The following is a 249,640-nucleotide window of genomic DNA, read 5'->3' as shown; positions in this document are numbered from 1 at the left end:
TTTCTTTATTTGATTCATCCAGTTATTTCTTGGTCTTCCTACGGGTCGTTTTACTTTCCTGTTAGTTTCCTTCATTGTTTGTTTGATTGGGGTATCATCCGGTAATCTAATTATGTGTCCATACCATTTTAGTCTCCTTCGTTTAATTCTTTTACTCCATTCTTCTTGTTTTGTTATCTCGTATACACTTGTCGGCACCTTTATCAACGCATTAACGAACACAACAAAGGTATCATAGGAGAACATCTAAGAAATCATGATATCAGTTCTACTGATACAATCAATTATTTTAAAGTATTATATATGTGCAATTAATGAAATGCTTTGGAAAGAGTTAAGACCCTCACTTGACAAAAAAAAAGACTCAATCAACGCAAGGAGGAATCTATATTTCCTCCATGATCAAAGCAAAATAATTAACGAGAGGAGCCTACCTTTTTATGCTTTCTTTGTTACTAATTGTTTAAGTATTTCCTGACACCCTTTGGTGCTTTGTATTTTATTTTATTTAGTTGTTAATTTTACTCATTTGTTCTTGAAAATAGTTCCCATGATGGTTCAATTAAATTTTATTTTAAACAATATTAAGTCTGTAAATACCACTCGAACGACACGGACGTGTTTTTAATCGTGCTCCTCAGTGTGTTTGGAATTAAGTTTTTCCTAGTGAATTTGACTTTTCTTTGGTGTTTTGGATGTTTCCAGTCGTTATCATTTCACTTGTGAACATTCTTGATGGTATTTATGTTTGTTCTGTGGTCCAATTTCGTGAATTTTAGATGTTTTTTGATGTATTTGTGCCATCGGAACTAAGGAATTCCGGATCACGCCGTGATTTGCATTTCGCGCCAAACCAGCTGCTGTAGTACAGTGTAGTACACTGGCTCGCTAGTTGATTAGCTGTACCGGTACAACAAACACATATCTGGACCTATTTGAATTGACTTATTTAACAACATAATGGCTCTATTTAGTTGTTTGATGACATTACTCTGCACATTATTTCTGAGATCAATCATATTTCAACCAGGTTCATTTGATTGTCTGGTTCGTCAACTCAGCTATCATAACGAAAATGTTCATTATAACATCCGTGTCGGTGAGTCATGTTCTCTTTTTTTGCATACATGTGCTAGCATTAATAACACCACAAGAAAACGATATATAAGTAGGCCTGTGAGATATTACGCCAATCATTATTCGACTTTTAACCTATGTTTGTTGGTTAGTGAGAGCCAGCATATTGGAAACGGTAATAGTACGAAGAATACATGTGAATCTTGCGCTAAAACGACGAGACGCAATCAAAAATGTCTGATTTGCTGTGAATGTCATCACATATTTCATATCAAGTGCATACCTATGAGCAGCGATAGTTATGTGTTTTATCAAGATAATCCATGGGCGTGTAACATCTGCTCCCTACCACAACTATCGGACTCATTTTTTTACAACTCATTGAACAACAACAGTATATTGTCACTTGCATCCAGCAATACATCAACTGATTCTTCCATCTTTGAAACTAACCTTATTCAAGTTGCTTTATTTAACGCCAGAAGTGTGGTGAATAAGATCGAAGAATTCCATGCGCGTATCGCAATTGATGAATTGGACATCTTGATTGTCACAGAAACGTGGCTGGACTCCTCTATTGATAGTAGGCCTATGGAACTGTTTCCAGACTCATTCGTTGTGTACAGAAAGGACCGTTCAAGACACGGTGGTGGTGTTCTGTTAGCTTTGAAGAACGCATTTAAATCCTCTATTGTTGACTTTCCTACTAACATTGAGGTCAAAATTTTTAAGTTTTAATATGTGCTGTTTATAGGCCACCGAGTTCAAATGACGATTGGCTCAATCAATTCCACGATGTCGTTGATTTTATCCTATCTATTTTACATAAGTACTGTGGTATAATTTTAACTGGTGATTTTAATTATGATTACGGTGTTGATAGTCCCTTAGTTTATAAGAAATTTAAAGAAACTATTGCTCCACTTGATACTATACAATTTGTTGATTTTTGTACTCGTGTTTCTAACACCAAAAGTAGCATTATTGATCTGGTCTTGTGCAATAACCCTGACATTGTATGTAATTTCAGAAGTCATCCCGGTCTCAGTACAAGTGACCACCTTGGGGTTTATTTTAATATTAACGCTAGATGCAGTAAAGTTAAACCTGTAGATAGATATTTTTATCAATATAGTAAATGTGACCATGACGATCTTTTTACAACGTTGGGGGCGGTTCCTTGGGGACTGTGCCTGGAACAATCAGACTGTGAGGAAATGTGGGAAAATTTTAAAGACCTCTTTCTCGCCACTATCAACGAGTGTATCCCTAAAGTCAAAAGTAAAAAAAGAAACAGGCCAGCTTGGATAACTCAAGAAATGGTTATCATGGCTCGTAAAAAGAAACGAATGCTAAAAGAGGCTTATCGTCATCCTCATAACCCAAGTAAGATGGACAAATATAGAAAGTTTAGTAATAAAATTTAAGAAACCTAACAAAAAAAGCTCATTTACAATATATTAGGAAATTAAGTGTCGCCTGTGTAAATGGTGACTCCAAACGTTTTTTTAGTTATGTTAAGACTAGGCGTAAGACTGGACAAGTCAAAAACTTTGTTTTTAACGGTATACCCTTGGTTTCCGATATCGATGCGGTAAATGCATTTTCCACATTCTTTGCGTCAAACTTTAACGAACCTAATCGTAATTTCAATGTTAACCATGAGATCTGTAATTGTGTTCACCCAGATATTGTTCCCCTTAATAACATTAATATTACTGAAAAAACTATTTTCGAGGCTCTATTGTCATTGAAACCCAACAAATCCCCTGGACCAGACGGGATTACACCTAAAATGTTATCCATGTCAGCTCCAATTATTGCCCCAGTGTTGTGCAAAATGTTTAACAAGTTCTTAACGGATGGCTTTGTACCAAAAGATTCGAAACTCGCGAATGTCACTCCTATTTTTAAGTCAGGTAATCGTAACGATGTTAATAATTATCGGCCCATATCGCTATGTTCTATTATAGGTAAGGTTTTTGAACGTATTATAGCAGATAACATTCTTTTTCATCTTCAATTTTTTGGATTTATAAGTCCCACGCAACACGGGTTTTATCCAGGTAGATCGTGTATTACACAGGCCTCAGCGTTATATCATGATTGGTCACAAACAATGGATGTTAGACAACCTCCTGTAATTGATGCAATATTCCTTGATTGGGAGAAGGCCTTTGACCGTGTTCCCCATGATTTAGTAATCAAGAAACTGCACAACATGGGAGTATGTGGATCTCTCCTAAAGTGTCTTCACTCCTTTCTCAGTGACAGATTCCAACGTGTTGTTCTTAATAAGGAGCATTCTGATTGGGATAGAGTGGGCTCGGGTGTTCCTCAGGGATCAGTGTTAGGCCCGCTTCTATTTAATCTCTTTGTTTATGACCTACCTCTAAATACCTCTTCTGTTATGAAGCAGTATGCAGACGATACAGTAATTTATAAACCTGTATTCAGTCGTCATGATGCACTTACCTTACAAAAGGATCTTTGTAAAATTTCCAAATGGTGTGAGGATAGTAAAATGAAATTAAATGCAAAGAAGTGTAAAGTCATGCACATAACTAGGAAACGTAATTATATCCCTCATTTTATTTATACAATCGAATCCAATCCCCTTGAAGCTGTTAATTCACATAAATATCTTGGTATTAACTTCTCACGTGATTTAACATGGTCTGCTCACGTTAATGATGTATCGATGAAATCTATGAGAATGCTTGGGTTTATCAAACGGTTTGTAGGTTTCAATGACACCGAAATTTTACTGCGACTTTTTAATGCACTATGTCGACCTGTTATTGAATATGGTGCTCCTGTGTGGGATCCACATCAAAAACAACATAATATAGCTATTAACAAGTCATTAAGACGGGTTACTAAATTGTGTGCTGAAGGCGATTTCACTGACAGGCTTAAGATACTAAATTTACCAGATATGGTTCAAAGAATGAAATTTCATAGTATAATTTTTGTAGTTAAGTGTTTGCATAATTTAATTGATTTTGATATATTTGAATACCTTACAATTAATTCTCGGTATCCAGAGTCCCTCACCTTTAAACACATGTATGCTAGAACTAATGCATTTAAATACTCCCTGTTTGTTAATTTCCCTCGAATATGGGAATGTATCCCGCATGAAGTTCGTAACAAAGTCCTGTTTAACTTTGGGGGGTTTAGAAGGGATTTGAAAAAATGTATTACTGATATCGAATTCATCTAGACTATCACTGTGTTTTTATGTCTATTGCGTTTTTCGTACTATTAGTTGGGAAAGCCACTCGACAGTGCAGTTCTTTTGAACTGATCCACTTTTGGTTACCAGCAGGTGCTGATAGTACTTTTGTTCTGTTTTGTTGAATGATGCCGTACCTTGTTTATGATTTTTGTATGTTACCTGGAAATTGAATAAAATAAAATAAAATAAAAAAGTAGAATATCAATAACAAAAACATCATTTAATAAAGAAAGAACAAAAATTTAAAACGTCGAGTGGCGTTTTTTGTAAGAAATATTTCTATGTATTATTATATATAAATCCAAAGGCAAATTACTGAAAAAAATGACAATGCTGTGGGTATCAGTGGCTGGATCTCAATGGAGATACAAAATAAAAGCGAAAAGCTAAATCAAAACGAGAAGTAAAACAGCCAGAAAAGTTAGCAGAGCTTTCGGGCAACACTAGCCCTTCATATATATAAATCCAAAGGCAAATTACTGAAAAAATGACAATGCTGTGGGTATCAGTGGCTGGATGTCAATGGAGATACAAAAAAAAAGCGAAAAGCTAAATCAAAACGAGAAGTAAAACAGCCAGAAAAGTTAGCAGAGCTTTCGGGCAACACTAGCCCTTCATATATATAAATCCAAAGGCAAATTACTGAAAAAATGACAATGCTGTGGGTATCAGTGGCTGGATCTCAATGTAGATACATAAAAAAAAAAAAAAAAGCTAAATCAAAACGATAAAGTAAAAGAGCCAGGAAAGTTATCAGAGCTTTCGGGCAACACTAGCCCTTCATCAGTGCAAGTGAAGGTATATATATATATTTCCTCCATCATGGCTAAAGCAAGCGTCTTCATTTTATTCCCCCATAATGAAAATCGACCCTTCCATCACCAAGCAACGTGTCAACATTAAATATCTAGTACAAAAATAGCTTGTTCTACCGTTAAATGATGTTATTTTTGATATGGTTGTCCATAAATTTTCAGCCAATCAGAGTATCGATTCATATACCCAACTCAAACAACATTTGCGTTTTAAATGTTCCATTATTTTTCTGGACGGGCATATATGTTAAAGGAAGTGTATTAGTAGGCCATTTCCTTACTGGAAGGTTTAACATTTAGGTATTTTATTTTATTTTATTTTATTCAATAAAAACCAACAGCGATAAATACCGCCACTAACAGGTTTGAAACATAAAACAATACAACATCAAAAACGGTTAACAATAAAATACAGATAAAATATATATATATATATATATATATATAAAACATAGATTGGCATGCCATAAACAATTTCAATTAAAACAGGTTATGCAGGCTGTTCAAGAAGTGAACACATAATCGTCCTCTTAAAATAACCAAGTCTATCATTAGAAATATCGATATGATTGCTATTTAGATTATTAAATGTATAAGGTAGTCTATGAAAAAGTCCCCTCTTAGTACAGTCGACACGGCTAAAAGGAATATGCAATAAATGTCTATTTCGTGTACGACCAGGAACATTTAAACTAAATAGTGAAATTAATGAACAGTCATATTTAGAATTTAAAATATTATATAAAAAAACCATATCAGATATCGTTCGACGATTGCTGACAGAATCAATGGAAAAGGCAAAATTAACACAGTTATAAGACAGGAATCGAACAAACTTCCGTTGAACAGTGTCGATTCGACGGGCCTGACATGGAGAAATTGAATTGAAAATTGCGGAACAATATTCAAGGTGAGGACGTATAATAGATTTGTATAAAGATAAAAGTGCCCTGCCGTCGTTCATTAACCTACAATTTCTCCATATTAAGCCCATCATTCTATTAGCTTTTGACAACACATGATTAATATGTGAACAAAAATTTAATTTACTATCAATAAAAATACCTAAATCTTTCCATACATAAACCATCTCAAGATCATGTCCACTCAGATTATAATTGAAGAGCACAGGCCTTTTTTTAAGTGTTATAGATAAATATTTGCTATATATTTGTTTTATCCTGGAATGAAAATGTCAATGCATAAGAAATGAAGTTAATCAATACATTTTTGTCTGTCAGAAATATTTTTAGGGCCAAAAATTAATCAAATTATTATCGTGATACGTTTTTTATAAATTAACATTATATTCATAAGTTGTTTGATAAAATTTGAGCACATAATGTTTGTCATGTCTTTTCTGTCTTTTGTTGGTAACAATATTATGTATTTAATATTTATATTTATAATTATCTCTATCTATTTATTAAACGGAGACAACCAATTGCATTATTGTACTTTGGAATCCAGGTTAAGATTTCTCTGAAACTACAATTGTTGTCATATACAATACATCTACCACAAGCACAGACGGGTTTATGCGTACGTCTATGAGGTTATATTTGTGTAAGAATCGATTAAATACCACTGTATACATAAACGTTTTTGAAAATTCTATTATAAAAATAGTATTGAATGTAAATAATGAATCAAGATTTAAGGATTTGTTGTAGTTTGTTTGAATAGTTTGAACAGAAGTGTTAGGTTTCCGACTATCACCCCCATAGATTAAAAAGTGTACAAGTAGGTTGAGCTGGAGAAACAAAAAAGCAAAACTATTCTTGGCTGTGTCCAAATTCTGTAAATCTCAATCACAATATAATAGTTTCAATATATGCTTGTATGAAACTCTCAGAAAATTGTATTTAATCACCATTACATTAGCACTTTTAATAAATAATGATAATATGATGGTGATAATATATGAATATATGTGAACTATTATAATTCTATATAGGCCTTGAAATATGGCGTCTAATGAAGATGAATTGGCCGATTTAAATGCCATGCGACGTGAGTTGAAAAGATGTGGTCTGCTACAACGAGCCATTTATATATTAGAAGATGTCGGCTTTAGAAACATCTCTTCACTTCAAGACCTTGATGAAGCCAGTTTAGATAGTATTCAAAATCTTAATTTGGCTGAACGTCTAACTCTGAAGAAACTTATCCGAAATAGATGGAGAGGACTTGGAGCTCCGACGGAAAGAAGAGAGCCAAGTTTGAATGTTGAAACACGTCGGTTTGGGGAGCATGGTAAATTAATCAAGTTAACCCTATTAATGGGGTTAGTTAGAGATATTTTAGTTCAAAATCTTGGAAATTCTGTATTGGACCAAAAACAACATTCTATGACAATTGGTTGTAAAGATTATTAGGACATTTGCGTAACAAATGTTAAATTATTCAAATTAGGCGATCCTTTGAAGTCAAGTTTCTACTGTAGGCGCCCGACAGAAATTGAAAGAGTACGGGGTGGAGAACCAACACACAAAAGTTGGTGCTGTTGCAAAACGCCTAACTATTTGAGCCATAACAGCCCCCACTATATCAAACTGTAATTATTCAAAGTGAATAACTTTTTTATTTGAACTTAATGACGTATGTTTTCATTTGTCGTTACTTATGTTCGTATTCCAGATGAAGTTTTTGGTGAAAGCACATCAAGAAAATCAACACTTCACGGTATTACTTTATGCATAGCTACATGATTATATCTAGGCCATTTTTGGTAAACTCGATACAAAGATTACTGTAGGCTTATTACCAAATAAAACACATATATTTTCTTTACCTTTCAATACACTATTTAAAAATGATATGTATTTTCTTTCACAACTGCACCTTCGATCAAGACTGGCCGCATAGTAAATCGAAATTTAGAGATAGTGGTAAAGAAGGTAAGCTAAACAGCATATAAGTAACACTTTATAATAACTTGCTTTCTTTTTGGCTGTACAAGTATGTTTTTATATAACTTGTTGCTTATTTTATTTGTTTCCATTCCGAACCAGCCACTGATATTGTTCATGCCTTTGAATTCACTAATTAGGCATTATGTTTGTTTGGTCTGTTTGAAGATTCACAACCTTAAATTATTTTCATTACTATTTTAATTTAATCTTTGCTTTCAATTGTTAACCGATCTAATAAACTAAATAAATAAACATCTGAACATTATACTGTAATAATATACAAAATTTAAAAAAAAAACTTTAAACGTGTGTTATAATGTGAATATATTCGTATTCCAGAGGATATTTTTGCTGAAAGCACTTCAACAAGAACATCAACACTTCATGGTAATTCAATTATTTTATTTAATCAGATAGACCTTGTGACATTGTGTATCTGACATCTTACAAAATACAAGAACCTTTATTTGTCTTTGTAAAAGGAGAGAAATGTTGGTTGGCAGTTCATATACATATGGTACAATTACAAAAAGTGTAAAAGTAGGCTATATAGATTTTTAAAAGACATCCTTTTTAAAAGAAGTTAAAATTAAGTTGAGTATATTCACCAACACAGGTGAGTTTCAAATTTGTTTCCATTTTTGTTTAATAAGTTTTTTTCCATTCACCCATTTATTCACACTATACAATCACAGTTCAGTACATTAATTTGAATAATAAATACTGTTCTAAATAGGTTGTTGTTTTCATATGCAAAATGAAATTACATTATGTTCAAAATCAATGTCAATTAATCTTGACCTTAGATACTAAAGATATGATTGTAATTAATGCTGAGCGAAAGGGAAAAGGCAATGACGTAAGAGATCTGAACAAACAATCAAGAAAAAATGAGTCGATGGAAAAGTTCAGTGATGTAACCAAGCAAGAGGCGCATCGTCTTCTCAATCGGTTTCATTCGATGGTGAGCTACTATAACACAGAACACTATGTAGAAGCACATCGTACTGTGTATTTTTTCAATCACCGTGGAAATTGAACCATCTTATCTGAGTTCCATTGCAATGAAGACCAATTTGGTTATAATACTAATTCGTTAATACGCCTACATGATGCTAAAAGTACATTAACAATAATTTAATGAAACCCAATGTATAGATTACCATTGATTGGCATTTTGTAATTTCGAATGTACAGTACACAAACCTTTTGTTCGATTTCTCTTTAGTGCATTTATAAATTGGACTAAACTATTTATACAGATTTGTGCATACAGTATTAGATTACAAAATGAAACGTGTATCAACATATCCACCAGGATATTTGTAATATATAATAACAAACCTAGGATGTATTGATTTTATATTAAGATCGTTTTCCTTATTATGATTATTGGACGCAGCTCTAAAGTTGTATCCTAATCTTTTAACATGTATTTTTAGATTTAGATCAAGAAAGAAAATTGAAAAAAGATTTACAAACAGTCGACAAAGAATCTGTGGATGCAATTGAAACGACCTTAGCCAAGACATACTTTATGCAAGGTGATTACCAGAAAGCAGAAGCAACTTTATTGAAGTTGGATAAAAGGTCAAAATCATCTAGACATAGAATTCTATTCGGGGCAAACCTTACTACACGACTACAGGCGTTTAGTACTCTGCACAACAAAATCAATGACAGTGTAACCGACTTCTTGGTTTTAAATCAAGTTGCTATGGAAGCATTCAAGGAACTCTCATTGGGTTATAAAGAGTTACTGGATGAATTAAATTTGCCTTCTTCCATAGACCCACTCACAGCATGGATGGAGCAATTGCGAGAGATCTTTGAGCTTGATGCCAATCTGAAATACGGGTCATCTGATTGGACACAGATTATCACCAAAACAACTCTACTAACCGACTTCTTTTCTAGATCCAGTGGTGGTGCAATACAAACTGTCAACAAATCAATTATTATGATGATTCTGCATACCATAGCACACACGTGGTCTGTTAGAAATATGGTGTGCGGATGGGATTTCTATGGCTTGCTGCGTATTGCTTCGTATGCGTTACCACTAACTGAATCTGATTTGATTTCATCTATATACTTTGGCGAAATCAGATTAAGAGCATATGGCTTGATGGTTCTTAGTCTTGGGTGTACAATATCAAACTACGAATTAAGTGCTGTAGAATTCAAACCAGAGTTTGATCAATTGAATCAAAAGTTGGGAGAGATATACGCTGAATGCTTACATTTTAAAACCGCTGAGGAACGTTCTGAAGCAGACCAGATGAAACTGGACCGTTATACCAGAGGTAAATTATATGAAATTAATTTTACATTTTTCTGTTTGCTTTCTTATATTGTTTCGGGAAAGGCATGAATGTATTGTAAACAATTTTAATATTAGAAATATATAATAATTTATCTAAATGTAATTGAATGTTTTACCAAAACATAATTATGATAAGTGTATGCATGTATAAAAAAAATATGTTAGAAGTTAGTGATCGTAACATTCTACAATACCTGTTCAACCTTTTTCAATAACAGAAGTGGAGTCTGCTTACAAAGAAGAAACCAGCATTGATTCGGCATACGAGAAAAAGTTTCGCAAAAGAAAATTATTACACAATATTGCCACGAAAATCATCCAATATTTTCATTCCCGACGATACGCCTCTATGAGACGTTCTATGGAGGAGACTGAAGAAGAACTTCAAGACGTTGATTTCAAACTCAGTATTGCATGCAAATTTTCGTCTACTTTCTCTGAAATTGCTGACTTTCATAACAGTGCTAATTCAGAGAACGATGTCAATAAACTACAGATGAAGTTTTGTGAAATGTTGCAAAAACTTGGGAAGGATTGTAGCAGTACATTGATGACCAAAATGAAAAAATTCAGCAGCAAGGGTTTTGAAAATTGGATTTACTGCGTTCTTGAATGTGATGATTTGGTAGTCGGAAGTGAGCAATGGGCCAAACTATTGAAAAGGAGCAAAGAAGCTGTTTCAGATACATTGCCTGGTTTTGACGAAGATGGCAGATGTGTTTTGAGTCTTTATGTACATCTTGCTGTAGTACTTATTCGTAGAGTTTGGACAACACACAATCATCTAGACCCTTCTAACCCAGAACGCCTTCTCAAATTAGCAAACTTCAATGTAACATTAATACATTCAGATCTATTTAAATCTAAATGGTTTTGTAAACTTAAATATCAAGTTTACGAGATGAAGGTACTCAGTTTAGCTGCATGCATAGGAAAAGGGTTAGTGACCGCATATTCGGAATATGACGACAACAGAAAAGAACTTCACCGTTACAGAGATGAATGCAAATGGCTTTCAATAAGTGTAGAAGATGCGAATGACAGGCAGCAATTTCAACGTTTTCATGAAGGTATACTGTTTAATTATATATTATTGTCTATTAATTATTAATAATCATATGCTATTTCACAATCGGTAACTAACAAAACGAAAAATACTTTTAGTACTGAAATATTTATTAAAATAAAAATATAACAATGGAGATGAATTTCCGCATCGATAGCAATTATTTTCATCACAGTCGTATGGTTGATGTACATCGATTGTAGGCTACGAGCGCGCAATGATCATTCGAAATCTTCTGCTGGACAACATCGTTTATACTACTTACACTGTTATGTCAGATTCGTCAACGAATAACATCATTCATTTCTTTGTAAACTACGATTTATTTTTCAGTTGTAGAGTCAAGGCGGGCCGGAAAAAAAACTTCGGGTGATCATGAGATAAATAAAGGTGATAATGTGATTGGAAAAGGTCATGAAGTCACTAAGATTGTATTTACTGCAATATATCAATATAATTCAAAGAATTTTGATAAGATGGTTACATCACTTTCAGGCGCCATACGAGTTGAGCAATCTTGCAATATTTTGCTGGTGTTTGCTGGTAATCTTTCGTATAAATTCAATTATTGTGTAGACTACAGCGACAATATTCCTGAGAAGGAAGGTTTAATGGTTGTAGAAACTGCTACTCATCGTCAACTTTTGGTTTTAGCTGAAGACCATAATGACATGATGCTACACATTGGTCAAAATAGTAATATGGAATTCCGCACACTTATGGACATGCTATTCGAATGTGTTGACCTGAGCCCTAAGACCAAAGCTTGGAATAACCTGATGAATCAAGCGCGTCGGTGTATTCAATATTTTGAGAGTCTTCCAGAAGCAGGTCAAGCTGTATCGAAAGCCCATATCTTACTTTTCGTAAGAATATTGCACAACTTTGTAGCCACAAGAAACCGATTACTTCCAAGCGAGCAAAGTCGCCTTCTGCCTTACATTCAGGTGTGCATCCCATTTTGTGTCATTTGGTCAAATCCGATGCATGGGCAGATATTAAAGCAAGCGTCTATGGAGCAATTGTATCAACTTCATCGTCAGCTATTTGTAATAATCAAATACTGCATTATGAACAATTTCATACATATGGCAAGAGGTTCCTGAGACTAAAAAGCAAGGTAAAAAAGCATAGTCATTTTCAAGAAGATCATGTGCGGCGGTCTATTAAAGGTAAGTTTTAGACGTTCATTTTTTAACAACAGTGATGAGTTTATGAACGTGAATAAAATAATTTCTATAATTGAATCATAATTGTCCTTCACGGTATTATCGACCGCATTTAAATTGATTGATTATACGCTTTTTAGATGTGCTCGATTTACCAAATATTCTACTTCGGAGGTTGCTGTTTGCACTTGCCGTACTATACTACGAAGCAGGGTGTTATAAAGGAATGAACTACTTTTTATCGGAATTGGACAAAATCAGTGGTACTGATAACTGGAGGTTACGAATGATCACGCGTATTTCTAGTGGGCTCGAGCAGTATTTGAGATATTATAACAACATATTAGAAGAGAAGACTGAAACTCTTCTAGTTAACTGCTGGAATGTCTTGAAATGTATAGCCGATATTCATAAGAAAGCAATGCGTCGGTTTGGAAGAACCAGTAACATCATTCGGATATGGGTAGATACAATTTTTCAGGTATGTTAGATTTTAAATCTTACAATATCAATGGTATCGACAAATTAGTTAAATTAATACGAAACTTGTTTTTAGGTCAAGAACGGTAAGCCTAACGCTGAGCACGTTGAATATGGATCAAACGACTGGTGCACACTGATGGAAATAAGTGAAGAAGTGGCAACATACATCAACAATCTTGGTGATGGTGGAAGGGGCATCTCGCAAAGTTACATACATTTTTGTTGTGACTTCATTAATAAATTCATGGCAATTTGGAGTGTTCGTCATGGCAGCGAGAATGTCAGAGATCTGAGGATATTACTCTCTTCTGTTAAGCTCTTCAACTCTCTTGATACATCGATTTTCTCTGCAAAGCTCAAGAAGACGGTTTACAATCTGGCCGCGTTATATTTATCGGGAATTGGCGGAAATGAAGATTTTACACAAATGATAGAGGAATATTTACGGCAGGTGGAGATATGCCAAAACATAATATCAGAGGGGGATAATCAACAGCATAGAGCTCTTCCAGGTAATCCACAGGGCCTAACCAAATTGTGTACAACATTGTTGTCGATTGTTTGTCTGATGTACTCTTTTAAGATGTTGTTACACATTATTTTGTAGATTGGTTCAGTTACAAAGATGAACATCTAAGCGACGAAGCAAGCGACGATTCGGATGAAGAAGAAGAAGAAGAAGACAAGCAAGTAGCAGCAGAATCAACAACCATCGAAACTCATCGCGCGAACTTCCAAATCGGTGCACTAGGTCTATGTATCATTGACTCTCAAAACATTACCATAAACATGTAAGTATACTTTATAATCCATATGATAATAGTTGATATTTGTTTATACTGTAATATCATTACAGATTACCCAACCAAGTAGTTAATCCTCAGAATCAAAAATGTATCGTGATTCAAATTTGAAATTGCAGTAATAGGTTAGGCCTAAAAAATATCTTGAAATGACATTGAACTTTCCTTTAATATTTGTAAAATAATTAATCGTTAACTTGTAAACATTAACAATTACAAATACAATATATCTTTATGTCATGTTGTTAATAGCTTGTTTTTTCCTCTCTACAGGTCCGAGAATACATAAGATATTAAAAAGATTAATAATGAAAGAACACACCACGTAGCCATAATATAACCCAGATAGATTAATGTCAAATGTAGATTGGTAGTAATGTAATTAAAGTACTATTTCCACTTTCACGGCGTTTGTCAAAGTGACGACGTTCAATTTTAAGTCAAAGATGTCAAACGTTAATATTTAACCTCGCAATAATTTGATAGTGAATTCACCGATTTACGTTTATACAGTTTCATCTGTTAAATGTACATTATATTAATTAATATTAATTTTCTATCGAATAAATCAAATTTTGTCTGCGAAAACGCCGTCAGCCTTTAAGGAATGAGACGATTCTGTACTATAACTGGGATGAACCCTATGTGGTTTTGATTAATATAATTGTTTAGTTTGAGGTTTTTTATTGTTTTGACGAAAATAACATTTTACTATTATAAGCTGTATATTGCATTGTTACACAGTTACTGTAATTACATAATACATCTTAATTTTCCTTTCCATGCAGTAGAATTTTTTCATAGAACACAAAATATTAACTCAATAGACCGTTTAGTATAGGCCTACAAGTAAAACTACAATTATAGAGAACATTTTCCAGATATTTTAGCCTGGATTGGTTGCGAAAGTTGTTACTGTAAGAAAAAATGGATGAGTAATAATGTAATATATATTTTTTTGTTTTCTATCCAAATCCGTACCGGTGTGGAATTGTTTAGCTTGTATGCTGTGGTAACTGCTATGCTGTTATTTAATACAGTTTTGTGTGAGTTATAATAGTAATGTAACGGACAGAAAAGAGAAACACGTTAATAAGTATTATTATTATTAATTAGTATGCTTCTAATGCGGGCCCAGGTCTAGTCTTTTGATTTAGATAACTTACAAGTGGTCCAGTTAATTAAAAACTAAAATAATTAAATAAGCCTAGAAATAATATGATGAAAAGCGGTATACTTTTTTTTTTATCTTTCATGGGTCTCTCCCATCTTTATTCATTTCTTAATGTGTGAATATATTTTGGTTTACAATAATTCATTATTATATAATATAATAAAATAATATTATAGATCAAGTTGAGGTCTTTTCTCTCTTTTATGTTAACTAACAAATTCTGAACTTTCGCCAATGAGCATGTTTTTGTCATTCTCCTAGAACACCGTATTTTTTTCAATCATTCCATAATTTTACATTTGACTGTTCATCTATTTGTTTCTCCTTCTTCTATCCATTTTGTTCTTGACCGGATTTGAGCACCTTTGACTTCATAAGTATATATTTTTTATAATTTTTGTGTTTTCCTTTTTAATTCTAAGTCGACTTTTTCATCATTTTGGCTGGTTACCAGATCAATATTTTTGTTTTTTAATTTTGCAAAATTTATTGCAAATTTTTTACTTTAATTTTAACCAATTCCCATTTATCGACTGAGGAAATAAGTTCTACGTAATTAATTCATTTGTATTGGGTTAAAATGGCTTTGTAAAAAGCAATACATTTTGCGCGGCGTTTGAATGCGAGGCCCCTAGATAGGAAGGCTTATGCTGTATCACCAGAGCCAAGCGATCCAGAAGAGCCCCGCGCCGCGAGACAGGGGAGGGAGAGAGATACTGCCGGTCGTCGCCGTCTTCGCGCAAAGGTACGTAACTAATAAAACGGCTATGTCGACTGTACTGTATATGATTTTACGCACTAGCGAACACAAGATGTCCGTCGTCCTCCCCGAAAAGTCCCTAGTGTCTCTCCACGACGTAAATACTGCACATACAATTCTGATACCATTTAAAATCAAATGTAGGCCTCACTTGGCGAACTCGAGAATCGGGGAAATAAACAACAATAGACCCTGCTATATCATATTATGTTCGTTGAATTCGGCCTAAAAATGTCGTCAAAAATAAATCACTTTGGCACACATGGCGTGTCATGCTTGATCTGGAATAAATTTAACGCCCTCTGTTGTCGCTATATAAAAAGAAAGTCTGAGGCCTCAATTTTATAATACCACGTAAAAATTATCAGGTGTATTACTTATTTGTGTATAAACTGAAGTCCAGCCAAGTTGCTTTAACGAGTTCTTAAGAACGGTCAATGTTGCTGATGTCCGGTATTGATCCCGCCACAAAGTTAGCATGTAGAATATCTGGTGTTGCATATTGTCTGGAAACTTCAACTTGGCGTCAGTTATTTGATTCTCCGAGAGGCCTAGCTGCCTACCTAGCAATGGATACTGATGACCGATCATTGTCGAGATAGAAATCAATTTTCGATCGTTGATTATACCTAAAAATGATGAACCAAAAAATATAGTTTATATACAGGATACACCACCAAATGTCTCAATAATATAAAGAAACTACAGTAGAGGGTACTCCGAGAGTACAAACCTCCGCCTACTGTAAAATTCCCTTCCATAAAATGTCCCCGGAAAATATATATATTAAAACAAATTTTTTTTTTATTAGTTGTAAGTGTAAATAGGCTAACTGCACACTACAAAGTTGTGGATGAGAGTTTGGTATAATGGTTATATATCCAGCCTCTCACAGTTGAGATCGTTGGTTCAAGTCCCGCTGAGGATTTTTTTTATTATTTTTTTTTTTTACCTTGATCTTTGACCCTGACCCTTCAAAATTTAACCACAATTATATGATGAGTCATTGGTCTTTGTGGCTAAGTTTGGTGAGAATCGGATAAAAACTGTGGTCTCTAGGCAGTAAAATAGTTTTTTGTTAGTTGTGACCTTGACCTATGACCTTTTCCCTTCGAACTCCTCCAAGCTTTTGGGCCATAGATCATTGTGGCCAAATTTGGTGAGAATCGGATAAAAACTGTGGCCTCCAGGCTGTTCACAGACACACACGTGTACACCACCCGCGTACTCACCCAAACATACAGGGGTGAAAATATAACCTCCTTGGCGGAGGTAATAATAATATAAGTGAATAAATTAATTAAGAAAATATTTTCAAAAAGAGCAAACATGTGACTTGCAAATACATCCTCTATTGTGTCGATTAACTAAGCAATTTTTAAAAATATATACATCTTACCATCAGGATCGTAACACGAAGGAGCTCTTGTCATGGACATTTTAAGTTGTACTTCGGTAAGCAAGCGTCTTAATGTTGACACGTTGCTAAGTGATGGAAGAGTCTATTTTAATTATGGGGAATTAAATTATTTGTCTTGTATGGCTTGCTTTCTTAGGTAGGCCTATGTTTGATGTACATAGAAAACACATACATTAAACCTGCATCAATATTATATAATTGGGTCTTATAGTACCGTACTTAGTTAATATACTTAGCATGCCGATCTATGTTGTAAATTGTAAAAAAAATTGTCCTAAGTAGACTTGCATGTATAGGCCCCCCTACACTTATTTTTTTTAAAGAGGTAGTAACCAATACGACCTAGTATAAAAGCAATCATTTTATAAAAGAATGGTTACATGTATCTTTCAATAGGATGGTGTATTGGCCTAAAATGTGTCCTATAGTTCATCATCATCATTCTGCCAATCGATATTATCGTCACGACGATAAATTAACAAATAATATATCCCGTTTCCATGAGAAGTTACCGGCGGTATTTCAAATATGCTAACTCCAGGTACGTCATAATCGACTTGTTTGTATCTATATCGATTTTGAGTTGCATCAATGATTCCAATCAATCTATATATAAATTTACGTAAGGGCAAAATTCGGTAAATCGCGCGTTACTTCTAGAATGTTTACTCGATGGTATATAAAGTTGGTTCGTACTTTCGGAACTGATTTTAACCACCTGATGTAACCCTGTTTACTAATTAAATTGAGTTAGATAATTAGTTATTGACAATTACAACGAATTTAGGTTCAACAATTTGCCCCAAATAGGGGTGTTTACCGATCGTGGTATACACTGTCTAATGCATGTCCATCGTGAAAAATACCCGCATACAATAATACGAGGATGCTTCGCATTTTCCTATCTCTTCCTACGATAATTGTTTTTAATGGCTGAAAACCGGTTGAACAGCTCGAGTACAGTATCATAATGTTGAAGAAGACTTTCTTTAAAAAATACTATTTTGATAGATTTAATATACGTTTATACAAATGTATTGATTTGGTTTAACCATACTTGCATCCTCCATGGTTCAACGCAAGTAGGTAAATTTATGGACCCTTGGAGAATAAAAAAAACAGTTGTAATGCTAACAATACTGCAAATAGGTATTAACCACTTTTGATCGCCATTTGAATCAGAAGTGTGTTGGAATATAAACAAATACAAACGTTATTACTGTGAGTGTGGGTAGCCCCTACTTTTAGATTATAAACACATAATAATATAATACTTTATTACTGACAGTTGCTTCTCAACGTTTGTATTTATTAATAATTACAAAAATATAAACGTAGTAGTGGTCTTTAAATGTACTTTACTATTTCAATCGACTATGAGACAGTGACAGTTTTAACAAAGTATTAAATCGGAAATGTTTTACTCTATTTAGTGGTATATTATTTATAGGCCTATAAAAAAATATTTCATTACTGAGTGGATAATAAAGAAATATAAAGAATAATTTAATATAAAGAATATATTAAAACATTGTTCTTCTTTGTACCTATCCCCATTCCCAACCCTCAACTCTAATGTTAGATACAAAACACAAATTGGGTTTGTTTAAATGAGTCCAAATAAAAAATTTGGACTCATTTTGTGACAAGTTTCTAGGTGCTAATTTTGGTTGACTACATAAATCATTGTGTCTATCTATTTGTTTCTCAGGTAAATGACAATGTTTTATCGTCCTGACGTACGTACATTGGAAATCGCCAGTTTTTTTACGCTGAAATTACTATGTATTCGAGAACCATCTGTGGGCACGAACTAGATGGTACGCGAGCGTACCATATTTTCTGTAATTTACCAAACGCCACCTATCAAAAAAACCAACGAATCATTACTAAATCTAAAGAACTATTGTTCTGATTTCTCGGAACCTACGTCAGTAAAATAAATATTTACTAAAACTCGTTTTATCTGTGTGATATAATATAATTAAAAAGCATAATAATAATATATAACAATTATACCAACTGGAACCAAGCTCGGCTGTCTTGTTATGACTTTTTATTGGCCTGGGCATTTTAGGATAATGAATAACTTGCAGCCGCACCAACGGTCTTTGTATATAGTTTGAAATATGTCAACTCCAGGTACGTCATAATCGACGTTGTTTGTATTTATATCGATTTTGAGTTGCATCAATGATTCCAATCAATTTCTTTAATTTACCAAAACGCCACCTATCAAAGAAACCAACGAATCATTACTAAATCTAAAGAACTATTGTTCTGATTTCTCGGAAACCTACGTCAGTAAAATAAATATTTACTAAAACTATGATTAAAAAGCATAATAATAAATAATATATAACAATAATACCAACTGGAACCAAGCTCGGCTGTCTTGTTATGACTTTGTATTGGCCTGGGCATTTTAGGATAATGAATAACTTGCAGCCGCACCAACGGTCTTTGTATATATAGTTTGAATATGTAAAAGTATTTTTGGTTTAGGTCTAGGCCTATGTTGATGCGGTAATATCGCCCCTCCTTCGCCAACATAGACAGGTTAATTAATGTCAATGTTGAAATATATAAATAAATATATGTCCTGTTGCATTGAGTTTGAAAGCCGCAAAAAGCAAAAATAGTTTGTAACTTTCGTAATAATGTAATTATTTTTTTTCGATTTCTGTAATCAAGAAACAATAAAAATTACTAACTTGGTATAAAACATGTTACTCGAAATAAAACATTATTGTAAACGGCGTTAAATTAAAAAACAGTGTTATCATAATGAAATAATGCAAGTTAGTCATTCCCATAAGACAGTTACCATTAACAGACAGTTAAAAAAATGTATCCCGTATACATATAACACTTTCACGAAAACTGTTTTTATTAAAATTAGACGGAATTTCAAATATATCTATAAACCAGGTACGTTATTGTGGTCGTCGCCATTATGGACCTTATATTTTTACTTATTTATGAATTGTTTGTTTATAGCAATAAAGCTCTTTATTTTATTTTACAGATGAATTATTTGAGCATGGTCTACTTTCGTAGATCATTAATAATGTACCATGACTTATATAGAATCCTGCCTCGCTTGTTCTTATTTATTTCCCCTCATCCTTTGAGTCGGTTAGGTCGAGACTTTCTCGACATTTCAACATCTAATATAAGATTACATTAAAATTACTAGAGGGTATGATAGCAACACAGCTTAAAACTCCTGTCGTAGTTTAGAAACAAGTGTGTAAGCTCTCGTTTAGTGAGTGATTTATTTTTGTAACTGTATTACATTTACGCACCGTTTTATAAGCGTGCGCCGCTGATAAAAAAGCGTTGTTTAAAGTTTAAAGTAATCGTTCAAAAGAATTTGAGTTGAACCTTCAATATATAAATGTCATGGGATATGTTTGTTTGTGTTGCTGATCTCAAATACTTGAAATTGAAACTACATTCTAATCGTTCTTTACTTGTGATGCGTAGTAATGCACCATGAACCATATTTATTGGCATTTTATTCACTAACAATGTTACCTTTGCTAAGTTACGACTCATTAATTGTCGGATATGTCGATCCATTATTCGTGAGCGGCTGCCTTGTATAATAGTGACATTTCGTAAACAAATGTGGAGGCGATCGCACTGTATGAATGATTACACGAAGTAAACAACGAGAAATCAATAATTATTTAGTGTAAAAAGAATAACATTTATTGACTATAATTTTTTCAATCCATCGCGCAATTAGAAATTCCGCGAAAAGGTTTTGTTTATCGATTATATTAAACACGACGGAAATACTTCACATACAATTATAATTCATGATACCATGTAAATTCAGATGTAGGCCTCACTTGGCGTACTCGAGAATCGGAGAAAGAAACAACTATTGACCCTACAATAGGTTCGTCGAATTCGGCCTAAAGATTTCGTCAAAAAGAAATCACTTTGGCACACATGGCGTGTCTTACTTGAGCTGAATAAATTTAACGCCCTCTGTTGTCGCTATATAAAAAGAAAAATAATTTACAGCACTGTTGTGTAACTAGTCTAAGGCCTCAATTTTATAATACCACGTAAAAATTACCAGGTGTATTACTTAATTTGTGTGTAAATTGTAAATTAACGAGTTCTTAAGATCCCGCCACAATCTAAGACCCAACACCTAAGATTACAAATATTTATCTTTCGCACCTGCCTTGTATTTTAACTCCCAACATTTATTCTGAATACCACACCTTAGAATTGGCACTTTCATGAAAAAGAATCACATAAAAAGTAACAAATACATTTTTAAATTGATGATTTTACAGACGTTTTTCTCGCACACAAAATGACTAGCCTACAGTACAGTAGGCCTACCCCATGGGCCATGTTCAATGTTTTTGTTTCTATGGAACGTCAAAAGAGCAAAAATTATATAGAGGGCTGAAAACTCTGTGGAGTCCATCTACAGTGTGGATGGAACAATGTAAAATTAAAATTGTAATGATAATAGTATAATCATGCAAGTACGAAGAAATAAATACTGGCAAATAAATTTTAATTTAAAAATCATGATAAGTTTTTTTGTTTCGTTTTCTTTCTGTTTTTATACTTGTACTATTATTGTTGCTCTTTTGGCGTTCCATAGAAACAAAAACATTGAGCATGGGGAGCTCGAGGAGTTACATTACAGTATACAAAGAAACACATCTGTAAAATCATCAATTTAAAGGATTTATTTATTTGTTATTATGTGTTTCTCCTTCTGAAAGTACTTATAAGTCCTAATTTTAAAGTGTGGTGTTCAGGATAAAGTTAGTCAACAAATTTGGAGTCAAAATACAAGAAAGGCAGGTGCGTAAGAAAAACATCCTCTGAAGCAACACAATGGAGTAAATATATACCAACAAACAACCCGTCAAGTTTGTTTGTTGTAAAGAAAAAATATACATTTACTCAACGGGCGAAAATAATGTGAGTTTATCTATGTTTTGCGGTAGTATTAAATTATATTTATGGTAATAAATGAAACCTACTGTGTTTAAAATTATGTATGGATAAACAAGTATTGTTTTTAAGCTGTAGTATATCTTAGTATTTGTAATCTTAGGTGTTGGGTCTTAGCTTTCGTGATCTTAGGTCTTAGGGGGTCTGAGCTTTCGTGGTCTGAGCTTTCGTGACACCCCGAAACTGGTGTTGCATATTGCCTGGAAACTTCAACTTGACGTCGATTTTCATTATGGGGAATAAAATTGATATTTATTGTTGTAATCCACGACATGGTAGGTAAATGTGTGTGTATGTAAATGTCTTTTTAGAGGAGTGGTGCGAACAAGACAATTATAATATCTATAGACCTGATTGGGCCGCGCAACAATGGATTGGAAAGAACAATGAATTCTCAAATCCTGTAATTTCCCATATAGGCCTACAGCTAAAAATAGCTTGTTCTACCGTTAAATGATGTTATTTTTGATATGGTTGTCCATAAATTTACAGCCAATCAGAGTGTTGATTATCCGAACCCAAACAACGTTTGTAATTTTCCAAGCGTTATAAATGTTTCATTATTTTTCTTGCTGGGCGTATATGTTAGAGGAAGGGTATTAGTACGACATCTCCTTATTTGATGGTTTAACATTCAGGTATGTTTATGCCTATGTGCTATTTGAATAAAACATAATTATTCCAATCGACGCTTCTTGTTTTAAATGCATCGGATCATTACATTTTCGGTTTAAAGGTTAGTATATTTTGATAAACATTATTTTTAACGGCTTATTCTATTTCCGATAAGAAATAATTAAATTAAATAGGCATAATTATATGAGAGGCGAATCCATGATGGGAAAGGAGGAACGTGAAAAATGGTCGTCCTCACACAAGAACTCCTTGTTGAAAGGTGAAAATCTATTCGTTTATGATATGACAAAGTAACGAACTTGCATTATGCGCTTAAGAACAGGCCTAAGACTAAAGTAATATTTCTGGAAGCCATTAGAAGGGAAATTATAAAACGTAATTAGTAATAACTCCTAACGTAATTCTTTAAAGAACGGACAAATTAACAGAAAGTGATATGCATCTTCTATCTCATTCCTATATTACATAATTTACATATTCTGGTTTCTCTCTCTTCATACCATCTACCCTTTCCACCTCAATATCAAGAATTCCTAGACGAAATTTAGTTAACAATTGTCTATGCGAGTGTTCTCAATACATTTGTGTTGTTGAATATCCTGTAAACGTAATTTCATTTCATATATAATTTTGTTATCAATATTTTGTTGCAACCACACATATCCAAAACCAATTGAAAATAATAGATTTTTAATTTGTGTAACCCAACATTCTTCATCTCTTTCTGCCTTTCTTAGTTGAAAAAAATTGCATTAGTATAAAATTCTATTTTTGTCCAAGTTTAAAAGTCTTTACCAGAATTTTAATGTTAAAAAGAACTAAATTTTTAACGGAAATCTACCAAGTAAAGTTCACCTTGTACTGCAAAATTTGGGGCATGTTTTCCTACTCTCAAGGTCAAGTTCAATATTGAATATCGAAACGTGGCAGGCTGAAGGCGCTTGACCTTTGACAAGATCGCCTAAATTTTTAATATATTAACTTTACAATACTTAGTGTTGTATATTCTGGTACAGCCGCTCCATAATCTCTTTGCTTTTCTTCCTTATATCTATATTTTTTAATTTATACTAACAAATATCTTTTTTATTAATATAATAATAATAATATATCAAAAATTTATTAAATAATATTCATCGCATAATATGCAATCTACGATAATTTAATTATTTGATATAACAAATTTATTAAATACATAACATCATTGGAATAAAAAGAACAAATCACATATCTACACATAATCATAACATCGTATACTCTATCTCTAACAATTTATTCAATCTTCTATCGACTAAAGCCGAAGTATAGTCGTTATCTCGGGACCGTTCTATGGCCACCACCAGGTAGGCTTACTTCATTAAGGCTTCTATGAATGGATGTACTGGTTGGGAGCAGGAACGCTAGTAGACCAAACCCAGTACCGTTTTGATTACGATCAATCGGGAAATTACCTCATGACAAAACTTGTTCATCTCATAGCAGTGTCCAATATAGATATTTAAAAAACCCTAGATGTCAGAACCAAAAATAACATTCCAAATATTAATAGGAAGATTAGTAAAGCGTTTGTATATCAAAGTGTTTACAGAAAAAAGGCAGTTTTGCTTGTAAATAATTATTTTCGATTGTTTTCACCAAGTAACCAATATAAATAAACGTAATACCAAGATATTTAAATGAATTAACGATTTCGATTTCATTGTTTTTGTACAAACACTTCTCTGTTTTTTTCTTCAATTTACCCCCTCTTTTAAAAACAACAATTTTAGTTTTTTGACATGTTAACCAGTAAACCATTGTACATTTTAGGTTAAAAACATTATCACGAATAAAAACGAAATCATCGGCATAGAGTGAATGATTAATATAAATATCACCAATTTGAATTTTACTTCTTGAACTAGTAAGATTTAGAGACTCACTGAGGTAATTTATATAAAAATTAAAAAGAAAAGCAGAGAGTGCTGATCTTTGCTGGATAAAATATTACATCGAAATGTGTTTCTAGTTACTTTATTAACTTTAACTTGTGCTGATAATTTAGAGTACATTGAAATAATAGTGTAAACAATTTTACCATCAAACCCAGCTCTTAAGTTTATAAATTAAAACATTATGATTAACCGAATCAAATGCCCTTTTAAAGTCAATAAACGCCATATTATATAAACTCTCCCTCTCTTTTTGCATAAATATATTGTTATAATAGTGTTTAAAATAAAAATATTGTCAGTAATACGTATATTGTTTTCGAAAACCCGCCTTTTCATGACAGAAAAAATGTTCTTCAGCCCACTTATACATTCTGTTATTAATGATATTCAAATATATTTTACACATAATAGGTATTTCTTTTTTTAAAAATCGGCCTACTAGTTGCCCATCTACTTAGGAAATTACCTGAAGTAAAAATTGTATTGAAAAAATTAGTTATTACGTGAACGTATGTTATGGGAGCATGGGTAAAGAACTTGCATAATAGACCATCATTTCCAGGTGCTTTTCCAGATTTAAGAGATTTAATTGCAATTTTGACTTCTTCTATCGTAATATCATTGTTCAGTTTTACTATTTGTTTAACAGTAATACTATTGCAGTCTATAACATAATTAAATCACCATTACCGGCAATGTTTTTGCCAGTACTTTCATGATCTTGCAACAGAGACTGAACCAACGATCAATTTTAATTTCTGTCGCATAGTTGTTTTTAGTTTCTTTTAGTTTTTGCCAAAATGTTCTGGAATTGTTAGCATTCAGAGCTCTGATAATCTTTGTTTGTTGTTTCTCGTGTAAAATTATTTGTCTTAAATTTACGGTTACGTTTATAGTTAGTTACTAAGTGTAATAGGTGTTCGGTAGTAGCGAAATGTATTTAAGCTTCTCATTACTTTCTTTTTCAATAAAGTACAATCATTATCAAATACTAATATACATAGATAATAGATAACATTACATAAATTGGGATTAAAAGAGATTACAGGATTAAAACTACCTACATCCTGAGAATCCTGTCCAGTTCAACTTTAGTTGTTTAGATTATTTCGACGCATAAATGGAGGATGCATATTTTAAGTTTGATGCTAGAGCACAACAAATCTATAAAGGTTGTTAATACAAATCAAATTTAATTTAATATAGGCTATAATTAATTATATTAAATTACAAAATTTAAGAACACATTTTAAGATGTTCAAAGATGGTTTACTATGTTAGAAATATGGAATGTATTCGGAATTGTAGGGTGATTGAGTTGTTTTCAGAAAATCTTGTCTGATAATTGTGGAGTAGGTATGAATAAATTGTATGAATGAAAGAGAAAGGTTTGTTTATTTACTCTGTAATAATGAAGCTATTTCAAGTTATTCAAATCATAAATATTAAGAATTCGAAAATTGTAAAAAAAACTATTTGTATAGGATTTAAAATAAAATAAATCCCAATAAATTAAATAATGGCGTTCGGTACATCATTATTGGTCCTAGATGAGTCGACAAGGTTTTTACAGTAAGTACTTGTCCATTGATGAGAATATAGTACCCTAATAGTCAATTACCTTTTATTAACCAAAATAACTCAAAAGCGTATTCATTTTCTTACATGTCTTTTATTTTGTATGGGTATTCACAGCTGGCAAATCCAAACCAATAAACGTGTAATGATTTTGTATGGTTACATGTCACAACATCTATGCTTATTGCATCATATTCCATTTTCCAATTTATGTTTTGTGTTGTATTATGTTTTTGACCCTGCAATGAAAATGTCAATGCATGAATATTCTTAGGACCAACAATAATCAAATTATTATTGTGCTACGTTTTTTAAAAATAAATAAACATTGAACTAATAAGTTGTTTCTAGTTAACATTTGAGCACATTATGTTCGCCATGTCCTTATTTGGTAACAACATTATATATATTTAATATTTACATTTAGTTATCTCTATCTGTATATTCAAAGGAGACAACCAATTGCATTATTACTTTTGGAAATTCTAGGTTAAAATTTCTCTGAAAATACCATTGTTTGAAAGAAATTTTCAAATATATTTACGACTATCATCTCATACAGCACTGTATGTGCGTGGTCTAATCAAGTAAAAAGTGCCCAAAAACCGGGTTGAGCTTGAGAAACCAAAAAAAGTAAACTTGGCAGTTGTCCGAATTCGGTAAATCTCAATCGCAATATTTGTCATTTACTTTTTTCAATGTGTGCATGTATCCGTATCAGACAAAGGGTACCGGTATTTAATCATCGGTATATTTTACAAATAATGATGATAATAATGTGATATTATAATTCTATATTAAGCATCGAATTGTATTTTTGTTCACTAAAAAATCAACTTTCTTTACAGCGCTTTTGTAAACAAACCGCTAACCGAACACGTCATGTTTGGTACCTATAAAAATATATCAGCTACCATAATTTTTAACAATCTAATTAAGGGATTTTTTTTAATCTAGCCAATGGAAATTGTTTTTTTTAAGGTGTTAGGTTGCTGAAATTTCTAACAACAATTTGTAAATCCTTGACTGTGATTGGCTATAGAAATCAATTACGCTCTCTGATTGGCTGAAACTTTTGTTTACGATGGAAAAGCTTGGCTTCCACCGTAGTTTCTCGAATGAACGTTTCAACATTTTGTGAATATTTAGGAAGCTAATCGTTATTTTTATCCATATATTTTTTTTAAATAACAAAAAATATAATATTATGTACCACACAGTGATATATTTTCGACTAGTTTGCGGTTATTGAGAAGAAAATAGCGAGTTTTGAAAGAGAGTCTTGTCGCGATGATCGGCTGGCTAGGCCAGGCCGCGATTTTTTTTTTCGTACATAAGTTGGGGACCCCCTCATGAAACGTCACAAAATATACATGAATAATTCATCAGTTAAATTTTCTTGTTCCGTGTGCACCCAAGCGTATCGCAACAAGAAGTGATTACACAAGTGCGGTACGATTCTAGGCCTAATCTCCGCTGTGGTTGCCGCGTGGGATTCTAGTAGTAGCTGTGTGTGTGACACTGACGTGTGTGTGTGTTAGGTATGACACAGTCCGAGTAATAAAGTCAGCAAAATTAAACAATAAACATTACACAAAAATACATTTTTTATTCTCATGGGTCTAATCTTCCCATCTCATGTGTTCATATACGCGCATTTTTAAAGTTCCTTTGAGTAGCCTACATGCATATTGTTTGATAATAAAATAGCAGAATTAAAAAATTACAGTACACAAATTATACACATTTGTTATTCTTGTGGGTCTAAGCTTTCTTTGGGCTATGTCCAATTACTACTTAGTTTAATGTCTTGCCTAGCTGTCGATTAGCCTCGACACATTTTGCATAGTGGTAGTGTGTGTGTGAAGAAGAGTGCGCGAAGGCAATCACGTGAATTGACCTAGAATCCTAGGCCTACTGTAGAAAGAATCGTATCGCAGTTTAGTTGTGCCATGGATTAAAAGAATATTCTATTCTTTAATCCATGGTTGATGTGCATGTAATCACTTCTTGTTGCTATACACTTGGGTGCACACGGAACAACAAATTTAACTGATGAATTATTCATGTTTATTTTGTGACGTTTCATGAGCAGTCGAGCAGCAAAGTGCTCATTTAACCGTTAAAACGCTGTTTTTTAACTGCGCAGGTCACTGAGCATCGCCAAGTTATAGTGACTTCCGGTTCGCTTTTCACTTCGCGGCAAGCATTTTGCATGGGAATACCCTTACAAATCTGCTGCAATTTCCACCATCCGGGTTAAATTATATCTTTCTATATTTGGAAATTGTTACTCCTAATATGGAAGATTATTCCCGCCACAAAATTTTGGTATAAATAGCCCAGGAAAGGACGACAGAGCTTATTGAAGAAAAAAGTGCAGATGGAGGTGTTCGTTGAGGTAGGCTACATGATTTATTTGTTTGGTTTCGTAGGGAATCCGGCACTTTTCTCATCAGCACGGAACCTTTATAAAAACTTAGTGGTTGGTTATTAGGTTATTAATCTATCTTTTCTGAAAGTTTAAGCTTGGTTCAGCTTGTGGGACGGATTCAATATCCGTTCAAAGCTGGGGATATATTCTAAGCAGACTCCATCTTGGATTCGTATGTTTAGTACAGGCCGTGTGGTTGAGTAATTTCAATCCATCAAAATCACTATGTGCAATCCGTTTTTAAACCAGTTAATATACCAAAATATGTTATTAGTAGCTTTATTATTTTGGATTTGGTGCTAGTTTGGTAAATATTGCAATATAATTGTAGATTATTTGGTTGTAAAAAAATGTACCCAACTTGTAGTATTATCTAGGCCTAGGCTAGGCCTAGCCCATTTGACGGAAACCCAGTGCTATTTGTAGGCGGATAGAGAGGGCCGCAGGCTAGTTTTTAGTGGCATATCGCCGACTTATTATAATCAATGTGAAGCCATATTATTATTATGTTTAAAATGTTGAATCTATATCCACTGGATTAATATGGATATATATCGTCGGATATTTAAAGAAAGGCCTAGGCCTAGACCTTTTTATTTAATTAATTTAGGACTATATTACGGGAAATTCTTTGCCAAAGAAAAGAAAATACGTTGTGGCTGTTGGAGGTTTGTAAATATATGACAATAATGTAGCCTAGCTAGGCTAGGAAGGACTGTAGGTAGGATGAGGTAATTTGGATGGTTGTACATATGATATTTATATATACAGTATTGTGTATAGTAGTGATCATGGCGACAAAATTTAGGATGACTAAAGTTGACATTAAAATTATTTAACTATGAATAGCTCATTATTGGTGTTTTTTTTTTCTTTCAGGTTTCTAAGAATAAACTATAAACTTGTGATTCATCTTGTGCTGCAAAAACAATCCTATTTTGATATTTGTAAATTGATGTACGTAACAGATGTCTTTAAAAATAAAAAAAAAATAAAAATTTTTATTATCGCGATGATTTAACTCAAATATTGACATATATAACTTGATATTTTAGCCTGAGCAAGATAGTTTGATAGGCATATTTTACTTCGATGTAAATATGATATTACATGTTATACTGTATGTAAAATACTTTTTTGTAAATAAAATTATTTAATGGTGGTTAATTTATTAACTTGTTAATTTGTTATGTTTGTTTTGTTTTAGTTATGATGTTATACTATTAATTATTTAGTTAGTAACCAAAGTGGAGTGGATTCGTGGCAGTTGCAACTTGACTGTAATATGCATATATATAATAATATTTACTTCTTCTTGGATAAAGTTAAAGCAAAATAAGCAATAATAAAAATTAAATATTTATTTTGCCATAAAGAAAGCAAAAACTAAACATACAGTACTATTATTATGTACAGTAATACCATGGACCTATAGGTCCATAGTAATACATACTGTAGTATTGAGCACCAGTAGCAGAGACGTCTGGACAATCGAATATAATCGTTATCAGCTGTCTGGGTACCCAAGGCTAGTGCTAGAAAATGGCGAAAATTCGTGTATTCATTCGCCGTCAGCGAAATGAATCCGGCACTTTTCTCATCAGAAGCAAATCAACAAATCCTTTTATCAGTTTGTTTTGATATATAATCTGGATAATATATATTAAAATGGCCTTGGTTCAAGCATGTTTAACAGGTAAAATCAGATTTTTTCCTACCTAGGCCCCTTAGCACTGCGGTACCCTACGCCGTGTGGGGGAACCGATCTCGGCAGTATTTCTTAAGTAGCCTATCTTTCGTAAAATCCTTAGTTGAATTTTATTAATATAAATTTAATTGTATGAATATGCTATTTAAATGTTATTGACATTTTTTTTTGCTGCATTTTGTAATTCCGCACTACTTGCTTTATCGCGATTCCAAGATGGCGGCAATTCAAATTTTGATTTGGTAATAATTCGCGAGGTCAACCACTTTGCTGCCCGACTGGAGGGGGTCCCCAACTTATGTACGAAAAAAAAATCGCGGCCAGGCCAAGCTAATCGACGTCGCTACTTCATTGTTGATTTTCTCAAAATGAAGATTTCCTGAGCGAGAAAGTGACTCGTATGTTTTCATTAATAACTCTTCATATAATAAGCCAATTTTAATAAACAACGGCTCATTTTAAAGCTTATTAAATACAGATTACGAATATATACAATCTAAACAATTATTATTTCCAACACTACACCGATGTTGTGATGCCATGCCTAAGCCTCGAACTATGGCGTCTAATGAAGATGAATTGGCCGATTTGAATAACATGCGACGTGAGTTAAAAAGATGTCGTTTTCAACGATTTTGTAAGGTTACATGTCTCAACATCCATGCTTATTTGCATCAAATTCCATTCTCCCAAATTGTGTTTTTTGTTTTGTATTATTTTATTTTTGATCCTGGAATAAAAATATCAATGCATATGAAATGAAGTTAATCAATACATTTTTGCCAGTCAGAAATATTCCTTGGGCCAACAATATAGGCCTAATCAACCCAAATTATTATCGTGATACTTTTTTTTTAAATAAATAAACATTAGATTAATAACAAGTTGTTTCTAGATAACATTTCAGCACATTATGTTTGTCATGTCTTCTCTGTCCTTATTTGTTAACAATTTTATGTATTAAAAATACAATTTACAATTGTTATCATATATCACAAGCACAGACGGGTTTATGCCTACATTTTATGGGGTTATATTTGTGTAAGAAGCGATAAAATGCTGTATGCACAAACCTTATCTAAAATCCTATTATAAAAAGTATTGAATGTAAATAATGAGTCAAGCTCACGTGAATTTCATGACGTTATAGTAGTTTGTTATAGAACAATTTTGAACAGTGTTAAACGTTTGAATAGTTTGAAAAGAAATGTTCAAATATATTTACGACTATCATCCCCTACAGCACTGTATGGGCGTGGTCTAATCAAGTGCCCAAAAACCCGGTTGAGCTTGAGAAACCAAAAAAAGTAACCGCAATATTTAGGCCTATCGTATACTTTTTTTCAATGTGTGCATGTATCTATATCAGACAAAGGGTACCGGTATTTAATCATCAGTATATTTTACATATAATGATGAAAATAATGTGATATTATAATTCTATATTAAGCCTCGAAATATGGCGTCTAATGAAGATGAATGGGCTGATTTGAATGACATGCGACGTGAGTTGAAAAGATGTCGTTTGCAACAACGAACTATTTATATATTAGAAGAAGCCGGTTTTGTAAACATCTTATCACTCTACAACCTTGATGAAGCCAGTTTAGATCTTATTCCAAATCTTAAGTTGGCTGAACGTCTAACTCTGAAGAAACTTATCCAAAATGGATGGAGAGGACTTGGAGTTCCGACGGAAAGAAGAGAGCCACATTTGAATGTTGAAACACGTCGGCTTGGGGAGCATGGTAAATTAATCAAATTAAACCTATTAGTAGGGTTAGTTAGGGATATTTTCGTTCAAAATCTTGCAAATTTTTCATTGGAACAAATAGTAATGTCACTACTCTGAAGAATTTGACAACAAAAAACAAAACTCTATGACAATTGGTTGTACAGATATTAGGATTTTTTTGTAAAAATGGCCGCCATTTTTAATTATGCAAATTAGGTGCTCCCTTGAGGTCAAATTTCTTGGCGCCCAGCAGAAATTGAAAGAGTATGAGGTGAAGAACCAACACACACCATTTGTTGCTATTGCAAAAATGTGAACTCCCTATGTGACCTAAAAGCCCCCACTATATATATCAAACTAATTATTCAAAGTAAATAACTTGGTTTTTATATTTATATGAACTTAACCACGTATGTTTTAATTTGTCGTTACTTTTGTTCGTATTCCAGATGAAGTTTTTGGTGAAAGCACAACAAGACAATCAACACATCACGGTATCCCACTTTTACTTTAAGCATTGCTACATGATTATATCTAGGACATTTTTTGTAAACTCGATACAAGATTACTATAGGCCTACTACCAAATAAAACATATATTTTCTTTGCTTTTAAATACGCTATTTAAAAATTATATGTATTTTCTTTCACAAATGCACCTTCGATCAAGACTGGCTGCATAGTAAATCGAAATCTAGAGAAAGTGGTAAAGAAGGTAAGCTACACCCTGACAACTTATAAGTAACATATAATAATTGACTTTCTTTTTGGCTATATGTTTTTATTTAGCTTTTTGCTTAATGTATTTGTATCCATTGCCATCCAGCAACTGATATATTTTTTCAGTAATTTGCCTTGAATTCACTTTATTATTAGGTCTATATTTGTTTGGTCTGTTTGATTAACATCTGAACATTAGACTATTAATATACAAAATGATTAACCCTTTTTATGTTAAACGTGTGTTATAATGTGTCGTATTCGTATTCCAGAAGATGTTTTTGCTGAAAGCACTTCAAAAAGAAAATCAACACTTCATGGTAATTTAATTATTTTATTTATTCAGATAGACCTTGTGATATTGTACATCTAATTCGTAAAGTAAACGTGATAGAAAAATACGCCTCTTTCATTTTAATTTTCATCAATGTACTACCTAGAGCAGGAGCCCAGAGGGGTCAACCTAGCTGGAAAGTTAACCAATTTCTATGCATGTGGCAATTATCTACGTACATATCAATGTATGGAAATGACAGTCTGGCGCGTTTCTTTTGGTGGGTGTGGCTAGGAGGGACATTGTAAAGGGTAAAAAAAATGAGCTAGATCAGCTGAAAAGTTAACCCCATGAAATATTTTGCAAATTGTTTGACATAGAGTGAAATATAAGGAATGGCCATTGCCAGACGATTTTAGTGGTGGGGGGTGCCTGCCAGACCCCCATTTCTGGGGGGTCAAAAATGAGCTAGATCAGCTTAAAAGTTAACCCTTTGAAACTGGTGGGAAAATGTTCAATAAACTCATAATTATCATGAATGACCATTGCCAGACATTTTCAGTGGTGGATTGTGCCCGCCAGACCCCGTCAAACACCCAACCCCCCAAAAATTGAGCTAGATCAGCTGAAAAGTTAACCCCATGAAATATTTTGCAAATGGTTTGACATAGAGTGAAATATAATGAATGAATATCGCCAGACGATTTTAGTGGTGGGGGGTGCCTGCCAGACCCCCATTTCTGGGGAGCCAAAAATGAGCTAGATCAGCTTAAAAGTTAACCCTCTGAAACTGGTGGGAAAATCTTCAATAAACTCATAACTATCATGAATGACCATTGCCAGACATTTTCAGTGGTGGATTGTGCCCGCCAGACCCCGTCAAACACCCCACCCCCAAAAAATTGAGGTAGATCAGCTGAAAAGCTAACCTTTTAAAACATGCTGTAAAATGTTCAGCATGATCCCTAGTATAATAAATGACCATTGCTAGACATTTAAAGTGGTGGGTTGTGTCCGCCAGACACCCATTAAACACCCACCCACCCCCCCCCCCCCCGCCCAAAAAAAAAAACATGAACTAGATCAACTCAAAACCTAAACTTATAAAACAAAATATATGGAGCAATTAAGTACACTAAAAAACAGCATGAATGGCTAAAATGAGAACTACATCAAATATCAAACACCCGACATTTTAGCATATGATACTTTATATACTGTAGTACCTTATTCTATCTACAGTAGTTTTCATTAGTTACAACAAAAAACAGTCTTATTTAATAAGCTATGACTTTTCTGCACAAATTACTTAAATTAATCCATATATTCCTCTTCACTCCATGCATCGCCAGAAGAATCACTTGATTCTTCAATCTCTGTTTCTTCCGTTTCACTGTCAATGTGTCCTTTTTTATTCTTGATGGACGGCATTGAGCTGTTGCAGTTTCCCCTAATTCAAGACCAGCAAATGTTCTCAGCTCCGTGACTGCCATGGCTCGTTGACTCATAGTCAATGACCACTGGCGCATTGCATTTTCTGAATTAGGAAAGGCAACAATCCCTCTCATACTTGAAGAAGAATCACGATTGACCGTCTGTTCTAAGGAAAGGTCAACATCTACTGTAGTGCTTATTTGTACGTCTGATGGAAAATGCTCATTTTTCCAGTACTTTAGGTCAACGTTTTTCAGTTTCTGTATGAATAGAGTTCCCCATCTGGCGTAGTTAGGTCGGTTCAGGGCAAAGTAAACAGATAATATGGTTGGAAATACATTAATGTAGCCAGTGACATCATTTGTTTTCACACATCTTTGAAGTTCTCTATGGAGTCGATTAATAAGAAAAATGTAAATAGCCCAGAATTGTGCTGTTGAACCTATATTTCCAGTAAGCACTGACTGGAAGTAATTCTCGTACTTCTGCAGGTGATTTTACAACAGGATCCGATATATGTTCTTCAATCAATGATGGGTCCAAAGGTGCAGTTGACATTATTTCTTGAAATGTGTGATGATCTTCTGCATTTATTTCTTGAAGAAAGCGTTTATACAACTTTTGCTCCAAGACATTGGCAAGCAATTGGTGAATTCTAGTGCACCTGTTGTAAAACTTTCCTTTGATGAAACCCATCATTGACCCCTCAGCCAAGATATCTGCTTCTTGGAGAATATATTCGATACCGCTGTCGTTAATGTACGTTCCAACTGCTCCGTAGAACGCCAACTCTGTGTGAAAATTGCCCTGTAATACTAAAAGCTTATCAAATAGGGGGGATTGTATTGTTTGTATGGAGTAAGCTTTTAATGCTACTGCCAAATCATATGTCACAACTGCATAGTCTTGTCTGCATAGTCTTGGCCAGTTTCCTTGGCAATAGCCATAGTCTGGATCATTTTCTCTCTCTAACCACATCATTGTTTGTTGGGGATTTTGATATAGGATCCCTGTAGCAAATGCACTGAACTGGTAAATGATTATTGATATACTTGCTCATGAATCCGGCATGTAGGGGTGTATCTCCATCATTCAGTTTCCAAAACCAATACATATCCAATGCCTTCAGTGGTATTTGGTATTCCATTGGTTTGTCAGTGATTGTACTACATTCTCTAACATTTGTAGTTGATGTGGCATTGGAACTTATAAACAAAGCTTTATTTATACCTATCCTAAAAGGTGGTATTTCTCTTTCAACTCCAACAAATTTCCGCCTGTTTCTACCATCCCGAAATCCAATAGTATTCCTATTGAGCAGTTGGTCGTCATGCAATATATTCTGATATGTATGTCCAACTGTAGCGTGTAGAGTTTCTTTACCATCAAGTGTTTCTACATTTGTATCATTATTCTCCCATACACATGCAGTTGCCAAGGTTGGGTCAAGCCGGATACCATCTGGGGCGTCGCGTTCATCATCTTGAACTGAATAGGCAAACTCAGTCTCAAGGCCTTTGCTTTCACTACTAATACAATGTCAAAATTTGCATAGCCAGTTTTGATCCTGTCAGAGATGTAAAACATAAACCAACGACAGTGTGTTTCCATGGTTTCACAGTTCCACGAGATACATTATAGATGGCATCAGATGCAATGGAAATAACCTTTCTATCAAACTTGTCTTTGTTTGCATCATTGGCATTTTGGTCGATGCCACCAAGAAGAATCCTAAAGAATAATTCTAACTGTGATGGTATCTTGGCAGCACACTCTTTTAAGTTTTGAACTGTAGCAGGTCTTTGTCTGTGGGAGCTGCATGATTATAGATCTAAGATGAAGAGCAGCCCATTTTATTTTATTATTCTGTACATATTGTTCAGAATTATCATAAAGTCGAGCAGTGGCTTCTTCTCCTAGAAGAAGTGATCTATAAATGAAGTTACCTCTTCGTCTGTCTGCAGGTTTTACTTTGATTTCATCTTTAAATTTTTATTGAATTTTCCTTGTAAGATTTTGGGACGAATATGAGTTGATATCAGTTTTCCTCCATTATTGACAAATTCGATTTTGTAAAAGCTTAGCAAATCAGAGACAAGTATAGCTCGTTGTTTTCCCAATACTTAATAATAATTCAATAGGTTTCAGTAGGGATGAAAATGCCCTTTTGTGACTTCCATAAGATGTGTTACTTCAATAAGATGAATGCTCTTCTGTTGAACCATCATGTTTATCAGTTTCTAGAAGAACTGAACTCGGCAGATCAACGCCACACCGAATTAGACTATTGATACGTTGGTTTTTTTTAAATTTTACCTGCTGGGAAAGTGACTTGCACCCAGAAACAGCTGCTATCTTAAGCCTTTTCTCTTCTTTCCCATTTTTTCGGCCTTTTTCACAAAATATGCAAGTTCCCTTTAACATGCCACACTCATCTGATTTCTGAAGGACACTACTTTGTTTTGTTTCACGGCAGTGTAATACTGTACCTATGACATAAAGGGTGATAGCTGATTGAATTTTTAGGTTGTTTCATAAGAAAAACCTTGTTTGTTGTATCAGCATGTTTGTCAGACTTCATTTTCTTACGTAATGCAGCAGCATTCTTTACAGTTGACCATATCATTTCACTGAACGCTCTTAACATACAATCTTGTCCGCCGTTACCGTTTGGCAGATGTAGCACTTTGAAATATGATGTACCACTCTCTATCATAATCAAAATGCATTTAATAAAATAAGCCTTTGTTTTGAAATGTTGATGATAATCAACAACATTATTCTCTAGGGAACCATTATAGAAGATAAGTCAGTTTCTAAATAAGTCCTTTAACTGCATAAACCAATTGACTAATTGATTTACTTTTTTTGTGAATTAGGTAAGGGGTTGGATGGATGGGGTGGTTCTATAATGAGCAAATAAAAATGTCTGGTAATGACAATTCATATCCTTGACAGTATACTACACATTTTCCCACCAGTTTTACAGTGGTTAACCCTTGGCCTAATCTGGGTCATTTTGGGGGTTGGGTGTTTGAGGGGGCCTGGTGGACACAATCCACCACTTAAAATGTCTGGCAATGGTCATTTATTATACTAGGGATCATGCTGAACATTCTACAGCATGTTTTAAAAGGTTAGCTTCTTTTCAGCTGATCTAGCTCATTTTTGGGAGTGGGGGTGTTTGACGGGGTCTGGCGGGCACTATCCACCACTGAAAATGTCTGGCAATGGTCATTCATAATAGTTATGAGTACATTGAACATTTTCCCACCAGTTTTAGAGGGTTAACTTTTAAGCTGATCTAGTTCATTTTTGGCCCTCCAGAAATGGGAGTCTGGCAGGCACCCCCCACCACTAAAATCGTCTGGCAATGTCCATTCATTATATTTCACTCTATGTCAAACAATTTGCAAAATATTTCATGGGGTTAACTTTTCAGCTGATCTAGCTCAATTTTTTGTGGGTGGGGTGTTTGACGGGGTCTGGCGGGCACAATCCACCACTGAAAATGTCTGGCAATGGTCATTCATGATAGTTATGAGTTTATTGAACATTTTCCCACCAGTTTTAGAGGGTTAACTTTTAAGCTGATCTAGCTCATTTTTGGCCCTCCAGAATGGGGGTCTGGCAGGCACCCCCCACCACTAAAATCGTCTGGCAATAGCCATTCCTTATATTTCATTCTATGTCAAACAATTTGCAAAATATTTCATGGGGTTAACTTTTCAGCTGATCTAGCTCATTTTTGTTACCCTTTACAGTGTCCCTCCTAGCCACACCCACCAAAAGAAACGCGCCAGACTGTCATTTCCATACATTGATATGTACGTAGATAATTGCCACATGCATAGAAATTGGTTAACTTTCCAGCTAGGTTGACCCCTCTGGGCTCCTGGTCTAACCATAGGCCTCGTGAATATTTGTATGTTTATTTTACGATACACTCTTTTCTTATGTATTCGTATCTTGACAACTGTACCTTAATCAAGACTGGCCGACTAGTAAAACACAATATAGAAAAAGGAGTAAAAAAGGTTGGCATTTTCATTAAAATCACTTTGTTGTTTTCTTACTTGCGGGAATCACCCATCCTTTATTATTTTCTTTGATGCTATTTGTTCTTTTTTAATATAATATCTTAAAATTACGATAATATCGTGCGAGAATCGGCTGTAATATATAACAATAATGAAACTATTTTGTAGGCAAGTACACCAAATATCTCCATCCATATTAATACTAATACAAAGTGTAGGCCAATTTGTCTTCGTAAAAGAAGAGAAATGTTGGTTGGAAGTTGATTATATTCACCAACACAAATTTGTTTAGTTTTTTTCTCCATATATTCACATTATACAATCACAGTTCAAAACATAAATTGAAATAATAAATACTATTTATAAATAGGTTGTTGTTTCTATATGCCAAATTAAATTACATTATGTTGAAAAACAGTGTAAATTAATCTTGACCTTAGATACCGAAGATGTGATAGAAAATAACGGTGAGCAAGAGAGAAAAGGCAATGATGTAAGAGATCTCACCAAACAATCCAGAAAAAATCAGTCGATGGAAACGTTCAGTGATATAGCCAATCAAGGGGCATCATCTTTTCAATCGGTTTCAGATGGTGAGCTACTGTAAAACATAACACTAGAAGCACATCGTACTGTATATTTTTCATTCAATTAATTACTAGGTTTTTTCAATCACCAGGATATTTGTAATATAATAACAGACTAACTAGGATGTATTGATTTTATATTAAGATAGTTTTTCCTATTATGGTTATTGGACGCAGCTCTAAAGTCGTTTCTTAATCTTTCAACATCTTTTTTTTTTATTTAGAAGAACGACAAAGAAAAATGAAAAATGATTTAGACACAACAGAAGACGAATCTATTCTTGCAGTTCAAGTGGGGTTAGCCAACACATACTTTAACAAAGGTGATTACCAAAAGGCAGAAGAAACCTTGTTGAAGTTGGATGAAAGGTCAAAATCTTTTAGATATAGACTTGTATTCGGAGGAAACCTTACTTCACTGAATGCTTTCAGTACTCTTCACGACCAAATTGATACGAGTATAACCGACATCTTGAGTTTAAACAAAACTGCATTGGATGCGTTCGACAAACTCTCCATTGGCTACAAGGAGTTACTGGATAAGTTGAATCTGTCCTATACCATAGACCCACTCGCAGCATGGGTTGATCAGTTGCGGAAAATCATTGCACTCGGTGCTGACCTGCAATACGGATCGCCTGAGTGGGATCAGATTATCAGAAAAACAACTGATTTAACCGACTTCTTTTCTAAACCAATGGGCGCAATGCGCACAGTCAACACATCAATGATTCTGATGATTCTGCAGACCATATCTGTGATATGGTCTTTAAGAAATATGTTGTGTAGATGGGATTTCTATGGCTTGCTGCGTCTTGCTTCGTATACGTTACCATTGTCGGAGTCTGGTATTATTTCTTCTAGATACTTCGGTAAAATCAGATTAATAGCATATGACATGATGGTTCTTAGTCTTGGTTGTACAATATCAAACGACGGATTAAGTGCTGTAGAATTCAAACCAGATTTTGATCAATTGAATCAAAGATTGGAAGAGATATACGCTGAGTGTTTACGTTTTAAAATCACTGCTAAACGTACAGAAGTACAGCAGAGGCAATTGGAGAAATATGTCAGAGGTAAATCTTGGCATTCATACTGTTTGCGTACTAATGTTATTTTCAGAAACATAGGAATACATTTTAAGAAATTACTATTAGATTTTTTTTAAATATGTAAATTTAATTATATATTTTACCAAAAATCAATTGTAGTGAATCATGAATACCGAGCCTGTACGTGTTAGAATATTATAGCTTTTCAATTGATGGCATTTCGTTCCCAATAATAGTGAGCTCAATTTCTTAGACTTTTAAACATTAATATATTTTATAATATTACTGCATGATATTAATCAATTTAATTCAATTCACATTTATTTACTCATCGTTTATAAATACAGTTTCATAGCATAAATGATGGCAAGGATCCTGCATAGAGAAGTTTACACTTCTGTTTTCGCAGGACCCTTTTACATAAAAAACATAAAACTAAACACAACATAATAGATACAAAATAAAAAAAAAACATTTCCTATATACATTTTAGAGTTGTTCATCATCAAAAAGCGATACTGTTTTTCTAACATGATTATTTATACATTTTGTCTTAAAAAAGAAGATATTCAGTTTAAATGTAATATACAAGCTGAAATTATAGACAAAAAATTTCAATTTTAAATAACAGAAGTGGAGGTTGCTTACAGAAAGAAAGACAGAACTGGTTCGAAATCTGACAAGAAGTTTCTCGAAACAAAATCATTAAACGTGATTGTCCCGAAAATCGTCGAATATTTTTATTCAAATCGATTCACTTCTATGAGACAATCAATGGAGAAGGCTGAAGAAGAACTACAACAAGTTGATTTTAAACTAAATATTGGATGCAAAATATCTTCTACGTATTCTGAAATTTCTGATTTTCATGACCGTGCTAATTTGGAGAATGATGAAAGTAACCTGCAGAGCAAGTTTTACGACATGTTGAAAAGGCTCGGGAAGGATTGTAGCAGTACATTGACCAAAATGAAAAAGTTTAGCAGCAAGGGTTTGAAAAACTGGATAAGGTGTGTTCTTGAATGTGATGATTTGGTAATCGGAAGTGAACAATGGATCAAACTATTGGACAAGAGCGAAGAAGCTGTTTCCGATATATTACCTGGTGTCGATGAAGACGGTAAATGCATTTTGAGTCTTTATGTACATCTTGCAGTCGTGCTTATTTGTAAAGTTTGGAGCGTATACAATCACCTCGATCCTTCGAACCAAGAACGTCTTCTAAAATTAGCAAGTGTCAACGTACAATTAGTACAGTCTGATCTATTCAAATCTAAATGGTTTTGTAAACTGAAATATCAAGTTTACGAGATGAAGGTACTCAGTTTAGCCGCTTGCATAGGAAATGGGCCGGTGACCGCTTATTTGGAATATGAAGAAAACAGAAAAGAACTTGAGTATTACAGAGACGTATGCAGAGAGCTATCCATAATCGTAGAAAATGCTAGGGAGAGTCAACAACTTCAACATTTTCATAAAGGTATATAAAGTATTATAATGTAATCAATATGTTAAATTCTTTATTCATTTATTTTGATATAATTAGGCGAATATCGAAAAGAGAAATAATAAATTCTGAAGTAAATAATAATAGAATTATGGAATAGTGTAATGATAAAATGGAGCACTGTGGCGCAGTGGTTAGAGCATTGGACTTGCAATCAAGAGGTTGCTGGTTCAAGCCCGGTCGGTCACTGCAGTGTTGAGTCCTTAAGCAAGATTCTTTATCCACATTGTTCCTCCCTACCCAGGTGACAGAAATGGGTACTGGTATGTAAAAAGTACTGGGAAGGTAAATCAGACTCGTTTGTGCGGGAGGAGTGGCGTACCCCCCACAAACATACACACTTAGTGGAGTCTGGCCCAAACGCTAAAGAAATGGAGATGGGCACCACGGCCGCTAGCATTAGCTTAGGTTTCGACTTTACCTTTACCTAAAATGTGACAATGAAAACAATTCTGATTATCGAGTGTACACATCCGCAGAGACCAAATTCAGGATATTCTGCTTCACATTTTCGTCATTAATCTTTATTCTATAAGAATGTCCACTGAATAACACGGTTGATTTATTATTTTCACACTACTTATTTTGCAGTTGTAGAAAGAAAGCGGAGGGGAAAAAATACTACAGGGAATCATCCGATTGACGTTGGTCACGTTATTGGTGAAGGTGAAGAAATCAGTAAAATTTTATCTGCTGCTATATACCAATATCATATACTTAGCTTAGATGAAATGGTTGCATCACTTTCAGAAGCCGTCCGTGTTGAACAATCTGGCGATATTTTATTGGCGTTTGCTGGGAATATTTCGTATATATTCAATTCTTGTGTCGATTACAGCAACACTATTCCTGAGAAGGAAGGCTTAACTGTCGTAGAAACTGCCACTTATCGACACCTTTTGATTTTAGCTGACGACCATAATGACATGATGGAACACATTGGGCAAAATCGTAATACGGAATTCCGCACACTAATGGATATGCTATTCCAATGTGCTGATCTTAGTCCCAAGACTAAAGCTTGGAATAACCTGATAAATCAGTCGTACCTGTGTGTTAGATACTTTGAGAGTCTCCCAAAAGCAGGCCAGGCTTTATCGAAAGCCCATATCTTGCTTTTCCTAACAATAATGCATAACTTTGTAGCCACAAGAAACCGATTATTTCCAACCGAGCATAGTCGCCTTCTGCCTTATATTCAGGTGTGCGTCCCATTTTGCGAAAGTTATCTGGTAAAATCCGATGTATGGGCAGATATAAAAGCACACGTTTATGGATCACTCATAACAACTTCGTCTTCGGCTATTTGCAGTAATGAGATTCTGCATTATGAATCATTGAATAGATATCGCAAACGTTTCGTGATGCTGAAAGCCAAAGCAAAGGCGCCTGGTAAACTACAAGAAGATCAAGTGCAGCGATCAATTAGACGTAAGTTCCAAAATAAAAATGTTTTGTTTTTCCAACAAAATAGTGATTAAATAAGTATCAAGCTATAATACTCTGGTCATCATAAACGAAACAATTTTGTAGTTTGAACAAAACAAATGAAGTAACCATGCATTCTGTTATCTTATTTTAATTATCTACCTCGGTATCGAACACTTTATCGTAATGGTCTAATTTTGTAATATATAACTGAAAATACAACGTTTTTGTTTTTGAAATGTGGTCTCTGCAAACCAGGAAGGTTTGTATAAGAACCAAATTACATAAAACAAAATAAATACAATTGTTCTAAATTATAGACAAATGAGGGAGAAGAACAACCAGAAACAGAAGTTAATTATTTACGATCAAGAATATAAAAATATCATAATTTACCCAAATGTAAAACAACTTAATTTCTATAAGTACCGTACCTCTGACCAAAGTCTTTACAACTAACTTTTTAGGTTGGCTTGATTCTTCAAAAACTCTCCTTCCGAGAATGTTGTTTGCACTTGCTGTACTATACTACAAAGCCAGATGCTATAAAGGAATGAACTACTTTTTATCAGAGTTAGACAAACAGAACAGTGCTGATATCTGTAGAGTCCGAATGATCACAAATATTTCTAGTGAATTCAAACGCTATCTTATGCATTATAATAATATTTCTAAAGAGGAAAATGAATCTCTTTTGAAAAACTGTTGGAAATCCTTGAAAGGTGTAGCTGCAAGTCATAAGAACATGATGCGTCGTTTCGGAAAAACCAGTAACATCATGCAAACATATGTAGATTCACTTTTCCAGGTATGTTATAATGATATATTCCATAAATTGTTTATTCTGCTAGATAACAATCATGCAACATTGTAAACCTCCTGTTTTACTGTATACAATGGTACTTGGTTACCAATTGGACATGGCCAATTGGAACACATCGTAATATATTGGTATAGTTTGCCGAATATACATTCGTTAGCTTTTGTAGCAAAAAATAGGCTACTATCATAACACTAGTTTATTTTGTTTTAATTACGTTCAATTATAAATATTGTCTGTTGTAGATCAGAGATGACAGGCCAAACATTAGGCCTAAACAAGTTAAGTATGGATCGGATGACTGGTGTACATTGATGAGAACAAGTGAAGAAGTTGCAGAGTACATTAACAATCTTGGTGAAGGTGGAAGAGGGATCTCGCAAGGTTACATACATTTTATGGTTGACTTCATGATGAAATTTATGGCAGCCTGTCATATTCGCTTTGGCCAAAATCATATGAGAGATATTAGGTACCTGCTATCCTGTATTAAGCTCTTTAGAGCCCTTGATACATCGATATTCACTGCAAAGCTGAAGAAGACTGTTTGCAACATGGCTGCGTTACATATGTCGTCTGTTGATGAAAATGAGGATTTCACAAAGATAATGGAGGAATGTGTACGAGAGGTGGAGATATGCCAAAGCATATCAGCTTTAGCGGGAACTCACCAACATAAAGTAGCGCCAGGTAATCAAACTCACCCAATCACCAGTGTAGAAATTGTTAATGTCTCTGTCACTGTTTTGATAATAAAATGTGAGGGTTTTTTGTAGATTGGTTCAGTTATGAGGAGAATGATGATGCACATTTACAAGAAGAAACAGAATACGAGTTAGATGAAGGAGAGAAAGAAGAATTAGATAATCAACCAAAAGCCGTACCAACAACCATCGAAAGTACCCAATTGCATTTAAATATCACTGGAAAACAAAATGTATGTGTCAGTAACGCTCAACATATCACAATAAATTTGTAAGTATACAATAGATGAAATTTTAAAAAAAAGTTATAATATATGCCAATTCTCTAACACCGACATTGTTAATATTGTTCAACTTGGTGAGAACTAATTATACCATTTTTGTTCTTTCTGCAGTTTGTCGGGCACCAAAGAATATCTTTTGAAGAAATAACTTTTAAAGAACACTTATGATACAAAGATGGTCCTGAAACCTCCCCGGATGTGCGGTAAAATAGATGACATTACATGTGCGGTTCTCGATTCTTGTAGATTTACCTTAATACTCAGATAATAACAATCGAATGAAGTTCGACGACGACGACGACGAAACAACTTTTCTTTTTATATTCTGTGTTTGGCTTTACTAGACATAGGTCATTTTTAGATCTTGTATCATATGAGGAATGTCTTTGAGTAAATTTATTAGATAGATAAGTCGGAGTTAAGTCATTTGTTATTTTATACATTAAAACTTTTTCGTTGTAGGTGAGTTTCCATTCAAGATTATTCCAATTAAGTTTTCCAAGTGCCTCTGTAGCTGAGTCATACTTTCTTTTTAGTGATTATTTTTGCTGCCCTATTTTGAAGCACTTGAAATTTATGATTTAGATGTTTATTGCATCTGCCCAATACGATGTTACAGTAGTCAAAATGGGGGTGGGGGGGGTGCTATAATTGTTTTATATAGCATTTGTCTGCAGATGCTTTCGCAACAAACAACTTAGCTTTTTTAAGATAGAACGAAACTTTGTTTTTAATCAGTTCAACATGTTTGTTCCAGGCTAAAGATTCATCAATTTGAACACCTAGGTGTTTACAGTATGAAACCCTTTGAAGGGGGATTCCATTTATATTAATATTTAAGTCTTTGTTTGGTAGCTTTGATAATTTTATATGCCAACCAGTAAACATGAACTCTGTCTTATTTACATTTAAGCTTAGTTTGTTGTTGCATAGCCAGTTATTTATATTTATAAGGTCACTGTTAATTTTGTTTTTTTTTTCTCTTTCGTGGGGGTCACCCACATTTATTCATTCCTTTTACAAATGTATATTATATAACATACATACATTTTCGTAAAAATATAAAACAATAAAATTCAATTTTTTTTTGTGGATTTTTACTTTTATGTTGAACCAAAACGAACGAAAAGGAATAAAATTACCTTCGTGACGTTTCGCCGACAATCTGTCAGCTGCTTCAGACTAATGCCTGGGTTGGAATGGTCTGGTTTTTTGTAAGTGACGAACAACGCCACCAGCCGTCTGGTTGGTATTGACGATAGAGCGTCTCCGCTGGCCCCCCCTCCTGCTTCAACTTTTTCAAGCAAACTATCATATGTATGTGGGAGGTCATACCCACCAATGTTTCTGTTGATATTATGTGGTCTTTTTCTTATGCAGATAGATTCTTTTATCTTTCTTTTGTCTGTCTGTGCTTCTTTTTCAATAACTCTCGCATTCCAACTTGGAATATGGTCATTCCCTATAGCGTGGTCATTCCCTATAGCGTGGTCAGTTATGGCTGACTTATGTAAAACCTGGGACGAAGAATTTCTATTTGCGCGTGTTCTAACTACTTGGTTGTGTGTTGATACGTCTTTTTTATGTTCCCCAATTCTTGTATTCAGTGCCCTTCCGGTCTCTCCTATATATACTTTCTCACAGTTTAGACAGTTCACTTCGTATATAACCCCGCACATGTCTTCCGTTTTTATTCTATCTTTTGGGTGGACCAGTCCATTTTTTAATTTATTACTTGGAATGAAGAAAGTGTTCACTTTGTGCTTAGCAAAAGTGCGTCGAATCTTTTCAGAAATTCCGTGTATGTATGGGATACCTATGTGAGCTTTCATCTTCTCCATTTCCTTTCTTTGGCGTTCTTCTGGTTTGTTTTTTGACTTTTGTTCTTTTCTCTTGTTTACGACTCTGTCTACTGACCATTTTGGATAGTTACAAATTTTCAATGCTTTTCTAATGTGTTCCAACTCATGTTTTTTATCTTTCTCTTCACTAACAATTGTGTCTGCTCTATTCACTAACGTGTTAACCACGCTTAGTTTGTGTTCTAAGGGATGATTAGAGTGGAAGTCCAAGTATTGGTCGGTGTGAGTTGGTTTTCGGTATACCTTGGTAGCGAGTGTTCTATCTTGTTTAATCGTGATAATCATGTCCAAGAATGGTATTTGTTTCTCTGACATTATTTCTGTGGTAAACTTGATGTTGCCCGACGGGTCAATGCTATCAAGATGGCGATTGAGGGGGAGAGGTGCATCTTTATGGACAATGGCAAAAACATCATCAACATACCGTCTCCAAAAACGTGGTTTGATGGTTCTATCTGCGCTCTTAATGGCTTCCTCTTCTAACCATTCTAAATAGATATTCGCTATCAGAGTGCTTACCGGAGATCCCATTGCAATACCTTCGTGCTGTTCATAAATCTGTTGTTGAAATGTGAAATATGTCGCATTAATTAACTGGTAGATGAGTTCCATGATGTCTTCTACTGTTAATTTCGTTCTCTTATGTAGTGTTGTATCTTTTTCCAAGTATGATCTTACAACCTCCAAGGCTTGGCCTGTGGGTGTTTTTGTAAACAACGAGATGACGTCAAAAGACACCATCACCTCATTTTCCAGGAGTATCAGCTGTTTTAGGTCTGACAGATTGTCGGCGAAACGTCACGAAGGTAATTTTATTCCTTTTCGTTCGTTTTGGTTCAACATAAAAGTAAAAATCCACAAAAATATTATTTGGAACCAGATGAATTTATTCAATGTAATAAAATTCAATATATTAGTTAAAAAGGCACTATATCTATACATGTAGGCTACATAAAATCGATGGAGTAAAAGTATGCTTTAAAAACGTACATTTTATGTTTATTGCAAGTTATAGTAAAAGTACGACTATTTATCATTTAAATTTACTTTATATTAAGAAATGTATTACAAATTAGCTGTTTCTTTTATTATGTTTTAAATCAGTACTCACAATTTGTATGTTTCTTTTTTCTTTTGACCTTATTTTACATCCATTACAAATATATACACCCATACACACATTGATAGACCTATTTACATTTACGAATCAGTTTAACATAGTTATTATACACACATTATATGCTAATTTTTATGTTTTGGCCTTGTATAAAATTTGTTTCATTCCACTATTTCTAAACCTTAAAAGTTCTGTTCTTACTATGTTGGCCATTTACATGTGTTTGTTTACTTATATGTTGGTGTGTTTCAGTCTATGTTTTACCCTAATACATTTATTTCTATCATTTACTAGTTTTAGTATAGGCCTAGTTGTTTGTTAGTTTTATATTGTATGGCTTTATTATAGGTATAACCTTATGTTTAGCATTATTTCATATATAGAATATTATCATAGCAGATGTATTACACTTATGTGTTCTGCCTAAACTTAATTCAATTGATTTATTACATTCTTACATAACTTTATAGTAACTACTAGTACAGTTTTGATTTTCCATTATATTAATTTTGTTAACAATTTTTTTTGGGATCTTTAGATATGTAATATACATATACAGTATATAATACAAAACAGTGTCATCTGCATACATACTCAGTTTAACATGTTTAACAACATCTGAAAGATCGTTTATATACAATAAAAACAACAAAAGGCCCAGGATAGACCCCTGGGTTATCCCATAGACACTGTTACATGATTCTGAGAAGAAGCCATTTACATTTGTTATATGGTTACGGTCAGTTAAATAATTTCTGAACCAGTTTACAACATTTAAATCAACATCAAAATACACTTTTTTACATTTTTTAATTAGCAAATTTACCGAATGTCTTTGTTTTTAAAATTCCTTCGAGACTTGAGAGGAGGGTGATTTGTTATATTTCTTTTTAAACTTGTCTCTTTTCCTCATTTCATTAATCAATTTAGTTTGACTTTTTGTTAATAATGCTTACCTTTTATCTCTTATTGTAACATTTGTCATGTCTTGTATGTTTCATTTAGTGATGATAAGACTTAATTAAATCAGCTATGCCTTATTGTGTGGTAGGCCTAGTAAAAATCAATTTAATATCCATGATAGGCCTACTGTTCATTGTTTGCATCACGGTCCATATCAGATAATTAACCGATTTTAATGAAACTCAGTTATTTTTATACCCTGTTCCACATTTTGTTTTGAAACCAGAAACAACAGCATAAACAAATCCGCCACTTGGCTTGGTTTACCAGATACAAAGACAATTGCAACAACTCAGAAACACTAACATTACAACGAAACAGATAAAGATTGGATTTAAAATTGTCGATATGGGGATGGGCCTGGACTAAACTATTTATAAGATAAACTTAATCTACTAATGTGCCCATTTTTAAGTACATTGACTCTATTAATGGAACACAGAGGAGATTGTTTTTTCTTAAATTACGGGCGGGAACACGAATATCAAAATTGGGAGATAAAATTGCATTTAAAAAGAAAAATAAGATCATTGTGACATCTACGTAAGGAATGGGGAGATTAAAATGTAAATGTTTTCATCATCACAATTATAAGGATTGTTACATTTATAAAGGTTATTCTGATTGTGGATGATGTAGCGCACAAATCTAGAGTGGAGTCGGTGAGCCTTGTATTTTGGAGATTGAATTATAAATAACAAAACAAAAGTCTAAATTATTTTGGATAAGGGCGATATAGATAAACTTTGGAAGATTAAGATATTTTCCATTGCGCCACATCAGCCCAAGCAGCTTATTGTATTTTTTAAGAAGATGATCAACATGAAAAGAAAAGGTAAGGGAACTATCTAAAATAATACCGAGATAACGATGTTGATGCACCTTATTGATAGGTCGATGAAATAAACATATACAATTTTATTTTTATTTAAAGTAAAAGAAAAAATATTTCACTTAGAAAGGTTTAACATTATGCCCCACAAAATGGACCAGGAACTAACTTTAATAAGGTCTCCCTGAATCTTCATAACTGTTAATAGTTTTAATAATTTTTATTTCGTCAGCAAACATACAAAATGGCGAAAAAGCGAAGGAATCTTTCACAAACAGATTCAAATAGAGGGGGCAAGATTTGACACCTGAAGAACACCTGAGTGAACTGGAAGCCACTCCGATGCCTCTCCGTCAATAACTACACGTTGACGTCTACCACCCAATAGCTTCTAAACCTGGACAAAAGATGAGGATTAAAACCAAGTCGTTGAAGTTTAAAAGTAAGAAGATTGTGTGGCACCAAATCGAAAGCTCTTGAAATTGAAAAGTCAGTATAGGCCTATATAACGTCACATTGTATACAGTAGTCAGAAGACAAGCAAGATTTGTTTCACATGACCTAAAACATGACATGAACGAAACATGCTGATAGGGAGAGATGGTAGGATGAACATGGGACCAAATGTGATTATACATGACTCTTTCGAAAAGTTTTTAAATGGTAGGCAAAATTGAAATCGGTGTGTAATTAGTGACTGATTTCTTGGAACAAGATTTGTGGATAGGGACAACATATAGATTGTTTCGAGAAGGATGGGAATTTTCCAAAAGTCAGAGATTTGTTAAAATAGAACAGATAGGAATAGAAAGAGGCTTCGCACAAACTGTTAAAACATGGTTACTCAGCTCATCGCAGCCAGAAGCTTTATGTGGTTTGATAGACGCAATCAATTTGTAAACAGGCTTAATTACTTAAATAATTAATCAAGAGATGATTCAGGGAAAGCATGATGTTGGTCAGTAATACGTGAATCTAGATTTTTGAAAAACAGAATGAAAAAATGAATTGAACAAAGTAGCTTTATCTTTCGAACTCTCCGCGACCTTGTACCTGTAGTTCAAAACAGACGGCCGGAGGATAAGATGACGTTTTGGTTTTCGTCTGGATCCATGTCCAAAAGCGCTTGGGATTAGATTTTGTGAGATATATTGTGATTAATTCTTTTTGGCAAGCTTTTTGAACGTTTTTCTGGCCGTAATGAAATCATTTTTAAAGTGTGATGTTTTGTCCACATTCTGAAAAGAACGTTTCAAGATAGCTCAAATTTCATGGTCAAATTATGGCGGCATTTATATTTAATTATCAGCTGTTGATTGTGGAAACATGGCTAAACTACTATTCTAATTATTGTATTGTTTAACAATTTAAAGAAAATATATTATCAAGTAAAAAAATAATAATTATACAATATTAGTATACCTATGTATTGTTTCCCGGCTAAACGACTGAAACGCAATAACTAATGACAGATAACGGAATTTCACATGGGTTATATAATAATTATTTGTAAATAGCACCATAATTACAATTAATCCCCTCATTATAAAAAATATTATTTAATTTGTTTTAATGAAACATGACTATAGATCTATAGGGTATAATTATTAGAATGTATGACACATAAAAATTGTATAGCTGAACATATCTGTAATTTTAATATGTTTGATGTTCGTACAACTGACGTGCATACGTTTGAGTGTGCCAAATGGCATGATTATCTATTCTAAATGTATTGTCCCCTCCAAAACATCCCAGATTAATAAGATCAGATGTTGAATAGGCCATTTTGTTGTTTTATTTGTGCTTTAATAAAGTTAATCACTTCCGCAAAAAACAAAGGCAAAAAAAGAGTTAAATTTTTGGCCACAGTGAATCTATTATGGAACATGAAAATGGCCGCTATAAAAATGGAACAATATATCTATTTTTCCATCAAAAACAAAAGATTAGATAATCATTTATATTGTTATTACTACAGAAATGGATATAAAAATTGGAAGTATTATTTTTTTGGGGGGTTTGAAACGTTGGCTAAAATTTCAATTCTTTTCAATTTTTTTGGTTCAGATTGTTCATTTTTCTACAGTATTTGTTTGTTTGTTTTCCCCCTTTTAAATCTCTCCTATTAAGGGTACAAGTTTGTTTTTGTCCCGAATAGGGGCTCTGCTCTATTACAAATAGACATCGCCTGATGCGAAGCGAATTTTGTTAAATGACACCCCTAGATGGCCGGAAAAGACACTATCGTGCAGCATGCTATATAACCAATGAGCAAAAAGATCGTACTTTTTTCCTCATCCTCAAACACGTCGATAATTTAAATGACGATAACTATTTGTTGCCGTATGTTAGATGCGCGTGCTCTGTGCGGAACCGCCGATTGTTTGATCATTTACTCCGTATTTTGTTTTGCGTTCAAGTTCAATGCGAACGTATATCTAGGAGCAGCCCCGAAAAAAGCACACTGGGTGAAGGCAAATGCTATTTGCTAGCTCTATCTATAATATTTATTTACAGCAATTTGTTGAGGAATATAAATCAGTGGTGGTGCCAGCGGGGGGCTACGGGGGCTCTAGCCCCCTCGTCGGGGAGCCTAGCGCCCCCCCCCCCCCCCCCCCCCCCCGTCGGGGAACACGGGTACTTTTTGTCGGGGAATATAATATACAGTAAAAAACGTGAGTGAGGTACCACTCAAAATCAATTCCAAACGAACAAGTTGTGTTCATACAATACTAAATGGATAACAACAGACTAATTGTCTGCTGCACCGCAAGTGCCAGACACCCTAAAGTTAGACTAGAGGCCCCCCTTCCCCCAACTAACCCAGCTTAGATATTGTAGATACCACCAGCAACCAATGTTATATGATTTAGCACATGTAGGCAATACCAAATGACCTATTACAGACTATCTGTACACTGCCTTGGCCCTGGCAGACCCCTCTAAAGTTAGACTAGAGACCCCTCTTTCCCCAACTAGCCCAGCTTAGATATTGTAGATACCACCAGCAACCAATGTTATATGATTTAGCACATTGTAAGCAATCACCAAATGACCTATTACAAACTATCTGTACACTGCCTTGGCCCTGGCAGACCCCTCTAAAAGTTCGACTAGAGACTCCATTCCCCCAACTGGCCTAGCTTAGATCTTGAAGATACCACCAGCAACCAATGTTATAATTATGATTTAGCACATTGTAAGCAATACCAAATGACCTATAACAGACTATCTGTACACTGCCTTGGCACTGGCAGACCCCTCTAAAGTTTCCCCATTTACCCCAAGTATATAGCTTACCTTAGATATTGTAGATACCACCAGCAGCAACACGTCGATAATTTAAATGACGATAACTATTTGTTGCCGTATGTTAGATGCGCGTGCTCTGTGCGGAACCGCCGATTGTTTGATCATTTACTCCGTATTTTGTTTTGCGTTCAAGTTCAATGCGAACGTATATCTAGGAGCAGCCCCGAAAAAAGCACACTGGGTGAAGGCAAATGCTATTTGCTAGCTCTATCTATAATATTTATTTACAGCAATTTGTTGAGGAATATAAATCAGTGGTGGTGCCAGCGGGGGGCTACGGGGGCTCTAGCCCCCTCGTCGGGGAGCCTAGCGCCCCCCCCCCCCCCCCCCCCCGTCGGGGAACACGGGTACTTTTTGTCGGGGAATATAATATACAGTAAAAAACGTTCGCGTTCACTTCATGCTTCAGCGCCTAGAAAACCACGACGTTCCATTGACCGTGAGAGTACGTCAGAGGGCTATTATGCACTTTTATGCATTCATTTATTGCCAGCGATCTAACTTAGACCGGCAGCCCAGAGACATTTGGTTAGATGAGCTAGGTACCAATATCTGACTATTTGAGTGTGTTGGGGGTCACTTGAAGTGAATGAAAATGGGAGTCTGCCGGGTACCCCCTGCTGCGTCTAGACCGGGGGGACCCCGAAACGTGCTAAAAAATCGGCACAGGTTAGATGAGAGAGATACCACCTAATTTTACCACCATGGGATGCCCATTGGCATCCTTATAACAGTATCACAAACGACAGACTTTTTCTCTGCTGCAAAAGGCCCGCCAGACCCCCCGAGGGAGGGCCTAAAATGGGGTTAGCATAGATGAGTGAGGTACCACTCAAAATCAATTCCAAACGAACAAGTTGTGTTCATACAATACTAAATGGATAACAACAGACTAATTGTCTGCTGCACCGCAAGTGCCAGACACCCTAAAGTTAGACTAGAGGCCCCCCTTCCCCCAACTAACCCAGCTTAGATATTGTAGATACCACCAGCAACCAATGTTATATGATTTAGCACATGTAGGCAATACCAAATGACCTATTACAGACTATCTGTACACTGCCTTGGCCCTGGCAGACCCCTCTAAAGTTAGACTAGAGACCCCTCTTTCCCCAACTAGCCCAGCTTAGATATTGTAGATACCACCAGCAACCAATGTTATATGATTTAGCACATTGTAAGCAATCACCAAATGACCTATTACAAACTATCTGTACACTGCCTTGGCCCTGGCAGACCCCTCTAAAAGTTCGACTAGAGACTCCATTCCCCCAACTGGCCTAGCTTAGATCTTGAAGATACCACCAGCAACCAATGTTATAATTATGATTTAGCACATTGTAAGCAATACCAAATGACCTATAACAGACTATCTGTACACTGCCTTGGCACTGGCAGACCCCTCTAAAGTTTCCCCATTTACCCCAAGTATATAGCTTACCTTAGATATTGTAGATACCACCAGCAGCAACAAAAAAACCACCCAAAACAACATATTTAATTGAATAAAGTTTAACTTTAACCGAACTAACACAAAACAATTGAAAATATATCACATCAATGACGATAAAATGACCATTACCATTTTAAAGGGAAAAATAGTTTAAGAGTTTCACTTCAAACTTATATAAGCCAAATATAAACAAGTACGGATTCGAGTAAATTTAGCATTCCTGCTAAGAATTGTGAGGATCTGGAATTCCTTGCCTTTGAATGTCAAAGATACATTCGTCTGTAACTCTTGCAACCTATTTTAAGAGAAAGCTTAGTAATCACCTTAATCAAATTCAGGATTGTAGTAACTTAATCCAAAGTGATTTGATTAATTAATAGTTGGTAATTTTAAATGCTGTATATTATAATCTTAATCCTCTATATATATTTATATATATAAATAAAATCCAAAGGCAAATAACTGAAAAAATGACAATGCTGTGGGTATCAGTGGCTGAATCTCAATGGAGATACAAACAAAAAGTGAAAAGCTAAATCAAAAGGATAAAGTAAAACAGCCAGAAACGTTAGCAGAGCTTTCGGGCAACACTAGCCCTTCATCATTGCAAGTGAAGGATAAGAGCTGGCAAGTGCTGCCTGGGTGGACAGGAATAAAAGAAATACAACAAAAGGAGACAGGGTGGAGTCTGAATAAGAGTAGAAAACAAAGAAGGTAGCTTGGTAGAGATACAGTATAAACAATTTTGGAATGAAACTAAACATGGCCAACAGCCATAAGTCGCGTGCTAAAACGCATAGTGATACCGGACCGACAGACAGACCGACAGACCGACCGACCGCCGACATAGTGAACTATAGAGTCGCGTCCACGCGACTAAAAACAGCTTAAATGGTGGTTAATATTGAAACTTAAATTTAGGTAGACAATGGAATAATTTTACCAGCCTGGGAGTATGTTTCTAATGTTAAGTACAACAGGTTTTGTGGTTTTAAGTTGTAATTCCCAGTGGTTTTCCTTGTCTTTGCAAGTTTTGTCGCTCCATTTGACACATGGAATATTGCAATAACTCTGAAATTTTTTATCGAGTGACCAGATGAAATAAAATGTTCGGCTACAGGTTGAACAAGCTTTAATGTGTTGATAGCTGATCTGTGTTGTGTCATTCTCATACGGAGAGTGTTTTTTGTTTCTCCGACGTACTGTTTGCCACAAACACCTACCTATTTCGGTATTCGTGTTCCCGCCCGTAATTTAAGAAACAATAGTATCCTTTGTGTTCCCTTTTGTAGAGTCAATGTTCTCAAAAGTGGTTACATCAGTAGATTAAGTTTATATTATAATAGTTTAGTCCAGGCCCATCCCCATATTGACATTTTTAATTCCAATCTTTATCTGTTTCGTCGTAATTTTAGTGTTTCTGAGTTGTTGTAATTGTTTTGTATCTGTTAAACCAAGCTGTAAGTGGCGGATTGTCTTATCCGAAAAATGCGGCCAGTTTGGTTACTCTTACATTTTTCAGTAGAATCAACCAATGAACAAGTTTTGCAAGATTTGCCGCAAAGGTGACTGCCCAAATTTTGACTGTCATGAGAGTTAATTTCACTCTTACATTTGGATCTGACTAATATATCACGAAGGTTGGGAGGTCTACGAAATGCAATAATGGGTGGTTCCGGAAAAACAGTCCTGAGACGTTCTGTGGACTGTAGAATGGGCATATGTTTCTCAATAAATTAACAGCCCCGTAATGGAGGCAACCTAGGTTGATAGGTTTGTAATTTCTACTCCGGAGATGTCCGGTTAGTTCTTCGGTACGATTCTGAAAATCTAAATCTGAAGAACAGATACGTCTGATAGGTAATGCTTTACTGTTCGGTATGTTTTTAGTACAATGTTGGGGATGACAACTGCTAGGGAGCAGGTACATATTTTTATCAGTGGATTTACGGAATAGGTCACTTTTGAGAGTACCATTTTCTATGGTCACTATAGTGTCCACAAAATCAACGCTACTAGTGGATTTGGTAACTGTAAATCTTAGGATCGATGGAGTGTTTTTTTTTACCATCACAGAAACAGATTTTGCCACCTTATCCGCAATTTCCGGGGTGGGTTCCGTTGTGAGTTTACGATATATAATGAAGCTGTCTTAAGAATTCCTCTTAATAAAATTTGATGTACATAGCAACAGTGGCAGAACCTTTATCAGCGGGTTTAATGATGATATCATTACGCTGACGCAATTTGGCAATGACCTGCCTCTCTTGTTTTGAGATTGTCACGTTTATCTGGACTCGGGACGTAGTTTTGTACATCCTCCTCAATAGCCTGGATAAATGTTTCTAAAGCTGGACAACGATTTTTAGGTGGATTCCAGGAACTTTTTGGTTTAAATTTGTTAACGTTGCCTTCGTTTTGCGTGGTGCTGCTGTCTGAATCAGCAAAATATTCACGTAATCGTAATCTTCTAGAAAAAGACTCTATATCCAAAGATAGTTGTTGTGCGCCGACCTGCCTTGGTTTTGGGCAGAATTTAAGTCCTCGGGAAGGAAGTTTTTTCTCTCCTTCGGAAAGTCGACAATTAATTTCAACAACTGAATCAGAGGTGTTGCTCTGATTCTTGTTATATGTCCCAACGAACCTTCTGCAGGGTTTCCTAAAAGCCCTGAAGTCATCCGAAGGTAGAGTCATTTGTGTTGAAATGACCAAGTCTGCATGGTAGACCAAATTTGTGATGTTCCCTTCGGGCCATTACCGTTGATTGTTTACGGCAGTCATTGGCGATAATCCTGAATTTGTTTTGAAACTAGGATGCAGGAAGTTCTCTTTTCAACTTCTTAGTTCTAGAGTGAATTTCAACGTCAAACTCAGTGAGGATTTTGCGGCAATTGTCAATTTGGATCTCATTGAGATCTCTAATTTTGTTCAAATACCTTTTTTAATAGATACAGTACTACATATCTACATAAATAAAGTACATAAAAAAAAATTATATATATTTATAATTTTTTTTTAAATATTTTTTTCGATCGAGATACGGTATTGTTCAGTCTATCTGAAGATCGTTTAACGTGAAACACCGTGTAATAGACGTCCGTGTTCCATCTACTTTATAAAAATATATATTCGCTCTTGATTCCAATTGAGCACGTTTGCAGCCTCAACGCATCTATATAAGACTTGCACTGATGAAGGGCTAGTGTTGCGCGAAAGCTCTGCTAACTTTTCTGGCTGTTTACTTTATCGTTTTGATTTAGCTTTTCGCTTTTTTTTTGTATCTCCATTGAGATCCAGCCACTGATACCCACAGCATTGTCATTTTTTCAGTAATTTGCCTTTGGATTTATAAATATATATATATACATATGAATACAGGATTAAGATTATAATATACAGCATTTAAAATTACCCACTATTAATTAATCAAATCACTTAAGATTAAGTTACTACAATCCTGAATTTGATTAGGGTGATTACTAAGCTTTCTCTCAAAATATGTCCAAGAGTTACAGACGGATGTATCTTTGACATCCAAAGGCAAGGAATGCTAAATTTACCCGAATCCATACTTGTTATATATATTTGGCTTATAATATATAAGTTTTAATTGAAACTCTTAAACTATTTTTCCCCTTTAGAATGGTAATGGTCATTTTATCGTCATTGATGTGATATATTTTCAATTGTTTTGTGTTAGTTCGATTAAAGTTAAACTTTATTCAATTAAACATGTTGTTTTGGGTGGTTATTTTGTTTCTGCTGGTGGTATCTACAATATCTAAGGTAAGCTATATACTTGGGGTAAATGGGGGAACTTTAGAGGGGTCTGCCAGTGCCAAGGCAGTGTACAGATAGTCTGTTATAGGTCATTTTGTATTGCTTACAATGTGCTAAATCATAATTATAACATTGGTTGCTGGTGGTATCAACAATATCTAAGCTAGGCCAGTTGGGGGAATGGAGTCTCTAGTCGAACTTTAGAGGGGTCTGCCAGGGTCAAGGCAGTGTACAGATAGTTTGTAATAGGTGATTTGGTGATTGCTTACAATGTGCTAAATCATATAACATTGGTTGCTGGTGGTATCTACAATATCTAAGCTGGGCTAGTTGGGGAAAGAGGGTCTCTAGTCTAACTTTAGAGGGGTCTGCCAGGGCCAGGGCAGTGTTCAGATAGTCTGTAATAGGTCATTTGGTATTGCTTACAATGTGCTAAATCATATAACATTGGTTGCTGGTGGTATCTACAATATCTAAGCTGGGTTAGTTGGGGGAAGGGGGGCCTCTAGTCTAACTTTAGGGTGTCTGGCACTTGCGGTGCAGCAGACAATTAGTCTGTTGTTATCCATTTAGTATTGTATGAACACAACTTGTTCGTTTGGAATTGATTTTGAGTGGTACCTCACTCATCTATGCTAACCCCATTTTAGGCCCTCCCTCGGGGGGGTCTGGCGGGCCTTTTGCAGCAGAGAAAAAGTCTGTCGTTTGTGATACTGTTATAAGGATGCCAATGGGCATCCCATGGTGGTAAAATTAGGTGGTATCTCTCTCATCTAACCTGTGCCGATTTTTTAGCACGTTTCGGGGTCCCCCCGGTCTAGACGCAGCAGGGGGTACCCGGCAGACTCCCATTTTCATTCACTTCAAGTGACCCCCAACACACTTAAATAGTCAGATATTGGTACCTAGCTCATCTAACCAAATGTCTCTGGGCTGCCGGTCTAGGTACGCACTTGTCTGGCGGTATCCCTTTGTACGAATCGTTCAACGTTGGGTCGAGACGCGTGATATCAAGTTCCATACAGGGACCAAAATGTGTAATGTAGTTATTTTCCAGGCGAAGTTTACCGACGGTTACCGAAGGGAACACGGGTACTTTTTGTCGGGGAATATAATATACAGTAAAAAGCGTTCGCGTTCACTTCGTAGCTAGCTTCAGCGCCTAGAAAACCGCGACGTTTCATAGTGAGAGTACGTCAGAGTGATATTATGCACTTTATATGCATTCATTATTGCCAGCGACCTAACTTACTACTAAACAATAGCTAGGTTCGCACTTGTATGGCGGTATCCCTTTGTACGAATCGTTCAACGTTGGGTCGAGACCAGGGGCGCAGCCAGGGGAGGGGGGGGGGGTCACGGGGGTCCTGACCCCCCCTTTTTTTTTAGAAAAAATAAATAAAAACATGAGACAACAATACAGATCAAATCATCCTGGAGATACTGTGGAAGATTACTACCGAGCAGTATTACCAAATCAACTTCTTGATTACAAACCGAGTTAAAAACCCGTTTTTCTGCCGATAACAACAGGCCATGCTTTAAAATATTTGGCGTAGCACCCGAGTCTATAGTGAAGTGTAATGTTGAAGAAGTCTTCAAGGAACTTGAATTTGGTACGATGATCTGCCAAGACACGAACATCTTCATTCCGAGCTTCAGTGATGGAAGCGACTGTGTAAAATTAGCGGATCCAAATGTGTTCCCGAATGTGCGTGCACTTCTTCTAATCGCGTAGGCCTATGCCCGTAACGTCTGCTGAAGCTGAGCGGCGTTTTTCGACTTTATGGAGAACGAAAACCTGTTTGGGAAATCACATGTCTTATGAGCAGCTTTCGGGATTGTGTCTCATGAACATACACTTTAACATGAACATTAATACAGAGAATGTCATTCGCGAATTCTGTCTCCAAGCCAAGAAGAATGTTCCAAACTTATGTTTAAAGATGCATCACGCGATGTCAAGAGCGCCGTTATAGTAACTAACTTAAAATGTATGATAATAATTTAGAAGTTAGTTATTACAATTATGTATAAGCTATCACCTATATTATACATTCGAACAAAATAGGTATATTTTTAAACAAAATATTGTATGTACTGGGTATGATAAGCGTCTCACATACACACGGAGCCAAGATAGCTTCTTGGACTTGCACAGTGTATGAACTCTAACCTTACGGTTCTCATTTAATAATATCACTCCCTCCATGCTATCATTCTAATTTCTTTTTTCAAACTTTTGCATCTCTACGTTCATTTCATGCAACTTTTGTATTGGTGAAAAGGGAGGAATTCAAATAATTCCTCCTCTGAGTTTACAGCCTCTCTACACAAATCAACAAACAAGCAAGAAAAAAAGTGTTTGTCTGTGGCAGCCTGGAATATAAAAATGTTCTGTAATGAAAATGAGAGTTGTTTTTGTTTTCTTTTGTTTCAGTTTATTAGTGTTAACATTGTCATATTTGTGTGTGCGTAAACCGATTCAAATGATCTAGATTGCCCTAGACGGCCCCCTGGCCCCCAGCCCATGGTTGTTCGCTTCGCTCGCAAAATACTCACATATTGGTTGACCCCCCCCCCCCCCCCCCTTTAATTCTTTACTGGCTGCGCCCCTGGAGACGCGTGATATCATGTTCCATCCAGGGACCAAAATATGTACTGTAGTTATTTTCCAGGCGAAGTTTACTGACGGTTACGTCGTGTACTGCGTCGACGTACGCTACACTCTACAGCAAAAACGAATTATGTTAATTGTTCGTATGTTCACCAATTTTTTAATTTACAAGTAACCTTCTGTACCGTGGGGCACCTAAAATAAAATTTTCATCCATTACTAAACAAAAAAACATGCCATTTTCGCTTAGCCAACATCTTATTATAGCTAAGTTATTACATTTTCAATGTCCTGTATGTCATGAATTTCTCACCACTCGGAAGTCCAGATAGTACGCACGCATACACTTGGGAGGAATAAACTTATTTCCCCGACTGAAAAAGGTCTACGCTTGCGTTTTTTAAGCCTCTAGGCCTGATGTTTCCAAAGTATAAAATGCAATTTTTTGAAGACCTGCAGCTCTAGTTTTAAACAGTTTCTTAGCTCAGCCCCAACAATAAAGCTGGTCATATTTCGAAGTACAAGAAGTGCATTTTCCGGGACCTAACATCTCTATTTTTCAAACATTTCTTAGCTCAGTCACAACCATGATAGGGACTTATATATTTTGTTTCATGTTTAGAAGTATATTAAGTCCAATTTCCGGGACCTCCAACTCTATTTTTCTAAATTTTCTTTGAACTTTTATTTTTTAAATTGAAAAATATGGATTGAAACAGTCATCGCGCATCGTTTTTTTGCACGCAGTATTTTATTTATGCATTATAAAAAATGGAAAAAATGGCTACCCTAAATCTGATTAAAATGACCTCAAATGACGCTAGAACGCGTTGCTTCCGGGGGCTTCGCCCCCTGGACCCCCACCGGGGGTCCTTGGCGGCCCCCTGGCCCCCAGCCTAGTGATGCTCGCTTCGCTCGCATAGCCCCCTCGCCGGGGAATGTAGCCCCCGCGTCGGGAAGATCCTGGCGCCACCCCTGATATAAATATGTAAATAGGTGATATTGATACATTTTAATACGTATCGGCTGGTGGTCTAGAAAAAAATAATCGGATGCCATAATGTGAACTACAGTACTTGATACCATAGATATTATAGTGTAAAATATTAATATTCACTATAATCCTCTATGATACATTATACTTCATAGTCACACATAAATACTGATGTACGTCGGAAGGCTATATACTTTATGCATGCTGCCTGACTGCCAGTGATCTAAACAATTATAGGTACGCAGTTGTCTGGCGGTGTCCTTTGTACGAATCGTTCGTGCGCCAGCTCGCTATGAGACGCGTCAATATCATGTTACATGCAGGGACCAAACATTTATTTTTCAGGTTAAAATCGGCAATTCATTTGCAGCTTTTAGAAATTTACAGACACGTATCACTAGTTGACGCTCATACAGAGAAGAAGGTTCACGAACAAGTTTACGAATTTTTCAATTTACAAACAACTTTTTGTACTGTGGGGCACGTATTTGGAGGATTTTTGGAGATGAGGGTGAGGTATTGGGCATGTCGGGGATGGGGGTTCGCAGTTGGTTAAGGGGGATTCGCTGTAAAGGGGGGGGTTCGCCCGAAACATAAAAAACCCCCCTGGCTACGGGCCTGCCATAATATGGTACAGGGAGGTATACCTCCCTCCGATATGTTAACAGCAAAGAATTTTCTTTGGTAACAGTAAATAATTGTTTACCAGAGCCATTATGGCTCTGTTGTTTACTATAAAATAGCGCCCTCTAAAGTTGTTTGACCTTTTCATCCAAAATGTCGAAGAGAGGTATGTACTACGAAATAATGTTTGAAACCAATCCATTAAAATCGTAATATAAGTGTATTGTATTTATTAACGTTGAGCCTACATGAAATACCTATAGATTTATGAATATACTGTGTATATTTTTTTATAGGAAAGATAGATATATTTTCGAGTTATGATTGAATAAATTTAGTCGTGTATGATCATTGTTGTCAATAATGGGTGGCACAATAGTAGTACAGGTATCGCAAAACGTACTACTATTGTGTTTGAAGGCTTTAGTTTAGTCTTGCGTAAGCCTAGGCCTAAATCATCTCTATTCTCATAGTCTATGATTCTAGTAAAACTGCCACCACTTCAACTTGACCCGCGTAGAGTACTACATTTAGGCCTAGGGCCTAAATAAAGTAAGCACACATCCGGGCGGAATCGTTCCAGGGCCAAACCGTTCCTCTCCGTAGTAGAAGGGGTAGCCTAGGTAGTGAGTGTATATGCCTAATGAATATTATAATTATTAATAGTAATTAGTACCTTAGGCCCACTACGTGACTACTACTAGCCTAAACAGAAACCAATCTTAATAAATATAGTTGTATTTCATAACATCGATTGTAAGCACAGCCGATCTTGTGTTAATTTAAATAAAAATGTTTTAATCCATCCATAAATTTCTGTTTTGTTTGTTGTTTATTTAGGACGAGGTGGTTCAGCTGGGTCCAAGTTCCGTATTTCACTGGGTCTCCCAGTAGGAGCTGTTGTTAATTGCGCCGACAACACAGGTTGGTGCCTTTTCCAATTATATAATATTTTACAACCATGTAAAAATAGTTTTTTTTTAATATTGACTACTAGTACTACTACTACATGTGTTTTCTTTGCCTATTTAGATAAACCTGAAGACAAAAAAATCCTTTCCCCTTGGACAATTGTATTTTCATTTCTTTTAGCATGAAAAAGAATAGCTATATTATATTATTATTATTTGGTTTCATCTGCTATATATATAATCGGTACATTTTTTTTCCCGTAGGAGCCAAAAATCTATATGTAATTGCTGTAAAGGGTATCAAAGGTCGTTTAAACCGAATGCCTGCAGCTGCTTCTGGTGACATGATCATAGCAACAGTTAAAAAAGGAAAACCAGAACTCAGAAAAAAAGGTATTTAAATCAATACCATTCATTGTGTTTATTGTACAATGTGTGTTTGTGTTTGAGGATTTTAATGCATAGTATAGGGACAAGAAAAGTAAATAATAAATATGAGCAAATCATAATTTGAAATGTAGAATTCGGCACTGTAATAATATCCTATTCCCATTCCTTCCCTCTTTCAAAAGCTATGGCTATGCTTGAGAAGACCATGCCTGCCATCCTTTTGTAGAGGCTAACCTAGACCTACCTATATTTCATTTGATTAATTACATGATTTCAAATACAAGTTGCATTAATGACAATTATTTTGTTTGTAATAGTAATGCCTGCAGTCATCATAAGGCAGCGGAAACCGTTCAGAAGACGTGATGGGGTCGTTTTATACTTTGAAGACAATGCGGGGGTCATAGTGAATCCCAAAGGAGAAATGAAGGGTAAATATTAAATACTTTAATTATTGGAAGAATTTTCCCATTCTTCGTCTTTACATCAATGGGCTTGTTCAGGCTTACTTACCCAGGTAAGTTGGTGGACCTAATCATCTAAGTTAATAATTAGCCCATGAAACCAACTTACCATGAGAAAAGAAGTAAGCCTAGGCCCAAAGAGTCTGTACAGTTGATAAAGCTAGCAAAGGACAATTTTGTCACCTACAGTAACTACTCAATCCCTGTCAGGTTCATAAAAAATGTTCAACCTTTAATGATATTGACCGATTTATCATTTTCTTGGAAAACATTATTGCCAAATGTATTCGATAACATTTTTGTTAGACTAAGAAAATGTTTAATTGAATTTATGACCAAAACTACTTATTTTTCAGGTTCAGCAATCACAGGACCAGTATGTAAAGAATGTGCTGACATGTGGCCTAGAATTGCTAGCAATGCTAGTAGTATTGCATAGTATCGACATTATCTAAAAAACAGCCTCACTCCAGCCTGCTGTACAGTGTAAGAAACTGTCAACGTCGTGTGTATTTAAATACACTCTTCAAACACTACTTGGTCTATTGTAAATTTAATACCATTACCAGATAAATAAAAACCAACAAGACTCCAGTTTTTGTGTTTTATTTTTTATTTCACTTCATTACAAACTAAAATATAACAGTGAGTCTATATACAATCAGGGAAACACTCTTCCCGGATACAATGTTCTTTTTGTCAATAATTTATTCAATGCTTTTTCTTTTGTATATCGTCGTTCATTTCTTTTAATCCTTCTTGCATTTCTTTCATAAATGTTCTGCTAAAAGATGAAATCCTATTGTCGTCTTGAGGCTCAGTCTCGGAGAACTTCTTTATGCTCTCGGATTCGGCCACTTTCTCTATTGCATCGTGCCCTAAAATGATACAAGTGTGTTAATGTCCAAAGTACTGTATTACTGTACTGTGTGTAATGTTAATGTCCAAAGTACTGTATTACTGTACTGTGTGTAATGTTAATGTCCAAAGTACTGTATTACTGTACTGTGTGTAATGTTATTGTCCAAAGTACTGTATCACTGTACTGTGTGTAATGTTATTGTCCAAAGTACTGTATCACTGTACTGTGTGTAATGTTATTTTCCAAAGTACTGTATCACTGTACTGTGTGTAATGTTATTGTCCAAAGTACTGTATCACTGTACTGTGTGTAATGTTATTGTCCAAAGTACTGTATTACTGTACTGTGTGTAATGTTATTGTCCAAAGTACTGTATTACTGTAATGTTATTGTCCAAAGTACTGTATTACTGTACGCTAGTAGAACAAACCCAGTACCGTTTTGATTACGGAAATTACATTAGGGAAATTAGCTCACGACGAATGATCAAGGGTAGCATACAGTTATTTCCACTCCATCATTTTCGCTATTTCACACAAGGTGAGGGTGAAAATACTGTACTGGTTTTGCAGGAAGAGTAGATTGTGCAATGTGTTTATAAATGGTAATCCCAGGGGTACTACATTATGGTTCTAATCGGCACCTTTCAAAATTTTGGTGAAGGATTTCAGTACATCATCTGAAGGTTGATGGTAAATGGCAGCCTAGCAAGTGTAGGCTTACAGAAATTCGGTTTTTGTAAAATATATACAGTAACAAAGAAATTATTTAAGAAATTGATAATGTTAGATTTTCCATTTCTGTGTTTATTTCTTGGGGGATAAAAAAGAATAGATGAACTTCACTTGCAGGCTGACAAAAACTATAGTCTATTTGTTTGCCATGGTCTATACCTATTTCATTTGCCTTGTTCATGGAGTAAACAGTCATCTGTGCAACCCTTCTCATTACTCGGGACTCCGAGAGCTGTAAAGTTAAAGAAATTGTTGGTAAATAAAATGCAAACATTGAATATTATAATAAAATAGTTTTTTTAGTTGTAAAAAAATACCTTTTCTATAAGTTGTTCATTGTGAACTAGATACCTGGAAAAATAAAAAGACATATATAAATTATTCATTAGTAATACATCAACAATTAAACAAAATGATATTAATTGATTATTATAAACAATAAGCTAAGAAAGCCTAATAATAATTAGGCTAATTAATATTGCCAATGATGGGATGGCCTTCACCCTCACCCTCTAGCTAGGCCTTAGCCTAGAGTAGTAGACTTGACTAGGCATAGGAAGGCTACAGTAGTACTGTAGTTGTAGCTACAGTACAAGGTCTACTAAGTCCAGGATATGCCCTTAGATTAGAAAGGCTTAGGCCTAGACCACCTATTCTATTGAATAGAGTTCACGTTTTTAGTACGATACGAACGGTAGGCCTAACTTAACTAGCCTCTCTAGCTAGTCTCTCTCTATCTAGTAGGCTAGCTAGAGGGGCTGGCTAGGTAGGCCTAGGCCTAGTCCTAGCCTATATTTTATATTATTAGGCCTATTATGTAGACTGTGTTGTATATTTTAGTACAACTAACGCAAATAAACTATGGTGTATGGTTTATAAATACCTTAAAATTCTGAAAATCATTGTATGCTCTACTCTAGGCCCAGCCAGGGCCTACCCACACCAGAGAGAGAGCAAAGAAACCTCCTATTAAGTACGTAGCGCTGAAAGTTAGAATTACGTCACCTTTTTGCCTTTTACATCATAAAAACATGTTGTGGTGGTGGCGCTCTATGGTTCTGCTGATAGAGGGCTCACCGCAGTTTTTACTGAATTAATTTATCGATTAGAATAATCATAGAGATATTATACGGTGTTCACTATAATATCTCTATGGAATAATATAATAATTATTTTACTGTATTACTATAACTGATTGATTTTCCGTATTTATCTGATTTATATAGATATATATATATAAACATAAAATAGTTTTACTTTCGTCCATTATTATATTTTATCTATATAGGCATACCGTTTATCATTAATTGAGTCTAGGCCTATTATTTATTAGTACAGAACACACATACAACAACACAACAAAACCAACATTAGGGAAACATATAAAATCGTTATTGTTTGTAATTTTTAAGTATTAAAGAAACATATCCAATCGTATGTAATTTTTAAGTTTATTTAGAAAGTAAAATAAAAAAGAATGTCATTTTGTCTGATGTACTGAATATAATTATAAAGTAAGTCATCCAGTTGCTTTTGAAATGCGCATGCGCAGACGTCATTGAAAGTTTTAAGTGCACACTTCCTTGTTCCCAAAAGAGATACAGACGATCGTGAAAAATAAATCGATTATTGGGTAGCCTAGTTAGTGAAGAAATATGTACGGTAAGTATGTTTTACTTTGATGCTCGCTGACAGCCTGTAATACTATAATTATTTCGGAAAAGTTAATTTTGCTAGGCTGGCTGTTAAGCACGATGCTTTATCGAGAGACCTCAATATACTCTGGTCAACTAAACAGTAGGCTAGTGACCTACCTAACAAATACCTTAAGTCAGGCAAACCGGTGGGGTGAAGCCTGACCTGCACAGGTTTCAGAGACTCATAAATGTATTCACTGATTTGGGATCTAACATTTCATTTATCCAAAGCTGAAGATTTGACGCAAAAGTGTGACTTTTGATAACTAAGTGTCGTCATTGGCCTACTCTACACCATTTTCAGTACTGCAGTGACTGTATGATTGTAGGCCAAACTATGTTTCTATTACTTTATAATTTAATTGTCTTACACACATTATAATAAGCCAAATATAATTCATTTTTTCTTATTTTCTCAATATTTTTTTGCAATTGTTGACCATTCACTTTTAAGTGGCACTCAAAATCCACTTAAAGGTGAATGGTCAACAAATTAAATAATAAACAGTGCGGTTAGGTCACGTCTCAGATTGTGTTATTTCATGAGGAATTATTTAGAATTTATTTGAAATAATTCCTCCACTTTTTTTTAAATACAACAGTCTTGTCCAAAGTTAAATCTTATTTTTATTAATTTTGGCAGGTTTCACCCATTCCTATTAAAAACAACATCTATTTGAAAATGTATTTCAATTGCTATTTGGTTCTTTCATCAAATACATAATGCTATGTTGTTTCGCATGCCCTGAATGTTTTCTGATCATTAGGCCTTGGGAAATAGATAGTTGGCACCACATTAAAGAACTTCAACTTTCATCTCTTTATTTCAAGATATAAGTTGGCCTACTGGAATGATAGTAAAAAATAAAAATGTAGGCTTAACCTGGTATCTAACTAGCCTGCTACATACCTATGCCATCGACCCTGAAGTGACGCATAATTGTTTCACAATTAAAATCCGGTGATGAATGTTTACTGAAATCCTGCGCCGAAATTTGAGAGGTTCTGACAAGAACCAATATATTTCCCCTGGCCTTATTCTGAAATAATTCGTTTATTGTAGGCCTACTAGTAAAGATAATTAGGTCATTCTTCTTGTTAAAATAATGTTTAAACATAAACAATTTTAGAGTGCTTTTCTTATTATATTTTTCATTTCCTCCTTATCCATAACAGGTTAATATCGAAATTCAAGATCAGTTTCGCAAGAAAAAAAAAATCTAAAAGATGGCTCGTTTTGTAGATAATTTTTGGGTAAGTATACCTTTATTTTGTTAGTGAACCAAATGATTATTTTTTTTTAATCTATAACTTTAAAACAACCAAGAAACAAATTATCATAGAAAAGGTGTTAAATGGTATACTGTGTCACATATACTGTAGTTTCAACTTGATTAATCTTTTCCAGCAGTATTGTAATTCCTATAGATTTCCCTTTCTTTTATATGACTTCCCATTACACACAAACACGTGGGTTTGCATCCAATCCAAACCCACTTTTATTACCAAATGGACAACTCGTTTCCTTTCGGGGAAAGTCCAAAGATACTATAATATGCTCTCATTTATATCTTTATACACAATATACTATAAGGTACAATTTGTTGTTTATAACAAGGATAAAGTAAACCCATTTCAAATTCTAACACTCTTAGGCTTTAAAAGCTAAACTATTGGACTATTATTATTATTATCACAGAAATATTCAATAACTGTATTTATCTGTTTAAGATCAAATGAATAAATAGTGGTTAACGCCACACAAGAGGAAAAAAAACCCTCTGAGACTGGCGTAAATATAATACAGTAGTCCTATATTGAGCGAATTATAAAATAGGTACGTACTGTACGTACCTATTTTATAATTTGTACTGTATCAGTGTCCTCAATATTTACACAGACCCTGATGTATTGTTAATATCTGCATTGTCAAAAATAGCCTTTTATATATTAATAATATTCTATTTCATTTCCCCTTTGTAGACAAAAAATGGGTTATCTTTTGGTTTAAAATTTATTTTGTCATCATTTTGACAGGTTAATATTTAAACTAAACTCAAAACAAATACTACCTGTATTTAATTTTCATCCAACTGTAAATGATAATTGTGGTAAAATGAAATGCGATTTCTTTTTTAATACATTAAAAAAGAAATCAATGGCCATGTGATGTATGATATATACATATATATATATATAATGGGGTTTAAAACTCCAGGATTCTGGACAGGAAGCCCTGGTTTTCCTCTGCCAATCCCCTTTTACATGTTCTGCTACGCAATTAAGATTAAATGGTTTTGCTTCCCATATTTAAAAATCTATATTTACTGTTAAACAAAAGCAACAACTAATACTATGACTGTAGTCATCTTTACTACTATAAAACAACAGAATATGGGAAATGTAAATATTAAAATTCTGTAATTATGGTATTATTATTCTGGGTTGTAAATTATAGGTTCTTGTTATATCATTCATACCACTTGCACTGATGAAGGGCTAAGCAGGGAGTTGTTTACAACTCCCTGGGCTAAGGTGTTCATTTTCTGGCTGTTTTACTTATTGTTTTCATTCATCTTTTTGCTTATTTTATTTTGTATAGCTCCATTGAGATCCAGCCACAGCATTGTCATTATTTTCAGTAATTTGCCTTTCAAATTATATATAATATCAGTGGACCATTGATTGAATTTATCCAGAAAATAGAAGTGAAATGCAAGTGCAACTTAAAGTTGTCGCCGATGATGATGTGTGATTCTAATCAAAACTTTCAGTTTTACTTTCAATAGTTTTTAATACAAACTGTGGTATAATTGAAAACTATTTGCAAATTTGTATTATTATGTTACAATGGTCAAACGAAAAATAATACATTCTTGCCGCTGCCAGATAATACTGATAGATCTTTATATCCTTTGCTGAGTGTATTCAGCTAAAAAATCGTTAATTAACACTTATACAACTGTATTAGTGATATTTAATATATGAATCTGATTGATGTATTCCATCAGAAATGGATGGATTACATTTTTTAATATTTAACAAGATAGCCAACTTTAAAAAAAATTACTGATGTACAGTTAAATGTTGTAAATTGTATATCTACCGCCTCATCTCTCATTTAGTACAATTAATAATGTCTTTTAACAATTAATATCCTGAGCTAAGTATTCTTGACTTGAAGGAAATGAAATGAAAATTAATTTCTGAATGTCAAATGATAAAACAAACATTTAGAGTCAATTATGTGGAATAACAATGCATCCTTTTATTGTGATTAGCATACTGTTACGTCCTTAAAACTCTACCTACTGTATCTGATAAGATTACTAACAGTTTTAATCCTATATGTTGATAAAACAATATATCGAGTATACCTAGACCATTGTATTGGTTTTGGTGAGAGGGTAGAAATCCATCCTGTAGCATACAGTCATACAAAAATACTACGCTTATTTGATTTTACTTGATTACAACGGACCTAAATGTTTGTCGGGACAAAGCCGCCTCTAGTCTAAATGCGTATATCAATCAAAGTTAGCATACTAACAGTGGTTCCCGCTGAACAAATCTTTAAAAGAAAAAAAATCTAACAACTTAGAGTCATCGGACATTTACTAAATCTCTAGATTTCATATTCTTCAAAATTGATTTATTAGTTTATTACCTACTGTAGATGGTTTAATTCATTTATTTACATTTAACCTTTTAAATTTATCTTCTTTTTGTTTTCATTGTGTTTAGGCCTATTCTCCATTATGTAAGTGTCGGATGTTGATTGAAAAAACAAATGTACTACTATATATCTTTATATAGTATTTTTAGAATGAATTATTTCAGCTTTAATAAGAAATGCACCAGTTTTATATTAACTACAGTATTCCTGGAATGGTTCAATGATTTATAATATTGAGAATAACTTCCTGAAAATACATTTGAATCCACTTTTACTGGTTATTGTATACAAATGTATATAAATGTAGTACAATGCACCACTACGAAGAAAGTACTTTATCAATACAATGTGTACAGTACATTTCAATATATATAGAAATAATTTGTTTGAGGCAACACGGTATTCCTATAGACATTGTGTTATACGTATGTATGAATAAACCAATACTGTAAACATCTTTGATGCAACAGCATAAAACCTCTGATCGTATATAAATTCTATTTTAAAATAATGTTTTTTTAGATCTGTTATTAAGATGACAATGTTGTTTTCATACGTTACTGTATATGTAAAGCTCTGTCTACACTATCAAACTAGTTTGACAAAAAATGTGTTATTTGCCCAAATATGGTAGTCCTCATGTCCATATCACATTTTGTTGTCACATAAAGTTTATTAGTGTAGACAGGTGTTTAAGGTTCTGCTGTTATTTTATTATATTATTATGTAATATATTATATTTGTTAGGAGGTGGAGTTTAACAGTACTGTGGGTTTTGACATAATAATGAAACGACTTCACGATGGCAGAGAAGCTTGTAAAGAATATGAAAAGTTTTTAAAAGAAAGGTAATGTACAATTTTATTGTTTATACTTTAAATTTATTTAATAGCTATACAAGTGTCCGCTTTATTTGGACCAGTGTCTACACATTTCGATTAATGGCCACTTGCAGCACATAGACCAATCAAGGAGTCTCTTACTTGGACCAGTGTTTCCTCATTTTGCTGTTTACAGTACAATTAAGACTAAAGTCTATTTGTTTTTTTAACCATTGTACATTACTTATTACAATTATTATTAAGTAAATATTTTTGGAATTATTTTTTTCTTGTGGTGGTAACAATGTTAAAATTATTGCATTTCAGGGCAAAGGCTGAAGAACTCTACGCTCAAACCTTAATACGATTAACTAAAAAATTAACATTTAAGGAGGAAATTGATGGGTTTGTAATCATCTTGATTATCTTATCTATCTTGTTGGAGTAATCACTGTAAATTGAAACAAGTCTAGTTTCCATATTATTGTTTTTAATCAAACAACATCTACTGTACTGTTAGTTTCACAATGATTGGCTCTTTTTTGTGCTTAATTATAAATTTCACAATAATGCATTGAAATATAAACAGGAAATGGTTTCAGAATGAAATATGCTACCAAACTGTACAGTTTTTTTATGACCGTTTGTAGATATACATATTTTAAATTAGTTAATTCTTAGAAATTCCTCATTTTTTTTGCACTTTGCTGTGCTCTGATAGGCCCTTCATAGATAGATGGCAAATGATTTTAAAAGTACCATATTTAACAACCAATTGCAAACAACCATTTCTTGTGTGTTTAGGCACTCCCTATTTTTGTGAACATACACATTTATAGACTTTTTTGTATTGTATTTAAGAGGAGAACAATTCGATGTCAAGCAGAAGTTTCCAATTTGAATTTTGGTTGGGGGGGGGGGGGGGGTGTGGGAGGACTTTTATTAATTTACAGTACAGCACAGTGGTTAAGAGTTCTTTTATGCCTGTAAATTTACAATATATATGTGTATAAAAAAGCATCCCTTAGATCCCACCTCATGAATTAACATTATGAAATTTGAGAGCATATCAATTTGTTATGTGTGAAATTACACTTTATTCATGAAAATAAATATGTATCATTCCTGAACACCTACAACACTTCCTTCTTTTCTAATTTCTTGCAGTACATTACGGAGATCAATTGATGAGGTCATAGCACAAACAGAAACAATTGGAAATTCTCACAATAACATGCATCAGCGATTATTAGAAGAAGCAAAGAAGGTTGAAGAATTTCGTGAAACGCAACGTGAGGTACGAAAGCGGGAAGAAGAGCTTGTCAAGAAGATGCAATCGCAAAAAAAAGATTCCTACAGTAGGGTGATAAATGTAAGGTGTTTTTTTTTCGTAATTTTTAATTTGTGTGTGATATCATTTACTATAGAGGGTGTGCTTTAGAATGTGTGTATCTAAAGTAGAACAACCAACAAAAGGGCCCTTTGATAGGGATGTCCCTTGAATAAAAGTTGACTGTAGTGTTAAAACATTTATTGACTTTTTGGTTTTGTTACACAAGAAAGTGTCCCTCAGATTTACTTACCTAAACCTTGATTGTCAGAGACATTAAAGTAAAGATCATTTAGAATTGGCAAGCTTTTAATACTGAGATATTATTGTAAAGATATTCTTTTGTAGAGCAAGAAGAATTATGAATCAAAGTGCAAAGAAGCCGATCAGGCTGAGGAATCAGCATTTAGAGCCAGACAATCGCCAAATGCTAAGGAAATTGAAAAACTAACAAATAAAAAAGATAAGACGCGATCATATGCAGAAATTGCAGGTTTGTGTACAAAACAATAGAAATATTTATAATTTAATAAATTACAGACAATGATATATATTGAGGGGAAGTTGGTGGTTTGGATGCTTGGATACCAATCCCTGGGTCTTGGGTTCAAATCCTCTAAGATTGTTTAACTCCTTGGGCGGATTGCTATAAAACAGATTAAAGTCAGCTTTATCAGATAGATGGTCTTACTAAAGCCACCCTGTAGACCATTGCTATAAAACAGTCTTAGATAAGACCGCGTAAAGTAACAAATTGAGGGCGTACTTTGCGTGTAGAATACCAACAAATAAGGTAATGTTCGTCACGCTTGTTAAATTCTCAATCATAACAGTATGTACATTTCTATGCAAGAAAATCTATTCTAGGCCTATATAAGAATAAAATCACCGTTATTATTTGGTTTAACACTTAAAACTTGTTTAAGTGGTTGTCTTTGACGAAAAATAATACGTAAAAGCAATAAAAAGAGAGGTTTAAGACTGTTTTAAGACTCCTTCAAGTAGGCTTTAATTTTAAAGACCATTTACAGGTTAGACCGCAGTATAGCAAATATATATATATATAATAAAGACTACTTGCTACGTCACAAATTATAGCCGGCTAAGCGCTAAGACCGTTTATAGATCCGTTTCAAAGCTTTATTTGTGTGAGCATATTATCTTTGTCATGGGAAATAAACCACTTTTCACTCTTGCCAGTCCTTGGTGCTTTGGTGTTTTATGTCAAGTTTATTCAATGTACATTTCACAAAGTTTCATAACTTGAAGTAAAATTGATCCTTTCAGATGACCAATATAAAGCTGCAGTAGATGCTCTGGAGGTCACTAGAAAAGATTGGGAGAAGCAAATGGCGACATTCTGTGTAGTAAGACTACTTTAATTATTAACCCGCATGAATGGGACCCCTAAATGACGACAGAGTGGAGGGGAGGAAGGGTCATGCATGTTGTATCACACAACATTTATACTTTCCACACTAAACATCACCAACTTATTGGGTTTTAAAACTAAAGGATTACCCTTCTCAGCTGAATTATTACATGTACAGCCACATATATGTCAAAAACTATTTTATCTTTATGTTTCTATGTAATTATTGTTCAGTAATCTTATTGTAATGTTTTTCTATTTTGTTAATGGTGGTCTCTGCTTACATCTAGACTTATTGTGACCACCATCCACATTTATAAATATTTATTAAGAAAATATATGTATTATTTGTGGAAAACTAATAAAAAAACTAAACTAACTAAGCATGTAGGTATACATGATATGAAGAGTGGGTGTTTGGAGGTAGGGGTGAGATGATGTAATTCTCTCAGTATTGATTGGTTAATTGTTCCAGACACCTTTGACAGTGTTTTGGAAGTACACAATTGCAGTATCAATCACACAAATTATTGTTGATACTTTTTGTCCATTCAATTTGATGGTAAAGGTATGTAGTAGTATGTACCCTTAGGATCTAGCTTGCTGAGCTTTAACTAATTATGACATTTGGTTTTCTTTATTCAGAAAACACAAGCACTTGAACAAGACAGAATAAAATATTTACGGAACAGTATGTGGGTATATACCAACGTAGCATCAATACAGTGCTGTACAGATGACAAGGTATTCTATACCATACTTAATCCACTCTCGTTAAGCATAAGATTAGGTGCAATTATGGTTAGAAGGGTGTGAGCTTAATATACCTGAGGCTTAAAATGTAGTTGATTTCTCTAACCATGTTTATGATTTAGCATGTGAAAATGTCTTCAAGATTGATAAAATATCTTTATTGTAACCTAGACCATGTGTTTATAGCAAAATTGTTCTTTTTATACCATCACCAGTATAGTAATATAGTATGTAAACTGATGATACAGTTTCTATATGTAAAGTTGAACATCACAAAGTCCCATCCGAAGGCCGGTACATCATTGACTTTTTTCCAATTCATTATTATTAATATTGGCATTGCTCTGTGTATTAACATTGTTTTAATGTTCACATGGAAATTTAGTAAGTTTAATTCCTTTCTTTTTCAGCTTTATGAAAGAATGCGGGACTCATTAGAAAAATGCAGTGATAAAGAAGACATTGATTCATTTATCAATTCTAAAAGAACAGGATCAGCAAAACCTGGTAACATTGATTTAATTGTCATATACAACCATACCAATGTAGACTGTTTTAATTGTAAATATAAAAAAATATGCATCCACTGTCAAATTACTTGTGTTCTAGTCGGAACAAACCTTTACCATTGAAGAATTTAACCCTTTTAGACGTCAGATATGTTTTAAAATATACAGAAGAGACATGAAAATAGAGTTCATTTTCAATTATTTTTTTTTTTAAAACAAAGATGCTTTATGCTGGCAACATTTCACATGGTAATAGACAAGAACATCATTTTATTTTATTTATACTAGGCAACCTCTTCAGTCAAAGACAGGTCTCCCATAGAGCCCAGTTATGATCAGTGGCTGTGATGTACTAGTACACCGGGGTAACCCCCTCTCGAAAGATGTACTAGGTTCTAGATGTGTAAACTGGACCTACAGTTTATAGTCCTTATCCGAGAAGACTCGTTCTACCACCAGAACCATTGAGCGAGTGAGAACCCTTGCCGATGTTATGATTACGTAATTACGGTACAACTGTCTTAACCGCTTGGCCACTCTTTTTCTAATCTAATTTTTTTCATAATAAAATTGTATTTTCATGTAGCTCCAATCAATTACGAATGTTACTATCGAGACCGTCAAAGAAACTCAAACGGTAGCCGTATGCCCAGACCAGCGCCGCCATCAGGTCAGCCTCCTGTTCCAATCCAACGAGGACTGCTTGCACGAAATGGATCTATAGATGGTAAATAGTACACAAATAATCAATTTGTGATGTTGAATTGATAGTAGAGCTGTAGCTCGATGCATGTTTAACATTATTACCTTTTAATCCCAAGGGCCAGGGTTCAATCCTGACCTAGTGCCAGGGTTCAATCCTGACCTAGTGCCAGGGTTGTGATTTGTGACACAAATGAGATATAGTTTATCCATCTTGTAATTGAATCCAGAATTGGAGGATTTGCTCAAATCATAAAACCCCCTCCCCTTGGCTACGGGCCTGTACTTTCTGTTGGATGTGTATGAAATAAATTGTTAAAATAATACAGTACTGTAAAAATAATACTAGTGTTAGTACCAATAGCTTACTGACACACACACACCTCCCCAAAAAAAGTATAGAGCCCTCTATGGTTTATAAAGTGTCTCTCATCCCAGTTAGTTAAACCATGGAGAAATCAGCTAACTGATTTCTCCATGGTTAAACCAATCAGAAAGATAAGACAACAACCATTGTTTTCATCTTTTCAATTGTCTTATATGGGTCATTAAGCTATTGGTAGTATACACTGTTTGGCACATTACTAATTGTCTGTTGATTTGCATAATTGACTCATTTGTCATTTTTAACACCACTATCATGTGATGCAAATACAAGTTTAAATATTCATGGCTCGCTTTATTACTAACCCTGTATACAATCTCAACAACCTTTCTTCCTCGAGGTAGTGGAAGATTCCACCATCCGACTCATGCAATCAAAATATTTACATTAGAGAATATTAATTTATAAACAAAATAATTAATACTGTACTTCCTATTTTTTAGTTTACTTTGTGCTACAGTAGTAACAAAAATGAGCTATGAATATTAACAATAAAATGTTAATAATATACTGTATTAAATAATTAACAAGAATAACATGTTTGCAACAACAAAACAATAGTAATTCTTGCGTTCATGTGACGTATATAGATCCCATGTATGCTTCAGTGAATCCAAATCTACCTTGTGAGTATATTCAAGCAAAAAGGGACTACCAAGCACAGGTAGGTATACCATAAATCTCTATCTACACTATCAAACTAGTTTGACAAAAAAATGTGTGATGTGCCCAAATATGGTAGTGATATACACAAATGTGGTAGTGATGTGACATCATCATGTCCATATATGGGCACTTCACACATTTTTTTTCATATAAAGTTTGAGTGTAGACAGAGCTTTAAAAAGGTATTAACTAAACTTTAAACTAATGTTTATATTTGTTGAAATACTATGTTTTTTGCTTAATGGATTTTGTAATGCACTAGCTTCGCATGTTTAGGAACACTAAAGCTCTGTCTACACTATGTGGCCAAATATGGTAGTAACATGACATCGTATATAGGCACATCACATTTTTTTGTCACATAAATTTTGATAGTGTTGACAGAGCTTAAGCATACTGTAAGTTGTCTAAAACAGTCATTAAGGAACCCCTATTTAGTTATACTTTCCTGTAAAATGGGAAACATAGGTTTTGACACTAATATAAACCGATATTAATGGTCCTGAAGGTGTTCCCTTAATAAGGATTCTAATTTATTCTACCACCAAATACCGTGAGACGTTTTAGGCTGTTTATTTGCCTTCATTTGAGTGTTTATTTCTGTTAATTTCGTTTTCAGGGACCAGGCGAACTAAGTCTTTGCGCAGGTGAACTGTTAACAGTTATAGAAAGAGAACAAAATGGTTACATTTTGGCAAAGAATGAAAGTGGTACCAAAGGTTATATTCTCACTGAACTGGTAACTGACACAAACGGAGGTACAAGACTATAGATTGAAGCCTAGTACAAGTGTACGAAAGAAATACTCCAACAACATTTATTTGTTATATTTTTATTGTGTGACATTAAAGCAGCTCTGGACATTTGATATTTGTATATTGATCAAGTTTAAAATTTACTGTATATAAAAATGAATCTGTATTTTAAAATAGGCAAATAATACTTTTGTTGGACAAATTTGTACAGAACAATCTATTTGTGAATTTTCATGTAATTTATGTTACTGTATATTGATCATCTTTTTATATTATTATTAATAATTTGTAGATAGACATATAATAAATGTCTTGGGGTGCTGAGTTTTACATAACTGGCAGGGCCAGGGTACGGTTGGTAGGGTTTCAACTTGACCACATTTGACAGAGGCCTCTGTGGCCTGCACAGGGGAATTGTTCCTTTTCTTACGACGCACCGCACAACTTCAATTCTTGTGGCTTCAGCACTGATTTGTGGGCAGGCCCAAAGTTAAAATAAAAGTTATATTTTGGTTGATAAAGTTTTATATGGTTATACACCATTATTTTAACATTAGAATTACTGTGAATGTGATTCACAATAAATTTTTTTTAATAATTATAAAATACTAACAGAAAATAGTAAAGTTATTGTTTTAAAAGTGAGAAAAGTAATAGCACTGTGCAATTAGTGTGGAGTTTACGGCCGTGATTTAATACCTTTTTCGATAATTGTAGACATTTTTAAAAATAATAGATCGCTTTTAACTTTGCTATTGAGAGCTCAATTGTGATGATTTACAAACTACAAAGCAGAAAATAATATTTATTTATACTTATCATTGTAATTTAGACTTTAGAAAAAATATAATTAAATTCTAAATTTAAAGGGCAGTCTTAACAGACGGCTGTATGTATATTAAATAGGACACACGTTTTATTAATAAATAGAAATTTATGTTTTTTTAATGTTTAAAATGTGTCCATTTTATTCCATCTACTGTGTTTCTTTAAATAGGCATATAGCTAGCTTGTAATAGACTAAAATAGTATGGATAGAGAGTTAATATGATATACTGTATTATCAATTCGTCGTATGCTGTTATTTTGATATTATAGGTATAAATGTTTATAGACTAAACATTTTGAAGTATTACAGTTCTTTAGCAATATTAAAGACAACTTTGATTGGGTTGAAAAGGTTTGTAGCTCTCTTGTTAATAACATGGACGTCAAATAAACATCACAATGTGATTGTGTTTTGTTGTAAGTTTTTGTCGAAAATAGAAAGGTTTGAATTTTGTCAATTTATGAAATATATAGAATCATATAACGTGTTCTGCATATGTATGGCATGCGCAGAGTCAAATAACGTGTTCTGCGTATGTCAATTATGCTTTACTAACCAGTTATATCTAAAAATAAAAAGTTCGAAATTTGCCTATTTTTTGAAAAAATCCATATACTATAGACCTAGTACAGGGAAATTTTCGAAAAAAGGCCAATTTTCGTCCCTTTCATTTTTTGACATAACTGGTTACTATATCGTAGTTAACATGCGCAAAGTCGAATAATGTCAATTATGCTTTAGTAACCAGTTATATCGAAAAATAAAAAGTTCGAAATTTGCCTATTTTTTGAAAAAAATCCATATACTATAGACCTAGTATAGGGAAATTTTCGTCCCTTTTATTTTTTGACATAACTGGTTACTATATCGTAGTTAACATGCGCAAAGTCGAATAATGTCAATTATGCTTTAGTAACCAGTTATATCGAAAAATAAAAAGTTCGAAATTTGCCTATTTTTTGAAAAAATCCCTATACTATAGTCCTAGTACAGGAAAATTTTCTAAAAAAGGCCAACTTTCGTCCCTTTGTCATAACTGGTTACTATATCGTAGTTAACATGCGCAGAGTCGAATAATGGGTTCTGCGCATGTCAATTATGCTATAGTAACCATTTATGTCAAAAGTGGTTATGATAGCACAATGCGCAGAACCCATTATTCGACTCTGCGCATGTTAATTATGATATAGTAACCAGTTATGTAAAAAAGGGGAAATTTTCGAAAAATGGTCGATTTCCGACCCTTTTATTTTTTGACATAAATGGTTACTATTGCACAATTGACATGCGCAGAACCCATTAATCGACTCTGCGCATGTTTATTATGCTATATTTATGCTATATATATATTTATGTCAAAAGTGGTTACTTTTGACATAAATGGTTGCTATAGCATAATAAACATGTGCAGAGTCGACTAATGGGTTCTGCACATGTCAATTGTGCTATAGTAACCAGTTTTGACATAAATGGTTACTATAGCATAATAAACATGCGCAGAGGCGACTAATGGGTTCTGCGCATGTTAATTGTGCTATAGTAACCAGTTTTATCGAAATAAATAGGTCGAAAATTTGCAATTTTTTGAAATATCCATGTACAATAGTACGGGGAAATTTTCGAAAAATTGCCGATTTTCCACCATTTTATTTTTTGACATAAATGGTTTCTATTGCATAATAAACATGCGCAGAGACGATTAATGGGTTCTGTGCATGTCAATAGTGCTACAGTAATCAGTTTTGACATAAATGGTTACTAATAGCATAATAAAAATCCGCAGAGTCGACTAATGGGTTCTGCGCATGTCAATTGTGCTATAGTAACCAGTTTTGACATAAATGGTTACTATAGCATAATAAACATACGCAGAGGCGAATAATGGGTTCTGCGCATGTTGATTGTGCCATAGTAACCAGTTTTATTGAAAAAGAAAAAGGTCGAAAATTTGCCTTTTTTTGAAAAATCCCTAATGGTTTCTGCGCATGTTAATTGTGCTATAGTAACCATTTATGTCAATTTTCAAAAAATGGCCGATTTTCAACCCTTTTATTTTTGACATAAATGGTTTCTATTGCATAATAAACATGCGCAGAGACGAATAATAAGTTCTGCGCATGTCAATAGTGTTACAGTAACCAGTTTTGACATAAATGGTTACTATAGCTTAATAAACATGCGCAGAGGCGAATAATGGGTTCTGTGCATGTCAATTGTGCTATAGAACAAGTTTTATTGAAAAATAAAAAGGTCGAAAATTGTCCATTTTTTGAAAAAACCCTGTACTATAGCACAGGAAAATTTTCGAAAAAATGGCCGATTTTCGACCCTTTTATTTTTTGACATAAATGGTTACTATTGCATAATAAACATGCGCAGAGACGAATAATGGGTTCTGCGCATGTCAATAGTACTACAGTAAACCAGTTTTGACATAAATGGTTACTATAGCATAATAAACATGCGCAGAGGCGAATAATGGGTTCTGCGCATGTCAACTGTGCTATGTAACCAGTTTTGACATAAATGGTTCCTATAGCATAATAAACATGTGCAGAGTCGACTAATGGGTTCTGCGCATGTTAATTGTGCTATAGTACAAGGAAATTTTCGAATAACGTGTTCTGCGCATGTCAATTATGCTTTAACCAGTTATATCGAAATATATATGAAAAGGTCGAAATTTGCCTACTTTTTGAAAAAAATCTCTTTAGTATAGTAGGTCTACAGCGAAATTTCCTAAAAATTGCCAAATTTTCGAACCTTTTAGTTTTTTGCATAATTGGTTACTATATCATATTTAACATGCGCAGAGTCGAATAATGTATTCTGCGCATGTCAATTATTTTATAGTAACCAGTTATATCGAGAAAAAAAAAGGTCGAAATTTACCAATTTTTTTAAACGGAATTAGTAGCCAATCACAGGCAACAGTTCGGATGATCCATCAATTCTTCTACAAAATATGTATCGTCTGCTTTTTGGCGCCATTATTAATATCGACAAGAATATCGTTTGTAGCTGTAATTCTTCGCCCTGCTGCTGTAACGTACCAATGTGTTTTCCAAGCAAATCTTGCAAACGAATGGTAGGCGCGCTTTTGTAAATTTGTCTCAGTATCTATGCCAAAAGGATTAAAATGTAGTTTATTTTAATGATAATGTTCAATTATGTTAGAGACGTAATCTTGCAATTAATCGTCTGAAGCCAACCTGTCTAATCCTCTCCATCCTAATAGATGTGAAATAAAGACATTTCGGATATAAAGCAAAATTATATCTTTTATAATTAATTTTAGACGCACTCAGTTTTTTTATATATTTAAATACGTAAGATAATAATATTGTAAGTTAGTTTCTCCGTAATACCTATTAATGCTGGACTAGCCCATAAGGCTCGATGTTATGGACGAGCCCTTTTATGATTTCCTTTATGCTAAACTAAAGCAAAATACTAGGCTACAAACTGTAGGCCTACATATTACAAAATATTAATTTTGTTTTTGTTTAATTTTGGTAACTTTATTATATTAAAATATGTTAGGCCTATGTATAATTACAAAATATTAATTTTGATAACTTTATTATAATATTAAAATGTGTTATACCGTAGGCCTACATATTACAAAATATTAATTTTGGTAACTTTATTATAATATTAAAATTTTATGTATATTTCAAATTACATATTACTCCATTATAATATTTATGCATGTATTTGAATTATCCTCAATTAACAGTTTTCACGAACACTTTCGTTGAACGTGAAAGTAGAATAGGGGTTTAGTGGAGGGGTGGAACGGAACGAATGTCATTAAATGTTACAGAAGTTTTCTTGATGTTATTGATTTACCTGGTTAGTTATGTTTTGAAATGGTCATAAATTATGGTTACGCAAGCATTTTTTATGGATGAATTTCAAAGGATTATCCTTACGAAAGTTAAGATGACGATAGTTTTAACATGCGATTGAAGCATATTAAGTGTGATTATACTGAATTAGTCACCGGTAACTGTATACTGCTTTAAGAATTAAAATCTTGATTTAAAATTTCGATCTGACAACAAACACGACACAAATCACATATTGCAACGAGCTCGTTGGATATATTTGAATTCAAATCACGGCCTCCTATTTTCTTGGCTCGTTTCTAATTTGGTAACATAATTGGCATTTTGGGAAAGCTTGGCGCCGAAGTAAGAACGAATACCTGCTACATTAACCTATATGAATAGAGACCTAATAGGATCATGAAAATGAGATAACATTGCAATGGAATCGACAATGTTCATAAGTCAGGCTCCAAGAAAAACTGAAGAATATACATTAAGTAGCAGACAGGTTTACGCATAGAATTGTTATGTAATGTCAGCATTATGTAATAAATGAGATGAAGTTTGAGAAAACAACATCCTTTTGATGTTCTAGAAAGAGATAAAGTGAAGCTGAATAACTTTTTAGAAATAGCTCACTTTTTAAAGAATTTTAGAACCCTATTAATATGAGTAATTATGGTTATCTTCTAATCTTTAATAGAGGTGGTCCTTGAAGGAGGGTCCGATCATGTGATTCGTTGGTTTCTTGTGATGTGTCGTGTCCTATTCTTATTTTTTTTTGGTGGGGGAGGGGAGGGGTCCCAACTGGGACATGGCAGTCGCGTGGATGAAGATTACCTAATAATAGTTTAATTAAAGTTATAATTATAATTTATTATTTCACGTGACTGGCATCAACGAAAGAATAATAAGCCAACTGCTGACAATGGATTTTAGGCGGCATATGTATTTTCTATTGATTTTAATCATTGTTATTGGCGTTCGATCCGGCTCGCTTGTTGTGGACACTAGTCGCCAGTTCTGGACAGTGTTTATAGCACTTAATAATAAAAATGCGTTGACTAATTAGCATTGGTCAAGTGATCAACGCCATTTTAATTATGGCGCCCACGGTTGTAAATTTACGTCTGCATAAAATCGCTAATACAGAGACCATGGTCTGACTGGATGTATTAAAGTATTATCATTAAGATTGGTGACTCTTATTAAATTGTTTGATATGAAACAGAAAGTGTGGTGATTGTGGGAAGTCTGGGAGTTTTACAAACTCAAAATGAAATTTAATTATGGAACGCCAAAATGAGTTTACCGGGGAGTTTACGCAATAAATGACTTCTTTCACATAATATATAGTTCCAATTTACGGTACGGGGGAGTTCGTACAATCATTCTATGATAGTAAGTTGTATGTGTAATGGGGACTGAAACGTGTCCGATTCTGGCGCCATGAATGTCCCCACATAACGAGCGATATCTACCAACAGACCAAAACGAATGAAAAATGCAATACTTTGTTTATTGCGAACGTAATTAAGTGAAGGGGCTATATATTATTAGTTATGTATCTTGGTAATTAGCTTTCAATACTGTTTGTATTAAAGCTAATTAGCGATAATAGTTCAGCGACCTTTATTGACTATGTTATTAGAGATTGAATTGTGCAAATAACAACACATTCGTGAGTTATTGAAGCGAAGTATTTAGTGAAATTACTGATTGAACTACCAATCTAAAACACAGCAGACTATCCATCCATCCACGCAATAAAGAGTATGGTTCAAGGCAATATACAGGCCTACGTTACTTTCGTAACTACAGTATACCCTCATTTTATTCGAGGAGTTCAAATCCCTAATCTGGTGTGGGCAAAAGAATTGGCCTTAAATGCATTGTTATTAATGATGATATGTTATACAAACATGGTTAACAGTTTTATTCAAGGATAGCAAAAGTTATTGAACTTTATTCAACTACATATTTAAAATCATAGCAATGATAATATTATTCGTGGCGACATTAACAGGATTTGGATGAGTGGAACCGATTCTCAAGTTCGAATAGTACACTCTGCTACTATTAGTAATTTCTTTAACTTTTCGGTGTTTTTGATGGTGATAATGAGTTGAATAATAAGTCTATACCGTTAACGCCAGAGGATGAACGCTCAACTCCGCTGAGACCAGACTTCAGGAAGTACAATGATCAACACCGCGACGCTTTAATTTGTCGAGGTTTCAATGCGGCGCTAATAATTTGACTGCGGTACATTCAAAATAAACACCATATGCCCACCAAACGTTTGTGTTCATCTACGAAACCTAGTCCTATGAACAAAACGTTGCCCAATCACGAAATAACTTGAAAAACAGGGGTCGGATAACATTTTTAATATAATTTTATAATTGTCATTTTCAATGTATCATATCATATAGCACAATATCGAAAGTTAAAACATTCAAAACGCACAAGTTTTGGTATTGCTGATCGGCTGCTGAAAACTAGCCCATGGCAATTAACCACACAAACATGGAACAATGCAGTTTGGGGGAAATAAATAATTCCTCTTTTTGTTTCAATTTCCTATTTAAAACCATTAAAAGCAACAATTATAAAGTAATACTTTCACGGTAACTGTATACCGGCGCACAGGAAGTATCTGATAAGTATTGGTAACTTTCATACTTCAGTTTCATGCTGTGTACAACCTAAATCATATAAAAGACACTATAAGAATCCGATTTCTCCTTATAGTATGTACAAACAATTACATTTTAATATTTGGAAAATGTGATTTTTTAAATCGAATAAGTGTTTGATATCTAACCAGGTTATTGCCGCTGGCAGACTGTCGTGGTGTTTCTTAATCTAGCTTGTAGACACGTGAAATTATAACTTTGTGTTACTGTTTAATGGATTTTATTTTCAAATGTTTGATTCAAAGTTGGGCGAATTGGATGTACACTGTAAATGTTACAGGAAAGAAAAGATCTTTTTCGCGACAAAACGTCTTTACCACTATTTTTTTAAACGACACTTTAATAGTGCATAGGACTAGGTTATAGGGTAGGCCTATACCATAAAGTATTTCTCCACGCCCTACAGAAACTATGTATGCCTACTATGAATAGCTGTCTAATTAAAGTTGAAGCTTAACAATGGTTGTTATTGCTGTCTGCATTATTACAAAATTTGCATATCAAAGAAGGTGAAATTGTTTTTTCTATAGGTGAAATCATTAAGCGCGCATCAATTTTGTTTTAAATATGTGTGAAATAGATACTTGGGCACGACATAGCGGCGCCGTTATATACCTGACTTAGTAATTAAATCTATAAATAACATGTAAAAATAAATATTATTATAAATTAAACTATAGTAGATAATTCGGCAATATTGTTTCTATTTGGTGAACTAACTATGCAATGCTACAACAGAAGCGCTGCGTCCAAAACCGGATGTACGTTGTGCGCGTATATAAACAAGCGTACAGGAGGAAAAGCGTATTGTATTTTTGTGACGTAGGCGCGCTGTAACCATGGTAAGCCGTTGACCTTGGATACCTTATTTTTATCTGACAGTAATTGTATTAATGATACAAACGGTTTTAATAATAAAACAAATTATATTGGTAAAGATAAGCTACTGAAAGTCCCAAACCCCATCATCCATAAACATAACCAAATAATATTTGTTACCCAACAAAGTAAAAAAAAAACCGATTCGATATTAACAAATAATGTTGTCCAAAGCAAATTATCCGAAGCTTGTGTTGAGACAGATTTTTTACATCAAAACAATAATATATCGTCTCAGGCACAAATCAATTCATTCTACGGATTCTATTTGACTTTTGAAACATAATATAAATCGCTCAGTTTCCCTGCCCACACGTACATTTGGTGTACGCATCTACACGCACAGGTTGATTTACACATTTCGCGTATGCGAATTAGAAGACGGTAACCGAAAAAACCGAAACCAGTGTACCGCTGACATAAAAGCATTCACATAATAAGAAATAAACTAAAAATCTAAAATAAGAGGTAAGTTATGGGAGATAACGTAGACAATTAGATGCTATCGTTGACGCCGCAATGTCGTCTTCTTCATTTTCAAACTATACGTCCCCTACTTCGTCACAATTGTCACGTATTGCAATATTCCATCATAGTATGTATCTTCGGACTCTCGCTACTCGAATGTTGGACTATCATTATACATTTGTTGAAAGATATATAGTAGCCGGTGACAAAATAATTACACAATTAAAATTCGACTCGTACGATTCGTATACTCATGGTGTTTACTACTCCATGGTATAATCAAGAACAGAATATTTATCGCATATGTATGCTCAGACCATGGAGGTCTCAGACCTACATTCAATCGCCGAGGCTCATTTAAGTTTTTTTTAACCATGGTGAAATAAGTCTTATACATAAGTATCTATTTCTCAATAGCTTTACATTTTAAATGTCGTATACTGAATACATCCATATTATCTGTATGATAGGCTTTACTATACTTAGGCCTACACGATACTAAATACAGTATTTGGTTTATACTGCAAGATATTTGTCAAATGTTTTCCTTTTATACTGTATGTAAATGAATTGGTGCAAAATACTTGTTATTACCGTATTTCATCCACGATTTTAATTATCATAAAACTTTAATTATGAGCGCATCTCCATCGTTTACATTCAAACAAATCAATATCCATCTAAGTTATAAGCAATATGACCATGCGAATATGCAATTCACTGACAGTTTACTTGAACACTATTTACGTTTTTAAACGGACGAAGGTAAGTCAGTCAATTGACACTATTTGACCGGTCAAAATGTCACAGAGAAATAAGTTGAAATTTTATAATCAGACTCGTCGAATGTTTAAATGGCTATCAATATCACGATTTTGACAATGTGCATACATATTAAATGATGTATCAGTTTATACTGTACTGTATGAATTGGTATCACATAATAGTATACATATAGTATATCTAAAAATACTGATTTATAAATCAATTTTATTCAATAACTTGATTTCATATTTCGATAGAGCGCCCTCTTGCAAAACGTGGCCTTTACCAACCTTTACCCTTTTCTCTTTTTTGCACAGTATTTGCAACAACAACTCACTTAAACAGTAAAATGTTGTAATTTGTGGAGATCTAATCTTGGGGTCGACATGTGAAATAGATGAAATAATTCTACATCAATTTCAGTAAATAATGTTTACCAAAATATCTACTACACAACACAAAGTACGTTTTTCTCTGTTCAAATACAATGTCTTTATTGTTACTTAGAACGATTTTGTGTATGTAATATATTTCAATAAAAAAGTAACATATACAAGAGGCCTATAGGCGATTTGTTCTTTACAGTTTAGTTTCGCACCCGTCATATTATCATGTTGACATGGCAACTGTTACCATGTCAGAACAACAACAACAAAGCAATTATCAAATTTAATAAATCCATATAATAAATAAATATAAAAAACATTTCAAAGGCATGAACAAGAACAATCTTCGCAGAAGATCAAGATAATTATTGATATTAATTATTTATATACTATTCAATATCACTTGTATTATTGTGTACAGTAATTTACAACCCAGTGAAAATATACAGTTATTGTGTAAACTAATTCGTATATAAATAGATACAGGCCTAGTGAAGAAAATGGTCATTATGTTTGGCATAAACTCTAAACCAACATTATTATTATTATATGTCATTGATGTCAGTGGCATCACCGGTCCCCTCACTTATGGAATAAACAAGGTTTCCAACTAAAGCACTAATTATGTGTATACTGTATAACAATCGCTATCCAATCAAATTATTCAGAGTTCAATTCTTCTGGCTTTTTCTCATTATCAAAGATTTCCTCATCTTTTTTATCTTTTCCAAATTAATTAATTTTCAGTATATCACCAGGAGGTTTAGAATTTCTTCTGTGACTGTAAAAATTAATTTATCTATGGTTAAGGTAGAAAATTAATTTAGCTATGTAAGCTATGTACATAGATACTGTACTGCATATAGTTTTTTTATGAACGAAAACTTCTAAAAATAAAATAAAGAAAACAGCATACTTTTGGGTTCTATTGCAGTCTGAATGTAATCCCTATTTCTATATGAATATGTAAATGTTTATTTAATATGCAAATAAGCCACCTGAGTTAGTACAATGTATAAAGTTGCCCAAAAAAAAACTGTATTTGTAGAAGACATTGATTGTATTACTATTAGGAAAGGCGATTAGTGACAATGGCAGTGATATTTAAAGTTAATGATTTCTTTCTACCCTGTGATTTAACAATTTAAGAATGCAAATAAATGTCTTATTTCTACAAATCATCTACAGCATTTGAATACAAAGTTAATCAGTGACCTTATTGTTCAAACAGCTCTCGCTATTTTAATTTTTCTAAAGGGTTTTTAAAAACCTATCATAACATTACATAATGCTTTGTTTATTTGTCTGCCAAGCATATGGTCATCTATTTTGTATATATCTAATATATTTCTTACTCAACAAAACAATATTTGAATACAGAACAGGGAATGTAAAGGGTTACAGGCAGAAGGTTTAGTGGTATAACAGAGTTGGCCACACAGAAGAAATAGTCGGTAAAAAGGCGCATATAGTGTACTGTAATAGTAAAATGTTGAACCAACGGAAGTGCACAGTAATTAATGGTGTGAGTATGTTTACAGAACTATCTCAACCAATTGCCTCGAAGAATCTTGTCTCTACAATGACCACAATAAAACAACAATACAGCATCACAAATAAGTTATTATCTATCAAGATAAATTGCTGTCTGTGAGCATAATAGATAAGTGAGTATTATTGGCACCCATAATGCAAATTATCAGTATTAAAAACATATTGCATTTAGCCAACATGATTATTAGAGTTCAAACGTTTAAACTAAAATTAGATTACGTTAGTTCTTATTCTTCATTTAAAATGATTTAATTTCCAGAATTAAATAGGACAAGTTTTCTTACATTGAATACTTTTGACCACAAATTATTCTTTTTCCCTCCAAAAACAGAGATTATAAATTTCATTCGTATATTGCAAAATTAAAAAATTTCAAAAATTGTTGTGTAAATTAGAATTTTTGTTGGTTTAGTTAATTTAATCATAGGCCTAGTAGGTTCATTATGTATGACTGTAATTATTTTCCCCAACTGCTTAAAATTGTATACATTAAATTTTCAATTTATTCTTTATAACAATTTGAATATATTTCACTTTTTATGCATTCTGAAGGAAAAAACAGCACATGTTGAGAATTTTAAACAGGAAAATGCCAAACACTCCCATAAACCCATCCATGTGGAAAGAAATGCAAAATTTTTCTGAAAATAATCAATTCCAATGTAAATTTACGAGTATTTGTTTTGGAAGGGTTCAGGGGTGGGGAGGGGTGAAAATCTGTTTAGGTAATCACATACCATTCAAAGAGGAAGAAATAAACATGCTGTTTTTGGAAAATTACTGTTGTGATCATTCATACAGTATTCTTACTTATATTATAATTAAATTATAATACACAAAGATAATTCATATAAATATAGATATATTTCAGATCACTTTTATGCAAATGGTTCTCAAAACAAGATATAAGATGTTTTACCGAATACAATACATTAATTTCATATTATCGATTAACAAAAACAAAAGCAAATTACAGTACTGCCAATATAAATATTTTTGGACAACTTATTAATATTATAAACATCATTTCAAAATGCTGTTGATATTATATTGAATGGGAATTCAATATATGAATGAATCATTGTACACAGTAATACATAAAATGATGTGTGTATTTAAAGTGTACACATATAAATAAATGGTAAAAAGGGTATTCGGTAATAAAATGGTAAGGATTTAAACTTGATAGCTGGCTTTAGTGGCCCCTTTTGTGTTGTACGTTTGTTTTGGTGAACGTAGTCTTTTTACAGATCTTTACCTTCTGTGACTACTTAGCAATGAATACTAAGGGTAGAGTATTGTAACAAAGCTGCTCAGCTCCCTTAAGGCATTTATAAAGCCTACTTGGCTTATAAACACAATAAGCTTTCCACAATTACATTCTCAGATTCGACAATACTGACAGTTACAAATATGGCACACACAGTCCTTTTATTTTGTTTTTTTGCATTTATCTGAATATGTTTAAATGTCGAAAGCAGATTCTGGATACAGACGGCGTTGGGAAGCATGCCATCTGCTCAGTGTAGGTAGCTGCCTTCTTGTGCCAGCATATGATAAAAACAAGCTTATTGTTTGAATCTAGTTGTTTTGAGTAGAAGTTTTCGATTTGTAAAGGGTATATCTAGACTTGTTGGCTGTATAGCTAACATAAACTAATTGTTTGTAAAATTGCAAGTCTATCCAGATGCATTATGAATCGATTTTGTGAGGATAACACTGATAAATTGAATACAATTCGTTCTTCAATAAATATTATACAACAACATACTATTAGTTTTATTTTGCTCTAGTAATAATGAATACGAGTTCTTATTTTCATGAGACTACATTGTACAACCCATTTCCTCATCATCAATAAATTTAAATCATCAAATAAATAAGACGAAAAAATTATTTTCAAAAATATAATAAGAAATATATTATAGAACATTTTCTGATATGGTTATTTCTATACAAATATATTTCTTAGGATGTAAATTAACAGCTCATACATTATTTCTATGTATAATAAGTTTTAGGTAGGACATCTTTATCAAGATTCAAGGACAGTTTGTGAAAGAACATTGACATAAATACAATATACTAAGATATGTAAAAAAAAACTACAGAATAAAATTACTAAATTTGATTAATTGCTTTATTGTTGTTTAATGTATTATTACAAAAAAATATCCCATCATCATCCATAAAACTTTATATATATGGAAATAGTCCTGGTAAAGATAAAAACCCATGGATCTATGAAAAAGCCATGGATAACACAATCGCTATCTTGATGGTACGCTTAATATAATTTCAACCCAACACGGACATGATGTTATGAGTTGTCTTGTATAACGTCCTCCCCAACCTTTCACAAAGCTAATTCTAAGAGAGTTTGGATCCGTAGGACCAACTGGAACATCCGGTTCTTTCCGTGTAACTTCCAGAATTTCCGCTAATGTATAATCAAAAGCTTTGATTGAGAATCCCGGTAAAACTTTTACTACAGTTAACGTTCGTGATTGTGGATCGTCTAACGTTGGCGAATTTATAAAAAGTGCGTAGTTACTCCTGTTATAAATCCATACACCGTCTAACTCCTTACTTAATACTAAACCGTATCCAATTTTTGTCCTTGTTCTTATAACATTTTCTGATCGTGATTCCGTTTGAAGATGACCGAGACAAAACCCGTCACCATGAGGTAGCTCATAGAATATATTTACAAAGTCTGACATCACAGGAAACATTCGACCAACTCGTGTACGATTCTCCCAGTAGGCAATACTACACCATGGATTCATTGCTTCTCCATCCACTCCTGATGCGTCTATATAAAAAAATCAAAGAATCAAACTTGTTTATCGCGTTGTACAAAAAATTGGAGAACACCCAAAAATAATATCCTTTCAATTCAAGTTGTTTTCAAATTAACAATTGTGTTTTTTTAATTTAATTATTTTATTGAAACAAAATTTAAAATTAAACAAATTCATATTTCCCTGCAAATAATTCACCATGGATAAAAATGTATATTTTGTATACATACAGAATATTAAACATTTATTTTCTTAAACATTAAATGAAACCAACAGAGACTTCAATTTAAAAGAAGTACACTATTTTTTATTACCAATTCAAAACAGTATATTTGATAGCAAAATTTAATGTATAAATCCATTATATAAAAATAGAAATGAAATCCCAAAACCTCAATATTTTAAGTAGCTTAGAAGGATATAATAATTAGCATATTCTTTTGGCTCCCATGTTCCTATCACAAGTCAAGGCCGCCAGCCTAAAACAGTTGATTTAATTTTGTTTTGGCAAGTAGAATATCATTTATCAAGATCAAAAACCTTATAATATGATGACATAATTTAAAGGCATATACAGTACTGTATACATAAATAAAAAAGTCTACAGTGTTCTGTAGGTTATCATCGGATTTATTACACTAACATTACCAACAAACAAATGAATGACATACATTGAAAATTGTTAATTTTCGAGCTAAAGAAAAGGTCATGACAGCCAAATATATTTTTAACCCAATGATTAAAGCAAAGTAGGTATTACTAACATTGCTTAATGTATGGAACTTTAAATCTTTTTCACAGACACTTATTGGTTCCCTTCCTCCCCCCCCCCCCCCCACACCCACACCCCAACGCACCCTATGAATAAAGTATAAGCAGATCTAAAGACTTTAACATGTTGACATCTAACCTAAACTGGAATGTTGGCATTTTCGGTTAAAAAAAGTTTGAAATACCAAAAAGTACAGAGTGGTATAGATATGCTTGGAAACTAACTTAGGGCACCAGTATATACAGTATATTCCTTTGCACTGTGCAACTAAAGAGTAGAAGGTCTGATTATATTTAGCATTAAATGTAACACAGGTGGTATATAACAACCTACAAATGCCACCACAACAATTTAAAACATATTTGTATATTGCAAATAACAGAGAACTTAGATGGAATTTCATACTACTGTACTACTGTATACCCCTACTGTATCTCACTACTTACAATACAGTAACATGGTAGTCATAATGTATTGTACCACCATGATATCTCAATTGTGGTAGATCCAGTGACACAGAGGTTGGCCCAGTGTTGCACCTCTCCCCCCCCCCCACCTATTTTCTTGGGCCAATATGTTTTACCAAATTTAAAAAGTACTATTTTTGCTGACTATACATTTAATAGTATCAGGTTTTGTTAAGAATTTCATAATAACTCATTTTGATTGAATAGTGGACTACGGTATTGGATAGTCAAGTGCTTTATTTACTTTCAAGAACAAGCGTAGATTACACATATAGAGGGGTGATGGTTTAAACAAACATCCACTATATTCTACTGTTCAAACATAACGCTACATTATATATATATAATACTTAAACTTTGCTCACTTCAATAAAGAACCCAATATTTGAACTGAAATTGTAGCATATTTACAAGCCGCTATTGCGATGCATATTACGATGGGGTTAAATTTACTATTAAGTGGAAGTTGCATTGGACAAATGTTACTGTTAATGTACCATACCGTCTTAAGCTCTGTCTACACTATCAAACTTTATGTGACAAAAACTTGATGTGCCAATATATGGACATGATGATGTCATATCACTACCATATTTGGGCACATCACACTAGACAGAGCTTTATAATAGGACCCTCTTAATAATCACTTATACTGCTATGAAACCTAAATTCTAATTCACCAAGTACCGTACTATAAATGTAGCTACATCATAAGCTATTAATAAGTATCGCAACATTTAAGTACGTCATTTTGAGATAAAACAAATACAATTTTGTCATTAATAGCAGTTAAATAGGCAATCTATTCACAAGGTATTAATAATAAAAATAAACCTAAAGATATATTGCTTCCTGTTCATTGTTTAGCTATTGTGATATAGAGAATAAAAGCTAAGCATTTTATCCACCAAAGTGGGTTCAAATAACAATAACTGTATTCATACCTTGCTACAATTCAAAGGGAGAGAAGAGGTTTAACTTTGCATCACAAAATATGTCAGCATTTTATTACCCATCTCTAGATTACCATTTTCAATAGAAGAATGCATTGTATGTTACGATTTCTATAGAATTGGCGCCATATCAAAATAAAAAGTGAATTCTATTTTGACACGAGACTATTGCTGCGGAGAGATAGACAGGACTCACTGGGCATATTTGTTCACAATATTCTATTGATTAATACCGCACACTCCCAAAACCAGAAACTCTCCCAAAACCAGACTTTTCTTACGGTCCAAAAGGTCTCAAATACATTTTTCCATTATAATTTAAAAACACAGCTCAAGGGTGTCCAGAATTGGTACTGTATTGGTCTGATGGCAGGTTAAGTAATACACTTTCAAAATATTTATAAAATGTGTTGAGAATTCACCCACAATTATTATATTACATTATGTAACTATTATAACAAATACAAATGAATTTCCATATAAATGTTTTTTTAATATTTAAGGATGGGATAAGTTTTCTAATTATAAAACAAATAATAATAATTAGACGATGAATAATTGCAATCTCATATAGCAAGTCATGTAGGTATTGGCATGTGGTGCCGAAGTGACCTCCAACTGTAGACTGATGGAGACAGAGCTTCTACAGAATTAATGACTAAACCACTTTAAATAAATTAATATGTATACAGTAAGCTTCAATAGTAGGACTTTACATTTATTTATTTTTTGTATGGATTATCATTACAGGAAGATCAGAACTGCTGTAGTATGAATACTAGAATGCACGAAGGGTTAGATAGATTGTAGTTAAATATTGACCCCTAAAAGTATTCAGTAGGGATATGTTCTTTTGCATTACATCCCAACCCAATCTTACTGCTTTTCTCCAGCTAGGCTCCTTTTCACAGCCCAATGGAGGCCTGGTGGATAATTGATTCCAGGAGCTAATGTCTCCACTCCCTGCTGCCAGTCTGATCAAGAACTGGTAGCACGCAAGTCCGCCTTGGTCCAGGGCTACGTACAACTAAGGCCCACCACCTACAATCATTTGTAATTATCAAAGACCGCCTGTGAAGTCATTTCCCATTTCTGCTCTTTCTTTCTTTATAGTTTTTTACGCATCTTGCTTCTTAGAAAAACACAAGACCCTTTAACGAACGTGGACCAATTTTAATAAACTCTCGTCAATAAAGACCTTGACTTTATATAAATTAATTCCCAGCCCTAAATCATACAACATGGTATGTCACCAACCAATTTTTTATTAGCAAACCAACTGAGATTAACGTCAACGCCATTATTTGTAATTGTATATACTATCAGGATCAAAATATTTGAAACTATGAAATATATCTTTGGATCCAAAAATGATACAATTTTTATGATAAATTGAGTTCTTTGATTTTTATTTATTTATTATTTTTTTGCGGTACTGTATACACATTTTTTTAAATAGTAAATGATTGTTATTGGACAAAGATAATATCTATAAAGGAACGATAAAAAAAAGGACAATCAGAAAAAACTGTTGTTTATGATGGCCTTAGTATACAAAATTTCTGGGCCCTGTAAAAATGTGGCTATGCGTTTGGAATGACGTCAAATAGACAGCACAAGTGCTTGAAGGAGCTGGTATCAATAGTTGGCCTAAACTAGTAAGGGCCTAACATTTCAGTGTTTATTGTATACTTAACTAGTAAATGGCTCCAGTGAATCTAGATAATCCAACAAAAATGCGGGCTAAGAAAAGACCCATTACAAAACAACAGCTCAAGTGGTATCTAGTACCAAGAAAAGAAACTGTATTGAAAATCTCACACACTAAGCTCAATAGTTTTGGAGACAGACCTACAGTCTATGTTTCTATTGTTTTGCTACTTAATGCATTGTTAAGACACAGTAGCTAAGGTCTATCGCCCTGTCTATCACTTTGTAGTATTGTACTCACTACTAAATACCTTTTGAATAAAACTAACAAAGGAATATGGTTTGTGTTCATGGCAATCATAATGTATCAAAAAAACCTTAATAAAAGTACCCAAACAAAATTAAGTTTTCCACTAAAGTAATTCTTTTTATTAATTTTGTTCATTTCTTGCATACTGTAGAAATTGGCATTTTTTTCAGATTGTTAATTGGCAAAATGCGGTACAATACAACCATTTTATATAGGCATGTGTGATCAAGTTCATCACATTTCTGTGTAGTATTGTTCATATTTTTGGTAATGCATTATACCCACTTACTGCAACATCCGCCGGCACTGGTAGTAATACTAATATGGGATCATTTCAATAATTCAGACCAATTTTGTTAAAAATGTTCAAGGCAATTTTAGAAGTGTTTTATTTAAAACATAGATGAATAAATAAGCCAGCTAATGTTCTCAAGAATGTATAAATAGGAAGCCAGTCTGAAGGAAGAGGCCAGCCAGCCAGCCAGACTAGGGAGGAGAGGGCCTTGGCATCATCATTCATAATCACACCTGTTCCTCTTGAAGTATCTGAACACCTGCCACCTCCCTCTTAACTATTCTCCATCAATTTATGGAGCAAACCTCACCACCATTAAGTAGAAAGTCCCAAAGGTTTAAACATGAAACTCTGCCTTTGGATATAACAGTTGTTGGCCCCTATTGAATGAAAGAAACTAACTTGTAATATAAAAAAGGCAATTTAGGCCACCAAAATTGGAAAAATGATGATAATAAAGCCTGACAGTGTATATAACTGAGTAACTCATTAAAGTAGAGTGTGTGGGGAGCAAATCTATTCTTTAAGCAGCTGCATTGCACCCTGTCCAATTGTTAAATCTTCAACTTTTATCATTTTACTGTAGATTTTAATGTACACACTCCAATCTCAATTTGTATATTGACAGTACATTATTAACTGTACAAGAAATCTTTCTTTTTGACCTGTATGAAAACATTGTATTCAAACAAAATGCAGTGTACAAAAGGTTGCCAGACTGTCATGAAATTGTGGTAATTATTACAAGAACTAAGAAGTTCACTATATGCCAGAAGCGTTTATCACAACTTGCACAACCAGCCCACTGTGTACTGTATTTTCACTCAAATGATAGCATTCTTGCTTGACAAATGGATGCTTTAAGAGTGGACAGTCATTAGCTAAATAGGCAAGCAGGAGCCTTGGATTAGTTTTAGGGTATTGGAATACTCAAACGTTGACAGGCAATCACTCCTCCTCTTCTTTCGTTTATTCACACCGACTCCTCTCTAATTTCCTTTCTTGTCTTGGTTATCAATTATACTTTTCTAAATTTAGGCTTAATTCATCATGGAGCCCTTATTGCTTAATCATATCCTAATTTTGAATCGGTTTTTAGAACATTTACAAGTACATATTATTCTTGACAAATTAGTGAAGAGTAAAACTTGAACCAGGACCCAAATGGGGTTAACAGCCTTCAACATTTCCTCTATTTTGCTTAATTAATTGTTTTTCTCCATACGTTCGTCACCAAATCAAAGTCACAGCTAACAGTCATTCATTTTATTTATACCCTTAAACTGAGTAATATATCTATTATAGAAGATGATATTGTATTTTTCCTTTCATATTAATATGTCAATGACTTTTCAGGATATTATCATAAAATTCAGGCTTGTTAAAACACTATGGCGATTTGCACAGTTGAAGATATCATTTGTCAAATCAAACTTACAATCCACACAGACTACACTCAGTAAGGATAAATTAATTTCCACAATATTCTATATCAAACATTATTTTTTATTAATAAATATTTGTGTTTTTAAGTTCTTTCTTAGCCTATCAAATGTTACTTCTAGATATTTGGTTCAATAAGAAATCTTCTTGACTAAATTTAATTTCCTCATCTCTCAATCTCCTGCTGTGTTTCTCTGTCGCTTTATTTCCCCCACGGCCAAAGTTATGATAATTTCTTAGCTGATCAAATCAGCAAGTTCTTGAGGACCACACCATGCAAAAACCTTTATAAAACTTGCCACAAAAATTCTACTAAAGGAAAAAATTAACTATAACACAACTTGAAAATAAGGCAATGATGCAAAACCACCATAGAATGGCCTTTTTCTTTAAGCATAATAGGAAGTTTGATTGAAATAGACAGAACCAAAAACAACTGCTTTTCTGTTTTTTGATGTGAATAGCAGGCGACAGTTATCCTACCTAAACTGTTTTAATAGGTTGAAGGTGAACTGGCCAAGAGTAGGTCGTCTACCTCGTCATCCTGTTTCGCTTAACTACACTTTTAATATTCAATTTCTTCACTACCAATAGATACATTTTTTAGATAAAATTACTGTACAAATGTTAAAGTACAAATGTTAAAGTACAAACACATTTCATTCAATTTTTAATTTAATTTTAAAATTATCAACTACAATTGAGACCACCTAGTACAGTAGGTATTTTATTGTAGAAGAAATTAATTTGAACAATTTTTTTGTTTATATTTACACTAACTGTATTCTGTAAACCAGAAAAAAAACACATTGAAAAGGATTTACTTTGGAAAAAATTAATAAATTTACCAGATCAATCTCATTTTAAAAACCACCACCTTTCATTATTAATACATAATTTTAAAATCATTCTCCTCAGTTCAAAGGTCAACTCATCATTCTTAATACAAAAGGGTCAAATTGCTTTGTTAAATACAATACTGGATAAGAACAATTCTAATATAATACTGGGTTTACAATAGAAAGGGGTGGGTGGGGCATTGTGTACAGTACTGCACATGCTGTATACAGTAGTGAGCGATAAGGTGTGGTGCACAGTACAACAGTAGGCGTGTGACAAAATCACATAATATTATTAGTCTCATTTTTTTTTTACTACCAAATTTGTTTGACCAATGTATGTACAAACCTATCTTGTACCTCCTTTTGAAGTTAACAAGAATTCAAAGTTGCTTTCCATTAAGTAAAGCCTTGCATTAAGTAAAGCCTTGATTGCCAGAAGAATGTGGCATAAATAAACAATGGTTTTATACTCCTTCTGTGTTATCTTAACTTGTCACTTTCACTACCATAGTATGATTTACAATTCCCCCTCTGTGTAAACCCACCCCTAAATTCAAGGAAACTACTGTACATAGGGCATATTTTTATTGAAAAACATCAGAAGAACGTTTTTCTTACAAAACAGGGTTTATAAAGATCTCATTGCAGCCAAACTTTATCAATTTTATTTTGTCTGAAGGCGTAAATTGTTTTTACGTTTGAAAAGACCCCTCAGGATGTAAATCCCTTCGGAGATTTAGAGAGCTAGGTGTATCCCTGGGTACTAATGATTGCGTTTTTTGTTTGTTTTTCTGTTTTATTATGTATGGCATCGAAATAAATCAAATCAATATGTTCATCAAAACATCTTTCTAACAAAATATGAATAAAATAATCAAAGTTTCAATTTACCTGAAGGGGGCCAATGGTTGAGCCTTGAGGTGGGTGTGTTTCCTGTTTCTGTACTGCTTGTTCTAATTGGCAGTAATTCTGAAATAACACAAATATTTCATAACTTACTATCATGTCCCACATCCTCATCATTTATAATAATTACAAGGTAAAGGTCTGTCTACACTATCAAACGTTATGTAACAAATAAATGTGATGTGCCCATATATGGACATGATGATGTCATATCACTACCATATTTAAGCATATCACAACCATATTTAAGCATATAACTACCATATTTGGGCACATTACACTTTACAAACTTCTATAGTTTGATAGTGTATAAAAGCTTAAAAGCAATTTACTAATACAGTACTCAATTCTAAATATTGTAAATGGATAATTAGAAAAGAGACATAATGTAATTGATTGTAAACAGGAAGTGGTACAGTATGTATGTGGAGTTGATATTCAACCAGGACCTACCAGGCATAAAATAGAACACAATTTTGGTGCTTAGTGCACATAATTATTATTGTTTTGTATTCACTTGATCTTGAAAATGGTTCTATGATTGTACTGAAACGTCGATCTCTCTTTTTGTCATTAAATTTTATATTGAAACAATTTTAATTAAGCAACAAAGCACTGTAAATTTGTTGAAATGAACAGTACCAGTATTTTTGCAAAAAAATGTTTAAAACTGGGTACAGTATATCATGCCTAACAACATGGTGATAATGAAGAAATTGCTGAGCTTAATAAGTAACTCGATCATTTTTGTGATTACTGTATATTATATATTATTTTATGATTTTATGATACGTACTTGATGTGTGCTGTAATGCCTTCCAGTCCCACGCCACTTCACTGTATGGTGGAGGTGCCGCAGATTCTACATTAAAAGAAAAAAACATGTTTAATGAAATACAGTATATATAAATATAAAAATATATATATACAATGACATTATTAATAACATTTATTTTACAGTTCACGCATGTAACAATTATATTTAGATAGTATGAAGATGAGTATACAGTAACATATTTAAAAAATCTTATCATTGCTATCCTAAAATACAGACAAAAGAGTCTCAAATAAAATTCATGGTTTATTTTTTCCCCATCTCTTTGTGAAAATATAGAACCGTATGTCGATATACGGACATTGCCATTTACTGTCCTGTACATGAACTCAGTTGATAATATGTAGCATTTAGACAAGAGAATGAAATGTCTGTGACTCAATTGATATACAATATATAACATTTCTGCATTACAACTCTCAATTCTGTATTTTATATGCAATACTGAATTACATTACACATGGACTTAATTACCATGTTTGCTGCAGAATTTATAAATACTAACAATAACATTAAATTTTCAGATGATACCTGGGTGATACTGTACATTATCATGAATTATCAAAGAAATAACAAACATTTCTAACAGCTGCTAATAAATAATATTCTGCTAAATTACTATAAAACATCAATATATTTTACATGTTTATTGTATCAGAAATATTTTCAATACATTTACATTAACTAATAACAAATCTGTAAATTCTATATTTTTATTAATTTTTACTGAACTGAACACTTTTTTTTGTATATACCAGAGCTGAGTAATTAAATAAACAATATTAAAACATTTTTATGGTTGAATACAATTGTTTAAATATTATACTAATGTCAACCTCTTAACATGTGATAATGCTAGTATAAATTGATTAATAAATGTATAAATTAAAATCAACAAATGAAATTATTATTTTATGATTGAAGTATCAAGTTCATTCAATTTGTTTAAATATCAACCGATGTAAATCTCCTATTATGTATTTACTGTACTTGTGAGTGTACACATTGCATTGAATAAACCATTTTCATTGATCTATTTAATGTCGGATCGATTGATTGTGTGTAATGAAGCTACATGCAAACACAACATCGGCTAAGCTCCATTTCTTGTTTAATTTCTTTCGCTGGTTACACCTGTATGGGTTGAATACCCTTAAAGGTTTTTCATTACATTAAATAACCAATAATTATCATTTAACCCAACAATGGATATTAGACACAATGTCACCGTATTATCCAGCGTACAATACTATAATATTAAGCAGATGAAATATTGCTACTATAGTAAATTAATGAGCTGTAAATAATTAGCTTTATAGCAGTTTTGTTTTTAGATTGAGTTTAATAAATTATTTGTTAGAAAAGATGCACAAATGTATTTTAAAAAAATCTCTTAATTATTGATGTTGAATAAACATTTTACTAATTATTTACGATAAGGTTTTCTTGAAATACACAAATATACTGTAATACTGTATATGGTATCTACTGGATAGATTTTAAAAAGCAAAATCTGTTGTCATTACATGTTTCAATACAAATTTATCATTTATTACAGAAAATGGTGATTGATGATTAATTACAGAGCTTAAGCTAAGAGGTCATTTAAGATTTCTTGTATTTTAACAGCTAGTTTTACAGTGTACAAAATCAAGGTTGAAGGGAGTGTCATTGTAGAGAAGTAGGCGCCAGAAAAACTGGCTCAAGGATGCATATTAATACACTGGAATCATGCAAAGAATAAAGGCTACAGCAGTCTATAGAATATAGGCTACAGCCAAGAATAGTAAGAACTGAAAAAAAATATTGACTTTAAAAGCTGTTGCATTTAATTGCTGGATATGTCACGGTAAGGTTTACTGTAGGCTACAGTTTTACTGGGGACAAGAATGAATTGAAGATTTTTAGTAGGGTACTACTTAAGATGAACACTACTGGCTGGCTTGCAGGAACTATCCGTGGCTACAAAATACAGTACTGTTACTGTTGTTAGTTAGGAATATTGTATAATAGGAGGGATGTTCAAATAAATAATTAATATGTTGATTATTTATCCTACTGTTCCATACTGTAATAATGACATGTATATAATACTGTACTGTATATATGACAATGTTGTAAAATGTATGCAATAAACTCCCTTACTATTTAGTACTACTGTATGTACAGTAAGTATGCCTTATTTATCCATGGTGCATACAGTAATCATACAAGTACAAATGCAGTGGAATGGCAAATACAAAATTGTGCTGAAGAATGTGGATAGGATATACAGTATAAATATGTATTTATTGAAAAAATTCCACTGCTTATAGTTTTAATGCAGAAATATTCTTCCCCAGCCGAAATCATTGTATAATATAAACATTAAACTCCCCATACCAATTTAAATCAAGGCCACACAAAGTATGCCGCCTTTAAAGTATTAAGGCAAGTATATGATTAAAATTGTTTGTACGCCAATATGACACTATGAAAAATTCGCCTTACACTGTCCCTAGAGCAGATACAATTTGAAAAAAATAATTTTAAATAATTATTTAAAGAATTATTCTTATTCTGATCATGTCCGTTTTTACAAGTAATATGTCCTTCGATACACGTTGCTACGCTGACTGATAATTAACATTTTTTAAATTGATTGTATTGTACAGCCTACACTACAGTATACCATAAGAAATATAATTGTACAGTACCAATGGAGTTTTTCATGCCAACTGTGTATGTAAAAATAATGTCAAAAAATCATTAAAATATTCAGAAAAATGATAAACGATCTATACAAGTGGTAGGCGATGTTGCACAGTTATGAATATTAAATGAGTAAGGACGGATATTATGGTTTTCGAATGCGTGACCTTCTCCAAAACGTTCAAGCTTCATTATCAGAACAAAAGCCAACGGGCAGAACTAGCGTATAGTTCTTTCCAATGTTTAGTAATTTCTCTAATTGCATAGCAATAATCATGAAGTATGTACAGTTAGGCGGACAGATAATAAAGGCAGATGAAATCTTTGACAGACCTTGACATTTTTGTTTATGATCTGATGTAAAATTTAATATAAAAAATTTGTTTACTAAAATAGTAAGAAATAAAATGTACTGTAGTTTACTGGTAGGTACCTAAATTATTATTTTCTTGTAAGTTGTAATATGTATGGCTTTTAGTTTTCTAACGATACGTTACTGTACTTACATTGATAATCTAATTGCATATGTCAACAATTTCATAGTTGGTTTAATGATTTCATAGGTTTTGGTTATTCATTACTGAATATCAGGAAAACAGGCAAGGCTCAAGACAACCTGTGATGCAGATAGAATGTAACTTTTATGACAGTTTTGTAGCCTGGGATATTCCCTGGTGCCCAAGTGACTGGCCTGCATTCCAACACTGGGAAATTCTACACTCAATACAAGGCTAACCTTACTTGCCTAGGGCAAATCCATCCACATTGCTACTTCACAAACAGGCCTGTTTACGCACCGCCAGTGGAGCACTTAAACGAAAAGTGGCAAGGCACACAAAAAGTAGTTTTTTTTCACTTATACTAGATTACAGTGCTGATTTACACATAGGAAACACATAATTTGCTAACAATGAAGTACTGTAATGGTACACCCAACACAAAACTATTATACTTCTGTGCGCAATAACATCATTATTTCTACAATAGTAAAATTACAAAAACAATATCACTGCTTTTAGAAATAGAGTTGCTTGATTAAATTTAACAAATAATGAATTGGTACAGTAGATGCAAAATTATTATTGTAAGCCTAACTGCATGACCAAGTTTAATCCCATGCTCTACAGTAGGTTAATCCCACCCCACCCCCTAAATTAGGACTAAATTCAGAAACAAGATTTTAGTAAAACCATTGAACAATATAGGACAGTACTGTACTATAATACCACCACCTAAATTCCGCCAAATTACTATTTAAAATAAATTACTTAATTAGATTAAAAAGTACAATATTACAGTACATTTCAAGAATAATCAAAATTGAACAAAATGTATGTTTTCAACATCATCAGAATGCAGAATACTGATACAGTACAGCAGCAGTGTACAGGTACTGTGTTTTATTGCCCTTTCACTTGGTGGTAAACTATTTTAAACCATGTCCGATATCTACATCTCTGTGTATATTTGAAAACCTTATTGATGTTTCCAAGACCTGAAAACCTCTGTTTAGATAAATACCATCAGTTCATCTTTATAGTCATGGACTTGTACCTAATTACAGCTCAAAAAGACCACACTATCGTATCACCGCAAATGTGTGCCTAGGCAAAATGCCAAGAGGTGATCCTGCTCAAACAACGTGCCTTTAAGAACACCATAAACATTGCATGCTATAAACAATATATCAGATTTTGACATAGGTAGTAACATTTGATTGCTGAGTCAACATTTGAATAATGTATTTACTGTAGGTTTTCAAAACCAACAGGTACAAAGAGGTCTAGAAACCACAATTTATGCATGCTGTAATGTAGTTTGGAAATACATAAACTGTACTGTATACATGTAGTACTGGTGTACAATACAATAGTACAGTAGTCTGTTAAAATTCATTCCAATCATCCAGCCTACTATACAGTTGTCCAATGGCGCACCGCACCCCCATACAAAATAAGAATTACATCATTCCAAGGTACCTTTAATCATGCCTTTGTCGCGAACTGTGCCCCTTTTTCTTCAAAGCTGGATCCATCCCAGGTACTGTAGTCTAAGCTATCTTTTAGCTGTCATAGTTACAGTTAGTAACTTAGCAGACTTAACACTTTTTTGTTGCATCTACAGAGTATTATACTGTACTGAGATCCAGATAGAGAAAAGATTCACTAGTATTCTAAAAAAGTTAACAAATTCTAGATTGCATTTAATTGCAAAAACAAAGTTACCTAACTGTACTGTACAATAGTCCATCTGTCACTATTAATATATATTAATTTATTTATTACTATGTTTACACTTTGCTAGATGGCCACTACACAGAAACTAGCATTTTCCATGTTTACGGTTTGTCACAGAGCAAGATTGGACATGCTACAACAGCTAGAAATGAGCTAATTTAAAACCTCAAGAGGATGGTACTATACAGATTGTAAGCCTTAACAGCATCGACGACAAACATGTCAAGAGTTGTGAGGAAGAAGAACTGAAGCATGGCTACATATAATACTGTATAGTATCGTAAAAGGCAATTGGCTTAGAAAGCTAAGAAAACTTATCCAGTCAAAATGCTTTCCTTCGATGTAAACTAGGCCTATTGCATTTATATGTAATTTATGAAACTTTCAACCTGAAGCAAAACGTACTGAAAGATTACTAGATCTATGCAGTAATCAGAAAAAATCCTTTATGATTACTTCTAGGAAACATTTATCATCTCAAAGATTTGTCTAGTTTTTATTTTAGAGATGTTGATTGTATCACTATGTCAATAAATAAATCAAATATACATGTTATGTATAGCAATTAAGACAGTCAGAGCTTGTGGTTTAAACAGAGATTAAAGACATCGCCATATGAAATTAATCAGTTTTTGCTTGCATGTAAATCGCTGAACTCAGTGTGGAGCAGAATATTCAAACAGGCAAAGACAGTGGGAGATGGCGGCGTTTAATATAAAACATTGACCCAAGAAAATACAGTATATTGAATGATTAATAAACCATAACAAGCAACTATATTATGCAAATACGCTCCGTCAATCAGTTATTTCTCCGTTTCCAATGGAGACACATGCAATCGAAATTAAAACAGCATTTTGTTGGGCACTGCTGAGTGGTGACCTATGACTTGATGGTTTGGTCTCCTGCTAGTCTACAAGTACGTCCTAGGTTCATTGTTGGCAAAATCCGTATTTTTAAAATTTCTATCCCATCCAATTAGAAATAATACTGTACTATCTGACTGTAGCTTCCGTAGTATGTAATGGATTGAAAATAAAATGTTTAATTACTGATATTAATACAATACTACAGTATACTAACACCGTTACTAGATAATTTGGTTCTGTTTAAGTAATTTTTATATAATTAATGTATCTTTATAATTATGTATAATATTTTTGTGCAATTTTGTATAGTGTGTACTAACTACTATGTTCTTATATATTTATTCGTTCTTTTTTAAATAGTGTACAACAAATTTCCGATGTTTTATTGGACCTAATAAATGCTGTGAGAGTAGCGCATTATTATTATACAAAATTCACTGATTTTCCTATAAACTTAGGGTGTCAAGTTAAAGCACTTGTAAAATATAAACATGATATTTTTATGTATTTTCGCTTAGTGACCCTTCAATTCCTAAATATAGCACTTTCTACTTTCTTCCTTTACTTACTGTACTTGTAGAGTATCAAGTACTTTTAATATATGGTAGGCCTACTGTACTATATACTGACACAGTATACTGTAGTACAAGCCTGATATGTTTTTCCATTTTTACAGTAAATAAGGAGATCGGAGTACTGTAAAATGCAAATTTAATTTTTTCTATTGTGAGAATGTTCAACATAATGTAATTGAGTTCATTTATTACAAGGTCTCTCTCAGTACTGTCATTAGCTGTGAAGGCTTTTATAGGAAGGTCAATACCCTTGAATGTGATTGTCATACATGAATGAAGTAAAATGTTCAAAACGCATTCTTAATTTCATGCAAGAACTTAAAGATCTTTGTTCTGATGTAGATTTTCTCATAAAATGAATCTTGCAGAATAATTCAAAGGGGCTTAAATGTGACAGGGTTGCAACAGTTTATATAAACAACTATTAAAGTAGAGATTTGTTTAAACAAAAGATAATATTAAAAGTATTTGATCTACAATACAAATGAAGAATGCTATGTAAACAATACCTTTTAAGTATCTAAATTTATGATGGTATACAGTATTAATGAAAAGAATACAAATTGAGATAATAGAAGGTAGAAGGATTCATTTTAATAATGGGATGGTATGTTATTTCTACAGTATAGTACTGTACATTGTGGACAATCAGTGGGTATCAGTTAAAGGAAAAAGGTCCAGATGCTTAGATGTACAGTAGACTAGGAAAAGGCATATGTACGCAATAATATACAATACATACTGTAGCCAACAACACATTAAATTTAGGAAAATACAGTATCAAACGCTATAAACTTATGTTAAAAATACCACCAGCACATGTCAGAAGAAGACATTTTAACCTCCTCCATGGTCTAAAAAAACTCAAGCCTATCACATCTCATCAACATTCATGATTACATGAACACGGGGAGACATGCATAATGTATAATGCTTCAGGCTCTACTTGGATACATATCATATTGTTTGCTTCTACTTTGTTGGATGTTGCCAGTTGAATGCCCTTTGTTGCACATTGCCACCAGTATGTCTGTTCATTCAGATTCAGCGCTTAATCTTTTGCATTTTAATTAATGCTGCAGGATACACCCACCTCCAAATTATGTACAGTATGTCACCTGTGGTGAAATTTTATGCAAATTACATGCCATGTAAATGAGAAATTTACTTTTTCAATTTATTCATTTTATTAGTTAAATAATAAAGGATTTTTGTTGAAGAAAAAGATAATCATAATAATGTAATTGCACAACATTCACTGTTTATAAACTCTATTTATACAACTTGACATTTAATGAATAAACTTTTTAAATGATGTAATTTACACTGTCTTGCGAAAACTTACCTGGTGTTGTTGCGAGTCTACTGAGATGGTAAGGGTTACAACACACATATCCCGCCGATTCGGCCGAGTCTTTGTTGAATTTGCATGTGTGTTTGAGTCGTCGTAATTCCGAGCCATTTGGTAAGTCTGGCCAACGGAAAAGTAAACAACATAAAATATCCGGAGATAATGTTTTGTGACCAATTTTAAGTTCCCCGCGCGGTAGTAGAACGCAGGCCGTAGCCGCGCCACCCTTACTTTCCACTGCTTCCAAAAGTAATTCCAATTGTTTTTCTTTTAATCTTTTTAAAAATACATGTGAAGCTGCTTTTAAATCTCGTTCAAAATCACTGCTTTGGTGAGTATCTAATTTGGATGATTTTTGGTCCTCACTATCCGTAGAAGTTGTAATACGATTTCGCCAAAGGCGACGGACATAGTTAGAACGCTTGGACCTAAACATACGACATTTACTACATAAACGCCCATAGATTAACTCCGCATACTCGACGCCAGCTGATGATAATACGGCTGACGCAGAATGAGCTTCAGTAGCGGAGTAAGTACCTGAACTATCGCATTCGGCACAGAAAAAACACGAAAAATCCCGTGTAGTATTCAGGATTGCAATTTCAGGCACTAATGGCTCTAACCAGGACAATAAATTAAATATAATGATTCCTGTGTTACGAATAATTTCCGTATTTCAACAGCTAGCTCTATCAATATGTGAACATCCCCGCTCAAAAAATCAAAGATTCCACGTTCGCATGTGTGCTTGACTGAAGGCTTAGCATCCGAGTTGATTTTAGTCTATCCAAGTTGATTCTGGAGCTGATATTTGTCATAAATCCTAGGATAGAGATACAAATGCAAACAATATTTTAGAATTCAAAGATAAGTGGGTCTTTCCTATTCAAATAAATAACTAAACAGCAATATAACCCCTTGCAACTAGCGTATACTGCTTAGCCTAGGCTCACACTTCGCTCATCCTCGCAATTCAATCCACCATACCACCATACATAAAAACATTACTTTAGCTTACTATTTCATTGGTCGATTTTTGGTCACGTGCTTGTGTTCGTCTAGACAATTAGGCGCGCGCTCCGATCTCAAACGATTGTTCACGAAATACTAGGTCTGTTACATGTTATGTACATAACCCCTCTGTTGCAATGCTAATTAAAAGAAAATAAAGCTATTTTGAATGTAAAAAAACATAAAAATATTTAAAGTTGATACATAACTTGATCATATTCAATTTTATATAAAATAAATGGTTAAAATTTACTGGAGAAATAAAATATACAATTATGAGTGAGTACTTAAATTTGAACAGCGGAAACTCGACCTACACATTATAAGGATCAAATTACGCGTAAATGACAGGGAGCCCGCTTTATGGAAGACCCGCCACACTGGCTCGCCACTTTACACTCTGCGATGGTCGGGTGAATTGGCGCTAGCGCCTGGCTTCCTGTAAGAGATGCAAAGGAGAAGGCTTCTTCACGGAATCCAGTCAGCAAGGCTATCGCTATAATGAATCATTTTAGTAATTGATATTATTGACAAGCCATTACTTATTGGAGTAGGGTTAGCAATTTCCACGTCTCCGAGTTACTGGACATAACGTCGGCATTATATGAGCTTATATTTCTCATTTCGGAGTTTTATTTCTACATCTGTATCGTTTGCTTATTTATCGAGCTGTACAGCCTATCTTGTTTATTAATCAAATTTAAAACATTATTTCCCTTTTGGTATAAATGCTAATGACTGCGTTAGAGCCAGTCGCGCCGTCTTCTTACTTAGTTCAGACTATATATATCCATACATATCGATATACACTTTTATTAATAAAGTAAATTTACCCTGTTTTGTCGTTTCAAAAAAGTTCAATTATATGGTTTGTATTTGCAATGCATAACGACTAGTGAGTTTGCGACTTGTTTTTAATGTGTGAATTGCGTTGATTTGAAATGAACAATACATTATGCATATCAAATATTGAGGATGTTGTTTGACATTGATTAGAACAGCTTTCATGCGTTTGAACTTGAGAGAGTTCAAGAGTGTTTAGGCGATTAGTTTAAAATTATCCCCACAAGTAAATGGAACATGCCAATCCAACTAGCACGATGACGTCACAAGCATCGAAGCCAGAGATAGCGGACAAATCCCCCGGCTATTGTTGGAATGCAGAACACTGGCGCCTGGCATACGACAATTATTGGCCGCATTGCAATCGTACACAATTGACAAATACTTTGGCAAACAGTAGGTAAATAGCTTGCTTAACTTATGACCCTTGCCCCTTCTGTGCTGAATAGCAGAATGGAGTCAGCGCAAAGCCCAAATTACAAGCCGCCTTTGTGTTTATAGACCCGTAGACCACATCGTGTCGGGGCATTTTTGTTAAGGTCTATATCATTCAACAAGTACGAACAGTTCTACTTTGCAAACTTTCAACTTCTCACGATCTAATTCCTAATTTCGATAAACGAAATTGATAATTTGCCAAATGTTCACAATGCACAATGTTCAGTCGCCTCGTTGAACATACTATATCTTATTATTATCTTTAAAATACATAACGTGTAATAACTAAACAAAATCGTATACAGTGTATCAGTGAAGTCAATCTTAAGTGTATAAAAAGTAGGTCTAAAAAGTACTTAGCGCTTTACCGGGTACCAGGTTGTATTGCAGGTTGTGGACGTGACGACGTAACACATTTGAAGTTTTTTTTTTTTTTTGCCCATGAGGTATAATAAGACAAAAACAAAATATAATACATAACTGATGTTTGGTTCTCTGTAGAGACGCAACACAAGTACGTAACGCGACGGTACGTAGTCGTAAGTGATTTGACCAATCACACGCGATGGATTATTCGAACAATTATTCGAACAGGTTGCTTGAATGAATCAACTCGCTTGCGTTCAAATTACGTCTACGTACTTGCATCTCCAGTAGTGGGAACCAACTAGGACGCAACGTAAGGAAGTAAGTCGCAAACGCAAGCGAATTGACCAATCGAAAGCGATGGGTTAATCGAAATCTCGAGCTTGTGATTGGCCAATTCTCTTGTGTTGCGGCTTACGTACTTATGGTGCGTCCTATTGGGAGCATCCTAGGTTGGTTATGACGAGTTTTTTTCTTTTGAATTAAACAGTGCCAAAACAAAACACCCCTGTCAGTTCGCAGAATTTAATTACAGAAAAAGTAGGCCTACATTTCTGAAGTCAACTCAAATTGGTAAAACTTTATGTACAGATCATTCTGTAGACGACGTCCAATTGACGCACTGATGTAATGCAAGTATAGTAATAGTAATGAAATAATCGATATTGGAAATTAGCCTTCGGGTTGTTAATATTAAACCTAATCATGGTTCCTTGACCTAATTAATATTTGTAGAAACATGTTTTTATAATTAGTGCTGTAGCTTTATCGTGTTGTTTGTTATTAATGAATAATCAGTAATCTGTCCTGAAGAAAAAGCGCTTTGAGTTTATTAATGACCCTCTGGCAATATTGACCAACACCAATTTATGGATGAATTTTTATTTCCTTTCAAAAATAAAATTATGATTCTTTTAATTCCACACGAACAAGCTAATCAACATAACTCCTGTTCGTAAACTTACATTTTATAGGTTATTGATATACCCTGTAGGCTAGGCATAAGCTTATACAACAAAACTGAATCGTACGTACTGGTGGACTGTAAGTTCCGGTTCAGTGGACGTGCACTATGGGCGCAGCAGGCCCACATAAAAACTTTGCTTCGGCGCCACTAACAAAGAACTTCAAGTTGGTTGGAATTAGAAATAATAACAACAGCTAGTTGCTTACTGTTAATGGTTAATAAATGAGTCAAGTTGTAAGCGCGTTTAGTCTTAACTCAAGGACGGTTCCTAGTCCATCGGGCGCCTCGTTTCCCATCGCTTGCGTTCGGTTACCGTACTTCTACACGTTGAACTGCGTGTACTATTGGTGTTCAAACGCGTGGAAATTGTTTTGTGCGCTTTATTTCTTTTTTATATTTTCATTTAGATGAAGAAGGTAAAATGAAACATTAATCATGACATACACATTTTAATTGAAAAGATTATTTAATGCAACTTAACATATGATCGGAGCATAGAAACGGATGTGGCGTGACTCTAAACATCGGGTGAAGGACTAATGAAAATTATTTTCTTTACATTACATATTGAAAATGGCTTATATTACTGGAAAGACGACGACAAATTATGGTTTTGTGAGAGTAGTAATACTTTGCATGATAAATAATTAGTTGTCCATGTACTTTGTAACTAACACACGTATACAAAGATCGTGAACATGAATTTCTATTACTCAAGCGAATTAGCATTTAGGGGAAGACCCAAAATACGAATGACTAACAGGCCTATAGAATCCGCGAATTATGTGGAAATCCGAATGATTTGGCTATCGGAGTCTCAGAATCAGTCAGTTGTTCAGCAGCGACCGATAGACAACTGACTAGGCCGATTAAGGATTTTTAATAAGGACTTGTTGACTACAGTGTAGTATATTTCTCTATACTTGACGCGCCTTTCTTTTAATTATTATCGGATATGGCAGACAATTATTTCTCCATGTCGTCAACATAAAATTGATGTCTGATTAAATTATTTAATAAACCTTAATGATGCATTAGTAATAGGTTCGCTAATTTTTAATTATAGAATTCAATGACTATTTATACGTTCATAATTTCTATGTAATATACAGGAGCCAACTCTATAATAAGTGTAGACCTACATTTGTCTTATTAAACAATAGTTTTTTTTGTAGGACCTACGCATCCCTTAAGCGTGGTTCCCACTAGCGACACAACGCAAGGACGTAACGCAACGCAAATGAATTGACCAATCACAAGCGATGGCTTATTTGCTTGTGATTGCTAACTGCCTATATCTTCGCTTGTCATTGGTTAAAACGCTTGCGTTGCGTTTACGTCCTTGCGCTACGTTCAAGTGGGAACCAAGCTTTAGTTGGAATGGAACCAAACTTAGTTAGACTTGTCGACAGAGGGCGCACTTGCTACTTTTCCTATTTGGTGGAAAATAAACTTATTATTTGATGCGTCACATTCACGATTCTTCCAATAACATCCATATATTCTCTATAATTTATAACATCGTTGACGGAAGGGAAGGTGACAGTATAAACCAACAGAGAATGGATAAAAAAACACTGTGGAATGTTACTTTAAAGGAAAACATATGTCACATAAGGAAAATGTATAGACCTACATACTACAAGTGCTGTAAAAGAAAAATAATATACTGTAATGTATTATGTAAATGCATTATATTGTAAAAGGAGCAATGATTAAAATGAATTAGCAAATTGAAATCTGATCCCAAGAGACGAGGAAAAAAGAAAAGATTTCAAAGAAAAAAAAAGCACCAATTAATATTTTAATGAAAATGATGAAATATTTACGGATTGTTCTTCTTTATTAATAACCTTATAGGTACAACGACATATCTCAAATGATAAACCCTCATTTTATTTGCGACTACCAACACCTGGGATGCAAGTGTCCAATCTTATTACACCTACCCATGATCACACATACATTTCTAATGCTCTGAAATACGAACATTCTGAATTAGATTGTGTGGCACAGGTAAAGATTTAACTGTAATTATATAATACACTATATTAAGCCTATATTTAAATATTGGAAAGTTAACAAGTAACACCACTAAACTACAGATAAGTAGTAATTGTTGCATCAAGTAGTCCCTTTCCTTAACTTAATCATAATAAATTAAAATAGATATATTGGAATATTATCAACCTAGGTGACAACTCCAAATTGTACTCTATATTCTAATTTTTGATCACTCACTTTAAATTGACTTAGAACTAACTATAACTCAATAATGGGAAACACCATCTCCCCACCCCCTCCTTTTTCTAGAGGTAAGAAAAAACAATATCATTAGTTCCAATTGATCTTATCTTTTTCTCCTAAAATAATATTTACACCTATTACCTGCAAGTGAAGATCTACAGTATAACTAAAATACTGTAATGTATACTTTTAAAATACAATGTATTGTTAGTGCTGATACAAATGTTCTCTTAAATATATATTTAAAATAAAAAGTGCCAATTACCAATTGATTTGTACAAAATTGGGCGAATTTAAATTGATAAAGCTCTAAGTCTAATAAAAAAAACACCCCTATAATTTTGTATACAATAATTACAAAATGCAATACGTTTTTAACTTAAAACAATTGTTTTAGAGTATTGCAATCTAAACTAAAATAGGTGCTGAATTATTTCTATATAACATACTCATTTGGTGGGATTGGAAACCTAATAGTCTCATAAAATAAGTATTACTATGTTTTAAATCCTAATATATAATAATAGTAAATAAATATTTAATTATATATATAAGATATGTGCGCTTAACAAATCTTATTATTAATTTATCGATTGGTGTTTAGGTATTAAATTATTTCATAGAAGCAGATTATGTATGTATTTATGTAAAAACTATTATTTTTCTTGCACAGAATTTAACTTTTCAGAAATGCAAGGTTCAGACTTTTATAGTAACATACAATAGACACCCCTATAAATTAAGGCGACATGTTTTAAACAGTACGCCCAACCCCTATCCAGTAAGAACATTAATGAAGGGCATATTTTATTCCTTAATGGGGTTTTGTGTAGTTTGTTAATTTGTAACTAGTAGCCCAACATCACAATTCTTATTTTACTAAAGTCAGCATGAATAGCTGATGTACAAAGTGTATTTTAAAATTTATTTGACCAGGAAATTGTAAAAAACCTTGATATGTATAAATTAATTTAATTTCATTGAAATTTATTGTACACTTAGCAACCAGGGCATTTTCAAACTTTTCCAGTACAATTACAATTGTTATAATATAGATTTCAATTCCAGTTGGTAGCCTCATATTTTGCAAAAACCATTAATCTTTGGAAGAAATCTGTAGCTGTATGCTATTAGCTGTAACAACAGGCTAATTTAAAGCTGTCTCGTCATCTTCCCACCTGTCTGTTTACTGTTTATCAAGCAACCAAGTCAATTTGGAATTGAGGAAAAACAAAATTAGAACGGTTGAGATGTTTTTGCTTATTCATGTCCTGTGCGAAAAACAACAAGCTATTGGGAGAAATCAAAGCTCAGAATTAAACACCTTTTTGAACTCAAGAGATACTATGTCTAACTCATCTAGTCAGTTAACATGCAGATAATTTTGTTTGTTTATCAATAACATTTAACACACTGGACCAATCTTTATAACTTTTTTTGTTAAAAGACTGCATAGAATTAAGAAAAATCAAAAACAAGTTTTTTATCATCTGAAAAATGACAAGAAAATATATTTTCACTACAATTTCTGTTAAGGGAAACCCTTAACAATGAGGAATCAATTACACATCTATTAAAGAAACACGGGTGACCCTTCTCTAGATTTTTGTTTAAAGGTGTCTTCCTTTATACATGAATAAAATCAACTTTTTGTCACAAAATAAAATGTTAGTAATAAGCTTTCCGCGGCATGATGAAATATAGAACTGCATTTTCACACTTTCACACTCTATTCAAATAGAATTTTCTAGCTTGTTGGGTTATATAAAAATTGAAAATGAAGAATACCGCCACCAATCACTGTGAATTAAGGTTGAACAGCTCAATACGATCGGCATCCCAATACAAGTTGGAGGAATGATACACCAACGACCACACATAAGGCAGGAAAAATTCCTCCGGTTCCTCCTCTTCTACATATTTGAACTTCAAATCTGGAAATTTCTTTAAGGGAACATAAATATTTGATAATTGTAAATTCAGAAATCTGTGTTAATTGTCACTTAACTAAAAACCATGCTTAATATAAAGTACAGTCGCTTCTACTCTACTCACTTAATTTCCATAATATACAAAATAAAACAAGTTGATCAAAATGAAAATGAAATAGTATAACATGGAAGGATGCCTTTATAGGACAAAATGTCACTTAAACTAAGGCCACCAGTGAAACACAAGGCATTTGAATGGTTATTAATAAAAAATATAAAGTATATGAAAGGAGAAAAGTAAAGATAAATGACAGTACAATTATGGCAGAGCTGGGCAAACATCTGACCAATTAAAATACCGTGCTGTGTGCTTCTTATTCTTGTATGTACTAACTCACCCTTAAACTTTCTTTATTCCAAAGCATCATGCCTTGTCTTATGATATCCAATACCTCATCAACAGACATGTTTTTGCCGTCTGATTGCTGGTCTAAACGAGCTGAGAAATATGACAGCACCTGAAATGACAAACAACCCTATTAAGACATCTACTCGTTTCAGTAATTGCAAATTTGTTTACTATGTTTTCTAATCTTCATAATCATTATTTGGTAATTTTGTTTTTTTTAGTATCAGAATATAGATTGCTTTTAATTAGGTCAGGGAGTAATGATTGTATATTTTTTTTTAAATATTAGTTTTGGTTTGTGTGGTGGGGTGTGTTCATTACGAATTGTGTTTACATCATTTAGCTTAGGTTTAAAAGGTGGGTTAAATAGGTGTTAACCTTAAAGTTATTGGTTATGCTAGTAGTAGTGTTTGTTGTTGATATCAGGTTTGTGGTACACCACATATATTTATATCAACATAATGTTTGTTTCAAGTACAATTCAATTAAGCTGTAGTCTATATATATAACCTGTATAACAATAAAGTAACCAATATAACTGGATGAGCCTATGTAGAGCTTAATTAATTCTGGACAAAAACTTGCATAGAAACTTTTAAAGTAAAGTGTGATGTGCCCAAACATGGTAGTGATATGCTCAAGTATGGTATTGCTATGCTCAAACATGGTAATGATATGACATCATCTTGTCCATATATGGGCACATCACATTTAAGTTTGATAGTGTAGACAGAGCTAAAGTTAAGCTCTTCAAACATTAAGTCCAGTAAAAACATGAATAAATATTGATTTGCAACAATAGCACTTACCGTGTCAATATTTTGTATAATGTCCTGAAATTTAGAATTAGTTTTAAAGCTCATAAATAAATGTTTCTTGTAGAGAAGTGTGTATACTAAGTTAGGGTTGTGGTGAATGGTGTTTGTCAGGCAAGAATTGATAATCTCCAACACCATTCGCAATACTTCTTCTAAAACTGCTAGATCTGCCATCTAGAAAAAAAAGAAAAAATTAATTAATATTGTGTAATTGCAATAATTATAATGATTTAACAGCTAAAACTCTGTCTACACTATCAAACTTTATGTGATGATGATGTCATATCACTACCATATTTGGGCATATCACTACCATATTTGGGCATATAACTACCATATTTGAGCACATCACACTTTTTTTGTCAAACTAGTTGGATAGTGTAGACATAGCAGCTGCACAATGTTAATAACTAATGTAACTGCTCATATTATTAATAATGCTCATAAAATTCATAACTTACATAGTCTTGCTCGTCCATGTGGCTAGTAGCCACAGTGGACGAACCATTTGAAAGCTGTTCTATGATTTTGCCGTGTTTCTTGCTAAGTAACTCAAACAAACTGTAGTATATACAAAATAAGCTTATTTAATAATTTAATCTTACTCAACCATATTATATTAAAATGATTACAATACAATACAATACAATTGCAATATTTTAACCTCTTTATTTATCATACTTCACAAACAATTTTTAAAAACTTTAATGAATATTAATAGAATTAAAAAGTAGACCAAAAGAGCCGAGAGCTAACAAGGTGGTCTCCCGTTACCATACCTGACAATTCTCTGAGTAACATAAGGATGTAGGGAATGAAACTGTGAGGACATGTTGGCCAATGCAGCCAGGCAATTTGTATGCAAGTACTTGTCCTGAAAATAAACAAAAACAAGTATTTTTTTAATGTGCGTGTGAGTACATTTCAAAGAGTTTTGCTTATTATTATTTCAACTTGGTTATATGATCACATACAGTAGAAGCTATACATTGAGTCACCCTAGTAAGGTGATAGATACTTTCCTGTTACAAGGAGTAATGTATGTAACACTACGGCCAACTATATTCAGGGGACACCTCTATTAAGGGGACACTTTGTTGTGTCCCAAAGGTCCCTTAATAGGTGTCCAACTGCGTACACCATATTATTAGAATACTTACTCTCATTCTAGTCATATTATATTGTATGGTGCGTATGACTACTAATACTATAAGGCCACCAAGGGTTGTCTCTGATATTGCTCGCTCTGTGTACCATGGCACTGTCTTCACAGACTGCAAAACAAAATATTCATTATGCTGTTTACACTACCAGCCAAATTGCAAAGATAACCTGATGACTCATGAATATTCATATTATTTCAAATTAAATAACAACAGTTAAATAATAAGTTAAGAAATAATAAAAACACTAAATGTAAATGTTAAAAGAAACTGTTTTTAATAAATTAATGACAAATGAGAAACTGAAATTCAGAGGCACATCCAGGATTTGTAAATATAGGGAGTGGATGGCTTAAAAATAGGTAGAACTAAGTGTTAAACATAACCTACTGTTCCATCATTTGCATTGTATTTACCAACATTTAGGGGCGGGGTAGCAGGCCTTGGCTGAAAGTCCCCCTAACGTTGGATCTGTCTTCTGCTTCTGCAGACACCTGTTACCAAACTTGATATAATAATAATATCCTAGTTTATACAGCACCTAATGTTAAGGGCTGTACATTTTATTAATGCAGCTAGTAATCAGCGTAAAGTTGTGTCTTGACCTTACCAGGTACCCATTTGTACATCTGGGTGGAGAGAGGCAAACATAAGTAAAGTATCTTGCCTCAGAATACAAACAATGCGACGAGCATTGGATTGGAACCCACGATCATTAATTCAACGATTCCAAAATAATATACTTACAACTTCGTGAATTGATTTGTTAAAAGCATCATCTTCACTCAGTATAAGAAGAACAATCAGTGCCATGTAGATGTGATGCGAGTTACTCTCTGGTGCATTGTACAAGATTTTTAAAAGAGGAAGGACCTGAAAACAAACATTGGTATATTTCATTATTTCAGATCAAGCCAGTATCCAGGGCCGTTTTTCTGAAGTGCCATTTTTCAATCTAGAAACCAGTAGTGAAAGTGCTATCAAACAGGCTGGCATATCTCAAAGCAATTTGGCTAATCAGTCAAAATACATACAAGGCTATGCCTAAAGCATTTTCTACAGATTTTGGTCCCCAAGTCTTTACTTATGCTAGTATGCCCCTTTTTGGTGAAAATAAGAACCCCCTTCCTATTATATTCTGTGTAAGAGCTTGATGATTATATTATGCAGTATGACACAACACAATTAAATTTCAAACAAAAAATGGTACCATAGTTTTACTTACTAGGTTGTCAATATTCGTTTTTGACAGCACACATTGTCGAAAGTTTGAGTTTCGGTGTAATAACAGATAAAATAACAGCGTTGTTTGATCACTGTCGAATCTACGACAAAAAGCCTCATACAAATTTGAAAAATTTAGTTTGAAAGGTGGAAGATGACCGGTAAGGCTATTGGCTGCTCCACCATCTGAAAACAAAATGCAATGTTATTATGAGACATATAGTTTTAGTTTAGTTATTTATACAATTGATTCTCACTTTACTGTGTTATATTATTCATATTCATTTATTTTCCAGATAAGAAATATAATAAAACAAAAAAGATGACATAAAACAAGCAAGACAGTTGGCGAGGGGAAAAAACAGGACACTATCTTGGCGGATTGTCAAAAAGCAAAGAATATCGCTGTAGAAGACTCTCCTGATAGTGCTGGTTGGCAAAATGTTGTGTGAAATAAATCTGAATGAAATGCAAGGACATAAGTGCACCACAAGTACCTGACACGATGGATCACCAGAACTGTCACTAGTGATTGGTCAACTCACTTGTGTTGTGTCTACTACGATGTGTCCAACTGGAAACCAAGTTTTAAAAAAACTCCACTATTAAAATAGTAAAAAAAACAGTAACAATGCATTTTACTTTACCTTGTGAATTTGAAAAGGTACACAACGCATGACGATATGGATTCTGAACGCCATGATGGGCGTCATGGTTACCTAATACTAGTAACAGAAGTAGACTTTGATTGGCTAATAGTGGTTTACTTTCCTCTTGAGCAGCTGGAGCACCGTAACCTAATGTCATCACTGTCCATAAACCACCTAAGATGATATAAAAAGAAAATTAGCATTCTGGGAATTATGATGATTTTATGACTAACAATACATCATAAATAAATTACTAATGTCCAAGCAGTTTTTTAATACCCAGCATTCAACAGGAAGAAACGCCATTTACAGGATGAGTAAACAATAATTAATCGTGCTTATAAAGTCTCATTTGAGGCTTAGAAAGTGTGAGTTACAACCCTGTCACTAGGTCAGGATTGAACCCTGTTATTTAAGCTCTGTCTACACTATCCAACTAGTTTGACCAAAAAAATGTGATGTGACCAAATATGGTAGTGATATGCCAAAAATAGTAGTGATATGGCATCATCATGTCCATACATGGGCACATCACATTTTTTTGTCACATAAAGTTTGATAGTGTAGACAAGGCTTTAGGATAGGAAGACAAGCATGTTAATCACCAAGCTACAGCTACACTACAATTCTAAAAATGTTTTACAACCTTCTGTCTATTTGGGGATTGCAATAAACTTAATCCTCTTGTAAGTATTCTTCTTAGAATATGCTACTGTCAGTACTTTAAAGCAGCTACACTCATACAATATTATCTATTCCACACTATATCCATGACTGCCTACATTTATGCTTTGAGCCCCTTAAAGTAAATTTGGTTGGTCCGCCTCACTTACTTGCAACAGCAGAGGTCACACCAGACAAGAAGCCACCTCCTGATTGATCAGTTCCAAATGGAGAGTCAGGACATAATTTTTGTTCGATGAAGTGATCCAGCAATGTCTTGATTAAGATATGTGCATCCTTTGAACTATGTATAGAAATATAACAGAATATAATAAATAGGTTTTACTTTATCATTAATAGAGAAAAGGATTGAACTGAATGTTATGGTGTTCTGTCTACACTGTCAAACTAGTTTGACAAAAAACGTGATATGCTTCAATATGGTAGTGATATGACATCATCATGTCCATATATAGGCACATTTTTTTAAACATAAAGCTTGATAGTGTATACACAGCTGTAGTATTATACTAACCATGATGATGTCATCAGTAACTGGTATATGATGCTTTCATGCGAGACACGAGGAATGAACATCTGAAGAGAAAGCATTACTAACAGCAGTGTTATGCCCTCTAAGTGAAGCATGTATGTGAAATCTCTGTAGAAAAACACAACAGAAAATAAATATAAACATTTAAAGACTAACACACTAAAGTAAAAAAACTGTAATACTTAATTCATTTCTCAAAAAATAGCCAACAGTGTTGATGGGTTTATTTTCTATTATTGGAAAAAGACTAAAACTAAATTGCATAAAATACAAAGAATTTAATAGTGTTTAAATGTAGTTTCTCATCATACTTACAACACTGGCACTTCAATAAGAATTTTGATAACTGCATTTAGGAATTCCTCAAGAAGGCACTGTGATTCACCATTTGGTCTTGTAGCGCCCTCTTTTGGAACGGCAACACTGAATTGCTGTTTTATTCTACCTTCCGAAATGTTCTCCAGCATATATTTACAAACAGAGCGAATGATAAATAATGCATTGTAAGTTTGCCATGTAAACAAATAACTATAGAATAATAAAAAGAAATGAAATTGTTATTAATGAACTAATTACTGAAATAATTTCTACTGATAATAAATGAATTAAGTAATTTTACATTACACTGTTCACTTTGTTCACATTTAAAGAGCAGAGATGCAGCTAAAGAAGTATGGGTGTGAAGAAGTTACAATAAGGGTGAGTCAGAATAAATACAGAATACATACATACCCTGGGGAATGGGTGCTGTGGTGAGTTAGTCTGGGTGGAAGTGAAGTCTCAACCCACTACGACCCACAAAGACTAGAGCCAATAACTTTCTTTGATGATTTGAGATTCTGGGGATCTGAGATTCTATAATCTAATGATCTATGAGTGTAGCTAGGAATATAAATAGTTTACTGTTGATAGGCCTAAATATATTTATTCTTACTCATTGCACTGGGTTGATGTCTTGAGTTCATCAGCTCTCCTTAAGAATACCTTGACTAAGGAACAAAAGTTGCCTGTGTGAGGGTTATTGTTGGCTGAAAAAGAAGACAAGAACAAACACATAATTTGAATGTTTTGGCGTTTAATTTTAGTATTAATGGCCTACGCTAAAAGGAAAATATGATATCCATATAACACAAAGTAATAAATAAAACTTTAATACAGAAATACTTACTTAAATGTTTACAAATTGAGTTTGTAGCTTCTTCTAAAAGTCGTGCATCAGCAATTGTTTGCGGTGGCAGAAATTTAAAAGACAATAGTTTGTTCCAAAATGGGTCATCTTCTGTGATTACTTTAGTTCCAGCAAGAATTTTTAAACTTTCATTTGTACTAAGTTCACTAATGCTACTGCTATTCACTCCCATCTCAAAACGTTTATTTCAGTTTAAGTCAAAAATAAGTAATTAAAATAGGTCTATATTATTGATTACAGGACCGATCCTGGATTACGAAGGCTTGAAGTTGAAGAAGATAAATAACATTAAATACGTTGTTACATTTAATGAAACCACCAGTGTCGTGTGTATTTTTAGGCTAGGCTTACAGGTCACTGGATCACATCGCTGGTCAAAGTCGATTCTTTCCGCGATGACGATGTTGCAGAAACACAAAAAGACGGCCTAACAGCTAGGCCTAAGTTAAGAAGGATTTATCTTACAGTTTTGCTACAATATCATCAGTCTTTTTACAGAAATAAAACAGAAAGTAATGCTACTGTATATAGCAATAGCTTACACAATTACACAACCCCTAGCCTAAACTTATCTGTCATTTTAATGTTCGTCTTTCATTCACAAACGTAGCAAAAAGCTTTCATCAACGTAAACATTATCCTTATGGAGTGCGCCACCTACATTTGGTGGGGTTTTTTCCATAAAAAATTTAAATTGTGCATTGTATAGTGAATAAATAGGCCTACTGCAAAATGTTGTTACTTCCCCTACCCCACCAATTATCATTGACATTTTTTTTTACTTTTTTAGTCACGACGACCACAATCTGATTATACAATATGATTCATAGAAACAGCAGGCATATGATTTGTCAATTGAATTTAATTTTCCGTAAAAAGATACATCCTGCTATGTACATCCTAGATATAGTTTATATACATGTTATTTTCATTTCAAGATTTGTGTATTGTTTGCCAGTACTGAGTAGTGAATGTCTGTACATAATTATATTTAAATAACAATATATATCTTATATATACAGTACACACACTGTAATAATAATTGTTCATATAAGGTAGTAACAGAAAAAAAAACCAGACCCTAACAAATCTAAATTAATAAATAATTACCATACCATACTCGAGTACGCCACATTAATAGATTATCTGTATGGTAATAACATATAAGTATGGTATATAGAGTTGCGACATGCCACATAAAATATATTAAGAATGTATTTCAGCTATTATTCTGTAAATTAATTCCTAAAAAAGATATAACATATAAAATTAATTAAATTAAGTACAACGCATTTGATTTTATAATACTGAGATTACACATACTAGATAATAATAATAATAATCATAGAATAATTTATATTAATGTATTTACAATGTATAATATGATCAGAAGATGTAACACACTGGCTTTTATTTGTTGATCATGCAATGAATGAGTATATTACTGAAGGAAAGAGTTGGGGTATAGGATCCCAACACCAACAAGATGATACAAAAAATGACACCTTTTTCTTAAACAATTCTTTCTCAGAAATATATAGAATAATTACGACATTATTGGATATCACCACATTGCCTTACCCCTACACTATCAAAGTAAGTGAATTAAAAACAGTTATAAATAGAGCATTTTGATAATAGACAAACATCTTTAACTTAGTCACAATACAGTTACATATTGGGGGTGAATACTTTTACTTTAAGTATTATTTTCAAGATATATTAGATTTCAATTTACTAGAAATACACAAAACCACAAGAAGCCAATAAGGAGATTTTGATTGCAATGACCTATGACCCCCATAAAAATTGTGTCGTTGCCAGGACCTAGAATCCTCCGGAAATTCCTAATCTCTGTACTGTTAAGGCCTAAATTGCACACTGATTTTGCTATGTTTTCAAGCCTAGGTAACATTCATAAAGTAAAACATACAACATAGATGTCACCATCACTAGGAGTTATCTAATTATTTAATAACCTAAACTCAATTACTTTTTATAACATGTTAAGTTCCAGCACATGATTCTTGTTGGGTTCTGTGCATTAATTACGCTTTCCTAATAAAAATAAGGTTACCTAATTTTGTCTTTGTAATCACAACTATCAAATGTAAACATTTTATGAAAAGAAACCAAAAAAAGTAAATATTTAAATAATTAAATCCATAAAATAAAATATTAAAGCGATAATAGTGCCTACTGCAATGCGTTTGGCTTTAAGATCGCCGACAATCAAACTACTACTTAAAGGTCGAACATGGGCGGAACACATCATATACAGTACAGTATATATAAAAAAATTTCCGGACTCTCTGAAAACCATAAACTTCCAAAGGTCACATTTGTTTTTAACCATTATAAACACAAATTACCAGCTGGAAAACCAGATATTATTAGACCAACTCAAATGTGTTGGAAAAGTTGACAGTACTTAAATCAAATTTATCCTTAAAAACACATAACCTACATTAAAACATCACTGGCCTACAACATTAATTTAACATCTGTATGCAAAATAGAAAAATTAAATCTATGAAAATCTATTAAAAAAAATCTTTCACAGTTCTTACTTAATCACACAAACTGAAAACAAAAGTCACAATAATTGCAATCAATATGCATTATTAGCGTAAAATTTAGCCTTGCATAATGTATAAAAAAAGAGAAAAAAATAATGTTAACAAAAAAAAAATCCTTCATGTTTGTCCTTATTTGGAATTTATTTAGTTATTGATTTGAGAATAAATTACCTAAATTTAACCAAGATTTTTGGATAACTCCTACAGCAGCAACATTTCAGGCTGTGTTTTTTTTAAATTACCTTTGAAAAGAGGTTTGAATCCCAATACATATTTTATATGCCAATTTGCTTCAGTAGAAAACCAACCACTTTGAATATGGCTTTATATATATTTATATCACAATGATTTTTAATAAATATTAATTGATTCGGTGACAGAACAATTCTATTTTGGCAAAAATTAAAACCCACGTTAGCATATCTCAACCTAGTTTGACCTTGTATGTGTTAATTTCCATCGGTTCTATAGTAACTTTTGCATCTGGGGCTAGCTCAGCTCCATCGTACATAGCTGACAGCGAAGTTTGTTTGAAATATGTTACTTGTAAACTCTTTAGAAGTTGGTTAACTGTGACCTGAAAAAAAAAAGTTTATTGTAGTATTATGATAATATAATATTTCAAAACAGCAATCGCAATTACAACTACTGTATATTACATACTTATGAATAGTACTGTAGTTATAATTGTCTGCCTTTGGAATTATTGTTCATTCCTGATGATGATCAAATAAAGATTGAAACGTTGAATCATGGCTTGCCTCTCGTTATTTGGAGTCAGTTTCATCCATGTTATTTAAACATAATCAGTGAATCTATTGGTGTATAAACACATTGACAGGTATATCTTTTTTTAATGAAATAATTAAAAACAAATTATACTAGAGAATGATACCGTGTCATCTAAAAAACACCGCTCAGAAATTTGTAAAAGTAAACAACATTTACAAATATATTATTAATATCAACTTACCTCTCCCTCATCTGTGTTACACATTAAAGCTGGGCCTGGGAACGAACAATCAAAACCTCTCCGATGTAATATCACTAACGACTCGTCTCTCGCTGTCACCGCACTCTTCGTCTGATCTACCCGCGTCCTCAGATTTAATAAATGAATATCGCACGGTAGCGGCGTCTGGAATATCTCAAACTCTGGTAATATCTTAGCTTCATTAGCATGTTGTGATATTGCAGTGTGAATATATACTGGGTGGTTTGTAATCAGTGATGTCGCGTGACTTAGTAAGGATGGGTAGCCCACGGGATATGAGGTTTTCTGTGAAATTCAAAAGATAAAAGTATGGCATGATTTACATTACAGGAAAGATGAATGAAACATTCCAGGAAAGATGAATAAAATGCTGCATGCTTAATAAATTAAAAACAATTTCATATATAAGACTTTAAAAAAAGATAATAAAATTTAGACATCATTACATAAAATTATTACATAGAGTAAAGACCTCTCACTCGCCAGAGTGAGAAACACATTAGCGTGTTTATTTGATATGCACTTAGATTAGACGTGGCACATTTACCAGGTCACCTGATATTATTTAATACAAAAGACTTACAGCTGTGTCATCTCCTTTCTCCCGTCTTTCTAATAAAAGTCGAAATTTATTTAGAGTTCTCTTGTTATCTGTTACACCTTGTTGGAGCCCTCTATTGTCATCTTGCATTAGTCTCCTGTCCATAATCACCTCTAGCCAACCTATAAAAACAAACTCTTTGAATTGTCATATCCAAGGTAATCCAAAATTTCAATTTTCTATCTCAACTAGATTGTTTGCAAAGTTTAAAACCGCTACCACTAACTGCTGTAACAAACAATAAACATGAACACATTCCATTTGATTCTATATTTAGTGTTGGCTAGTCAAGTGATGTATAATCATTCTTTTATCATGTGTAATGTTAAACGAATAACTTACCTTTTTGAAGACTTGCTGAAGCTAAGGTTTGGCCAGAGTGTAAAGTAAGCCGTGATGTTTTGTCCTCCACGTATGCCATGCTTACCATTGGATAAAAATTGCCTTGTATTGGAAGCTTTGATAACGTTTTTCTTTTTTGAACCTAAGAATTAAAAAAGTGATATATGATTTGAGTAAATAAAATAAATTATAACAATTATAATGATGATAATATTTCATATATACTGTATATCAATTATTACATAATGACTCAAAATCAGTTCTCAATTAGAATGGAAAGGAGTAGAGTTTAGTAAAAAATAATTACCTGAAATCCATTTAAGTCCGTGTAGAAGATTTTGTCCTCATTTTCTATTCCTGACTTTAATCTCATGACTAATTCACGATTTCTAACAGATCGAATATCAACTATATTTTCAATTTCCAAACTGCATCCATCCACACCTAAGAGAGTATATGTTATAAAAAATATTAACTATTCCACAATCTTTGGGTTCTGTTGGTGGAAAACAAAATATGGTTGTACAGTAATAGATGAACGGCTTACCAGCAGATTTTGGAAGTCTAACGATGTGCGAGACTTTATCAATGATAACATGAACCTCTGATAATAACTGACCACGAATAACACGTATGAATGGACGGTCAGTCTGCAACGGCTGGAGGAAGAAACAAAATTCATTCAGTCAATACACTACATTACACCAGTTAAATAAATCTGATGACAACAACAGAAGATGTATGGGTATAATAAAAAGCTAAAAGGTAAATAATTAATAGAAGAAGAATAGATATAATAAAAAGCTAAAAACAAGTTTTTCAAGGTAAATAATTATTAATGACAGGTGACATGCATCTTCCATTTTAGTACAAGAACATTCTTTAGTAGCAAACTTTATAAGGTGTGTATTGCTACAATTATCTTGTGAGGTAATACTAAGCAAGTAAAGTTGGTTGTCCAGAATCATTACAGGTGATGATAGTAGCATAACATATTTATTATGTTGCTTGGAGTACCAGACAAATTCAACTTTGCTTACAAGTGCTTTTTTCAACAGATATTAGTTACTGTATATTATTATTAATACAGAAGATTTTGTAGAGAAATAAATTTATTTTAAATCGAGGTTAGAATTGAAACGTCGAGACTTAGTCAACTTTACTTTTTTTTTTTAACACATGGTGTACCTCAAACCTAACTTTACTAGCAAACATTAGTAGCAAACATTAGTAGCGAATTTAATAAGAATAATTTAGTTACCTGAGCATCTCCATCTGGCATAAACAAATACGCGCCACTCTTATCTTTCTTAATAGTTGTTCCGTAGGTCACAAACTGCACTTCAGTACTTGTCTCTTTCAAATCTGTCTTTGTGGTTATAGACTGAAACAAAGTAAATTAAATTGTAAGGTTTGTTATAGAGTGGCTTGGATGCTGCTCTGCAGAAATAAGGATGACATATAATTCATAATTGTTATTGTGTGTAACTGTTTTGAAAGTTATAACTTCAGTTCACTCTCTAAATACCAGATTCTCTAAAACCCATAAATCCTCTAAAAACCAGAAATTCTCTCAAAACCAGACTCAAAAAGGTCCCAAATACTTTCATACCAATAAAAACACATTTGGAATTACAGAATTTCTGTAAAAAAAACCAGATATATTAGGCCAGTCCAAGGGTGTTGAGTTGGGAGAGATTTCTGTATCTTATTTTTATTTACCTTGAGTAGTCCAGTGCTGCCTGTAAATTTAGCTGTAATCCTAGCGTTCTCAATAGTGAAATCTTCGGCTCCATTATTAGAAGTAACCTCAAATGGACCCCTATAAAGACAAAAAGTATGTGTGTGATAAAATAATACCCCTCTCACATTGCTAGGTAAAACACTTATATATGTATACCATACAAAATGCCAGTGTTGATGCTTTATTGTGTGTAAACTTCAGAGTTTTGCTAGGCATTGAAAGAGGCATTAGTTATTTTAGTGTGAACCACAGATAGATTATCATAAATTCTATTCTGGAGACTTGCATAAAATTATTGTCAAACAATATTACAAAATATAATTGTAATTCAGGCACTCACCTTTGACCATTGTAATTATCATTAGCATAATGAATTTCAACTTTTGAGAAAGAATGTTTTTCAGAGACATCTTCCTTCATATCATGTACGGTGAAACGTTTCAAACCGAGAGGAGACAATTGAACCAGAAACACAAGCTAAACAAAGAAAGTTTTTAAAGCTATTAAATTAAATAAAAAAGTTGTTTGTTATTTATGTATCAACCTCTTTTTAATATATGTATGATCATGGAGGGTATGATGTATGGATTTGCAATAAAAACAAACAATATCATTATGATGGATTGTACCAAAAACGTTGTTTAAACATTCGTTTAAAGAGTAAAAACCTACTTCATAGACATCGTTTGATGAATCTTCTTTACTGGTCCAAACCAGATTAGTCTGGCTGGCTACCACCTCATCCTGCGAGTCTTGTACTTGTACATTTGGAGCTGATACATGGATTCGAACCAATTCCACACGTTCTTGGGCAATTGAATTATACAGAATGATGATACTATGTACAAAATAAAGAGATTATAAGATAAGAACTTTATTTCATCCACAAAACAAGTGGAAATAATAGTGTTTGTCTCATACAAAGTTAAAACAAATAATTAAAATATATTCTACTACCTTGGAGCTTCTTTCATAACTTTAACTATTTTCTTATCGGGTAGAGAATCATGAGAATGGCGCTCTTCATCCTGAAAAAACAATCATTAATTTATAAATGTCACAGTAAAGCAAAATGATTGTATAAATGGTGTCAAATAAAAAAACAAACTTCCTCTTGTATGTTTCTCTCCAGGTGGCACAGATAATGTTTTAGTAAAATTGTATGATTTTCAATGACAAGTATGAACATTAAATTTAATTTAAAATAATAATCAACTTACAACATCAAAGAAATTGATGTCTCTAGCAAAAACTTTCTTATCATCTGTCAACAAGAACAGAATACATTCCATCATTACACGTCTTGAATTATCAATAGCGGCTAACAACCTAAAAGAAAATAGATGTTTTAATTTTAGCATACACACTTTTTGTTAAGTGTGATGTGCCCATATATGGTAGTCATATGCCCAAATATGGTAGTGGTATGACATCATTATGTCCATATATGGGCACCACATCACATTTTTTTGTCACATAAACTTTGATAGTGTAGACAGAGCTTCAGATTAGGTTGTAGACGTACAGTTTATTGTGATACCTCAAAATTAAATTGTAGTTAATAATACAATTGCTACAATTACTGACTTACAGAGTTTAAGATCTGCCAAGTTTGGCACTAATAAAATGTATATATGGAAAAAAATGTAACTAAAAATACAAATTATAAGTAGCCAAATTATGCATGTGAGCATTAAAGAAATGGGATTAGAGTCTTATTATATGTTTGGCAGACTAATGAAAAGCCTCTGGTACATTGCAACCAAAGAAGATCTATTAGATGGACACTGGGATTGGTTAAGATATAATAATCTATTTATACACATACTTGATACCATAATCAACTACAACGTGATCTTTAGCTGTTCCTGTGATTCCATCGTGATGTTGGAATAATCCTAGGTTTTGCCGTCCAGTATGCAGCATCTGGATGAGTTCATTGTATGGGAATGTCGTAGAATCATGTTGACGAGCAGTTGCTGCGGCAACAGAATATATAATTTCTGCAGCCCTAATAAAGAAAGAAAAATGAAAACAATAGACTCTACAATACAAGGCTTTGGTAAAATACAAATAACATTATGACTTATTTACAAATTATTTACATTTATTAGTAAAAAATTGTAATTGTTTATACCTTAAATGAGATTCTAATACCCTGTCAAGATTTTTATAGAATGGTCTAGATGTGAAGTAACCACTCCAATAGTGATCATCTCGGTCCGAGTACGTAAAAAAGTCGCCGCTAAGAACTTGAAATCCCTGCGGTAGGTTGCCTCGTTCTGTATGCATAGTTTTAAATAAGGCTTTAAAATAGTCATCTAAAGTTCCAAACTTAGCCTGAAATGAATAAAAAAAACCTCACACAATAACATTATGAACAATTGGTAGTAGGCCCTACTACTACCAACTACCATCAGAAAATCATTGAATTATATACAGTAAAATCAAATAGCACAAAAGGAACTGAATGCTACTGTAAAAGCCAAAATGGTAGAACATGGAGAATGATCTTATTTGAATATTCATGAATTGTCAAAGACATAATCAATAAATCTATTAGTATTGATTGTTTTGAATAATTCATGACAGATAGACCTAATCACTAAAGCTATTTATAGAATTATATTCTGCAGTAAGATAATTATAGATTACCTCAACATGCCAATCTTTTCTTCCATTCATATGGTCCATCAGTTTCATGTAGTTACTGTACTGGTTGTCCCATTCCACTGTTTTATCATATCGGAAATCATCACCCAGAGGAATTAGCACAACTTTGGAACGATAAAGCATCGACTTTTTACGATACTGATCTAGTAAAATTCTGGCCCTATAAAATTAAAATAGAATAAACTTATTATTTTCAGTCCTTTTTTGTTCACAAAACAGCAAATCTGCTAATTTTGGAAGCTGTGGTTTAAAAGCCACTCTTGAAAATAATATCAAAACTTGGGTTGATATAAAAGTCTGTTATAAAGCTCTGTCTACACTATCAAAAAGTGTGATGTGCACATCACATTTTATCACATAAAGTTTGATAGTGTAGACAGAGCTTAAGAATATAATTACTGTTAACGGAACTACATTTCATACATGAAGAAATGATAAAAGTTGAGTTACCTTCCTTCTACATTAGCTTGTGTAATTGGTATTGGTGGTACCTTCCAGGGGCAGCTGATACGACCCCCTGGTAGTCTCTTGAAGTCAAATTGACAGCAAACCTTAGGGTCTGGTCCACATGTATGCGGAACATCATAGCTGTAGAAGGGCATCAAATGGGTAAACATATCAGTGCTGGAACCATGGTCTATAGAAAAATAAGAATTGTTTTTAAATGTTGAACAGCTAACGTACTGCTAGAGGCATTCAGGATTGAACATTAAATAAGCATGTTATATTTTGATCACATTCGCAAAATATGTCCTCATTTTGTATAAAGCTTTGTCTAAACAATCAAACTAGTTTGACAAAAAAATTGTGATGTGCCAAATATGGTAGTGATATGGCATCATTATGTCCATATATGGGCACATCACATTTTTTTCATTGTTACATAATATTTGATAGTTTAGACAGAGAAAAAGAACAAACAAATCACTTATACATCATTTAAAACTTACCCCAGTTTTGCCTCCACATAAATTCCAAATTTTGTGATGCTGCTAGATATTTCTTTATAGTGTAATGGGCACGCTGAATAACCATATTTTCTAGGCCCATGCGCTGAAGGATGTAAGCCATGGTTGGTGATAGTCCAAATGGATCTATCGCCCAGCCATTCTTAGGTTTTACACCTGGTAACATATAAAAACTTTTGAGATTAATGATTTGACAATGAAGATAATGTCAACTATAGGACAAAATTATAGCAATATGTATACGTTTCCAGTCATATTAATGGTGACAAAAGTAACGAAAAAAGATATGAAATTGATGATGGCAATGATTACAATTAACTTAAAAAAGTATTATGAATGTGAAGACAATAATTAGAATTAAGACAATTATTAAAAAAATACAGGTAATGCAATAATGTTTAATTATGTTTTCTTGTAAGGGAGTTAAATTTGAAAAATTGAATTTGAAAAGTGAGAACAATAATGGATATGAAAGTGATATTTATGATGATGCCAAATGTAATTATGTAATAATTATGTAATTATCTTACCAATGTGATCATTTAACCATTCGTGTCCTTCTATTAATTGATCTATCATAGCATAATAATGAGTATTAGCTTCATCATTCATCACCCAGCCTCCAGTTGTTATCTCAAGACGACCTTCTTTTATAAGACTGCAACAAAACATGTAGGGGGTTAGCCGGTGTACTAACAAGCCACTGTCGTGGACAGGCATAATGGTGCCGTAGTTGGGGAAAAGGGGGAAAGAATGTTGGGAAAAAGGGGGAAAGAATGTTGTTGAAAAGGTGTCCACAGCATTCTGATCATCATGAAAAATAAATGTCGCATTATGTATTAAATATTTTCAGTGGTTATAACTTAAAGCCTGGTTTCACTTAGCGAATATATTCGTACAAATTAAACATTCAATGGGTTGAACAATTGTTCACATCACAAAAAGTAGATGAAATATTAATTAAATAGTCAGCGCTATCAATTTGTGCGAATAAATTCACCTAATGTAAAACAAGCCAAGTTACAGGTAAGTTATACTACAGAATGTTTAATCAAACATATATATATATATATGGAGGAACGCATATCTGTAAAACATGTTTACCGTCGTGTAATATCTTTCTTTTGTTCATCAATTCTCTTCCACCACATAGATAGGTATGAGATCTCTGACCACATAAACGTCATTTTAGGGTTTTCCTGTAACTTTACAACCATGTTATCAAGTATATGCACTGTCTGGTCTTGAAAATATTTATCCAGTGTTTTAATCCAACCTAATCAATGAAAAATATATATAAATATAATGCAATAATAGAATTTTAATTAGTAAATTTATCCTTTTTTAACACTTCACATGCAATATTTTTAATTTAATTAATGTTGAATCATGTTGTGATTAATTTTATGTATAGTAATGGATATTTTTTACAAGCATTTGAATTTCCATTTTTTACTTTTTATAAATGATTCCTTTTTTGCATATACTGTAATCTAATAATTTTTGTTCAAAGAAAATAAATGAAATTGCCATTTTTATAACCATATACAACCGTTTCCAAGAATAGAAAGTCCATCACTAACACACTCTTTCATCATGTACAGTATGGTTATCAAAACAGATGTTTGTAATGTGAAATATTCCCTACAATAGCTTCCATAGGGGATAATTATTGGTATATCTTTGAAATATTTAATTGAAATATTTTATTTATACTGGGCGACCTCTTCAGTCAAAGACTGGTCTCCCATAGGGCCCAGTTATGATCAGTGGCTATGATGTACTAGTACACCGGGGTGAAAGATGTACTAGGTTCTTTAAAGTGCACATAAGCTTGATGTGAACACTGGACCTACGGTTTATAGTCTTTATCCGAGAAGACTCGTTTTACCACCAGAACCATAGAGCAAGTGAGTCTCGAACCCTTGCCGATGTTATGGGTACGTAATTACGGTCCCACTGTCTTAACCACTCGGCCACTTACTCACCCGGATCATTGTGAGAATGTGGAACAATAAAAACTTTCAACGGTTCATCATTCCAATGCTTTTCATCATACTTGATTTCAAAGCCTTGCTTCCAAACACCTCCATTTGGGTTGTCAAAAGAAATTTTATCAAACACATCCAACATCTAAAAAAAAAGCAGAACAAAAAATGTAATTCAATTAGGCACAAAGGTACTACAGCCAATTCATCTGCATTAACAGCATCTGAGGTAATTTAAATTGTAAATAATAAAATTAGGATTCAATTCAATTTTTATTTAAACTATAGATTATATTGGAAATTAACACACATAGATAATCAATTACTGTATTACAATTTTTGTTTTTTTTTGCAAACCCATATGATAAGAGAGCTTTTGATTTTCAATGACCTTATGACCTATTTACAGCATTTCAATTTATATTAGAGACACTGGAACTTGCGTTCTCACACAGTCTTGTCGAATTTCTAACCAATGACTCAATATGCATAGGTCGTACAGTAGGTTGGCACAAATCAAAAGGTCCCTAATAATGTCGATTGAACTCTATTTTACCTGGATATTTGCAGTATTACCACTTGGGGTTTTGGCAAAGGTGCATTCATTTTTATCAACTTGAGCATAGATCGTATCACCTTTATCCATCACACCATAATCAATTTCAATTGGCTTCTTCACGTCCATCTGCTTTTTCTCAGTTTTTCTGTAAGTATCGACTTTCACTGCCTGATTGGTAAACTTAACTGGAACATTGTCAATGCCACCTAGGTCTAAAGTATCCACCTGGAATGTATCGTCACCCTTCGCAAGGGCACGCAATGCATCTCGTAGATTTTTTATGCTATCTTTGTGACGTGACAAACTGAATTCTAAATCACTAATTTTAGCACCAATCTCATTTATTTCTCTCTGAAAGAAAAGGTATTTTTTGTTATTAATTTGTTAATAACAATAAAAAAACATTTTTCCCAAATAGGTGCCGTAGCCTTGCCTAGGCTATATATAAGTAATAATAGTCAAGCAAAGGGCCATCAATCATCATATGGGCCACACAGTCTTTTTCTGTAACTTTATTTTAAATTAATGAAGCCTATGGTTTAGCACAGCCATAATAAATATATGATTTTATAGGCCTACTTAGTAAGTAGGCTAGTAGGCCCTAGTACTAGCAAACAAAATGTGGGATCAGGTGCCGTTTTCGGCCACCTCGACTTATATGGACTATACCATTATTATGATAGGGGTGTGGTGTTTTATGTAGAGAAGGGTGTCTATCAAATGGGAAGACAATACAATTGTTCTGTTATGTAACCTACAGCAGCAGTACAAACTACAAGGAACAATACAAAACATCAAAAACTAGCAAGCATGTACTTTTTATAAGGCATGTTATTATTAGGTACTGTGTTAGGGAATGCCAAGATTTTGTAACAATATTACTTATTATATATAAAAACTAAACTAAACACTACAGTATAATCGAAATTAAAGCATATTAAATACTATGTTATGCCTATCTAGATTTAAACACATTAAATTTTAGTACAATCGGATTCAAAATTAGAATTAATCTTAAATACTACAATACAATCGGTATGTTAAACTACAGTACAATGAATCGGAATCAAAACATATTTAAAACTACAGTACAGAACCGAATTCAAACATCCTAAATACTACATTACAATTGGTTAAATTACCTACACTCTATAATGTTGTGAAATATTTAAAAGAATGTTGGTAAATGCATTCTAATTGGCCCAATCCTATCGGTATATAGATAAACTATATTTTTTATTTGCAAGGGATAAATCCTAACAACATTGATTTGAACCCAATAAATGGCATCAGTGAGACGAACATAATTGAAGATTCATTGACAGAAACGTTTTCTTTTTTTTTTTGTCATTGTTTGGTCAGTTTTGTGAAGTTGTGAAATTAATAAATAAAAAAAAAAAATAATAAAAAATTCTAAAACAAATTCAGTTAAGTATGATGTTTGGACACCGAGAGACGCACCCCCTGGCGCATATACCCATGTGGTCCTTCGTCAGTATTCATCCAGATCCAGAAACGATTGTAGATACAGAAACAAAATGGTAACACTACAGATTCATTGACAACATAATTATATGTATTTTTATTTTACGACGACTCGGCTATAGTTGGACTTATTATAACAAAATTATTCTCTGTACCTTTCTGAGATTATTCGATTTACCGATTATGGCAACAATTTTCTTGAACTAAACATAAATAAAACAAAAGAAATAAGGATTGATTTTCGAAAACATAATTGGTCTGACAGTACATCAATTAAATGAAAGGAGACTGTTAACAAATATAAGTAAATGGGTGGACATGTTGGTCATAGTTAAGAACTTAAATACAATTAGACTGTAAAAGGAAACTCGGTTCTTTGGGGTAAAGTAGGATATTTGTACTATAGAATGTTTATGTTTTACTAATCAGTGATGTTCTATTTGGGCATATTGTATATTGGGCTGGGAATATCAGTAAGGAAATGTAAGGGGATAAAGACCGAATTGAGAAGGTGCTACGTTGTTCAATTAGAACATGTATTTATACACACTACAGAAACGTTTAAAAACGTGTTTCAAACGTTTTAGAAAAACCAAACCTAAAAACACGCAATGTCAAACGCTGTGTTTTCTGGGAACAAAATGGTACAGATTCATTGACAAAATTATAATGTTTATTTGTTTTACTGATTACCTAATAATCAGTATGTGATAGATCTTATTAAATGTACTACTGTCATCTTTATTAAATGTACTACTGTGTTATCGTTAGATAAATTATATTTTTTATTTGTAACTGCAATAAAAACTAATTTCTTTATATACTTTCTATATCTATAAATCCGTAAAAATTATTCAATATCCACCTTAAGGAATCCACCTAATATATTAAGAAAGGATACCTAAAAATGATATAGAAATAATTAGAGCCATAATATACTGTATTAACTTGAAAACTGAAATTAATTCTACAGCGTGCAGGGCGTAGTTGTTTTCCCTTTGTTGCTATAACATAATGCACTAAACAAAAGAACAAAAGCAGCAGTATTTAACACATTAACACACTCAATTAATAAATGGGACACCCCTATTTTCTCATCTTTTTATAATGGTATAGTCCATACAAGTTGAGGTGGCCGAAAACGGCACCTGATCCAAAATGGGATCCAAAATGTGTCCTAGGGCTAGGCCTATAAGTACGTCCTACCTGAGACATGGCTCCACCGCCAAATGTGTCTAGCGAGGCCTGGTCTAGCATCATGTAAATGGAAAGAAATCCAACACAAAATATGAGAGAACCGAACACAGCATAGTACTTCTTCATATTTCGTTTATAAAAGTTCATTTAAAAATTCAAAAAATCATTTTTCGTCAACGCTACAGGTTAGTGACGCACGAATTTAGTAAATACTATTAGGCTAGCCTAGTTAGGCCTACTACTACACTGACTCAATTCCATCCACGTCGAACGCTGTCGCAAAAACAAAAAACTCACAACAAAATATTTTAGGTAGCGCCACCAGCGGGCGTTTTGATTTTTTATTAAACACAACTACGAATCACAATCCATTATGCAAATTAATCTTATCACCTGTGGACTCATATTATTTGTTTGGTTAATTTTAGACCTAATATTTCATCAATACTTGATAAGCATTCATTTCCGTACAGTAGTGTAATGTAATGTTATTTACAGGTTTCAGCTAGCGCCATCAGAATATGTGTGTAGGCCTATTCATAATTTACCTGATACGGGTTACATTATATCAATTCTTATTCATTTTTTTGATACAATATCTCTTGCAATAAGTTCTTTCATTATTTCGTTGCTTCCTCCATAAATTGATTGAACACGTGAAAAAACAAACGCACGACCTACGTTGTTCTCTTCCATGCAACCACTTTCACCGTATAGTTGCAAACACTCACTCACAATTCTGTTAGTAAGATCTGTAGCCCTACGGTAAATAAAAATTAGGAAGGTTAGTTCTTATCATAAACAAAAACAATAATAAGCTTTATATAGCCGAAATATGTGTGAATGATCATACGACCGAGTATGCTTCATCCAGAGTTACATTCTAATTAACCCTTAATAAAAAGAAATGAATTTTAACTTTTTGGTGACCAACGATAGCGCGATGTGACCATCAAAGGTCGTATAATCGTCACCATGATCGTATGATCGTATAATCGTCACCATGATCGTATGATCGTATAATCGTCACCATGATCGTATGATCGTATAATCGTCACCGTAATATTTACCTCCCATCTGTATTATTTACATCGGATTTTTTTTATTTACATCATTTTGTATGATATTGTTAACGCACTATAAATGGTGTATAGGCCTTCCATTATATAAATAAAAATAGTCTTTATTGCAGTTTGAATAAAAAGCAGACGGCTATATTGTTGCAATGTATGATGAATTGAGACAAGATTAGCGTTTGTTGCTTGTTTTGGTTGTAATATTGCACATTATAAATATAGGCCTACATTTACTGTGTTTATTCTTACCAATATTTGAGCATCGAAGCGCTAGAAGAACTAAGTCTACTTTCTTGAAACAACTGAATACATTGATCAGCAAAACTTCGGCCAACGCAAATGTCTGTTTTAAATTCTGCAAGTTTGTGCTGTATTTCCTAAAATAGACATTAAAGAGAAAAATTGATTTTATATTTCTATTAATCCATCAATCAATCATGATCTAGTCAATGCAACTATAAATGTCTGTTTTAAATTATGCAAGTGTGTGCTGTAGCTCCTAAAAAAATGTGAGTGAGTAAGGATTATGTTCCCATCATGTTCATATTTTGTTTATCACTAATTTAATAAAATAAAATCATCTTAATCTTAACAGACACACGCGTTCAAAACTGTTCCATGGAAAAGGTACCTGGAGATAGGTGAGCGCGTATGTGATTTATTTGTTATTTATTTATTCTGTCTTTATACTGAATGACACTTTCAGTGTTAAAGCATTGATTTCCAAAGTGGTTCGGTAGAGAAACATTAATAATACAATAAAAATAATTCAAAGACTAACACTCTAACACAGTAATTTACATTAGTACATACACATTTACAACAAAAAGGTGACTATCTACTAAATACAGTATATATTTTTTTTAATGGAAGGAATTCAAGGTAAAAGATACTTAATCAGTAATATTTTGGATTTATTTTTTAAAAGTTGAAAGTGTCACAGATTTACGGTTTGTTTTTGTGTCATTTGAAAGTTTGTTCCATAATTTGGTTGATCGATATACAAAAGTTCTTTTACCTTGTGTATTTGTCCATAATGGTTCAATAAGAGTGTATTCTCTGACTACGTGTACAATATAAGTGCAAGCAATCATTAAAATAAATTTGTTTGATAAGTGATGTCATTGAAGGTGTCACCCACTTACCTGTGATTCAGACAAACTACCATTACCATTGAGAAAGTCTCTAGTTTGTTCAAATATGTATTCGCTATGTGCCAAAGCAAGACATCCGACTAGCATTCTCTCTCTTGGCAACTGTTGCATTAGGTGATAAAACCCTTTATTCTCTTGTCCAAGAAGAGCACTTGGAGGCAGTCGAACATCATCAAAAAATAATTCGCATGTGTCCTTTAAAAAATAGTAAATTAACAAACACACTGCTATTAATAAATGTAGTAGGGCCTAAACAGTGTGATTGTTGTCTTTATATACTAGTCTCTATACTCTAATAAGTATAATAGGACCATGAAAACAGAACTACAATAGAAGCTCTATTCTCGAAATGAACGAACAGCATGAACACTGTACGGCCTGTAATTAGAGGATAGACAACTATAAAGGAAAACTCCCTTTAATAATTCTACTGTTAGGCCTATAATAATTATAACCAGTCCCTGAAAATAAAAGCAGACTTACTACAGCTTTTTGACCAATTTTCTGTAAAGGCTGCCCCCTAGTGTAGCCTTCCATTCCTCTTTCAACCAAGAATAGACTAATCCCATGTGCAAAACTCTTTGCGTTTGGATCCGTTATGGCAACTGCGATGCACAGGTCCGCTAGATATCCATTCGAGATGAAAACCTTAACAATTGATTTCAATAAACGTTAATACTGACTTTATTTAAGAGTTGAGGCGAATATCACACAAATTGTAACAATTTAATTCAATCTTTATTTAATTTCGGATACAAATCTTCCATGTTTAAACCTCGGGTGCAGGTTACCATAGATCTTGTGATTTCAACAGATGTTGTCAATAATACAATTATGCATAGGAGTACAACGATATAGACAGGGCTTGTTTTACCTTACTACCATTCAAAATCCAGTCATTTCCATCTTTAACAGCACTCGTTCTAATCCCTTGTATATCGCTGTGTAATTAAAATAAAGATCATCGTCATCATCATTATCAACAACAATACTAATATGCATTGCTATTCACTTTATGATTAATTATTACTGCCATGATTAATGCCGGTAAATTCAGTGAAAGTAAGCTGAATGAGTTATTTAAGTGCTAAATATTGGAATATAGAACTTTATAAAGAATAATAAAGACTTGCCTGCCAGCTTGAGGTTCGGTCATTGCTATGCACCCTATCATTTCACCCGTTACCATTTTTGGCAGGATTCTTTCCTTTTGCTCTTTGGTTCCTAAATCTGAGATATACGTTCCTACAATATCGCTATGTAAGGGGAAAAATGAACCCACGCCATTTTTGTACATTCTAATAAAAAAAAACGTTGTTTGTGTTCACAAAAACAGGTAATAGATTATACCTCACTCTTTATTTAGTATAGACTATTATAGTGATGATAATGATAATGACGTCACGGAAATTACGATTTAAAGAAGGTGAATTAGCTCTAATATTAGACAAAATCCATGTTTATCGTTGGTGGTAATCGAGATATTAGATGACCAACTAAACAAAAGTATAGTATACAAATAATGAATGTTAATTAATAAACCCCATTAATTAGACACATTCGGGGCCCAATAAAGTGTTTTCTTAATAATACCCCTATTCGCCTGAATAGGGGTTGGTATCGTAAATCAAAGAATGCCCCTCATTCGTTTTCATATGTTCTCTTAAAGGCCAGGTACGGGCAAAAAATTTCTATTGATCATACATTCCAATAATTATCGATCTATTAGTTTCCCCTATGTTTCATAATTTTTGGGATTTTATTTGTGTTACACGAGCTTGTGGAAAATAAGCACTTTCTCATCAGTGGAGGGATAGTTCAAATTACACAGTAAAATCTCTATTCTTTTCTCCACAAATTTTGTAAATAGAGAGGCATTTTAAAAAGCTATGAAAAATAAACGGTGTGGTAAAAAATGTTATCAGATGACTAAATATAGGTAATATAACTTGAATATTACATTTCTGATATTTTTATTCAACTTCAGATTTTTATTTTCCTGCTATAGCAAAAATTATCCACCGTATATCCACCATCTTTTTTTAACGTCTAGGGAGTCACCAGAAATGTTATTACATTAGGTTAACTACCTAACTACTGAAAAAAAGTCTTCCTTGTTTTTATGGAAGAATTTTGCCAAATTTTGTATTTGACCATATTAAGGGAAATTCATGTTTTTTCGTCTTGATTTCTGTTACAAATATTTGATTTATGTACAATTAACCAAATATTATATTTAAAATTCATGCCTGTACCTGAGCTTTAAAGTAATATAGTAGTGAAATTAATTCTGAACACGTTATTCGTCAAGCGACAACCTTGCATGTATCCGACCAAATGCTGAAGCGGTAGAATATAAGTGGTTATTTTAGTTTTAATCAATTTGGTGAGCAAATTTGTGCACAAAAAAGGAAAGAAATTAACATTACTGTTCCTCCCATAGAATAACGGAAGACTTGTAATCAGCACCAATACCGCCGTATTGCTTTGGAGCAGTCACACATAGCAGACCAGCGTCACCAACTTGTCGCCAAACATCGGTGTCAATTATTCCTTGTAATTCCCATCTATAAGATTCATGAATAATTAGACAAAATATACGGTAAACCACGTTTAGAAGCTCAATTTACTGCAAATTATGAAAGACAGTTGTTTTTATTAATTGTACATTAATTTTATTACAAATTATTTCATTGTGAACGCCCAAGCCTACAACCATAGGTAGAAAAATACTTTCATTTATCAGGACACATTGTACAAAGTCTGCATCTACTTTATTTAAACTAGATAACTGTCTAATTATCCTAATGTTAAGCTTATCTAATATTACATGAGTGAGGGTTTTACTCAAATTTGAAGGACTAAACTAAAAAGGGGAAAGGTTATTGAAACGGTGAGAAGACAAAATCAAATCTTCCTTCATCACACTGTTTAAAGACTCAGTTCTTCTTCTTTTACCGTACTTTTTTCCTTCTTTTGTGATAAACCACAGTTTTAATAATCATTCATATCTAAAATCTTTTAATAAAATGAATCATTATTATAGTTTGGCCTTTATATATAAAATACTAGGGGTGGAGATTCAACCCCATTTTCTACCCTTTTCGGGTTTTTTTTCTTACCTTCTTTGGTTAGCAACAAGACTTTTAAAAAACTGCCGAGCTTTTTTGCGGAAATTGTCATGTTCTTCGTTAAAAATCGCTCGAGTATTGAAGTCTGTGAGACGAGGAGAACACGAAGTGACTGGTCTGTAGCTGGTGTAGTTTCTACAATAAAATACAATATTAACAATGATTAATAATCATAACTTACATTGTTTTCATTGTACAGCTTCAAGTTCATGGCATTATTCTTCTCATTTGGAATTGACCTTGATATTGCGGTTTATCGATTGTTTTATTACGTGTCCATCCATGTCATCCAACTTATTCTGGTAACTTTGAACGTTATAATTTTCCGAGGTTGAAAATGCCTAAGTCTGTTTCAAATATTTGGTTGATGAATAATTTATTGGGCTTACTTTTTCAAACTGCTGCTGAACTTTTGGGAATTCCAACATTTCGAATTGACGTTTTTAGTGGAAAAACTTATATGTCTAAAGAGAGCCGCCATTCTAGAAGTTTGCTGTCGGTAGATGAGTATACAGAGTCGGTGCTTCACTATTTGAACATGCTCTAGCGGGATAATGTTATAGGCTTAATCTTTTGTAGATCTAAGCCCAGACATTGACTTTGACCTTAATTTAATGTGTTCCTTGATGTTAGATGTGTTACATTGCGCAATCACAGATAATGATTTTGATAACCCGCTCATAATAAAATTTAAAAAAATTACCAGCGGCATTTACAGTAAATAATAATTTAAGAGAAGTCGTCAATCATCTTATCTTTGCTATAGGCCTATTCCTTTTTCTAGACTCGATGCTTTTAAAATGTATTTTTTTGTAGATTATTTAATTATTATATTACCTTAGACTCTCAATTGATATTTGGATGCACATTTTGATAAATACCTAGATGCTATAGGCCTACCCTAACTAACGCCACACACAAACATAGTTGTCTCAGTTCCATCCACGTCGTCGTCGTCGCGAACGAAAAATTCACAAAAAGAGTCTAGATTATTTCTTTTTACGTAGCGCGCGCAAACAAACTTTTTTGGAATCCGGAATATGCAAAATAATTTGTCATGTGTTGAATCATATCATATTGTTGGATTAAGTTAGCAAACATAGATTAAAAAAATATTTCACTTGATATACTTGATATGCATTCATTTTTATTTCCTAAGAATACCAGTGTAACGCTAATGACCAGTTGCATCTAACACTACAATGTCTTTATTTAAGAATCAATTGATCAGAGAACCAAAATTACATAATAGCCCCTACCCAGAACGTAAATACAATAGGTCTACTATTGAAAGTTACCCCGTGTAGTCTAGATTTATTTGTAAACTGCTTCTATGAGAGTTGTTTTTATTTATTTTTTTGATACAATATCTCTCGCAATAAGTTCTTTCATGATTTCGTTGCTTCCTCCATAAATTGATTGAATACGAGAATCCACAAACGCACGGGCTACATTGTTATCTGCCATGCAACCACTTTGACCGTGTTGTTGTACACACTCATTCACAATTTTGTTAGTTAGATCCGTACACCTATAAAAAATACGGAAGGTTAAAGTAATAGTTAAATATACAAAACGTATATGCCATATAGCATAGAGATAATGATTATATATCTCTATGGTTAACACACTGTAGTCATAATACAATTCAATTTACACTAGGACGATAACGATCGAGGATAAATAGACAAATATGCATTTTTAAAAGAAATTTAAAAAGTTTTTAATTTAGAACTATAGCATAACCACTTAGAAGAAAAAATATTTTCAAACGTCCAATCAAATGGCGTCATGATAGTAAGAGAAATAATATCGTGACGATATTTTATTGTTTTACTGTTGTCAAAGACAGAATAAGTGGTTAAGTTCTAGAATGAAAACCTGTCTAATTTCTTTTGTTTTTATGTGAGAAAATATATGCTTATCTATTTATCCTCGATCGTTATCGTCCTGTGTAGCAGCCGTAGGCCGATATTCTTTTCTGAAGACTCATATGTTTGGAAAAGCAGACGGCTTTGATAGTGTAATGTACGAAAGAAAGATACATTGTGAAAGATTAATACACTTTGCATTTATATTTACCAATACTTGAGCATAGAAGCGCTAGAAGAACTAAGTCTGCCTTCCTCAAACAACTGAATACATTGATCAGCAAAACTTCTTCCAACGCAAATGTCTGTTTTAAATTCAGCAAGTTTGTGCTGTATTTCCTAAAATAGACATTAAATAGAAAAATTGATTTATATTTCTATTAGGCCTAATCCATCAATCAATAATGATCTAAGTCAAGGCAACTATAATTCCTTCTTGAACAACTGAATACATTGATCAGCAAAAACAATTTTACAGAAGTCTACTCTATAGATAACTTAAGTTTGCACCGAGTTTAAACAAAACATTGGTAAAGTTTGGGATTAGGCTTTAGGCCGTGCACCTTCTTGATAAACTAGTAATTGCTGAGGTTTGTGAAAATATGTGTTTTTCACATATTTGATCTTCGAGATAGACAAAATAACCCTCTGTAACTAGTCTAGACAGGAATCACCAACTTCTCCAAACAGTTCACAAACAGAGGTTTGGTAAAGTTTGCTTAGGAAACTTGTATTGTTTGCAATAAGCTTGCTCGTATTGGTAAACTAAGGCTTGCTTAAGGGTGGACACATACGTGTTACCTTAAAATGAAAATGGTACGACACGTTGTAGCCACTGAACTAACCTGTGATTCAAACAAACTACCGTTAAGTTTGAGAAAGTCTCTAGTTTGTTCAAATATGTATTCGCTATGTGCCAAAGCAAGACATCCGACTAGCATTCTCTCTCTTGGTAACTGTTGCATTAGGTGATAAAAACCTTTATGCTCTTGTCCAAGAAGAGCGCTTGGAGGCAACCGAACATCATCAAAAAATAATTCGCACGTGTCCTTTAAAAATAATAATACATTTTTTTGTAAACATTACAACTTTATATATACAGATAATAAATATGTTTTCATATACCACTCTATACTCTATATTATACTGTACAATAATTATAAGAACATATGAACCAAAACAACGGAAATAATATTCCGTGTTAAAGAACATGTAAAAACTGCAAACTAAGAAGAAACTTTGTGGGTCTTCAAATTGATGTATTATTAACAAGCTTCTACAAAAACAACACCACTTACTACAGCTTTTTGTCCAAGTTTCTGTAAAGGCTGCCCTCTTGTGTAGCCTTCCATTCCTCTTTCAACCAAGAATAGACTAATCCCGTGCGCCAAACTCTTTGCGTTTGGATCCGTTATGGCAACAACAAGGCTCACGTTCGCTAGATATCCATTTGAGATGAAAACCTTAAGAATGTATTTAAATACGCCTTAATAACTATGCCAATTCAATGCAATCTTTAACTTCGGAAACAAATATAAAATGTATCTCTTAATTTCAATAGAAGTTTATTAGGTTGTCAATATCAACATTATAGATAGCGGCTTACCTTACTACCATTCAAAATCCAGTCATTTCCGTCTTTAACAGCACTCGTTCTAATTCCTTGTAGATCGCTGTGCAAATAAAATTGGTGTTATAATCATTATAAAAAATCACACCAATTATTAAAGTATTACTTTCATCATGCACACTTCTCCTACATCCTTTAAGCTTGGTTCCCGATTGGATGCAAGGCAAGGCAAGGCAAGAACTAAGTCCACCAAACTTGACCAATCACGGCGCGATAAAGGGTCATTCGAATACTGTCGCTTGAGATTGCGCCTACGTAATCGTATTGCATCAAAGTGAAACCAAGCTTTAATTATGAAACAATCATATAATAATTCACCAATACAATCACTTCGTACGATTAAGGTCATACATGCCTAGTGTAAATCAATTGAATTATAGACATTAATTATGAGTTAAAAGTCTCGGGTAATAATAGAATAAAGAATATTAGACTTGCCTGCCAGCTTGGGGTTCAGTCATTGCTATGCACCCTATCATTTCACCCGTTACCATTTTTGGTAGAATTCTTTCCTTTTGTTCTTTGGTTCCTAAATCTGAGATATACGTTCCTACAATATCACTATGAATGGGGAATGCAGTCCCCACACCATTGCTATACATTCTAATGGAAAAAGAAGCGTTGTAGTATTAGAATATTGTTATAACGTAAGGTATGTTTACACAAAACAAGTATTTCACTCTTTTCAATATAATAATGGTCGTGATACTGTTATGATGACGATACGACGACGTCACGGATTAAATATCAAAGACAGTGAAGAATTATGTTGTTCTTGTTCTATTAATAGACAGAGTTTGGTGGTTTCGAGATATTAATTTCCAAGCTAAACAAAATTATACTGTAGTAGAATCCTATTAATGAGACACTTCGGGACCCAACAAAGTGTTTTATTTTCCCTGAATAGAGCTTGGTGGTCACGAGTTATTTTTCCTTATTCGTTTAATAAGAAAATGAAGAAGAATAATGTGAATTTTCCCCATGATCATTCATACGTTTTGTAGATCACGTCACTAACGGGTAAAGGCTTTTACAAAAGACACACTTTTCATGAATCCCAGGCGCTTGCATCCCGGGCCATAACATTAAAGCGGTATGATTATTCCATAGTTTTTAATCATTTTGGTGAGGAAATGTGTGTAAAAACTTTACTGTTCTTCCCAGACAATAACAGAAGTCTTGAAATCAGCACCGATAGCACCATATTCCTTTGGAATAGTGACACACAGAAGACCTGCATTACCAAGTTGTCTCCAAACATCCGTTTCAATTTTCCCTTGTAGTTCCCATCTACAAGAAATATTATATCAATAATTAGCTTGTTAGATTTGATGTTTTTAACATTAACTTTAAAAAGCTCAATTTATTGAAAATTACAATTAATTGCTGAAGTAAATTTATGTTATTACAAATTATCTCGTTGTAAACGCCCAGACCTATAACCATAGGTCAAAATACTTTCATTTATCAACTTAGGATACATCGTTCAAAGTCTAGGCCAACATTACATTACATTACACTAGATAACTTTGCTAATTACCATAATGTTAAGCTTATGATCTAACATTTTAAAATTTGAAAGAACAAACCAAAAGGTAAAAGTCTATTGAAACGGTAATAAAAGAAAAATAAAATATTCCTTGATCATTGTCTTTCATTCATTAAATTTACCGTACTTTTTTTCTTTTTCTTTTGTGGTAAATTTTAATAATCATTCATCTTTCATAAATAACAATGAATTATTAGGCCTATTATTATACTATGGCTTTTTATATAGTATAATACACTAGGAGTGGCGATTCAACCCCATTTTTTCTTTTTTTTTCGTTATTTTCTTACCTTCTTTGGTTAGCAACAAGACTATTAAAAAACTGCCGAGCTTTTTGACGGAAGTTGTCATGTTCTTCATTAAAAATCGCTCGAGTATCGAAGTCTGTGAGACGAGGAGAACACGAAGTGACTGGTCTGTGGCTGGTGTAGTTTCTACAATAAAATATAATGTTAAGGCCATGATATAATGCATATTAATAATGATTAATAATAATCATAACTTACGTTCATGGCGTTATTCTTCTCCACATTTGGAATTGACCTTGATATTGCGGTTTATCGACTGTTTTATTACGTCATAGCCATATTAATTTATGTCATCCAACTTATTCTGGTAACTTTGAACAAAATGAAACTCTTTTTTTTAAGACGTCCGGAATTTCCCCGACGTTGAAATTGCCTAGGTTTGTTTCAAATATTTGGTTGATGAATAATTTATTTGGCTTACCTTTTGAAACTGCTGAACTTTTGGGCATTCCAACATTTCGAATTGACGCTTTTAGTCGAAAAACATATATGTTTAAAGAGAGCCGCCATTCTAGAAGTTTGCTGTCGGTAGATGAGTATAAATAGTCGATGCTTCACTATTTGAACATACCCGAGCGGGATAATGTTATAGGCCTAATCTATTGTAGATCTAAGCCCAGACATTGACTTTGACCTTATATTAATGTGTCTCTTGATGATAGATGTGGTACAGATTTGTTTTGCGCAAACACAGATTCATGATTTTACGCCGCACATAATGTAGGCCTAATATTTTAAAACAATTAGGCCTACATCAGCGTTTACATTAAATATATTTGTTAATTGTTTAAATCTGCTAATGTAGAGACAATGCTTCTATGAAGTTCGTTTGGTCGTGTTTGTCTTAAATGTATAGGTCCTATACTAAATTTAATTAATTGGTTTTTCATTTGTTATACTGCTTTTTAACTCAACAATACATTAATTATATACATTATACAATATAGTATTATGTTGAGACTCTCAGTACGTCTCTTAAACGTAAAGATATGGATGTTATTTTAACAATGTATGTTTTAATCATTTATGCTATGCTGATGATTTGGTTGTGTTAGCTCCCTCTGCCTCAGGCCTTCAAAAACTAGTTAACACGTGTGTTGGTTTTGCATCTGAGCATGATATTATTTATAATAATAAAAAGTCTAACTGTATGCTGTTTTGTCCCACTATTTGTAGAATCTATGGGACTCCTAAAACTGTGTTGGGTGATAAGGCGCTGGAGTATGTTAATCATTTTACGTACTTGGGCCATATTTTAACTTCGAATCTAAGAGATGAGGCAGATATAAAACGCCAATATAGATCTCTATGTATTAGAGGTAATGTTTTATGTAGGAAATTTTCATACTGCTCCAAATCAATCAAATGTTTTTTGTTCAGATCATATTGTATTAACATGTACTGTTATCCTTTATGGTCTAATCATTTTTAAAAAGATATTAACCGACTTAAAGTTTGTTATATTGATGCTTTCCAGAGGTTGTTGGGACAACCCAGATTTGTTAGTGCGAGAAATTTGTTTGTGGAAAACAATATTCCATTATTTTATGAATATGAGGATTTCGACTTACCGATTTCTTACAAGAATAATGAATAACGAAAACAGAATGTTAATTTGTATATATAAATATTGATGATGGATTTAAACATGTACTACAAATGGAGAGAGGCATTATATACCAATAGATAAAAGCTTTGGTCCTCTCTCCTTTATCTTTTTTGTTTTCTTTGTAATGTATTATACCATATGGACAATTGTCTGAAATAAAAGTTGAATTGAATTAAAGGATCTTTTTCAGAATAACACAAAAATAACTTCTATGAATCAAAATAAGCATAATGAGTCTAGTCACATACATTTACTGTATATCATAAGTCATTAAAAAATAAAATAATTTGAGGTTCCTGCTTCGTTTAATATATTCTTGTTATAATTAATCTTAAAATGTTAAACAATCCTAATTTAAATTGTTCATTTATGTAGGCATATGTATAATGCCTTTTAACTTAATATAATTTGGACATTTTCTTTTTTTCAAACAAAAAACCCAACAATTTAATAGGCCTAATGAATTTGCATTAATCTGCTTCGCTCGATTATAGGTCTATTTTATAGTTTATGAGCTTTTTTGTGCTTAGTAATTTTATTTTATTTTATTCAAAACTAACAGCAACAATTACCGCCACTAACAGGTTTGAAACACAAAAAAATACAACATCAAATACAGTTAACAATAAATACAAATATAAATATATATAATGGCTATGGTTTTGCTGTTATGGTCATGACTTTTAATTTAAAAAAAAATCGTTTTCCTACCATTTTCTACGAAAATGTGTAATTGTGGTTTTTATTCAAATATCTTATATAACTACTTTTCATATTCCTTTTAGTAGAGTAAATGTTTTAAAAAATGGTTTTATTAGTAGATTAAGTCAAACTTATAATTCTTTTACTTTAAGAAACCCTGAGTTAGATATCTTTAGTAATAATTTCCGTAAGTTTCGTAACATTGTTAGTAGTTTAGTTTAATGTTTGTTATTGTATATGTTCGTGTTTGTCTGTGTTCCCTCCTGTAAGTGGTGAACCATGAGCTCACTGTTGGTTGGGAAATGAATAAATAAATGAATAAATGAATCTTGTACTGTAGTCAGATTACAATTTAACACCCCCTCTTTTCACGTTTGAAACTTCAAACGACGGGACTGGATGCCAAGGTCTAGATTATAAGGAAGAATGATAAACTGTATAAACTGTACCTGTTTATTACTTAGGGAAATTCCCTTTTTAGGACCATAAGCTGCTTTCAACGGATGCCTTCACATATTGAATGACGTAGGTCTACGTATGTACGGATTACAATGATACTTTATTCATATGCGGTAAAACGAATAATAGTTACCTAAAATGGGTATTTTAACTGTGCACTCAATGCCAAGTGTATTGTATAAACCAAATGAAATTGTAAATAAACGTAATTTAAATATTATTTAATATTAATCCTTACAAGGTACGGATAGGTCTTACACTACCACCCTTTCTCTCTTGAGCGGGAGGGGGTGGGGTTTGGAGGAGGGTTAGGTCATACCTCGGCGTATCCCCTACTTCAATCACACATACTATTAACAAATATACGGTAACTAACTAATACAATCACCCTGTGTAAAAGATTGTTTATTATTTTGTATACGGTAGTAAACTTTGTATTGTAGGCCTATCGCCTTATTATACACTTGCTATGTGTATGCTAACAAGGAAGTAATAAATAAAACATTATAAAATGTGTACGCAGACAATAATAAGTCGTCTAGGCTTCCTTTTTGACAAAATGTCCACTCTATTATAGAAGACACAGGAACGAAAGTGAAATTTAATCAGTTTGATTGCTAAAATTATTCTTCAAACCAATAAAGATACTTCATCAGTAAACTCTTATCAATACGTTTAGTAAGTTATTATTATCTATAATCATCAAAGTGTGATGAATATATGCATGAATTAAATAAATATGTGATTAATACTACTAAACTGGGTCTTAGTACACAGTAATTAGTATACTGTACCTTTAGACCATGGAGGAATGATTTAATTCCCCCATTTTTAGACATAAAAGTATGTATTGGATCATAGAAAAATTAATATTTTCCAGGCCTTGATAACTATACGGTAGTTTTTCTTTTCATGTGTGAACATTCCTCTGGTTGGTTTGTATTACATTTGCAATTTTCTTGGCTGTAGGCCTACCTGTCAAGTTGAGGGAAATCCCCCTTATAGGACCTAAGGAAACAGTAATAATCTAACCACTGTGACATGAACCCAGCAAACATAGCGGGAATTTTTTCAGTTTTAATCGGGGGTAATGTTTTACAATCATACAATATGCACTTTGTGCCCGACATTCTTTCAAATCGCTTAATGTCGGAAAGTTCATACATTTTAATTTTATATACAATGTTCAATGCAACTGTATATAAATAAATCGTTAGAGTTCGACGTCACAATTTCCGCCCATCATTCATGGAGTTTCGTGGGCGTCAGACCTGATGGTGTATCGATTTTAGTGAAATCAGGAATACATCTGCGATTATGTTTTATGAGGAGGAAAACCTACTCCAAGCTAAAAAATTCCAACTAGTTTGATAGTGTAGACACAGAAATAAATCAATACAATTTCAGTATGTATTTTAAAGATTTTAAATTTATTTTAAATCATACCTTGTGGCCCGCCACTTTGGTAATAATGGATACATCAAAAGTTCATGTGAACCCAACCATAAAGAAAATGCCCTTATTTAGCACTGATCCAACAGCGTTGCTATTCCATTCTTCAACTACAATTCAGTTTATTCCGCGCCTGCTTTTCTTATGGTTAACGTCAGTTATAAAAACATTATACATAAAAACGATCTTTGTCAAACAAATTTAAACCCATTATGAACAATTGTTTTGCCTAACACACTCATATCTTCAGTAATTCATTGTATTTCCTCGTTGGTACAGCGACTGCAGTCATACGAAACACTGCAGACATACTGTAAAGCTTCTATAGTAACTGTATCAGCAATTGTAAGTGCTACAACAGGCAAATCTTTTATAATAAACCCACCCTAAAAACGCAATCAAGGAATAACGACACTTTGAAGCTTTATAGTAGCAGTTATAATCAATATGGTATACAATTATACTGTATTTACCCTGATGGTTTAGGATTAGCTTTAGTGTTTGTTCTATACCATGTACCATCTTGGTATGCATGGTCAAACTTAATTCTAAAATTATAAGATGAAACACGCCATTAGTTAAATTAGTGCTAAAGAAACCTGAAATGAAAAATCATGTTTGTTTATTATTTGCTGCTTTCAAAAGGGAATATAATTATAATAATTCCGATCCTATCAAATTCTATTTTCTTATGGATAATTTAGAATTTAGATGCACTGTACTGCATTGCTATATTTATGACATATTTATCTACAATCGATAAACTAGCCAACGGAAGAACATATTGTCTGCTTATTGTATACAATAGAGGTGGAGTTATGCAAATGTAATGCTAACTCTTGTACGTTTGAACACAACTTGTACCTTTTTTGGTTCGACATCATCATTAATATTTCTAGTAATAGTCAATTTTTAATAGCCATGTGAAGTAATCAACACTCCACAAATAAACAATAGTCAGTCGAGCTGCAACCAAGAGTCGTGATAGTATTAGACGGCCTATGTTTATTGTAATAATCTCTTTCTTGAACATAATCTTTTACCCGGTTTCAGACAAACTATAGGTACGAACAATTCTAATTTTAGTTTAAACCAAGTGCTACAGCTAGACGTTCCCAAAAGAAAGGTCGAAGGTCTGTTTTTGTATAATCACATACACTAATAAACCGCAATATTTCTGGAATGCTACACGATTCATACATGATTGGAACAATTCTTTTACATCGATTTCCTACAGAAAAAAAAAAAAAAAACTGGTGTTAAGTTTACTGGTAATACACGCTACAGAATGCTTTGTACAGACAATACTTTATATGGTTAGATAAATAAAACGCCGAAATAGAAACTAAACTGAATAGGCTAAATGAAAAATACTATATAACAACAAAAACAATATCAGCAATGATAAGTGTGGGTAAACTTTAATGATAAAAAAAAATGGGCACATAGTGACCATTGCTTGATATTATGCATATCGGCATCTTTAAACTATACTAGGTTTTCAAAAGCATGCAATACGTGACTATTTTCATCCTCAACATGTTATCATGCACACTTACAGAAAAAAAGACATGAATAATAAAAATACAAGTATTATTTAAAAAAACATGCACAATAATTAAATTAATGGTTGTTATTTTCAGTTTTAGTTGAGAAACAATAATAATTCTCAGTTTCTATATTTGTTTTCATTGGCAATTCAATATCATTTCAAAGAAATTTGATTAGACCTTTAGGCCTATAACAGTAAAAAACGATACACGTGAATAGCAAAAACATGATTATTTAAAGTTCATTTCACTGTAGGCCTAGTTTTTCAAATCACACAAATGTGTGCCACATACTTTAAACCACGATGTATTGATAATATGATCTATTTTAATCTCACTTCCTTCACATTTCCTAATATAAATCTAGGCTTTGTCAATATTTGAGTGAAAGTTAATCAATAACTTAAGATTATAATTATAATGCAATCTATCATGCAACAGGAGCAACAGTTAATATAGATAACTTAAATGCAATTTTTAACTAAAAAAAATAAGGCATAATTACCTGGTGTAAGGCTGAGCGCAAACTTGGCCTGGAAGTCACATTCCGGACTTTCGGTGAATCGTGGTGATAAAACTACTATCATTCTCTTACATCTGTAAATCAAATAATCACATTTAATTTAATAATAAAATTGACCACGTCCAAACATTAAATATTATTTGATGTCAAAAAATTATGAACTAACGAATTATAATAATTATAATCAAAAGTTGCCTATAACATCCTTGACAACAATCAACAGAATTTCGTTCCCTTGGAACTACAAGGAGAAGAATATCCTCTTTTTACGAGCAAGTGCGTCTATGGTTTTAGAATAAGAGTTTTGAATAGTGAAAAAAACTACAAACTATCTCATACGATCTTCAAATATCTTCACTAAATGGGAGAATACTTATTTTATTTGTGATTTTCTTTCAAGTATTGTGAAATTTTTATTCTGAAATAAAGTGATCAATCCATCAATTACTCAGTGTAAGATTCGTTCGTGCTAAGAACTTCCAAATAAAAGTAATGTCATTTCCAGTACCTTTTTCCAATGAGTTCCGCCGATGTTGTCATCCATGCTGCCCCTGGAACCAGATCTCTAAATGCGACACATAGCTTCATGTTAAACGGATGACTTTCCAAATGTTTCATCATCTCTTTCACAAACTGACGATCATCAATTGTAAAGCAAACAAATGCATCAAAAGTTTCGATGGGTCCTAGAAAAATTGTTTTGTTTTTTTATATGAATATCTCAAAATATTTTCCATATTTTGAAGTAGTAACGAAATCGAAAAGTTTAAAAGCTACTGTTTTTTTCTTATTTTTTAAATTTACATTTGCATTAATATCATTAATATGTATTACCGTTGTTACAAGATAGGCCTAAACATATCTATTTTTGTTGCTTTATATTATTTGTAATTCTACCAATGTCAATAATGTGCTATTGACACAAGACTAAAACAATATCATGTGTTCACACTAAATTTAATAATCAATCTAAAAATAGAATAATGTTATAATAATGCAAATATTGTTCGGATTGCTATGTTTACTTGTTAATGATAGTGATCACATGATACATACCACTCGGATGGTCATGGAGAGTAATACCTCGATTCTCAGGTGTCACTGGTAAATTTGGATAATTTATTGCAGCAACTAAAAATTATAAATCGGTTTATTATGTCAAGAAATAGTGCATATTGATTTTATTATTTACTTCATTAATGATTGAAGAATATTTGAGTATAACGTGTGAATAATTTTTTTTTTAATGTTTATAATTAATTATTGTTATACAGATTTCCAATAAAATACGGTAATGTTGTTTTGAAAAAATTTTTTAATTTTTAAATCATCAATTAACAATCTTTTATAACAGCTGATTTATTTAACTATTAAATTATGATCAACGTACATTGTGAAACCGGAGTCTGTTGAAAAGGGTTTGCCTCTCGTTCCATTTTTTTTCTCCAAGCATCTGCATCTCTCTCTATTGAACATATTAAAATATTATTAATAAACAAACACATTTACTCAACCAAAGGATCCACCGACAAAGGTAAATAGATCTTTACCACTGTTCAGCATTTCAAAATAAATACTCAGTAAAATCGTAAACAAGTAGAAGCTATCAAGTTAAAGCCTGCATACACAAACCGTGCGTACCATATTTTGAACGCTTGTGGAAGCTATACGGTACTGTATATAGTTGACGCGCGCGTAAACAACATGGCACCGTTTCCATCCTAAATTGAACGCACGTGGCAATATTACCGATAGTTTGAATTTTATGAGAGCATTTATCTAGGAGACAAATAAATTACGTCATTTACTTACCCATATACTTTGTAACACTGTTGATAACATCCAATCGTTCGATAAATTTCAATGCATCGAGTAATTTTTTAAACGTACTATCTCCTTTTGTTGACCATTGGTTTATTACTGATCCTGTAGGATCATCTTTTCTATTAAAGTTTTCCGTTTCTAAATATTCAAATCCCAGTTCACCGGCAAGCATTTTCCAATCGTTGCCCAATGGTAAAGGAGGATTTAAATGAAGTGACATTTGAGTCCTTGTTTTTATACTAAGTGCCACTGCAGGTATTTCAGAAAATGGAATGGGTACAGGTGGTTCATAATCCGCTTCAATGACGTCACAGTTTGAAGACGCATTTGATGTCTGCCTTTGGTAGGCTGGTCTTTGGATGTTCTCTTCACAATCAACGCATGAAAGATATACGGACTCTCCATCAGTGCAGTTAGATCCACATATTAAAGATGATGGTTTCACACATACTAATTGATTGATATTATCCGATTGACATTCTGAAGAGTATGATGCCTTATTGTCACTAGAATCAAACGAAGACGGCGATGATAATAAACTATCGAACGACTTGATACTACTATCAATAGAACATGCCTCAGTGGCAGCTGGTAAATTCATGGATATATCGTCCTGTGGTTTATTCAAAAATACATAATCCTTTTCAAGCTCTTCTATGTTATCATTTATATTCTTTTTAAGTGAATTACTGCATGAATCATCACTGCATTCATAACTTCTTGATGTGTCCGCCTCTGTGTGTGCTTTTATTGATAGATGTGGACAAGAACAAGACGTGATCATGGTATGATCTTGAGGTACTACAGAAGTATCAGAAGTATCAGAAGTGACTAATGTTTCTGAGTAACTTCTGTGTGGACGTCTATGCAGTATCTGTTTAAAGGTTTGTAACAACTTCATTTGAAGTTGTTATCTGCAAAGAAACCGAAATTGGGTTAGTGAGTTTAAAGCTACCAGGCCTGGTCTCATACTAGCAAACTTTCTTTTAATTGTTTTGTTTGCAAACTCAGAGTTAAGTTTTGCTTAGCGTGTTGCGAGCCCCGTTACTCGACGTGATTTCCTATCCATAACGGAATAAAAAGATCAAAGTATCTGTCTTAAATCTGAAGTATTCAAGTAGTTTTTTAAATTCAAATAAGTTTAATTGTCCATAATTAGACATTGCTTCTGAACTACCAATATTTTCAATAAAGTACAAAGTAAGTATAATAGCCTTTTACGTTCATTAAATATAAAAATAGTGTCAAGATATTGTTTGTTGAAAGTGTATACTGCGCATCTTGATTCCTAATGAGAAAATCAAAACACTGAAACATCGGCCTACGTCATAAATCGAAACTAAAGGATTTTTAAAGGTATAGCCTACCTACTGACGTTAAACTGTTATTATTCACACACAAAAAACTACAAACCCCCATACACTTATTATATGCCACACTAAAAGAATTGCTGTGTCATAAATGTACGTTTAGCGTAAAAACCAGCTACCCAACAATAAACGCTTTTGAAATTGAAAATGTCTGACGGAATCATATCCCTATACAACAACTTAAGTTATCTACTGAACCATATCTTAAAAATTATCGAACTAAACTTAACTTAGGAAGATTTAAAAGCTATCAATTCATGTTATGCAGTTTGTAGATTAGGTGATTAGATAACATTCATGTTGTACTTACAGTAAACAAATCCTAGTAGTTAATATGCCTGATACACCATACGTTGTGGAATACCATTAGATACACCAACAATCACATTCCTGTGTCGTCTGCCTCGGATGTTACGTTGCACTCAACGTTTATATAAGAGAATCTGTACGTTGATGGCGCAATAAAAGTATTGAAAACAATTAATTGTCTCTTAGTATTATTTATGCTTACTGAAATGAATACAAATAGCGGTCTTGTTTATCGACATTTGCAGATGCAAAATACAGATAATAAGATAGACATACAATATAGATAATATTTTACAGTACGAAATATAATACACTTAACATGATTTTCTGCAAACAATTCAAAGAGTGGAGTATTCAAACACTAGTTTAGCCTCAATGGTTTATTCACGGTAAATCATCATAACATAATAAATATGTATGTTTACATAATATTCATTGTAACACAAAAATGAGGCAAACTATCACAGATAGATCATACAATTTAAAAGTTTCATACACTTTGTCATTTGGTTAAATTTATTAAGTTAAATATTAAAGGGTAAGTGGTTATCAGTGTATGAGATCACAGCTACAGATCACGTCAATATTTATTTTCTTCCAAACAAGTACAGTACATACATTTGCAAATACCCATTTCACTCATACAAGAATAAGACGTTTCAACAGCTCTCTCAACAATCAATATTGCAGTTATTCATAGATATATTATATGATATATTTCAAATCTCATTTGTTGTACCGGGATTTACTTTGGTTTTTGTGACGTAGTATACCTTAGTGCTGGCACGATTTCATGTAAATGTTGCTGTTGTTTGCCCACATAGTTACCAATACACTACCTTTTCGATTGTACAATTGATACAATACAACCGAAACGAACTCTCTGCAAGTCATTAAAAATTGTCAGCATTTTTTTCATTGTAACCAAATGCTAATTTTGTAATAAATGTTGGTATTCCCCTGTCTCGTAGGACTAAAAACCAGACCAATAATTCCAACAGAAATGTCAACAGAACATAAATTTTCTTCCTTCAATTATATAACATTTTTTTTTATTTCATCATACAAGACATTACAAAGGAAACATATTAAAATTAAATTTTATAACGTGCTACCAAATAAAGTGTAAAACATTTTTAAAATCATAAAGGAATAATTAATATGACTAAAAGTAGAATAAATTTAAAGGAAGTAGATGCTCAAGAAGATAAAAAACTTGTATAAGGCCAGCCTATACAGACGACAGTAAGAAATATGGACCAAAATACAAATGTGACAAATTGTATGGCATTATACGATATTGTCTAATTCAATCTCTACCTTGGTTCAAACGGATATATGCGAAACTTTTAGTTATATTAATCACAATTAATACCAATACTCCTGCCAATCTAAGGACCACATACATTTCTACACTCAAAATAATCTTCCTTTGGGGTCATGTATTGCTGTAAAAAAAGATGTATTAGGAAAATAAAAGCCTTTAGGACAATATTGATAGGCTACAAGATAAATATCAGGAACTATTGTGGTAACTTTAATATATCCGTTTCTTGTTTATGTATTCGCAAATTGGAGTGGTTAGTCGTTAAACATTGTTACAATAAAGGCTTGCATACGAACTGTTTAAACATAGTCAATAGAAAGTAAAGTCCTTTTTATTGACACTTTTATGGGTCATAGGTCACAGTTGTACAGTAAACTTATAAACCTTATTTGTATTATTATGATATGTCTTTTTTAATTAATGAACAAAAAAACCCCCAAAATATACAAATGACGAGGCTGAAACAATTTAATAGTTTAATTTTAATTTGTTTTTTGATTGATTGATTGATTGATTTGATTTCTCAAATCATTAGAGGTAGGTAAAAATGAATTATTGAATGTCATATTAACTGAAATAAAATACTCTAGAATTAAAATTTCAATGGCAACGTGTATATAACGCTTATTTATCGTAATACAACATCGCGTAATTCTTTTTAATATTTGGACTGCTTCAAAATAAATGTGAATACATATATATAATAATAATAATGTATGCATATAATCCATTTTAAATTTACGCAACACGACTACGTATTGAGGTTGATCAGAATGACATTTTGACTCGACAGCTGCATGGGTTTGCGTCGTGGAAATAAAAGGTTGCCTTCTTTCAAGCACACACTGTAAACATATTTGCAAAATACCACTTCTAATTTTACTTAATTTACTATCGGATATTCAATATCCTTAACAGTTAAATGAAATAGGCCTATACAAAGTCAGTAATGATCAACATTTCTGAATATTAATAATTTATTTTATTTATAGTCAAGATACATTTTATACATTTTACACGTTTAAATAGTTTGAATGCAAGGCAGGCCCAACTGACTTACTCTTACCCAACTCTTACGTTCGTTTACGTTGGAAACCGTTCAAAAACTTTTTCGTTTGACTGTCTTAAATTATTTCATATACATCAATTGGTTTTGGTTGCGACAATCGTCGATGCCTTCCGATCCGTTCGTTTACGTATACCGATGACGGTTCCGTAGTTTTATGTTTTTTAAAACGTGCGTTTCCATCAACAATAGACGATACAATTTGTTTTGATGTTTTACTCCCAAGAACAACTCCATCAGTTGACGAACGAGTTATGGTTGGATCTCTGACGTCATTCTTGCTATTCTTACGATGTGAGCTATCACTGGACGATCTTAACAATGGAGCAGACGTGTCTTCTGAATGTTCCATCACGTGACCTGATGTTGTGTTAAAACGAATTTTTCTTCCTCCTCCTGTATGGTTATCCATGCGTCTTAGTTCAGAGTCTGATTTTGAAAAATTCTTTATCATCCTTTTTGTCCTAGGTTTGGGTTTCACATCAGGCCCTACTCTTTGTTCTGATTGGCATTTAGCCTTTGACCTTAATGGCGTTTTTTGCTGAACCCATTCTCGTAAAGAATATTGAGCGTTAACCTGAGTCTTCGTTTCATTAGTATTAGGATAAATAAGTTCTTTGGGTATGCTTGATAAAAACAACATATTTTTATTTGCACTAAGATCCTCTGCCAATCTGTAATCTTCACATTTTTTTCTTCTTACTTTCGTAACAGAATCATTCACGTAACCATTTACGTCATTATTAATTACTTCCGGATCAGCAAAAGCATAATATTCAGAACTGTCACCTAGTAACAATTCTTTATTTCTGAGCTCATACGGACTGCTATACTCCGCCCCTGGGGGTTCATTACATTTTCCACGCATTTCTACACTTTCCTGTAAATTAGCACCTAAAGCCGGGACATCTTTTTGTTTAAAAATCGCATTCCGTTTTGCAGCATATAACATTCTATTCAAACGGTTAGAGTTTCGTTTCATTGGGATAGGTTTGTTTGTCGGCGTCATATTAGACTCGACATTTTGCGTACACAGGCTCGTTGTTTCATGGAAATCTTTTGTTTCAACACCAGAATCTTCAGACTCCTTACTGCCTCTTGTGGTCGATTCTGAAATAATTGAACAATAATAACATTTCGAAATATTCTTGATGTGATAATCCCTATTGTAGCTAGCAGGCACACATAACTAACCCATAACATCAACAGGGACTTGGGTTTAAATTATATGAAGAGCTTTAAACAAGCATACATGTCACGCCTGTTATTCATATTTTTCAGTTTACCTCTGTCTATGCCAGGGTCTTCTTCTGAAGGTGTGGGAAAGATCCACATGTCAATGCTTTCCACATCTTTCGGATAGTTCTTCAAACTTAAGTGTCTGAAAAAGAAATTGTGCTTGTTAGCCTGGGCTAAATGAAGTCTGTTAAACAATATGTCTACAATTTTGAATGGGATAGGTAATGATAACGATAAATAAACAACTGTAATCAAAAGAGGTAGGCCTATTATTATTATTATGATGGTGCTGAATTGAACCTATGAAGCCTTGTCTTCAAGATTGTTTAATCTTAAGTTATTCAAACTGCATGAATGAGTATGTTGTTATAGGCCAAGCATCGTCAAATAGATATCTACCTGATAAAACTGTTAGTTTTTTTCGATTCTCCTAATATTTTCTTTCGGAGACAACACAGCACAAAGCAAACGAACAACCCAGCAAACAAGACGAGAACCAAAGCACCAACACCCATCACGTATGCTATAATAGAAACCAACTTTGTAATGATGAGTTTGTTGGAACAACAGATCCTGATAAATACCGATAGTTTGTGATATTTTAACTACACCTATACCTTTTGATTCGGGAGCCATAGTTTATCAACCTAGACGACAACAAAGTAATGAAAGATGCCGTACACTGAATATTTACGCACGTGTCTCTTTCACTAATGGCGACTTCGAAACGAATCGAAATCTGTCTAATTAGATCTACATATTACCTGGTCCTAATCAAATTGATAATTGACCGGATGATCTGGATGTACTATAGGACAATAATAGGTTTGTAAAACAGGATTGGACAATTTTCTTATTTCCGGAAAATGATTATACATGTCGGGCAAGATGGACATAGGCATGCATTTTCAGACAATATAGTTTTATAATACAATAGAACGCCTCCTTTGGGACACCCCTAATCATGGAACACTTCCCCGATAATGTTCAGGAACATGATATATTGATATAGGCCGGTCTTACTCAATTAGGACAAAAACAGGACTTTCCAATTTTACCTCCCACACTGGGCGCGGTTTTATTTCCTGAATGAACGAATTTGTTTTTGTTTGCGAATCATAATGGTTTTGCAAAATCATTGTAATCAAACAAAATTAACTTTCCTTTCACTTCTATTAATTCCTGAGTCATTAAAATGCCTGGATTTTAAACCGACCATTGATTCCCAATTTTTAAACACACTTTATGAATCAAAGATTTCTGATTATAATTGTTTCTTGGTAAAGACCAATGTCCCAGCAAACGAATATTTAAATTGGTGTCGGTTAAAGATGCGCCACTCTGTACATTTTTTTTTTTTTTAAATGTATATGCATGTTTCCCGTTCATTTAACTAAATATTTTTCCCCTTTCCCCAACATGCTTACCTGGACAAATGCATTCTCCAAGAACATCACACTGACAGCCAAGATACTCCAAACACATCATACCACACGCCTGAGAGCACGTATTTGATTGGTCTACGATACACGTAACGTTACAACGCGCAGTCCCCGTGACTGGATCGCAGTTTCCATCATTTCCACACGGACACATTCTGGAACACTTATAACCCCATCGGTTATTGGAGCACAGTCGATTGCAGTGTAGGCCTTCGTAGCCATGAGGACATATGCACTCGTGTGATACAGGGTGACATATTGATCCTGAGGGACATTGTCCAACTCTACATGATTCTACAGTTGCACCGCCTGAAATTGTAAATATTTTAAATAATAATACAAAACAGTGAGAAAAAAGTATATTATAATTCGTAATATAAGGGTGGAATATAAGGAGCGGTGTTAAACCTACTGTGAGTCGCATTAGGTAAGTTTGTAGTAGGCTAAACATTAGCCAATTAGATTTGTAAGATTTGTATAGAATTTAAAAATGGCAATCTTTAAAGCTTTGTTCCCAACGCAATGACGTATCTATCATCACGCCGCGACGGATCACCCGAACTGTTGTGACGTCGTTGCGTTGCGTCCAAGTCGACGCTGACGTTGACATATTTGTGGGAATCTTCCTTACAAATTGAAATGTCAGTTTCACACAGTTCGGTTTTTATCGGGAAATTACGTTCATTTTTACTTCCGACTTTTTTACCGCATCATACACATGGTATTCGCTGCCAGAGTTGTACGGAAATAATATATATCGTACAGTACAGAGTTATACACGGGAAATTCCCATAACTCGCTGTGGTCAACAAGAATAGATGTTAAGTGGACATTATTAGTCCATTTGCCTGGTTCAGAGGCATGTCTGTAGAGTCAGCGCTTTCCTAATAAATGTATACGTCTACTATGGAGACTGAGAGAAAAACGGCAAAAGGGTGACTTAAGCGATTTTTATTTTATAATAATAATGATATAAATTGTGTTTTACCTTTATTGCAGTATTTCTGTGGTTCTCCTACATAACAAAATTCCCACGTGGTTGCTGAACCGTGATTTACAAAACACCATGGTTTATCCCGACCAGGTGTATACCGACAGTAGTTATGTCGTCGCGAGTACTGTGTTTCGTTCCATGCGTTACATTTTCTACCTTTCTCAGTTACCGTTAATTTACCACTGTAATCTTGTGCGTCATTTTCTTTAAAACATTCTGTGTCTAAAAGTATTTAAAAATGAAATAATAATGCACATCTACATCAAAAAGATAGAAAATGTTATAAATTAGGCCCAAATTATCCACCATTATTATGAATATGGGAATTTTTCTATCAGTGTAAAGGCAAAAAAGAAAATGAAATTAAGTATAATAGTGACGTCATAAATACATAAAGCCTGACGCATGCGTACAAAAGCCTTACATTTTCGTCATCATTTAAACGTGCGCGTCAACTCTGACGAAGGCTACATTTTCATCAGTATTTTAACACGCGTGTACGAAATGTAATTAATTTTGAGTTATTAGTCTAGAATCAATCTAAGTAAAGAGATTGGCAATTAGAATCTTAATTTGCTTCAAGAAAATTTTGATGTTTAAAAAAGTAACTAAACGTTTTATCAGAAAGTTTTTAAAGTGACCAGAGAACTGTATTTGAAATAAAATTTTAACTTATCTTTTATTTTATATAAGAAATTTGAATTTACTTCTCTGAATTTCACAAGCGTACGGCATTGGAGTTGTACAGTTGACAGATCTTATAATTCTAGATGCATCAACTACTGCACATAAGTTATTGCCCTGTGCTAGCCTATGCTTGGAAACATAATGTCCACTGAACAAGTCACCATTCCCCCAACGCCATCCATCACTTCCACGAAACAAGCCTGCCAGAAGGAATAATACATACACACTATATAATCAAGGCAATCTAACAACAGGATACTGAGCTCCGGAGATTGAAGGGTTTATCTGTGGCTGCGAGTTCCACACACCTTAGTATTTGTCGCACCTTAGTATTTGTCGCACCTTGACTTAAAAACAAAGGACTGTTGCAAGTTCCTATCTTGGCAATGCGAGCTCAGTGTCTTGTTGTTAGATTGTCTTGATATATTCAGGTCATAGGCCTATACAGATGGCACTTACTGATCGTCTCATTTCTTTAACCAACGTCTGATATACACAGTAGTATTATAAACCTGAATACGTTGTGAGGCTAATCATTTAGAGACCCAAACCTCCTAAACTTACCAATAAATATATTAGGCCACGTGCGTGGTGATTCTAATGTTTCTCCGGCGTTGTAAAAACGTATCTCTAACGATTGGTCAAATATTAGAAGATCTCCGAAGTTATGCCGTTTACAATCCATGCGGGCGCTATACCAGTCTTTTGGATTATCTAAAACAAACCTGTAGCAATTTCCGTCAAACTTCTGAGAGTACCCAGGAGGGCAGGCTCCTGAAACAAATAAATAAGGAACGTAAATATTATGGTCAGGGAAGGATGATGGACGCTATCCGAACGGGCGGCGGACACGGAGAAGATAGTTTCAGTTAGGCCTATACACCGATAATGATCTATCAACACCTGTCATCACCAGTGCAAATTTCATTCCACCTAAAACACAATTATTGCCATGAGAGAATGGAAAACACTATCAAGTGTTATTAAAAATAATGTATTTAGGAAGTTGGTTAATCACCGAAATGTTATGGAAAAGTTGTTTTTTTAAATCAGGACCCCAACGGAAATAAACCTGTCTAATTTGAATGGTTTTTATTTGCTATTCTGATCGAAATCTTTACGTTAATATAATTGTCTAACTTTTATTTGAATGTTAATCCTAACTATCATGTTTTTTTTTGCTTTTAATGGAAGATTTATACCTTTAACTCCCATTTCTAAGTATTGCTTGTAATTTTGTTCTCATGTATTGTATACTGTTATTGTAATTGTTTTTAAGCAAATGAATGAAATATGAAATGAATAACTATATTGGAATAATAGTTTGACTTACTTCGAACTTCACATATATATCCTTTAAGGTTAGAACATCGTCTATCTTCCAATATCATTGTCATGCCATGTGTTGCATTTCCAATACTGATGCAACTTTCCATTCCGTCTTTATTCTCGTCTGGTTCACCAAATTTAAAGTTGTGTCGTACCGCTTCCAGTGGGCTACCGTTTACCCATACTAGCGGACCGTCAACTGAAACTTCCCTCAACCCTATCGTGTTTAACAACAAAAAGAAAAGAAAAATATTTTAATTTAATATATAAATGTTTTCTACAACGGTTTAAAAATTATTTAAGACAACTTTAAAAAATTTAACGACAGAATAATGTCACCTCGGATTTTGGATAAAACCTACGGGCCAACTGAGGTCGAATAACTCCGATCTTATAAGGTTATCACTATACAACCAAGCGTGGATTAACGAATATATGATTTTATCTGAAATCTATAGACAGTTTATTACTTTTTTTTTACTAAACAAGGCGCCATGCCAAAATATTTGTATTTTTAATTTCAAAACAAATTGGAGAGATATAGTCTTGTTCCGACACTAAAATGTGAAAACGTATTTATTTTCTTTTTTTAATAATATATAACAGTGAAATGCATGATGTTATATGCAATTTATAGACTATATTCCTTTTTTTAATAAGTTGGCGCGTCAAAATGTTTGTATTTTACAAATTGGAGAGATATAGTCTTGTTCAGACACTAAAATGTGAAAACATATTTATATATATATTTTTTAATAATGTAAAATTATTCATAGTTCAAAGTGACAGTAAAATGAATGTTATGCAATTTACAGACTATTTTTATTAATACTTCTTTTTAAACAAGGCGACGCGTCAAAATGTTTGTATTTTTAATTTCAATAAATAAAAAAAAATTGTTCAGATTATTAAAATGTGAAAACATATTTTAATTCTTTTTTTATATAATGATAATATAATAATATTTATAAGCTACTTTAAAGGCTTATTTATACTATGACGATAACGATCAACGATAAATAGATGCGTTTTCCTACATTAAAAAAAAATGTATATATAAAAGTTTTTCATCTTAGAACTAAAAGGCAATCATCTATGCTGCATTTGAAGAAAATACTATGTTCACACGTCCAATCAAATGACGTCATGATTTATAAGAACAATAAGATCGTGACGATTTAATTATTCTTATCGATCATGACATCATTTGATTGGATTAATAACATTTATTTTATCATCAAAGACAGCATAAATGGTTATCGTATAGTTAGAATGAACACTAATTTCTTTTGGAAAAAGAAATATAAATATTAGGCTTGGACACATAATTATTAGTATCACATTCGATGTCACACGATTGTCTAATGACTTTGTAATGTGATGACATTTACATAACGTCATTGAAATCAAACATCAACTAAAAACAATCGTTAACGTAATAACGAAGATTATGATTGTTTGATGATGAACTTTAAAATATTGATTTCATATTTAATCAATTTACATTGTATATATGGTTCCAAGCCAGATTCGATGTTAAAATAATTATTACATTAAATTATTGCATTTTGCATAACACGGAAACATTTAAATCAACAACATAAATTATTATAAACTAAGAAAATGATAGTGTCGTTTTTATAAATTGTTGTCTAACTTACGTAAAACTGACTCAATATGTCAATACAGGTTGTTGCAGGTGAGATTCAAACTCAAACTTTGGAATCAGATACCTCTCGTGTACCAACATGCGGTTGATATAAATTTATAGCTAAGATTGATCTATGTGACAGGTACAAAGAGAAGGGTACTTATACTGGAGAAGGCGGATTCAAGTCCCACATGGAATTTAATGCATTTTGTGATCTCATTCCACTTAGTATGGTAGTTTTTAATTAACTAGTGCCTTACGTTCTTCCAACGAACGAATTAGACCTGGTTAGTTTTAAATTGTTCTATCTCTACATCTGCTGTGGAAACACTAGACAGAACTTCTGTCATTTTACTTCAACTTGATGATAGTGATTTAATTATTGGATTATGATTACCTATCCATGCTGCAGTCATTGTAGTGGCATGTATTTCCTTTCTGACGTACATCTCTTCCTCTTCATTGTCAATGACAACCAAATCAGATGATACCCTAGTCTTTATAGAAGGTTGCGACGTCATCTGGCAAGCGTTCCTAGCTTCGTGCCAAGAGGCTGCAGATGATGTCACTATCTTATAGCAACCGTCTTTGTACCCACGTTTGTAATCGACAGGGCAGTGTTCTGAAGAAGAAAACAAAAAACGGCTTATGTTTTGTATTAAAAAAAAAATCTTTTACAGATTTATGATGAATCAAATTGTAAGTGAAACCCCTTGGTAAGGGCGTATCGTTCATTTCAAACAAAAATAACCAATGTTCAACTTGTTTGTTGAAAAAAAACCTGTAGATTTCAAATGAATTGAACCGAAGATTACTGATCTCAATCTAAAATATGATATCAATCAAAGTTAGCAATACTTGATAAAACAACGGCACACTTTTACATAATCTGAAATATTTAACTTTATTAGCGAGTTTATCAGAAATACCGGGATGGTGTCCGGCGGGGGATAGTTTAACCCTAGCTTAAGTTGTGCATGCTTCATTTACTCTCTATTCTTAATTCTGGCACCGAAACCTTGACTCAGAAATACCGGGATGGTGTCCGGCGGGGGATAGTTTTACCTTAGTTAAGCATAGTTAAGCTTAGTTACATTTTTTTTTTCACATTATTGATTGTCTCCATCCCCGAAACCTCGACTAAGAAATACCGGAATGGTGTCCGGCGGGGGATAGTTTATTACCATTAGTTAAGGCCCTATATAAAGCACCTAGAGGGGTCAGTGATCCATTAGGCGCTATATAAATACTGTTTATTATTATTATTATTATCTTCGATTTGAAATTTATTGAGCCCAACATAAACAAGTTTAGTTGTCATGTTATGCAATGACTAAATGCAGAGGCTTTTTCCATTTCTTCACCTGTCTGACTCTATCCACTTAATCACTGGCTAAAATTAGATCAATTTTCGAAAGCCATTCGAAAATTGTAATAGTAATATTAATATTTCAATTTTTAATTTTTGTCTATATAAAAAATTGTTTTTCAATCAGTTTCGTGTGTTTTTAATTATTGAGTAATCTTCTAAATAAAACTCTATACACTTCCTTGTTATAAAGAAAATAAGATGGAAACGTTGGGTGGGTTTTTAAAGGTAAAACAGTTTGGAGTTATTGAATATATTTTCTTGTAAGAACTGATGAAATAATATAATAATATTCATAATGTAGCGTGTGTTTCTACGTTCATAAATGGAAAGATATAGATTAATTATTATAAACTAATCAAATGTCATTTTGTATTATACAATGTTATTTTCAGTCAGAAATAAATGTGCTATTAATCGTATTAATTTACTGTTAGGCCTAGGACTACTTACGTCGTACACATTTGGAATCTCTTCCTTGAGTTTTACCCCAACCGTCACAACACTTGTATTCTATTCTCCTAAAAACAATATATATTTGAAATATCTTATTGTTATGAATACTACATCATTATCTTCATCATAAAATAAACCAAATATTTATTTATTTTCATTTTTATTTCAATATTTTACGAGGGTGCTCCATCCAGCCGAAGCTGATGATTAGGGACCCTCACAAAAATACAACATGACGAGACATAAACATGTAACAATAAAAATCAAATTAAAATAAATAGAATTATATGAATATCTTACAAAATAAGGAAAAAAGAACAATTATGAGAAAGTTTTTGTTTCTTAAGAATAAACACATTTACAGAGTCTTGTTTTGATGGTTCGTTGTTCCATGCTACAAACAAATATGAAAAGACAAGGAATGAAATGAAATTGAGCATGGATAGTACAGGAAGTATTTATTGAGCCATCTTACTCACATCTACGGTAATCTAAGGCAAACCAATAAGTGACTGAGAAATAGGAAAGTTGATACGTAAATTAGAATAAGACGACTATGTTTGTAGTATAAAATGCATAGTCTTTTGAGATCAATACGTAGAAATGGTAATTCTCTGGTAATTTTATCAGGATGAGAGTCCAAGATCGATTAACATCACCAGGTCCCCGAGGGCGCATTAGATTTTTAAGACGGAAATCATTACTTGTTGGTAAATTAATTAATTGTAATTTAATGAAGAATTTAATATTTACCAATCCCAGTCTTGTATCAAACCTACTTGAGGAATGTGAACCATGGCCCCAGCAGACTGGTAATAACCCCAGGGTGGTTATAATAGACAATTATTGACCGAGAGAAGTATGACGACCTATTTATTGAATTAGTATAGAAACGATAGGTAGATATGCTATTTCTAATCAATTGATTCGATTTGAACGGTTTTTATTAATTTTCAATTGAAAGTTACTCTATATCAGCTAATGGCTTGATAGACAACAAACTTAATTTAGAACAGAGCAATCCTTGGAGAGAAAGTGACAACCTGAATTCGAAAATGTTCGTAAATATGAGATGAATTAAAGCAAACTATCAGTGACTCATTTTTTGTTTATAAAAAAAATTGCTTGCCATATTATCATGATGGCGTTCCATGGATAAAACACTTTTGGGGATGTTATTTCCATTTTATAGATCATTCGATTACACAATGATGCGTGTGGGCCTACCATGTAAAAAAGTTACCTTCATGTTAACATTTAGGACTAAACGGAAGGTCTTTCATTAAGCGACATATTTAGTAGTAGGCCAAAAACTGTAGTCCCAGTTAGTAGTGAAAAAAATAGGACTTCGAAGTAAAGGTCACCGTTATTAATTTCAGCAGTAATATTACAAACGGAATACTAACCCATTTATGGCTACATTCATAATGAATGTTGTATCATTTGTGTACAAGTCAAGATTGCATCTAATTGTGGTAATTTAAAACAAATAATACAGCTAAAATTAATTGTTATTATCAAATTTGTACAAAAATATAACCCATTACTGTAAATGGTTAGGGTAAGTTTGTTCAGCGCCATATACACTGCTGTTTATAGTCAACGTACTAACGATTAGAACAAAAATAGCACGATTTATATAAATACGATAGATTTCTAAGAACATTTTTTCCTAAATTAAACAAACGGACAATGCATCATTCCATATTAACTGTTTCAATTGATGAGTCTTTTAATGGTTAACTTTGTATTGTGATTCAATCAAAGTTATTATACACTTTCAATAATGTTAGTATAGGTCTACTGACTGTCAATGCTAAATCATAACCTAGTCAACTTTATTAATTATTGTCAGTAAAGACAGACATGAGATAATTGGCACACCAAATATTAGTCAGAAGAAGTCCATGGAAATAACTGATTCCGCACAAACCACTGTTTTATATCATGTTTTTTTTTTACATTTAGTCATCAACGAAAGCCAGTAAGTCAAAGTTATTAGACATAATCACAATTACAACCATTGATCATAAGTGGTACCTTTCCAGGAAAAATCGCCAAATATAAAACGATAAAATAACCTGCCAAAGTGGAGAAAAAAACAAAAGAGACTCGAACTCGGAATACTATGTTTGTTCTATGTAGGTCCAGGAAAGAGTGAAATTACACTCTCACTCTCACTGTTCCTTGGTAGGCCTATGTTTATAATGCATTAAGTTAAACTATTCAACACATTTTGTCAGTGTATCATGGAATGATAGGGTTGTCGAATCGGCTGAAATGAGCGAACAAAATAGAAATGTCAAGCTTTAAACACTATATTTCGTATTTCGTAATTCGACCAACGTTTCGACGCCAGCAGGAGAAATGGTCTTTTTTTTAAATAGAAAAGACCACTTGGCATAGGAGCCTACCGAGGATTGAATCACAGTCAAGCTTATACCATACATTTTTTTTAACGAAACAGTAATAGATAACATAAAAATAATAACATATCGATAAATTATTTTACCTCAAGTTAAGCACAATAACATTTTCATCTCTACTGTCTTACATACATAGTTGTATAAAATATAGTGTGTGTTTCAATACTTACTGTTTTCCAGGTACGACTGGTTGTTTTATAACGGGATACCGACAATCATTTCGTATATCGGGACTTGCATTTGGTAGCGTCCCTGTCGAATCAGGAATTTGGGCCACTGAAAACTTTAAATAAAATCCAAGGAATACGAATATAAATATAGATGGAATACCCATTGTAAGATTCTCAAAAAGAGTTATACATAACCATGTGTTCATGAACAATCACGTTATCTGTGGGTAACTGCGTGTGACCCAAGATTAAAGAATTGACGGTAAGTATTACTACAGTTGTAATGTCATCCATATACATCCTTCCATTAGCAGCCTAGAATATTATATCAATTGCCTACATTTGTTCTTCCGTCGACGTGCCGTCAACACGTCCGATTACATCCACTGGAGTCGTTCCCAGCACATAAGGACTTGGGATGATCGAATACACACGTAGAAAATCGCTGAACATTTCCAGTGAAGAATGACAATCTGAGTTCAGATATTGTCACTTCCGTTTGTAGAATAGCCCGACATCCACAGAGAGAAGTAGTGTACTGATGACTCATACAACTTCTTTTTAAGGTTTGCTGTATTCAATAAGCCACAACTTATCGTTGCCATACCGAAAGATATGATCAGGAAAGTAAAATACAAAAATACGTTTGATAGGCTTACAATACTGCGAGATTATTAAAATTAAAAGATTACAAAAATGGTGATGTAGCACAAATTACCAAGTAATTGTAAAGTATTACAAAATACCGTTGATATTGTTAATAGACTGACTGACAATTTACTTGTTTTTGTTTTTAAAAAATATTATCAGTTTTGAGATTTAAGCAGAATCCCGTTCAATTATTAAATTTACTGTGTAAAAAGTAAATAATACAGAGAAAAAAATACTATATTATATAGGAACTGTTTTATATACGAATCTCTCAAATAAAGCCAATAATCACGTGGTCTTTAAAACGATGTTTTAAATTTGGAAAATTGTTTCTCCTGCTTTTCTAAAAAAAAACCGGCAATCTCTTTTAAAGCAGACTTGTCCCATTTTAAATCTCAGAATTGGTATAACAATTTTAAGAAACAGTAATTTCTCCATACCGATTTTGGTTTGGATTTACAGAAAATTTAATATACAGGATAATTTCTATTAAACACACGTTCACACTAAGCCTGTAAAACAAATTGTGAAAATTCCGTACAAAATGTACGTGTGTGATGATCGAAACGTGGCTCGAAGTTTTCTCCGGACGTAATCTAATTCGTCATCTTGATTTCCACTATATTATATCATTGAATACAAAGTGATTTTTTTAACGTAACCACCTTCATTAATGATTACATGTAGGTACTGACGTAATCATGACGTCAACTAGATTATTTGCTTACATGGATCATCCCCAGATTAACAACATTACATATAATATTTCATTCTCAATTTATTTTTTGCCTTGAGATGCTTCCCGTAAATCTTTCTCATCATTAAATAGTCTATTTGAAGTTTAACAGTATCAATTTCAACAAATTAGATTCATAAATGTGACGTAAAAAACAATAAGTTACTAATAACAGTTACTAATTTTTTTTTTTTAATGTAATTCAAAACGTTATTAAAACTGGAAGAAGAAATTATGTATTGACTAAGAGTAATTTATAAATGTATAATTATAAATAAGATTTTTTTTTAAAATAAAAATGTCCTTAAATCCACAATATATTCACAAATTGTATAAACACAATGTTTTTCTTAAATGTCAACAAAATTACAAATATATACATATTACAACTACAAGTTTTTTATATATTAATATTTTATTCTTAATTTTTTTTAAATGTCTTTAACTTTGTCAACAGATATGAGTTGGGTAAATTTTCAACGGCCTTTTTTTAAACAACGATTTTAAAGGACATATCAATGGCGGCGATACACTTGTGAATGTAAACAATATACCAAAAGTAGTCATTATAATACCAATTTTAAGTATCAAAACACTAAATCAACAATTAATATCTAAAAATGCAATTAAATAGGTAAATAAAAAAAATGGATGTATGAAAAAATATTAAATCTATCTTTCTTATATTTATATTTTTTAACAAATATATTAAATCAAATTTATTGTTTATCATATTTATTGTACAGTAGTAGATTATTAACAGCATGTTTGTGATTTCTTCTATAAATTTTATAAAATAAGATATATAAAAAACTATATATACTGCATACCTATAATTTATCTGAACTTTAGTTATAAACAAATATCAAAATACTTCCAAGTAAAGGAATACTAAAACGTAAAACTTTGGGGCAAGTCTATCAAAATGTGATCACTCTAAAGATATGCGTGTTGTATTTGGTAATGCCCAAACAAGTAGACCACCAAATACCATTAAAATTGCAACCATAAAAATAGGCACTGCACAGTAAACGTTAATAAGTGCACCAAAAACCAATGTACTACAAATTGCACCGAGTCGATTAGCTAAGGCTATCGCACCGATAGCAGTGGATCTAAAATACAAACAAAAATTGAATAAAATAAATAATTTGTCATTTACTATGTTGAAAGATAGGTCTACACTTTGCCTGTATCCTACTACTGTAGATGTAATAAATTCATGAGAACACGGTACAAACATGGAGCTCATTTTAACCACATCTTACCGCTAGATCACAAAAGCAGTATACTTTAAGATCGTACAAGCGGTAATGGTAAGTGGAAAATCGGGTAGCTTGTTCAACGTAGAGTCTGTATCTATCTCCAACGGCAACCGCTCGTTCACTCCGAGTTTTGTGTAAATGGCCATAAGGAATACCATAGATTTTACATGTTTATTATCGTTACGGCTCGTCTGTGTAAATTGGCCGTTAACATTCCAAATTTAAACTAAGTTGTTCCTTTAGTGCATTAAAACATATATTATATACATGGTCTACATACAAGAAAAATAGATATAAAAAATAAATAAACTTTTACCTGAGATGAGTGGGATAAAGCTCCACTTGTAAGACGTTAAATGAATTCCAAGCAATTGTACTAATACCACCAAATATGCACGACATGATAAGCACTTGTGTTCTGTTTCTTACCAACCAGATAAAGAATACTGAAATACCTGACAATATCAGGCTGCTACCTAAAACATAATAATATAGCTTTTATACAAACATGGAAATGGGTGGTCGAGTAGTTAGGACACTTGACTGTCATACAGGGAGACCTGGGTTCAATTCTCGACAACTTCCAGTCCACTCAGCTGTAAATGAGTACCTGGTTGAAAATACTAGGGAGGATAAGGCGGCGTGGAAAGGAACTGGCCACCCTACCACATAATGCCTAGGCTTAAGTAAACAGCTCATTACCCTTACCTTTATACAAACAACGTGTTTATCTAAGGCTGTGTTTATACAACACCTTAAATTTGAAGATGTCTTTCATTTTTAGGGTGTTGTAGGGCCGAGGTCAACCCTCCAAAAACTTTGCAGCTATATACATTTTTGGTCAAAATGTTCACAGCACATATGTTTATTTAATGAGAGGTCAAAACAATACCCTGGGGACACTTCCAACACATCAACCGGGAATCCACAACATTTTAAAATTCAGCCAAGTAGCCTGTTTCCGAATTAAAAACATATTTCTCGTATGCGTGTTTGATACTGTATGTGTAAACGCACCCTAAGATACTTTAAAATAATGAGTAAAACTTACAATTAGCCGATTGGGGGATATGTTATGTTTGTATGAAATGAGTGTGAATAGTCCTATTCTTAAAAACTAATCCCATTTTCCATGATTTTTTTTATCCAGCCAACGGACCAGAATGCAGGATCAGTGTGAATGCAGCTTTAACCAAAAAAATTCTAAAACAAATGGTAAAACTAAACTTACTAACGAGTGATCTTCTACCAACAACATCAATTAAACACGTAGCTATTATGTTACCAGGTAGATTTGACGCAGCAGTATAGAATGAATCTTTATATACTTGTGGGTTATACTCAACAACACCATTGATACAAGTATCATTAGTATCGCTAGAATTACTGACACGACACGCTGAACCTGTTATTTCTACTTGTTGGAATAGCACTGGAAACCAGATGTACAATCCATAATAACTGTAAAAACAAGGGGTGAAATTTATATCTATGCTGTACAATTTTACAATATAAAGTACAGGGAAGACTGAAATTACTCTTCCCTGGAAATATAAAATACTTTTTAACTTTATATACAGTATTTGCATTGCGTTAAATTTACAATCATATTTTCATCCACTAAATTTTAATATAATTTATTTACAGTAAACTCAACAAATTGTTCCATTTTTTCAACTTAATTTAATTATTATTTAATAATCATCATGAAATACACAAACCAATTAAGGTGTATGTTGTAAAATCATAAACTTGGTGTTTCTGCATATTTTCAGTAAGTTAATTGATTGGAAATTGGTAAACCAGTTTTCTAGAATAGTTTGCAAGACATTGTCTTATATAAAAATTCGTTTTATGAGTAAACAACCAACTAACTATATCAATCATTCACATCTCTGCTGTTCCTATATATTAGTATACACAGTGATATTTCCTATTGACAATGCATGTTTGTCTTCATGTTTAATATACAGTTATGTAAGTATGTTCACCAGGCTGTTATTAAATAGGGCCTTAGGATAATTTTTTATGAGTAAAAATTTGAATGATTTAATGAATTTAAAATGATTTATTTCAAAACCGATCATGTACATTATTTAAATATAGCTGTAGGAACACATTTTTTGTTCTCATTGTCAAGGCATATTATATCATTTTGAATAAAGGATAAAGGAATTTTTTAAAGTTTTATTGTTATAATAGTTTATGGATGCCTTAACAATTTGTGGTATTTTTTATCAATTCTTCAGTTCTTTTTATAATGTATAACAAACTTCTTGATAGTCAACTTGGCAATACAAAGTGTACAAAACAGGACAGGGGCTGCTCAAAATGGCTGCCATCTGTTCAAAATCATTATTCAGTACATAACCGCACGAATACAATATATTAATTATATTATCATTGGTAATGGTAAAAAAATGAATAATTCCTTGGTAAATAAGTCTTCAATTTTACATATGGCAAGAGTTGCTTAACAAATTCTCACAATGACACATTCAATACATAACATAGGAGTTAACTCTCTAGTTTAATTATATAACCCCTTTTACTTTATCTTAAAATACAGAACCACTTACCCAAATGATAAAGTAGATATAATGATAAGCTGCAATATAGTGATTTTACAAAGTTTCTTGTCAAATAATTCTGCAGTAGACCTTAACATTCCTATTAAATTGTCCTTATAGTATGCTATCCATCCTAAATTACTTGATAGTGAGACTCTCTGTTGTATTTGATCTTCACTTGCAACACTACGTAAGGAAAAAATCTATAAAAAAATATTAGTTATTTAGGTAATTGATTAAAGATGTATTGTCCCCTGAAAAAATAATTCTTAAAACAATTTGTGTTGAATATGCCATTTTAATGTCCCATAATAGTTATCCACTTTGACCAAAAATTGGATTAAAAAAAAAAATTTTTTATCTGAAAAACTGTAATTTAAAGCAAAAAATAGTCAAATTGGCGGCCAGCCCATGGGTTTTTGGTTGAATTTAACCGTTTGTTTGTCATTTTGTAAGTGAAAACACTATTTTTTCCAATTTTTTTTCTATGGAAGTGATTAATTTTATTAAAACTACAAAATAACCTATTCAAAGTTTGATTTAATTAATCTTCATTTTTCATGTTTTTGGGGGACAATACATCTTTAAAGTGTAGTAATTTATAATTGCCAAATACCAAACATTATTTTCAAAAAGCAAATTGACCTCTTAGTCTTGAGGTCCTTATTCCATATTTAAATAATTTACTGTATCTGTTACATTACAATATTGGAATTAAAATTGAACAAGAACAACAAGTTTACAATTAATTTAAGACAATGTAACCTATTTTAGCTATATAAATAGGTTGGCACTTTATTTCACAATGTGTTCTGCATAAAACTGTGTACCAACATGTCAATGTTTGGCCAAATATAATCTTCTTAATAAAAGTAAAAAGTATGGTACTATATTACAATAGTAGTAATAAAAGGTACAAATTCGTCTTTAGTTACACAGCAATAATATAGAAAGAATCAGGACTTTCATAAAAATTGACCTTGGATTATTTGACGTTAATGTAGCAAGGTCATCTTCTACAATTCTAGAATAGAATAGAAACTAAACTATATTTCTTTAAACAAACCTTAAATCCTTTTCTTGTTCCTTTATTTAGTAACCACATTGTTTTAAATGCTTTTAGTGCTTTATCTTCCTGACCATTCTGCAAGAAATATTCATAATTGTTTCTTGTTACTGATTACCTAAATATTTATATAAACTATAAAAATAAATCTTATTGGACCAAGTACTAAAGAAAATATATTCAACCAATAAAACAAAAATTGCAAGTCACCACAACACATTTTAAAGTGCAGACCTAAATTAAATATATTTATAAATATATTGAATTTGGGTCTGCTTTTTACAATGATAATATAAGACAAATATGAGGCATCGCTATTGTAGAAAATACATTAAAGAACCATTCAACTGTATTGGTATACATACAAACAGTGTAAATGGATAATAAAATAAAATGTCTTTGACTAGTTGCAGACCAAATAAAAACAGGGCTCAAAGTTGTCTTTTTTTATCCACGAACAAATCTAACTCACTCACTGTGTAACAAATCTAACTCACTCACTGTGTAACAAATCTAACTCACTCACTGTGTAACAAATCTAACTCACTCACTGTGTAACAAATCTAACTCACTCACTGTGTAACAAATCTAACTCACTCACTGTGTAACAAATCTAACTCACTCACTGTGTAACAAATCTAACTCACTCACTGTGTAACAAATCTAACTCACTCACTGTGTAACAAATCTAACTCACTCACTGTGTAACAAATCTAACTCACTCACTGTGTAACAAATCTAACTCACTCACTGTGTAACAAATCTAACTCACTCACTGTGTAACAAATCTAACTCACTCACTGTGTAACAAATCTAACTCACTCACTGTGTAACAAATCTAACTCACTCACTGTGTAACAAATCTAACTCACTCACTGTGTAACAAATCTAACTCACTCACTGTGTAACAAATCTAACTCACTCACTGTGTAACAAATCTAACTCACTCACTGTGTAACAAATCTAACTCACTCACTGTGTAACAAATCTAACTCACTCACTGTGTAACAAATCTAACTCACTCACTGTGTAACAAATCTAACTCACTCACTGTGTAACAAATCTAACTCACTCACTGTGTAACAAAAAATGATGATACGATAAGGGACGCTTGAGTGTCTACATGACATTTATTTCATGTCATGTGACACACAATCGACCAATGCAATCTAGTTAGGTGTGTTATAAAATACACTTACCTCAAGTAAAAACTTGGGGCTCTCAGGCATAAAAATGAATGTTAAAACTGACGTAAAAGCAGGTACAACACAACAGGAAATAAACACACGCCAGCTAGTGTAGGAAAAACCTTTACTTGAGTTATTTATACTTTTTGGAATAATTATCCAAGCGATTCCTGCTGCGATTATGTTACCACACATCCAAAACATAGACAGTAAGCTTATCATTGCACCTCGCCACTTTTTAGGCTGAAATTCACCAAAATAACTGAAGATCACTGGAGTGGCTCCACCAACACTAAAATACAAAGAAACACATGCTTACTTTATTATAAGATATGGGGTTTGAAAATTTACATTTCTGTAAAGTTATATAAACAAATACCTTACCCAACGCCACTTAAAAAACGCATAAGAACAAAAAGCCAGTAACTCTGTGCAATACTCGACAACAGACCAAAGAGGGCATTGCATGACAACGACCACAGCAGAACCGAACGACGACCTCGAATGTCACTCAGAGCACCCCAAACATAACCACCAACCATCATTCCTGAGGAAAGAACAAATTACGAGAATTCAAAATACAATTTCAAAATTAGAACTGAACTAGTATCTAAACTTGTGTATGCATTCAAGTGATTTTGTTTTAATGATTAACCCAAAGCTCTATCTACACTATCAAACTAATTTGTGAAGTGTCCAAATATGGTAGTGATATTCCCAAATAGGACTGATATGATCCATATATGGGCACATCACATTTTGTTCACATAAAGTTTGATAGTGTAGACAGAGTTCAAGAACATACCAAAGTACATTCAGCTTCAATATATGTATGATGGTAGTAACATTAAAATATTACCCAGAAATATAGCTGCACTGAGTACGCCAAGCTGGAAACTGCTAAGGTCCATCTCACATTTTGCAGATGGTAAGATAAATGATATGCTTAAGGTTTCAACGGCATCGCTGGCGTTTGCCCAACCACATACTGCTAATAGCAGAATATGAAACTTTCCAAAGCCTAAAATTTACAGTATATATAAATAAGAATGAATTTTAATCTTAACTAATTATGACTTGGTTGATTCCTCTACTTAACAATTCATTATTTAAATTAAACTATTGTAAAGGTTAAGAATGATAATTAGAAGAAATGATAATTTAAGAAACAAACCTACCAACAATTTCAATTGATTCATCGTAAGATAGTCCAGAACCATCTAAAAAAATATTTAGTAGTTAAAATTTAAATGATATTTTAAAAAAATATAAAAATGGTCACATACAGCCGCAGCAGTGTTTATAAATTGTATGAGTTTTGATGTGCAGGTTGAATATCGAATTGCTGCACTTTTTTTATTTGTGTGATGTTCAGATAGTATACTAACTAAGCAGGAATATTGATTTATAACATTGAGGTCAGTCTGTATGTAGGCCTAGAAGTACAGTAGGTCGACTGTAGTGTAATTACCTTTGGCTTCTCTTTCATCATCTTCATCCTCAGCATTTAACAACGGAGTGTCTTCCTCAGTTGATAACATCGAGTCTCCTTCAATTCCATATTGTACTGTACTATTGACATCTTCCATTTCAACTGCTTCTGTCCTTCCGTTCTTCAAATTGTTTCGGGCGGGAGAACGATTTGTTGCAGCTGTAGCCGAAGCGAGCTGGTCACCACCAGTGTGGTGCATAGGCCTACGATACGAAGTACACTTTACACACTGTGGTCATTACCGATGATATTATTTAATGTTTGCATAGAGGAATATTAAACCTAATCGCAGGCATCCGCTATATAATGATAAACGATTTGAATACTGTAAACACAATGACAAGGCAATAAAAAAATACCGTATAGCAAACAATACAGAATCTCCGGGTGTGTTTACTATCTTGTATGATATGAAACGTGCGAATAAGGTCAATGAGATGAGGTCACTTTGTAACAACTCAAGCGTGTCATCACAACAAACTTCATTTAAAGATACAGTATTGTCCCCTAAAAAAATTTTTTTACAATTTTTTTTAATATGCCATTTTAAAGTTATATAATAATTATTCACTGTAATTGAAAAGAATACTTATATTGTCTCTCAGACAATGGTTTTTGGTTAAAATTGCAATGAATATTGTTAAACTATTAAATTAAGTTACAATGGATACTGTAGAAAAGAAATAAACATATCTTTTAGGAATGTTTGCATGAATTAAAAATTATGTTGTGGAATCGGTGAGAAATAAAGAGGTGAACACGTTGTTGCAATATGTTGTCTTTATTAGTTTTATTATTCAACAACTGTGTTGGGTTGTCTATAAGAACAAACAAAATACACTAAGTATATAGTTCTGTAGTCAACAAATACTTCGAAACATATGATAATAAAGAATAGTACTACGACTATCCCCTCTAGAAAGACGTAGACACTCGTACGCCGACTCGACTACGAAATGATAACGTACGTCAAGCGAGGTCTAGATATATGAACTTTAACAACAATAAAATATATAATTTTTAAAGGTGTAAACAACTCAAAGACTGCCCCCGCAGACTCCTGGCTAAACATATTAATAAACGATTATAATTAAAACTCACCCAAAGGGTTCCAAATAACAAATAAAGATGATTAAACTGCATGAATATCTCACACGATACCAAATTCAACCTGCGTATTGTACGCGCACTGGCACGCTACTCACAAATTGAAAACAAATGACGTCATGACATCACAGCCCCCTAAAAAAGTGACGGATGGTCACAACTAGTAACAATAAGTAAGTCTACAACTTTAAATGTAACAATGAAAAGTTCATAAATGTCAATTACACTTTAAATTATCAATCACAGTGGTCAAAGAACTTCATCTGATCCACATATCACTACATGTCTAAACGTTCGGTGCTCTTCATTAGCATGATCAACTTATAGTAACCGGTTTCTTAGCATTGGTACCATCTGCAAATCTTATGTCAACAATCCTAACAAGGTCATCTTTCCCTGGATAAACTTTACTGACTTCTGCCATTTTCTAACTACAACGTTTCTTGTTCTCACCAATAACAAGCACTATGTTGCCTTCCATTTAATTCTCCATTTATTTCTGCCATTTAAGTCTTGGTGAGAGCTTATGGATGCACTCCATCCATCGGTGCCAGAAACCATTCATCATAGAGTTACAAATTTCTCTCCGTTTTCTCAAATTTCCATGGAATTCTTCATACGGTACTAATTCCGGACACTGTAAATCACCTCTTCCAATCAGGAAATGATTAGGAGTAAATGGCGGATGATCCAGGGGCGATGATGACTTGGCCGTCAAAGGTCGACTATTGATAAGACCAGATATCTGACAGAACACCGTCTCCCATTCAACAAATGTTAGTCTATCAGCTTTCACCAACTGTCTCATGCCTTTCTTCACCTCTTGAACCATGCGCTCAACAGCTCCTAGGTGATGAGGTCCACCTGGTGGTCCAAATTTCCACTGCACATTATAACGTTGGCATTGTTCTCGTATCTTCGTCTCGTCTAGTCTCAAATTCAACTCATTTATTGTATTGTCAGCCCCTCTGAAACATGTGCCATTGTCACTCACCAACAAAGATGGTGCTCCTCTGATGCAAATCGTTCCATGCTTGTAGGAACGCTTGGGTAGTAAGATCTTGGATACAGCTCTAGTTACGGCACATGTAAAAACTGCACAATATCCTTTTGTGGTGGTATTTTTGTTCAGTTTTACGTTAACTGGGCCCAGATAGTCTACGAGTGTGGAACTAAATGGCGGTGAGCATGGTTTCACTCGGAAGTCTGGTAGGTCAGCCATCTTCTGCTTTTTTGGCTTCCCTTTGTGTCTCCTACAAATAGTAATTGTCGTACAACTGTTTTTGAGATGTTGGTATCCCAAATAATCCAAAACTTCTTTCTGACCTCTGATGCGGTTTTCAGGTGGCCCCCATGCGAAGAGTGTCTGTGTCGATCCCGAACAATCAGTAAAATGATATGGCTTCCCCTCGGTAGTAGGTAAGGGTGTCTTATGTCATACGACTGTGGTGCATTCTTAATCCGTCCACCAACACGGTACACTCCTTCTTTCTCATCGAAGACTGGATCTAGCTTCATGATGTTGTGATCATTGAAATTTATCTCAGCTTGTCCCTGTCGGATCCAAAGCAACTCAGCTTCCTTCAATGCATGGGGTGAAGGCCACTCAGAAATTTGTAAAGTTAACTTCTTTAACCATTGGTTCTTTGGTAACTGCTTTAAGGACACAACTCTTGATGTGACCATCTTAAGTTTTGGCCAACTAGAAAACTTGGGATCAAGTATTCTTTCAAATTCAGGGATAGCCTTTATTTTGAGCGTTAGTGTCTTAGCATTACGGACATGGAATTTCTTTTGTTCTCCATCTTCAGGAGCTACTTGAACATTTGTAGGAGATTTAGGCAGACAGGCTAGACAGACAGGCTAAACAGACAGACTAGACAGACAGGCTAGACAGACAGCCCCAACAGACAGGCTAGACAGACTAGACAGACAGGCTAGACAGACAGCCCAGACAGGCTAGACAGACAGGCCAGATAGGCTGGACAGACAGGCCAGAAAGGCTAGACAGTTCAGACAGACAGACAGTCTAGACAGTTCAGACAGACAGACAGTCTAGACAGTTCAGCCAGACAGACAGTTCAAACAGACAGACAGTCTAGACAGTTCAAACAAACAGACAGACAGACAGTCTAGACAGTTCAGACAGACAGACAGTCTAGACCTGTCTGTCGGTCTAGACTGTCTGTCTGTCTTGACTGTCTGTCTGTCTGTCTAGACTGTCTGTCTGAACTGTCTAGACTGTCTGTCTGTCTAGTCTGTCTGTCTGTCTGAACTGTCTAGACTGTCTGTCTGTCTAGACTGTCTGTCTGTGTAGACAGTTCAGACAGACAGACAGTCTAGACAGATAGGCAGTCTAGACAGTTCAGACAGACAGACAGTCTAGACAGACAGACAGTCTAGACCGTTCAGACAGACAGTCTAGACAGACAGACAGACAGTCAAGACAGTTCAGACAGACAGACAATCTAGACCGACAGACAGTCTAGACAGTTCAGACAGACAGACATTCTAGACAGACAGACAGTCTAGACAGTTCAGACAGACAGACAGTCTAGACAGACAGACAGTCTAGACAGACATACAGTCTAGACAGTTCAGACAGACACAGACAGTCTAGACAGTTCAGACAGACAGACAGGACAGTCTAGACAGACAGTCTGGACAGTTCAGACAGACAGACAGTCTAGACAGACAGACAGTCTAGACAGTTCAGACAGACAGACAGTTTAGACAGGAAGACAGTCTAGACAGACAGACAGACAGACAGTCTAGACAGACAGACAGTCTAGACAGTTCAGACAGAAAGACAGTCTAGACAGACATACAGTCTAGACAGTTCAGACAGACAGACAGTCTAGACAGACAGACAGTCTAGACAGACAGACAGTCTAGACAGTTCAGACAGACAGACAGACAGTCTAGACCGTTCAGACAGAGATCGTGGTATACACGGTCTAATGGATGTCCATCTTGAAAAATACCCGCCACAAAAATGCGAGGAGGCTTCGCATTTTCCTATCTCCTCCTACGATAATTGTTTTTAATAGCTGAAAACCGGTTGAACAGCTAGAGTACAGAATCATAATGTTGAAGACAGGCCGATTTTCGTAAAAAAATACTATTTTGATAGATTTAATATACGTTTATACAAATGTATTGATTTGCGATGAATGGAACATCCCAATCTCTCAGTCTGCCAGAGTTTGGTTTAACACAAGTAGGTAAATTTATGAGCCCTTGGTTAAACACATACGGTAGGTAAATATATGGGCCCTTTGAGAATAAACTTTCAATACTTTGACAATACTGTAAATACCTATTAACTATTGTTGGTCCTCATTTGAATCGAAATTTTCTTACTGTGAATGTTCGTACTGTTAGATTTAATATAAAAATATATACAAATAAACTTTATTACTGAGATTGTGGATAGGCAAATAAATTTTATACTTTATACTTCTCAACGTTTGTATTAATTAATAATTACCAAAAATATAAACGTCGTAGTGGTGTATCGTGACATGTACTTTAATATTTCAATCGATTATGACAGTGACAGTTTTAACAAAGTATTATTTATTAAATCGCAAATGTTTTACTGTATTTAGAGGTATAGTATTTATAGGCCTATACATGAAAACAAGGCCATATAGATGGCTGCAGTCGCGTGCTCATTAGTGTTTACCGACCGACCGACCAACCTACCAACTGACCAAAATTACTGAACATGTTTAAAAATGTTGAAATGTTTAAAAACATTTATATTTTTTTAATTTACACGTGCGTAGCCTGTCACTTTTGACGTGCTCGTATAACATAATTTTGAGTTGAAAAGTAAGTCAAGAAAACAGAAATCGGGCAAAAATCTGCGCACTCATGGCAATTTTGTAAACGCTTAAAATTGCCTGAAACGTACTCTTATTTCATCGAAAATAAATTTTGAAAATGTTAAGCGTAATTGTATTGCCAAATGATGATTTATGCCCTGAAATGTATGAGTACCAAATTTTATTTAATTGTGATTCATGGTTGTGAAGATATGATTACAAACGTGATTTCGTTAAATCGTGCGCACACCGCGTAATTTTTTATTGCGCACCGTGAAAACGTAACCACATCGATTCCTGGCCATAAGGGAATATACTCTGAAAAATTGACTTAGCTAAATTAAACTGATATCAAGATAAAGTCAGAAAGCGATAAAACGCATAGTGATACCAGACCGACCGACCGACCGACCGACATAGTGAACTATAGAGTCGCGTCCACGCGACTAAAAATATTTCGTTACTGAGTGGATAAAGAATATATTTAAAAATTGTTCCTCTTTGTACCTATCCGCTTTCCCATCCCTCAAACCTAATATTACATACAAAACACAAATTGGGTTTCTTTAAATGAGTCCAAATAAAAAATTTGGACTCATTTTGATAACCTAAGACCACGAAAGCTAAGACCCCCTAAGACCTAAGATCACGAAAGCTAAGACCCAAGACCTAAGATTGTAAATTCTAAGATATACTACAGCTTAAAAACAATACTTGTTTATCCATACATAATTTTAAACATAGTAGATTTCATTTATTACCATAAATATAATTAAATACTACCGCAAACATAGATAAACTCACATTATTTTCGCCCGTTGAGTAAATGTATATTTTCCTTTACAACAAACAAACTTGACTGGTTGTTTGTTGGTATATATTTACTCCATTGTGTTGGTTCAGAGGATGTTTTTCTTTCGCACCTGCCTTTCTTGTATTTTGACTCCAAATTTGTTAACTGACTTTATTCTGAATATCACACTTTAAAATTAGGACTTATATAAGTACTTTCAGAAGGAGAAACACATAAAAACAAATAAACAAATTCTTTAAATTGATGTTTTTACAGACGTGTTTCTCTGTATACTGTAACTCCTCATGCTCAATGTTTTTGTTTCTATGAAGCGCCAAAAGAGCAACAATAATAGTAAAAGTATAAAAACAGAAAGAAAACGAAACAAAAAAACTTATTATCATGATTTTTAAATTAAAATTTATTTGCGAGTATTTATTTCTTCGTACTAGCATGATTATACTATTATTATTACAATTTTAATTTCACATTGTTCCATCCACACTGTAGATGGACTCCACAGAGTTTTCAGCCCTCTATATAATTTTTGCTCTATTGACGTTCCATAGAAACAAAAACATTGAACATGATGTAGGCCTAACTGTAGTGTAGGCCATGCGAAATTCGCAAACAGTATGTGTGCGAGAAAAACGTCTGTAAAATCATCAATTTGAAAATGTATTTGTTACTTTTTATGTGATTCTTTTTCATAAAGTGCTAATTCTAAGGTGTGGTATTCAGAATAAATGTTGGGAGTTAAAATACAAGGCAGGTGCGAAAGATAAATATTTGTAATATTAGGTCTTGGGTCTTAGCTTTCGTGATCTTAGGTCTTAGGGGGTCTTAGCTTTCGTGGTCTTAGGTTTCGTGACACCCTAAGTTTCTCCTTCGGAAGTAATTCCCAGGGTGCTAATTTTAGTTGACTACAAAAATCATCGTGTCTATTTATTCGTTTCTGTAAACGACAATGTATTATAGTCCTGCGGTACGTACATTTGAAATCGCCAGTTTTGATACGCTGAAAAATTACTGTGTATTCGAGAACCATCTGTGGGCACGACCTAGATGGTACGCTCGCTTCGCTCGCGTACCATCTAGTTAATTAAAATTTATGAAATTAAGGAAAACACATAAAATAAAATATAAAAAAACAAGCTATAGACAACAAGGTAACAGCGATGTTATCATAGCTGATTTTCATTTTCAAATATCGTATTCTTCTTCTTTCCCTTTTCAGGGAATTTATTGGTTCAAAGTATATTGGCCTTTGGCCCTAATACAAACAAATAATAATTAACTATAACTTAAGATAATTGTTTCTTCTTTCAAAAGCAAAGTAGACGTATTTTCCTAAATTATAAGTAAAATTTGTGTTGGAAAGTAATAAACAAAGCTTATTAATAGAAGGAAAAACACGAATAAATCTTGGAATAAAACTTTTTCTTAAATCATTATAAAATGTGCATTGCAAAATAAAATGATATTCATCCTCAACAATGTTCTTTTTACATAATTTACACGTTCTCTTATATCTTTCTACACCCTCCCATCTGCCCTTTTCAATTTCTAGCTCTAATATCCCTAAACGTAACTTAGTTAATAATCTTCTTTGTTTAAAATTAATGATGTTGGTCAAGTGATAACTTAAACATATTTCTTTTTTATAAAGAGAAAAGAGCCTTAACTTATTATGTAAACTAAATTTTTGAATGCATTTTTGTTTTTCAATATCACATAAACGCAACTTAAATTCTCTCAAAAATAAACCTTTACTATTAACATATTGTTGTAACCATATATAACCAAAACCAGTAGAAAAGAGTAAGTGTTTGACCTGTTGTGCCCAACAATTCTCATTACGGTTAACTTTTCTAAGTTGAAACTCATAACACTTAAAAATGAATCTGTCATGATCTAAAGTAATAATATGTAACCAAAATCTTATAACTGTAACTAAACAATCCAAAGAAAGTGGTAATCTACCTAACTCAGAAGTAACAGCGGCATTTGGTGCATTTTTTCCAACTTGTGTTTTTTCTATAATGTTTGTGCTATCTGACATTCCCCAGATTTCGCTTCCATACGTTAAAATAGGAAGTATTTTCACATCAAAAATATGGTTCCATGTATTAATTGGAAGAAAAGATAAGATAAATAAATGATTTTAAGCAGAATAAACTTTGATTTGCTTTTTGTTGGTTATGTTGCGTTGAGTTGTTCCATGCACCATTTGAACTAAAAATAACACCAAGATAATTATACGAATTAACAATTTTTAATTGAATATTTTTATACTTCCATTTTTCAATGTTCCTTAAATTGCGGCCATTTTTAAAAACCATAATTTTGGATTTTGTAGTGTTTACAGTAAGTTTCCAAGTATCACAATAAAGTTCAAGTTTATTTATTAATTTTTGGAGACCTTTCACCGTATCACTAACAAGCACTAAGTCATCTGCATAAAGAAGATGATTTATATGACAATCTCTAATTTGAATGAAATCGTTTACCTGATTAAGTATACCACTCAAATCATTAATGTAAATATTAAAGAGTAAAGACGACAACGGAGAACCTTGTTGTACTCCAATCGAACAATTAAAAGATGGACTAAGTTTGTTGCCAATTTTAACATGAGCAGATAAGTTTTGGTATAAGGAATTTATTATGTGTAACATTCTGCCTGAAACACCGATACATTTCAACTTATGTAGTAAAAGTGTATGATTTATAGAGTCAAAGGCACGTTTAAGATCAACAAAACAAACAAAAATCCTACCCCGCTTTTTATCTAAGTATTTAGAGATGAGGGTATCTAAAATGAATATATTATCTGTCGTTCTATATCCCTTACGAAAGCCTGCTTGTTCCTCATGAATTAACTTTTTACTATTTGTAAATTGTGTTAACCTAGAATTAAGAATATGTAAAAATATTTTTCCTAGGATTGGAATTAAAGAAATACCTCTATAATTTTCAGGTTTGTTTTTATCTCCATTTTTAAAAATTGGAACGATTAAGCTTGACGCCCATTGTTTGGGAAATTTTCCAACTAAAAATATGGCGTTAAAAAGAATTTTTAAAATATCAAAAATAATTATATGCCATCAAGTCTGTGATATTAGGTTAGAAAGCTAAGAAAAATAACAATTATTATATTGTAATTGTTTGATGATAATTAATATAACTCGGTTTAATTCTTTCATATTGTTGAAATTGATTTGACCAAATTAATGAATGATGAAATGATAATGATTCGATTAGATAAATGTATTGACAGATGAATCAATAATTTATATTTGTGTGTGATTTTTTTCTTCAATTTCGTTTTTTCTCTATTGTAGCAATGATAAAGCGTATGATGCTGTGGTTATTATGGTCTTATCCTTCATTATAATTATCATAGAAACCATGTACGTAATTAGTACTCTAAACACATTATGCTTATTTTTAGGACTTAAATTCATAAATTGTGTGCAGCTCAGAACTGATTGATTCTAAATTCTTTCAACAACCACGTACGTCAATGTTTCTCGACATAATTACAATTTACGAAGATATTAGGAAGATATTGATTGTACGGTAAGCCTCACAAAGCCAGGTGTACAATGCCATTTAAAAAATCATGCGATGTTCCTGTTTTAGACACTTGTATGGGACTGTCAGAAGAAGCTATTGTAAAGGCTAAAAATGAGCTGTTTGAACCGGACGATCAAACAGAACACATTCAAATGCTAAATAGTGTTATACAAGGTAAGAAATCTGAAGCTGATTTTAATGAGATACTGTTCTTCGATTCGATAGCAGTAAATACAAACAATATGTATATACATTTGTATGTTTTACTTTAATAAAGATGTAAAACCATAGCATAGGCATTCTTTTGCATGTAGATTTTCACCGCACAAATACATATTTTTACCAAATCGTTTTAACATTAGACACGATTTATTAGTTTGTGCTCATTCGACACTCATATTTCTTGTTCTGCACGACGTCAAATCTACCTTTCTGAATACAAAATGTAACATGTATTTTGAAGTGAGAAAAACAAGAAATGTCTTATTCTGGTTGTTTCAGACTCAAGGGACAACGATGATATAGCGGCAGAGGTTTTTAAAATATGTAGCAAGAAAGACAACGCATTCTTGGTTCGATTTTTAAGAGCTAGAAAATGGAACGTTGACAGAGCGTACGCACTCTTGAAAGGTATATGTGACCACTCACTATACTTAACTCTGCCCCATATTAGATAGGCGTTTTTAAAGAAGGGTTTGATGAGCGTTTGGTATATAGACAGGGTCCAGCTCATTTGATTCTTGGCCAGTGCTTTTAGTGAGGGTTTATTTCGCCTACAACACTGAATTCTTATTAATCTGTATCATTGGATCAAGGACTTTTAAATGTCCTCCTTACTCTTTGAATTGGACCTCATCGAGTAATTTTTTTTTTGCTTTTCAGTTTTGAATAATTTTTTTTCAAATAATCAAATATTAATATAGGTTACGCAAGTTTCCGTCTTAAGTATCCGGAGCTCTTTGAAGATTTGACGGACGAAACAATTAAAGGAACTCTAGAAGCAGGGTATCCTTCTGTGTTACCACATAGAGATCGTTATGGTAGGGTTGTTCTGGCATTTAAAATCGAACACTGGGACCCTGTTTTAACACCATTTGATGAGGTAAAGTAGGCCTACAACTACTAATATTTATCTAGGCCTGCGTGAAGTGTATATAACCGTGATCAATCATAATGGAAAATAAATTAGGCAAAGATTAAAGATGTATTGTCCCTTGAAACACAAAAAAATGAAGGTCAAAATATTCTAAATTTAAAGTGGCCATATCAAAGTAATATTAAAGTTATTCACTTTAAGTCGAAAATTTGAGCTAAAAACAACAAGTTTACGTAATTAACAGGTAAATTAGTTTGATTACATTTCATCTGGAAAATCATCGCGAGCGAAAGTAAACAAAGATTTCAAACCATGAGTACGCATTATGCATACGTTAATTAGGATTGTTTACAACTTGTCACGGTTGAGAAGGTATTTTCACACGGATCATAAGGAAGTTTTATTATTATGGATACACAAGCGCGTTTCATTATGGGATATGTTTTTATCGAAAACTTTGACTGGAAGTCAAAGTTATTTTTTTTAACAAAAAAAACCTCTGTATTTCAGTTAAATGATTTTTTTTTTCGAAAATTTTTTGGTGATAGTTAATAATTATTATGCTACTTCAAAATGAGCCACCTTTTTTCGAAATCTTTTATTTTTTATTTTTTGGGGGAATTAGTCAAAGGGACAATACATCTTTAAATGATGTAATGTTATGTACAGTAATTCTTAAGTACATCATACTGAATGTCAATTAAGATTAGAAAAATAGAGCGATGGAATGAAATGACCCTGGCTATTATGGTGATGAGGAAGATCTTTCTGTAAAACCTTAAAGCTTGGTTCCCACTAGGACGTAACTCAAGGACATAGACGCAACGCAAGCGAGTTGACCAATCACACGCGACTGTTCAAATAATCCATCGCCTGAGATTGGTCAAATCACTTTGCGTTGCGTTACGTCCTTGCGTTACGTCATTGCGTTGCGTCCTAGTGAGAACCAAGCTTTAAGGGGAAATCTTCGAGATCCAACAAAGTGTCCCACACAGTTATAATAATATAGATAGGAGTGTCACAAATGATGGGTTGCTGTATAATCAATCTATTAATTTGATAACATTATAACAATTCAATATCGTAGATTCTTCGTGGATTTGTTTACATACTTGAAAATCTACTGAAGAGTCAAGAGACTCAGGTCAACGGTCTTGTGCTTTTTGAGAATTTTTACAACTATTCGTTAACTCAGGCCCTATCAATCAAACCACACCAGCTCAAGAAAATGGTTGAAATGTTACAGGTATGAAGTAATGTTAATTTTCTCTTCTCTCTATTATTGGAAGATTTTTTAATATTCAATAGGCTTAAATAAAAAATGTAATGAATGAATAAAACGTGTTCATAATAATAATAATGTCCCTGATAACATCATTCATTTCCTGACATTTCTTTTGTACCACAGCTGATGAGTTTAAAATGTATATTTTTTAAATTTGAAAAGAATATCTAAACAGCTGCAATATCTATATCCCGGGTACGGTTTGTTTGTAGTCCGGATACTATGAACGTTTATGAAATATTTCTTATAAATATGAACGTTTATGAAAATAAAATGTATTACAGTATATTGTGTAAGGGAAATATAAGGGCGTGTGACGCAGTGTGTTGGACGTTCGACTACTGATCGTGAGATCGAGGTTCGAATCCAACTCTCGCGCATTGCTTTTATCCTTAGACAAGACACTTTACTTACGTTTGCCTCTCTCCACCCAGGTGTATAAATGGGAAGCCGGTTAGATCAAAACACAACTTTGCGCTGATTAGGCCTACTAGCTGCATTATGGGAGTATGTTTCCATACGTGTTTGATCCAAAAAAATGACTGGGGTATTAATGTTCAGCGCTTAGAGGTTTCACAACATTAGGCGCTATATAAATCCAGGATATTTTTATTATTATATTCTGTTTTCAGTGTTCGTTTCCTTGTCGGTTAAAAGGAGTGCATTTCATTCATCAACCATGGTATTTCTCCTGGTCATTTGCCTTAACCAAACCATTCCTGAAGGAAAAGTTATCCAAGCGTGTAAGTTGCAAATACTGTAATTACTCGGAAACCTGGATCAGCATTTCATAATTATATATTTGATTGCATGAATAAAAGATGACTGTGATGGCCTAAACCAATAATGTAGACCTACGATCACATCCATTGACTATGCACGTCCAGTCCGTGATCACCATTGACCATACATGTCCAGTCCATGACCATTATTGACTATTCACGTCCAGTCCGGTTATATTTAAATTACGTGACATTCTATCGTATAGAACAAGGTTTAAATGAAACATACTTCAATTGGTAAGTGGTTACATTGAAAGTGGAAAATTAAACTTATTACCTTTTCCGTTAACAGGTACACATACATGGAGATAACCTGGAAGAGTTTTACGATGAATTTGGAAAAGAATGGATACCTTTTGAGTTCAGTGGCGACAACAATCAACTTGACCAAATATCATGGACCAAAGAATTCTTTGATTTCATTAATATCATTTATGTTTAGCAAGCTCTGAATATTGTGATATGATAAGATAAATAGAAAAATATTTTATTTTATTTATAAAAGATATCAAATGAGTAGTGGCAATTTTAAAACCCAAATAGTCTGCACAAATAAATCTTTGCACAACTTCAATTGCACAACGATTCAAATTACGCATAACATGTACAAAAGACGATATAGCAACAATTAATTGCAATGATATGTTTCTTTTTATTGAATGTCCCCGTCTCTTTTCTGTTACGAGAGTTTACGATGTTAAAAAGCCATTCAGTTGGCTTAATTCTGATGTAAATGAAATTTAATTAAAACAAATATAAAAACCCTACTACAATAGTAACCTACTGAGTATTTATTTAATCAGGTACAATCTTTCCATTCACAAAATCAGGTTTAGGATATCCGAACAATTTAAAGTCTAGTGTATACCGTCGGTACAGATTCTGCAAGTCCTGAACTGGTATATTTTGATAGTAACTTTCCATTGTTTTCTTCCCCGAACTATTTGTTGGACTACTTAATGACATAGATGGAAACTTATAATCATCAGCTAGTTTCGTTTTTTTCATAAGGTATTCAACATCAGTCGTCATTGTTTCAATTTTCCCGATAAAATTATAAGAAACCGCACAAGGACGACAAGTGCCATATACCTCATTCCAGTGCCCATTCCTTGGTTTTAATTTGGGATCACCAACATACTTTACAAATTCTTCAAATTTTAGATCGTAATTTTTCTTAACATTTCTAGCAACTTTCTTATAATCATCTAGTTTACGATACCGTTTAATAATGCTCATTCCCAGATGTCTTTGCCAGTGGCTTGCACGTTCGAATTTAGTATTTGGATCAAGCTTATTTTTAAAAACAGATAGAACGCGAGAAAACGGATGACGAACAAATAGAAATTTTAAGTACAATTCGATCACATCTTCTTTCTCAGTTTTGTTTTTTAAATGTGAAAACCGTGGTAATACTTTACTAGCATATGCGTTTAGTTTGTTCTGATTAAGTTTTGAATTTACACCAACGTATCTTCCAACAATCAAAAACAAATGTTTCCAACTTGAAGATGCAATTTTAGGAACGGCACAATACATCATTCGGTGAGAAGGAACAATGAAAAGACTAGGTGGTGGATGTATTCGAAGAAACTCATGACTCTCGTATTGTTTCGAGATGCATCCTTTCTTTAATAATTCTACTCTTTGGTACTGTATGTCTTCTTGTTCTTTTATCCAAGCATGTTGATGACTTGTTTCCTATAATACAGATACACGTAAAACAATATCGGTACTTTCAATATTATCATTTTATTCAATTATTTAGATAGATTTTAATCGACTTTAACATCCGATTTTCCAAATCAAACCTGAATAAATTGAACTTTTGGTGTTTTCTTTTTATTGTTTATTTATTGTTTGTATTGGTTAATATATGTTTCCACTAACCATTTCTGTATTTGTTCCAACTGATTTCAGTGCAGGATATTTACCAAATATGACTTTGCCACTTTCATTAGCTAAAAAGAAAATCCGTAAATAGTGCTATTTATATATAGTTACATCAGGCCTGGGAGTATTATCTATATGTAATAATGGGGAAATACTTGGTATTATTTGCGTTGTTCCATTGCGGTGGTAATAATAAATACAATGATGATTGCGGTAGGCTTATAAAGTGTTGTAATAATGCAATGGAAAGTGCTAATAATTCCGATGATGTTAACCAACGTCAGTAAATTATCCACGGAAGAATTATAAAGCAACTTCTTCTGTTTTAACACACATAATCAGAAGGAAAAAAAGAGCAACTTACAAAACGATGTTGGGTATCTAGGTCCATTCAAAGCCACGAGTCCTAAAACCAGTACACATGGAATTACTAGCAACTTCCGTGATCTATATTCCATTGCACTAGTTCTTTTTCAAATGATCACGTCGCCATTATACATAGACGGCACAGTCTGGTTTACTTGCTTCAACCAAAACTCATAAAACTAAAGCAGAAAATCATACAGAAGTCATAATTCATCAAGGCTTAGCAATGTTACTGGTAATTGAAAGAGAGCTTGAGATCCTGTATTATAAAGAAACAGTAAAGGGGTCATAAACTACATTGAGTAGGTATAAGTTACTCCTTAATTCTCTCGAGCAGCTCCATCTACAAACGAATAGGCCTAAGTAAAATGTCTGCTGGTAACCAACTGAGGAGAGCTATAATCCAAAGCGGGTGGTTTTATATACATTAAACTTCGTGCAGTGAAATAGAAGAGGTCATACAAAGCATATTCCTTTGTTTTAATTTGAACGTCAACAAAACTAAACTATGTTGGTTGATTAGTTCTATAGTAAACGAGTTTTTTTAGAGATTTTTTCATGTGTGACAATTGGATTAATCGATTTTCAAAGGGGTGAATTGTGTAGTACTATAATGTGAAAATAGTATGTATATGCATTTTTAATGTTATATAATGTAATACAAATTTTATTCTAAATGCTTTTTATACAATCAGTACAATAGGACCCCTACTGGATAGTGATTAAGTTCACTTTTTAGGAATCCTGTCTCTGGTTTTTTTTGTGATGTTTTCTTGTTGGTTGTCCACGTTTTTTTATATTATATTTTTATGGAGACAAAAATAAATGAAATGAAATGAAATCGTGTTCGGGTTACAGTGAAAGATTAGACATATATATATACTGCTTGTAAACCCAGGAGTTTTAGCATATTTACATCCTCATACTATAATATTTCTTTTAACTAAACGCATCATTAAATCTTGATCCTCATCTATTAATGCATAATCATCGTATTATTCATTTTAAACAAACCTTTACCTTGGGTCGTTAGTTCTCTTGAGAATCCATAGTCTGCACACATTGTTAATTGTGACGTGTATGTAAGTAATTAACTAATTAGGTTCACGTATTTAGCGTAATTCAAATTAATTTGCACTAATGAAAATAGCAAACTAAATAGTTATAAGTAACTTGTTATAACTGTAACTTAATATTTGCCATACAAAGTATATTGTTTGTGATTTTTTTTAGATGAAATTATATATTTTAAAGTCATGAATGGTATCCGCCAACAATCCGCCAGAAGTATACTTCAATTCGTCTTTTGTGGACTCGCCTACTCTTATTTCTAGCTGAGAAGACCATTAGGCTCCAATCTTTTCGATTACATTATATAAAAATGCAACAACATCCTTTCTTACGTTAGTAAGTAAATATAGCTATTTGGGCGCGCCGCTATTTGTGTAGTATACTTTCTCATAAGTAATGCTCTCGTATTACATAGAACATTTTATATAGTTGTAACGAACCAAAAGACACCACTACCACTTATACGTAAAGATTAGATTAATTACACTTTGGTGCTCACAGTAACTACTACGCACCGTCGACATACAACGATTTTTAAACATTATGGAGTATTAACACGGTAAACACATACATGTCAAATTTCTCAGTGTATACTTGGCTTCTTACAATATTTTCATCATTTTATACCTCCATGGTTCAATCGCAACAAAAAATCAAAACAGATTTGACAAATATTTGGTCGTTTGTATTTTTCATGTACAGTGATTTCATGTCAACTGTAGGCATTCAAATATCGAAATCGCTTCTTCGTAATTGTTGTTAAATGTTGATAATATTATGAAAATGGATGACGAACGGATAGAAACGTATCCATGACAACGTGACGTCCATAGTTTAGCTGTTGCCTCCGATTAATTTATTTTTAGATAGCGTTGTTTTCATCTGAAAGAAAAATAACGAATCTCGCTTCTTGTTTGTACAGGCTCCTTTTTGTATATTACAATAAAGAATTCTATTAGCGCGATTAGCATATTAACGTCAAGAGAATGAATATGACTTTATATTTTATACCCATTTGCATATACAGTACAATTATTTTATTTCAAGAAGTCAGTTATTATCCTTTTTTTCCCTATAGCAATAGCTTATGGTAATCGTTGTATCGCTATTTTATTGTACATAGGGCTGCACTATAATGTAAACATTTTAATATAGTCGTGGTAAAATTGTATTTTTGTCATGTCAACGATATATTCACCTGTTGTGTCTCCCTTAAAATGTATTGTTTATCGACTTCATTATCTCCTCGCTCATCATTTGTCCAAAACATTCCCTTTTCGATCTTGATGTACTGTATATTAACTTGAAATATCTCCTGTCCTATAAATCATTCATACAGAAAATCAGTCTATAAGCCTAAACCATGGAAGAAAAAACAGAGCAAAACTCCAAAGGAAACGGAGCTCAGTATAACGAGTGCTTCCTCAAAGCAACACACCTCAATGGAATATATACCGGTACCGTAGTAGAGATACGGAAACTGGGTTACATGGAGGTATAAAACAGTATTACTGTATTTTAACCAAACATTTCAGCATGTATTGTAAAGGAAAGCACATTTACTTGCCTGTCTGAGAGAGTTATCGATGACAACTAACATCTTAATTATTATTTGAATATATCATTAATACATTATGGTAAATAATATGGTAATAGCAATAACAAAAAGCTATAATGTTAAAGTGACCTTTCAGATGATGTACCGTAATTATCTTATATCAGTGTAAAACGTAAATTAATGTAAATGAAAAGGAAAAGACGAAGGTAAAGATATTGATTATAATTGATTGATATTGATTGTAATTGATTGATATTGATTTTAATTGACTGGACTGGGCATGACTCGCCAAATTGATTAGCTGGACTCGACATGATTCGGCAAACTGGGATTTGGCCAACTAGAATCGGCATAATTCGGCAAACTGGACTCATGTCAAACCGAAATTCGGCAAACTGGGACTAACTCGTCAAATTGACTCGGTTAACTCGCCAAATTGATTCGGCAAACTGGACCGACTCGGCTAATTCGCCAAATTGATTCGGCAAAATGGACTCGGCTAATTCGCCAAATTGATTCGGCAAACTGGACTCGGCTAATTCTTCAAATTGATTCGGCAAACTGGACTCGGTTAACTTGCCAAATTGATTCGACAAACTCTAACTCGCCAAATTGATTCGGCAAACTGGACTCAGCTAATTCGCCAAATTGATTCGGCAAATTGGACTCGTCTAACTCACTAAATTGATCAGGCAAACTGAACTCAGCTAATTCCCCAAATTGATTCGGCAAACTGGACTCGGCTAATTCTTCAAATTGATCAGGCAAACTGGACTCGGCTAACTCGCCAAATGGATCAGGTAAACTGGACTCGGCTAACTCGCCAATTGATTTGGCAAACTGGGCTCGGCTAATTCGCCACATTGATTCGGCAAACTGGACTCGGCTAACTTGCCACATTGATTCGACAAACTGGACTCGGCTAACTCGCCAAATGGATCAGGTAAACTGGACTCGGCTAATTCACCTAATTGATTCGGAAAACTGGACTCGGCTAATTCGCCACATTGATTCGGCAAACTGGACTCGGCTAATTCTTCAAATTGATCCGGCAAACTGGCCTCGGCTAATTCGCCAAATTGATCCGGCAAACTGGACTCGGCTAATTCGCCACATTGATTCGGCAAACTGGACTTGGCTAATTTTTCAAATTGATCCGGCAAACTCATCATCATCATCCGTTACGCTATTCGTCTTGGGTAGACATTGCGTATTCTAATCGTTTCCATGACTCTCTTTCGGTGGTCTGATGGTCTGTCATTAATTTTGCGATCGATGTATTTGCTTTTTTGAGTTCTTTATTTATGTTCCCTATTCAGGTAGTTTTTGGTCTGCCAACTGGTCTTTTAACTTTTCGAATGGATTCTTTCAATGCTAATTTGGCTGGAGTGTCCATCGGAAGCCTTAGCATATGTCCGGTCCATTTGTATTTTCTTTTCCGTATTATGTTTGACCATTTTAGTTCTTTCGTTCTGCTATATAGTTCTATATTTCTGATTGTGTACGGCCACATAATTTTTATAATTTTTCTTAATAATTTCCTATGAAAACAGTCAATTTCGTCCTCTTGTTTTTTGGTTATTGTCCATAATTCTGAGTTGTACATGAATATGCTTCTGACGTATACATTGAATAGTCTCATTCTTACTTCTAGTGATAAGTTTTTGCTTGTTAAAATTTCTTTGTAGTTGTTGAAGGCTGATATTGCGAGTTGTTTTTGGCGTTTCATATCGTTATCTGTGTCAATTAGCGATCCTAGATATTTACATTTTTTCCATGATTCAACTGGACTCGGCTAATTCGCCAAATTGATTCGGAAAACTGGACTCAGCTAGTTCGCCAAATTGATTAGGTAGGATCAGCTTCATTTATATCACTATTCTCAAATACCACCGCCACATCTCAATCACTACCATTTATGTTCACTTGACCGTATGATGCATTGACTATACCCCTACATTTTATTGAACTATTTTTAGGCTTTAATTTACATTTCTAACAACAACGACGAATATTGTTAATCATTTACTGCTATCAATCCATGGTTTTCTTTTTTGATTTATACGTTACAGATAATATGATTCTAATTATCTTTGTCATGGATGGTAAAATAACTGTATACTATTACATAAACAAAATTAAAATTCTTGATTAATATTGTCCGTAATTAGTGTGTTGAATTGAATGAGATGTAACACTAACCAATGAAGATTTAATCATGGAATCAAGTAAGCTCCCAATCAGTTCATAAATAATGTAGATAACAAACAACCTCAGATAGATTTACAAATAATGAAAATGAGCCCATGTATTCCAATACTGCAGGGAAGGTAGATATAATTCTCGTAGTACAACCAGTGTCAATGACATCGTTGTATTTAGTTTATGATTGGAAAAGCCAATTGCTATTTGATAAATGTATTTTAATATTATAGATTCACTTTTACACAGTTGGTTCAGTACTGATGAAATAGATTTTATTATAGATGCATATTGTTTCTTTCTTTCTTTGTTCATTGATTTTCCACAAATAATACATATATTTCTTCATAAATTAGGTATTAAATTAAGTTTATATAAATGTGGATGGTGTTCAAAATAAGTCTAGAACCCAGAGACCACCATTAACAATATAATAAACATTACAATGAAGTTACTGTAGAATAATTAAATAAATAGATAGACAAAACTAAAGGTAGAGTGGCTTATAACATATCTTCTTCTGTGGCTGTACATGCCATAATTCAGATGAATAGGGGAGAAGGGGGGCTACAAATAGATATATTTATATATTACTTTTGACAAACATCAATCAAAACAATTATATAATTATTAATATATGTTGCAATGCCCTATGGATCTATTACTTGACCAGGAACGATAAGCATAATTATATTTTGCATATACAGTAAATATATTGACCTGGTGTTTCTCAAAACCAAACGACAGAATGTATATTTTGTGTTTACTATTTCAATTCATTGCGTGGTTCGAATGCCTTTGTGCACAATTGTTTAGAACGGAGCAGTACGGTATGATACCGACGTAAGCACCACATGTCTAACAGTTAATAATAATCTTTATGATTACTTACTCCATAGATTAAGGCTGCTTGCTCACATGTTTTCCACAAGATGCTGTTTCACATGTTAAAATATATGTTTCTAATTGAACTATTACTACTACAGTATTACTACAGTAGATTACAAACAGGAGAACCCGTCCACGGTCCATCAAGATAATTTCCGTAGAAAGAAAATCATAAATTACCTATGGTTTCGGCTGTAACAATGGGAAGAAGCAGCCTGGTCCATTTTGAAAGTAGGGGTTAATACAACTACAATGAAGTTGCTCTTCTATTTTGAATAACATTACGTTACGTACAGAGATCCATTTAATTAAATGCCATTAGTACTACAGTACTAGAAAAATAATTCCTAAAAATAATTTAATAATTGTTGTACCGACACTTTCGATGTCCTTTCATTTGCTCCGGTAATACGTAATTTAAATACCGTAGCAATTATTATGCGCTGTTAAAAATCCACTATTTTGTAGTTATAATTTACATTGTTGGTGTACTATACAGGATTACTCTATTCAAAGCAAAATATTATACCTTACACTATTGAAGGGTCATATTTCAATTTCTTTATTTCGATTTGGGACGACAGACCGAGAACCGACCTATGACCTAGGACCGACCGGGAACCGACGACCGACTAGGACTGACGACCAATCTAGATCAAGTCAATCGATTTGTCGTCGGTTCGTCGGTCGGACCTAGAGTCGGACCTAAACCTGTGTGCACAAATCAACAAACGTAACTTCGCAAATCGACATCTCCACATTACGCTTAGTATAGACATATGTTTTATATAGGACTATTAATAATGTATTTATTTAAGCTTTGGTAATAGCATAATCAAGTATTTCATTCAAATATAATAGCAATCGTCTGGTTTTATTGAATAATACATTACATTGAATTGAATAATGATGATGACGAACAACTTTTAACATCATAAAACATATCAATTAATGGGCAGATTCTACAATGTGATTTAATTTGTAAACGAATAAAATAGAACCTCTTCTGGAGGTGTTCTCTGTTCGTTCATCCTTTGCTTTGTTGTACACAATAGAGGAACACGAAAAAGTTTTCCCAAAATGCTGGGGATTTCCCTGTTATTTTTTACTGTAGTAAATTCATTCATAAACAAATGATATGAATCTCTATGTACGCGATTTTTTTTTGTACGACCGTCGCTTACTCCGAGGCAGTTGTTAGATTGCCTTGTTTGCTTACACACTGCATTAGAGATCGTCAAGGGGGGAGCAAAATGCTACATTTAAAATATTAGCATGTACATTTATATAACATGACCCCGCAGTGGATTAGGACTGCGATATGATCCATTCGTATTTAAATGTCGTAAATAAGCTAGCAAATACATCGATAAAAGAAGCGTAAATGACTTGTACAAATGGATACAAGTAAATATTAATTATTCTCTTGTGGTTTTAAGAGTCATGTTTAATGCGTATTGTCATAGAAACTGAATGACGCAATAATATATGACAAAGTTTATACAATCTAACATTTATTTACACGAATAATAATAAAGTAATTGTTTTTAAAAACGGACAACAAAAACTTGCATAACAGCAATAGCATAATTAGTTATAGTTATTATGTATGTATTCATAATGTATGTATTTTTTCTTTTTGATGTTGATTTTATAGGCATATACAAATAATTTCAACCATGCATAAATCTTATAAATGTAATCCTGGGTTATTATTCTTTGAATTTTGTTGGGTTACTATTACAAAGGGGGATACTATTAGAGTAGTGGCGGGTTACTATTACTAATCTTAATTTAGGCACCTAAAAAAAGGTAACCTATCCCCGCCCCCACCCCAACTTTTCCGGTCAGCAACTAATTGCAAAATAATAAAACAGTACGAATAAACAAATGTGGTTGAACTCTAACTTTATTATATAAACTCAAAAACACTCAATCTTCACCCACTCCCAAAATCAAGTTGTTGTGAATAGTAACCCCTATGCTGGATTATTATTAGAAAAGGGGTTACTATTAAAGTATGGGTTAATATTAGAAGATTTACGCGACGGTGAGTTGAAACTTTGTTTTTATCAGCAAACAAAAGTCATGTTTGGTCATGATAATAAAGCATTATCACTAGAGTAGGAAAAGAGATTTTAAATCTAGCGATGGAAAAAAATTCTACGAAATTCGCCATCAACCGAGATTTAAAAGCGTATGACAGGCTGACGTATGGTTTTTCAAAACAAAAGAAAACAGTAGTACACTTATGTTATGTATAATTTCACTACTTTATTAATATGGAATACAGTATCATTTTTTAATATAAATCTTTGGCAAAATATATATTCAGGATAATTTTTCTATTAATACAAACGTATAGAAACATTAAGTAGCAAAATATATAATTTTATTTAAAACATCTCTTATAAACTTTATTACTATTATACTTGTATGCAATAAAATACAAGTCTAATTCATCGAAATCTAAAAACAGTTACATAACACAATTTCCATTGACGATTGTAAAAAGTTCAGCAAATATAAATCGTTAAAAATGATTACAATAATAATCAATGGAATAAACTTGAAGTTTATATATTGGTTGACGGCGGTGGCAGCATTGGTGGAATTGTATTATTGTATCTGGTGGTCGTGGTATGTTGATGGTCGTGTTTGTATTGGTGGACTTGGTTATGCTGATGGTTGTGGTTCAGGTTTTTTCGATGGTGGTAATGGTGGCCGTGGTTGTATTGATGGTCGTGGTAGTATTGATGGTCGAGGGTGTAATGGTCGTGGTTGTATTGATGACGTCATATTCCAGGATTGTTGGGCTATGGTTCATGTTAGGCTTTTTAAATATAAGTGTAATAGGATAACAACTGAAAGATATTCAAACCCTGTGTTAAATATCCAATACCACAGTTCTAAAATTAACAATATAATATTATATAATATTTTTCTCTGTATTAATATATAAACCATTATTATATACATTGGTACTAATAATTTATTTAAAATTTATGAAATATTATTAGTACCGTGTGAATGATCAATGATGCTTTTAAGTTTCAGTTGATGGTAACTACTGCAATTTATAAAATCTAAAGTAAATACATAACAAATATTTTGAATAGGAATGTTATAAATAATTTTTCATTAGTTTAGTGCATCTATAAATTATACCTGTAGTTAATGAGGTCATTTTTGTAACATGACCTCATAATACGAAAGCATAATACTCCAAGCAATAAGATACAGTACTGTAGATATTATAGTTTAGAATTGTCTTCATAATTATTATTCAGATGTTATCATTTAGATCATCTAACTAAAGCCAAAGCTAGTGTGTCATTATTGAAACTTTCAAATTTCAAACTGTTTGTTGGAATTTCAAACCTGCTACGTCTTGTTTACAGATAGACCCAAGCCTCTAGTTATTGCCTTATTTATATTGTCCACCTGTCAGCGTTTCGATTTTTGACTACCAGCTCAAGTATGAGACGCCATGTGTGCAAACAAATTTATCGTTTTAGCAATATTAAGTCATCTAGCCACCTAGAATCTAGACTACTGTAGCTTACATCATGGTGTCTATCATACTGTGTGACCATAGTCATTTTCTTCAGGTTGTTGCCACCATTTTTAAATTATAATTTTCTATTAGAAATGAAAAACTAAATTTTACGAATTAATTGCACAATTATCACATTTTTGAAAGCCACATGCTATCTGTTGTGTAAATTCATCCTTATACATATTGCATTAAAAAAAAAAACTACTTTCAATTCTATTGAACATTACACACAATTTTTAGTCTGCCTCTGGTTTTATAAGCTAGTTTTTTTAGTAAGTTTGAAGTTAACATTATTTCAATTAGTTGATCTATTAAAACTAAATAATTTTTTATATTTTGTTTGAAGGATTTGCACTTTGTAACAAATTGAATACAATGTTTTCAATACTTTGTTTATACCGTATTCTTCTCCAATGCAAAATGTTACCATAACAATTAATATGCACCACCATATGGATAAAAATTAAATACCATTTACATTAAATAGCCACTACCATAAAGGTAACATTGAATAGCCACATTGTATAGCTACTACCATAATGGTAACAAGGAATAGCCACTACCATAAGGTTATATTGAATAGCCACTACCATAAAGGTAACATTGAATAGCCACATTGAATAGCCACTACCATAAAGATAGCATTCAATAGCCACATTGAATAGCCACTACCATAAAGGTAACATTGAATAGCCACATTGAATAGCCACTACCATAAAGGTAACATTGAATAGCCACATTGAATAGCCACTACCATAAAGATAGCATTCAATAGCCACATTGAATAGCCACTACCATAAAGATAGCATTCAATAGCCACATTGAATAGCCACTACCATAAAGATAGCATTCAATAGCCACTAACATAGTGGTAAGATAACTATTACCATGAAGGAGCATTTATCTAGGTAAAAATGAATTGCCATACCGCTGATAACATAAATATCTACTACCATATTTACTTCTACAACCATAGTTACCATTGGTAAATACCACCATATAGACAGGGGGGGTACTGTATACTTCCCTAATACACCTATCTAAAACAACGGCTTTTGTATAAAATTTTTCACATATTTTATTCAACCGCTTTTTAATGTAGTCCATTTGCTACAGTTTTACAGTGTTTTTAATTTATAATTTTCATTTTCATATGCAGTAAATAACTTATTGCCTTCGGAATGCTATTTAAAATATATTGTAAACACAATGACTGTTGTCAACAAAGCAAAATCATGTTATGGATGTGTTATAGTTTACAATATAATATTAGAAATAGAAATACTAAAATTTAATCATTAAAAACGGAAGCCGTAGCCCCATTTGAAAAAAACAGCTCAAAATAAAACAAAGTCACAACATCATAAAATCAAGTTCAACGATAGTGATTTCTTGACTGACCTTTGACATTAAATGTTTTTTTCATATGTTTATGTGTATCACTGTGTTTCCATCATGTGACATGAGAGGTGATCTCTGATTGGTTACTATTGCCATCACATGTTATCTGTAGCTGCCGTCTCAAGTGTTCAACTTCATTCTCTTTAATCTAAAAAGGTAATGTCAGACAGTATTGTGTATGCAGTGTGTAAATCAATATATTTTTTTATTTTATGTATTTATCCATGGATTACCAAGAGTAAATTAATTAATGTCGTGTCAAATAGATAGAGCTGAACCAGTTCACCGGATTAACCCCCTACTCATATCAAACCTGGATCACATGGACAAACTGTGTACACTGCCTCAACCGCTCGATCATTTGACTAGATCTGTCATACGCAGCAGAAGACTTTGAACTTTTTAACTTATCTTCTCTCATCACCAGGGGCGGATCTAGGATTTTGATAAAGAGGGGAAAAAATGGGAAAAATAATCGTCATGGGGGTCCAGGGGCATGCCCCAACACCAACCGCCTCCCCCGCGAAAATTTTTTTTCTAGATGCCCGGAGGTACTACCTGACGCGTTTAGGCCAGTCGATTCTTGTCATATAATTATCTGAATATAGTGGGTTTTATAGACCATATTTAATATACGGAACTGGTTTTTTTTTGCGCCTAAAGCCAGTTTTTCCGTCGCAAATTTTTACATAATATATATATATTACAAAAGGGGGTCCGGCCGCTTCCTCCCCTAAATCCGCCCCTGATCACACACATATGAACCATGTAACTCAATCAATGTCAATTGAATGTCTTACTTTTGAAACAGTTTTGTAGATTCGGTGGCGTAATAAAATAACTATAACACTATACTATATATAAAAACAATTGTGGTCCAACTTAAATTATAAAAATACTGAAAAAATTAAGAGTAAAATACCTTAAGTTGTGACCTTAGATTTTCTGTTTCTTCCATGACGTCATTGCGCAATTGTTTTAAAAGATCATGCTTCATCTAGTGACAAAGTAAAATTATATCATCATTATATGAACTTACTTTTAAACATAATTGGTTCAACTGGATTTATTTTTGTTCTTTTCATTTATAATTTGAATATTTAAATTGCAAATAATTTTCACATGGTCAGCAAAAATCTTCATTAAACTTATTTAAATATAAGATTATATATTAAAAATGTAATAAAAATGCTGAAAGAATGTAACCAATTGATATAATGAAAACTATGGATTCTAGTTGAGTCAAACTCTATTATGGAATAGATTAAACTTGATCCAAGGTTGTTGGAGAAGCAAGCAAGCATGTTAAACCTCAATCTACCGCTATGTTCAGTTTAACATTACTGTAAAGCTCTGTGTACAAACTAGTTTGACCAAAAAAGTTTGATGAACCCAAATATGGTAGTGATATGCACAGATATGACATCTTCATGTCCATATTTGGGCACATTAGATTTTTTTTGTCAAATAAAGTTTGATAGTGTAGACAGAGCTTTATTTTTGGAAACATTCTATTTCTACCTCTTGTAATGATGATGCAAACAGCTTCTGAGATGAGTGACGTAGTCTATCCAGCTCCGATCTCAAATCCATCAATTGCTCTATAAGCTCAGCTCTTTCAGATGTCCATGGTATTGGGGTTTCATGGACTACACTTCCATAGGCAATCCAATACTCAACTTCCAAGCTACCCAACGTATCCCTCAATGTTTTCTGTTCCTGGAGTAGAGTTATCATCTGTTTCAGGACTTGAAGATGGTCAAGGGAATTCTGGTATGTGTCTGGAAAATCCTCCTAAAGTAAAATAGCAATTATGAATAAAGGTGGAACTTAGTCTTCCTATCAGAAACCCATCAAGAAACCTATTAGAAATATCAATTCAGACATAAGGACTATTTACATATTGCGTTTGAAAATATAATATAGTTTTGTTTATATACAATATTATGAAAAGCAAAACATTTCTTGAATGTAACATTTCATGATCAATTAGATAGTTTACTTTACCTGCGACTCGTTACTGATAGTTTGTGCAAGACCGACCAGCAGTCTTTCAATTGACTCTACCTCTTCCATTACTTGAAGTCGCAAAGTTTTCAAAGATCCCAACTCATACCTACAATTAAAGACAAAATTAGAAACATATATCACAAAATTGTTATGGTGGCACTAAAATGTGCAGTTTATAAACTTCATAAGTAACAAATTACAGTCATAAATTTCATAAAACAAACCAGAATACATTATCATACTGCAGATTGACAAATCGTTGACAGTGCATATTAAAAATGAAACAGAAATGGAAAATATCAAAAAGACACAGATTCATAAAACTAACCTTTCTTTCAGTGTTAGATGGCTGTGCACCATTTGATATATCTGGTCTGATAACCCCTCTAGTTCTACCAGCTCCGATTTGTAACCAGTGACAGCTCTGTGGAGAAGTAAGATGTCTTGGAGTGCCATCTAAAAACACACAAAATAAGCAGAAATTGTTTTAAAACTATTGCAATCCAAATTACAAATTGAATTGTACATCTTTCAGAGTTTAATCTGTAATTTAATTATTTGGTACGCCTTAAAATGTATTTTCTCAAAGAGAAACATCACCTTCCACAGTTTGTGGTAATATGGTAAAGCTCTGTCTACACTATCAAACTAGTTTGGCAAAAAAGTGTGATGTGTCCGAATATGGTAGTTGTATGACATCATCATGTCTGTATATGGGCAGATTACATCACATTAAGTTTGATAGTGTAGACAGAGCTTAAGATAAATATTATATACAGTCTACCTGTTGTTTAGCATTAATAATTTCCATCTCATTAATTGGTTGTTGGATGTCACATGAATTCACACAGCCAATGAGTGCATTCAGATCACTACACACTCTGTTATGTTCAACCTCTACATTTGATAACTCTGTATTTGACATTCCTTTACTATAAATATCTGCAGGTAATTCTTCACAGTAATTGCTTGGTGTAACAACACTTAAGCCACGGAAGTCTTTAGCAAGGTAAATTTCACATTTAGAGGTGACCACTGTATTTTTCTTTCCATTACAAATGCCTTTTGAACCATCGTTTTTTATTGAATTTGGTTCTTTGGTGGATATAACATTAGTTGTGGCACCAGATAAATTGTCTTCAATATTGCCATTTTCAAATTGTGGATTTGATGTTAAAATATTGCTTTTCAAAGGAGTGGAAGGCAGTGCAGTGGTCAATTGAACACCTGTTTCGATGGAAGTCTGGTGATGTGAATTATTGGAAGGCGGATGACATGAATGACTTTGCTGAACATCTATGGAAGAAAGATTAGAATCAAATTGTTGAATAGCATTGGAAAATGTTTGAGAATGTGTTCCTTCAAAAGTTGACTCTGCAGAACATGGATTGCTGGTTAGAGAAGGTGCTTCTATTGATGGCAGTTCAGTTGATCTTACATTTGTTGGTAGATCTTCTGGATAATCCAAATATACAGATTTCATCTTCAAAAGAGGAGGTCGTTTGGAATGACCGTTTGGACACTTCTGAACCTCACTGGTACTTTTAAGAGTTTTTAAGATCTCTATAACTGATTTTGGATGATCTTCTGACCACGAAGCCTTTTCTGATGCTTTTGGAAATGTTTCAAGACGACCTCTTTTTTGTGGTGCTGCTTTATGACAGCTATTATCAAATGGACTATCATCTTCAAAACAGTCATCATTTACGAATTCATTTAAATTTGTTTGTACATCAATATCACGAACACAAATAAAATCCTCTTCTCTGCCTTCTACTTGTGGTGATAACCGACTTCCAGTTGTAATATCTACCAAATCATCAGCAAACCCACTACTATCAGATTGTGCACTCCCAGCACGACTCAGTTGACCTGGAATGTGAAATTAAAACTAATTATTAAGAATGTATATTATTTGTAGCAATAATAACCAGGAGTGAGAATATTATAGTAGCATATCATAAAATCAAAATATTAGATACAATAAAATAATAGTAAAATAAATAACTAACAAATTAAAAATACATATTGTGCAAGTGTTTGTCAGAGTAGCCATTGTGATTGAAATTGATGGTGAAACTCTACTGTGTAAAAATGTATATGTCTATATGTAAAAATCCAAAAGCAAATTACTGAAAATAGTGACAATTCTGTAGGTATCAGTGGCTGGATCTCAATGTAGATACAAAATAAAATAAGCAAAAAGTATGTATGAGGCCACCTTTAATTACTGGCTGAGCCGCATGAGTCCCTGATTGAGTTTTATCAAGTTTATTTGATTGAAAGTGGAACTTTAAACTCAAAGAAATACTACTGATAAAATAGTGTGTAGTATCAGTATTAGTCAGAATTTCAAAACAGTATGTAGTAGATGTGTTTTTAAATAATCAGTATTATCAAGCCTACTGTTTGGAATTCAATACTGTGAATGTGAAGCAACAACTAACCTTTAGAAGCATTTAATAATCTCTCAAGATTTTGCCGTTCATCTTCCATCATTTCAGAAGCAGTTGACACCTAGAGAAAGAGATTAAACTATACATTAATAACAAAATGGTTCTTCCTCCTCCATCACGTTTTAAGTATATACAATCACAAACTTCATATCCAAATATAATAAAATATAATGGAATCTTAAAGATGTATTGTCCCTTTGACTAATTCCAAAAAAATAAAAAATAACAGATTTCGAAAAAAGGTCGGTCATTTTGAAGTATCATAATAGTTATTAACTATCACCAAAACTTTGTCGAAAAAAAAATCATTTAACTGAAATACAGATGTTTTTTTGTTAAATAAATAACTCTGACTTCCAGTCAAAGTTTTCGATCAAAACATACCCCATAATGAAACACGCTTGTTTGGCTACTCTGTATGCATAATCATAAAACTTCCTCATGATCTGTGTGAAAATACCTTCTCAACCGTGACGAGTTGTAAATAATCCTAATTAGCATATCCATAATGCGTACTCGTGGTTTGAAATCTTTGTTTACTTTCGCTCGCGACTATTTTCCAAACGAAATGTAATCAAACTAATTTACCTGTTAATTACGTAAACTTGTTGCTTTTGGCTCGAATTTTCGACTTAAAGTGAATAACTTTAATATTACTTTGATATGGCCAATTTAAATTTAGAATATTTTGACCTTCATTTTTTTGTGTTTCAAGGGACAATACATCTTTAAGCTCTATCTGATTTATTTTCTTTATTATGTGACAACAAAATGTGATGTGCCCATATATGGGAACGATAACATCATATCACTATCATATTTGGGCACATCACACTTGTTTTAGTGTAGACAAAGCATTAGTGTTTCCATCAAAAAGATACTCATGGTGAATTGACACAACAATTGCATTCTGCAATGTAGAACAATAGGTTAAATTTAGTTCTTCAAATCAAAATTAAAATTGACAATACCTCTTCAAACTCAAATGATTCCTGAGGTGTATTACTCAACAAATATCCTGGTATCTTCCTTAAATGATCTTTTGTCTCTTTAACACAAGGAATCTCTTCCACATTAGCAACATGATCTATTTGCAGAGAGTCTTCCGGTTTATCACTTGTTCGTGTTACTAAAGTGCCTGCTGATGACCCTCCTTCCAATGTGCTAGAGGAACTCTTTTTGGATGCAATAGATCCTTCTGAATCTTCTCTGACTGGTGGAAGAGGCAACCGCTGATGTGTTACTTTAGATTCTTCTTCATGGATTTCAGAACCCGATTTATTTTGTTTGACTGTTTCCTCTGGAGGATGATCTACAATGGTATCAGATGAGCTTGTGACAATATCTTCAACAACTTCACAGGAATTTAACTGCATATTGGAGTCTTTCATATCTTTATTTTCAGCAACAACAACATGGTCTTTTTGTATACCACTAACAACAGTATTAATCTCTTTTACTGTAGCCCTATCCTTATCATCTGGATTTACTTTGACTGTTTTGTTAAGCCACTTATTCCAGGCATTAGCAACACTCTTTTTTCTTCGTTTCTCTGACAACTCTGACCTAGCTTGTCCTTCACGAGCACGTTGCAGTATTCCAAATATACTCCTAAACCCACCTCCAATATTCAAATCATCTGCAAACAAAATTGTATTTCTAATTTTTGACTGAGAAGCAAATTGCTTGTACATTCCTTCAGCGACCAATTCTAAATACTGTATCTAAATTTGTCCAGTATCAAATTCAAATTTTCTAATACAACATCTCATGTTTATCACAGGTGGTGCCTATAACATGGAAGGTTAGGTTTAGGTTAGTGCCTATGATACAGGCATCACATGTGGAACATATGAGATAATGTATCATAGAATTTGCCTATGATACTGGTATATTTTAGATACAGTACTGAGAACCAGCTGAATTCAGAATACTTTAGTATTAATACATGTTAAACACATCTAAGAACAAAGATAAAAGGTTCACATATTTTAGAATGTAGAATTAACTTACTACAACTTCTTATTTCTTCTTCATGACAGTTATTTATAAATTGACCAATGTTCATTCCACGAGCTTTAGATGGTTTTGAGTAGAACCTTGTTGGTACGCGGTCAACAGTTTCTTGTTCTTTTGATCCAAAACCAAGATCTAACAAAATCTCTTCTGGGTCATCTCTGTTCATCAATATTTCTTCTAAACTGTTAGGAATTGATAAAATAAAATAATACAAAATGTTTGTATTGCACGAAATGAGGGGTATGCCATAAATTGAATAAAAGAAATGATTCATACCATTTGTACTGTAACATTTTAGATAGGTTTTAATAGCTTAGGAGCCCCAAACTGTAGGCCTAATGTTAAAGTTATATTTGTAAAGGTTAATCTCCTGTAGGTAATCTCCTGTTGTAGGTCAAAGACTTTGTTTAAATATTAACATATTTATCAGTCACACTGTCTACTTGTCCAAAGTTGAACTACAGTACCACTATAGGTTTGATCTACAATTTGTCTCCCCTTTTGATGTTGAATTGAACCAAGTGACCAGATTTAACAATTTAACATGAAAATAGTAATAATATTGTGCACTGACATAGTTTAGAATACTGAAATTGTAATTCTCAATATAAGAACGGGTCAATATCAATGCCAGAAAATGTTGAAATAATTCAATGAGTGACCAACACTATAATAAACATTATGTTACCTGCTTTGGGAACGATTACTGTTTACGGACAATTCAGAAGATTGGCTGTTGCCCATTTGAAGTAGTCGATGACGTCTGGTGACCGGTGACTGTCCATGCTCTTCACGAAAATGGGACGCCATCATGATAAGATCCGCGTTTGATGGCCTATGTACAGTTTTTCTAAAAAAACGAAAATATGGTTATTCATTTCAAACAGAAATAGAAATACTGTATTTGTTTAATTTATCATACAGTAATTCTTTTTTGTTATATATTCCATACTGTATACTATTTTTTCCAGAATACAGTAGGCCTACTGTATTGTTGTAGGGCTTATAGGCCAAATGTATGCATATATTGTCGTCTATACAAACATATATATGTTCATGTATTCAGTTTACTGCACTGTTATGGACACAGCTAAAAATCTAAGTAAAAACACAGATAAGTAAAGTAAGGTGTTAAGTGTATACCTAAAATAAAATTACATTAAATATATACCTGTATGAAGTAAACATATCTTTTGCACTTTAAATCAAATAAAGTAACCGTACTTAAAATTATATTCCTACAGTATCTGTTGAAAATGAGATAATAGCTTGATAAAAAGCCACTAATGCAACAGTACTTTATACCTTACTGTATACTGTAGTATTTCAAAGGTTTAAATGGTGCGTTACACGATTGACAGGATATGGGACAAATAATAGGGGAAAGACAATTAAAAAAGAATATGAATGAATGCTTTTTATACCGACTGAAAAGGGCTTACAGTGTAGACCTTGGAATACTTGTTGAATTGTTGACAACTTTAACCAGAGTAATGGAGACAATTTCCATCAGGTGTATATACTATGTAAACAATTATTTGTAGTGCATGATTTAATATTAAATAAAACTTCTAAAACCACACAAATAGTTCCCTTTCTTGTATCTACTGTAGATTAACTTTACTCTACTAACACACAATAATGAAATCATTGCTTTTATTTTTATATATATTTAAATTTGTGATAATCCTTAAATTTGATGCACAAGATACAGAAACTTCTTGTGGATGGACAACAATAACAATCTTACCTGAAACCATTTCCGATATCTTTAATAGGAGGCGTCTTAGATTCTTTTTGTTGTTGCCCTAGAAAATGAAAAGAATAAAATTCAATAAAAATAGGTCAGAAAATATTTAAATACACTGAAATATATACAAAATTATAAAAACTATAAAATAAATAAACACAAATTAAATAAATACCAGATACAATTATTTAGACAAACACATTTAGGATTCCTTTACTAAAATTTAGAAACAGTTCCTTTCACTATATTTTTACAAATCCTACAGTACTGAAATTGCACTGAACTACAGCAGTTACAATGTAAGAATGTTTAACTAAACATACTGTGGGACTGCATGGTATGTGAAGTAAATAATTCCATCAATTTTATCACACCAACAATAATTTTTATCATAATGTAAAGCACTAGACTATAGGTCATTTAATATCAAAATTACCCAACGCTAATCTAGAAAATGAGAAATGAAATTAATATAAACACCTACTAATACCTGTTTACACTATAAAATGTCAGGGCATTTGCGTATCAATCCATGTTTACACAGATGAAATGTCAGTTTTAAAATAAAATTCACAGCTAGTACTGTAAACATATCCAAGTGTGAACTGTCTTTTGCTTGGTTGTGAATGATCTTGCAAAAACCTTGTTGTATTATGTGGACAAAAGGCAGTCAGTGTAATCCTGTCCTGCCAGATATCGTTCTTTTAAAATCTCAAAATCAAACATTTGTGGTACAGTATTATTGTTTGATTTAATATTCATGAGTCATACAATATGGTAACTATGTATATTGATATCAATCATAAAAATTCATAACGTGTATAATGGCAAATTACCACTTTAACTGCTGATTGCCATCAAAATTAGCAAGTTTAATGACATATATAAGTGTAATGGGAATTCTTTAAGTAAGAAATTCTAGCTTAAAAAAGTTGATGTTTAGTTATGTATTGCTATAACACCTGAGAATAGTCTTACTATTTGATTGGTTAATTTGGTATCATTTGCTGTTCAGTATTAGTTCTATGGCATGGTAAAAGTTCTATAATAATTCTATTACACAGCAATTATTTTGTAACATTTTATATAATTTTGTCCAATCAAATAATAAACGCCATCTATCTGTTATACTTCACAGTTAAAATCGTAGCACTATTATTTTGCATGGTCTAGTCTTTGACACTGATTAAAGATAGAAGCAGCGAATAAATTGAAAGTACAGTATTAAATGTTCAGGACTTTTGGCTTATTTAATTTGGTACTGCCTCATCAAAGAGAACAGTCAATTTTTCAATGTATCTGATAATCATTCATTATCAGCAATATGCCATATAGTTCACTTACTTACTTACTTGTTACTTGTTTGCATAGCTATCCCCATTATTCGCCGTCATTGACATTATGTTGACATAGCACAACAATGAGAGACAATAATTTTGATGAGAAGGTCATGGAACACTAATTAATTTTAAAAACAACTAAAAACCTGAGACCTGTGACCCTTGGTAGGGACCCTGACGGGTACTCTCCCTCCGAGTCAAAGGGATCCCGAAACTCATCACACAAAGTTTCTAAGATTTCCATGGGTTTCAGCAAAGTTCCTACATAGTACTGGGTGAGCAAAATACAGTATAGGAAGGGTCGTACATAGAGGATGCCCTCATCAAAATTAGTGGATACAGCAGGCCCCCATCCTCCTACTGTATAATTATACAATAATCACTACATAGCAAATACTGTTGAGAAGACTTGAACTAAACAAACCTGTATTCCAAGACTGTTTTGACCTAGAAGCAAACTATAGGCCACAAGCATACAGTTAGTTCTGAGATTTAATTCGATAAAGCTCAAAACTGAGTTAAATAATTCAACTTTACTGTTATGATTCTCCTGTGTATTAAGGTATGTTGGAGTGTAATGATTGTTAGAAAATATGTAAATAAGGTATTAATATGATCCAATCACAGTATATAAATATAACAGGTTTTTTTTTTTAAAGGATCATAGAATTTCAGAGAATAGTATTCACAAAACCTGGAAAATTACAATAGGTTGTTCTCATATGGATTAAATTAATTCAAAACGTGAAAAGTGTCATTGCTTCCTTTTGTTTCCGTCAGAACCAGGATGTTAGCCACATCCATCGAATACCAAAATACAACAGTACATATTGAACTGTGCCTAAAACTGCATCCTACAATATCAAACATCTACTGTATCAGGAAATATTACACAATATACTGTACCTATAAAATGGTATAGTAAGTACTATAAAAATCCTGGTTCTCCATGTCTACAGTAATTTTCTAGGAAGGTAAAACCAATAGGCCTATGCATTTTAAAGACTTTTGATCTACTACAAAATTACAGTGCAGTTTAAAGGGGTGCACTCCAGTGGTCTAGCCCTCAGAAAATGAATAAACTCCTAAAATTAAAACTACCATCACTAGGTTCTTTTCATTCCATTGTAGACTGTGGGCTACCGTAACCACCTCCCCCTTGGGGATTTTATGACCCATACAGGGGGGGGGGGGGAGGGTCCCATGTTTGAGCCCACAGTCTATTGGGACATATGCCACACTTTGTGGTTTCTGTAACAAAGTACAGGAACAACAACACCAGGAACTGTACTCGTTCCCAAAGATTCACTGGTTTTAAGTTTACACGATTCAGACGTGTACATTAAAATACACTTGTGCTACCAACAGAACTACAGTATAGTCGAGCAGTGCAATACCTTTAACTGTGCCTAAACTGTTGTATGGTTTTCAGTGCCTCTGTCTTAACCACTCGACTTGACCATCATTATGGTATTAATACTCTAATTATATATCAAGTATGACTCCTACTACTCCTACAACTAATACATTTACAAAGTATACATGCAGTTTACTTACTTTATCATTTTCTAAGCCTTTCTTGTATAAACATATGTTGTCTTTGGTTGCTGTACATTGACCATGCCTGATTAATACTATTTAAGAGCACATTATACAATTTTATAACCTAAAATCTGTTGACGTTACATATTAAATCTTATCAGGTTGTTTACCTTATCAGGTAATTAATAATCTAAATATAGATCTTTATTGAAATTCTAATTAAAGATCTACCATGCTTATGTAGATAAAATCACATGGGGTCCAAATTTAGAAGAAACAATTTTTCTCTTTTGCACTATGAACATGTGTTTAAATAGGGTCAATTGAATAGGGTCAATTAATGTCCTTAATGAGTACTGATTAATACAATTATTAAAACCTATTTAACTGTATTTATAACTGGACAAGCTCAGAAAATAGAGTTGAATTTAATCTATACTCAAGAAAACAGAATACAGCATGAACAACAAATATAGTACTCATTAACTCTTTTTGTAAACACAATAGACAGTTCTTTTATACGGTAGATACAGACAAGATATTGTACACTCAAATTTAAAACTATAGTACAGTACAGTACTTTTGTAAAAAACCTACCTTAAATTGAACAGTGAAAACAAATTTTAAATAGTTGATCTTCTGATAACTGGAAGAGCATGGAAGATCAACGGAGGTGTAGAGGCAGCCACATGTATTGTATGGGTTACAAGTCCCAGAGTATTTTGTTGTTTCTACCAAATACATATAGCAATGAAATCCTAACATTGAACAGCCTCAAAGACTTTTTCCCCTTGACGTAAGCAACAAACTATGAGGCGAGTGGTTTCAAAACATAACATTTTATCATCTAAATAGTGCGTTATACATCACACTAGCTAAATTGCTTGTACAATTAAGCTATTAATATTCCGATCTCTTCATTACTCATTTGAGTACCTACACTTAAAGGTGCTTGAAAGGTTCTAATATTGGCAGTAAAATAATAAATGTCAGAATAATTTGTTAAAAACAACAGAATTAATCAATTAGAGGCTGTCAGCGACAGAAACTCCCACAAAAACTGTAGTATGACATAATGGTAATAAATATAAATAGCTACTGTATAAATGAATACAATAGCTATGTTTCACTGAAAAATGTAACACACAACATACAGTATTATGCATAGCCTACAGTAATAATAATTAGCACCTGACAGAACATACCTGAAAATAAAGAACATGAAGCTGACACTTATGTGTGTTTAGGCTATACTGATGGATGAACTATGCACTCCCACTTTAGGGCCCTTTACATGGGTAAGTTGCTTTCACCATTAACATTAATGGGTAGCTTTTCTGGGTATTTATATATAAATATTATATTAAAAGATAATTCACTATACAGTACTTTGACAGTGTGAGAATACTAATGTACAGTAAGCATAAGGTATCTTTAATCTCAATTAAAATATGACTTATGAGAAAGTGGAACAATTGTATAACTTGATCTAATACATTTAAGGCAATTGATCTAAATTATAGGAAATGTGATCACTTCTTCTCATTACATTAGTAATGCTATAGTAAATAGAAGGATCATACTAACATTTCCTTTTAAGTTTTTAATTTGAAATTAGGTATACTACTATTAACTGCCTACTTCTTACTAATACCAGATTATATTAAATTCTACTAATCATTACATAGTTACCCCGGACATATTCTTTTCAGAAAGCTAGGAATGTTTTCCCTGCCTTTTTTTACAGTTTGATTTAGCTTTTTGTTTTATATTTATTTGGTATGTCAATCAAAATTGAGTCACTATTATATAAGGCATATTGTTGTTTTGTTTAACAATTTGCCTTTGGCATTATTATTATTAAAGACCTGAGAATAATGAGAACTTTACCACAGTTTTTATAGTGCATTACTGATATAACTTTATATATAGATACAAAGCTGAGCACATAAGAATCCATACAGCATATCATTACATGTTATTAAGTACATCTTCAATTAAATTCCATACACTTAAGTTTATCCTTGAGAAACTTCAGTGTAAGGGTATGTTCAGACCTACGGAGTTATGCTTTCGTATCACAGCCAAGGTCATATTTTAATGAGCGTCGTAAGAGCAAAGTGTTCAGATTCATTGCAACGAAGTTGCGTTATAAACGGATATGATGTCACTCGCTGGCGATTAACCAAACTCTAACACACGCATAGACCTACCTTCGTTGTTATTAAAAGTAGTAGTGGTTGGTTTAGGAGTTACAGGCCTAGACCGAACACTTAGGCTCGGCATTATCGATTGGTTGTCAGGCATACCAACCAGCCGATCGTTTTGGGGTTTGGGTTTATATTTGGTCTATGACCTAAAATACCATTTATGGCAGAAAAATGTTCAAATCCCGCACTTGCACCAGCTCCAGATTTATTTACTCGGTCTTTCGCCGCTTTATATGACCACCCCTTCAATTTCGTTTGATATTAAATCCTTCTTTATGAGGATGGCCCATCTGCTAACGTGTCCGCCATCTCGTTGAACACAGACATCTTGTTGTCGGTGCTTTTACGCCAGTTTTTCACTTCCAACCGATCTCTGAACTCGGGCTTCCCCACAATGAAATAAGGTATTTTACTTCGGTTTCTCGCCAATGCGCACGCTTCGATGACATTTTAAATTAATTAATATAATAATATTAATAATAATACTGTATAGTGTAACAACAAAAGGTATGATTTTTACGCACGTTCAACACCGATCACAACAAATGGATCAGCTTGGCTATACGATGAGTGAGGAGCACATGTCACGATGTGATGTGGCGAATATTGTAATTTGATTGGCTAGATATCTAACCTAGGTCATATTCATCGATGAGTGACTTTCGTATTGTAAGCGACGTCCACTAAACTCATACCTTGAGCTTTCGTAGCGTACGAAATATCAGTGTCGTACGAGGTGGCTTCCACTAATCTTTTCCTGGTTCAGACCTATGGACTTGTACACCGCGTACAATACGAAAGCATAACTCCGTAGGTCTGAACAGGCCCTAAGACTGTGATTCAATGGCAATAAAGTACAATTTTATTATTGAATGGCATTTTTACAACATAAACACAATTTATCTAGAGGGCTCACTTTTCTGTTTATGTTTTAAAAGTTTCCTTTAAAAAGCAAATACACTTGACCAAATTTCAAACCCCCTTTTTCCAGTACATACATATAACAGGTAGAACTCCTCCTTTTGGACACCCTTTAATCATGGGACACCTATAGGGGACACTTTTTCGCATCAATATATGTTTTAACACTAGCAGGACTATGGCCAACTATTCAAGGGACACAAACCAACAGTGGTGTTGGTAGTCTATGAGCGCCGCTTTACAACTGGATAAACCAACAATAAGCCTCTCTCTCTGAAGAGAGGAATAAATTACGAAAAGAAGAACTTTAAAAAATAAATGGGGTTTGTACAAATAGGGTACTGTACAACAATTGTCAACTGCAGTAAAATGTGTAAATGCATGATTACACATCGATTTTAAAATCTTACCTGACTCAAAGCTCTTTGCAGATCTCGTCAGTTTCTGGTGGTTTTTAGACCGTTGTTCTTGATCTGCTGCCAAATCCATATCTTCTGGTTCTGTATCGAGTGAATCTCCACTCTTTTGCGTAGCTTCACAACCATCTTTCGATGTTTGATTGACTGGTAAAAAAGACAATGCTTCATTGTCATCTTCATCTGCAACTGGCGGTCTTTCTATTGAGTTCACCCACTGCTGGATGCTTCTTGTTAATGCCTTCCTTCGTGCAGCATAAGAACTATTTTCTGCAAGTAAATGTTTTAATGAAGTATACGTAAGATTTGTAGAGTCATGGCTAATGATATATACCAGGGTCCTTGGTTCAAATCCTGTCAGATGTTAAAATGACAAAAACAAAAAAAACAACTCCATCCTCAAATACTTGTGTACTTAGACTATGTGTTTATGTATGAGCATCTTGTGAACAAGATTGCCAGCTTTAAGAAGGATAGTGAATGAATTCATTTTAATGGAATATTGCCTTAAAAACAATAATAAAACTATGTCTTGTTAGTACGAAAACATTCTTTAAAATATAGAATGAAAATTAGCCTACCAGAAAACTAGTTGGAAGACCAGAATTTCAATCTATAATTTATTACAGTTACTTCATTCACACTTAATCATCACATTTACAAAAAATGAAAAAAAGCATTATCATTATGTTTGCTGCCCTCTAAATTCTATTGACAAATTTCTTATTATTTTATACAAAAAAAACAGCTTCTTCTTTAATTGTTTTATGTTTCTACACTTGATTTATTTAATCCCTTTTGGAAATAACTGCAATGCAGGTTTCCTTGAAATCACAGTTCAGTTTGAAACAATATATATTGTTTATTTAGTCACTATGGAATAAATGCCTTTATAGCAGCATAGTACCTGTATATTTTTAACCATACAGTAGATCACAGGTATACCATAACAAAGTATGACGTGGATGAATATTCCACATTTTCTAAGTAATTAATAGTAACTGTTACAATGAAACAACATCTTGTAGTTCTTGTTCAACAACTACACTATAGAAATGTATCTTAGAGACTTCAGTGTTTCAGCTCAATTTACAATGAATGTGATATACAGTAATTTTTTTTTATCAAAAGTCAATCAACACTCATAATAGTAGGAAATAAAATCTTCACCCTCTTCCTGTTACTGTACAGTATAATCACATATTAAATGTGAATTCACAGATATCATTACTGTATAATAACCAGTTGTATAATAGTTTCTTTTTTTGTCTATGGAAACTGGTATTCAAGTACAGAATACTAAAGTGTCTAAGAAATACTGTAGATCTATAGAATATCCACTAATAGTGACTTTATTTCCAATTATAAATGGCACATCTAATCACATAAACATAATATACTGTAGCTATTATTTTAGCATTTTAAACTTATTGACTATAGTCATAATCGGATGATTAACATTTGATTTAATTGCTTTTTAAAGTACAGTATATTGGAAATATTCTTTTTTTCAAACCAATAATTAGAAAACTAACCTTGACAGTTTCGCTGTCCTGATCGGACAGCTTCTTCAGAAATAATGACCCTGTCATTAAACAGAATAGGCCCTCTAGAGGTCAGTCTGTTTGATGATAGATCGTCCTTATTTCTGAAGAAGCTGTAGCGAAACTGTCAAGGTTAGTTTTCTAATTATTGGTTTGAAAAAAAGAATATTTCCAATATACTTATACCTACAAACCAGATGAACATTTTCAATCATGCTTTTTAAAGTATTACATTATGTAGGTAATTACAATACGTAAAATAAATGATAATCAAACTACATAATTTAATAAAGTAATTAATTCAATAAATTAACTCATGAATGTGACTGAAATCTCTAAGGTTTAAATCTCTCATGGATTATTGTCCTGGAGACAGATAAATAGACTTAAGACTGGAGGTAAAATGTACACATCTGGCTTGGGTATACTTTCCCAGTGTGTCTATAGGAAGAGTAGAAGGTTAGTCGATGTACTGGTGAGAGCTTCACCAGTATGGGTCATCCACAATAGTGCGCAATTTAGCCCAGTTAGGCTGAAAGACACGTGTTATCCTCCCTTTCCCCTCCCTCACATATAAAACTAAATGCAAACAAATTAAAGTTTTACTTTACCTTGTGTACTGAAAGACCTCTTCAGTTGAGAATGTACTTTTTTGGAAACTTCCCTAAAAGAATCGGATGAAGAGCTTCTCATGATTGGTGATTTAGGAGACTGTATTGGTCTGGATTTTGGTATCTTCTCAAAGTCAAAACTGTGAAATTCTTTTGCCGCTGGTAAATCAACTGGTTGTTGGGAGTCTGAACCTTTCTCTTCGAAATCGAACGATGATTCTTTGATGTCGGATAATCCTAACGAGTAGTTTGCAAAGCCGCTACGACGAGTCGCTTTCTTACTAGCTTCAACTTCGATCATATTTCGGTTTATAAGGTATTGATTACTGCCCCCAAGGCCAGAGGGTAACTCCCAGGCGGTCGGACTATTATGTGGTTCTGATGACAGGTCAGAATCAAGGGTTATATTCGAATCTGTTCTGAATAGTTCTCTTGGTGGTGGGGGTCGTCTATGTTTCTGAGTAGAACGGGTGTCCTGTAAGTTGGATTCCAATTCATCTATTGTGAATCTGATAACTCTGTTTGACCCAGTATCCTTGCCTTTGTTAGACTCCTTATCAAGGAAATCGTTACTTCTTCTTTCTTCGATGTCGTTTCCAATAATTTCTATGTAAATAAATAATACAAATTTCAAATGAATATTGATGAATACAATATGACTAAAACACAAAATTATTCACATTTATTAAATTAAATTTTACTTTTGTAGTCTCACTCAAAAGATTTATACCACTTTAATAGTTTTTCAATGTTTTTCCAGATACAAAAAAAGAATGTAAAGTGACCAAACTGGGCCTGTAAATATACAATTAGTGTTTATCCCACTAATAAATACCAATAATGGTTTAAATGTGATATAACTCTGATATACTGTAACTCAAATATGTTTCATCCAATGAAACTATCAGTATACTCCCATATGGGGTATATCAGATGTTTAACCAGAGTATTGTTTTGAATGCAGATCAAGCCAAACCCCTGATGTAAAAATCTGATAGAGGAAAGAGCAAGTAAATATAGCTACTTCTGTATTATCACATACAGAGACTTTATTGTTATGCAATAACATGTTATGATATTATAATCTGTAATGTTTTTCATTTACTTATCAATGAAATCTAACTTACGAGATGTTTGAGAATTCCATTCTGTCATGCCAATGATGTGTTAAGCAAATCTATTTTTCTGAAGAAAAAAAATAAAATATTTCATTTTACTGTACTGACTTATTAAAAATGTAAATTTAATAAAAGTAGCGAAGCTGTAGCTTGGTGGTTAACGTGCTTGCCTTCCAATCCCAAGGTTCAATCCTGACCTAGTGCCAGAGTTGTAACTCACAAATCATTTAACTCCACTCCCTAAGCCTCAAATGAGACTTAGTTTATAAGCACGATAAATTATAAAATAGTTTATCCATCCTGTAATTGGCGAGCGAGTCTGTGCTCGATGTTGGATGCATATGAAAAAGAAAAAAAAAGTGTATACTCTACAGTACTTTAATGAAAGCTACAGTATTACTGTACCATGATGGAGATGACAATGTAGAAACAAAGTGTCCACCTTAATCGGGATATCCAGTTAATGGATGTAAGGCCAATTAGTGTATAAACATATTGCCTCTTGTTTGTATCTAGTATCCCATTACAGTAACAAGGAGGTGTTCTAAACTCATAAATAAGAAAACAAGGATGTAAAGATAAGATCATTTTTGCTAGATTCCATTCCAAGTTTGCAAACATTTTAGATTGCAGACAAATAATGTAGTATTAGGCAGTGATCAAGATGAAAATCTGCCTATGTCAACTATTTATCCATCTCAGATATTAGTTTCCTGTCAACATAGAAAAAAAGGTACAAAATTGGCTCTAGACTTGCAACATCAAAATATGATTACAGTGTACAGTACATAGTGTGTTTTAAGTAATCCAATTTCCTATCAAATTTGAATTCTCTTCCGAAATAAATCTCTATGGGATTCAGCCTCCTGATGTTTACTATGTCAAGTCTGCATATACCCAAGTAGATGCACAATTCCATAGTTAGTAATAGAATTTAACAGGAAACATTTAACAAAATGAAAATAAGCCTAGGAAACATATGATATGAAATGGTATTATGAATTCAACCTTTTATTTAAATCATTATTAAACTGATTTTTTTTAATGGAAAATAACTTTATTTCTTTATACAGTAATTCACAATTTCAGCTATTGGATTTTCTGATAGTGATAAGATTAATTATTAAACTGTGATAATTATCCTCCTAGGAAGGGGGTGGGAGATACAATGTACTGATACATGCTGTACAATTAAAGATCATTAGACAATTATTACTAATTAATATTGTAATTATTCATTGTGAAAAACTTATTGAAGTGACAAAAAATTGCATCCTTGTTGACCTCTGTACCACTGTCTTAAGCTATTAATGAAACTTGCTTATGTACATTTTGGTTTAAAATTTAAGTCGACAATTATAGTTCTTATGCTCTTATTTTACTTCCCCCAGCATTTTTCATCATTACTAATGCTCGTCTACATACTGTAGCATACTTATGATTATTGGCCAGAGTATGCATACTGTAGACTTATTTTTCGTGTCATTCTCTAATGGTTTTTATTCAGGTAGTTCTGGGTTGTTTTTTAAAAAATAATGCTGATTATAATTGACCTAGGTTTATACTTTACTCTGCACTTGGCTAGACAAAGTTTCTACTTTTAATATGATTTGATATTTCTAAATTCTTAATGCATATCAAGAAGACAGGTCAAGGATAAGTGTTTGCAAATGTTAATACTACATTTTCAATCAGGAAGAAAAAACGAGAGCGAGATAAACAATTAATGAAATCAGCTGATTGTATAACTGTAAGATACTTATTATGTAATTTTGATCATTAGCTTCTGTTACTTTTGTTTTCTAAGTTTAATGAGTATTTAGTACCTTATATAGAGATCTGTCTGAAACCAATTTATACATATCTTTATAAGGAAATGTAGTATTTCCCTTGGATATGTATTTTGAAAATATCTTTAGAAATCTCACTGGGAATTGTTTTCCAATCATTATTTCTGAAAGAAAGCCAAACAGCTGTACAAATGAACCTATTTAACCTAACAAATGACGTCTCACACCACAAAATTAGATGCTTAGTGCCACACTGTACAATTACTGTATAATTCTTCTAAAAAGATACAGTTGTTTATTAACATAAACAAGATTGGGATTAACAAGTTAAATTTAGGCCTACAAGTTGTTCACAGAAAAACAAACAGTACCGGGGTGAAAACATAACATTCCTACTAGTACTACAGTACAGACTTAAGTAGAGGTAATAATAATAATTGTAAATAAAAACTGTACATTGTAAAAACACACCCATAATTTCCGGTTTTTAATTTCCTGATTGTGAAAAACATGATACCAGAAATGCGCTACACACAAAAAAAAGAGGAAACATTTCTAAAGTATGTAACATATCTTCATATTCTTTAACACCACTATTTCTGTTCATAATAATAATTCGATAGACATTCCTGTAAAATTAATTTGTAAACAATGAAAGATAGGAAATCTGTGAGAAAAAGGCGCCCCACTAATATTAAAAAACAAACTCCAAAGATGAGTATACAGTATATTGATACAGTAATGCCACACTATACAGCAATCAATGCAATCAAGTGTTTATACTGTACAGTACTGTACAGGAATAAAACAGAATAAGCAAGTAAAGTACATACAGTATATTGATACAGTAATGCCACAGTATACATCAATCAACGCAATCAAGTGTTTATACTGTACAGTACGGTACAGGAATAAAACAGAATAAGCAAGTAAAGTACATACAGTATATTGATACAGTAATGCCACAGTATACAGCAATCAACGCAATCAAGTGTTTATACTGTACAGTACGGTACAGGAATAAAACAGAATAAGCAAGTAAAGTACATACAGTATATTGATACAGTAATGCCACAGTATACATCAATCAACGCAATCAAGTGTTTATACTGTACAGTACTGTACAGGAATAAAACAGAATAAGCAAGTAAAGTACATACAGTATATTGATACAGTAATGCCACACTATACAGCAATCAATGCAATCAAGTGTTTATACTGTACAGTACGGTACAGGAATAAAACAGAATAAGCAAGTAAAGTACATACAGTATATTGATACAGTAATGCCACAGTATACATCAATCAACGCAATCAAGTGTTTATACTGTACAGTACTGTACAGGAATAAAACAGAATAAGCAAGTAAAGTACATACAGTACAGTATATTGATACAGTAATGCCACAGTATACATCAATCAACGCAATCAAGTGTTTATACTGTACAGTACGGTACAGGAATAAAACAGAATAAGCAAGTAAAGTACATACAGTATATTGATACAGTAATGCCACACTATACAGCAATCAATGCAATCAAGTGTTTATACTGTACAGTACTGTACAGGAATAAAACAGAATAAGCAAGTAAAGTACATACAGTATATTGATACAGTAATGCCACAGTATACATCAATCGATTGGGATATTTTTACGGAGGATGAAGATTTGAATAGTATTACTTATGCAGTGAGCTCGTACATAAACTTTTGTATTGATAAATGCGTTCCAGTTAAAAAAGTGAAAATCTACCCTAATAACAAGCCATGGATCACGAAAGGCGTTAAATTACTGTTGTGTGAGAAACGTAAAGCCTTTAAGATGGGCGACTCTAATCGTATGAAAATATTGACTAGAGAGATTAAATCTGAAATAAGGAAACAGAAGAACATTTATAGGAAAAAAGTTGAACATAACTTCAGGTCTAATAATATGAAACAAGTTTGGCAGGGTATTAAACTTAGTATGAGTGGTTACACAAACGGTGGTAATACACCCACCTCGATTCCGAATGTTACTGTGCAATATGTTAATGAGTTAAATGAATTTTATAACCGTTTTAATGTTCATGATTTTAAAAAAGAAAGAGAGGCCCTATTTAGCTTGTGTCGGGTGACTGAAGATGATCCCAAATTTAGTATAAGCATTTCTGATGTACAGTACATAACGAATTCATGAAACTCAATTCATCGAAGGCTGCTGGGCCGGATAGAATCCCACCACGAGTACTTAAGGTCTGCTCTCCTCACCTTGATGGTATATTTACATTTATTTTCAATATGTGTCTTTCTTATCATGCGTTCCCGGATATTTGGAAACTTTCATGCATAATACCGGTACCTAAGAAACCTAAGATTAACAGCATGAATGATTTGAGACCCGTTGCACTCACGTCTGTCGCGATGAAAATATTGGAACGTATTATTTTAAAAATTATGCAACCTTATGCTGAAAAAGTGTTAGACTCGTTGCAATTTGCTTACCGATCACTCCGTAGTACCAGTGATGCGATTTATTTTAAATTACATAAATTGTATTCACATCTAGATAATGTAAAGAAAGGCCACTCGGCACGTATTATGTATTTTGATTTTCAGTCTGCGTTTAATACCATACAACCCCATATCTTAGCAGACAAAATGTTGAATATGGAGTTTCCCCGTCCGATTGTTCGTTTAGTTTTAAATTTCATTTGTGATAGAAAACAATTTGTTAATATTAATGGTGTTAAGTCAGAAATCGTAACCTCTGACACCGGTGTTCCTCAGGGTACTGTCAACGCACCTAAATTATATTCCTTGTATACGGCCGATTACAGATCTTTAAATGATGAGCTTTGCCCCGTTGTTAAATTCGCTGATGACACTAGTACTATTGGTCTCATAGTTTCAAACAATGATGAAAATTATCGTAGCGAAATACAAAGATTTGTAAAATTTTGTGACGATAATTATCTCCAAATAAATGCATCAAAAACAAAGGAGATGATCATTGATTTTAGGACTAAACATAAATTTAATTTTCAACCAATCACTATCAAAGGTAAAGAAATTGAAATTGTTGACCAGTACAAGTATCTAGGAATTGTTTTCAATGATAAACTGAATTGGGGAGACCATATAGACTACATCAGCAAAAAATTAAATCCCAGAATGTATTGTATGAGAACTTTATATAAATTTAACTCCTGTGATTTGATGTTACTTTCGTTTTATAGATCCGTTATATGTAGTGTTTGGACGTATTGCCTCTCCTGTTGGGCTGGTAATGTTACCGGAGGGAATAAAGGACGCCTTGAAACTTTCATCCGTCGGGCTGGTAAAATGATTGGTCTGGAACTGCCTTCCTTTACCGATGTGCACCTAGAACACCTCCAGAAAGATTTCGAACGCATTGAGTCGGATGCCTCTCATCCTCTCCACAAAGTGATCATAGACCAACTTAATCCAAGTGGTAGATTGAGGCTCCTCAGTGTGAAAACAAATCGATTTGCTAAATCCTTTATTCCCTCCGGTATCATCCAGTACAACAGGAAGTCAAGAAGATAATTTTATCTTGTAATTTTTTAGATGTTTTTATATGAATGGTTTTATGCTATATTTGTTTTTATTGTGTTTTCTTTGTTATTATGACGAGCAATGAATTTCCTTGTTGAGGATCAATAAAAGTTATCTTATCTTATCTTATCTTATCTTATCAACGCAATCAAGTGTTTATACTGTACAGTACTGTACAGGAATAAAACAGAATAAGCAAGTAAAGTACATACAGTATATTGATACAGTAATGCCACACTATACAGCAATCAACGCAATCAAGTGTTTATACTGTACAGTACTGTACAGAAATAAAACAGAATAAGCAAGTAAAGTACATACAGTATATTGATACAGTATGCCACACTATACAGCAATCAATGCAATCAAGTGTTTATACTGTACAGTACTGTACAGGAATAAAACAGAATAAGCAAGTAAAGTACATACAGTATATTGATACAGTAATGCCACACTATACAGCAATCAATGCAATCAAGTGTTTATACTGTACAGTACTGTACAGGAATAAAACAGAATAAGCAAGTAAAGTACATACAGTATAAAACAGAAATAAAATATGTACAATACTGCAACAGCTTGTCCTTGAAAATGATCTCTAAAAATAATTTTTCCTAATTAAAATAAATTTCCTTGAAAGTGTGAATTACATTTCCAGGTCAACAACCTACAGTACTGTATGTAACTGTATATCATTGAAATCTGCAAGACAATTCAGCATTTAATTTCTACAATATTCTTTAACATATTATTTAATTTATATCGTAATATGTCCAGGGACTAGAATGCATGCATAATAATACTATACAAATAGTAATTGTTTACTCTATGCAATGGTTGGAATATTTCACGAGTTGAAAGATGTACTGTAATGTTTATTGTTTAATTATTATTGAGACTTTATTATGAATATGGATATTTTTTTTATCTAAAATTAATTTTCTCTTGCAAAACCATTTACTTTCTTGTAGTGTCAACCTAAATAATTATTATGACAATTAACAGGAAAACTACTGAAATAGGAAGGGAAAATGTTTTCCTACTGTACACCCTCCCACTGTGAACCCATCTGTAACCATCCATTTCTGATATCATGTACAGTACTGACATAGGTTTAAAATACTGACCATACCATATCGACCAGGATACTGCAAACGATAAGTAAAGGCAGTGGATTATAAACAGATTAATGACCAGTTCAAAATGTGAATAATCTGTGGCATTTGTCACAGAAATCTGTGTATTTTGTATAAAATGCGTCAGTTAGTAGTAGTAGCAGCTAAAATATGCATGTCCAAAAAAAAAAAAATGCACAGAAACTTTGGCTTTCAGAGTACATAGTAATACAGTACTAGAAAGTAATTGGAACCTTGGAATTCTGATTTTAGGGAGTAAAGAGTTTGCATTTCGTAGAATCAGGTATAGATAGAGTTGATAGCATGGATAACCTTTCAGTTTTTTAACAAATTGCAGGCTTATATTCCTATTTTGGGATTTCTTTATCCAATGTACAATACATTAATACATCACAGAACTTTTTACCATTTTATAATTTAAACAGCTGTTATGTTATTATAATGTTCAAATATTCATGTGCACACAGGTACTATATTGCTACAAATCTTGCCAGTCATGTACAGTGGTAGAGGGCTAATAAAGTGTATTCAAAATAAGCATTTTGTATCCCGTCCATGATTGTGAAAACGACTACCATGGTACTATTATAAAGTTACATAATTCAATACCATGAATCAGCAAGGTTCAGGGAAGAAATACAAAAATACAAAATATATTTTTTAATTTTCTTTCAGTCCACATGTGGAAGTCTATATAAACCAGTTTACAAACTTGTCCTGTATTGTTATTCCTTTTAAGTACTGATAATAGTCTGCATTTTTTAAATGGCACATGATTCAACACAAAATTGCAAATAATAATTAAAATGTAAATGTTGTGGTTTTTACAGTGCATTGGCCATGATTTAACAAAAATGTATGTTGTCAATGAAACAAACTTTTAATACTGTAGATATGGGAAAGTATGAGAGGTATTGTAGAACCATAGGAAACAATAGACCATTTGTACGGAAATAACAACTTAACTTGACTTTAAAATGCCAAATTTTGTTTAACATCAATACTAAAAGTCACACACAAGAAAGAAAGTTTTGTACCAAACAGGATTAATAGACAGAGTCCAGGTATTATATTGGTACAAAACAAATAAAGAATAGTGGTGGGTGTATCAACTGGGTCTTTCTATTCTAATCAAAAGATTATTATATTATAATATCAAGTAAAGTTCAAAAACAGTTATGTTACCTCTGCTACTGTAAGAGGTTATCTTTCACCCTTTTTTTTATGTTAGTCTATTACTATACCTATCAGGCCCGTATCCAGGGGGGGTGCGTTGGGTGCAGACGCACCCCCCCAAGTCCCAAAAGGTCCACTATTTCCTCGGTTGGTATTTTTTCTTGTCTTGTTTAACTAAAGACAATATCATTATATATATACAAAATTTACATTATCAATTGTATACAAACAAAAATATGCTAATATAAAATGAAAAAATACCGGTAATTAAATTACGGAATCTGAACTGACTACAAACTCGATGTAAAACATGCGCAGTCGATCATGTGACGACAAGCAATAGCTTAGCGCTTCATGTACGCGGTACGCGGTAAAGTGTTTGCTGGAGAAATACAACTTAACGTCAGGGAACACGTGTACTTTTTGTCGGGGAATATAATATACAGTAAAAAGCGTTCGCGTTCACTTCGTAGCTAGCTTCAGCGCCTAGAAAACCGCGACGTTTCATTGACCGTAAGAGTACGTCAGAGTGATATTATGCACTTTATATGCATTCATTATTGCCAGCGATCTAACTTACTACTAAACAATAGCTAGGTACGCACTTGTCTGGCGGTATCCCTTTGTACGAATCGTTCAACGTTGGGTCGAGACGCGTGATATCAAGTTTCATCCAGGGACCAAAATGTGTAATGTGTTATTTTCCAGGCGAAGTTTACCGACGGTTACGTCGTGTACTGCGTCGACGTACGCTACACTACAGCAAAAACGAATTATGTTAATTGTTCGTTTGTTCACCAATTTTTTAATTTACAAGTAACCTTCTGTACCGTGGGGAACCTAAAATAAATTTTTCATCCATTACTAAACAAAAAAACATGCCATTTTCGCTTAGCCAACATTATAGCTATAGTTATTACATTTTCAATATCCTGTATGTCATGAATTTCTCACCACTCGGAAGTCCAGATGGTACGCATGCATACACCTGGGAGGAATAAACTTTTTTCCCTGACTGAAAAAGGTCTACGCTTGCGTTTTTTAAGCCTCTAGGCCTGATGTTTCCAAAGTATAAAATGCAATTTTTTGAAGACCTGCAGCTCTAGTTTTAAACATTTTCTTAGCTCAGCCCCAACAATAAAGCTGGTCATATTTCGAAGAACAAGAAGTACATTTTCCGGGACCTAACATCTCTATTTTTCAAACATTTCTTAGCTCAGTCACAACCCATGATAGGGACTTATATAGTTTTTTTCATGTTTTGAAGTATAATAAGTCCAATTTCCGGGACCTCCAACTCTATTTTTCAAAATTTTCTTTGAACTTTTATTTTTTAAATTGAAAAATATGGATTGAAACAGTCATCGCGCATCGTTTTTTTGCACGCAGTATTTTATTTATGCATTATAAAAAATGGAAAAAATGGCTACCCTAAATCTGATTAAAAAGACCTCAAATGACGCTAGAACGCGTTGCTTCCGGGGGCTTCGCCCCCTGGACCCCCACCGGGGGCCCTTGGCGGCCCCTGGCCCTCAGCCTAGTGATGCTCGCTTCGCTCGCATAGCCCCCCTCGTCGGGGAATGTAGCCCCCGCGTCGGGAAGATCCTGGCGCCACCCCTGCTGAGTTGGCCTCATCATGAAAGCGTTAAGTTCTGGTGTCCATCGTTCAACTAGCCCAAGCCACAACAGAGAGTCTTACATCAGTCTTTAGAACGTCAAATAACGCAAATTTTTCCAGGGCCTTCGGCCCCTGGACCCTGACCGGGGGCCCTTGGCGGCCCCCTGGCCCCCAGCCATTGTTGCTCGCTTCGCTCGCACCCCCCCATTATAAATGCTGCATACGGGCCTGCCTATGTCTCAGTTTTGTTATCGAAACCTTACCAAAAGTTGTTTCCATACAGTAAAATACAACTCAGTTTTGCCATAACACAATTACAGTTATTTTACCATTTACAGTAGTTAAGAAATATTTTTTACACAATAATTTATGAAAAAAAAAAAAAAAAAAATTTTTAATCTTCTCTGAATAAAAAAACAAACTACAAATCTAACTATCATGTAATGTTGTGCTGGATAATTAATTTAAACATCTTTTTTAGACGCATTATTAATTATTTAATATAAGCACTATAAGCTCACTGCTTTACTAAAGTGTATCTATACAGTGTATTTTAATAATCTAACAACGCTAATTAATAGAGCATAAAGAGATCAAGGTTATTCTTTTGTATATAATATTATACACTTTTGAACGCCTTTTCAATGAATAACAACAAGTTTTTGTGATAACAAAAAGTATACTGTACATGCATTCCACCACATAATTATATAGTATAACTATAACTTAATAAAACTAGACACGCTACAAAATTAATTCCTTTTTTGTATCATTAACCTAAAGCTTCTATAGATAGAAATAGGAGGAGGAATACAGATTTATTCATTTTACATGGCATGACTGGGTTATTGAAGACTAGTACCATCTGTTATCTCCATGCTAGTATTTCTTTTATTTCATTTATCAAGTCTAGAAAATGTCATAATGTTTATTAACCCATTTTGTAAAAGGTTAAACTCGACAAGATAAATCTTTATCTTTTAACCTCCTATTACAATTAAACTGATTATGATACTAATTATCTAAATACTTTATATATTTGGGGGCAATAGAAGTGATTGAAATCATTTTTTTTTTTTTGCATCATTGAATATTGTACAGTTAGAAACCATGCTGGGATAAAAAGGTGCTGGCAGAGGACTATAAATATACATAGGCTATTACTTGATGTGTGTCCCTCTCTGTTTACTCAACGTAAAGAGAGAAACAGTGTATATCCACCCTTTTACTGTACATTATAATGTATTTCAAACTAGATTACATCAAAGAAGGTCAGTTAGAGTTCACAACTTCCAACAACAACTGTAATACCCTGTCCAGGTCTTACTTTTAATATTATTATACTTTAATAATTAGGACCAATATCGGTAAACTTTTTATTGTTTAAATACTGTAAGGTTTAACATTATATTTCTAAGATGTACTGGTGCCACGATACGGCATTGGCGTCGATTATAATATGTCTTGTACAAACTAACGCCTTTAAAACAAATATATATATATATATATAAATGTCTGATAGTAAGCCCACATACGTGTTATCACTTTATGAAAACTTTATCCCGGAGATGGCTTGCCTGTGGCCTTGAAGTTCAAAACAACTAGCTGGACTTACTTGCGCGGCCAGGCCTACACACACACAGCTAAAAAGAAAAACAACTTTGCTTACAATATCCTGTAATTGTGCTGTAATTCGTGACACTATCGTTTTCTAGGCAAGCCTCTGATTCCTCTTATTTAGTTGAACTCAATTTATAAATATGCGATACTGCAGTAAATAATAACTTTATCATAAACCTGTTGCTGCTATAAAAATGTTCGTGGTAGTTAAGTTCTTGAGTTGAGTTGAGTAAGTACTCATACTCCCTCTATCGGTCACTCACATTATTCTCTCGGATTCACTTTTTTGCTCCTCCTACTCCTTCTGTCAAAGGTTAATCACTTCCTCATAGACAATATTACCTCTCATGGATCTTGCCAGTTCGCTTTGGTGGATACCGCCTCATGGATTTCACTAGCGTAACACAAAAAAGCAACATGGCGACTTCCTCGGGCAACACTCTTGGATCCAACATTAAACCACCAGAACAAATGACTAGAGTTAATCCTAGAACTGACAATTTGACAGATGCTGATAGGCAATACATGGCGAAAGTTACAAAGGCTCATATGGAAAAAATTCATCAAATAAAGAAGAAAAATTGGTTAAAACGAAATACACTTGTAGCCCTGCTACTTGGGGCTGGAGTTGCCGGAGTCTGTATCCTTTTTTTACACAGAACTGAATGCATGAGGCCCACCCAGCTATAGGATAGGGGCCTAGGCTAGGCTTATCTTCCAGATGAATAATATCATGTCATTATTTTAAATATTGTCTTTGGAATTATTTAAACTCATTTAGATTTAGCACTTCAGTGATACTAAAATTAATATCCTGCTACAAAAAATATAAATAAAAAAATACTTATTTATTGGCATACTGCTGTATTTATTATTTAATATTAATACAGTAATTATTAATATTACTGTATTTTATTACTTTCTTGTGGTTTTTGCAGTCTAGCTAGATAGGAATATAGATACAGTATAAATAAAGCTACTTACTTCTACTAGCTACTGATATTGGACAGTGGACCATCAACACAGGCAGGGTACTGACTGTATATCCAAGTCATACTAATATTTAATAACAAGAGACACATCAGAGGAGTGAACTCCGTTCAATTTCTTCACAATTATTATTTCTTCTCCTTAACAAAACTAAATAGATTCCTATTCGATTTATGCTGTTTCTCAAGAGAATTTTCTAGATGACTTTGAAGACCCAAACAAGCCAACATAAATGAGAAGAAATTTAATTTTAGTGATTTTTTAGTGACATTGCAATATTGCTCCAGATGGAATATATAGTGATGAAACCATTGACTTCTATTGTCAATAAAGGATTGGAAAGAAGACACTGTAATAAAATAAAAACATATTCTGTGTACCTTGTACATAATTATGGATCTAAAAAATTGGTTGTTGGTTCATGTAAAAAAAGTTTTGCTTATAGGGAGATAGATATAATGATTTACTGTCAGCTAACTGGTACCTGTACTTCAGAACCAGAAAACAGATACTAACATTTAATGTACAGATAGCATGCAATAGGATATTATTATACTTACTGTAATTAAATACCAACATCATACTGTACATGGTTTTCTGACTTTGCACTATGTTACATACAACTATCAACTATAAAGACTAAGATTCCTATTTGGAAATAGAATGGGTTAATCATTTAATTTCTTAGAATATTGGTTTTATGGGACATTAGAACATTAAACTTAAAGAGATCATGTGAGTATTGCTACAAAATTACTAGTAAAGTAAACCAATCCTGTTCAGAACCATTACAATGACACGATCTTGACGAAATTAAAATCAAGTTGCATCATCGTACGTCAACATACTGTACCATACTACTTACAGTAGTTTCATAAATAAACTATTTTGCTGTTTGATTTCACCAATAGTTATAATTTGTACAATAGATCAAATTTATACCAATATTAAATTTATTGTTATGAATGTTTGTATTCCTTGTATTACCAATAAATGTGTTTCACCTATTAGGTAACATAAACCCTGTATTGTGTGATAAAGCGAGTTAAAATGAGAAATAGTCATTTGTGCACAATCAACAACAAAAAGTGTGATCTACCCAAATATGGTAGTGATATAACATCATCATGTCCATATATGGGCACATCGCATATTTTTCTCACAAAGTTTAATAGTGTAGACAGAAGGAAGAGTTTGCATTGTACTGTACTGTACGACGGTCATAAGAATTCTCCATATGCGAAGGCCAGCCCTGTAAACTAAATTGACCCAATTCTGTGTTCAAGGTTAATACAGTATTCACTTTTCAATATGACAGTCCGTAATGCAGGCAGGTTTTTACACAGTATTATGGCAACAAATAAACGCAAACAATTGTCTTTCTTTTATTTAATTTGTTTAGAAAGCTACATGTTATTCTATAAACTAGAAAATCTATTTGGTATAGTGAGCATGTATATACAATTGTGTATTATAAGTTTACTCAAAATCTCCATCAAATATACAACCTTATAACACCTGGTATTTTGCCATGGTTCTTTACACAGTACTTGGCACAAATTCTTTTATAAAGATATTCTTTATCCGATTCAATCAAAACGTTTGCTAGATGTTTGTAATACAACACTAGGCTACATGTACTGTATGCGCACACATAATAGAATATAGTACACACAAATAAATATACAAAGGCAACAAATAAGTGTTTGTAAATATACAGGCTGTATTGTCCATTACAAGCATCTGTCATACAGATTTCAAATTGTTACTATATTTATTGGGTTTTTACCAGAAAGAAAGGGATTCCATAGACAGTCTATAAAACAGGGCCTTACTCAGGCATCAATCGTGAAATTTGGATGTACAACCAATAAGGGATCCTTTTCATGTAATACCAGAAAGAAAGGGATTCCATAGACAGTCTATAAAACAGGGCCTTACTCAAGCATCAATCGTGAAATTTGGATTTACAACCAATAAGGGATCCTTTTCATGTAATACCAGAAAGAAAGGGATTCCATAGACAGTCTATAAAACAGGGCCTTACTCAAGCATCAATCGTGAAATTTGGATTTACAACCAATAAGGGATCCTTTTCATGTAATACCAGAAAGAAAGGGATTCCATAGACAGTCTATAAAACAGGGCCTTACTCAAGCATCAATCGTGAAATTTGGATTTACAACCAATAAGGGATCCTTTTCATGTAATACCAGAAAGAAAGGGATTCCATAGACAGTCTATAAAACAGGGCCTTACTTAAGCATCAATCGTGAAATTTGGATGCACAACCAATAAGGGATCCTTTTCATGTAATACCAGAAAGAAAGTGATTCCATAGACAGTCTATAAAACAGGGCCTTACTCAAGCATCAATCGTGAAATTTGGATGTACAACCAATAAGGGATCCTTTTCATGTAATACCAGAAAGAAAGGGATTCCATAGACATTCTTTACTATAAAACAGGGCCTTACTCAAGCATCAATCGTGAAATTTGGATGTACAACCAATAAGGGATCCTTTTCGTCAACCAATTCCTCCCCTTCTTCATCACCTTTCCTCTTTTTCAATCCAGTTTTGTCCAGTTCAATTATCACATGGTCCTGAAATAAATGGATAGTGGAGTTTAAATTTGCATATTACAATCAATACTGTGTTGTGTTGGATTTCATATCAATAGCATTTTAGACCAGGGAATAAGTGAGTATTGTCGCCTTTGTTGTATATTTTCCAATACATGTTTTGTGGTTTAATTATGATGTTTGTATGTGTTTGTTTTTCAATGTTTTGACAGAGAATTGACAGCAAGAAAACGGACAATTTATATTTAAAAAAAACTACAAAAAGGTGTCAACAATTGTAAATATTATTACATGGTGAACAAGCCTGTCAACAATCTTCTCTACTTTGGTTTTTCTTTCTATCAGCTCAGCCTCGCTTTCAATTTCATCTTCCAGTTCCCGCAAATACCAATCGACAAGGGCTGATTTACGAACACCTTCAAATTCATCATCTGAAAGTTAAAACAAATGAGAATGATGGCCAATAGATGGCGCTGTGCAAATATTAGGAATTCTCAAATTGTTTTGGAAAAAAATTTATATTAGAGTTGGTATTGGCTATAATAGCTGCAGCAACATAGTATGAGGAATAAAATAAAATCCTTGAAAGTAAATTTGGTGATTAAAAGTGTATACAATTAGACAGAATATCTATCTTGTTTGTCCTGTGACAGGATCTGTATCTTCATTTAATGCATAGAACCCCCTATAAGGAGACACCGCCAGGACCTAAAAAAATGTCCCCTTAATACGCGTGTCTCGAAAGAGGGGTTATACTGTATAAATCTTCCTAAACTTTGACACTAACCTTCTTTATCCTCCTGCTGTCTCATGTAAAGAATCAACAGGTTTGATGTGGTCTTATACTCCTCATATGACATACTCAAGGATGTCTTTGCTGCTGGAGCAGTCTCTGTTGGTTCCTCTGGTCTCTCTTCAGAGGTTTCCATTGCGACGTTCTCTTCACCATTCTCCAAATCTAATGAAAGTAATTTATTTATTTATTTCACTCCAAACCAACAACGAATCATTCGCACTAACATGCTGGTTAAAATCTTGATAACTATTAGCATACTGGATATATATGAAAGATTGCTGATGGGCACAACCTCGCTCTTTATCAGACATACAAAACTATTTTTACTTTCTGGCTATGTTTTGTAAATACCTGGTTCGGCCATTTCTTCTTCATCTTCAAAGTTGATAACTGGCTGTTCGACACGGATGATTGATTTGTTGAGAAGTCTAAATGCTTCTTTCACATGTTTTGGTTGTACCTACAAATTTCAAAATGAATCTCAGTTGTAATAGTTTTTCTTGGCAAAAATGGCAAAATATATTCTAGTCAAGTGTATAATATTTAATAAAAAGGTTTCTGGGCTAGCAGGCAACAAGTTCATTCCAGGTTCATTTAACAACTAAGTTTATAGCATATGGAATAGTAAAATCTACAGAAAACTATCCATAGCCTATTAAAACAAACACATCAAATCACTGCACATTCATATAATTTGACAGGCATCTGAGAAACTCTAAACCACCCAGTGGTATACTGGAAATTAATTTATAATGGTAATGAGAAAATTGCAGGAAAAAGCCACCCTACCCAAGATTCAAACCCCAAATACTCTGCTTGATGATATGCAGACATCCTACAATTATACCACTAAGCTCATATGACAAAATGTGTATATAAAGGATAAATGTGCAATACCTCATCTTGACAATGCATACGAGCCATGCCTTCCGACAGACGTATCATACTCTCCAATTGTCGTACTGTGATTCGCCACGATGACATAGCTGTTCCTGTGCTGTCCCTCTGACGCAGTCGTCTGTACTCTTCCACCATGAAATCTTGAGATTCTTTGTTGATCTGGAAATGTAACAAGAAGAATGTTTTTTTTAATTATAAAATTGATGATTGTTTCCAGATGAACTAGAAGACTTTGCAAAGAAGGAACAATGAATCTTGCCATGACATAACCTCCATATTTGGGTCAGCCAAAGTCATGGCTGAATAATAATGGATTAAAATCAAAACCTTGGAATAAAGATGTATGTCTTTGAACTTTTCAAGACTTTCCTTTTGCGACAAGCTTTTCATTGATTTAACAACTTTGCCATTTCCTGTATGACTTGCTTATTATGTTAAAACATATTAAAATATTAATAACTCACCTTTGGTTTAAACTGCCTGGCAAACATGATGTATCTCTGGATATCTTCAACAGAGTAAACTCTTTGTACCGACTCCTTATTATGGTGATGAAGGTCTACAATCCTCCTAGCTATGGCGTAATCAGTTACCTATAAAATGATAGCAAGGCGTTGAAGATCACAAAAAAACTTTCCTATATTCATTCATCCTCTCTTCTTTACATCAGAAATAAATAGTTTATTGGCACAACACTAATAGCAAATGGTAGATAGAGAAGAGACAATAGAACAATGTAAGGAAGAATCTCTTTTGGAATAATGAACTACTGTACTACTAGACAAACATTTGCTGACAATATTTTTTCCAATCTATTTTTCATATATATGAAAAAAAACCTTTAGAAAATGAAACTTGAAATGAGTTGCTTCTCAGACCTTACCTCATTGCACTCATCAATAAGAACAAAGAACAGATCGAATCGAGACATGATTGGGGCCGACAGCTGAATGTTCTGACGAAGAGGCTTAGATTTGTCATATCGTCCACCAATAGGATTGGCTGCTGCAAGAATTGATGTACGAGCATTCAATGTAGCCTGCAACAGAATATATTAAGTTTACTAAAGTGTTCCACTGCCACAGTAAAACAAAGTAGATTATTGTAACAGTTTGGTTAGAATAAAAAGTCTAAAGCTCTGTCTACACTTTATGTGACAACAAAATGTGATGTCACTACCATATCTGGGCATATCACTACCATATTTGGGTATATCACTACCATATCTGGGCATATCACTACCATATCTGGGCATATCACTACCATATTTGGGTATATCACTACCATATCTGGGCATATCACTACTATATTTGGGAACATCACAATTTTTTTTATCAAACTAGTTTGATAGTGTAGACAGTGCTTTACATAATTGTTCAGACACTAACCTTGACGCCTGCTTTTGTGATAGAGATAGTTTGTTGTTCCATAGCCTCATGGATTGCTACTTGATCTTTCAGGTCCATCTTATCAAACTCATCAATGCAGCACACACCCTGTAATATAAACATCCTGACATATTAAAGCTAGTCTACACTAGCGAATAGTTTGCATACTCGAGGAAGTTAGACAAAAAAGTTTGCTAGTGTAGACTAAGCTTTAATAACTTCATCATTTACCATTCAGACCCTCTTGAATATAAACACTTTACTAGATGATGTAAACATACTTCTTCATACAAACTTCAATGTGAACATCTTTATATTTCACACTTATATTTAAAGCACTGTTATGTATATAATTGTAAACAATTCATTTAGCGAACTAACAGTCAATGCAACAACAACAAAATGTAGATACATAAATCAAGATAAAACTAATTTAAAAATTCGCCCACAAACTTACATTATCAGCCAACATGAGGGCTCCAGCTTCGATGACAAATTCATGCGATTCTTCATCTTTGACAACCGCAGCGGTCAGACCAGCTGCTGTGCTGGCCTTTCCACTTGTGTAAACTGCGCGTGGACTAAAGTTCTCAACCGCTCTAAAGAGAGAAGAAAATATAAATCAAAATCGAATAATATTCATCCCTTGTTTGTAACACACACTTTTTTTTAAGACTACGGAGAATAAAGGTAAGGAGAAAGTGAACTGACATATAAAAAGTTCTGAAATACATACTTGAGAAACTGACTTTTTGCAGTACTTGGATCTCCTACAATGCATACATTGACATCTCCACGTAGACTTGTACCTTCCTTGGTTTTCTTTGGGACACCACCAAATAACATCAAAAGAATACCACGTTTTATTTCATCACTGCCTATAAAACCAACAGGGACAAGATCTCTTAAGCTAATTAATAATTACACACATACGTTTCTATTATATGAATGGTTCTATTCCTAAATATTACACCCATTTTACAATTATCCGGCCATTGGAATCCGACTCAGTGATTACATAGCATTACTCTACTACTGCGTATCTTGTTCCAATGGACAATGATATAATTCTGTGTTTAAAAAGTAATCTCATATTATAAAGTAGTTACCATGTACTGTAGGAAACAGACTTGATATAAGGTGACTGTACAAACTCTTATCTTGGCTCATTTCGTAAACTTGTTGCCATTCTTGATCAGTCATTTGTTTCTTGATGCTCTCAGCCGACATCTCATCACCATGAAGCTGCTTTCCACCAAACTATGAAATGCAATTGTTATTCCATTGTCATTATACAGAATCAAATATATTGTTTGAAGGTACGTTTGCATGGTGAAATCAAATGTTGATATAAAGTTTGCAGTACACCATATATATATATATATATATATCTCTGAAAAGAACTGTTGAGTTTCTCGACGTTCCAATTAATATACTTGATTGCCCTCAGGAGTGAGAATCAAATATTTAAGACAATTTTTATAAAACTAAAGTAGAACCATATATAGGTGATACCTTTAAGATCTAACAAACTGTCCCCTTAATAGAGGTGTCCTCTAAATAGTTGTTGTTGTTTCGTTTCACAAGAAAGTGTCTCCTTAATAGGGGTGCCCCAAAGTAGGTGTTCAAGTGTACTGAAAAGTCAGAATAGAAATCTAACTGATCAGTGCCATCACGCTGTACCCTACAAAAGTAAAGGCAAAAAGACAAATCTTACCCTCGGGTTTGATGCAGTTACATTACAGGCGAGAAAAGCAAGACGGTAGGACAGATCACGTACGCCCAAAGCTTTCAAACCACGCACTCCTTCGTGATCGTGACCTTCCAATCCTCTACCTCCTTGAGATGCTTTCTCAGCTTGAGCACCTGTAAATTGAAAATCAATTTAATTAACGATTACTTAAATCAGGGCCGTAGCCACCAGTACAATTGGTAAGGTTTCAACCTGACCATTGGCTTGAACATAGATTGTTCCCTTTTCAAGGGAAAACTGCACCACTCTATTCCTTGTATCCACATCACTGTACATTATTGTAAGAACATTTCCAATAAAAACAATATTTTCTTTCCCTGAAGATTCTTGTTATAGATATCCCTCTTTTAATGCCCGACTACTGTTACTTCATTCATTTCTGGGTGCCTAGGCGTAAGGTTTTTCTATTATTTATTCTTCCTTCCACACATACAATGTTTTTTCTTGTTATCGAACTTTTTCTATATTTATCATTATTATAATGTTTTATATATGTGGAGAATTTGTTTATTAAAAGTATAACAGAAAGACTTGTTCTTCAAACGTATCACACAATTTACTGACCAGAGATGAAATTTAGACTTACCAGGTACAGATAACTTAGAAACGTCTGGTACAACAATCAATGTGCCAGTAAAATCACACTTGTCACCAGCCTGTGGTAGTTCTACTGCTTCAGCCCTCAACACAATATCAACACTGAAATCAAACATTTATATAATTCATATTTTTTTATAGAAAGTGTAGGGATTCTAAAAATAACTATTTATGTGGATATTGCATAATACTTAAATAAAAAAATAAGGCTTTATCTTTTGAAAATTGTAGGTGTTCAACAAATTACATTCTTAAAACACATCCAGGGGTTCTGTAGGAGTTTACCAAATTTAAGTGTGCTGCAAATGGTACACTGCAATGGCATGCTATGTGTGTGTTGTGTGCGTGATACTAAAAATTCCAGTACCTCACAGTGAAAAGATTGAGCACGGACAAATTCACCGTCCTTCGCCATTTTAAAATTGAGTCTAATAAATGCAAGAAATATATAAAATATAATTTTTATTAAAGCAGAAAATGAAACACACCTTCTTGGAATACTACCACGAGGAAGCTCAGCCTGCGTCTCTTGAATACGGACCTTTTGAAAATCTACGAACCGTGACTTGTTTGTATCTAGTTGAAACCGAGACCTATTAGCACAAACTGGATTTGGGCAGATAGTTGGCTGGAAAAAATTTGATCAAAATACAGTTTTGCTATTATATATTATTATTCATTATTAAAACAAATAAAAATCAAATGAAAATGACTGAAAAAATGGCAATGCAGCTGTGGGTATCAGTGGCTGGATCTCAATACAAATAAATTAAGCAAAAAGTTAAATCAAAATGATAATGCAAAATAGCCGGAGAAGAAATGTTAGTAAACAATTACAACAAACTATTACAACAAATTATTGTAACAAACATATATCTAAAATCTACCTGTGTAAATTTAAACTGTTGCTCAATTCCCTTGATGACCACCTGACAATCCATGCAAGTGAATGTGCCAGCAACAAGTTCAGGATGAACTGGATGAGTGCGTACCACCTGACCACTGATCCGCGTCAGTGTGCCAATTTTTACTGTTGTTAACTCTCGCACTCTGCAATACAATGAAAAAAAAAATATTGTACAGTACTACTGTAATAACGTTTCTGTTTTTCAAACAAATAGTAAGTAATTGATACTGTGTAGGATAGTTTGAGACAGATTAAAATCAATGAGGATTAAAAATCTGTACTAACTTGTGTCTTGTTGGTACATCCTCAAGGGCAACATAAAACTCTTTCGTTGGTGGAATCTGACTCCTATCTTTAGCAAAATTCCGAACTGCTCTACATAGGTATGGATAGACCCTGTGAATTTAACAATAACAACACTTAAATTTATTTCCAAAATTTTATAACATACATGATACACACAATGACATATGTTAAATTAGTTTGTTAAATAAAATTGCATAAATACAATGAAAAGTAGTTCAGTCATGTGGGGGGAGAGTCATATAAGTTACAAATAAGTTTGACCCACCCAAGTTTGACCCAACTTGGAAGAAGTTATCATTAAAATCAATTGAACGTTTCTGACATGATTTTATTTTATATTAGATTATACGGCCCGGGTGCGTTCTTAGATATGAGACCCTCTGAAAATTGTGCTGTGTGAAGACTGATATAGCATGTGGCATACAGTGTTGACAGTGCGTTGGAAGTAGGACTTCTGATAGCGAGGTGGCACGAAAATTCTTGTGAAATTTCAAATTGCGCAAATCATTAAAATTGCAAATAAAATAAGCCTTTGGAAATTGCGCTATATAATGAATTACATAGCTAGAATACAGACCTGTAATATTCTTCCTGTATGGTAGTAGCCAGTTGCTGGTTATAGCTTTGTATATCATCATAACTCACTGTTAATGTGTTGCGTTCAGGGCGAACTAATTCTTCTACATCTTGTTGGTATTTAAGATCACCATCCACTGTGTACCTATCATTTATCAATCGAATCATTTATATTATTTTATTTTATCTAGCAAAGATATAAGCCTAGCAAGCCATAGCTAAGGCCTACTCTATCTAGATACACCGCCTAGGCACCCTATATGCCTAACTAACTGGCCTAGCTAGGCCTCTCCAACAACAGGCGATAAGTTTTAGACACAATTAACTAGGCCTAGGCCTACTTACTCTTCCAAAAAATCCTGAAACAGCTTTTGGCATTTTTCTCCCACATCATCTTTAACCTTTATGCTACCAGTCCTTTGGTCAGCAACGTCCATTTTCAACAATTTACAGTGCTTATTGCAACAAGTACTTTTTGTTTTAGTTCACTGTTTGTTTTTTTTGTATAGTTTTTTACAATTTAAAGGCCCTTTAACATTTTCGCGCCAAGTACACATGTGATCGCAATATCAATTGCGCCCTCTGTAGAGTCTTCACATTCTTTGTGTGTGACAGTGATTTGTAATGTAATGTATATAATTTATACTCAATTACTGACATTACCAATAAATACTTTTATAAAAAAAAAATGTCAGGGTAGCCCAAAAAACTTCTTATTTCCATTGGAATCCTTTTATAATCTAAAATAAAAAAGATAAACGTTTCATGTCTATATCAATGTCACGAATAATCTTGACAATATAAAAGTTGCTATAGGATAGAATAGATAATAGGATAGAGCTCTAAGTGTCTACTTTTCATTTCATATATTTATTTGACCAACAAAACATAATATACAATGTACAAAGATGAATTGGTCAGGGACTGCTAAAGTAAAGTAAAGTACTTTTCTTGCTATACTTTAGGTTTTAAAGTATTATTAATTATTTTCTCTTCGCATGATAATTCTGTATTGTAAATATTTATGATATATTTTTCAATGCAGTCATCTTAAGGCTGGTTTCCTGTCGACGTAACTTAGACTTTACCGCCATGATCGAATGGCACATAAACAGAAATGTTTCATTCGAAAAGTGTTCTCTCTATAGGCCTAGCTATAGGATAACCATTTATGCTGTCCTTGATGAAAATAATATTTTTTTTAATCAAATCAAATGACGTCATGATCAAAAGAACAATAAACTCGTACTGTACTGTATCGACGTTTGCTCTTATTATGACGTCATTTGATAAGCAAGTGACCTATAGTTTTTTCTAGAATGAAAACTTTACTATTTGTTTCGTTTTATATAATATAAGATATGTATGTTTATCTTTCGTCGATATGATGATCCTCCGTTATTTAGTATAATTTACGATTTCAATACCATGCAGTATGTGTAACACCACCGGGCATGAATTTGTGAACTTCACACTATTCAAAAGAAAGTGCGCCGAAGCGTTCATTTAAGTTTATAATTTATATTATTCAGTTTCTCATTATTATATAATAGATCACAGTTCTTTTCAAAACTTTTTATCAACATTTTACCATCCAAACCTTCAAACAAATATTAAATATTATAATGAGCAGGCCCGTAGCCAGGGGGGGGGTTTATGGTTCGGGCGAACCCCCCCCCCCCCTTTACAGCGAACCCCCCCCCCCCTAACCGACTGCGAACCCCCATCCCCCGACATGCCCAATACCTCACCCTCATCTCCGAAAATCGTCCAAATACGTGCCCCACAGTACAAAAAGTTGTTCGTAAATTGAAAAATTCGTAAACTCGTTGTATTTTTTTTTTACATGACAAAAGGTCAACATTTGTGTTTTTATTTTCTGTCGCTGTCAGCTGCTTTACACACGTGTATAGATATATTCGGCGAAAATGTGGAGCGAAGACGTCACAGTTTTACTAAATAAATGTGTGTGAGGAAGCTAAAATGTCTGGCCAACTAAAAGGTAATAAAAGGGACAACCACATTTATAAAGACATTTCTAAAAAAAATAAAGCAGGAGTATGGAATAGACTTGTCTCCAAAGCAAGTAAACTCAAAGCTGAAGAGCCTGCGAAAGCAGTACAACATTGCAAAATACAATAACTCGGGGAGGGAACGAATTAATTGTCCCTATTACGATGTTTTCTGTACTCTCACAACATCTCTATCACAAGGGATAGGCTGTTGAAAGTG

General features: G+C 33.3%; 18 protein-coding genes across 22 annotated transcripts; 4 read left to right on the top strand and 14 right to left on the bottom strand.

The window, feature by feature from the left end:
* Positions 1–42,866: 42,866 nt before the first annotated feature.
* On the top strand, positions 42,867–46,133 carry LOC140039624 (uncharacterized). Its single transcript, XM_072085243.1, has 5 exons — positions 42,867–43,319; positions 43,784–44,124; positions 44,382–44,826; positions 44,913–45,111; positions 45,236–46,133. Exons 1-5 carry the CDS (start codon positions 42,869–42,871, stop codon positions 45,270–45,272), a joined length of 1,473 nt encoding a protein of 490 aa, XP_071941344.1. The 5' UTR covers positions 42,867–42,868; the 3' UTR covers positions 45,273–46,133.
* A 94-nt stretch (positions 46,134–46,227) lies between these two features.
* On the bottom strand, positions 46,228–47,727 carry LOC140039266 (uncharacterized). The gene has a single exon (XM_072084871.1). It carries the CDS (start codon positions 47,725–47,727, stop codon positions 46,228–46,230), a length of 1,500 nt encoding a protein of 499 aa, XP_071940972.1.
* A 15,094-nt stretch (positions 47,728–62,821) lies between these two features.
* LOC140039622 (large ribosomal subunit protein uL14) lies at positions 62,822–65,040 on the top strand. The gene is made up of 5 exons (XM_072085241.1): positions 62,822–62,847; positions 63,522–63,605; positions 63,857–63,985; positions 64,300–64,413; positions 64,803–65,040. Exons 1-5 carry the CDS (start codon positions 62,835–62,837, stop codon positions 64,883–64,885), a joined length of 423 nt encoding a protein of 140 aa, XP_071941342.1. The 5' UTR covers positions 62,822–62,834; the 3' UTR covers positions 64,886–65,040.
* Positions 65,041–65,136: 96 nt separating this feature from the next.
* On the bottom strand, positions 65,137–67,048 carry LOC140039623 (protein NCBP2AS2 homolog). The gene is made up of 4 exons (XM_072085242.1): positions 66,926–67,048; positions 66,360–66,393; positions 66,202–66,274; positions 65,137–65,324 (listed from the first exon to the last, which is right to left on the bottom strand). The coding sequence occupies exons 1-4, from the start codon at positions 66,943–66,945 to the stop codon at positions 65,158–65,160; spliced, it is 294 nt and encodes a 97-aa protein (XP_071941343.1). The 5' UTR covers positions 66,946–67,048; the 3' UTR covers positions 65,137–65,157.
* A 561-nt stretch (positions 67,049–67,609) lies between these two features.
* Positions 67,610–79,658, top strand: LOC140040377 (proline-serine-threonine phosphatase-interacting protein 1-like). Of its 2 annotated transcripts, XM_072086268.1 has the most exons (12): positions 67,610–67,704; positions 68,916–68,993; positions 72,163–72,263; positions 72,564–72,641; positions 73,404–73,608; positions 73,915–74,059; positions 74,854–74,933; positions 75,584–75,682; positions 76,102–76,198; positions 76,787–76,927; positions 77,878–77,951; positions 78,573–79,658. In XM_072086268.1, exons 2-12 carry the CDS (start codon positions 68,967–68,969, stop codon positions 78,723–78,725), a joined length of 1,200 nt encoding a protein of 399 aa, XP_071942369.1. In that variant the 5' UTR covers positions 67,610–67,704; positions 68,916–68,966; the 3' UTR covers positions 78,726–79,658. The 2 variants fall into 2 exon arrangements, with proteins under 2 accessions (XP_071942369.1, XP_071942370.1); XM_072086269.1 differs by lacking the exon at positions 77,878–77,951 and having other exon boundaries at positions 78,573–78,731.
* Positions 79,659–88,614: 8,956 nt separating this feature from the next.
* Positions 88,615–110,080, bottom strand: LOC140040376 (mothers against decapentaplegic homolog 6-like). The gene is made up of 4 exons (XM_072086267.1): positions 109,116–110,080; positions 101,360–101,425; positions 100,549–100,626; positions 88,615–92,936 (listed from the first exon to the last, which is right to left on the bottom strand). Exons 1-4 carry the CDS (start codon positions 109,555–109,557, stop codon positions 92,392–92,394), a joined length of 1,131 nt encoding a protein of 376 aa, XP_071942368.1. The 5' UTR covers positions 109,558–110,080; the 3' UTR covers positions 88,615–92,391.
* A 4,455-nt stretch (positions 110,081–114,535) lies between these two features.
* Positions 114,536–125,381, bottom strand: LOC140040375 (dymeclin-like). Its single transcript, XM_072086266.1, has 14 exons — positions 123,576–125,381; positions 123,342–123,435; positions 122,723–122,935; positions 122,390–122,515; positions 122,025–122,158; positions 121,189–121,365; positions 120,543–120,727; positions 120,065–120,190; positions 119,315–119,428; positions 118,934–119,028; positions 118,616–118,715; positions 118,146–118,328; positions 117,326–117,445; positions 114,536–116,940 (listed from the first exon to the last, which is right to left on the bottom strand). Exons 1-14 carry the CDS (start codon positions 123,766–123,768, stop codon positions 116,794–116,796), a joined length of 2,007 nt encoding a protein of 668 aa, XP_071942367.1. The 5' UTR covers positions 123,769–125,381; the 3' UTR covers positions 114,536–116,793.
* Positions 125,382–125,535: 154 nt separating this feature from the next.
* Positions 125,536–138,980, bottom strand: LOC140040374 (alpha-mannosidase 2-like). The gene is made up of 22 exons (XM_072086264.1): positions 138,736–138,980; positions 136,042–136,395; positions 135,486–135,630; positions 134,602–134,773; positions 134,028–134,155; positions 133,480–133,653; positions 132,980–133,166; positions 132,512–132,689; positions 131,994–132,196; positions 131,685–131,867; positions 131,077–131,185; positions 130,814–130,884; positions 130,529–130,694; positions 130,197–130,333; positions 129,835–129,934; positions 129,374–129,496; positions 128,660–128,771; positions 128,420–128,556; positions 128,113–128,254; positions 127,753–127,892; positions 127,149–127,454; positions 125,536–126,752 (listed from the first exon to the last, which is right to left on the bottom strand). The coding sequence occupies exons 1-22, from the start codon at positions 138,871–138,873 to the stop codon at positions 126,600–126,602; spliced, it is 3,558 nt and encodes a 1,185-aa protein (XP_071942365.1). The 5' UTR covers positions 138,874–138,980; the 3' UTR covers positions 125,536–126,599.
* Positions 138,981–139,119: 139 nt separating this feature from the next.
* Positions 139,120–144,956, bottom strand: LOC140039265 (long-chain specific acyl-CoA dehydrogenase, mitochondrial-like). Its single transcript, XM_072084869.1, has 9 exons — positions 144,925–144,956; positions 144,079–144,222; positions 143,386–143,523; positions 142,090–142,254; positions 141,831–141,897; positions 141,440–141,604; positions 140,948–141,151; positions 140,052–140,179; positions 139,120–139,486 (listed from the first exon to the last, which is right to left on the bottom strand). Exons 1-9 carry the CDS (start codon positions 144,954–144,956, stop codon positions 139,306–139,308), a joined length of 1,224 nt encoding a protein of 407 aa, XP_071940970.1. The 3' UTR covers positions 139,120–139,305.
* Positions 144,957–145,237: 281 nt separating this feature from the next.
* Positions 145,238–149,902, bottom strand: LOC140039264 (long-chain specific acyl-CoA dehydrogenase, mitochondrial-like). Its single transcript, XM_072084868.1, has 9 exons — positions 149,867–149,902; positions 149,428–149,603; positions 148,741–148,878; positions 148,027–148,191; positions 147,565–147,631; positions 147,257–147,421; positions 146,804–147,007; positions 146,170–146,297; positions 145,238–145,618 (listed from the first exon to the last, which is right to left on the bottom strand). Exons 1-9 carry the CDS (start codon positions 149,900–149,902, stop codon positions 145,438–145,440), a joined length of 1,260 nt encoding a protein of 419 aa, XP_071940969.1. The 3' UTR covers positions 145,238–145,437.
* A 3,724-nt stretch (positions 149,903–153,626) lies between these two features.
* LOC140040373 (myeloid differentiation primary response protein MyD88-like) lies at positions 153,627–159,342 on the bottom strand. The gene is made up of 7 exons (XM_072086263.1): positions 159,245–159,342; positions 157,553–158,478; positions 157,131–157,205; positions 156,797–156,871; positions 156,249–156,426; positions 155,723–155,814; positions 153,627–154,898 (listed from the first exon to the last, which is right to left on the bottom strand). The coding sequence occupies exons 2-7, from the start codon at positions 158,463–158,465 to the stop codon at positions 154,750–154,752; spliced, it is 1,482 nt and encodes a 493-aa protein (XP_071942364.1). The 5' UTR covers positions 158,466–158,478; positions 159,245–159,342; the 3' UTR covers positions 153,627–154,749.
* A 399-nt stretch (positions 159,343–159,741) lies between these two features.
* LOC140039263 (uncharacterized) lies at positions 159,742–169,463 on the bottom strand. The gene is made up of 9 exons (XM_072084867.1): positions 169,376–169,463; positions 167,332–167,544; positions 166,563–166,772; positions 166,019–166,198; positions 165,306–165,533; positions 164,303–164,797; positions 163,275–163,398; positions 162,923–163,017; positions 159,742–162,746 (listed from the first exon to the last, which is right to left on the bottom strand). The coding sequence occupies exons 1-9, from the start codon at positions 169,425–169,427 to the stop codon at positions 161,695–161,697; spliced, it is 2,649 nt and encodes an 882-aa protein (XP_071940968.1). The 5' UTR covers positions 169,428–169,463; the 3' UTR covers positions 159,742–161,694.
* A 5,426-nt stretch (positions 169,464–174,889) lies between these two features.
* On the bottom strand, positions 174,890–183,663 carry LOC140039621 (synaptic vesicle glycoprotein 2C-like). The gene is made up of 11 exons (XM_072085240.1): positions 183,468–183,663; positions 182,346–182,665; positions 182,053–182,094; positions 181,734–181,895; positions 181,259–181,421; positions 180,887–181,166; positions 179,688–179,765; positions 178,631–178,824; positions 177,283–177,512; positions 176,368–176,527; positions 174,890–175,901 (listed from the first exon to the last, which is right to left on the bottom strand). Exons 2-11 carry the CDS (start codon positions 182,563–182,565, stop codon positions 175,718–175,720), a joined length of 1,713 nt encoding a protein of 570 aa, XP_071941341.1. The 5' UTR covers positions 182,566–182,665; positions 183,468–183,663; the 3' UTR covers positions 174,890–175,717.
* A 303-nt stretch (positions 183,664–183,966) lies between these two features.
* LOC140039262 (uncharacterized) lies at positions 183,967–185,159 on the bottom strand. Its single transcript, XM_072084866.1, has 2 exons — positions 184,915–185,159; positions 183,967–184,726 (listed from the first exon to the last, which is right to left on the bottom strand). The coding sequence occupies exons 1-2, from the start codon at positions 185,157–185,159 to the stop codon at positions 183,967–183,969; spliced, it is 1,005 nt and encodes a 334-aa protein (XP_071940967.1).
* Positions 185,160–191,704: 6,545 nt separating this feature from the next.
* Positions 191,705–195,280, top strand: LOC140039261 (retinaldehyde-binding protein 1-like). Its single transcript, XM_072084865.1, has 6 exons — positions 191,705–191,849; positions 192,177–192,305; positions 192,599–192,777; positions 193,859–194,017; positions 194,689–194,799; positions 195,131–195,280. The coding sequence occupies exons 1-6, from the start codon at positions 191,705–191,707 to the stop codon at positions 195,278–195,280; spliced, it is 873 nt and encodes a 290-aa protein (XP_071940966.1).
* An 83-nt stretch (positions 195,281–195,363) lies between these two features.
* LOC140040371 (carbohydrate sulfotransferase 10-like) lies at positions 195,364–202,956 on the bottom strand. 2 transcript variants are annotated; one of them, XM_072086261.1, is made up of 4 exons: positions 202,821–202,956; positions 197,096–197,276; positions 196,729–196,799; positions 195,364–196,539 (listed from the first exon to the last, which is right to left on the bottom strand). In XM_072086261.1, the coding sequence occupies exons 2-4, from the start codon at positions 197,187–197,189 to the stop codon at positions 195,634–195,636; spliced, it is 1,071 nt and encodes a 356-aa protein (XP_071942362.1). In that variant the 5' UTR covers positions 197,190–197,276; positions 202,821–202,956; the 3' UTR covers positions 195,364–195,633. The 2 variants fall into 2 exon arrangements, with proteins under 2 accessions (XP_071942362.1, XP_071942363.1); XM_072086262.1 differs by lacking the exon at positions 202,821–202,956 and adding an exon at positions 198,740–198,983.
* Positions 199,002–236,857, bottom strand: LOC140040369 (uncharacterized). Of its 2 annotated transcripts, XR_011842710.1 has the most exons (17): positions 236,661–236,857; positions 225,723–225,780; positions 224,596–225,201; positions 222,435–222,710; positions 216,012–216,069; positions 214,950–215,111; positions 214,256–214,443; positions 213,214–213,881; positions 212,234–212,303; positions 210,571–211,658; positions 210,115–210,242; positions 209,784–209,892; positions 209,298–209,570; positions 208,699–208,773; positions 207,777–207,924; positions 199,367–199,488; positions 199,002–199,050 (listed from the first exon to the last, which is right to left on the bottom strand). XR_011842710.1 is itself a non-coding variant. In XM_072086258.1 (15 exons), exons 2-15 carry the CDS (start codon positions 225,748–225,750, stop codon positions 207,829–207,831), a joined length of 3,825 nt encoding a protein of 1,274 aa, XP_071942359.1. In that variant the 5' UTR covers positions 225,751–225,780; positions 236,661–236,857; the 3' UTR covers positions 204,665–207,828. The 2 variants fall into 2 exon arrangements, 1 of the variants encoding a protein (XP_071942359.1); XM_072086258.1 differs by lacking the exons at positions 199,002–199,050; positions 199,367–199,488 and having other exon boundaries at positions 204,665–207,924.
* A 1,992-nt stretch (positions 236,858–238,849) lies between these two features.
* LOC140040370 (zygotic DNA replication licensing factor mcm6-B-like) lies at positions 238,850–247,904 on the bottom strand. Of its 2 annotated transcripts, XM_072086260.1 has the most exons (19): positions 247,754–247,904; positions 247,410–247,553; positions 246,812–246,922; positions 246,507–246,669; positions 246,108–246,247; positions 245,609–245,721; positions 244,987–245,135; positions 244,379–244,529; positions 244,006–244,147; positions 243,727–243,868; positions 243,270–243,377; positions 242,765–242,920; positions 242,346–242,474; positions 241,879–242,040; positions 241,333–241,441; positions 240,973–241,143; positions 240,477–240,616; positions 240,073–240,206; positions 238,850–239,855 (listed from the first exon to the last, which is right to left on the bottom strand). In XM_072086260.1, the coding sequence occupies exons 1-18, from the start codon at positions 247,843–247,845 to the stop codon at positions 240,078–240,080; spliced, it is 2,451 nt and encodes an 816-aa protein (XP_071942361.1). In that variant the 5' UTR covers positions 247,846–247,904; the 3' UTR covers positions 238,850–239,855; positions 240,073–240,077. The 2 variants fall into 2 exon arrangements, with proteins under 2 accessions (XP_071942361.1, XP_071942360.1); XM_072086259.1 differs by having other exon boundaries at positions 238,850–240,206.
* Between the last annotated feature and the right edge of the window lie 1,736 nt (positions 247,905–249,640).

The sequence above is a fragment of the Antedon mediterranea genome, chromosome 2 (genome assembly GCF_964355755.1).
Source record: "Antedon mediterranea chromosome 2, ecAntMedi1.1, whole genome shotgun sequence".
Lineage (NCBI taxonomy): Eukaryota > Metazoa > Echinodermata > Crinoidea > Comatulida > Antedonidae > Antedon > Antedon mediterranea.
The sequence above is the reverse complement of the archived record's forward strand: the minus strand, read 5'-3'. Positions and strand labels throughout refer to the sequence as shown.

Excerpts from the sequence above, each read along its gene's own strand:
- LOC140039624 (XM_072085243.1), top strand. The coding sequence starts at position 42,869 with ATGCTATTCCAATGTGCTGATCTTAGTCCCAAGACTAAAGCTTGGAAT. Across the intron at positions 44,125-44,381 it reads ATGTAGATTCACTTTTCCAG|ATCAGAGATGACAGGCCAAA; the intron begins GTATGTTATAAT and ends TGTCTGTTGTAG. Across the intron at positions 44,827-44,912 it reads CCAACATAAAGTAGCGCCAG|ATTGGTTCAGTTATGAGGAG; the intron begins GTAATCAAACTC and ends GGTTTTTTGTAG.
- LOC140039266 (XM_072084871.1), bottom strand. The coding sequence starts at position 47,727 with ATGGTGTCTTTTGACGTCATCTCGTTGTTTACAAAAACACCCACAGGC.
- LOC140039622 (XM_072085241.1), top strand. Across the intron at positions 63,986-64,299 it reads ACCAGAACTCAGAAAAAAAG|TAATGCCTGCAGTCATCATA; the intron begins GTATTTAAATCA and ends TGTTTGTAATAG. Across the intron at positions 64,414-64,802 it reads TCCCAAAGGAGAAATGAAGG|GTTCAGCAATCACAGGACCA; the intron begins GTAAATATTAAA and ends CTTATTTTTCAG.
- LOC140039623 (XM_072085242.1), bottom strand. The coding sequence starts at position 66,945 with ATGATTTTCAGAATTTTAAG. Across the intron at positions 66,275-66,359 it reads ATGAACAACTTATAGAAAAG|CTCTCGGAGTCCCGAGTAAT; the intron begins GTATTTTTTTAC and ends TTAACTTTACAG. Across the intron at positions 65,325-66,201 it reads GAACAAGGCAAATGAAATAG|GGCACGATGCAATAGAGAAA; the intron begins GTATAGACCATG and ends GTATCATTTTAG.
- LOC140040377 (XM_072086268.1), top strand. The coding sequence starts at position 68,967 with ATGGCTCGTTTTGTAGATAATTTTTGG. Across the intron at positions 74,934-75,583 it reads AAATGGCGACATTCTGTGTA|AAAACACAAGCACTTGAACA; the intron begins GTAAGACTACTT and ends TTCTTTATTCAG. Across the intron at positions 76,199-76,786 it reads AACAGGATCAGCAAAACCTG|CTCCAATCAATTACGAATGT; the intron begins GTAACATTGATT and ends ATTTTCATGTAG.
- LOC140040376 (XM_072086267.1), bottom strand. The coding sequence starts at position 109,557 with ATGTTTAGGTCCAAGCGTTCTAACTATGTCCGTCGCCTTTGGCGAAAT. Across the intron at positions 100,627-101,359 it reads GGCATTACAGCACACATCAA|AATTACTGCCAATTAGAACA; the intron begins GTACGTATCATA and ends GTGTTATTTCAG. Across the intron at positions 92,937-100,548 it reads CAACCATTGGCCCCCTTCAG|ACGCATCAGGAGTGGATGGA; the intron begins GTAAATTGAAAC and ends TTTTTTATATAG.
- LOC140040375 (XM_072086266.1), bottom strand. The coding sequence starts at position 123,768 with ATGGGAGTGAATAGCAGTAGCATTAGTGAACTTAGTACAAATGAAAGT. Across the intron at positions 122,936-123,341 it reads ACATCAACCCAGTGCAATGA|TTATTTGTTTACATGGCAAA; the intron begins GTAAGAATAAAT and ends ATTATTCTATAG. Across the intron at positions 120,191-120,542 it reads AAACGAATATTGACAACCTA|GTCCTTCCTCTTTTAAAAAT; the intron begins GTAAGTAAAACT and ends GTTTGTTTTCAG.
- LOC140040374 (XM_072086264.1), bottom strand. The coding sequence starts at position 138,873 with ATGAACTTTTATAAACGAAATATGAAGAAGTACTATGCTGTGTTCGGT. Across the intron at positions 134,156-134,601 it reads AAGAAAGATATTACACGACG|TCTTATAAAAGAAGGTCGTC; the intron begins GTAAACATGTTT and ends GTTTTGTTGCAG. Across the intron at positions 127,455-127,752 it reads AGAAAGGAGATGACACAGCT|AAAACCTCATATCCCGTGGG; the intron begins GTAAGTCTTTTG and ends TGAATTTCACAG.
- LOC140039265 (XM_072084869.1), bottom strand. The coding sequence starts at position 144,956 with ATGTGCATCCAAATATCAATTGAGAGTCTAAG. Across the intron at positions 140,180-140,947 it reads GTAGTTTGTCTGAATCACAG|GAAATACAGCACAAACTTGC; the intron begins GTAAGTGGGTGA and ends TGTCTATTTTAG. Across the intron at positions 139,487-140,051 it reads GCTTCGATGCTCAAATATTG|GGCTACAGATCTTACTAACA; the intron begins GTAAGAATAAAC and ends TATTTACCGTAG.
- LOC140039264 (XM_072084868.1), bottom strand. The coding sequence starts at position 149,902 with ATGTTGGAATGCCCAAAAGTTCAGCAGTTTCAAAAG. Across the intron at positions 147,422-147,564 it reads GGATTTTGAATGGTAGTAAG|GTTTTCATCTCAAATGGATA; the intron begins GTAAGCCGCTAT and ends TACATTCTTAAG. Across the intron at positions 146,298-146,803 it reads GTAGTTTGTTTGAATCACAG|GAAATACAGCACAAACTTGC; the intron begins GTTAGTTCAGTG and ends TGTCTATTTTAG.
- LOC140040373 (XM_072086263.1), bottom strand. The coding sequence starts at position 158,465 with ATGAAGTTGTTACAAACCTTTAAACAGATACTGCATAGACGTCCACAC. Across the intron at positions 156,872-157,130 it reads ACAGACTCCGGTTTCACAAT|TTGCTGCAATAAATTATCCA; the intron begins GTACGTTGATCA and ends TATAATTTTTAG. Across the intron at positions 156,427-156,796 it reads TCTCCATGACCATCCGAGTG|GACCCATCGAAACTTTTGAT; the intron begins GTATGTATCATG and ends CAATTTTTCTAG.
- LOC140039263 (XM_072084867.1), bottom strand. The coding sequence starts at position 169,427 with ATGTACGTCAGAAAGGAAATACATGCCACTACAATGACTGCAGCATGG. Across the intron at positions 167,545-169,375 it reads AATGACTGCAGCATGGATAG|GGTTGAGGGAAGTTTCAGTT; the intron begins GTAATCATAATC and ends TAAACACGATAG. Across the intron at positions 165,534-166,018 it reads CGCTTGTGAAATTCAGAGAA|ACACAGAATGTTTTAAAGAA; the intron begins GTAAATTCAAAT and ends AAATACTTTTAG.
- LOC140039621 (XM_072085240.1), bottom strand. The coding sequence starts at position 182,565 with ATGCACCACACTGGTGGTGACCAGCTCGCTTCGGCTACAGCTGCAACA. Across the intron at positions 182,095-182,345 it reads TGATGAAAGAGAAGCCAAAG|ATGGTTCTGGACTATCTTAC; the intron begins GTAATTACACTA and ends ATATTTTTTTAG. Across the intron at positions 175,902-176,367 it reads CTTTATCCCACTCATCTCAG|ATCCACTGCTATCGGTGCGA; the intron begins GTAAAAGTTTAT and ends TTTGTATTTTAG.
- LOC140039262 (XM_072084866.1), bottom strand. The coding sequence starts at position 185,159 with ATGGTCACATCAAGAGTTGTGTCCTTAAAGCAGTTACCAAAGAACCAA. Across the intron at positions 184,727-184,914 it reads ATTAAGAATGCACCACAGTC|GAGACACAAAGGGAAGCCAA; the intron begins GTATGACATAAG and ends TACTATTTGTAG.
- LOC140039261 (XM_072084865.1), top strand. The coding sequence starts at position 191,705 with ATGCCATTTAAAAAATCATGCGATGTTCCTGTTTTAGACACTTGTATG. Across the intron at positions 192,306-192,598 it reads AGCGTACGCACTCTTGAAAG|GTTACGCAAGTTTCCGTCTT; the intron begins GTATATGTGACC and ends ATATTAATATAG. Across the intron at positions 192,778-193,858 it reads TTTTAACACCATTTGATGAG|ATTCTTCGTGGATTTGTTTA; the intron begins GTAAAGTAGGCC and ends TCAATATCGTAG.
- LOC140040371 (XM_072086261.1), bottom strand. The coding sequence starts at position 197,189 with ATGGAATATAGATCACGGAAGTTGCTAGTAATTCCATGTGTACTGGTT. Across the intron at positions 196,800-197,095 it reads TAGATACCCAACATCGTTTT|CTAATGAAAGTGGCAAAGTC; the intron begins GTAAGTTGCTCT and ends TTTTCTTTTTAG. Across the intron at positions 196,540-196,728 it reads TTGGAACAAATACAGAAATG|GAAACAAGTCATCAACATGC; the intron begins GTTAGTGGAAAC and ends TCTGTATTATAG.
- LOC140040369 (XM_072086258.1), bottom strand. The coding sequence starts at position 225,750 with ATGACAGAATGGAATTCTCAAACATCTC. Across the intron at positions 216,070-222,434 it reads TGCAAAGAGCTTTGAGTCAG|GGCAACAACAAAAAGAATCT; the intron begins GTAAGATTTTAA and ends TTCATTTTCTAG. Across the intron at positions 207,925-208,698 it reads ATCTAAGGTCACAACTTAAG|ATTAAAGAGAATGAAGTTGA; the intron begins GTATTTTACTCT and ends TTACCTTTTTAG.
- LOC140040370 (XM_072086259.1), bottom strand. The coding sequence starts at position 247,845 with ATGGACGTTGCTGACCAAAGGACTGGTAGCATAAAGGTTAAAGATGAT. Across the intron at positions 246,670-246,811 it reads GATGTACCAACAAGACACAA|AGTGCGAGAGTTAACAACAG; the intron begins GTTAGTACAGAT and ends ATTGTATTGCAG. Across the intron at positions 242,921-243,269 it reads TCACAAAAGCAGGCGTCAAG|GCTACATTGAATGCTCGTAC; the intron begins GTTAGTGTCTGA and ends ATTCTGTTGCAG.